The 285,146-nt window shown below is 46.0% G+C and overlaps 7 protein-coding genes and 1 long non-coding RNA gene across 18 annotated transcripts in view; 2 read left to right on the top strand and 6 right to left on the bottom strand.

Moving 5' to 3' along the window:
* The window catches only part of LOC129737015 (uncharacterized), an 11,775-nt gene extending 11,450 nt beyond the window's left edge, over window positions 1–325 (bottom strand). For both annotated transcript variants that reach the window (XR_008734313.1, XR_008734315.1), the window contains exon 1: window positions 16–325. This is a non-coding gene — a long non-coding RNA (uncharacterized LOC129737015). The remainder of the gene's footprint in view (window positions 1–15) is intronic.
* Window positions 326–53,389: 53,064 nt separating this feature from the next.
* Window positions 53,390–83,930, bottom strand: DHX35 (DEAH-box helicase 35). Of its 2 annotated transcripts, none has more exons than XM_055722570.1 (22): window positions 83,850–83,930; window positions 81,534–81,667; window positions 81,076–81,168; window positions 80,158–80,235; window positions 78,132–78,236; window positions 76,816–76,877; window positions 76,107–76,176; window positions 75,477–75,536; window positions 73,327–73,439; window positions 72,880–72,976; window positions 71,619–71,777; window positions 70,091–70,301; window positions 68,237–68,361; window positions 67,436–67,490; window positions 62,330–62,425; window positions 61,840–61,934; window positions 61,147–61,224; window positions 60,248–60,377; window positions 59,445–59,526; window positions 58,831–58,902; window positions 56,342–56,480; window positions 53,390–55,177 (listed from the first exon to the last, which is right to left on the bottom strand). In XM_055722570.1, the coding sequence occupies exons 1-22, from the start codon at window positions 83,887–83,889 to the stop codon at window positions 55,133–55,135; spliced, it is 2,139 nt and encodes a 712-aa protein (XP_055578545.1). In that variant the 5' UTR covers window positions 83,890–83,930; the 3' UTR covers window positions 53,390–55,132. The 2 variants fall into 2 exon arrangements, with proteins under 2 accessions (XP_055578545.1, XP_055578546.1); XM_055722571.1 differs by having other exon boundaries at window positions 56,369–56,480; window positions 83,850–83,899.
* Window positions 83,931–86,437: 2,507 nt separating this feature from the next.
* Window positions 86,438–91,236, bottom strand: LOC102048561 (protein FAM83D-B-like). Its single transcript, XM_005443797.3, has 4 exons — window positions 89,970–91,236; window positions 88,031–88,198; window positions 87,322–87,446; window positions 86,438–87,074 (listed from the first exon to the last, which is right to left on the bottom strand). The coding sequence occupies exons 1-4, from the start codon at window positions 90,420–90,422 to the stop codon at window positions 86,684–86,686; spliced, it is 1,137 nt and encodes a 378-aa protein (XP_005443854.3). The 5' UTR covers window positions 90,423–91,236; the 3' UTR covers window positions 86,438–86,683.
* Window positions 91,237–92,711: 1,475 nt separating this feature from the next.
* Window positions 92,712–98,761, bottom strand: LOC102050357 (protein FAM83D-like). Its single transcript, XM_005443808.4, has 4 exons — window positions 98,234–98,761; window positions 95,410–95,577; window positions 94,386–94,510; window positions 92,712–94,040 (listed from the first exon to the last, which is right to left on the bottom strand). The coding sequence occupies exons 1-4, from the start codon at window positions 98,684–98,686 to the stop codon at window positions 93,086–93,088; spliced, it is 1,701 nt and encodes a 566-aa protein (XP_005443865.3). The 5' UTR covers window positions 98,687–98,761; the 3' UTR covers window positions 92,712–93,085.
* Window positions 98,762–102,935: 4,174 nt separating this feature from the next.
* PPP1R16B (protein phosphatase 1 regulatory subunit 16B) lies at window positions 102,936–163,641 on the bottom strand. Of its 2 annotated transcripts, none has more exons than XM_055722681.1 (11): window positions 163,526–163,641; window positions 144,572–144,974; window positions 115,445–115,515; window positions 113,291–113,436; window positions 110,958–111,061; window positions 110,511–110,635; window positions 108,327–108,452; window positions 107,907–107,982; window positions 107,254–107,383; window positions 106,313–106,481; window positions 102,936–105,709 (listed from the first exon to the last, which is right to left on the bottom strand). In XM_055722681.1, the coding sequence occupies exons 2-11, from the start codon at window positions 144,816–144,818 to the stop codon at window positions 105,188–105,190; spliced, it is 1,716 nt and encodes a 571-aa protein (XP_055578656.1). In that variant the 5' UTR covers window positions 144,819–144,974; window positions 163,526–163,641; the 3' UTR covers window positions 102,936–105,187. The 2 variants fall into 2 exon arrangements, with proteins under 2 accessions (XP_055578656.1, XP_005443855.1); XM_005443798.3 differs by lacking the exon at window positions 163,526–163,641 and adding an exon at window positions 146,463–146,625.
* Window positions 163,642–187,154: 23,513 nt separating this feature from the next.
* ACTR5 (actin related protein 5) lies at window positions 187,155–198,356 on the bottom strand. The gene is made up of 9 exons (XM_055722658.1): window positions 197,853–198,356; window positions 196,809–197,038; window positions 195,740–195,909; window positions 194,679–194,896; window positions 194,150–194,332; window positions 191,540–191,662; window positions 190,661–190,800; window positions 189,640–189,772; window positions 187,155–188,251 (listed from the first exon to the last, which is right to left on the bottom strand). The coding sequence occupies exons 1-9, from the start codon at window positions 198,234–198,236 to the stop codon at window positions 187,994–187,996; spliced, it is 1,839 nt and encodes a 612-aa protein (XP_055578633.1). The 5' UTR covers window positions 198,237–198,356; the 3' UTR covers window positions 187,155–187,993.
* Window positions 198,357–198,522: 166 nt separating this feature from the next.
* On the top strand, window positions 198,523–204,724 carry ADIG (adipogenin). Of its 3 annotated transcripts, none has more exons than XM_055722659.1 (4): window positions 198,523–199,103; window positions 199,964–199,979; window positions 201,772–202,068; window positions 203,351–204,724. In XM_055722659.1, the coding sequence occupies exons 2-4, from the start codon at window positions 199,974–199,976 to the stop codon at window positions 203,600–203,602; spliced, it is 555 nt and encodes a 184-aa protein (XP_055578634.1). In that variant the 5' UTR covers window positions 198,523–199,103; window positions 199,964–199,973; the 3' UTR covers window positions 203,603–204,724. The 3 variants fall into 3 exon arrangements, with proteins under 3 accessions (XP_055578634.1, XP_027667835.1, XP_027667834.1); XM_027812034.2 differs by lacking the exon at window positions 198,523–199,103 and adding an exon at window positions 199,126–199,793; XM_027812033.2 differs by lacking the exon at window positions 198,523–199,103 and having other exon boundaries at window positions 199,130–199,979; window positions 201,767–202,068; window positions 203,351–204,723.
* Window positions 204,725–205,515: 791 nt separating this feature from the next.
* On the top strand, window positions 205,516–248,053 carry ARHGAP40 (Rho GTPase activating protein 40). 6 transcript variants are annotated; one of them, XM_027812024.2, is made up of 16 exons: window positions 205,516–205,642; window positions 206,297–206,408; window positions 228,496–228,698; window positions 233,134–233,354; window positions 235,836–235,911; window positions 236,510–236,661; window positions 237,290–237,455; window positions 237,836–237,927; window positions 238,047–238,124; window positions 238,431–238,590; window positions 239,333–239,415; window positions 240,575–240,781; window positions 241,054–241,194; window positions 242,866–243,026; window positions 244,037–244,092; window positions 245,373–248,053. In XM_027812024.2, exons 3-16 carry the CDS (start codon window positions 228,518–228,520, stop codon window positions 245,477–245,479), a joined length of 1,881 nt encoding a protein of 626 aa, XP_027667825.1. In that variant the 5' UTR covers window positions 205,516–205,642; window positions 206,297–206,408; window positions 228,496–228,517; the 3' UTR covers window positions 245,480–248,053. The 6 variants fall into 6 exon arrangements, with proteins under 6 accessions (XP_027667825.1, XP_027667823.1, XP_027667824.1 ...); XM_027812022.2 differs by lacking the exons at window positions 205,516–205,642; window positions 206,297–206,408 and adding an exon at window positions 210,548–210,881; XM_027812023.2 differs by lacking the exons at window positions 205,516–205,642; window positions 206,297–206,408 and adding an exon at window positions 210,548–210,945.
* The last annotated feature ends 37,093 nt before the right edge of the window (window positions 248,054–285,146 follow it).

Genomic DNA, 285,146 nt, shown 5'->3' with positions numbered 1-285,146 from the left:
AGGCTCTGATCCTACCGCTAAAAGTAGAATAATAGGTGCTGGTGAGTCAGAAGTACATCAATGATCTTGAAGCGAAGCTGTCTAAGAGGAACCTGGGTACCACCAAAGATGATCTGGACAATTCAGGAGTTGCCCTGCTTCATTCAGTGCATTTGGCCACACTGGTGGTTTTTATAAATAGGTTGCAGTGGAAGGAGAGGAAGGTGTAAGAGCAGTTCGGTTCTATTTAAGGAATAGTGATGTTTTACAAAGGAACTGGAAAGGTTTGAAGAAAAGTGACACCTCATTTTTCTTTCAGTCACCACTCAGGAAGCTATAGCCTTGTCCACTTCTGACAATTATCTCTATTAACCGCCCACAGCACAGGCAGACCTTCAGATTGTTCCTTTCCTAACATTTCAAAAAAAAGAAGGAAAAAACGGAATTTGGGGCATTTCCAAGTCCTTTCAGACAGTTGCTGGAGTTACATAAAGAAATAATGCCCACCATCAAGTGCTCAGTAAAAAAAATAAATCCACTATTTCCTTGAGTTAGCAAGTCGAACTGAAACAAGCAGTGCTCTCACTCTTTCTTTTTGCTGTTTGTGATGCCTTTAGCACAGAAGCCTCCTGGCACGAATATTTATAGGAATCATCAGATCGAGGAATCTGGTTTAGAACACAAATATCCACGTTGCGTCTGTCCTGTCAAGGCAGCAAAGCACCATCGGGTGATCTATCCCTCAGTCAGAGCGGAGGAACGGGTCAAAAATTCACAGAAAAAGGATTAGTCACCAACTATCTAGCACGTAATGAATAGAGGAACACATACAAAAACCAGACTGCTCGGACAGTTTGTAAATAGAAAGGGAATAAATTCTCTTAATGAATTATTCAGGATGCGGTCAGCTCTACCTTGGGCCAAATTTATCCTCCAGACGAGCAAATGCAACTCTTCATAAAGTTCACGGCACTTTTAACAGGAGGTTTACTATGGTGGTCATCGGCTGCTCTCAGAGTGTTACGCTGGAGACTAATTTCTCTGGAAGCCTCTGTGAAGTGGTTCAAATTTCTAATAAAAATGTTAACTTCCATAAAGGAGGAAAGTACATTTTCAGTAACTGATACTGCACGCCCCAGCCCAGAAGTGTTCCATAAACCTTTTATAAGATGTTTGCTTGCATGGGTTAAGCAATTAACAATATTCCGGGAGACCATCAGCTACGAGAATCTCATTGTCCTCTCTGCATGTGAATTGGAGTGTATAAATATACGAGAAAATAAATTTCTTGTCACTCGAAACTGCATGTGTGCACAGCTATTACAAGCAAACTCCAGCGAGTAAAAAGAATCACCTCGTCTATGCAATACAATCGTAATTAAACACTCAAGCTCTGTCATAACAGCAGTCAGAGCTGAAAAGATCTGACATCCTTAGCACCAGATCACTTGGAAAAGCAGCACGTTGCAGAAGGGAGCTCACCCCCTTTGAAGGGAAAAAGAGAGAAGAACACAGAGAGAAAAAGGAGAGAAAGAAGAAGGGAAGAAAAGCTATTCTTTTGCACGGCGGAATACTGAATTCTTTCATTTCTTTCCAATTTCTATATCATTTAGGATCTAAAATCCTTTTGTTTTAATTGAAGAATCCACTTTTCTTTTTTCACTGCGCTGGCTTAAATTTTTCCAGCCAAGTGTTCATCGATAACAAGGAGCAGAGCGCTCCAAACCACCATTGCTCCCCTTGCACCCACAGCAAGACACCCTCCCCTACCTGCACACAGACCTGGTTCCTTCTGAGAGCATCCTCAGCGGAGCCAGGGTGCCATCAGCAGAACGATCTGGTCTCACCCTGCCTCTGGGATGCCAGCCTCTCGGGAGACTGAAAAATGTTACCCCGTTACAATCGGCAAAATAAAAATAAAAGTTCTGAGCTTCAAAAGAAAAAGTAAATACCTTCGCCTAGCAACGATAAATTACATTTTACAATTATAACATCTACAACATTTGCCGTTTTAAAATGAATGTAAAAATTAAACTGAGTGAAAAATTAATAAAAAACATAATTTCAAGGTCTCCAAACGGCTTTTTACCCGTGAAGCAAGCCCGGCTCCCGTGGAAAGCCCCAGAGCTCCATCTTGTGGCTTTTCTGTTCCGAGGAAGGGAAAAGAATTAAAAATAAAAGTAATTTTGTTACTAAATCACTCTAAAATGCAGTTTCTTTTGCTGGCATCACACGTAGAGGCAAGGCAGAGAATAAAAACAGCCAACAAACTATTTTTTGCTCTATTTTGCCGTGCAATGTCATCTCCTTTTTTGCTTAAGGAAAAATTCTCTGCTTTTTCCTAACCCACAGCCCATTGAGAAACCATTGCCAACAGAAGGACCTAAATTAAATAAATCTGTGGTCTGGAAGAGAAAGTTGCTGGGCTGGAGAAGGGCACAGCAGATCGCGGAGAGGCCACACAGCTCCCAATTGAAACCAGTTTGCAGTTATTTGGCGCGATTACACCTCTCCCCACAAGCGCCCTCCTCAATCCCGAAAGAAAATGGATATTTGGGCCAGACCTCCTGCATCCCAGGCCCTGAAGTTATTTTCTACTTTTGTTATTTACCGTTTTATGACCTTCACAGCGGGAGGCCGGAGAGTTTCTGAACCGAATGTTCTCGCCTTTTCGGAAAGCTGCACCCGCGCGCTCCTCTGCCGCCCACACACAACCGCTGCTGCCTGGCCAGCCACCATCACTAGGAGCTCAAGGGTGAATTTATAGGTGCTGAGGGGAGGGGGGGAAGAGAGATGATAAAAGAGAAATAAAAATTAAGAAGGCACAACTCGCCTATCGGATGGAGGAAAGCTTCTAGCTCCGTCAGAAAAAGGCTGTGTCAATATTGCAACATGCAATATCGCTGCATTTGGAGATGCAAGATTCTGCTGAGACTTACTTAGCAGGCAAGTCTGCTCCTGTACACTTTTGTAACATGTTTGCATTGTCGTGTTTTGTTTTGGTTTTTTTTTTAATCCTGACTCGGTAACAAATATATCCCAACTTAACTGTTGTTTCCCCACTCTGAAATGGGATCCTCCTTAGGAAGCTATTGACCTCTTTCCCACAGGAAAACATGCTCAAAATTCACATCTCCACTCTGTGTTCAATCCAATCAAGGGGCATCCCTGAAGGTATGGTTTTGGGAGGCTCACAAATCTTTGAGCCTCATTAATTTAAAATCAAGCCGGGGGGGAAAAAAAAAAAAAAACACAACCAAAAATTGAGTTCTTTTAGAAACAGCCCCATTACATGACAAAACGGGCAGCACCAGACCTACACCGCACTGTGCATCTTATCAAAATACCCCCCATGGAGAAGCAAACCCCTCTATCAATTTGCAATGCAGTGCAAATTGGCTGTTGCCTCCAGGTGACCCGTTTGAAAGTGGCCTGGTTGCCTCCCCGGGCCATCAGACCAGCCCCGCCAAGCCAGCCCTGCTCCAGCCACCGTGAAGCCATGCTCCCGGCCAGGGCTGCGGCAGGCGTGCATGTAGCCCAGGGTCTGGATCAAGCTAAACAGGGGACTGACTGCAGAGAAACTAAGGAAGGAAAGGCAGTAAGGAACTGCAAGGAGTCACTCAGCAGGGAAACCTCTCCTCTAACACTTCATTACCTGTGCCATGCTGAAACCAAGAACGCGACCCTGAGAGTCAGCTGGATCTCACATACAGGTCTATTGAATAAGACCAAGGTGTTGGAGAGAATGAAGCCATCCTGCAAGGTGTGGTGCTGAGCAGCACATACAGGTGAGAAGACGTTTCCCTGCTGCCAGGCACAGCGGGAGTTCATTCCCTGCTCAGCTCCATCGCGCAGAGCCCGGCCGTCGCCCGCGGCCATCCCACAGAGGGCTGAGCAGGCGCCTCTGCTGTCCTTGGGAGGGCTGGAGGTCAGCCCAGGAACAGTTGGCTCACCCGCAGCTAAAAATAATCAGCGTCTTCCTATATGTGATAGGAATCTTAGGAAACACATTGTCAAGTTCAGGGAAGGGCTAATGGCCATTTCCCCAAATCCATTTGTCTTCTGGCACTAGGTCATGCAACCTTTACTCATCCTGGGACAGGACTTTGCTCCTTCAGGACTTCCACTGGCAATAATGTCACTCTCCTGGATTAAAAAGAAAATAACGTATGAAAAGGATCAGGGAGGAGCAGAAGGATGGGGTGCAGCACCGGAGATATCAGAGAACATCTGCACATTAGCCAAGGCCACATTGCCAGCAACTTGAAGTCTACAATTAAGGAGAATAAAAGCAAAGTCAAGAGAAGGGAGAGTGCAGTACAGATCTAAGGGGAAGAGAGAGCTGCTCTTAAAGGGTGGGTTGTTTGTTTTTTAGAGGAAACAGTTCAGAGCTACAAGGCAGGGGAGCTGAGGGGTGAGCAAGGAGCCAGGTGGCACCAGGACAGCGTTTGCCAAGGTTTGGGAGCGTCCCGGGAGGGAGAGGAAGCCCACGGAGGGACTCAGGATGGGAGCAGCAGGAGGAGACGTCACGGGTAGACGTGTCATGGGTGCCATGGTGGGAGCGTGGGCGGCTGCTGGGAGGTTTTGTAGCACTGGGCCAACTTCTCAAGCCAAACTCCCTCATAGCAGATAAGGAACAACTGCAGCGAGGGGCGTGGTGCTCAATAAATCTGAACTTTCCAGCTATCCCTGTGGCGTATGAGAAGAAGAAAAAAAAGTAATCATATGTCAGGCAGATGCATATTTGGGGTAAACATGCAAATAGGATAACCAGACCATGTATATATTCATGTCTCTCTTTTTTCCTAAACTCATTTATACAACAGGCTGTATTTATATTTCCAGATACTTCCCATCAAAACAACTTGAGAGGATACAGGAGTTGACTGACATCTTATTTCTCTGTGTTTGCATTTTTCTGCCATGCAGGGCATAATCTGGTTCTTAGGGAGTTAATGCACCTGCCATTCCAGTGCTGACAAGCAGTTTTTCAGTGGAACACGGAAAATTTTTTTATTTATTTATTTATCTAAGGAGCCCTGAAGATTGTACTCAGGAGACTTCTTGAGTACTGCCAATAACTAGCAGGTACCAACACATGTACATTTTTGACTGCACTATGATTGATGGTGCTTATTTGTGGCTTGCTGCCTAAACCTCTCCTTTTCCTTTGCTCTGTGTGTGTCTTGCTAGGGCTTTGTGTGTGTGTGTGTGTGTGTGTGTGTGTGTGTGTGTGTGGTGTGTGTGTGTGTGTGTTGGGGGGGGTGTAAATAATAAAGACACTTCAGCCATTTGGATTGGGGAGAAGTGACGGAGAAGCAGGGGAGGAATGATTTATCTCGTGCCTCTGTTGTCTTTGAGCTGTTCTGTTCCATGGAGATTTTCAGAGCGGTGAGCGATCAGCGGAGAGAAATTGAGCCCTACTGCAGGGATGACTTTGGGCTTTGGAGCAGTGGAAACAAACTGGCCAAAGCCTGAAGGAGCACTGCTGGGGGAAACCCACCTTCTGGGTTTGGTCCTGCTTCCAGAGCCCACACCACACTTCTTCCCTCTCCAGAGTCAAGAGACCCAGCTAATTCTCACGGGCAAAAAGATCAATCATAATTTCTCCACCCGTCCTTCGCCACCTTCACCCCCTTGAAGCAGGCTGTCTGGGGATGAGAAGTCCATATAGGAGACACAAGGCTCTAGAAACAGCAGAAACCTGTAAAATCCACCCAGTACAACATTTGCTCACCCGTCCACCCTTTACAAGCCTCCATCCAACAACTGAGACGATCTTAATAGGCTTACAGTGAACCCCGACAAACCTCTGAGCTGGATGCTATTTCTCCTTCAATTCCACAGATGACTAATTGTTTTTATCACTTTTTCTAAGCCCCTCTACACCTGCACAGCACATTGGGGAGAGGCAGAGGAGTGTTTTCCATTTCCTTCACACACAGGTTAACCTGCTACTTTTCTTTCAAAGGAAGAAAATTGATCTGATGAAAGCTTAAGCATGAAGTGCCTGGCAACAAGACAGAAATAGCAATAGGTCTACCAGGAGATCATTTTGACTTTGCATAGTTGAATCCAGCCAGAAGTCGCTGGTTTACTCTGTGCAGCCATATGGGAGCTATTCACACCAGTATGGTCAAAGCGGGACGCGTGGCACAGCCTCTGCACCAAACGAGATGAGCCACGAATGAGGACCCAAAGCCTCCAGCCCGGAGAAGTTCAAAGCTCTTGACACCTCATCCGCAAGGCGAGCCTGCAAGGAAATCAAAAGCCAAATGAATTTCAGCCAGATACAGCGGCGCCTGTTTCTGGCGCTTTTTACAAAGACATCTCCGTGTGAACGTGCACATGCAGTACACATGTACTACACATTGTGCCGCCAACGCTCGCTGCTGCGGTGCTTAAACACGGGGCAAAACAGCTGTACTTGATGCTGCGCTGCTGTCTGCAGCTGCTTTCATTTTACCCCAAGCAGCAAATGGCAGCAGGGTGGTGCAGGGCTCCCTGGAGGGCTGGGAGATGCACAAGTGTGGCTAGGCTGAGAGGGCAGCTCACTGCTGCCCAGCGCGTCTGCAGCACAGCAGGGAAAAACAAATACCTCCTGATCCAGGTTACAGCTAAATTCAGCCTTGAGGAACTGCCCTCTCCTTGGGGCTGAAGTAAGACAGCAGACCAGCTCCGAAGGGAAAAGGTGAAGGAGAGGTGATATCCCATATCATCAATCTTAAAGGGGCACTATGATTTTAGGACTGAAATGCAGATATGTGCAGAGAAAAGTGAAAACACAACCAAGTGTCTCCCAGCAAAGAGCTGAGCACTGCCGACTCTGTACAGCGTCACTCCCAGAGCAGAGGAAAACTGCAGAGGGAACAGCAGACAGCTGGTACGGATATACAGGTATTCAAGCCCAGAAAAGAAAAGATGGTCTTCCCACACCTTTGTAAGACAGGAGTGACTCTGGGGCTAGCACAGTGCCTCTAATGCAGGCTTGTGAACAGGCAAAATATCAAGTTACAGACATGAAAACCTAACAAGAAGCATGAAATGTATATACAAGCCCACAAGCTCTCAGCCTTGTGCTCCACATACCAGCTTCTCAGAAGAAAACAGTGTCACCCAGAGTCCCCAGAGCTCCTCTTCCCCAGCACAGCAGTGGTTTCAATCAACAGGAGTTGATTAAATCACACAGAAACTCTGGCCATCCACCCAGATAAAGCTGTTCAATTCCCTTGGAGTAAAGTCATTACCCACCGCCCAGGCTGCCTACGTTAACACTAGGCATCCGCTGCGCTGCTGAGGGTTGTACCTACAAAATCCCTCATGCTGGCACCATCTCAGGGGTGTGCTGGGCTCCTGCTTCTCACACAGGTGCCTGACCTTCCCAAAGCCACCCAGAAATTGTGTATCTCTCGGGTAAGGCAAGAGTTGTGCCCTTGCGCCCATCTGAGAGCAGGCGGATGCTGCCAGCTCTGGTGCTGCTGCTGGGACTGTAAGTGTTCCTGCACAAGCCTGTAAAATTCACCTTAATATCTGCAGCTACCGAGCACTGATGGCTGCAAAATGGTCAAACAGTACCACCTTCAGGGATGAGGAGAAGTTGCAATGGGTGCTCGGTGGCGGGGAACATGGTTCCTCCAGCCAGAGTGGGCTCTGGTGGGCTCCAGCTCACACAGCTGAGTTACCAGCTGCCTTTGCTCACTTGAAAACAGGCCAATGAGAAGGACATTTTACAAAATCCAAACCAACAACAAAACCCCCCAAACCCCCCATACAACTGCAAAGCTTGTTGTATGAAAATTTGCAAAACCATCCCGAGGATAGGAAGCCCAGAGGTGCCCAGCAAAGCAGAGAGAAGGGTGCTGCTGGCTGACAGCTCGCCCAGCAAACCTCAGCCAGGGATCACGCCGATACCCAGCCTGCAAACCGGGGACACAGGCAAGAGTGAAGCTGTGCAGGGATTCAGCAGGAGCTCAGAGCCAGGAGACTAACTGAGCCCAGGCATGGGACTGGGAGTCTAGTTCCCGGCCAGCTACAAGAAAGGCGAGTTTTCAGAAGCCAACGCATGGTTAACACTCAGATGTCCACTGCCACCAGTTCATCTGGGCTGCAAACCAGTGGCGAAGGGCTCCTAGATTTTTTTTGCTACCTATTTACGTATTTCCTGGTAAAAGATGTCTCCTGGGCAGAGAATTTCTCTGTGGTATTGAAACATCCATAGCAAGCTAGTTCATTATGGACTATGAGATTTACCCCATTAATAAACCATTTCAGAACCAAGAATGAAAGGCATTTGTAAACTGCACCGTTTAAGGCATCACACGCTCATCAATCCAGAGATTGTGGCAGGGTCACCACGGGTCTGCCAGAAGATAAATCTGTTGCTTATCTGGTTTATTTTCTCTCATGGAATAACACATAAGAGGAAGCAGAAAGTAAGCAGAGTCAAACCTGTGGGCAGTAAGATTGGCTTATCCGAGGGTCCTAACGGGGCAGGATGGGACCCCTCAGTGGTTGCCGGTAACCTCAGAAGAACCACGCACAGCACTGACATCCCACTGGTGCTGCACACATGGCCATGGACAGGTTTTGGGGCAATCCTCTCTCTAAGGCCATAGATACTTTGCCTGGCCTGGGCAACACCCCTAAGTGATCTGGGAAGGTTCATTCTGGGAGGATTCATTCAGCTTTCCCATATTTTAGCAAAAGAGACTACCTCTAATTAACATTTTAATAGCAGGGTCACTTACTGTATTAAAGGTTGTCAGCTGTCCAGGGAGACCAGGTTACTTTTCCCGGATCCCACCTGGGATTTTTGCTGTGGGTGCTATTTGGTACCAAGAAACATCTCCACGAGTCACTGGGAAACAGCCCCACAAGGGATCCTTACGTCAAGTCCTTCAGTCTTCCTGCATCTCAGCTCCCAATCTGAAACACAAAATAAACACTTGTTTTACTTTGCCCTGCCGATTTAAGCCGTGCGGTTTGTCTAGCAGGGCCACTCTCTCTTGCACTTCTTGATAGCACTAGTCCTGCTCCGCGGTGGGGTCTGTGGGTAGATGGCAACCAGAGCCCATCCTAACCCCAAGAGGGGTTAGATTTTCACCATCCTTCGTGCTAGTATCGGCACGCTAACAGGAGGGTCAGCCCAAACTCTACTCTTCTTCTGGTAAACCTGCAAAAGTGGAAAAGAACACACAGGCTTCATTTTAAAAGGTGAGAAGAAATAGCTACCGGTACAGCAGAGGCAGCTTGCTGCATGTGAAGCGTCGTGTAGGGACAGGGCAGCTCCCGAAACAGGGACACGTTTCTTTAGCTGTTAATTTGTGGTACTTCCCCTAAAACCACCGCCACAGTAAAGCCAAATAGCTGCAGCCACAGCATTTACTGTGCATTATGGCATCTGTGAAAGTGCTGACAGGGACAGCTGACAACCGCTCCGCGATGTAATTCACACCATAACATCATCTCCCAGGCACTTGGATTTCTCATTGAAAAATTATCTGAAGCTTTTTTTGGAAATTCAGTGCCAATTTATTGAAACACAGCCTGCACCAAATAACGAGGCCTCCAGCAGATTACCTTAATTTTAAAAAAATGATATTTGTCATTTAAAGGTCTGTCTCAACTCTTTCACTCACCATGTGTTGTGGTTTAACCCGGCAGGCAGCTAAACACCACGCAGCTAAACTCCCTGCCAGTGGGATGGGGAGAGAATCAGAAAAAAAGCTAAAATTAATTGGTTAAGACAAAGACAGTTTTGTAGGACAGAAGAAGAAGGCAAAATAATAATGATAGAGCATGTAAAACAAGTGATGCACAACGCAACTGCTCACTGCCCAGTGCCCACCAGTCCCCCAGCAGCGATCGGCCCCTCCCACCAGCTCCCCCCAGTTTCATTGTTCAGCCTGACACTGCATGGTGTGGAACATCCCTTGGCCATGGGGTCAGCTGTCCCGGCTGCGTCCCCTCCCGGCTCCTTGTGCCCCCCTGGCCTCCTCGCTGGCAGGGCAGCACGAGGAGCTGGAGAGTCCTTGGCTTAGCGTAAGCCCCACTCAGCCACAACTAAAACATCAGCCTGTTATCAACGTTACTCTCATCCTAAATCCAAAACACAGCACTGTACCAGCCACTAGGACGAAAATGAACTCTATCCCACCCAAAACCAGGACAGTGTGTTAAAATTCTTCAGCTGTAAGAAATGTGTTTATTTTATCACCTACCCCTGTCTCTCCATGTGAGCAGCTCGCTCTCTGCGTAACATTCCTGTGACTCCATCCTGCTTAATTTTGGATTCCTGTCCTGAGCAGTTGTATTTGCTAAACCCTACACCAAACCATAGCAATGAAAAATTCTAACACTCAATAAACTCTTTTTAGTTTCTTTCACAATATAAAATGCACCTAGAGGTCAGAGCCTAGCAGTGACTTACCTATTTATTGAATAGATCAACCTGAGAGATTCCTTACATCCAATATTTTACTTTACCCAGTCAAGCACCATTCCGTTGTAAAACACAAGCCTTTTTCCCAGCTTAAGTTCATAAGCACCACTGATTTCCCAGTATCAAGCTCTATATAGGATTTGCCACATCAAATCAGCCTTCTGTCTCATGAGATTTTAAATCCAATACAGGTGACAAGACAAAAAAAAAAAAGAAAGAAAGAAAGAAAATCCACAATACACATAAGGCCATCAAAGCCTGGGCCCTGCTACCAGCTAGCCAAGGCTGGATCAGTCCCAGTTGCATCTGGCACCTGCCGTCGGGGAGGCAGAGCCAAGCCCAGGTGCTGCAGGACACCAGACAACCCAGCTCCAGTGCATCAAGCTATAAACATGGTGGTGGTCACAAAGTTATCTAGCTAGCTCCATTTAACAAATAATAATAAAAATTTTAAAATAACATTACCTTTGTAACCTAGGCACATTCCTCCATGATGTTTAGATTATGGGGCACAGGAAAACCATGCACAAGGTCACATCTTTTCACCCCTGCCACTGCTCAAACACAGTCTTAGTAAGGCACCATGATCCTCACGTTTTGCTCACATGCCTGGACTGTACGTTGAGTTTCAGCATGCAATGAGCCACCAGAAACCCTGTGGATGATTTGGTCTTTGGCTTGATGCTTTGTTCTGCTGTGCTCCTCTCTCCGCGGTTGCATCTTGTGCATTGTGAACTGCAAAGGATAAGAACAACACAGAGACTGTCTGCTTGAGGCCAGTTGGGGAGAGCAGGGCTGAAGATGTGTTGGTTGGAGTGGTGCAAAATCCATCCACTGGGTCCAAAGCTCAGGCTGAATAACCATGTGGGAATGGAGAGGGTCCAGAAGGGGAAGGGAAAAGGCAGCTAATCCTGGGATTCAGGGAAACCTGCTCAAACAGTGACCCAGCCTGAGATTTTATCTTTGTGCCTACAAAATGACCAGGAACTTGAACAGTGGGGTCCCTGTTAGACCCAAACTGGTTCACATTTCCTTTTATTAAACCTCATATAAAGAGCAAAGGGCATCCCCCCAGGAGCGCCGTGCCAGAGTTTATGAGAACGCTCCCCTCTTGTCACAGGAACCATTTCCTTGTGCCCTCTGGGAAATCATGCACCAGAGTCAGGAAACAAAGAAAAATGGATGTTTAATTCACCCACAAATGAATTGACTTCTTCTCCTCCTTCCTCAGCTTTGCACCAAAATCTACTTCAGTGTCAAATTTGTAGTTTTGATGTAGTTAAGTTCAACTCTTCCTGGTAAATGTCCATTTTTAATATCCAGAGAAAGGAAGTTACATTAAAACAGTATTAAATACTGTATGTTTAGCCACAACTTCAAGTTTTTTCCATAAAAGATAAAGCAGATGAGGGCATAATTTAAAGCTGGAAATCAACCTTGAATGTGTATTTTCTAGGACCACTTTTAAAAAAAGTAAATGGGAATTATTGTGATCAGTTGAAGACAACCCTGAGCGTCTGTTCCTATCCTTTAGCCTCTGCACTCCCCTCACCTCCAGCTCGGTGCTTAAGGCAAAACCTCACCTTTTCGTGTCCTGGTCAGGTCTGCTTTCAGCATCACTCAAATCCCAGCAGAGCTGGCAGCTGGAGTGTGCATCTAGTGGGGGGGGAGCAGGGAGCACCCCTGTAGCTGGTCTTGTCCCTGTTGCAGAACTGCACGGACTTTTAGACGGTTTTAAAAATCTATGGCATATCTGCCTGTGTTCACTTTACAAGAGCATGTGTAACACAAGAACTTCACAAAACAGGTGAAAGTCATAATGCAAAATGGATAAAGAGGGTTTTAATATTCTAAACATAAAAAAAAAAACAGAGACATGGGCATTTCCCTGCAACAGAGCCAGAGCAGAACCTGTGCTTTGCAGTCTGTCAGCACCCACTAACACACACTGCAGGGCACCCCGGGCTCCTCCCAGCCCTTGCTCTTGAGTTACTAACGTCAAATAGTGCTCTGAGAAAGTGAGTGAAGACTTTCCCCCAACGCACGACCCACCGAGAGCCACTCTGGGGAAGGAGCATGTGCTCAGTGCTGACTTCTGTGGGCTTTTCCTCAATCAGTTCATGTTATTTTGACACGGTTTGCTTTTTGCTGCCCAACATGACAGCTCCATATATTGACACTGTATAGTATATTTATTCTACTTTAGCGCAATCGCTGGTCCACAGCATTTAAAGCTACAGTTCGTGCTCAATCTGCATCAGTTTAACATGCCAGCACCATATGGCATTCTATAATCAGCTGCAGCATTGTACTTCAAACCCACTGCTGCATTTATAATATTATTGTATGCTGCACAAACACCAATATTTAGAAAGAAAAATGTCCTTTTTATTGGACTCCTGCTGATACCACAGCTGTTAGCCAAAGCACGCAAAGTTTTCTTTTTTGCATTCAAAAAAAGAGCCTGAAGCGTTTTTTAAAAATCTTACATCTGAAAGGTACATTTTGTCCTGCCCCAGTAGGTTGTATGACTGAGTTAAAATGTGTTTTTTTATTAGATGAATTGCATCATTAAATTACATTATAAAAACTAAAAATGCACCATTAATTTTCAAAAACAATAGTAAATACATCTCATTTCTGATACATGATTCTGCATTTAATTTTTGCCCTGGGCCACATTTTTCTAACAGGCTCACTGTCTTCCATTATGCAGACTATATAAATGGAGCTAAATTGCTGAAGTGGGGGAGGATTGGTTCATTGGGGGGAGGGAGATATTGGTCAAATGTCTAATGTGAAAATAAATGAATTTCTAATCAGCTGTTGCCAAAAGAAAAATTACTTTTTGATCTCGGCTCAGCCAAGCAAGAATCTACCTAGCTCGAGTAATAAGATACAACGGCATTGTATAGGATGCAGAGAGAGACAAAAGGCTAGACAGAGAGACAGAAGGACATGGCAGTAAATTAGGTTAGTGCATTCAGTTCTGTATGAGTAGCATTTCTTAATTAAATGGACAGAAGTTCCACCGAACTCAAGCCTCATTGCTGCAGGGTCTTCACCATTAATGTAGCTGCAGCGCTGAGCATCCATAGATCACTTGGAAGGGGAAGCAAGCGTTAGCAGGGGCGCATCCGTCCGCACGGCAGTGGGTGAGCAAGGGGATGGAAGCAGAAGAGAAACAATGATCCCAAAACTTCCACATGTGCCATGAAAGGGTAAGCCAAACCTTGCAAAAAAATGTCTCAAAAGCCTGGCAAGGGCTAGGGACGTGCCTGTGTGTTCACTGGCTGTGGGCTGCTCTAAGCCGTGCACATGGCTGGCTGCTGAGAGCTGCTTGCCAGCGAGCGCTTGTGCTTTCCAAACCAGCTCACAGCAGAAAGCTATAAACATCTTCTGTTTAAAACCGTCCTTCGCAATGGAGGCTTGCACCCCAAAACACACCACATCAGGCACCTCCCAAAGTCAATCGGACAGCCCCGTCGGGTCTCCTGCCCAGGTCCCAGCCCAGCAGGTCACGTCCCCCACCCCAAAAGCACAGACCAGGCGAAGAGGAGCTGCGCAGCCAGACTACCACAGGCTGACAGCCACGCTAGCCACAGCTCAGAGGCTTTTTACTCCAGACTAGTCCCAGCCTAGCCCTATGGCCGAGATGCCCCTGGGTGGCTGCAGTCATGTGGACGAAGAACATTTTTCCATTTCACTTGGTTTTAAAGGAATGCAGGTCAGACACTCCAGGATGTGAAAGCAAACCAAAATACAATAAGTGGAGAGAGCCGAGAGATTCCTTTCAGAAGCACCTTCCTGATCCAAAGTACACCCCAACTATAGGTGCACCCAGAAAAACCCTGGCTGTCAACGTCTCTGAGGAACTGAGCCCAAAGGAGAGATTACTACAGAGAGATGGAGAATTGACGTGTCCTTCAGAAGACAGTCAAGGAAGACCGAGACCCCAGGCTTACACAGCCAAGTCCATCAGAAGTGTTTTATGGAGTCATTTTCTCCTGCCACCACCTACCCCTATTAAAAATTACTGTGTTTTTTTATGGTGAGAGCGAAACCTACCCAGTAAAATTGACAAAAGCTGTGGTGTTTAGGACCATAACTATAGAACAATGTAGCCATAATATAGGGTAGTTAGAGTTCTGTATCATTTTACTCATAAAGAGGTTGAATCCTGCTTTTTGTAGGAAAAGCACTGAATAACTGCACAGAATTACAGCACTGCACTGTATGTTTAACACCACAGTAAATAGTTTATGATTTATATTATTAATCTTTTTTATTACAGTAATGATGAGGGGTCAATGCAGAATGAGGGTCTGTACAGAAAAAAAATCCTTTTTGGTCTCCACAGGCAGGTCAGGCTGCATGGAAGAAAGGAAGGAAGCACGTGGACCAAGCGCTGATGCAGTTCATGGTGCTTCTAAAATTTTGTGCTGGTTTTATGGAGCTGGGATAAATAAAAAATTAAGGGAAAGCCTCAGGAAGGAAGAATGAGAATCAGAAACAGAGATGAAAAATAAGAAGAGGACATATATGGAATCCAAAGAGATCTGCTACTTCTTTTAATTTGCAGTTACCTTTAATGCAAACACATGTCCATGCACAAGTCAGATGTTACAGTGAGCCCTGTCTCCCCAATCAGCCAGATGAGTGATGGTACCTTCCCTCTTAACTTAACAACCAAACTCCTGCTGTCCATCGCCCCTTGATGCCAGGCAGCAGCATGCTGCACCGTTTTTATAATCCACTAATGGATGAAAAATATTTACCACATTACCCTCGGATAACCTTGTCAAACTATGACAGGAGCCACTTTGCTCCACGCATCCCCGTTTGAAAATGTCTGGGCCAAATTAATTAGCATGCAACAATTTTATGCAACAAGTCAGTGATAGAATAGTGTAGAAATGCATGCACTTGCCCTGTGAAAGTGTTCAAGGTTAAAAGACAGAAGTCTTTTCTGCACCTGGGTGAGAAATCTTTAAAAAGAAAGAAAAAGCAACATGTCACAGCTCGCCAGAGCCAGCAGGCAGGGAAGGACCTGCTGCTGCTCTGGGACCACAGTCCAGAGGGGCCTCCCCAGGTCTCAGCTCTACTTAATGCTGTAATAAATAAGCTCGAGATTTTAAATCATGAACTACCTACCGTAAAATTCAGAGTGAAGTAGAAACCAGTGCTATTGCCCCAAAATGGTCAGCAGCCTCGGACAGCAGGACTCTGAACACAGCCTGCCCTCATCCCACCGGAGCATCTGAACCAGCCAGACCTCCTGCCCCCAGGGGGTTATGAAGTGTCTCTCTGGGTTAAGACAAAACCCTAATTCAGTGCAACCCTGTGTCTAGAGAAATCTTCCAGTTGAAGGCATTACTCAAATTGATACATTCCTGGAAAAAATGCCTGTTACAAATTATCAGCTTTTTCCCTGAACTAGTTTTGACTAAAATATTTCTGACTAGCTCTGGGTGTGAGGGAGGCTGATGGGCTGTCAAGGGTGGCAGTGAGTGATCCAACAGTTGGGATTAATCAAGCCAGGAGACGTGTAGGCAACTTGGAAATTAGTGGCCATGGTTGTCTCCTCCTCCTGCCCCGACACCCCCGTATGTTGCAGCAGCAGGGCTGGGACCAGGGTACGCTAACGCTAGTGCAAACCTGCCTGCTCTGCTCTCTACAGAGGTGGGCACCTTAAACACCGTATCTAAGCCAAACGCAGGTGCAAAGCAACTTCTCTGCTTTGGAAGTGGTTGTGAAATCCGCTCAGCCCTTCTCTGCATGCTAACTGCTCCAGCAAATCACTCTCCAAACTGCATAATTTAAAATCAACGGCATGTGTTCCTAAGTCGTTAGTGTAGCAGCATTCATACTGTCCCTCCTATTTAGCAAGTGTGGAAGGATATTACAGACATGCAAAAATATTTAAAAAATTAAAGAAAAACAATTCTACTTGTAATGCACCACTGCCCTAAGAGCCAGAAAAACACTGTAATAAGATGTGACTGGTTGCAGCACAGCAACTAACTCATAAGCCACGGTGTCTAGAATTCACCCCTCGCATCCCTCTGCTAGAAATATTTCCATTGCAAGATTTAAAAACACCCACAAGTCTCCTCCAAAATGTTCGGTTTGTTACACCCAAAGTCATTTACATCATCTTACCAGCTTACAGCCAGCAAACCAGGGAAGAGTAGAATGAACCTGGGTAGCAAAGGCACTGGCAAAATCTGACACTATCTGTGCATTCAAGTTAACCAGCCAGGAGAGAAACAATTCCATGGACACACTGGGATGCAGCAGCAGAAGCACTGTTCTTATTTTGAACATTTACCTCAGAATCACAACAGCTGGAAAACAAAAAGGGGTGGGTACAGAAACTGGGGTGGTTTGAATTCGGGTACACTGCAAAGGCACACAACTGCCCGGTCTGAACCCCTCCAGCAGGGTCCACAGAGCAGCTCTTCTCTACCTCCCCCCCCCACCCAGGTCACAAAACACTCACCCCCACCCTTAACAAAGAGCTCCCACCAAAGCCAAAAAGCCACAAAGGATCGAGTGCTGCAAAGGGAAGAAGGCGAAAAGAGTGGCATCGTAAACTGCAGGGACCTGGCAGGCAAACATACCCCCACGGCACCAGGAGCACACCTGCCCCACGCCGCTGCAGCCCACTGTTCCCTGCCCAGCAAACAGCTCAACTTGGAGGACGGAGCAAGCTCTATGAAGAAGCATCTCAGATGTTTTCAACACCAATAGAAGTACCAGAATATGCTGCCAGGCTCCTATTTCTATTAGTTATCACTGTCCTAATATCTAGAACTATATTGCTATTAGCTATTTCAGCTAATCCTGGCTAGTTTTCTGCACCTCTCTGTAGAGGAGGCTGAGGGCAGGGAAGAAGAGTCTCATTCAACACTAAAAGTGAGAGCTCAAAATGATGAGATGAACCCAGCAGAAGACTTTTATTCATTGATGATTCTTCACTCCATTCCCACAGCGACGGGAACATGGTGGCTATCCAGAATGTGACATCACTTGTACTGTCCTACAGTCCCTTCTGCAGGCTGCCAAGGGCCTTCTGTCAATGAACACGGTCTCTTCCACAAACCCCTTTCTGGAAAAGACATCCAGAGTTTCACCCTTATCTAACTTCCCATTTGAATATACGACCAATTTACAAATTTTTTGATCTTGATAGTTCTATTTTAGCTTTCTCTTACCCTTGTATGCTCATAATACCCATTGTTTTTCCTTTCTGAAAGCAACACAAAAATTTTTTACCTTCTCAACATACATGACTTTCCATTCTTATAACCATCCTAGGCATTTTTCATTGTATTTGCTCCTATTATTATTATTATTTTAAACATAGGCAAACTACTATTGCCATTGCCTTTTATCCAAGATGGCAATAGAGATAACTGGGGCTACACTCTTACTGAAACAAAAAGCTACTTTTCTTTGCTTGGAATGCACAAACCCTTTCCACAAGCAGCCCATGAGCAGCAAAACCATCCCTGTAAATCCCCTCTAAGCTGGAACTGATACAGGGCTGCAGCAAGAGCAGAGACACGACAACGATAAAGCACCCACAAGCCCTGCCAGGTCACAGGCATCTCTAAGGAAAGGGGGCTCGCAGCACGCAGCGCCGCGGTACCAGAGCAGCCCTCAGCCAGAGCCCCATCCCTGGATCCATCCCTGCTGGGTGCAGAGCACACCCACGCAGCAGAGCACACCCATGCAGCAGACCTCTATACGCTATGGCCTCTATACATCCTCTTCAGGATGTATAACTGGTGTACATACATGGAAAGCCCCCTGTGTCACTGGTCAATTCCACAAGACAGGGCTGCTCATGCAAGACGGTCTTTACCCACGCAAGGGGCTGCAGAATCAGGCCCATCCAGCTGCTGTTCCAACAGAGCCCTTCCCAGATTCCCTGCATCATCGTCACATTTTAGGATTTTTGTTAATGCAACACTGACATATGCATACAGCTAATTCTACATCCATTTCCTGATCAGCAGTCTCTAGATCAGTAAATGGATTTTTTTTTCTTAAAGCAGACTCTCTATTTTTAGAGTGCATATTAATTACCCTTAAGCAGGTGCAAAAATCAACCTGTTTATTATTGTTTCTTCAAATCCTTAATGGTAGTTGCAAGCAAATAAATCCAGTTAATGCAATAAAAGGATTTATTGTCACCCAAATTTACGTCAACAGTTTAATCATAACACCTTTTCATCTGACAGACTTTCTCGAGAACAATTTGCCCCACAATTTGTCAGCAAGAAAATGGCCTTGTATAAATGCTGGGAGAAAATAAATGCTAATACGTGGCACAGTCTTTCATTCTTCTAATTGCCCAGGGAGTTTAAGGGAGACAGACTTATTTACTCACTGTAGGAAGTGTGCTGTAATAAATTATCACTATTATGGGCCTAAATAAGTCCCTGACAGTGACAGAACCGAAGGTGGAAGGGAAGCGAGGGGAGATGATGACATCCTGAAAACGTACATGCCGGTAAGCAGGTGTGTGAGGGCACATACACCCGTGTAGCAGTAACGGCACTGGGTTATTAATATTCAGGATCCGTATGGGAGCCCTGGAAGACATTCCTTGCATTTTAAAGGGCGTCTCAGTGCTCAGTCTTTTCTAAAGAGCGAGATGGCAGAGGTTGTAACACGAGCATCCTCCTCCCTGCCCTGCGCCTTGCCGGAGGATGCCTGACCTCCAGCAGCCGCATCCATGTCCCGGGCCGTGGCAGCAGCATCCTGCCACCCCCCACCCCCGGCACCCGCTTTGGCCCAGCCTAGAGCTCACTCTCCCAGGGACAAGGCAATGGTCACCCTTTGACCAAGACCACTGGCACCAGCACCCTGTTTGCAGCATCTTCCTCCTTCCAGGCAGGAGCTGGGGGCAAAGCACCGATGGGAAGGACTCGCCCTGAAGCCACAGCCAGCAGAGCTGAGCCCAGCACGTGGCCACCGCAGGCTTTTAGGGGTCAGCAGCCTCACCATGCGAACCCAGACATGTATGAACTTCTCAGCTATCCAGTTTGAGCGGCTTGAAAAGTTTATCTGCCTGCCCGTACCCAGCGTAGCCATTTGTCAGCTTTTCCCACCAGCGCCTGGGTACCATAAATCATAAGAGGCGCTACTGGCACCAGCCGAGAGATGAGGGAAGCAGTGGGAACAAGCAAAGACAAACCCCGTGTTCCCAGCCCAGACACTTCCTCCTGGGGTCCTTCATCGTATGCCAGGCAAAGGCATGAGCCAAGGACCCCAAGCCTGTCCTTGAAATGAGATTTGCTTATTGCCATAACAACAGGCTGGTGTTGCCACCATGAAGACAAGCTTTGGGTATCCCCCCCACCCCCATTATTTCTTTATTTTCTCTCCTTCTTTTCTTCTTTTCCTTGTGTCCCTCTCTACAAAGAGTCCCTCATTTCTCTGAAACAAATTGCCCACAGCTTGCTTTCCCATACATCACAGGGTGAGGACCAGGCCTTATCAACATTGCTCTGCTTTTCCCATCTATTACCCGGTTTGTTTGCACTTTTATCCCATCGTCCTTGCACAAGGGAGAAAACATCCATCATCTGTACATCTGCCAGCTGTCACGGGGCTGTCAGCACGGTGACAGCCAACATGACAAAACTGTTGTAACACTGCACCAGCTCTGGGGCTTTGAGTTGAGATTAAACAGCATGGAAAAAAAAATAAGGGGGGGGAGAAAAAAAAGAAGTCAATTTAGCTACAGAGAGCAAAAATAAAAAATTAGGAACTGCATTTTGTGCAAAAAGAAGAGGGGAGAGTGGAGAAAGCAGCAAAGAGTGAGGTGAGGGCATTGTGGCATGGGGTTTGTTTTCAAAGAGGAGGCGTTAGAGCTGATACAAGAGGAAGAAACTGTGATGTGCATTTGTTATCTGGCTCAGCTGACCGTTCCTGAAGCAAACAGGGTGCACAGCGCTTCACCCCGTGTCACCAGCAGCCAGCAGGTCTCCCACCACAGCCTGGCACTTCTCGAGGGAGAGCCCCGGGCAGTGGTCAGGCTGCAAGGCTGGGTGACAGCACCTCCACTTGCACCAGCTACCGCAGAGGGTTTGGGTTTTTTTCCTGCTGCTTCTTTTTCTCCCCCAAGCATAAAGCTGCAAGTCCCTCTTCCACGGCCACTTCATGCAAAACCTTTCCTTGCAGCTCACTCGCAGCTGATCCGCCAGTGCACATCCCTTCCCAAAAGGTCTAAGCCAGGCAGCAGAAAGGCTGTAAACCAAACCCTGAGGAGCACTTTTTTCAGCAAAGCATCTGATGCCGCTAGCATGGCTGCAGCCCCAGAGAGATGAAGTTGTGTTAGATGGCTAGAGTTAACTCCCTTCCCATCAAAGAACAAGCCATACTGATGTAAAACCCTTCGGCCCAATACAGCTACACCCCAAATTTCATCACTATTGTCCAGCCACAGCTTAAACAAGCACTTCTGAAGCGATCAAGATGCGCTGAGCACATCTGCTCACTCGCTCCTCACTCAATTGTACCTTTTCTCCTCCCCCCTTTCCTTCACAACCATTCAAACTAAGAAGTGTTTTCTATCACCCATTTGGCGGCTATTAGAATAGAGACCAGTTATGAATCCTCAGGATGGAAGATGCTTTCACACTGGAGTCAGGAGAAAAGTCACCATCTGCGTGGGCACAGGGTGATCCCCCAACCTTAAAGCTATCCTCCCCTAAACCACCAAAACAGCAGCTGCTGTGTTCTGAACAGGCAAAATGCATGGCAGGTCCCCAAACCAGGGCTGCCAACAGTCCAAATCAGTCTGCGTTCAAACCTATAGATCTTTCTTTTCAAACAAGATAAAAACAGAGCTGGAAAACTAGCCCCATGTTTATTATTTACTGATTTATTCAGAGTCCACAGCCTGAAGGTCATTGTCTGGAAATATTAACTTAACAAATAGAGATTTTTAGCTTGTACTTGCTTTTCAGAAAGTTTCGTTTTGCAAGCAAAACACCATTTACTCAGGGACTTTACTGCTTTCATTTCTTTAGGGCTTTCAAGAGGAAAAGGTTGAAGCAGATCTCAACCCACTCCTCTAGCCAGCACACAGCGGTTACTGTTACAGCCTCCCAAGAGCACAGCCCGTAAACCCAAACCTGCTCCGGGAGCAGCATCCGCATTCCCTCAGGCAGGTTGGGTTGGGTTGTTTTTTTATCAAAATATTAGAATCCGACCTGGGATTCTCGGACTTCTGGGAATGGGGTGGCCAGAGAAGACGAGGGTAGGAAACTTCAAGCTCACGGGCATCACCAGGCAGGTAACGGGCAGAGAGAGTTCACAGCTTCTTGCAAAACAGAAAGTATGCATCAGACGAAAAGAGAGCCAAGCAGGGAGTCTAAAAGGAAAGAAATGAAGGCATTTTTTTTCCATCACACATGTTACAGAGTGGAAGTCATTCCCACATTATACTGTGGAAGTCATGAGCGTACATATGTTCAACTCAATAAATTCACAGAGGAAAAATCCATCAAGGGCCATTAACAAATGTGTTCCCCTTGGCTCATAAGTTCCTACATAATAGATTGCTGGAAGGATATACCGAGAGAAATATTATATGCACATACAGTTATACTGTTCTGCGTCTGGCCACGGTGGACCACAGGTCTGAGACAGAGCACCCATTTTTATATTATTTTTCAAATTCCTTAATTCCATTATCTTTTTAAGAAATTTCTTCAAAACAAAAGCAATTCAATTTTATCTAAAAAACAGTGTTTCAACCAACCCACAAAACGAATAATGAATCTAAAAATCTTCAGAGTCTTTAAAAATATTACAAGGCAAATAAAAAAGTGAAAAGTAAAATGGAGTAGTTAATCCATGACTGCAGAGTCCTTGTCAGAACTGGGATGAGAGCTTGTCCATCTGCACCTGTCAGATTTACAGGTAACGAAGTTCTTGTTTAATGCTTCCACCTAAGCAAGACCATCTCACCTACTCATTGCATATCTCCAAGTATGAGAAAGTAAAAGTGCATCAGGCAATCTATTGGGAACAAAGATCTTATTTAGAAAAAAAATTAAATTATCAGTTTTTATCATACCGTGACTCAGTTTTGATTTAAGTTTTGGAAACCACAACCTTCTGCTCCTCAGAAAGTCAAAGCCCGGTAACTTCTTTTGCAAGGACAGAGATACGTGCCGATGTCAGGTAGAGGCTGGACCACGGCAGCTTCCCGAGGGTCTGCCCACCTCCCCGGGGGCTGGGGCTCCACACCAAGCTGCCTGCAAGCCGCGTGGCTCGGCAGGTCTCTGCCTCCCATTTGCTGTCTGCAATTTTGTGCAACTGGCAAAACCTTCCTAAAAATCAGTCCAGACGGATTAGCGACGAAAAGCATTGCAAAGGTTATGGGCAAGAAGGGAGAACATGGCCGATGCCTTCCACGCACCCAGGTGCCACCACTCCCTTGGCATGGTGGGCACCGCGTTCAGCCAAGCGCTGCATGCATTCCCGTCAGAATGAGGGGTTTCTTCCAGGTTCCCACTGGTTTGGGACTACAACTAACTGCAATTTAGCCAAGGCGGTGCCTGACACAATGGCTCTGTAGGAAATAAGGACTGTTATGGTTAAGAAAGCACGGAAAAGCTTGTGTGTTCCTTTCCCCAACTACTTCAGTGTTTCTGCTAAATAAAAATCCATTTTTATTCTTAAGGGACCTGAGCGGCGAGATGTTGTTTTACGTCCTGGTTTTTGCCAGTGATGATGTATGTCCCTTTTACAAACTTATCTCTGGGTTTTTGCTCAGTTTATAAGCTAGGAGCAATCTTTCTTTCCTAAAGCTTCCTTCTCTCACAGTCTGGAGGAACCTTGAGATTTCCTGCCAGTGATTTAAAGGGCTATAATACTCGCAGGCTAGATTTGTTTTAGTGTCCATAAAACTCAAAAATTTCATAAAACAATTGGTGAAAATAAAATTACCAAAAAATGATGTACTGCCAGCAGACTGTATAATAGTTACGGGGGAAATGGAGAATATGATTCACTGGGGTATAAAAATGACAATGTATTTATTGCAGCGCAGTGACAAGAAACTAATTTGTCCCTTTTACTTTTCAGACAGGGCTTGAATTCCGATTTTTCTCCTTTGCCTCGGCTGTGGCAGGAAAGCAATGTGCGTGTTGCAACCTCTCGGCTGGAGGGACAGCTGCGGCCGCAATGCAAGTTACCGGGTCAGTGCAGAAAGAAATAGCAATAACAGTTGCTCTCTGTAGAGCTCAACATTTGGAAAAGCTGCAGAAATATTAACTACAAGCAGACACCTTTGGCTAAAACAAGTAGGCATGCAAACATTAATCCAGAAATCAGTCTAATGGGGTGGGTGAAAAAGAGCTCACTCTCCCAAACCTGTTCTCTTGTCCTCTTGAAGTCAAACCCTGTACTCCCATGTCCCAGCTGTTTTCCTCCTTAGGCTTCTCCAGAAGCTCACGGGAAAACAAACCAGCCTTCAAAGAAACCTTCACAAAGGGTGAAAACACAAGCATTGAGTGAGGACCTGGCTCAAGGAGACCTGGCTGTCACTCACCTCCAAGTGTGCAACACGGCGCATTCCCATCCTTCAGCCTTCGGACAGCCTGGCCCTTTTTGCTCCGGCTGCATGGGGAGTAGCAAGCAAGAGTTAAAACACAGATGCAGATTTACATCTAGAAATGGGGGCAGCTTGTTCCCTGAAAAACAAAGTGGTGTGACTGAAACTATTGCACCTGTAATGCAATGAAAAGATGCATTTGGTATTTCCAAATGAAATTTCTGGTGGGGGCAACAGGTACGCAATAAAATTAAAACAGGACTACAGAAAATTCAACAGCAGCAAGTGGCACAATCGAGTCAACTGTACAGGGCACTTCAAATTCCTTTTTTGAGGGTGTTTTGGGACGCCTGTCTTGCTCAAGTTGTGCCACCTGGTGTAAATAAACTCAAAAGATCAGGTCCCAGAGAACAGACGAGTGCCCTCAAACCTTGGACCGCAGGGAGAGGTTCTCACTATCCCCCAGCAAGGGTTATTTATGTCTAAATATCTGATTCCTATTGACCATAGAGGTGAATGCAATAGTTCTGGTCTGTGTCCCTTTGACACATTAGCTCTATATCATAAAGTGCCTCCACCGGCAGTCCCTGCTCTGGAAAACCCAAAACAGAACAGGATTGATTCCAGGAGTGTATAAACTGGGTTTTATGAGTCAAGCAAAGCAGCTAAACACATTGCCCAGGTCATTGTCCTAAAATGCACCATAAAAATGCTCTAAATTCTGTGTTTTGAGGATGGAATGAAAAGCTTACTTTTTTCCCAGTTTGCACAGGTCTCTGAAGTTAATAAGTTTCTGGATTATAAAACCCCAGAATTGGATTTCAGCACAATTTCAATTTGTTGTTTCATTCTGTGCTATTAAATATACTTATTTTTATGAGCCCCCTTATGCTCCTCAGTCCCCAAAAATATAGGACACATCCTGCCATTTGCTCCTGGCCCATAATACCGTAAGTCCTCCCGGGTCCCATCGAAGCCTGCTGAGAGCTCCTGCGTGACGTGCGCGGTGCCGGCCCAGCTGCACGTGGGCTGACTTACAGGCTGATGGGCTGGGGATAGCTCTGAATGTGGGATCATAACCCAAGGAAATATAACTGTCTTACAGCAGCACTGCCTTTGTGAAAGGCCCTGCACACAGCCTGCATGCACGTTATTCTTAAACTTTCAGCAGGACTGCACACTTTTGAATGTTATTGCAATTTTTAATTTAAAACACTGAGGACAGGGGAAGGAGCGCATCTTCTGGGACCTCAGCAGCCCAAGCCAGTGCGCTGCACCCGCTCACCTTGCCTCAAGGGATGAGATTTTGGCTCAGGTTGGCAATTCCAATGTTGCCAGGGGCAGCAGGGTATGACAGCAAGCTCCACTGAGGTCAGGGTGGCAAAGGGAGATGGATCAGTTATACCAGCTTGAGAAAACACATCCTGGTGGGCAAAGTTTTCGATTACTTACACCAAGAACCTGGCATCTGACATTGCAAACCAGCTTCTACCCCTCTGCTTGTTCAGTCTCAGCAGTTAAGGACGCCACACACACTTCCCTCCTCACTATTTCTCCTTAAGTGGGAGATGCCAGATTTTCGTCTTAGAAAACTGCTTAGCAGACATGTTTATTCAGTTATTGTCCTTGAAATTTTATTTGTTTATCTGCTAATTCTGATTCTGTTTTCCATCACAGTCCTGCAAGAGGAAAAATTGCATTCTGGCTCCTTTGCAGGCTGCAGCCTGACAAGAGAGCGGTTCACATCGGCTGCTATTGTCAAAAGTGACTTTTGGGGGGAAGGCCAACAGTATTAGTTTGTGTATTAACTGCCACCCACCTTGCTAATTTACACTTGGAGAGAAAAAGACCCAGATTTTTAGATTAATTAATTCACCTGTAATACACAGAAGGAAAGAGCCAAAAAGTGGAATATTACCTACAGAAAATGTGTCCAGGTGAAGCTGATGTCCTTCCAGGTACTCTGCAAATACTCCACAGCAATTGCTAAAATCATCTGCTTTGTCTCTAGTAAACAAAGCTTCTGGCACTTCCACATTTTCAGTCTTATTAGGGCAAAATCCTTATCCACCTAGCAGCAATACAGGAACTATTTTGTGATTATTTCTAGGCAAAGGCGAGATCTAGTCACACACTGGTTTGCTTTTTCCCATGACATTGTTAAGATGGTTTTGATTTTGGATTGAGGATTTTTAAAATACAACAAAAAAGTTTCTAAATTACAGCTGAATCCCAGTAAAGCTCCTTGTACAAAAGCATGAAGCGTTCAAGCAATTAACAGTTTCCTGAGATAAGTGCCTTGAACACGGAGCACTTTAGAGGAAAACTTACTATTTCTAGGTGCTGAAAACAAGTTGGGCTAGCATGCAACTTACTCTCCAGAACAATAAAAATTAAAGTCTAAAGTCATTTTCACAATTCTTGGCAAAGCCAGGAGCGCTGCCTTCGGACCTACAGCCAAGAGCGACCTGCGGAGGAGCCCTGGGAGGGGGCAGAGGCAGCAGCGCTGCCCCCCCTGCTCTGCACCCCCAGTTGGCTGCCTGCTCAGCCTGCTCCTGGTTCTCTCCCTTTTCCTGCTGCTTCAGGCTGTGCGGCAGCTCATGGGACAAAAGAAACCTTCAAAAGACACTGCTTCAAAACTGCGTTTTCTTCTGGCCCAGAGGGCTGGTGCGGAGCCAGTTGTTATCAGACCAGTATAGTGAGTGCCCATACATGGTTTCTGTGTGGCTGGTAATTGATAATATAGCAAGGAAAAGGGGGTTCATTGCCAAAAACCACAAGCAGCCCCTGACTTGGTGAGGTCCAGGATACCTCAAAATCTGCAGCAGTTTTTCTGGGGTTTTTAGCATTTCCTTGTGCAGATTTTCAAGAAGTATTTTCCACTGCAATGGGATTTGGGACGTATTCACACAGCCCAAACGCTCACGCAGGTAGCTCACTGCTACAATGCAAATCATCGCAGTGAGACACGTGAAGGCGAAGAACCGAGCGCGTACGTCCGCAGCAGTTACTGAGGCTTGTCTGACAGTGAGTAACTCACTAAGCCCATGTAGCTTGATTGCTGTAACTGATGTGACCAGACAAACCAGTTCAGGCAGGTAACGTACCCATTTCTTACCTCTTACTATCTCATACACCCTCTTCAGAGCACTATTTCAAAGAACTGACACTGAAAATCCAAGCAGCACGTGGCGGGTGGATGGTGGATGCGCTTGGCGCCGAGGGTTGCAATGATGAAGCTCTCCCTGGTGCTCTCGCACTTGGCTGCCCTTTCTTCCTCCCTCCTCTCCCCTCCAAGAAGTTTCTTTTCAAATGTTACTGTATTTGCACCATTAATGTCACCATCCGAGATCCTCAACCTGCCTACAACAGCCCTTAGATCATGGATTTATTATCCAAATGCCAAGAGTCTCATTATCAGTAATGAACTTTGGGAAGCAGGAGAACTCGTACGTGACGGTCTGGCTTTATTTACTCAGCTAGCATCTTTTAACTACTGAAAAATGTTACCTCTTTAAATCATGTAGCCCCAGATATATATACCTGCTTAAAGCCTGGTAACTCTGCTGACAGAAGATGTGGGGTGACTCTTCCCCAACACAGCTGATGACCTTCAAATATTAAACAGGATCCATTTTCTTAGACTTGTCTGAAATTGCTTTCATATCCAGAAATCTGAGTCAGAAATCCCACTCTAAAGAAGGGAACTCTGAATTTTTATACTGGAGACGAATTTCCTAAAAGACCAAGAATACATGCACGTGGATGTTGAGATAAGCAAGCGATCCCTTCTGCCATCACCTAATTCCATTGAAAAAATAAATTATATATTTTGATCAGCTAATCACTTATCACAGACAAGCTATTCCATTAATGTAACCTCTTTCCAACAGCAAGTCTCGCTGCTCTATGGATCGTAATTCCACCACATGTGAAGGAACTTTGTGATTAAACAGGTAAGTGACCCACACTGGTTGTGTCACGGGATAAACATTGGCTTTGGTCAAAAACTGTGAACTTAATACTTTGATTTGCACATGCAAACTATTAGCTTGGGATATGGATAACTGCTGCACACAACTTCAAACTTTATAGAAAAAAAGCTTTCATACCAGCAGGATTTTATAGTCCAAATTTTCATGGGAAGAATTTGACAAAAAGGCGTGAACACAGCTGAAACAAATTCACTTAAGATGTTACACACTTCCTTAAGATTGCACATGTGTTTAAGAGTTCTGCTGGGCTACGAACCAAAAAAACAGTCACAGAAATCCTTCTTATTCACTCTGAAATTTTGTTTTAGTCCATCCACACGCAGGCTGAAGTTGCTAACAGGGATCTGCAACAGCGGAGCTAACAGCCGCCGCAAACGCTCCCCTCCCATTTACCGGCCAAGCAAGGCCAGCTGCCATCACACAGATGAAAGGTGAAGTGTCTCATTTCGGCAATACCTGACAAATTCAGCCTGTTTCTCTTCAGAAATCAGAAACTGTACTTTAGAGATGAAAAACTGCTTCCAACGTACTGTTTTGAAGAGACTACTCAAATGCACACCAGCTCTGACTCCTGCTGCGGTCCGGGAGCAGCCGGCGGGCGCAGGCGGTGGCAGGCAGGGCAGGTGCTGCGGCTTTCTCGTGGTGTGAGAGAGGACAACAGCATTTCCGCGAACAGAAAAAGTTCACAGGGAAGTTGCTGTGAATGGGTCCTTGCACCAATTCCATTTTCTTCACGAGTATATCTGCTCCAGCAGGCTGCTCTGACACACAGCGTATCTCCAGCTAGCTCTGACGGTCTGGCCAAAGGTAACATGCTGACTTGACCAAAAAAAATACAGAAATAAAAATAAATGTATACCATTTTCATGGCTTAAAAGAAAAACCAAAAAAACCACAAAAACCCAGAAACAGTTAAAACTTTTCAGATGACAGTAATTTCCTCACCTTTTTTGACCGATAAATCACCACCATCATCCAACCCATTCAGTGCCACATCACCTCTTGCCCATCCTTTGAGTCTGAAGTGCGTTTCCTTGATTCCAGTTGCAGAAGTTCCTACAGCCACTTCCAGCTTTACAAAGTGGAAATAAATTCACCATGAAAAGCCATTTCCACAGCCCAGAGTTCTCCTGCTTTGGCTTGCATTGCATTTGCAGCAAGTAAAGCAACACAGAAGGAGGAGAGCAGTTTCAGATATTTTCGTTGTAGTTGATGGTAGCTGCCTGCCAATTCCTGACTTAGACCTGAGTTTCTAAATGATATAAATATGAGAGAACATCTCGTTACATAGATTTAGATATATAGACGTGTACTGTGAGCTGTCCATCCCCTCAAAGAAAGCAAAACTAGCTAAAAATTAATAGGGGTTCTGGGTTTTTTAACTTGAGTTTTCATTTGCTTTCTAGTTCCCCAGTCTTTACAGCAGAGCTAGATCACATTTTAAAGCCATTCTCTCCAACCACAATTACTAGAAATGCTTTAAAACAAAAGCCAAGAGTCTCCTGCAGTCATTTGCCTCCAGGAGCTGGGACTATAAACACAAGAGCAAATATCTCAGGACTCAGTAAAAGCACAAGAGCAGGCAACGCCGTCTGCATTTCAAAGCATTAAAAGGCATTAAAAGCTCTGGTCACTAGAGGGTATAAACCAAATACTAAAGGATCTGCCACTAGAGATCCTATTACACAAATTGATTCACCCAGCTCTAATTTTATAGGTAAAAGCTTGAAAAATATATATGCCATGTAAAAGGTTATTGATCAGTTCACCCAGGACAAGCAGCCCCCGCATCGATGGGCAGAGGCAGCCAAAAGCCACATGCCAGCCCAGCGCGAGCTCCAGGCTGGCCCCTCGCTGGGCTTTACTGGCCCCTCACTGGGCTTTACTGGCCAGCTTCAAGAAATCTGTGGGTTTCTTCTAACTATTCAGCTTCTCATGGAGGACAAAAAGAGAGGGAGACAGAGAGGGGAAAAAAGCCAGTGGGAAGGATTTAGAACGAGATGGGTATCTGAGAAGGGTTTAAAAGTTTCGGTTAAATACGGTGGGAGTTGGCACACTCAGGTTTTATTGTCAATTTTACATTCACATAAAATTTTACAGCTGCAGGTGACCCTCCATGTTGCCGTGTGCCTCGCTGTGCCTCTCGCAGGCGCGCTGGTGGTGACCTGCCAGCTGCCCCCACTCTGCTCCTTCATCTCCTCACCCCTCTCCTAATTGATTATTTATCTAATGCAAGGCTGAAATTAAATCCTCGTGTCAGTTTACTGTAAGAGGAGAGCAGGGGGTGGCAGGGACTGGAACACATCTAATGAAGTGTGGCTTTCCCCATCTGGCATGTGCTGTAGGACTGATCCCTGAACCCTGACGTGGCTGGTAATGGCCCCCGTACATCGCTTCCCGCGGCAGCCAGGGATGCAGGGATGCACTGGGAGGAAGCCGTGGGCAGGGGCTGGCCTGCCCCACCACCTCGGGACCCTCTGCTGTTGCATTTGAGTAAAGTCTGAGAAACAGTAGTGAGAAAGGTGGGTTTCATGAGGTGCTGAAAGCTACAGAACCCACTCGAAATACCTGCTTGTGGAAGCAACTCCAGATGAAAAGGGAAAACTGAGCAGAGCTGTTATACCAGCAGCAAGGGCAGGGCACTGGAGGAATGGGCTTATGCAGAAGCAAAGAAATGAAAATGAACCAAACCTCTTTCTTTTGAGTTTTGGGGTGGTTTTTTTCTTCTTCTCTCTTTTCTGTTTGGAAGGGGGGGGTTTGAGGGGTTGGGTTTTTTTTTTTTGTTTGGGTGTTTGGGGTTTTTTTTAGATAAACACAGATTCAGGTCAACCAAAGTGTTTTCTGAATTCATATTATTTTCTCTTATTTGTTTCAATCAAATCTCCTACCAATAAATTCAGGAGGGAAAAAAAGCAAAGTTACATCTTGACATTTGCAGAACACAATGTTGTCATGCGAAATGAAAATATTTTGAAGATGACTTTAGATGGTGGGGTTTTAAAGTGGTCGGGTTTGGCCAAGAATGTTGATTTTTAAATATTTTTTAAAAAATTTGTGTCAATCCTAAATCCTTTAACTCCCAAAACTGCCATAGTAAGCTGAAAAATTAATACACAGTCATTCACATTGCTTTCACCCCTTCTCTGACACCTGGTGCATCCAAGTGTAGGAGGAGAGAGGTCTCCTCGCAGCATGCTCTTTGGTATACCTTGAGGAAAAAAACATGAAATACTGGAGGGTCTGGGATGAGAACAGATGATGGAGCATGGAGCAGGGTAGGCAGGGCAGGGCGGCACTGAGATGACATCCACCTCCTGCAGCTGCCAAGGGGGAGAAGGGTTCTGGCCAGAAGCCCTACAGGTCTTTAAAGTGAGATAGAAGAAGAAACACATTGCACAAGTACAGAGGCTTTTCTCCTTTCATCTCATCTCTTTCTGCATTTAAACAGTATGCCACTTACATTTGTCTAGTAAAAACAGACCAACAAAACAAGCAGGATCAAAACAAGAGGTGTTCCTACAGGATCTATCATGGATAAATGCAGGGTAAAGTCCTTTCATCTCAGTGTATCAAAGGTGTGCCTGTAAAGTCTAGCGTCTTGTCTTTGGCCTCTCAAAATACAAACCTCCCCTCTCCATTGTGCCAGGTGTGCAGTGCTGTGCACAGGTCCCCTCCTCACCTTACACCAACACACAGAAACACTGCATTTAATTCCTGGGATACTTATTAATTTTACAATCTTTAACACCAAGGCGCATCTGGTCCCTGAGTAAAGTCCTTATGCAGAGATGCTTGCATTTGCGGTGGGGTTAATCCAAGTTGCAACATCAGTATCCCAGGTTCCAAAGCAGCAACACAGGCTACAGATTCACAATTCTTCCCCAAACATCATTAGCTAAATCAGAGATGGAAAAACCTGAGTCATGTTGTTAACTGACTAACCTCTGCGTCCAGCTGGGAGAGGCAGAGGCATTACTTGTGAAGCAGCTGCCTTAGGCATAACCGAGATGGGGCTGAGGGCTCAAACCAACTAACTGCGGAAGTTTGGGAAATTGGCTAATGCTTCCCAGCGTGCCGTATTGCTGTTCTGCTAGCTGGCCTGAGAATCAGAGCAGAGTGAAGTCGTTGCCTAGTAAAATCTTAATTGGCTTTTCTTTTACAGTAGCATTAATCACATCCTGATTAATGATTGACTTCAAAGCAGGACGCTTACTTCACTAGAGGATCTCCAAGAGCTCTGCCAGCATAATGGATTTTATGTGACTCTACACTCCATTTTAAAAAAAGAAAACATTTAAAAATAATTTTTAAAAAGTAATTTAAAAAAAGAACTTTAAACAAATCCGGAGGATGCAGGCACTGTAGCACGGTACAAGAAAAGAGCTGGGGAGGAAAGACAAGAGCCTTGACTCCCAGCTCCCTGCTCCATGTCAGAATTTCTGAAGTTTAGCTCGTGGCATTGGGAATAAACAGACAACCATCCAGCTTGGGTTACCCCCTGTATGTATTCAAAGTGCTAAAAATAAATCTGCGAAATAAAAGCTCCCGCCTGGTGCACCAAAACACAACGGGCATCAAATTGCATTAGAATGTTTATATTGAGGAAAATTGCATCCTGCAAACTTAAATTATCTCTCTCCGCCCTCTCCCCTCCCACCTGCCATGGCCCATTTCCTATTATATTTTTCTAACAAACCAATAGATGCTTGAAATCACGGAAAGCCATAAAGAATTGGAATCAAATTAAGTCTACATTCTAACTGCATTAGGTGCTGTCAAGCATAGTTTACTCACTCTTCACAGTTCTATCTAGAGGCTAAACAATTTTGTACCCTTTCTCTACTAATCAAAACTGATTACTCTGATAATGGACCCCTGACGCTGAACACTTTATGAAGGTAAATTATGCCATATCGAACAGGAAGGGGAATGGAAAAATCACCCAGAGATAAATAGGTCTAAAGATGCATATATTGATCTCACGCTCATTCTTTCTCTCTCTTTCAATGTCTGCAATGGCTAAAGGTTCAATCAATACTTCCAGTGCTGTAATGCCATCTTTTATAATACCATCATAATTGGCCGTTACCGCCGCGTGCCCTTGGATTGGCTTCTGCTGGGGTCTTTATAGCCGAGGTCTTTTGTTTCTTCCCTTCCCAGATCCCATAACCGAAGGGGCAGGCTAACCGTGGCCCCGGCGCTCTCCGAATCAGGGCCTGCCTGTGCACCAGGGCAAGGGGAGGGCAGGGATGCTTGGCCATGAGCTGAAACGGCTGGGAAATTAGCCAACAAGCATCTTCTAACTCATTTACCAAGAAACGTTCAAGCACAAGCAGCTCTTATGGTTGAACATATTGATTTTTGATTGCGAGAGGCAATGTATCTTTACGGTTCTGGAGCTCCAAAACTCCAAAAGAAAGGATGGCTTTGGTTTACAAGACCGTTAGCAGTTGAGAGAACAGACTGCCTAAGGGAAAGAAATCCTGATTTGGTGTTTGAATGAATGGTGGCTTAAAGCCACCATGCATTTCAATAATTTTGGACTATTCTGTCTAAGGACAAAGAAGAAAATTGCCTCCCATCCCCACCCCAGCAAATTCCCAGCACAGTGCCTCAGTGGCCTTCCCCAGGGTGCATTTAGAATCCAAGCAATCAGGGTGTTACATGGAATACAGTGCACACCTCCAGAAGAGAAGGGATGCAGAAAAAGATCCTTGAGGGGGTTTTATTTTGCTGTGGAAAATCTGCATTTTGATCCGCTGGGGTTTGGCTTTATTGGTTTCTAAACGTTTTCCGGCGTGCCTACTTGAGATACGATCAGTACGAGCAGAAAACTGGTGTTACCCCTGGCTAGGGACCCCTCTATTTTCAGTCCAGGGCCAGCGTCTTCCTTCTTGTACAACTGCTCATTTACTGAAAGGAGATACTTACTGGTTTTTCATAGAAACCAAGACCCTGCTGCACAGTAGCACCAGCTGCTGGGTTTACCCACTGCCCTCCCTGGAGCAGGGGAAGAAGTGTTTGACTGTCTTGCAAAGCCTTCACCTTGCTGAACACAGCTCTGCACCAACAGTGGGAAGCTCTGCTATCAGAAGAGCCCCAAAATCTCCCACAGCAACAGAGAGCAATATAAGCATGAAATTCTCTGTAATCACAGATTAGGGCATGATATGAGCTTGTGCAGACTTCAAGAAATCTCCTCTTGGGAATCAGTTGGCAAAAACATAGATAGAAAAGTAAAACCAAACCAAAACAAAAAATCCACATAGAGCGCTCTGCATAGCTACATAAAAGTATATGTTCCATGGAATAAAAGTGACCCTTGATAAAATTCCTGTATTGCATCCAAAAATATTCCACAGAATTCCTTCATTGCATCTATAAATATTTCATGTGAATCAACAAGAGCCAGACAACACGTTGCTGAGCTTTCTTGAATCTAGATATTTATGTCTCGCTCAAAGCAAGGGGAATATCTGTTGCGTCAGACACAAGCTCTACAACAGAGAGTACAAGCTGCTCTTTGTGCATGGCTGTGGCCAAAGAAATCCAGCCCACTTACCGATCCAGTGACCTAGGCTGCTTGTTGCAGGTGAGCAGGGTTGAAAGACATCACAGATGATCTCTGTGAAACACAAATAAAAATGCTCAATTAAGAAAAGTTTACTCGAGCTGCTACTGGACTATATCTTCTATTTTGACACATCCAGGTTTCTCATCTACGTATCTCACTATGAAGTGAGAATTAATACCCCATTCTCCACCCTCACAAAACATTCTGTTCTCTCCCCACCCCTGTAAATCTCCAGGAGGCCAAAGTACTTTGCCCTCTACTAGAACAGGAACTGACTCCAAATCAGACCACAGAGAAACAGAGAGAGGATCCCTCTGGGAGGTCAGCAGCACTATTCTGGGAACATAGAGGTCAAGAGAAAAAAACATAAGCAAGACTATCAGGAGGCAGGTAAATGCATACACACAAAAAAAAAAATAAAAAAAATATATACATATACATCAGGGGTCTATTGCCCACCCATCATTACACCTAGCCCAAATGAGACCATGAAATATCCTAACAAAATCATTGTGCCCTGAGGGGGAACTGCGCTTTACTGCAGCCACCAACGTGCCCAGCCAAAGGAAGGCTTGTTCCAAAGCTATGCCTGCTGTCCCAGTTTGGATAGATTTCTGCCCTGAAAAATCTAGAATTGCATTTGGCTCTAGGAAGGGAAAATTACTTTTTAATCCAGTTTAATTCATTAAACTTATGCAAAGTGGAAGATTTTACTTATCAAGGATGAGCACACCAGCTTGGATCAAGATCTGAGAATTCCTTTTTCCATTTCTTCAGGTCTCATCAGGAGATGGCTGGCTTTCAGAACAGCTGGCTTGTTGGTGAGCATTTAGAAATCAAAACACGAATAACTGGCACTTACAGATCAAAACAACCTTAAATACCACCACGGTCCCCACCCTGTCGGTCACCGCAGGCTGACACCCACGCAGGCACCCGCGTGTGAACACCGCATGCCGGCAGCGAGAGCTGCCCCTGGGTGCTCAGCAAGATGAATGTCCTCCTCTCCGAGATGAGATACCTATCCCACAAATCACTGCACTCTTCCCCCTGCACCTTCTCTTCCCTCTAACCCTCTTCCATTACTCATCCACTGGAAGAAAATGCAAAGAGTAATAATAATTAGACAAGTACAAATAGCCGGACGGGGCTATGGATGGCATCTTCCACTGAATAACAGGCCGTTACCATACCAACGGGCGGGATGAGCGCCGCTCTAACGGCACTCGCAGGCGCTCCAGCGCTGGCACATCATCCGTTATCCCACTCCTGGGGCTGGCCTCGCCGAGGCACACAGCGCTGCCCAGGTCCTCGCACCCCATCGGTTTAAGTCAGGAGGAACAGATGTTTCTCACGAGGGAGCGCTGAGAAAGCCGCCGTGTTAGGCAGTGGCTCAGCTTGGCTTGGGGAGGGGGGACAGGGATGGAGTAGGCAGCAAGGAGAGGGGATGGACTTCAGGTCCAGAAGGGCACGTGCAACATCCTCAGTTTCACCTGCACTTCTCGGTACCGGTAGACAAACTGTGTGATTGGGGTGTCTTCCATAAAAAGCTAGAAATTATAGGAACACTGATGCACTGGAAGGGAGAAAGCTGGAGAGGGTTCAATGGCCTTGGCCCTTGCAGCAGCAGGAGATCTGCTGGATCACTCACGCATCCAGTGACAGGTCCAGCAAGATGATCTCGCTGAAAGCCTAAAATGCTAGGTTATGTCACAGGAGGTAACAGAAATCACTTAAAGAGGATCAGCAGTCAGGTGAGGCTCTGAGCCCTTGTAACTGTAAACAGTCTCCTGATGCAACACACTTACAGCAACAACCCAGCTGCACGAGTGTGTGGGTGCTTGAAAGGAAAGAAAAGCCTCTTTGTGTTAGGAGTAGACATAACAAACACCCTCTGTGATCCTGCTAGCAAAGTTAACAAGTCAAGCTCAGATTTTTTTGGAAAATCCCGTTGCAGAGAAGTGATGCTTTTTGAAGGTCAGCAGCACGCACCTTCTGGCACGTGTGCTGCTGTGGGGTGATCCTGGCAGATGTTCGATCTCTTTACAGTTTTTCCTGTCTGCCCAAGCATCTCAGGTGATTATTTCCCAGGAAGTAAGAGTATAAAAATTAACAGGCTCATCAGAGTATAAAAGCCAACAGGGTGTGCAAGAAATACTTGTGCACCCAGTAGCTGTACACTTCAGGTCACTGACCTTTTAAAAACCTTGATTATTCCTCCTAATTTAGGTAATGAAATCTGGTTGAAAGAAAATCTCTGGTAACACCCAAGAGAGGCACAATTGCACCTTTCCGAAAGGAGAGAGGTGCAAAGGATTGCAGAGGGATTTGCTCCTTTTGCCACTCAACCTGGAAAGAACTAACAGCAAAAGAAAAAAAGAAAAAAAAAAACCAACCAAACAAAAAAAACCACCACCAAAATGCTGAAACACCAGTTACCAGTTTTTCTATCACATGATGGGATGTGGAAATGGGGAGAGGAAGAAGTCAATCATTCTTTAAACTGTTGAAAAAGTATTTAATGAACAAACAGTTGATCCATCTCACACTCTGCAAAGGCAATCAATTTTTCTCCCCAAAGTTTTTATTTAAGGTTTTATTATGAGGCTTAGTGATCACATATTGATTTAAATTAATCTGTCTTTGCTCACTGATCTGTCCTTGCTGCATACAAAATAGTTGGTGTCCCAGTTCAAATAGACATTTCCAAACACTGTCCTCTGGTTTTCAGGGTCTTCAGACATGAATTTAAGGCACAGTCATTTCTACTAACACATAGAAGCCTGACAAAGCCAGCAACTCTTTTAATCCCTTTGCTATAGCTGAGCTACACAAATTCCCTTCTCCTCTGTCAGCTTCCTTCGTGGGCTCTTCTCTTCCCCCCCAAAAACACCTCCCTGGGAGGACTGTCAGTTCCTGTGCTAAAATTATTCATGGCACACGTGCTTTTAGGACACTACATCATCCTTAACAGCAGGGATCTCACATACACCTTCAGTTAGTAAGTTAGTATTTATTTCATCTTCTCTTCCTTCTTTACTCCACAAGGGAGGTGAGCAAGAGCCAGAGGAAGGACCGGAGCCCGTGGAAGCTATCTTTCAAAAGAAAAAGTAACAAAAGGGTGGTTTTTTTCCTTTTCTTTCTGAGCCAAAAGAACAAGTCCCACGCAACTCTGCTTTTCCAGTATTCAGGATATGAACCACCACAATAAAGGCAAGTAAAAGAAGGTGCATGAAAACAACAGTTTGTGTGGACAGATAACAATGCAAGTGCTAGGGTAATTATAAAATACCTCAACAGAATAGCCTAAACAGACTCATTCTGCTATTTCTAGTTCTGGGACACTCCTGTTCCTAGTCCCACTAAGAACTGGAATATGAGGGCATTTTACAGATGAAGAGGTCAAGCACGTCATTTCATTCCTGCCTGACACCAAGTTCTAAAGTATGTGAAACAAAAAAGATTTAGCTAGAAGATACAAACATTGAACAGAAGGAGTTATTCTAATTTGCTGCTTTTTCACAGTGCAGATGAACATATCCATGAATTATTCACTTAAAATCCGCATACCTGCAAGGAGCTAGCTGGAGCTGTGCCTAACCTCATTTCAAGCACTTCACTTGCACCCTGCATTTTCCCCCTCCACTGTTTCCATTTCAAGCCGAAGCAAAAGGCTTCCTCCTCTCTTTCACTCCTTCCCTTTATTTGTGGAACTAGTTCAGTATACAGCTCGCTCCAGGTATTACCAGGAACGCATGATAGTACAAAAATACAAGATACACGATTCTGTGTTACTGGTATACAAGCAGTGAACGAGCTTAATGCTCTACTTGACCCTGCTTTGCAGAGGGTTGAACTAACACAATCTCTAGAGCTGCCTTCCCACCTCAACCCCTCTGGGAGTCTCTGCAGCAATATAGACATGGATGCACAGTAATATATTGCCTGCTAAGGTGCAAGACAGTGTGACTGAGGTGCAGCTAATGACAGACGCCAATCTGAATATTTTAACCATCCTTCAGTTGTGTAGGGAATGCCTTCTGCTTAAAAGCAGCCCGAAATACCAGAATTTAAGTTTCCTGCTAGATTTTGCACTAGCCATTCAGCTCAAAACCCTCTAGAAGAACCTATAAATCAAACTAGGGAGGTTTGATTTCAGGTGACACTGTATGTAAGTCTAGCCTGTCGGGAAAAATTATCTAGCCCAGCAACTCACAAATAACTGCTCTAAATTGTGTCTTTAATTTCATGACTCTAGAAAAAAATTCACCGTGCAGTCTTATTTTTTTTTAATTGGGACAAAAGAACAAACGTAGTGAATAAAAGTCACTCCTATATTAGGACAAAACAGTTGCAGAGTCCTTTATTCTAAAATAGCTGGGCTGATTTCAGATCACAGTAAAGGTCTTATTTAGGCTCTTATTTTTTCTTAGCACCTACACCTCTTGACAGACAGCAGTTTCTGTGCTTGCTTAGATTGAAGACCCCTGAAATTTCTCCAGCAGAGGTGTGACCGGAGATGTTCCAGTGCCAGCCCTTTACAATAAGTTAGTTACAAGGAGCTGTGTCCCTCAGCAGCCTTTGTGGGCCACGGCAGCGGCTGCGAGACCCCGGGAGGCTGCCGACAGGCTGGAAATGACTCCCAGGAAGCTGTGATGGATTTTCCATTTAGGTTCAGATTAGTTATTTCCCAGTATAGAACAATCACCCAGCAACTCCTCTCCTTAGAAAACAGAGGAGGTGAAAAGACACTCCTGATCTCTTTAAGTCTAAGAAAAGACGAAAGGGTTTTTTTCTTCTTCTTTGTTACATGTATGCATCATCAATATAAAAAATTGAGTTACTCTGTTTTCCACTGTAGCCAGCACACAGCCTTATTCCTCTCCCCACTGTTACCTTTTCCAGACAATACCTCAAAACACATTTACTCCTCCTTTCGCAACTACTTTCCTCTCCCTTTTCACACTGTCCACTCACCATAAAAAGTCATTTTGAAGCGACTGGCAGCTGGAGCAGGGGTCCTTCGCCCAGGCAAGGCTTGCTCCCTGCTCCACAGAGCTCTGCTCCTGCATCCCCAGCTCCATGGCAGCAGGGCCAGCTCCCAACACACACCAGCGCCACCAGCACCTTCTCACCCAGCTCTGGGCACCTTCTGGTACCTGAGGTGCCAAGGAGAGCTATGGGCTGGGGCCATACCAACACACCAGGCTGACCCGAACCTATTTCAAAAAGCAAAAGAAATGAGGGCATCGCATTTTTCAGGCATTTCAAGGGGAAGGAGGCAGGGAATAAACGTCTCCTAAATGGATTATAGGTCCCATTTGAAATGTGTGTGTCCTGTGAGAGACCTGCCATTACCTGCATCCCTCAGCTACGCGCAATTAGAGGAAACCAAGCAATACAAATAGCTCCATCTTCCCTACCTAAACCGATCGAAGGCCAGATTTAGGGCTCCAGCTTTGTGGGACACCGCCAGCAGATGTGCAATGGTGTCACCGCAGCAGTTCAGGTAGGCAGGCTGAGACGGGAGCAGCCTGAATTTTGGGGCATGGCTGCAGTCTGAGATTTCTAGGCAGAGCCAGGCTGGCTCCTGCAGGTGTCCTGGCAGAGCTGGCAGCAGCAGAATTGCTGCCCCTGCCTGGCATTACTGGCTCCTCTTTTCTCTCCACTACAAAATCCACCCCGTTTTCAAACCCCCTTTTAATAACACAGCAAGTCTTCATGCATCTCCCTTCCCTGCCTGTGCCTCCCCACAAAGCTGCTTTGTCCCCTTCGCACTTAACAAGACAAAGAAGATGGTTAACAAGAACTTTTGCAGATACATTTTATTTTTATTTTTAAGACCTTCGGAAGCCAACTCATCTGCTCTCATGGGCTTCTTGCTGATATGTCTCACTTTATTAGTGACTTTGGCCTTGAGTGTCTCAGCTGTTTGATCAATACTGCAGGGGGTCAGTGATATTTTCTCACTTTTAGTGTCTTGCTGCCTTTAACTTTGTCACCTGATGAACAGCACTACCCCTGGAACGCTTATCTCGTATCGATTTTCTCCAGACTCCTGCTGCATTTCCAGCTGTCCCACCATTTCCCCCCCTGTCACCACATGCCCATTTAATGTTAACTTATCCCCTTTCTCCCAGGCTCCTCATTCTTACAGGGTCTTTGCCCCCCCCTTCCCCCAACAGCAGATTGTCAAAAAAACAATTTCCCTTTTTCACCTGACTCATTGTTATCCTTCAGCCGTTTATTGTTTGTCAGCCGGGCACCGGCCACCGCTCCGTGCTGGGACGAGCAGAGGAGAGGTGCTAGGTTGAAGCAGATGTTCAAAAGCCACCTGTCCCCTGGCCAGACCACCCTACCCAGGACGGATGGGCTCAGATTTACTGCGGGAGCGATGCAGCCAGGTAACAAGGACCCTCAGCCCTCCACCATTGCCATGCGTTACATCCCAGCCTGGATTTGGAGCAAGCGACAGCCTGTTGTAGGCTCTGGAAAGCAGCTTGTTGTACTTTGCACCACTTGATACTACAGAAGTGACCGACAGCTACCAAAAGCTCCATTTATAACAGAGTGACAGTTTTAATCCTGCTGGTTGTAACTCAGTCACAGATGCCTTTGCGAGTGGAAATGGCTACTGATGGGGTAGCCAACTTATCCCTGGGCTCGGGCTGGGCTGGGTGGAGGAGCAGAGAAATGAGTGCTGCAGGTTTTACACCGGTAGGAAAGAAGACACGTTTTCCTTGTGGATTTTTCCTGACATCAAAACCTTTTCAAAAGTTCCATCCATGTAAACTCTGTCCCCTGGAGTCAAACACCCTCCCACCAGCCAAGCAAAAAGGCTCATAAGCAGAAAGCCTATCTTCCTCACCAAGAGTAAAACTTTTCCTCCCATCTCAGCAGCTCAGAGAGCAAAACAAAATTATTTTTGTGTAGGACGGAAAAAAGAACAGTGCTACCACCAGCTCCCAAATGTCTCTTTAAAATGGTTCCGGCTTAAAGACCAATGGTGGGTTTGGGGAACCCCACAAAGCACATCCCTCCTCAAGGCACAGGGTGTTTAATCACACTGACAAGGTGCTGCCCAAGGAGAATCAGCTCATTCCATGGTCAACAACTGAGAAATATTTCCAGGTGCAGAAAGAGCCTCTGTTCCGATCAGGCTCATCTCCAGAGCTTTGGGATCTCTTCCCTGTGCACTTTACCCAGCAGTTGGTAAAGACAGAATATCGTTCCCATCCTTAGCTGAAAGTGTTTTCTAGTGAGAGAATCTTCTAAATGTACCTAAATTTAGAGTTAACTAAGAGCAAAATAAAAAAATTCAGCTGGGATAAAAAAAATTCATAGGATCCAAAACAGTATTTCTGATTCTGCATTCCAACAGAAAAATACAAAGTTAAAGATGTTCCACCTGATACTTGATGCTTCAACTTTCAGTTTATCAAGGAAAAAAAATTAAAATAAAACTAAACAAACCAACAACTATTTACGCAGTTCTATTTTCAGCCCCATTAGTGCCACATAGGTGGCAGCCCACTGATTTCAGCAGACTCCTGAGCTCAGGGATGCAGAGATGGTGAAAGGCAATTGCTTATCTTGTTCTACTTCTACTGTACATCATTAGTTTGAATTGCTCCATTTTTAGGCAAATGGTATAGTGAGTTTTAGGGAAACCGCTTTGCTACCTGCATCAACACAGGAATAGTCCTCTGCAGTACTTAGCCCAACATTTTCCTGATTTATGTATTTTTTTAAATGTTTATTTTCATGAACACATCACCCTTTAGCAGCTGAGTGTCTTCCTACCTAAACTAAGATGACACAGTTTTAATCCTGCAACTATTTACTACAGAGCCTGTTCTCCGTCTAACCATAGCAGGTGCCGCAGGCGGTTTGTAAGCGTTCAGAAGGCTGGAAGATTGGTTCTTGTAACTAGTAGATAACACCATAAGGGGAAAAGAAATAAAAAAACCCAAAAACTTATCAGCAGAAAAACCCCACCAACTCCTCCATTTATCAGGCTCAAGGTCCTGCTTATTCTAGGAAATTCCTTCTGCTTTGGGAGTCAGAGTGGACCAGTTCTCGCTGGGTGACTTCCCAGTGCATTCCTCCCTGCGGTGCTGCGGGCACTAACGCTGCTGCAGGAGCGTTACCACGGGCAGCTGCTGCTGTGCTGCTGCGTGGGGCAAAGGGGCTTCACGCTGGTTCAGCTGCTGCACCAGCAGGATGGTGCGCAGACCAGTGAGTGGGGCCAGGCGATTCCCAGCAGGAAAACCAAGGTCCCAGGGAGTATAAGAAGAGTGTAATGGCAAGTGCTGCAGAGAGTACCTCTCCTCAGTGCAAGGATGCTTCATGGATCCTGGCTTCCCAAAGTGCTTCTGATGAAGCCACTTGGTCCCAAATGAAGTTATGAACAGGTCTCACCCACTCCTTTGCTCCTGAAGAGGATGAGGACAATACATGTTACTAGAGCTGCTGGGTATCTTGTCCCTCTCCTGCCTGTGAGCAACTTTCAGAACCTCTGGGGTCTCACTGTGCCTTCCTCCATGCAGCCTAGAGGCTGCAGCAACACAGCTGAAGGGCCCCCAGAAGTTCTCCAGCCCTGCACATCCCTGCCAAACCCTGAGCATCTCCCCGCAGCAGCTTTACCCCTTTCCCCATTCCTCTGTGAGATGCAGCACGAACACCGCACGGCCAGCACTGCGTAGACCTCTCTCGGTCCCCTGGCATTAGACTCTCTGATTTAATGTATATGTGCTCTTTCATTCATCTAACAAGTTTATTCCTTTGTCAGGTGCAGCCTCATATCAGAGGGCTGCGCTGAGACGGATACGGGGGAATTTATCGCTGTAACAGGTTTATTCTTACACCAGCTATTCATTTATGCAGACTCCCCTCTGTCTGGCGCCCCTGTGCATAAGGGAGGCAGGCTCCTGCACGGCGAGCCTGCATTGCCCTCCTGCGGCCGGCCACTGGAACCCAGAGCCCCTACATTAATCATAGCAGCAGGAGTGTAAAATTCAATTTTACCTCTCCATTCATTCTGAGATGAGTTGAAGGCCGGCCTTGTACATATAAACCACACTTTACTTCATCAGAGCCCTGGTAACAAATGGAGTGTCTTCTTCGGGGAGTTTAACCATCAAAAAACACCGCGCCATTTAATTCCACACGTGCCTAGGGTCAAAGAAGGAGCTCTTGGCATCAGCAAATGCTTCAGCCCTCAGCTGCGCAGTAAACTATGTTTTAGAGATTGTTCCTCAATACGAAATGATCAGTCCATTTATCTGCTAAAGCAGCCTGTCTCTTTGTTCAGTCTCCCAATATTTTTTCCGCTGACCTGATCTGGACAATAAACCAAAGTCATCTTAAGATATTCACCGTTCAATTTGTTACTTGAGTGCCTCCGAGCCCGGCTGTCCCTGCTGTCAGCATCGCAGGCTCCCCAGCCCCCACCATTAACCCAAGTGCCCGTGCCGGACCCCCCTGACCAGCACCAGCCGCCCTGCTGGGCTCACAGGGATGGGCTCTCCAGCCCCAGCTGCTGCCACATCCCAAAGCCCAGGCTGTTTTGCCCGATGTCCCTCTCACACCGAATACACAAACAGTACTCGCGCAAGGATTTGGGGCTCTCTGCTCCCTGGGGAGCTGCTTTTGCAGAGCGGCAGCTACACACCTTCCCCCGAGCTGATGCGATGCTGGTTACCTTTTACAAGAGGTAGCTGGTCTGTGTGCAGGGGGGCAGCCTGCCCCCCGTTTCCCCCTCAGACTGTCTTCTGGAGGTGGTGAGTTTTGCCACCTTTGAACCAGGCTTAGAAGCCCCACCATGATCTCCTGAGTGCATCAAACACTGAGCCACCACGCAGGAAGGAATTTACCCCTTACCGATCTCATCCCATAGTTATAGTTCCGACTGTTTTGCAGCAGCGTGGTGCTGAGGTCCCAAAAGCTAAAGCCAGGAACTCAACCTCCTTACACCTCTTTGAACACTTATTAGCAAAGGTCAATGAAACGATGTAACTATGTCCAGCCGGCTCAGAAGGACATGTAACTCATGCACAGCTTAATCACCGCTGGTCATCAGCATCCCACTGGCGTCTGAGTTCTGGGTTTCCAGTTCTGGAACTGGTTCACACATGTCTACATCACCTTATGGAAGGCTTTTACACACTCAGTTCCATGAGAGTTCTCACAGTACTCCACAGAGCCGAGCTCCCACCAGCACTACCACCTCAAACTCAGTTTTCCCTGTCATTCTTAGGTGGGTCCCCCTCCAAGCAAACTGAACGCCATGAACCTTATCCTTTGGCATCAGCAGTCCCTTTGCATTGCACGGAAGATTAGACACCTACACAAGGCTGTGGTGTCCACTGCAGGAGCCAGACGTCCAGAAGTTAGACCTTGCAGATCCCTGACTCACACCCAGAGCCCTTTCATGCATGTAGCTGTAAATAACTAATGCAAGTTTACACTACAGTGACGGAGGAATTTAATCTTTAAAGATGTTAAAAGAGCTTCCAAGTCACTGAACCATACTTGTTACTCAGACTAGAAGCCGTCTAGAAAAGCTGCTCCTTATAATCATTAATTTTGATCCACTTGCCATTTTTCATTACATATTTGCCACGCGTTGCTCCACTTAGGAGTTCCATGTTGCCAATTCAGCATCATGTAAGCACCAAGATTTTAACAGGAACCTGCTGACGGCAGGAGCTTTCTCAATACTTCCCACCTGGATTGCGTCACACCAGCGCTGCAGCCAACAACACAGGGGTGCAGAAGAAAACAAGAAATGTCCAAAGTCCCAAGAACGGCACTTTCATGTCATTATAAAGGCCCGCTGGGTTGGAGGGCTGTGAGCATGCACGTGTGTGCAGAGCACAGCTTGGAGAGATGAACCCTAAATAGCTGGGCGGTTGCAGAGGGGGTCATAACCTTAATTTTATTTTATTTTTCCAGAAAACTTTTAGTTAAAAAGGTTTAGATCTGTTTTCAAAGGAAGATTCTAAAACTTTATTCATGCCTTGAAGTTTCACCTTGCTTTTATTTGACTGGAATGAGAGGGGGAGCAACCCTCACGTGCAAGTCTCCATCTTCCTGCAGTGGAAAAGCACGGGGATGAGAGGGACGTGGCAAACTACTTTCTGCCACTCAACTAAGGTAGGAGATGGGAGACATGGAAGACTTGCTTGCTCTGCTACTTTTCCTCCAGTGACCACTAAGGAGGAATTAAAGGCGAGACAAGTGATATAAATAAACCCAAAAACCTAAAAGAGAAATTAAAAGGAGGAAAAAAGGTGCAACTCAAATCAAGCATAACATTTAAAGATCCATCAGCAGTGTGAAATATCAGATGTCAGCAATCTGCTAATTCCTGTTTTAGAAAGAAGAGTTTTCTTTCTAAATGTTTCAGCTAGCTTTGGCAAGAAAACTCCAAACACGCAAACCCACTTGCCAAAACCACTTTTGCTTTCCAGAAAGCATCATGTTTGTGGGTGTCAATATATCTGACAGACATTACAGTCTCCTACTGCTGTAGGAGATAAAATTTCACCCATATTTACACTTCAGTAAAATGAACTACAAGTAGATTTACCCAGTGAGAGACAAAGTCAACAGCAAAATTCAGATGTTCCAGTCCTTTGTCTCCAACAAAAAACTCATTCCAGAATAAAACTCAGGAGGGTGGAGGCAGATACATAGTTTACCTTCTAACTTCTGTAAAAACACACAAAAAAAGAAATAACCCACCAGCCTGGTGCAAAGCAGTCTATAGTAGCCCTGGACTCCTTGAAGGTGTTTCTCCTTGGAGAACCCACCTCGGGAAGACCTATGATGGTGACAGCGCTCGCACTGTGCCTGCCTCCATGGCTCTGCTGGCTGCCCTCAGCCTGGCTTTGCCCTGGTCGCAGCTCTGTTAGGCTCAGCTCAACTCTTACTGCTCCTGATGCAGGAATTCTGGTAAAGCCTAAAATACCTGTCTTGCCAGAAGTTATAGCTTGCTTAGGTAGAAGGGCTCCTGGAAAGCTTCCAAACCCTAATGGGAACCTCACTCAAATGACTGAGTAGTGGGTTCCCATATATTTCTGCTTTCCTAGTCCCTGGGATCTCCTCCTACAATAGATCTTCCTTCCATATTTCACTCAACTGACAAGACGACCCTTAAACAGACTAAAAAGGACTTGGTGACAAAGGGACAAGAATTAGGAGGCATCTATAAAAAGCTTTTGGATGGAGAACAGCAGGAGGACATAGAGCGGATCCAGAGCAGCAGCTGTTCTTACCTACCACGTAGCGGCAGCCCTCCCCTCACCACTGCTCCCTTCATTCTTCACTTAGTGACAAGCGTTTTCCACTTGGACCTCCTTCCTCACCTTCATAAGTCTTCCTTGTGGTACAGCACATCCTCAGGAGGCCTCCAAATGGCACTTAAACTGAAAGGTGCAAAGATGAATAACACTAGCGATACACACATCTACCCACACGGTAACCTGCCTGCTCAGCGCACGGTGCTAACGGCTCACGTGCCGTAAATCCTGCTAACCAAATAGCACCAGTGGGGGCATTTTGAACAGTGCTGTCCCAGGGGTTCCCAAAAGGCTTGAGTGGTGCAATTGGCCATTGAAAGAACTTACTTAAAATTAGCTTTTTCCATAGGTGTTTTGTGGACAGGATGGGAACCAGAACGTAGCAGTCTGGACAGCTGCATGGAAAATCACCCAGCTCATCCGCTCTCAAGGCTAGGAGACATGAACGCCTTAGGCCTGCACCATGGCTGTATGGGCAGCCTTAGCAGAACAAAGTGGGAACGACAGCCTCTGCTCACACCGTGGCAAGAGATATGTGCACTGCTGCAAGTCAGAAGCACATACACAAGCCCTAATAACTGGTTCCATCACTATATGGTGAGCCCTGCAACCTAGATCATGTGTCCAAACCCCGGATTACCTCTATCGTGTAGATGCTCAGACTGGCAAGCCAGCTGCGAAGACAAATTTTGTAACAGAACCAGGAATGCCCACCTCTGGAAATGCTCCAGTGCGGCAGGTCCCATGCACGTAGCTGTGGGAGGAATTGTTTTCTGCTTGTCCATCTAAAACAAGAAACTTCAAGGCTTCTCTGGTCGATCCCTCACCACTGCTTTCTCATCAATGACTCTTCCTGCAGTGCAAAGGGTTAAATCATCATCAGCTGCAATTTTCAAGAAACCAGAGAGATTTTCAGCAAAAGGACCTTGCTGAGCTCTGACTGCTCCCTGCCCTGTGCCAGGCTGCCCAGCACCCCCCAGGGGGCTGCAAAAAGCCCTTTTTGGTACCCTGCCTGGCCTGACAGCTCCGGCCATCGGTGTTTCATACTGCCTCAGCCCATGTTCACACGCCAGAGCGGCTGCTGTGACTGATGCACAAGCAGCACCCCAGCCCGCACCAGTGTCCCAGCAGGGCCACACCGGGTGCCCACGTGTGGGATCCCCTCCCCTGAACGGCCGTCAGAATCCGCAGTGGGTGCCTGGGCTTCAGCAGAGGCAGGGCATTCCCTTCGGTGACAAGCACCTTTCGGGGCGCAGTTTTGCTGATCTGTCATTTTTCTAGACCAAGTGCATCTCTTCTTCCCCACTCTCCCAAGCCCTGACACGTTCCCACCCCTGCAGCACCTGCAGGCATCTGCTGAGGGCTGTGTCCTGTTGTCCCAGACAGTGAGCACCCTGTGCATGCCCACACACCTGAAAACAGCCTTTGGCCTCCCAAAGCATTAGGCAAGGGGAAGGACAGGGAGGAGGAAGGAGGAATTCTGCCTTACAAAGAGATCCTGCTCTCGGTAGCAGGACAGAACGTGACCCCAGGTCTTCCAGGTCCTCCCTCCTCTGCAAGCGTTCCCTCCCTGCTCCCACTTCAGCGGGAGCAACTCTCAGGTTGCTTAAAACCCTGGTATCTCACCAGATACAGAAAAGAAACACAGCAGGAGATCTGTCAAACCTGGCTCGTGGAAGAAGTTTCCTTGCATCAAAACATTCCCTGTTTGACAGGATCAGCTTTCTGCCAACAGGCATCTGCAATAAACAACCTATTCCTTGGCCTGAAGGGAGCCAAGAAGCCATCGTAATGTTGTTGTTCGCTGTTCTGCTCTTTTCTCCTGTAAGTCTGGGCCTCGCCAAGAAAAGTAGTTTGGGACAGAAAGTCTACAGGAAACCCGTGGGGGATCTCTGGTCAGGTCTGAGACCCCGCTGGCCTTGAAGGGACCCCTGGAGGCAGAGGCTGCCCAGGGAAAGCAGGACTCGTGCCTCTGTGGTGAGGGAAACCTGCCCGCTTCCAGGGCACCTGCCAGAGGCAACAGCAAACTGTGCTGGCCATCACCCGCCCCAGGGGTAGGAAACATCCTCCCCTGACTTATTCTACCTGCAGAGTTCTGCCCTCTAAGCCTTTTTCCCCCTCCTGCCTCCCCCTGCAGCACCCAGCTTGGGAGGAGAGCACAGGGAGCAACCCCCCGAACTGGGAGCCCACCAGGGAGAGACCTGCAGCTGCAGCCAGCTGGGACCACCTCGGGCACCTACACTGCGAACACCAACCAGGGGCTTCCTCATGAGATGCTCCTCGTGCTGCTGCATACTCCAGGAACTGCTGAAGAGAATTAAAATGAAATTGGAAGACAAATTAAATGTATTTATTTTAAATTATAATTATAATTCTAGAAAGGAGGAAAAGGGGAGTTTTTCCAGGCAATTTTTGATCTCTCATAACTGGCAACACAGCTAAATATAACCTCTGCATCTCACAGCCTCACAAAAGCAATGCCCTGCAAAAGACAGTTTTGGAATGGAGCAGGCAGTCATTTTTGCATCCACTGAGAGAAAACGCATCTACCAAGTTGCCATAAAAAGAAAAATTATAAAAAAATGCCCAAAATTGTTGATTTTTTCCATTCCAATAGTGGCTAGAATCCAACACAAATCAGAAATTCCTTTGCAGTAGATAGGATATCTGCTGCTCTGGGCAGGAGATAAAGCCGAGCAGGAGGGTGGGTTGGATCTACCTCCCACCAGGGAAACACGCACCGAAGGACCACCGCACCCCAGGGCACCTCCCAGCCTTCACCTTGCTGAGCAGAGCCAGCAGCAGATGCTCGCAGAAAGAAATACAGCAGGTCCCTAGCGGGGATGTGCGTCCCTTCACACTGGGCTGGCCCCGCGTGGGACACGACCTGATGTTTTCAAAATCGAGGCCATGGACTTCTGGTCCTTGTGCTGCTCAGAGCCCTGCTCACGTCTCCAGAGCTCCCCATGCACTTCTGTAAGCAGAACTGGCCTCAGTGCACGGGTGCCTTCCCTCTGGGGTTTTCAATTGTACAAAATTTTGCTGGAAGCAGGCGCTTCGCTAGTTTACCAATATTTCACAGAGGAAAACCCACACGGTTGGTAAGGACTTTCGACAGCATTCGGCACCACCTGAACACTCGAACAGCGTTTCAGTGCACCCAGCAGTTACAAAGCAAGGTATGAAAAGAACATCGGTGTGGGGAAAGAAGAAAGGTCTAAGCAATCAAAACAACTTTCAGGCTTAGACTGACACCTCGGTAAACCTCCAGGGAACACCTTTTGGTCACCACTGTTCCAGCCTTAGGCTTTGATTCCACAGGAGCAAAACTCCGTGGATGTACAAAACCCACGTGCAGAAATTTTGAAGCATTCTATTTACTCTTCATTTCCTTATTACAAAAGTATTTCTATTAGCCAAGAAGGCTGAAAGATTTAGTTTATTGAAAAACGGAGAGCTGTAGCTGGAAGTAGTACAAAAAAGTGAGAAAAAAAATTAATTTCAGCAGTGGTTGGTCACTTGGATAAGCTAAACGTAACAGCTGGTAGCAAATGCTGTCACTGTCCTTGAAGCATGAGCACCTCCCACCCAGCACGCTGCCGCACCTCCAGCTGCGGGTTGCAGCAAAGGTGCCATTTTTATGACCAAGTGTGTCAGAAAGAACTGCTATAGAATTTATTGGTTGGAATTTGGGGGTTTGGGGGGGGGGGGGCATTTCGTTTACTTTTAAACCAGTGGGGCGCACAGCACTCTGGGCTTTTTCACTGATCTCTGCACTTTATCCCACAGCCATCGATAGCTTTTTCCTTTACCCTTTCTCACGCCGCTAAATAAATTCAGAGTTGAAACTGAAGAATGAGAAAAACTTCGGAACTGGCCAATTGTTTGCTCCCCAAGATGCTACTACTAGAAACTGCTGCCTGCCATCTGCTGGCACGTCTCTCAAAAGGCAGGCGAAGGTTGTATGAATTGACAGAAAACCCACATACAAGCTCTCAAGGGAAAACGCTCTGCAAGTCTGAGAACAGACAAGAAACTGGATATACGGACAGTATTTCCTTACGTTCATCTTGCAACTTGTTTATTTCCAGTCCTGGTAGAAGAACTGGCTCTAAATGCTGATTTGTATTGTTGACTTTCTTTGCCAGTTGTTGATAGTGTGGCCACTTGATAGAGAATAATATAAAGTTATGAAATTACAGTAATAAACATTGGTTTCAAGTTGCCTTCAATGGAACTAGCCCAGTCAGTGACACTCACCAGAATGATGGGATGACAACGGTTACCAATGCACGTTGATGCTCCCAGCCGAGGGGGTTCTGGAAGGCAAGTGGGTAAAACGGGTACAGCCGAGCTGGTAAAGAAAGCAGCTGAAACACAAGAAATGATCGGCAGCTACATTTCAGAACAGAATCGCTTTTCAAACCAAGAGCTGGTACATGGTCTAGGTGCTTTTCTCACCCAGCACTGCAAGCGAATGGCTGAGCCCAGCCCCGCAGCCATCCTGCCCATGCCCCTGCACCAGCAGCTGCCTGCCCCACCAGCAAGCTGGCCAGCGGCTTAATCACAGAAGTCGCACAAAAGGGACAAGCACAGCAGTACTGCCTTAGCCACTTCCCAACCAGTTTCTGGAAGTTCATTTTCCCACCACCCAAGCCAGCAGCTCCATAACTGCCTGCTCAGCAGCAATCAGAGGCGTCAACAAGCACCGCACCACCGTGAGTCATCGTGTGAACCGACGATGAAGAAATCCTGCACCTATTTGCACCTTCCCTGCAGATACCTCCCTGCTTGCCTGCTCTTTTCCCTCCCTCCTTCCCTACGACCAAGGCTCCCAACGGGATCAAAGAAGCCTGGCCCTCCCTCGTAATCAGAAATGTCTTTGCAGATTACGTCTGGAATTACTGAAACATTTACAGTGTCTTACAGCCCTGTCAGCCCTCACGCAGAAATGCTGCTCCAACATTCTCCCCATCTCAGCATCTCTATCCTGCTTTTCCATCTGCTGGAATAAGAAACTATTCCCTGTTTGCACCTGCCCACAAGCCAGAACAGATCTGAACCACCAGATCTAGAATGAGCCACACATATCTGATTCTGGTAAACTACTATTTTTTTATTTTTTTACTATTTTTTTTTGGGGGGGTGGTGGTTTTTTTTTTTGTTTAATGATGCTTGGTACCTGACTTGCCACTTTTTTGGGATTCCTATCAGTAACATGCTTATTGTAACACATATACAAAATTAACTCAGCTTAAAAATAAGTTACCACACATTACCTTGATGTACCTTTAGAGAACACTGCTGTGTGCATGGCTCAATTATATATCCTATTATACAGCCATTTTTATCATAAAGCACTAAGAAATGGCAGTTACGACTCACTTATTTCCCTTTTTTCATTGTAGTCTTTTAATTGCTTGCCTCTTTCTTCATATTAACCAGGAAGAGTTGTGACTGTTTTCCCATCAGTTTATCCAAACTATTTTTAATCTACAAGATGAGGAATATATCTCAATTAGTATTGTCTCAGCTGAATTTTTATTCCTATTTAGCTTAATCTTATTCTATAATTGACAATACAAAGTCCTAAGTAGAAACACTGAGAGCATTTTCTGATGGGCTCCAGGAGTATAGCTTCTTTTTTTCCCCCCATAATAATTTGACATTAATGGACTGTAAATTTACTTTTTAAAAAAACATGACTTCTATTTCAAGCAGCATTTTTATTCAAGAGCGTAATATTTTAACCTCGTTCTCTAAAAAGGTTTAAAACCCTTAAACTGTTTCATAAACTCCTGACAACCACCTTTAAATGGCTCCAACCTCCCCCACAACAGCTCACAGACTGTTTATGCAGCAAAGAGCCAACAACAAGGCACAGTTACCCATCCCCTTAACGCTTTAAAGCATAACGCAATGTACAAATCTAGCAGAGAGCTGCAGGCCAAAATTTTACAAAGTAAAGAGATTTTCAGGCCTTTTAAGTTTTGGGTCTCTGTCTTCAAACACCTTCAAAGGGTCAACATTCTGAGAGAAGGCAGTGCCTTCTCTCTAAAGGTACCCTTAATCTGGATAGTAAACCCATGTATTCTTAGCCTGTATCTCCAGTATAAAGTCTGTCTCTTCTGTGTCTGTACCTCTGGCAATACCTCAGCAGTTTTTAAAACTGCTAAAAAGGTAAGTCTCGCTTTCTGTTTTTGTTTACAAAGACCTATTGCACTTGTTCCTTTATAAAAGTACAATTACTTGCAGCATGTTACAAAGCTTGTACATCCCTGGGTTCTAAACTCAGCAGGAGTCACAATCATTCCACAATAAAACTCTGCAGCTATACAGCCAGGCAAAAGAATATCTGCAGAGAGAGTTCTTCAGGAACACCCGAAATCCTCAGAACTGGCAAAAGAAGTAGCATCCACTGGCAGCCCATCAGAATTCAGCCCAGCACAGTACAACAACCCAGGACACTGGGAAACCACCCACCACTCAGGCTGAAGTGACACATTCTCAAGCTTCCTTGACTCAGTGGTTTTATTTTTCTTAAGAATACTTCCAGAGGACAGAGAGACACGGACATTTTACAAGTCTTCATATTCAGTCCCTTAAGAGAGAAAAAACCTGCAAATTGAATCTTTTCAGTTAGTGCCAACACTGCTCTCAGCTCTGGCTAGGAGACAGTCCCTGCCCCAAAGAGCTTCCACTCTAAGAGGGAGAGTAATACAAACGTGAGGTTCACAGGGAAAACAACAAGGAAGGTGACACGGTTTGTCATGCTGCTGGTGCCATACATGGAGACTGGTACATCTTTTTGTGCTGGCAGTCAGTACGTGGACACTGAATAGACCACACATTGCACGTGACAGAACATTTTCTCCCTGCAGGTGTTTGGAAGCGAGAAGGTAAAGAAGCTCTCAAGAAAGTTTTCAAGGCAGTCCTGTGATGAGGAAGGCATTTGTTCTATGTAGAAATTTTTGCCTATTTACAACCTTTTTTTTTTTTTTAAGGAAAATAAAATGACAGTTAACATGCCAAACACACATTCATCAAATCAGTTGCCTTACAAAAATAAAGCTTTCAAACCATGTGTTTCTAAAATAAATATCAATAGGGTTGGAAAAAATAAATAAATGTATTCAAGCCATCTTGTTCAAACACAAAAAGGTACAGTTCCTGACTGAAAAGTAGCCATGGAGTCCCCATTAAAGCAGCAACTGTTCAGAGCATCCTCCTCTTCGCTAACACACAGAGTCCCAAGCACCAAAGAACAGATTCTTAATAAAAGAAACGTATAGTACTGCATTCTTTATAGGAAAGTACAGAGTATTTTCTTTGTTCCTGAATGACAGAGGCTAAAAAAATATTCCATGATACACACCTGCGGAAATTGTCTGGTATTTCTAAGCCGTGAAAGGCTAACATCTTTCCCCTTGTTTGGAGGGGGGAAAAAAAAATAATAAAAAAAAAAAGTAAAACCTCATCTGTGAATTTGATTGTTTGTGAACATTATGTGTATAGTACCCTGACTGAGCAGAAAATTAATCTTTCTTAAAAATACTGAGCTACTTTTCCTCCCCCTCCCCAAACAGGAACTCTTATGTATGGAAGGAAACAAGACATTTTAATAAATTCTGCCTACAGAAGGACTGTTACAGCATAGGACGTAGGGAGGCAGGAGCAGCTCGACCTCAGGCAGGAGGCTTTTACTGCTTGGGAGCACAAGCTGCACCAGTTCAGAATGGTCCAACATGAAATCAATGTTTCCATGGCAGCCCCTTGCATTTCAAGGGCTAGTTCATTGCCCTGAGCTCCTGCTGTCAGGAGTCAGTCTCAGTTTGGCCGGCAGTAGTCACAGTGCTCTAGGTAATAGGAGGCAGGGTACCCCATTCCCCACTCTCATAAGGCAGCCGTACCACTCCAGGAAATCAGTTTCCTTCTTGAAGGTTTCAGTTTTCTGTGGTCCTGTATGTCCTCTTACTTTTTAAATTGTTTATCTACCTATTTAAAAGGAGCAACATGCCCAGATTAACAACAGTGGTCAAGCAGGCAAAGAATAAAATGTCCACAATGCAAGCTCTACATAGGTTTACAATGTACTGGTCATGCATAAACCCCTACAGATCCTGGCAGGCATTTAAACATTTAAGTTGATGTAAGTTCAAATTACTGATGAACTGACTGCTGAATGGACTGTAGCCAGCTTGAAATCACTGGTAGTTCTGCATCTGATGTCACAAGGCTTACTTAAGTCACGTCAAATCAGTGGTCATCTACTTTAACCCTTTTTGCTTTCAAGGAAAGATGCTGCAAGAAAAGAAAAGAAACACTGCTTAGCATACGCATCACAATTAGAAAAAAAGTCCAGTTAGAATGCTTTCAGTCTTTAATCCCAAGTCAAATAAACTCTTAAACAAATATCATTAAAGACCACCCTTCCCAAGCTCTGCTTGTTACCGATATACCCATAAAATAAACCTATGAAATCAAAAAACCACGTGCACCCCAAAGTGATGGTATGGCTTGGTATGAAGTATCATCTTCTTGTACTTTTGTACTAACTGCAAGCATAGGAACAATTTCCCATGGGAAGCAAGTTGCCAGCATGTAAAATGCCCAGAAAGATACATGTTTCGCATAGGTCTGGGTATGCAAGTGCATTTTTTCACTCAGTATTTTGGAAATATTTCACTAATTTAGAATAAAAAGCTCAGTAGTTACCGATCTCCCACGGGAAACTCCCACGCAAGATGACTTTGGTAATCTTGCCTGTACAGTATTTACATGCAATGTGGTATCAACAGCTCCCAGCATAACTAACATTTAGATAATATTTAATACCAATCCAGTTCTCAGAATGACCAGTGAGTAACTCTAGATTGATGGATTCACATGGGGCAGAGTTGATAAAGCGTGATGACAACTATGAAAAGATACGTATATCACACACAACAGAATCTGCAATAAAGGTTTGCACAAATAGCAGCTGTTCTATGCCATTTCAAGTTTGAGCAGATCACAGCTGATTTTTTTTTGCAGTAAACATAATTAATGCTCAAAAAAAGGTTCAGGATTTGCACAAACATTTGCAAAGCATGAAAATGCTTGTCTAAAGTTACAGATTTATATATAGATTTATATAAAATCTAAAATATCGTGCAAAATAGGACCACTGCCCAGGTATAGTGCTACTCAAAGAAGTGCTACCAAGTGCCTATATTCAGCCATAACATGGCTGAAGGCTTCATTCGCCAGAGTGATAGATACACTATCTTGTAACTTGGAGATCATGTCTGTTAGCTGGATAATAGGGAAAAAGCTTTCATGCACCAATTTATTATCCTCTTTCTTTATATTAAAACTACTACAATGTACAAAACCATATTCACTTTTGTACCACTAGACAGACAACAACAAAACATAAATACTTAAAAAGTTCAGATACAAGAGCTGCTAATTCAGCAATGGTACCGTTTGGGCTTTATGCCGATTCCGTACCGTTCCTTGCTGGTAAAAATGAGGTGCCAGTTCCAAAAGCCATGCAGATTCAACAGCAGTCACATCTCTCATGTAATACTTAGCAGTCTGTATGACTTCATTGTAGACTACCCTAAGAGAAAGAAATAAAAAGAGTTTGCTATAAAGTAATGATGAAGAGAGATATTTAACAGCATATTTAGACAGTTTCACATACATGCTGCCAGTGGTAGTATTTACAGAGTGACAGGAGAGGCTTGAAGTCATAATACAGCCTCTTAACTCTTCCCCTCTGGTTGTTCAGAGCGCTCTACATTAAGACAACCCTTAGACTGCCATTAAAAACACTTTTCACATACTACCAGGACACACGGATACAAAGTATAAAAGAAATAATATTTCTTATAATGGGGCCAAGGGGGACTCATAACGTGCTTTGGAAGAACAAATATTAGTTACTCTGTGTAATCATGAGGAAGGCTGTCAAAAGCACCAAATCCCTGAACCCATAACAAGTAGGGCGCAAATCACAGCATGACTATGCCTGATGCCTGTCTGCAGACAAGCAAGATAAGGATTAGAGGAAGAAATCAGCTTTAACTACTGCCAGAACATCTCCTGGTAAGAGATTTAGAAACAGACAGCCGTGTGGACTCAATCCCTGCTGCCAGCATGAACAGATTGCCAGCATGGGCAACTTACTTCTGAAGTCACCCTTTGGTAGGGAAAGTAATTTTTACCAAGGAAGCACAAACCCACACTCCGAAGGGTTAGTCACCAAGACCACAAGTCGTTATCTGCCTTCTATACTAGAGCTGCAAACCCACAAGGCTCGTAGTCTCTCATTAATTGCTATTTTGCTCCTAAAAGGACAGAGGAAAGAGTCCAAAATTCTCTGCCAAATGCAGCCCAAGACATACTAATGCAACTAAAGAGCAATCTGAGGAAAACAAACAAGAATGAGAACACGTTTTATGTACAACTGTAACAGACAGAAAATTGAAGGCTTCAATATAGGGCGGTTGCCCAGGCAGCAGCAGCAGCACTGAAATCAGGGTTGCTAATTCCTAAACTTCTGTCTTAGAGGATGCCACGAGCCAGCAGCGTTTAGGCTGGCAGTGGCAATACTACGTGGCCTTGGAAGACAGCTCTGTGCGTGTTCTGCAACACAGGGGTCCAACATGAGATTCAGGCCCAGAATCAGTATCCCCCAAAACTCCAGCAATACTGCTGTCACCAAACAGCGTACAAAACAAAGAGCTGTCTTAAGCTTCTGCGAGTTAAAACTTCCAGCTATCTGTCTACTGTTCTGCTTTTCTGTATGTCTGGAAGTGGCCAAGGCTGGGATGGAAGCTCCTTGCTGAAGGCTCATTATCTAAACTCCAAGCCCTGGAGGAGGCGTGTGCTGGAGAAAAGAATTCTTCCAGTACTCTCCTACCACTAGACTTTCTTTCCATATTAATTTCTTCTCAAATTGGTTCTTCTTACTGTCTGTCACTCTCCCATAACCCAGCCTCTTTCGGGATGTTACTTCCAAAATGTTCTAGCTTACAGCAGTAGGTATATCTGCAAAGTATTCTTTTTACTATTTTAAACAAACCATGTTTTATTTTTATTTTTAATAGCAGTGACAGGAGGTTAAAAAACTTGCAAAACAGCAGCGAATCAGGCTGGTTCCAGTGGCAAAAATTACTTTAGTTACACTCTGCTCAACTCAGCCCTAAAAAATTGGTACAGTGAACTGGATTTTTTTTTTTTTTTTGTGAGCCAATGTAAATGTTAGCTATGTTCCAACCAGTTATGCTTCTGCAGGGGCCCAATTCAAAGACAACAGATGACATTGGCCAAGTTTATCCTTCAAAGTGTCAGCAACAAGCAAAAAACCACAAGAGTCAAAATACTTCAGGCTGACCACGCTGACCTGATAGTTAGAAACACATTCCTAGTTGTTATCTGAGCATCTTCGACATACAAATGGAATTGTAATATCCCAGCTAATATGAAAGTGCAACCATTTCTTTCCTCGATCTGCTAAACAGCCGTAACTTTTTGCATCATGTGTTTTACATGTATGCCCTCTTCTAGCAAGCCATTTGCAATTATTGCAGCACCTATTTGACAGGATATTTCCTAATAGGCTTAATAAAAGTACATTAACTCTAGTTATATCTAGGTACAGAGACTACTGAGAGAGCAATTTACAGTGCAAGATATGGTGCCCATGAAAAAAGGGGTCACCTGACTCTGCTTTCCAACCTCTGCTGGGTTTTTTTGACAGTTAAATGTCACTCTATTTCCCTGATTTATTTGGATACTGCCTACAAAAAGTTGCAAAGGAAATACCAATTGAATTCTCTCTGTGGGAAACCATGACCTTCTACATCTATTCCTCCACTGATGAAGAAAAGCCATTCATGAAAGTGTCTGGATGCTGAAAATGTCTTATAAAGATCACAAAAAAATTGAAAGCAGCTTTAACTTACCAGCGCGGAGGTTTCTCTGCATACAGCACCGAAGTGGGGTGGATATGAAGTTCATGGTCATCACGAATAGTCCTTGAAAGCAAGATACTATTTCAGACTGGGTGTCGTATTTACTGTTTAACATTTGGTTCCTTTCATCCCCACTAAGAATGTTAATAAAAGGCTACAACGAAAGAGTTGCAGCAAATTAAAAGCATTCACATTTAATGAAAATTTGAAACCAGGCTTAAACCCTGGCCAAAGGAACAACTGATAATTTAACATCCTAAAAGGAGTTCTATCTACATTAAATGAAAAAGTAGTGTTACAGTGCACTGGATAAAAGCCTGAAAGTGCTACAACACTGTTGCCTACAACAGCACTGGCTTATGTTAACACAGCCTAATTACTATTAGTAACAGCTTCCTACTATCAATAACTTTATTTATATTTGCCAAAGAGAAGATTGAAGCTGTTTGAAAATAAAAAACTTCTAATATTCAGTAAATCTATTGCCATGTCTTCCTTACTGCAAGTGTCTTAAGAAGCATCTATTTCTTCATTACACTTTGATTTATTCAGTCAAAGGAGCTTTTAAACTAAGCAACGGTTGCAATGAAACTACATATATTTACCTGTAAGCTCCAGTAGAGTGGAATTTAGCTGCGTTAGCAAAGAAGCCAGAAACTATGCATCTCAAAACGGGATCGGGATCACCTGAAAAGATTTTTTTTTTTTTTTTTTTTTTTTTGTAAAATGAGTCAACAGAATGGCAAAAATCCCTAAAATAACACTTAATCATCTCAAACAACTTTTCACAGCACTTTGACAGCAAAGGCTTGAAGGCAGACAAACCCTGCAATCTCTTCTGACTTCAATTTCACAGCAAATCAAAATTACTACATGAAAAACTACTGTTGCCACTAGTGTCTCCATGAAAATAGTTTCACAGTCCTTAGAGCAACCTTGTGTGACAGCTAAGCATTGAAGTCTGATTTTTCAGAGCAGTTAGAGACAAGTGCTGACAACTAGTCATCGCATCCGTGCACGCACAGCACAGCTGGATGTCAGAACCCCATGACTGTACATCATTTTGAACACACTAGAAAAATGGCATTTTGAGAAGTCAAAAGGAGGGAACAAGGTGATCTATTTATGACTCTCTTGGTAAATCTGTCCATTGAACATATAATCAGTGGTTATAACCTCTTCCTGGAAGCCTTACCTAATGAAGACTGGACTAAACGTTAACTGTAAATATGGGCTAAAATGCTCTACTGTGATCATTTTTAGGAAAAAAAATGGGCTTAATTAACATTATTATTAGGCCAGGGAGAATGTACTTCAAAGGTTACAAGAAAAGCAGGAAGCAGACTGACAATTTGGAGACTACCTTGAATATGTATTGAACAACAGGTTAAAAAAAACACTTTTTCACCTTCACTGGACTTCTTTGGCACTTTAAAGCGGACGAGAAGCTTTTTCAGCTGTTCTCTTACAACAGAAGCTCTAACAAGCCCTTTGTAGTTCAGAAAGTGTTCTTGACACCACTGAGAGCTCTTGCTGTGCTGTACAGTGAGAAGAATAGACAAAATTACATTGAGATACCATCAGAAAACCAAAATCCAATCTCTTCTGGATCACATAGCCTCGTTCCGTTTTTCTTCTGCTTCCTGCAATATATTTATTGTTGTTTTCCCTGAAAATTACCTATTTACATAGCATCTAACAAGGACACACAGCGCCAATAACTACAAAACATGTTTCAAATAACTTCCAAAGCAGCAGAACAAATGCTATGGGGTATTTTCAAACAGATGTGCTTCATTTCTTCATATGTGGTGAAAGAGAAAAGCATCAGTCGTTCCATTCTCACACACAAATGCATCATATCTTAAACTAGTCTGTTTTCAACCTCGGAATGCAAACAACCTTTTCTGTACAGTTTTCATTGATCTTCTCTATGCAAAGAACTACTTCTCTGGAAGCCAGCTCATACCCCAAGAGCCTCTGCATTTGGCTGTTTCTACGAGAATTACGCAGATATAAAATTTAAAGGGCAAGATTTCAGTTGGTGCCTGACTGATTGCTTTGGGGCTGGAAGTCATATTTAAACCCTTGAGTGGTTACACTGCCTCAACTCAATGCTGAAGTTGAAGAAGTGCTTTATACGAGCAAAATATACTTGTCCCAAATAGGTACAGCACTTCAAAACCATTGAGTAAAACCTCAGCTTGCAGAGAAGTATTAAGATCAGTGTTAAACTTCCAGAATCATAACTGAGAACCTCAGGTTCTTCCCATTCCTGCAAATCCACTTACACCTGAAACAACTTACTTTGACAAAGGCTTCATAAACATTAAGCATAGTGAGATGATCACCTTCTTCCACAGCAAACTTTCTGTGTTGCCTGGCCTGAAGCAGAAGAAATACATTTTTATAGGCAGAATGATCTATGCAAAAATCATGGCTAATACGCTCAGTCCCCATCATCTCCATATTTCTTGGTGACAATTAAAATTCCTACCATATAGGGTAGTTCCTCTAGACAATAGCAATATTTTACTGGCCCATCTGTATTCAGGAGCACTTCTAAAACTGGAAGTAATAAAACAAACTGAAAATGAGCCCCAAAAATCAAAGAGAGTGATGCATTAAAATTAGGCTCCTGCTACCTATATAAGAACTTGCTACATCCTAATACTTTCTCTTTTGCTCCTCTTGAAAGGAAGTGGTGTTTGGGGAGACTTGGGTTGTTGGAGTTTTTTGTAAACCTCTATGCTGACCAGTACTGGTTTTTAACCTTTCATGTTCCTGGTCCTCAGAGGGAAGCCTTCAACACTTATCAAGGACTCGAGGTTCCCTCTGTTACTCAGTTTCTTCTTTCACCCATAACCAATAGGTACAGTTCAAGACGTTTCTTCATTTTCATACAAACTTGCAGTCTGTAACGGGTTATCTAGAAAATACTTGGCAGAAATCCAGAAATGTAGAACTAAGAAAAAGAAAATAAGACACGACTAAACTTACAGCCTGAGTTTTTTGATTTGGAGGGATCACAAAGATGTTTTGAATCTGCATCATGGCAGCAATTGTCAAAATCTCCTGGGAGCAGCCAAAGTTTCCTGAGGAGTGAGTAAAGAAATTCAGTATAGGAAATATTTTTCCATTCACCTCACCCCCATATAAAATATAAAGGAAAAGCAGCAGAATATATTTTTACAGTATATAAAACCAAAATATCTAAACTCCTGATTTTTTTAGTGTAACAGTGAATGTTTTTAATGGAAAACTTAAAAGACAAATGTGTTAGACTTACTAGTGGGTTAAATGTGCTGGACTTGTTATTTGAGAAGTCCACGAGTTCAACCAATTCTTTTCACTTAACACCATACCAAGACGAAGCATAAGGTTTGTTTCAAGTTTAGCAAATATATAATATTATACTAAAATTTCAAGAGGCAGTGTCCTCTACTCATCGCAAGACTATGAAGAAAATCGAACTTCTTTTTCCTCCTACCTGATTCCAGAAGCATCTTTGCAAACATAGGATTCAAAGGAAACTCTGCTATTCTCATTCCAAGAGGCTCTGTTAAACGGCAGTGCATATCCAAACCTACAGCATTTTAATAAATGTAACTGTGACACAGGCAGAATAGCACAGAGGGTCTTCCTTAAGAATGTAATGTGTACTAAAGAACAAGCTAAAATATAGCAAGTGCACCTAAGAATTGCTGAATATATATTAAACTAAGCTTAAAGGCACTCTTTAATACCCATTTACTCTCCCATGCGTCACCATTTTTTGTTTGGGGTTTGGTGTTGGTTTTTTTTTTTTCCTTTCAAACATACTCGAATGCACAAGTTTCTTCATTTTGACCAAGTTCCATTGCTACTGCCAACAATTTAGAAAACCTGCAGTCAAAGTCAATGCAATGGCCATTACACCTATGTATCACTTTTTAGTGTTTAGCAGCATCTTTGTTCATGGGGATGGGACGCAGAAGCAGCCCCAATGAGAATAAAAAAAGGGCCTAATCATGGAACAGGCATAACTGCAGGAATAGGAAGTACTGCTGGGGGTGGGGTAGGGTGTCTTTTCTGAGGCATATCTGCTTAGGTCATGAAGAAAAATAATTTAAACTTAATAAAATCTAAATCAGACATGTACAGCTGATGAAGATTCTCTACAGTTTAGTCTGCTTCATGCATCAATAACTGAACTGTCAGCCACAGTCCAACTACAACCTTTTTACTGGAAATGGTACAGGAGGTTGGCATGACAGCTTGCTTTCTGATTCCCAGTAATCACTGGGCCACCCTGCATGTTTACCATTTTATTTGTATGGCTTCCTGCAGTCAGGTTTACCCATGCAGACTACCAGGTCATGTTACAATCCAGAGCACTATGCTGAAATTTCAAAGAATAATTTAAATGGAAAAGCGTTTCCTTTGCAAGAGGACATAAAATAATAATAATAATAAAAAAATACAGACACAGGAAACAATAAGAAAAAATCTCACTAAAATGGCAGTAAAGAGTGAGAACTGAAAAAGAAAACTGCAAGTAAGCCAAGTTGTATGAGGTATGACAAGGAGGCAGAGCACAAGAGAAAAGCTGCACAAGGAGGGACTAACAAGAGCCCAATAACAGGACTTTGGGTCACTGTAGTGTGCATAACTAACCTCAGCAGAGTGGACTGAGGAAACACAATTGTGGCCCACACATTATATAAACATATTATTTGTCAAACACTGTGGTGACAAAAAGCCACAGTTGTACTTCAGCTATGTTTCACAGCAGAAAACTAAAACCACAAATCCAGTCAAGGAATAAGACCTCCTATAACTCAGCATAACTAAAACCACAGATACCTCTATCAAGTGTTTACTTTCCTTTATTATTTGATATGTTATCATCTCACTTATTATAACAATGTAGTAATTAACTCACCACACCCCTACACTGTCCAACAAAACCCAATAGGCCTTTCACATAATGTCACAGTATTTTTCTCAGTAGCAAGTTACAAAAGGCAGCTTAAATGAAATGACGAATTAATATATTTAAACACAAAGACAGAAAATGCAAAAATTAGGGTAAGGTAGCTTTCATTTGATCAGTTCAATACGAGAAGTGCTACCACAATTAGAATATACCTTCATCTGCAGAAAAACAATTGCGTTCCTAAGTAGGAAAAAGGAGAAATTATCATCTTTTTAACTTTCTACAGGTGCACCAAGCCAAAATCCTTTGGCTTCTGCTGAATCCTACAAATTTCAATGCAATTTTGCATGCATATACAAATAGCTTATGCACAGATGTCTTTGTAGCAGTAAGCCTGAATATAGATAAAAGGCCTGCAATGGATGCTCGTTCGGAATAGGTATAAATTTCCTTGAAATAATCTGGGAAGCAACCACTGTATCCATACATACATAGAAAACTGGAGATCTTAGGAAAAAGATACTGCAAAGACTTTTTATTGAACATGCTCAGGAGAGATTATTCAAGCACTGTGGCGCTAAAGTTTCAAGTAACAACCACTAGTGCGTGATGGGCTGAGGGATTAAAACACTATTTTAAACTTAGGTAGAGTGGTTGTTTCTGATAGGTGACAACTTACAAACAAATCTTCAACAAAGTCTTGGATTTGAAATAAAGCTAAAAATAAAGCCACTTTTTACCTGCTTATTTCCCTCCTAAATTATGCTTAAAAAAACTCCAGCTGACAACTCAGACTTTCAAAAGGGCATCAAAGGAGAAGGCTGAGAAGAGATACTCCTGATGTAATCAGTTTGCATCACTGTAAAAATAATCAGGCTAAAAACTGTGATGTGTTTATTCAACAGAACTATCTCAACCTTAAGAGCATCTGCTCTGCACGAGCTTCTCTGTTGGTACCGTGTTGGCGCAACAGGGTCCTGACCCTAAACTGCACATTTGCATGCTATTACAATGCAAATGATGAAATACACGTTCATACTTGCATAAGAGAAATTTAATCCTCACTGCACCTGCAAACGCTTGGGCAACTTCACCTCTGCAGCTTATATAAAATCTCCACAGTATACCACCTAAAATCTTAAACTTCAGCAAAAACTGAAGAGCGAATCTGCATATCACACGCATGCACACACATTTCTTTCCATCTTAAACACCAACATCAGCACTTCTCTGCTTTGCTACAAAGGCTGGGCAGCCAAAAGAATACCAGCTCTGTACGTTTCTGTGAAGCTACCATGAGCATAACACTTTTGCCAAAACGTCAAACAGCTAATCAGTGAGTTTATTGACCTTTCCTCTCCATTTCCCTAAGGTGGTTTTGGCTGTGAATTCATTCTTGCAACATGCTTCTGAGCCACTGTGAAGGTTCTTGTTCCAAGCTTGAAAAGCTTGCCAAGAACCAAGTGTCTTAAGTGAAACCCTCCTTTGCAAGATGGAACTGAATCAGCACAGAGCAAAATCACAGCCAAGCAGAGAGTTACAGCTCCGTGAGAGTAAGAAGAGAGCAGACTGCTGCAAGGGATGTATAAACAGCCACAAACCTCTGAAAGCCTCCAACACTTAAACACTCTCCTTTACACTACCCTTTTCCTCATGTTTACATTATGGAGGAACATTGTTAACTTTGAAATAACTACAAACACTGAGTTAAAGTGAAACAGAGTTTCATTTTGCTCCTTCTTGTGTCAATTTCTGTTTTAACTTTGTTACATTCAAAGCAATTAACTAGCTGTCAAAAAAACCAACAATGTAACAGTTCTTCCTATAAACAAAATCAGCCAGCTTACATTCCACTTACCACAACAAAAAGGAATTGAAAACTGTATAAAAATATATAAGTGTATAAAAATCCTGCTACAGTGTGATTTGAGTGTTGTAGGTATCCAACAGGGGCATAATGAATAAAACCAAAATAAACACATTTAGAATCATAGAATCTCTCAAGTTGGAAGGGACCCACCCAAAAGGACCAGAGTCCAACGCCCTGCCCCTCGCAGAACTACCCAAAACTAAACCATATGACTAACTGTTCAGACTCTCTCCTGAATTTGAGAACAAGCTGTGATTAGTAATTCAGAGAACATAATTTAAAAAGATATTCTATTAACCAGTTAAATAGAAGAAAAGTACTTTGAATTATGATCTCAGGGTGTGTGAGACTAGCTTTTTCTTCTTTTCATTAGAAGCTTGTGTGTATCTGTTCATTTGTCCATAACCAGAAAGTTCAATAGTAAAACCAGAGCAGTCCCTCTGTGAGCTGCATGCAAATGAGTTCCTGGGCATTCGAAAGCATGGAAAGCAAGCAACTGTGCGCTGAAACACAGGCAATGGGTGTGAAAAACACAGTTCCAACTCATCCAGGAGGAAATGCGCAGCCTTTAGGAATGATCAGGGTTTTCTTTTAGTGGTTGCAATGTGTATTCACAGCTAACAGAATCAGCACAGTTTGAACTTTGCCTCAGCTGCAGGACCAGCACCAACAGCACTGCACTACAGAAGGTGTAGCCTTTTCACCATGCATCATACTACAGTCGGAGCAGGGACACAGACTAGAACTCATTTTTAAAATTGTAACTAGATAAGCTCTTCACTTTTGTCAGTCATACCTTCAAAACTGTATCAATGAGAAGGTCTGAAAACTAACATGTGACACTGGCTTTGGCACTAAGCCATCGGGAAGCAGACTTTCTATCTGGTTTAATGCTAGCCTCCAGTGACTTGCCTCTCCCAAATTCAAGCATCAGATTTTACTTCCAAGGTTTAGGTAGAGTTCCTGCACACATATCAAGATCAGACAATGCATGTAACATGCTAACAGAAAAATTTTATATAGATACACTATGCTTTTTAAAATCTGAACAAGGAATAAACAAAGTAGCAACTATATTAAGCTTGCTAAATTGCGGGTTATTACAAAAGGTCTGATTGTGAAAGAGAGGTCAAACCTCTACTTCCAACTTTTTTTGCTTATACTTGCAAGTGCTACAGGTTTCCATCACTGTCACAGTAACACAAAATGAAAGAGCACCACACCAAGAGCTTGAGTATCTAACAACATATCTAATGTGATGCAGGTAAAATTTAGACCAGTGCATGAGTTAAACACTAATTAACATCCAAACTCCATTTGTATCCTCATACCACTCTGTAAGTACTGAAGAAACACAAACAGAAGATCTGCCTGAAAGGATCAAGCCAACACCCTCATCAACTCAAAGCCGTGTTCCCAGCAAGAACAAATAGCTGGTTCCTCCTGTGAAGGTGCAAGGAACGACACATAAGATAGCTATAAAATAACATGCTTGCCCAAATCTAAACAGTTAAATTCTAGTTTATACTCTATGCACCAGATTTCCAGTTCCGCTCAGAGTGTTATTGCTGCCTTTTGCTTCCTTATCTGTCTGAAGTAACCAGCAGAAAAGAAAGTAAATCCAGAGGAGAGTGAGGCACACCAAAAACACACCAACAAAGAGCCGGTCAAGGCTGCACTTTCTCTTTCTCAAAGCACAGTTCTCAAATGCAAGTTTGATTAATGTCCATTCAATCATTAAATCTGAATTAAATTTTTTTCATAACTCCTGTGACATAACTATAAATAAAGCAAAATAATATTCTCACCTCCTAAAGCATACAGCAATTCTAAAGCTTGCACCATTGACTGTGCAGGAGGCGGCTGTGAAGAAAAAATTTGCATTGTTTAATGTTATCATCATAGGACATGTGTTTTCTCAAATTCTTAGACCTTCCTCTTTTGCAAAATCCCCAGGTTCTAACTACCTACATTTCTACTCAGGTATCACCCTTCCGCTGACCACCAGTGCTGCCAGTCAAAACCATCTCAACAGGCTCAGCATCACCACTATGATGCTCTCAAGATCCGAGCTAGAAAAGGCATACTGGCTTTCTCCAGCATGACGCCAGTGGCGATCAGAACAATTACTGAACTTTCTCTTCTGACGCTACCATGCTGCTTTTCACATCATTAAAAGAGTAGCCAGAAACTTTATGGAAGGCAAATCTGAAAAAAACCCATATCACTCTTTTTAACGAGAGAGACAAGCACAGGTTTAGTTCTGTAGCTACCAATTTTTTCCCCCTTTTTCTTCATAAATTCACTGTAAAGGGACTACAGTTACAGTTTTGTCGAATCTCAGTTTGTCTTTCTAGGCCTTTCTCAGCTTCTCACTACTTCTAACAGCAAACGCTACATACAAACAGGTGTTGTTTCTAAGGCGTCTCACACATCACTTGCACTAGTTGATTCCCAAAACCATACTTTACTAACCGATAGCGGACAATGAGTTACGCTTTCCAGATTAACAGGGCAACAGTTACTGGTTCTGTGGATTATCAATGAGTCACCTACTGATCTTTCTGCACACCAAGGGAAGACGACAGCATTGACAGCCTAGGACTCACCGAAAGAAAGGGGAACCTGAGCACATTGTCAATGCCCAAAGCCTTCAGCTGCAAGATGACAGGTGCAAGGTTACTGCGCTGCATCTCAGGGACAGTGGACTTTGGCAGCTTCTCAAAGTCCTCCTCTGTTGTGGAAGAAAACAAAGCAATTTGGGACTGAGTTTCAACTCCTACTCTATGCAGCCAACATGATAGAATCATACCGACTTCAAGTTAAAAGTACTGAATATGAATACTTAACAGGTCTTAATAGAAGTCTAACTCCAAGATGATCTTTCTCCAATTTCATAATAGTATCTCTACAATTAAGATACCTTAAATAGAAAAATCAATGGTTTTAGCTACAATGCTGATTCTGTTCTTGGCCCACCCATATTTCAATTTGAAATGATATACATTCTTCACAGAAATCTGGAAATACTTTTTTTCTCTTCCATTTAATATTTCTATCAGAGAATAAAAGACAGGGTGCAATAGTACAAAACATTTTTTTTTTCTAAAGAAAGGGCATGGAAAAGTTCAAAACCACCATGCTTGCAGTGTAAGAACGCTATTTTTAATAGCTCCTCAAACAAACAGAAGTTTAAAAAGCATATTTAAAATAAAGACTAAAGATTGAAAATGCCATTTTAAAAGCATGTTTGCTATACAGTCTAAGCCTAGAAAAGGTCAAAATCTCTGCACCTCCCATTAACCAACTTTCCTGCAGTAAAGAATAAGGCACACGCACCCCTATGTCAATCTAAAACTCCAAATCAAAACAAGAAATACCTTGTTTTCACTTGATTTGTTTTCATTTCTAGACTCTTCTATCCCTGGTCTACCTCAGACCTCCCCTAAGAAAAAGATAGCATACTTTTCTCTACTTTTGTCCACTCAGTGCATTTTTTTTTCCTTTTTTTTTTTTCCCTCTCTCCTTTAAAATGTTTCTTAAAGCACTACTCATTAGGCTAGCTCTTGAGCACACAAAAATAACTTCAGTGTAGTTATGGTTTCTCCAGTAAAATACTTAAAAAGCTATGTAACCTTCATATATTATGCAGCAGACATTCTCTCTTGATTCTTATTGGACACGCAACTTAAAAGAATAAATCACATCTCTGTTTAACGTGGCCACTGCTGGCAAGCACACACACATTTTAAAAGAACATGCTTGATCTCTCCAAGTCTCAAAGCTCCAGTAAAACCAAAGGGAACCCGAGACACATAAGCAATGGCAGGGCTCAACTGCAGTGCCTTTTCTCGTTAAACAGCCGAGAACAGAGACAGTTGGATAGCAGCTTTCTGAACACTGCTAGGTGGCCAACGGATTTATTTGTAACAGTAATTTTTGTGTAGTACAAGGGTCATTGATTTGAGACAAGCATTCAGGGTTAGCACCTATTTCTAAGAAAAAGGGGAGACAAAGAAGTTTCCCCTCTGTTTTCTAAAGGATTTCAAGAGTCCTTTGTTAGATGCACAGTCTAAGGTAGACTTTAGTCACAGAAGAGAGCATCATAGGCGGGTATTATAAATTGAAGCAACTGCTCTACAACTGAAGTCACTGAAAAATAAACTTCTTGGTAGACTCACCACTCTAAGAGTTGCATTAACATTACAGATTTGCAACTGCTGACCATCTCATAGTACCTACCCTGCTCAATTTGTGCTTTTGATCCATAAAATAATTCAGTTTCCAACACTTAGGACATGTGAACAATGTATTTCTAAACAAGCCAGAGAGATAACAAAGGGCAATTTCTCTCTCACTGACAAAATCCCCACACTTTTGGTCTCCTTAATCTAACACAAAAAACACTGTGAAACAAAATGGAAACCAGCAAGTTCATCCTCCCTACACATCAAATTACTGACCTGTATAAAGTCTGTAACATTTTCCAGAGCGGTTCCGCCCTGCACGTCCTGCTCTTTGATTAGCCGAAGCTTTAGACACTGGTACCACCACAAGGCATTCGATGGCTGTTTTGGGGTTATAGGCCCGAAGTTTCACAAAACCACAATCAATTACGAATGCAATTCCATGAATTGTGATGGAGGTCTCAGCAATGTTGGTGGCTACTATCACCTACAGGTACAGACACAATGAGGATACTGTGAACACCCCAGTCTCAACTACACTATCAAGCCCTAGCATCAGTGCACCAGCACTCAAATACAAACCACATGAAAGATCTCAGATATGACCCTTCCAGTAAACACACTCTAGGGTACAAAAGGATACCAGAACATGCAGCACAAAGAGCTGTCAGCTTGAAATAAGCCTAGGTTTTACAGCTTCACAATCACTTTCTTATTCACATTTATTCTCTCTTCATAAAACAACAACTTGGCAGTGTTTGCAGAGAAAATCACTGGCAGTGTTTGCAGCGAAAAACATTAACTGACTGTACACCAAGAGCTCTTACACATTAATTAAAAATAGAACATTTTTAAATTAAATTAAAAAAATAAAATATTTTCTTTCTGCTTCTCAGTTATATTGAACTGTTCCTTCTAACACTGGAGTGAGGCAAAGGACAGGAGGGGAACAGAGTTGATTAAGCATTCCACATCCAGTATTCCTGCAGAGAGACACAGTTATATATATGTCCCTAAAATATTAAAAAATAATTGTTCCCAGATGACAGGGAAATTTAATCCTTATTTCACCTGAAATTAAAAAAGTAAATCTTGGAAGTTAATTGACTAATGTCATATCCTGGAGAGGAAAGAAGTATTTATACTCAACATTCTCCAATACCAGATGAACAATTTTACTTGTTAGACTCCCGCAGGCACAAGAACTACAAGTCACCCCCGTGTAATTCTGTCAGCTTATCTCAGCCCTAACACAGACTCTGCCTAAGCAGAAAGCACTAATCATGACCAATTATATACTTCTGTGACATTAAATATCTGAACAAGACTTGCAGAAGTCAAAACAAGGCTTTTCTTCTAGTAAAACCAAGCAAGTTTTAACTTGTTTCTTAGGTGAAAATATAGCACTTGCCCACTGTGTCACTAATTTTTCCATTACTGGTGGAAAACAGCCATAGACACTTAGACCACAAAATAAACAAAACCAGGTAAAAGTAGAGGACTTCAGAGTTTAAGAAGCTGCAACTGGACGTAGACAAATACAAGACTGCATGAAGACACTTAAAAATTTAGAAGTCTATGAGGTAGACAGGAGAGTTAGGACTGGCATGTCTAGGACTGACCAAAGATGAAAAGGGAAGCCAGAAAACATGTTCTTGGTTCAGTTTGAAAATTGACAGGTAGTGTTAGAAGACACTTGGTAAGTATTTGCAATAGTCTCATGATGTGAACCTGACACACAAAATCTGTGTAATGCAGACACCCTTCTGGGTGGTAGAAATTGAGATATACACAACAGCCTTACCTTCCTGACACTGTGAGAAACTCTCTCAAACACTTTCATTTGCTCAGGAGAAGGCAGCCCAGCATACATGGGAAGAACACGGAGATGTTTTTTCATTCCAGTGCGAGAAAGGGCCCGAGCCTGTTCTATGAGCATAGAAACAACAGTCTCCACTTCTTCCTAGAGTCAGAGCAAGACAAAGGACAGAATGAGAAAGGTTTCACTTTAATATCACTTCTATACAAAAAAATGCACCAAAATTATATCATTTTAATTGGTCAAACTCCAAGATCTTTTGACTCGATTTTGTAATATTCTTACCTAAATTACTATTCATAAATATTTATACAAGTATATATTTATTATGTTCACTGTTATTTGAGACAACGTCACACCACAAATACATGAGCAAAATCACAAGGGAAAGACTGAATGAAGTTCAGAAGGAAGCAGGCATATTTTCCTGTGTATCTCAACTTGTGAGAACAAAATGGGAGGTCAACCTATTTTGACAGGGTAGAATGCTGTAGGTCTTGATTAGGAATTAGTAACAGCAACAGAAACAAGAGCAGTAACAGCACTAACGCCTATTGCTCAACTTCACATTTAATCTCAAAGATCAGCTGTGGCATCTCACTCAAACAGACAACAAAATGTTCAGACATTGCCTCACGAGATACCCAATTCACTCTTGCAAAGTTAAATCAATAATGGGGACAAAGCATTTATTTTGAAAATACGCAATAGGCTATTGAAGCTCTTCAAGGTAGCTCCTCACTGGAAAAATGATAAGCTACCTCCCATTTACTCTTCTCACCTGCAAAGTGAGCTGACAGGCATAAATAGAGCAGAAGACACCAGTAAATTTTTATCTCACAGTAATTTGTTTTTTCTGTCAAAGACTTCAGATGTTTAGCCTAACAAATGATAATTCCATTTGCCTTAACTATTAATGATGACTCACTGTCAATTGAACAACTTTGTGTGACTAGCGCCAAAAAACCCCACATGCTTATTCCAATTATTAACAAGGCTGAAAGCATACGGCACTAAATGAGAAAAAAAATATCTCTGTCACGAGCTTTGATAAATCCAGGCCATACATTTTCTACCAGTCTTTGGGGCTGGCCTAATTCTGCTCCATCATGCAGAAATGTTTGTCATCTTTAATGAGATTAAAGTAAGCACAGCTAAGGAGAGCAGGAGACTGAGGCAGCTTCACAAAGCCCACAATACAGCACTGTAAAGCAAAAAAAAAAAAAAAAATTGCTTATGTCCATACCTGGCCAGTTAAAAATGCCAGTATATCACCATCATTCTCCATCTGGTGAATTTTCATTGCAGTTTCCACAGTTGATTTTATATAGTCTGGAACGGGACTACAGGGAGAGAAAATAGCAGAGATATTAGTAGAAAAACAGGTACAGACTCTTCACTTCCATAAGGAGCAAGCAGAGAGCTAGCTTTTGGACACTATACCTCAGCCATACCACATTTAGTTTATGATGCATCCCTGGGTATCAGCCTTCAGCAATCCATTTGTTTCTTTTACACTACAGTAAGCTTAAAAACATCCCTGCTGCTACAAGCAACATTCAAATGTTTTTCTAATTAAATGTTACACCTCCTTACTGTCGGCCTGGGAATTTCTGAGCTCTAATCTAGGCAAAACAATACCACAATTGCACACTCTTCTAATTGCCACATGGAAGATCAAACAGGAACACACCTCTGTATGTAAAAGATGTCCACTGGAAACGTTCTCCCCTCGACAGTAAGGATCACACTGGTATCTTTGCTGGGATCACTGGTATCATTTTGATTAAAGAAATCCCTGAATTTCTACATTAAAATAAAAACAAACATTTTCAGTTTGATACTTAAAAAAAATGAGGGAGAAACTTAAAGATACGAAGAAGTTAAATTAATACTATTTGGATGTTTTCTTCATAAATTTAACAGGGCCAATCCAATTAAAAAATTTTAAAATTTGTTGCCTTCTTCATGTTTATTACTTTGAAAAGCAAAGATCAAAAGGAGGTAAATAAACTAATTAGATCAGCTGACACAGTTGGAAAAAGCAGATATAATTTTTTTATTGGATCTATAACAGTAGCAAAGTCAAAGCTAAAAACTTAGAAATCACTGGTCCTAAATGTTTTGGGTAAGGGCTTGCATATTCTCATCCATTTTTTGGATGGGCAAGTACATTTTACAGCTGTTACTGAACAACACTTTGTAAATGAACTCACTTTGTAAAAGCAGAGTAAGGCTGACATGTAAGTTTTTGATTTATGTGCCACAAGACACCTTCATAAATAGATTCATTGCCACAAAATATTTTAAATACATAATAGCAAAACAATGAACACTTAAGAACCCAAACAATGCATAATGTGACCACTACAGAGATACCATAAACTTCCTGTATTTAAACAAATACTAATACTAATATTAAACAAATACTAATAGTTTTGCTCCTATTAGTTTATTTTTACATTAACTGTAAACTATTTGAAACGTGAGATTTCTAGCAGTTAAAATTTTGCAAAAGGCAAAGTATTGTAATGATATTTAATATAACGCATAGAATACATAGTAATGCAAGTACTACCAAAGCACAGCATGCTATCAAGAAAGTTGCCACCAAAGGAAATCTCAGTACACCTACATCTTCAGGGCTACTTGCAAGCTCTCACCACCACATCTCCTGAAGGACACAATGGAGTTTGGAAAAGCAAAGAGAAAAACAATGAAGATGATAGAGGAGATGGCGTAGCTGCCCTGTGCAGAGAGACTGAAGAGTCTGGGGAGCCGCTTGGGGAGCAGAACGCTGAGAAGACTGAGCTTTACAAAGCTGAGGTTTACAAAATCAAAGGCAACTGAAAAATTAAATATGAAACTGGTTTTGATTGTTTGGTTGTTGTTGGGTTTTTTTAATAAACTTTAGAAATCCCACACTACTAGAACTAGGATGTTTAAAAGAAATTAAATAAAGTACTTCATTATATAGCAGATGGCAAACTTCTGAAAATTGGTCTCACATGACGTCCTGCAGACTTACAGCTTCATCAGGCAGAGTCAAAACCAAATTAAAAAACAGCAGGTCCACAAACACATACTAGAAGGAAACAGCAGGAATGTACTGTCTAACAGTTGGACTTGATGATCTCAAAGGTCTTTTCCAACCTGAGTGATTCTGTGAGTCTAATATCTCTATTTCAACCTTTGCGGAGGCTGAGGCAGCTCAAAGAGAACAGACCCACAGCAGGGGGACAGGCTCATGTGCTCTCCCTGAACAGCATCTCCTGTCATTGCTGCTGCTACAGGTAGAACGTTGGGCTGGATGAAACACTGCTCTGATCTAGGAGAGCATTTATTCTGTTCCTACTCAAAATTAAATTAACAGTGTTTTTAATAAGGTATGTAAGATTCCACAGGCCACAAGTCTATCAGAAAATTAGTAAGACCTCACTGAAATTAAATCTACTCATTTATCACTTATTTTTTCTGGTCCATGGTTGTCTCAAATTATGGCTATCAGCAAACCAGAGCTAAACCAATGTCTTTTACTAGGCTAAATAAAGTCAAGAGAACATCTTTTTACACAACGCTACCAGTAAGAGGAAAAAAGGCATCAATATATGAAAAGCAGATTCATATTTAAATTTACTTTCAAAAACGTTTGCTAATGAAAACCAAACACAGCAACCTAACTATAGCAGATTTTTTTCCAACACTCCTCCCTCTCTTCTTCATTACTCAAACAGCAGCAACGCTTCGCCAGAAGCGAGCAGCACAGAGGATAAGCTGTATATAAATCCAAGTGGAGCTGCCACTTCAGGTCACTTTATTTCAAATCAAATCTGTGAGCCATACCTCTGCATCCAAGGTGGCTGAAGCCACAATCAGCCGAAGGTCCCCACGCTTCTTTTGAACCTAGGATAGAGACCAAGAACATCCAGAGTAAAAACTGTTTTCTGACCTATAAGGCTAGAACCAAGTTTTAGAGCATCCAGATTATCAATAACTTCTCTTGAAAAATACTTTGAAACTACAAGACAGCTGATGAACAGAAGCACCCATATCAGCCCATAGATCTAACAACCTGATGACTGTTTGGAACTTTTATGTTCATTTTAAGGGCAATCAGTTGGTAATCATTATAGATTACTCTTGGTTTCCATTGGCAGTCAGATCTTTAGCAGGTTGAAAGTCAACAACAACCCCTTATCAGATCACTTCACATGATCATCAGCAGCAGAATGAAGAGTACCTTTTTGTTAACGTCACCCAAGGAGACATTTCAACATCACGGGAAGAAAACAAGAGGATCCCGAGTGTAAAATATCTAAGGTAAACAGTTGGATATGTAAAATAGGCTGTAGGATAAATAAGGAATCAGAAATCACCCTCTCTCAAATGGGTTCACTAATCAGCCATTAGAATCAGAGGCTTAACAAAACGGATGAAAATGAAAACTGTTACAGAGAACATTAAAAAAATAACCTTTTTTAATAAGCCAATGGCAATATCTGTATAAAGAGTCCTTTCATGGGCTTCATCCAGCATGAGGACACTGTGAATAAAGCAGAAAGATAAGATTTCAGAAATGGTTTGATCGAGACTGGTATCAATATCATTGAGACAGGCTTCCTGTCTTCTAGAAGTATCATTATTTGAAATCTGCTGCTGGACTCTTACTGTTTATATCCACTTAGAAAAGCGTGGAAGTTAAAAATCAAAAGCACAGCAACAAAGTAGGGAGAAAAATGTAGGTAACAACACGTGGTATATACATACTGTTCTTTATTCAGGCTAGCTTTTGGAAAGTAGTAGAAGAAAAAAAGGACTCTCTCTACCATACTGCATAGGCTTTCTCGATACCAGAATAGCCTGTGTTTGTTGATGATTTTTTCTTTTATTTGATTAGCATCAGAAAGAGAGTGAAAATTAATTTACTAGTGTTAAGTTAATTCAGACTTCATGAAGCCCATTTAGCTTTTGCTCTAAAACCACAGCACCAAACCCTGCCAGGTTTGATGCTGCAACGATCAACTGATTTTCTAACAGTCTTTACAACATCAAGAAATCAAATTCCTAAAATAATTTTCACATCTTTTGGCGCTTGATTTGCAATAACCACACCTTGGTCTAAAACAAATGCAGTTGTTTACCAGATTACACTTCAGCAAGCATTCATTTCAATTTTCCTTACCTGTATCTTGTTAATAAAGGATCAGCCATCATCTCCCTCACCAGCATACCATCAGTAAGAAACTAAAAGTGAATGCAAAGAAAAATATAAAAAAACCCCACCCTCTCAAGGTAACTTGATTAGCCATGTGATTTTAAAGATTATTTTCCAGGCTTTTGCCTGAATTTTTCCTTGCCTTTAACTTTCTAATGATCTATTAAATTGATCAATGTTCAGCTATGGAAGCTAAATATGTATTTCTGAGTGCTAACCTAGAGATAAAAAGCAAAGTGATTGCTTTTTAATCAGTATTGATTTTTTTTAATTAGTTATTTTTGTATTGAAAAAAATCCAACAGATTGGCAGCACTGGAACATGGCAGTAGAAGTTTCTTCACTCTTGTCTGTAACATGGCTAACCTGCTCTACCAATAAAATTCTGTATGTCAGTCGAGTCCTGACCCTCTCAAAGTAGGCTAATATTTATCACACACTTCTCATCTGAACACAAATCTTGACATCTCAACAAAATGTGACATTTTAATTTAATACTTTCTTCCTACTAGCCAGTGGAAACCCACCAGCTTTATGTAGCCATCAAATAGTAGTTTGACCTGGGACTCCAACTGTGGCCTTGAACTAGGCAAGAACTGGTGTGCAAGGTAAAAACCTCCAAATTTCCAACTCCAAATGATTAATCATCACACTAAAAAAAAAAAAGATTTCAGCTGCATTTAATGAACAAGCATCTCCATTTCTTTCACTTTAGAAGGGCTACTAGCCTCCGAAAGTTAATTGTCTTATTCATCATCATTGCTATTCCATCATAACTAAAGCAAACTCTTGTCCGTACCAACACAAGCAACATTAATATTACTTACAGCTCTAAAGAACAGCTGCAAAGCTTGCTATTTAATCCACATCAAATTACTCTGTTAGCCTACTCATCTTATGTTTTATCTGCGCTTTTAATCAAAATCTATTTTTAGGGTGGTGAGGATACTTTAGCTGTGATTCATTGCAGGCTTTCACTACGACTTTGAGTGACGTATCACGTCACACTAACACTGCACCAACATCTGGCCATACCCAACATGAAAAAATCCTTTAGTTTTAAAATGGTGACTGCCAGACTAGCAGAATAGAACATGTACTCTTTTTATTAAGGTTTGGATAGCCACAACCATTTGAAGCACACTTTTGGGGTACCCACCTGGAAAACTGAAATGCTATCTATTCTCTTTATTGGGAATCACAAGGTTCTCATTAATTTTGCAAAAGTACTTGAAGAGTTTCAGCTAATCCTTTCAGAGTAACCACATACTGTTCATGTTTCACCTTAATTCTTGTAGCCTGTGGATCCGTGCAGTCATCAAACCGAATACAATATCCAACTTCATGCCCCAACACCGCACCTCTTTCATCAGCAACTCGGCCTGCAACCTGAGAAAAAAAGATTCTTATAAACGAGAGACAGCTCATTTCTTCACTGTATCATTAAGAGAATTGACATCAAAACAGGAACAGAGCTAGTGCTTCCAAAGAATTATTTGTTCATGTTCAAACACAAAATTGTGTTTGACAAAATGGTGCATATTGAACTTACAAGTGGTAAATACTTTTAAAATGTTTTAGTATCACTTAATAAACCTGTTTCATGCTGCTTCTATTCAGGAAAGCTACAGAGGCACCTTTCTGTGATATGCACTCTGACAGACCTATGAAGGCAACACACCACAGTGCTGGGGAAGGCCCATGTACCGCCAATTGCAGGACTGCAATTTACGAACACAGTTGCTGTGCAAAAAGGGAAAATGGCATGCAGAAAAAAGTTTTAAGTTAAGCTGATCTGTCCCTGAAATTACTCAGATTTTTATTTTTTTTAAATAAAGATCTATTGTACTTTTCATAATACAGAATCTTCCATGCAGAAAACAGAGAACTGGCAGAATAATTAAACGCAACAATACTACCCTGGGCAAGTTTTAAGCCAATAGCAGATTTAGCTAAAAATCTTGAGTTACTCGGACTTACTCTACAGAATATTAGGTATTATCAGGCCACAGTTTCAGCAAGCCACAAAGACATTTAACAGCTAAAGACACGAGAAAGCTCCACAATACATGCATTGCGTATGTAGAATTCCAAGTGCAAGTTACTTGCAGTCATTTGAGTGACATTCTAAACCAGGGGTCCTCAAACTTTTTGAACAAGGGGCCGGCACGCGGATTAAGTGGCAGGAAGTCAGATATCTGTGGCTGCTTGGTTTCCCCCTGCAACCCCCAGCCGGGGGTTTCTGTAAATACCGGGGGCCGGATCGAGGACCTGGGGGGCCATATCCGGCCCATAGGCCGTAGTTTGAGGACTCCTGTTCTAAACAATAACAACAGGCAGTGAATTAATGATATTACTTAGAATCCTATCACTCCATCACTTTCAGCCCAAGTGATAAGGATAATTGTTAGTCTGAACAAACAGAAGTTCAGGTATTTCTAAACTATGCCTTATTCTGTGCAACTACCTATCTTTACTCTAACAACTCCCATACTCTAGACGGGAAAGCAGACAAGAACACCTATTAAAAGATCACTTTCAGTTCAAGACAAAGTAGTAAATCATGAATTATATCTCTCATCTCCTTGCAACAGCCATACAGTCTAGCCAGTCTGCAACAACATTCTTAAAGAAAAACCCTACTGTGCCTATATACTAAGCCCTAATTGAGTAATCTTTTTATTTGAAGCTTAAAAATAATGTGTTAAGACACAAAAGGGAAAAGAGAAGTAAGTTTGTTGTGAGAAATCATTGCAGCATACACATCTCCCGTAGAACCTTGCACTGTCAGCTGCATGTGCTGTGAAGGAGAAAGGGGAGGACACTGCAGGCAGACAGCCCAAAGCACAAGATGCAAATTGCTGCTAGAGGCTTAACCATGTTGGATCTGGTCAAAAAATACTGGATGAGATGAAACAGCAAGCTGTACAGCTGCTCAGCCTACTACATTTTTACCAGAGGCACAAACGGATTTGTTGCAGGTGCCAGCAATGAAGAAGAACACGCAAAAAGAGGGTTATGAAATGGCACCTTAGTGTTCAGTACGAAAAGAATGCTGCAGCAGAAACTTCAGCCCACCAAGTCAGTGTTTGGCAGCAGCTATGAAGACAAGGAACACTGGATGCTTTCTGTGCAGGCTATTAACAGAGAGTACAAGTTGTTGTCCTCCTTTTGTGAGGACGATAAGCAGAAACATCTATTTATGCAGGAGCTCATGCAGCTGTGATTCCTGCTATTCAGCAAAACCTGCTAATAAACTGCGGGTTATAATGACAACAAACTGGGAAAATTTGGACACGGAGAAACTCACTGAAACAGCAGCAACCCGACGAGGCTGCGTCACTCCAACAACTCTTCCTTCAGCTGTCCATCCAGCTTCTGCTAGGTACTGCAAAACAAATATTGAGGACAAGAAATGAATTGGTCACACTGCAATTACCGCAAGGTGTTAGTTCTCCACATGACATGTTTTTTTCTGGTTCTGAAAATAACTGATGCATGACCTTAGGCAAATCAGTTACTTAAGAGATTCTGTGCATTATTAATCTCACCAGTAAAAGTAATACAGCGTAATACCTACTTCCTAAGCACATATGCTTTCAGAAAGCATCTAAGAGCAGTTCTTTGGGTCTCAAGTATTTTTTAATTACTTCATTTTTCCCCTTCTTTATTTTATAAACACTTTAAGAAAAAAAGCTCAACAGCACAAGTCCTGTGCTCATAAAGAAGCAGATGACATTTGTCATTAGTCTGCAATTTTTTAAGTTAAAAATCAAGAACTAACTTTGAACCATTCTCAGACTTTTTTTGTTCCTGTCACAAAGGAGAAAATTTTACAAAGCCACAAAAAATGCAGTATTGCAAAAATTTCCAAGAGGAAAGCTCATAAAGAAAGTGTCCCTTTTTTCCTTCTTAAAAACATATTCTCAACAAAATTTTAAACATGATTGCAACAGAGTAATAAACACCTCCTATAGCAACATGACTACTATTTGTACCAGCGTAAACTTACTTGTTTGGTATGGTCCTTTCCTGTAGTGGAAGAAGGTGTAATGCTACAGATACGCCAGCTTCCGCTGTTTTCTCCTTATGTTTCTCTCCTTTTGGTCACACACACAAGCACAGGTGAATTCCATTCACACAGTGCAGGTCTAGGTCGTTAGTTTAACATTTCATGTGAAATCCCCTGAAGGAATACCTGCTTTTACCAAGTTAAACAGACACTTACTTGTGGAATCTGTGTTGATTTCCCACAACCTGTTTCCCCAACAATCACCAGAGTCTGATAGTTCTCCACTAGATAAAGTATGTGATTTCTTAGCTGAAAGAGAGGATGACATTCAAGTATCAAAAACAGATGTATACAAAAATAAGAAAATAATTTAAATTACAATATTTACATATCAACAGACAAAGTAAACTAATTTTACGTGGAGTTCACTGTTGAAAGCTAAACAGTTTGTTAAAATCTATCAGTGACACGTACAACATATAGTAAATAACAAGTCTACAAAGCCTGTAAAAGTGTCCTGTGTGACAACTGTTACTGACAATCAATTCCAACAAATAAAGACAATAAGGTCATACAATTGTTATTTTATGTTGTAAAGTGATTCTATACTGCTCTTTCACAAAAAAAAAAATAATCACACAACAGATTTGATATATCAAAAAGAACTTCTGTACCTTGAAAACAGGCAGCTTTTGTCTTTGTTGTTCAATCGAAAGGGAAGCATAAGGATTATAGATAACAGTTATGCCGCTACTCTCAGCAGGACTCTGTCTCTCCTCTGAGACACTGACACCAGGACCTTCCGTGCCTAGATGACATAAGTTAATTTTGACTGGAAGAATACACTTCTGCCTAGTGTATCACAATACAAACAAAATAGACATGTTCCTTAGAATGAGGAATCAAGGCTAGTAGCATACATCAAAAGACTAACTTTTCTAGAAAATAATTTAAAAAATAACGAACAGTAAACATGCAGAAATTCTTTCAAACTAAATGTGTCTCCTGCTGGCTAAAAAGAAAAATATCTAATGTGAGTAAGTATTCGAATTTTTTAAAGATGATAAAGGAGGGAAAAAAGCACATAGGAAAAATACACAGCAAGATCTTGCGAACTTTCTTCTTTTTCTGTGCAAAAGTTCAGATGTGCCTTCAATGCCCTTCTCAGATGTCCATGGATTTTAAGCCAGCCTGTCAGATGTGTAACAGAACTTCCCTTGACTAAGATGAGCTGTATAAACCATTCAGCCTTGCCCACTTACGAGATCTGCCACTTCAGCTACTGAAACTTGATTTATTGCTGCTGCAGGTTATCATAAAACTTCTGACAACTGAAAAGGATGAATCATGCAAGTGAACTAGAAACAAAACCTCATGTCAATAGTGGAATGTATTACCAGCTGCAGATTTAACTGGGAAAGTCTGAGCGCAAAGAGGGTTCCCTCGTTTTGTACGATTTCCTTGTTTGGGCTTTTCCCACTGTTTAAATAGTCCCTGTTAAAATCTGCCAAGCAAGTTTTATAACAAATTGATCCAACATTAAGAGTAATTAGCAATGATTCCGATTACTATTCACTCCCCAGGACAGATGGGGAAGTTAAGAACCAGGGACTTGAATATCTGCACCTTGACAAATCAATGAAGTAATAGATACTGCTTCTCATCAGCCACTGATTATCTTTCACAGCGTTTTATACGCTTTATTTTTTAATACCCTACTGTCAACGTGTTACTATATCTATATATACACACATATTGCATATAAACATATATTACTATAATATCCAAATGATTAAGAAGCTGTTTGCTGAACTAATCTTGACTCTGGAATAACTTTGCAGCACACCACAACACAGTGACACATTACAAAAAAAATTGCCAAACTCAGACCCGCCAGGCTCCCCTTTGGGGTAAGTGCATGGGAAGGCACACAACTGCCCAGATCCCGAGGGAACAGCCACAGAGCCACGGCAGAGGCTGGGAGGGACCTCCGGAGACCTTCCACACCAGCACGCTGCTCAGCACTGTGCCAGTGGTGGCTCAGGTCCTCCTTCAGTTGGGCTGGGGACCCCGCAGCCCGCCCGATCACCCCCACAGCAGAAAAGGTTTCTCTCATGTTTAAGCTGACTTTCTCATATTTCGGTTTGTGCCCACTGCCTCTTGTGCTGTCAGTAGGTGCTACCAAGAAGAATCTGGCTTCACCTTCTTTACAACCCCCTATCGGGTATTTTTATACATCAAAGATCCTCCTGGGACCCCTCCAGGCTGTGCAGCCCCAGGTCCCTCAGCCCCCCCGCACACCGCCCGCCCCAGTCTCTCAACCAGTGTTGTAGCCCTTCACTCGCAGGCCTCCTTCAGCAAGCCCGCGTCCTGCTGGTGCTGGGGAGCCCACGGATCCCCCCGTACGGCCTTCCCCGGGCTGAGGGAAGGATCGCCCCGCTCAGCCCAAGAGCGGCGCTCCCCTCACACCGCAGGTCACCTTCTTTGCTCCAGGGCTGACCGACGGCCCAGCCTGCAGCCCGCAGGACCCCAGGTCCTTCCCTACTGAGCAGCCCCGGGGCTGCCCCCCCTCAGGGGCCGCACTTCGCGCCCCCCTTCCTTCGCCCCACTCCCTGGGGCTCCGCTGCGCCTTTCTCCAGCCCGCCGAGCCGCCCCCCCAAGGGCCGCAGACCCACAGCACTGACCGCCCACCCCGCTGCCGGCAGGTTGAGGGAAGGCTGCGACACCTCCCCTGCCACCCCGGTGCCGGGCAGCGCCCGGCTGGAGCCACAGGGACCTCCCCGCCCTGCTGCCCTGGGCCCCGGGCGGACGGGGCGCTGCTCCGCTGCCCTCGGTGTCTCACATCTGTGCGACCCCCGACCTTGCTCGCACTGCGGGGGGGAGGGGGGGGAGGCAGCGCCGCGGCTTTCGCTCCGGCCCCCGCCACAGACAGCCGGCGGAGGAACCCCCCCCCCCACAACGCACGGCCCGCCACTCCCCGCGCCCCTCACCCGGCTTCCAAAACTTCACCGGTCCCACGGGCGCCGCCATCTTGGGGTGAGAGGGCAAGCGGAAGTGGCGGCGGGGCCGGGCCTGCGTGACGCGCCGCCCGTTGCCATGGTGCCCGGAGCGGCCCGCCGGCCCCAGCGCCTGTCCCGGCCCCCAGCACGAACGGCTGAAGCTTTGGACGTTTCCGTGTGTTGACGGCCAGAACGACTCCCGGTTTATAACGCCGTGTGCGAGATCCGTGCTCTTAAACACGTAGAAGTGTTGCTGAGGAAACCCGGCTCATAAAATCGTTCTCAAGTAGGACTGAAACCTGCCCTTCCCCTCCAAGCACAGAGGAAGAGTGAGATAATACAGGCCCGGAGGTGTCTGAGCCAAGCCCACCAGATACTACTCCTAGTACTAACGTGAAGTGTATAACCAGAGGGAGAACCTTGGATTTAACCAGATTGAAAGACTGCTTCCAGAAAGTCCTCATCTCATTAATTAAGTGAAGCTAATCGCTTCCATTCTCCACATGAAGGATGCCTCCGCACTATGTACCACAGCTATTGCACTTCACACCAGGCAGCTGAAGGACTAGAAAGAAAACAATTACAGTAATAGTTAGTAGATCCAGTGGCGCCCTATCACAGGCTCATTACAGCCCATGAAAGTCATTATCAAATCAAATTTAATGTAGATGAGTTAAGCATAGGCTGGAGTAAAATCAAATTTAATGTAGATGAGTTAAGCATAGGCTGGAGTAAAACAAAACCCAAACCCCCCCACTTTTTCCTAAGTTCAGTAATGCTGACAAAATGTCATGCTTAGGGAAAAACCTCATCACTTTTTATATCTTATTATTCATTGTCATTTTCATTAATAACTTGACACACTAGCAGTGCAGCTGTGATTAACGCAGACCTCATGGTCACTTGTTACGCTAAGTCTTTAGGTTAACCACTTGGAAAAATAAGTTCTTCAGTAATAAATAAAGACATTCTTAAAATTCTAGCTATATATTTCAATGTACTTTTCAGATGAAATCCACTTTATCAAAAATAAACACAACTTTTACCACAGTACTTTGTATTATCAATATATTAGCAACTGCTGAAAAAAAGTCCTACTAACGGCGCATGGAAAGTATTAAAGTAATGAGACGAATAACAAAGGTAAAAACTTATATTTGAGAAAACATACACAGATAATTGTTGTGAAAATAAGATTGCAAAACCAGTATTTTACATAGAGTACAACATTGTATGGGGGTTTGTGTTTATGGAAAATACAGTTAAGAACAAAAATACATACTTCAAACTTCTTTACATTTGGATGAAAGTTAAGACTATTAAACTATAAACTATTGATCATTTACAGATTAGGAGAGTCAGAACTATTTCATTTCCATGATTGTAAATGCAGAAGAAAAAGGGCACAGATTCATTGTATCCTAATCAGTACATTATTGCATTGCTCATAAAGACCAGTTTTGTAAGTTCCACATGTCCAATTTAATGTTATCCTGCTGATGCTTAGCAGAAATGCATATGAAATACCCCAGATAAGTTTCAACATTCCCCTTCAAAGCCCAGAACCCACACGACACCTACGCAAGCATACGCCTGAGTTTTCTGCAGTAGCAAGAGCCTCAAGAAGAGGAATTGTGTACCTTTTGCCACAGCTGCCACGGTTGGACTAACAAGTTTCTGCACTGTCAGACTGCTGGAACTTCAGAGCCTCAATGTACAACTGCTTAGGAGGATGGTTTATTAATTTGGGGTTTTTTGGTTTTCTCCATAAATGGATGGAGGTTTTTATTTAAAAAAGTAATCAAACTTGAATGAAACCTTAAGAAGAAATGGTTCTACTTCTGACTTCCATGTTGTTGCATGTCTGGAAGTAAGGCTTTTGAGAAGTAGCAGCAGCTTGACAGATTTCAGATCTACTCGATTTTTCCTTCAAGATCAGCCAGCAGCAGCAACTATAAAGAAACCAAAAAGTATATATAGTAACACCAAGAAAGTGGTCTCATTTGGCTCTGCTCCAAACATAGTAAGTTCTTAGCAATACTATCCCTTGCATGCATTCATTGTGTGATGTCCAACAATCCAAGTATTCTTACAATTAAGAAAAGGTAATTTGAAATTTAGTCATTGCAAAAGCCTTGTTTGCCTGACATGTTAGCTCATTCTGCCTTGCAGGACAGCTTCACGTAAAAAAAAAAAAAAAAAAAGTAATATTTGAGGACTAGTAGCATGGTACCGACCTACTTGTTTCTAGATTATGGTTACTCCACATCAGGTCTGTGTCATGAAACAGTTTGTGGAGAGTTTACGTAACACAAGACAAAGCTTAGACTGATTTGGGAGCTGTACAGCAGTGCTGCTATTCATCTTTGGAAGACTTTTAAGCAATATTATTTTCTGTACCTGGATTCCTTAAAAAAAAAAAAAAAAAAAACACAACAAAAAACAAACCAAAACAAACAAACAAACAAAAAAAAAGGTTTGAGCTACTGAGCTAAGACACTGCTAACCCATCAGCTTAAAACATGTAAGAACAGGTTGAAAAATGAAAATCTGACAGAATACTAAAAGTAATGGCTTTCCAGGTGTTAAGAGTTTGGTTTTATTTCAAAAAAAACACATCTGAGCCTAAGACAATACCATAATTGTGTCTTTTGATCTGAATTAGAGTGGTGTTCAAACAAAACCACAATTCCAGTATTACTTTCTCTCAGTTTGAGGTTTGTTTCCCAGCTGCTCTCACAAACATACAGTAAGACAGTACTGGACATGGACGGCTGGATGCGGTTCCTGAGGTTCTGCTTCTCACTCCGAAGTGAACATGCATTTCATCTCTCTATGATCCAGTGTGGCCTCATAACTAGAGAGCCATTCCTCTTTGTCAGTGGAGGAGAGGCATGCATTGCATTATTTGACACGTAGACTGCCTCCCTTGAGGCATGCAGCCAGCTTCGCTTCCTTTTTAGATTTCCTACAAATGCTCTAAGATACAAAAACTCCATTCTCAGGAAGTTTTCCCTGGTCAAGTCTCTAGAAGCCACTGTTATCCTGACCAGCTGGTCCAACACGTTCTTCTTCTTGCAGCTGGATAACTCTTTGAGGTTGATAGGCTTTGACCGTGCATAAAGAATCCGAAACTCCAGGTCAAAGTGTGCAACTACAGGGCCTGACAGGATCAAAATGTTACTGCTGTTAAGCTTCCCATCTGTCCACGTAAAACTAGCAATGGAAGAATGAGAAAATTCTGAGTTAATTAAAAATAAACAGCAAACAAAGTATTAACTGAAAATTCTTTTTCACTGCATTTCATTAAATCATTCTTATAATCCACATGATGAGCAGTGTGCTCTTTTTAGGACAAATGTTACACACAAACTCTGATAAGGAAAGCAGTTTTGCAACATGGCTGTTTTCCCTTTCCACGTAATAAAATCGTGTTAAGTCACAGAAGGAAATGGGCACTTGCCTGTAGGAGCCTGTTGTCACTCTAATGCCATCAATTAACATGAACTTTTCACGGACTTTTCCAACAATTTTGGCACCCGACCTCGTGTAGTATGTTTTCCCAGTGATATTTCGAATTCTTATCAGCTGTTAAAGATACGGCAAACATCATGTGGATTTCAAAGTTAAATTATTGCATTTAAAGGAGTAACACAGAACACGAACGATCATTGATGAACTAGCAAAAGCTGCTGCACAAGATTCACCCTCTAGGAACCAAATAATAATTCTGTCTCGTTTTAGTAGGCAAAGAGGTGGCATTAAAAGGCAAACCCATAAACTGATTGTGGAGAATGCAAGTGCAAAAAAACTGTCACCTAATCTTGGAGGAACCCAAATTCCATAGACTCCTGAGAACCTGTTTCTCCATCAGCTTCAGTCTCAGCAAGCCTGAGCAACTCCAGTCATGCTTTTGGAACTGGACATTCCTCCTGCATTCCCTTGAATATTCGATGAGTATTTGTTCTCAGAAAGCATCCGCTTCTAAAGATTTCAGTTTTTCTATTAATTGCCTTCTTACACAAGAATAGTTAAATCTCCCAAGACAGAGCTAAAGCAACATAAACCCCATTTGAAGTTGTGGCAGCAGGCATAATAGTTTCTTTTGATAGCTCAAAGATTATGCTTATAAGAGGATTGACTCTCTATCCTATAAATATGACAAGTCTCACCTTTTCCTGTTCAAGGTCAACTCCCAGATCCTTGCACATTTTTAGAAAGTGAGAAAACGAAGACTGATCTAGAAGGATATATGCTTTAACTTGCCGCTGGCTACAAGCTTCCAAGAGGTCTTTGAAGATATCAGTATCTGTGAAGGAATCCATAACCAAGGCAATCATCTGCAACAAGTTTCAAAAGAAATCATTAGGCTGTTTCCTCAGCATCCTAAAGGAGATGGCACATGAGAAATTTGACTTTCAAATTACATATTCCAACACCACCGCCCCCCCACCCCTTTTTTTTTCCCCCTGGTGGTTATGGAAGGAACATGGTACTGTCTTCTGTGATATGGAATTTTCTGTTTTTCACAGGACTGCTGAAACATTTAACAGACATACCAGAAAGAGAAGAAAAAGGAAAAAATTAACTGATTAGAATGAAGTTCTGTGAAGAGAACGGTATTTTGGTAAAGGTGATTACTGAGTACAGGAAACACAATATACATCCCCCCTTCACTATGATCACTTATTCATGTCCCTGTATAGTTAAATAGGAAAAAAATATCGAATGTATAGACAGAAATTGTTGTTAAAGATTATTTGCCCCAATTTTGTTGTCACTTGATTGATTCATAGCAGATAACATGATGTAAGATTTTTGTTATTGCATTATAGAATTTCATTTTCTATGACGATTTCAGCAACAGACATCGAAGCTTTTTTCACCAGGACTTGTTTCTTTTTTGGGTCAATAGGAATGAACAACCTAGCCTGAAAGCCTATTGCAGAGACACCTTTTCTCTGACTGATTAGCAGCCATGATAGCACCTGCAGCTATTTAGTAGCACATTGCTCATGGTTTTTAACTAAGGTTCTACCGAAGCCTTCCCTTTTCTACTACATAACTTCAAGAAAAAATTACAGAAACCTGCACATTTTCTCCTTTATCCCCATCTCTAAAGCACTACTGAGACCTAAGGCAGACAGAGACTTGACACCTCTCCAAAAACCTAAGCAAGCAAATTTTGCATGAGGAAAGGGAAAAAATTTTGCTGTTAGTCTTCTTCAGCTACATCAGTAACTTTCGGTATGACAGGAGCATTGTGCTGATTGTGGAGACGTTTAGGGGTGCTGAGAATATCTTAGAAGAACCAGAACAGTGGCAAAGTAAATGTATTGCTTCAGGTTTCTTTCTCACCCTGAGATATGGCAAAACCAGGGGTCTAGTTCTGTTAGAAAAATTTAGTCTTCGATTCCTAGGCAAGAGTTTTTTTTCCCTGAGAAGGGATGTCTTTTTTTCTCTGAAGCACTGCCAGAAGAGAAATGTGAACTTATTTCCAAAACTTGAGTTTTCCAGAGTCTTTCAAACTTTTTAAACGTGAAAAGCAACAGTAAAAAAGGAAGGATTTGTTAGTGTCCAGCTGCTCTTCACATCTCACCTCTCCATTTCAGGTACATTTTGATCTGAGGTTTCTCTTCAACTTTTTACTCAAGATTCTCATGGTATTTCATGCTAATATCCGATTATTCACTAAAGTTTTGGAGAGCCAGCTGCTGCCCTCGCAGCCCTTTCCCCGGCCTGGCCCCGGTTCGCCGCGCACTCGCTGGGCCAGGGGACGCACCGACGGCTCCGACGGGCCGGAGGTGTCGCTGCCGGGGGGGTGTCGCTGCCGGGGGGCCAGCTCCCTGAGCCAGCCTGGCGAGGTCCAGGAAGCACGGACCCGCTTTCCACCGATACGACGCAAAAACTTGCAAGCCTCCTAATAAATATAAAGGGGGTGGGAGTGGGCACAATAACAGAAGAGCGCAGTAAGTAGAATCGGGAGTTTCTTTACAAGTCCGTGCAGGGGGGAAGGCGGAGGCGGAGCCCGGCATCCCCGCGGGTCGCCCGCGCTGGGGGCGCAGCGGTGCGGAGCGGAGCGGCCCCCGGGAGCTGCCCGCAGTCACCCACCTGCCGGGCGGAGCGGATCTGCCGCCGCACCGCCTCCTTGCAGCCGTAGATGCTGTCCCCGCAGCCCGGCTGGAAGTGCGCCTCCACCCGCGTCAGCCCGCGGAAGGCGCCGCTGGCGAAGCCCGGCCAGCCCAGCTCCAGCGCCGGCGGCTCCAGGTCCGAGCGCTCGGGGAAGTAGGTGAGCGACGAGGCGTCGAGGGAGGCGCCGAGCGAGGGCTCGGCCGCCGGCTCCGGGGCCGCGGCGGGCGGCAGGGCGCCCCGCGCGATGGCCTGCACCTCGGGCTCCGAGAGGAACGGCGGCAGCTGCTCCCGCCGCAGGAAGGCCCGCAGCGCCTCGGGGCCGCCCGCCACCAGCTCCTCCAGCGCCAGCCGCTGCGCCTCGCTGTAGGGACCGGGCGGCCGCGGCGGCCAGCGCCCGGCGCCCTCCTCCAGGCACTGCGACGGGTTGGCCATGGCGCTGCGGCGCGGCGCGGCCCGGCGCCGCCTTTATAGCGGCTCCTCCGCGGGCGGACCCGCGCTCGGGAGGCTCCTCCACGCCTCTTCCACGCGAGGCAAGCGACAGGGAGCGGCGCGGGGGCGGGCGGAGCGGGGACACCCCCCTCCCCGCGGGGCACGTCCGTGCGCGGCGCCCACGGCAGGACCGGGGTGCTGTGGCCGCAGCGCCCCCGGGAAGGGCACGGGTGGCAGAGCCGGCTGGCTTCGTCCCCCCGCCCGGGAGGCACGGCGGAGCAGCAAAGCCTGCACCGGGCAGGGAGCGCCAGCGTGGCCGTCTGCACCGACCTGCTCCGGATCAAAGCCGCCCCGGAGGGCGAACGGCCCCCGGCCGCGTCCCAGGCTGCGCCGCTCCCCGGGGGCGGCAGGGCAGCGGCAGCAGCTGCGTTAGTCACCCAGAGTCCAAATGTCAAACAAACAAAAAAAAAAGCTTAGCAATGATCAGGTGAAAACCCTCACGGCAAAAGCAGCTTATTTGTAAACGGTTTCTTGTTCCTGTTAAGAGTACCATAACAGCTGCATGATGTAATGAAGTTAAAAAGCACAGAGCGCAACCAAGTTGATTTTACATACATTCAAGCACTAGTCAACATGAGCTCTTAGAAGTGCAACTCAAAATTGGCTTTGAAGGTGTAGCTCAGCTCCCCCTCTGCAAATCACTTCACTCCCCGTGACCCATCCAGCTCCAGCCACCCAGTGAGAAAGTACCTTCTCTTTTTAAACAAGTGCAGGCAGAGGTTTTCTCCCCCATACCTCTTCGTTCATCTGCTTTATGGTTTTAAGGAAGGAGCAGCTGCTTTGAAATCCAAGCAATAAAAGTAGCAAAGCCCCTTCGCCCATATAGATTTGAGAGAGAGAAATGCCAGCTTTAGTAGAATAAAGTGTTGCTCTCTACAGTTAGGTTGCAGCCTTTCTGAGTTTTGGATGTTTTTCTGTTTATTCACTTATTGGCTGTCGACAGGAATAGTCAGGCACAGCTGGAACATGCCATCTACTGGACACCTGCACCTATAAGTAAGAAAATACATAACCCAGACTCTGATTTGACCTGGCAGAATTCAGTCTAGTTGGTCACTGAAGGACTGGGATGCAAGACTAAAGAATAACAATACAGGTCAGATCTCAGAGAGACCCTGCACACTGCTCAGACCCAGCAAGCACAGCTAAGCGCACACACACATACAGGATACTGCTAACAAGTGTTCAGATGATGGATCTTAGGTTAAGCTGCTTTGCAGAGACATTTAATAGTGGAAGTAGAACATGGTCAAAAACTAGTGACACTTCAGCTCCTCAAACCAACTTAGGGGATAAACAGAGCAGGAAACAGAATATTTCAGATAGGACGGTTTCAAGAGAAAAATGGGAGAGCTCCACTCCTACACTTACTTGTGCAACAATACTACTAAACATAACCCATAGCATTTTGTAGTGCATTTGTCAGTTTACTTTTGAACAGAGCCTTTGCCATGTGCCCTTGGCAGTTGTCTTGCCTCTCAGTTCACTCCAAAGAAGGAAGCTGTTTGCACATCTCTTAATGGACGCAAGATGCCTCAGACATTCCTAGACTAAGCCAGAACTAGAAACTCGTTTTACAGTGCTAAGACTAAGCCTGAATTCAGTGTAATGAGCTGCAAAAGCGACAAAGTTTGTTGAAGTCACCCCGACAGAGAAGTACAACAGGCATGCTGCAGCAAGACACTGAACTCCAGATACCACCTCATCTCCCACTCACAAACACAAAACACCAGCAGTTCAGCAATACATTTCCATCAATAGTCTTACAGGTCAAATATATCTAGCTTTTGGTCCCAAATACTGGAAACATTTACATCAGGACTGTACTTAAAATGGGTACCAGCTATCTTTGAGTGCTAAGTTGCTACTTTCTGGTCTCAGTTTTAAAAAGATGCTCTTCTGAGGATGAGAGAGAAAGAGGGGGAAATAAAAATGTGTGAGTATATAACCTATACAAAGGCACAAGAGGATGATCAAATTGAAGAGCTGGTTAGCTCAGTCCATTTCAGAAGGCTTAAACAATAGAAAAAGGATACAGTTGACGATAAGATCATGCAACTGCTCCAATAGACCCTTCACAACTTTGATGGAAGAGTAATGTATGTATCACTGAAGTCAGACTCAGAATGAAGTTATCTTTATGGCTCTTTATAAAAGTGCTTCCCCTCATGCCAAAGAAAGTAGAAATAAAAGCCAATATTTTTGTGTATATATATATATTTGAGTATACCTTGATGTGAGCTAAATCTCCAAAGCCACTCTGAGCAAGATCAGAATGATTCAGATTTTTCCAAGTTTACATAAATCAAAGCCAGGGCATATGTACTCCTAGAAAGCAGTAATGAGTACTTTTTAGGTTAAACATCCAAAATTAAAATGAACCTTCACCACTAATGCATAAGAGGAACATGTAAGAAGTTACCGTAAAAACTAAAATACCTCTTTTTTTATTGCTTAAATTGCATAGCATAAAACATAGTGTTGGAGAGCAACATACACATGTATTGAAAAAAAAGTAAAAGTGCTGGAAGAAAGTGGAGGAATCAGCAGGTACAAAGTGCCTGCAGTTTCAGACTGGAACTTGTGTTCTGCAGTCAGCACAGTAATCATTTATTCAGAGAAAAGAGTGAAACATCTCTGAGGCTGCGCAGGCTGGCACTGATGTCACGTCTCTGCTTTAGATTGCATCTTCCCGTGTACTGGGTCATGTAGTTTTCAGGCACACGTCCCCTCCGGGACAGGATATCCACCATGTGGCTAAGCTTTGACCTGATAGTGGAGTAGTGGAATTGCCTCTCTTTATGCAGTTTTTGGAAATATTCTGCCCTGTGACTGCTAGAATATTCAAAGGACCGGAGAGAAGATAGTGAACCAGTAGAGCTTGCCAGAGAGCACTGGGATGATGATGAAGACAGGGATCGCAGACTAGAACTTGATACAGCCTTTCCAGACAGAGAAGATCCTTCTTTTGACAACTTCCTGTGAAGCAGGGGTGTTTCTGTATGCTCATCTTCCTTTGTCTGTGTCACTGCAGTCTTCAGCAAAACTGAAGTCTGAGTGCCCGTCATTCTAGCAGCAACAGAAGTTTGAGTGCCAGTTTCTGCCATTAAAGCACTGGTCTGCGTGGCAACACTGCACACCATCACTGCAGGCTTCTCTTCCCATGGGCCAGTCTGAGTTGATGTGCTTTTCCGTTCCACCAAGGCCACTTGATTGCTGAACCACTCCTCTTCACAGAGAGAAGAGGTGTCCAGGTTACGAGGTTTTCCTCCAGGAGTATCTTCTGCCTGATCTCGTTCTTTCAACAATTTCTTTGGAGTGCTAGCCAGTATGGCGAATTCTGCTCTCAAATTGCCTTCCACAGTATATTCTTTAGAGGACTCTGTTCTGTTCACCAGGTGATCAAACATCCCACTGTTTCTGCAGCTGGACAGCCATTTAGGGCTGATGGGCATCGACTGGGCATAAAGAATTCTGAACTGAAGGTCAAAGTGTTCAACCACTTGACCTGACAATAGCAGCAAGTTACTGCTGTTCAGCTTTCCATCAGACCACGTGAAACTGTTGAAAACAAACCAAGATTCACAGTTAATTGCCAGTGCATTTCAACACATACAGTTACAGATAGCAAGACCCGGCGCAGAAGTGCTGTGCATAAGGAAAGTATAAAGTTGATAGACTATTCACTCTTCTTCAGGAAGAGCTCTATTTAGCCATGCCCAAGTGCTTTACTAGCAACAAGTGGCATAAACCAGTTTTACAAAGCTGCTTTCAGCTTTGTGTTAGTCCCACTTAGACTCAGCTAGTCCACTTGCATACCAGGCAAACAGCAAAGTTAATACATCAATCTTGCAGAACTCCCCCTTTCTGTAGCTTCACTGGGCACCAGCCAACCCCAGTACTTGCCTGTAGGAGCCTGTTGTCACTCTAATGCCATCAATTAACATGAACTTCTCATGGGATTGCCCAACAATTTTGGCACCCGACCTCAGGTAGTATGTGTTCCCCGTGAGAGTTCGAACTCTCATCATCTGTTTCAGAAAAGGGGAAAAGTAACATCAGATTTGAATTAACTTCCAAAAAGTTTTGATTTGCAATTCTACCTGCAAGCAACTATGCTATGCACACTATGGAAGATAGGAACAAAATGAGCTTCCTTACATAGTCTGCATGTGAGTGTTACTAGTTGCGCAGTGCTATATTTCTGTTACATTATGAAAGCCTGTGGAGAGAACAGCCAGCTTCATCAGTTACTGCCCACAAAGCTAGGAGCATTTCCCAGTCCAGGGAAACTCGCTGGGGTGAACATAAGCCTGTCCAAACAAAGCGACAACAGCCATGTAGCTTATATTCAGAGAAATTAAGTAAATCACTTCGGTGACATCATTCAAACCCTTTTAAAAGAAAGCAACTATGTATTAGGAAATAAATAGATGTTACCAGAGCTGTACCACCCTTGAGCTTCCTGTGTTTCTGTTTTCCTTAGCAAGCCGCTTCTTGAGCCAAAGAATAAAGCCATTTAAATATTGCAAAAATTAAATGTTTGAAATTGTTGCTTCTTCAGGACAGGGATCACAGCATGCACTGCACCCAGAACGTCAGGTTGTTGCATAGCATGGCTGTAGCCCCTACATACGGATAGCGTGGGGTAGTAGATGTGCCTTGTCTGCATGTTTTTCACAGAGTTTCTGAGCAGTTTCATGTGTTGCACTAGAGACTGTACTGGAACCATTCAATATTGAGCCTTGATCTTCAGGAACTGAACAGCATTTCAGAAAATCCCCTTTTATGTCAGTTATCAAACCAACAGGATGCTTTAATCTTTCAAGGGAGTCTGATGTTATATAGAAGAGTATCTTTGATATCCATAACCATCAACTGTTCCACAAAAAACAAACACAAGCCACACCCACCCACATTTAGTACTCACACTTTCCTGCTCAGGACAAACCCCCAAATTCTTGCACATTTCCAAGAAATGTGGTAGAAAGTCCTGGTCAAGTAGGATATAGACAGGGACTTTGCGGTTGTTATAGGCATCCTGAAGGTCACTGAAGATATCAATATCTGTGAAGGAATCCATCACAAGCGCAATCACCTGCAAGAACAGTGACAATGCTTGTTCAAGGGCTTTATTTTATACACGGCCAGGTCATTGCCCCCCCCACTTTCTCCTGCTGCTGTCACCAAGGCCAGATGCACATTTCTTTGTCCTGTAGCACAGGCCCTAGCACATTATAAAAGATTTCTACATTCCCACAATGTTTCTTTAAATTCTCTGTGTCCTGGAGTGCAAAGCGTAAGCCTGAAGAGGTTTTTCCTCATGCCTGCTGCTGCTTTTGTACATTTTCACATCCTGCTTTCTTATATGATATCCTGTAATCTGGCCTTTTGGTAATGCTGGCAAAGGTATCACAGCAGAACTGGGAATCCAATGGCAAGTCATCTCCACTCCTGTTTTCCCAGTGTGGCATACCTGCCACAGATAGCCACTGCCTGCAGGAGAATTAACTCAAATGGCCTCCTCACCATCACAGCTGAGCATCTCACAAACCCCAGCAGATTTCTCTTTGCATGGTGGGAAGGGAATGCTGTCCCTACATAAGTTACCAAAAAAATCAATGAGTTCTGTGACAATATATAAACTGAATATACTATTTCCAGACTCCTACTAGAGGATTCTGAGTTTCCGTCCCAACCCTTCACAAGAAATCCTTCCACTCACTCAACTCAACAGTTCTTTACAGAAGGCTGGTCCTAAGATGAGAAGACTTTTCTCTCAGAGGGCCAAAGACAAGACGACAGTCCTACATTTATGACCAATCTCTCCAGCTAATTCAGAGCCACATCACACACCATTTTGGTGCTACAATTTTCAGCCTTCAAAACCAGGAACACACATCTACTAGGGGACACAAAGGCATAAAGGATGTGGCTTCATTACTTACTTTTCTATTCTCCACTAGACCAGCATCAGGGACAATTACAGAACCACTTGCAGGTACCTGGCATCTGCCCTTATTAGATAGATAAGCATGCGCTGCTGCAACACACCCAAGGCATATAGGCATGCAACACAGCTGCTCTGTGTGTGGCATTGCCTGTACTCAGAGGAAACATTTCCCACAAGAACAGGCTAAGCTTTGTGTTCCCACCTGTGCCCTGCTCCCTAAGGGACTGGCTCCTATGGATGAGTTCTTAGGTATAACACACAGTCACGCTGGTATTTCTAGATCAAGATAGTTTGTGCTTGTGCTTCTTATGTGCCTCTTGGGCTTTTCTCCACCCAATCGCTTGTCAAAAGCCTCTTGCTTTTCTTTATCTTCCTTTGACACTTAGACAAGACCAGATGAGTAAGAAAATAACTCCTGAAAACAGACAAATCATGCTAAAAACCCCTTGGAAACACTGGTGACTATTCAATTAACAGTACATTGGAGTTCTAATCCCAGAATTACCAGTTGAAAAAGAAATATACTTTTACTCAAAATGAGCAAAAGTACAGTTATATTTAGAAAAGAGAAAGAAAACCATTTTCTCCACACTTATCCATTCAGGATAGCAGAGGCAAGGTAGCAAGTGTCCCCCCTTAGTCACTTAAGCTACCCCCACTGGAGTGAGCAGAGAAGAAACTATAGAGCATCTGAATTTTCCCTTTCCTCACATTAATCTGAATAACTCAGGCACAACTGAGCAACATCGTACAGCATCTGATATTCAGTAAATTATAGGGGGTCAAAACTTCTGTCCATTCTGTGCCCACAAAACCACTCCCTGTATCAGGCATTTACACGGCAGCAGCAGGAACAGCTTGCCCGGCTCTCGGCTTTGTGTGATGGAAAGCGTTTGGCAAGATGCTACAAGCAGGAACATTACAAACGACTACAGCTTTCTGGAGAAACAAAAGTTTTCATGGACTTTACAAGTCACTAGACTGGTCTCATCGACCTGGTAAGGAACCTTTGAGACCTGAGTTTCCTCTGTGACCGTTTCTGGCCAGAAGCCCATCGTCCATGTCATCCTCACACACGCCCTAAGCTCCTGCACGCAGAAAGGGATGAAGCCTGGCTGCTGATTCAGGGTGTGCCATGTGCGAGCACGGTACAGGAGCCAGCAGTTGCTTCACCTGGCCACCCAAAGAGGAAGCTATTACATTTAAATTTTAGCTAAGCCAATTGAATGGCTGCTAAGGAGAAAGGTGGTTCCCTCCTGGGGATTACAGTTGGAGGCTGTAAGCTCAGGTAAGATGAGGAGGCACAGAGAACAGTTAGAAGTTACGACACCACATGATTTTTAAGCCATACTCTGCAGCGGATCACAACCGCCGCGGCCGCAGGAGGGAAGCCCTGGCGAGCTGGCCTGCAGGCTGCTCGGGGAAACGAAGGAGGTGAAGGAGGGAAGCGGCGAGGAAAGGAGCCGTGATCACAGGGCGCTCTCTGTAGATGGCCTTTTGTAAGAGAAGCCGGTTTTGGTGGCGCATCCTTTAAGGGCCAGCAGGATCCACTCGCAGAGCACACCAGCGAGGAGCCTGGTACAGGGAACCTGCTTGAACACACGGGCGAGCTCAGCTCGAACCCCGCGGCGGGGCCGGGGAGGAGGGAGCCGGGGTGCGCCCCGCCGGCAGGGAACCGCCCGCCCTGCGCGCCGGGCTTTCGCCGAGTTAAAGCCGCTTGGCCCCCCCAGGTGTCACACGGGGGAGATGCTCATCCATCCCGGTGCTGCGTTTTGCCGCTGGGGAAGGGCCCCTCGCTCACCTGCCGGGCGGAGCGGATCTGCCGCCGCACCGCCTCCTTGCAGCCGTAGATGCTGTCCCCGCAGCCCGGCTGGAAGTGCGCCTCCACCCGCGTCAGCCCGCGGAAGGCGCCGCTGGCGAAGCCCGGCCAGCCCAGCTCCAGCGCCGGCGGCTCCAGGTCCGAGCGCTCGGGGAAGTAGGTGAGCGACGAGGCGTCGAGGGAGGCGCCGAGCGAGGGCTCGGCCGCCGGCTCCGGGGCCGCGGCGGGCGGCAGGGCGCCCCGCGCGATGGCCTGCACCTCGGGCTCCGAGAGGAACGGCGGCAGCTGCTCCCGCCGCAGGAAGGCCCGCAGCGCCTCGGGGCCGCCCGCCACCAGCTCCTCCAGCGCCAGCCGCTGCGCCTCGCTGTAGGGACCGGGCGGCCGCGGCGGCCAGCGCCCGGCGCCCTCCTCCAGGCACTGCGACGGGTTGGCCATGGCGCTGCGGCGCGGCGCGGCCCGGCGCCGCCTTTATAGCGGCTTTGAATCCAAACGGGCCGCGCCGCCGCCGCCAGTGGAGCAGCCGCGGCCCGCCCCGCGCCACGGTTGGCTGCGGAGCAGGCGGCCCGGCCCCGCCGCGTCTCTCCGCCCGCCCGCCGCAGCCCGCCGGTCCCGCGGGGAGGAGGGAGGCGCAGGGGCCGTTCGCCGCCGCCCCCGGGACGCGCAGCCCCGTTGGGCCCAGCGGGCCGCACACCCCGGCGCCCCCCCCCTCGGGCCTGGCTGAGGCGGCCGTTTCACGCCCCACGCCCAGCGCCCTCCAGGCGGCCTCGGGGCCTGAGCCGGGCGTGCGCTGTGGCAGCCCCCCGGCACTGCTGCCCGCGTTCGCCCCAGCGGCCCCCGGGAAGGACCCCGTAATGGGGCGCATTAGCGAGTGCCGCGGCCTAAGGCCACGCCGGCGCCACATTCCAGGCACGGCAGCTGGGGCTTGGCCCTCCTGCTTGGCCATCACAAATTGTTACTACCTGTTGCAAAACAAAGAGCGACACCACCCACTGCCTGGATTCACTCCTCCAGACGATTCCCGGCTCTACTTACAGCTGAGTGAGGCAGGGATGCTTCAGCAGGTTCCCAAAATGTAAAGCAATTAAATAAAATTCCGTGGCGGGTTTGTATTATTAAAAGAAATTTAATATAATTTTTAAATTAAAAAATTCAATCTCTATTAAAGACGCTGAGTCAGGTGCTAATACTGTTGGACATACCCTTTTGGCATGAGTTTTACATACAATTTAAGATTTTACGCATTGCTTCAACGTGTTAGGAAACCATCTCTTCATACTTACAGTAGCAATAAAGTCAATTCCATACAATATCAAATATTCTTTTTTTAAAAAAGTGTTAAATATATTAGACTCTGATTGCCAAAATGCCATTTTATACACAAAGCTGCTAATACAATACAGTTCTTACATTATTTTTTCACATAAAATACATTTCATCAAGTTTTATTTGTACATCGTTTACTACTGATCGATGGAATTATGAGTTATTGCAGAAGGCTTGCCATCGTTTGTTAATATCCTGTACACGCAGCAGCCGCACTGAGCTGTACCAGGGTTACCGACACCCGCCAGTCCGTTCTCACACTGCAATTTATAGGCTGAAGACGTAGAGGTGGTAATACTAATGCTGCATCTGCACCGTTAAAAAACCTGTATCTGCCCGCCAGCTGCGCGTGGAGACAACTGCGGTGGTGTAGGTTTGGGAACAGGTATCTTGAGCAAAGGTTCCTCTCCTACAGCTTCTGTGGTTGAAATACAGCAAAATATTCTAGGTCATAATTGTGCCACAGCAGATGTTGCCTGAAGAATCTGGTGGTACTGAAATTGGGGGGGGGGGAGGGCACTGAGAAGTCCATTACCAGCTTGGACAACATGAAAACAGCAGAATAAAGCTGAAGAACAACCAGGGACAACAAATTCTGTTGTACAGCCACATGCAAAACAAAACAAAAAATGTAAATATTAGCTGTGTTCTGTAGTGAGCGGCTAGACCTTGCTGCTACAAGCATGTTCTGGATTCTGTCTGCAGAGAACTGCTGTAACAAAGGAGGTCAGAGTGCTTTGTTAAATTAGAGTGAAGACCCTGCATATTGCCTTTCTTCTATCTAGGAAGTGAGAGCCAGTGATCATGAGAAAGAGTTAAAGAGCAAATAAAATCTTCAAAATCTGTTATGTTCTGAACTGTTATTCCCTTGCAAAATAGTCTGAAAGTGAAAGAACAGCACTGTATAGGCACCACAAGCCTTCCAGAGAGCAGTTACTGAGTTACCTTTAGCAAGTACGATAAGGCACAGAAATACCCAGATGTAGGGAGAACACCTTCCAGCAGATGGACAGCAGCTCATCTATGGCTCACCGGAGACCAGTGCTATTGCTTTCTTGGTTAAGATATTCCTGTTTCATTGCTGATTTAGTTTCAGCAGAGAAGATTTGGGTAAACAGAGCTCCAAGTTTAAAGCAAAAGGACCCTAAATGCCATTTGGGAGCTTGTACGTGCTTTTGACCACATGAAATAAGACCCTGCTCAATAAACCAGATAATTCACTGCCTCCACTGAGTATTGCACCGACTTGCTATTGCTGCTGCCCTGCCGTGCTCTTCTCTTTCCCTACTAGGAGTTCCTCATCCACGTGGCTCTTCAGCCACACCTGTAAGATGGTACCAAAACACATCAGCTAGAGCCAGTTCTTCCCAGAATCTGGAGGGGCTTAAGATTCTGGAACACCACAGAACTGAGACTAAGTGGCTAAAATCGCATCACTTGATAAGTGAAATATGGACCCAGGTCTGATGTCAAATAGATCCCAGCAATGAATGGTACTTAAGCCCTTACCTAACGTTTCAGTGCCGGAACTTTCTTGGTTGAGCTCAGTAAAACAGAGATGCTGTTTTGAGAGACACTTTTCTTTCCATTTAAAAAAAGTCTTTCAACATGGAAAATAAAGTTGCTGTCATCAGCCAGTCAGTTTGCTAGAAACAGTATGAGTTCAGCATACAGGAAGATTTTGCAGGCAGAAGGGTTATTCTCATGTGCAGCTCTGCCTACAACAGACCCATCGATATATCCACGTTCTCCGATCTTTGCATGGTCTGTATGAACAGCTACAGCCTTTGGCTTACTGCTCACAGAGTGGGACTCTAACCTGACCTTGAATCTGTACTTAGATGTTTATTGAGCCTAAAAACACTGAGTATAGCATACCCCCCACCCCCCCAATCTTCCTATAATAAGCCAAGTGCTACATATACCGTTTGCAACATGATTTGTAGTTTCTACAGATTTTTAGCAATATTAAGGTCTAATGGAACAACCAAGTGCCTTCCACTGTGTACCTCGGAGCTTTCCACTGGGATGGCCTTTAAAACATAGATATAAAAAACCAGTATTGATGTAACAGTGCTAAATTTTATAATAAAAAGCCTTATTCCTACAAGTGGGCTCCTACAGTGCACGTTAAGAGTATCTATGTGTTTGTTATTCCCCCAAAAGCCTGTTTGTCTCTACAAAATAGTTTACCAGAAGTAGGTTAAATATCCACTTTACAGAATTGCTCATCCCAGGCCTACAGCCAACGGCTCCGCATGCAGCAAGAACTGCCAGCTCCTTCCCCAAGCCTATGTGCTGGTGCCCCATGGGCAGTGGCCAGTATATCCCAAATGCCACCAACACGTAAGCATGAGTGTGTTCTGGGTCACCGTTTAACAGCCTTTGCAAGTCCCACTCTGATGCAACTTCAACCCAAAGCCAATGGTAGACAAATACTTGGCATGGCTGGGAAATATATCCCGGAAGATTTATTGATTACTGACTCTCTCATCTGAATAAGAATTTATTACATTTGATCAGACGCCACTAGGCTTTGGTGAGCAGGCTAGCTGGCAGTGATAAAGCCACAGGAGCTGTATTACAGCCAATTTTACAAGTACAATACAAATTCCTATTAGGGGGATGTTTTGTCATCTAGAACCTGTAATATCTTTTGCCTGATAGTAAATCAATTGTTGGTTTGCTCGAGATCACAGCTAGAGCAACAAGTTCCTGGAGTTTTACATATAAACAGAGTGAAATACCAATGGACAAAAAGCTTTTTGTCTAAAATGAACTGGCTTCCTGCAGTTTTAATGTGTTAACAACTCTCAGTGAAAGCAAGCCTCAAACTGCTTAACGCAGTTGCATTCGGCAGTCTTTTTTTGCTTGGAGTTACATGGGATTCAATACACTCAATAGCACAAAATTGCTCTGAGAAGGAAAAGGGCCTGACCTCTCCCTCCCTGGGAGGGGAGGCATCAGCAGGGCCCGAATTTTGCACCATTCACAACCTATTGGACAGCAGCACCGTGATTTACTGCACTGAGTCCAGAATTCTCATCAGGATGGGTGGGGAGAGACAGCCCTCACCACCATGGGAGAGGAGAGGCATCTGCAAGATCATCTCCCCCTGTTGCATGTTGAATATAAATGTTCAAATATATATAACATTTATATATGTTAAATAGTAATTTAACAATGCTACCCAGGCTACACTTGGGGGTACCCCAGGAGGAAGAAGTTTCTCAGGGTACTCAGGCGACCCACTGTTGACCACACACAGCTGCAGTAAAGTCTCTCTAGTTACCAAATCACCTTCTTTCTACTAGAGAATGACTTTTAAAATCCCTTAATGTAAAGTCAAGCACAAGAAGTATTTTCTAGTCTTTATTTAGTATATGCATTTCAATAATGGAGGAAGCCCTACTTCTCTGAACGTTTCAAAATATACAAAGAAGAGGTTTAAAAAAAGAAAGAAGTTTTCAACAAATTAGATCAACTGCTGCCATTTTATGATTTGTTGCTAAAACTGGTGAGGGAAGAGAATTGTAAAAACTGGCGAGAACCGCATCTTCAGAGTTCAAAAGAGTAAATTATCAGCCTAGTAACAACCTCACGTCCAACAGTGTTTCCTGCACGGTGTGGCTGTGGTGGTGACACACAGGGACCTCTGCTGCCTCGAAGAGCCGAGGACGAGGAGCCCAGAGCCCTGTACTGTAACATGCCCAGCCCCAGCGATGGGCTAGATTTGATGGGGAGCAGAGCGCTGAGCACTCACCAGCAGCCTAAGTCAACTTTTTATAGCCTAGAAAAAAAGAAAAGGCTGTGAGGATTCCCACGGGGGGAGCATATGCATGAAGTGTAATATCGATGTCTAACAGCCGCCAGCTAAGAGGAAGATGGGTGGAATCTGCATTGGGTGCATGGCAGAAGCACAACTACGTGAGCTGGATTTAATCCACGGATGGCTTACAGAGACCCAAACAGGCTTATGTTTTCAGAATTTGGAATTTAAACTGCCCAAGAAGACACATATTCATGCAGGCATGAATAGTTATGTGTGCGCTAGCTCCTCTGTGCAGAACAACAGTTGAAGATTCACAGTTACTTCTGCAGATACAACTTGTTAACTCAACTGTGGCCTGTTCCTCAGAGTTGTCTCCCACAGGGCGCTCTCCTTTTGCACACACACACACACACACACACCCCAGGTATGCAAAGCCTTAACTTGCTGAAGAGCTGTGCCAAACCCCCAGGTTACACCGTGCTAGTGTTTCTCAGGTGGTCTGTCAGAGCTAGCATGAACTACACTAAACCACTGGTGTTGGTGAGCCAACCGCTCCACAGCACAGAGACTTTGCCGTGTCCTGCATGGTGCCATGTGGCTCCCTTTACATACAGGCACATAAATCTTCTGACAGCACTAACCACTGCTGATGGCTTCAGCATGGAAGCTGGAAAACAGACCGGAAAAATCTCCTGCCCTGCTGAAACGTTCAGCTACCACAGCAATGATTTAACAGTTATTTATCAACCAAAGACTGCAGATAAACACACATGTTGTAACATCTAGGGAGATTAGAAATGCTCTCATGGTGTTTCTAGATTAGTGTCAGCAAGCCCCTTCCTCCTCATCCCTCCCGAGCCCTGTGGTTCTGGAAATCCAGAAAAAAATTAGAACACAAAGCATACTGCCCCTAGTATCTGTGTTGAGTGTACAGAGTAAACAAACAAAATCAATAGGAAAGTGAGATCAGCAAAAGTCTTTCCAGTTTTAACAAATTAAGAGTCTAGATAGTACAAATATGTTTTTTTAAATTACTTATCCCAATATAGACCTTTGTCAGTATTTTATTGCAGTAAAGTTCTATTGCCAGAGCCCCTTATTGCAACATCAGTTTTAAAGCCTATTGAGTGAAGCCTGATCTGAGAAAAGTTCTGCTTCAAACCTGATGGCAGTCTGCAGTGATGAGTTTACACGAGCAGAACAGGACCCAACCAGTGCACAGTTTTTGATGATGAGTTGTTGCTGCAAGGAGATAACACCTTGCAAACTTCCTAAAGCAAGCGCAGCATTGATGCTTGCTTGTTGGTCAGGCCCTGTAAGTGCTGGATCCAGCTGTACAAAAACCAGCTCTGTCCACTCTTGCAAACCTCGGGGGTGGGGGTGCTGATCTCCCCTCCAGGATGTATGCATTGCCCAGGAGTGAAAATTCAGGTCTGAACTGTCACCTTCCAGAAGCTCTGGTGACTGACAGCAAGAGGCTCAGATGCAAAGATTTTAATTCAGATCCTTTCTTTGTTCCAAGGCATCTCATGACTTCCCAAGGACGGGGAGGCAGTGCACCATACCTTCTGACCCAGGGAGCAAGACTAGGGCAACTCTTTTTACATCATATTGATGCGCATCCCTTCCTCTCCGAAGAGCCTTGCTCCACCTGCGTTATTGCATTCAACTGCAATAGAAGTAATTGGCAGGGTAAAGTACAGTTCATGATGAACGAGGCCGTCACAGTCAGGATGTCCATGACCAAATTCTCCCTTTGGAATGCAAACAACCTGGCCGCTGCGATTGATCCAGCCAGCCCACCCGCGTCTTGTTTCTTCTGGGGTGAGAAACAGATGAGACTAGGAAATTCTGCAGCACCCGTGCACCTTCTCTTCCATTTCCTCCATGGGAGCTTTGAATTTCAAGAGGGGTGGATCACCACTGGACACTGTGTAATACACTGAGGTCCCATTGGAGCTGTAAGGAGAAGTCCTGGATCCGATTAGGTGCGACTTGGCCTCACCCCCATTCTCGGCAACTGCTCCCATGCCACTGCCGAAGTGGGTGCTGAGGAAGGGGTGGTTGAGGAGTTTGGCTGCAGCCCGCTGCCGCTTCAGTTCGGAGAGCGTTTGATGGTTGTGCTCCTTGTAGGCACCCCAGAACTGCTGTGTGTCAGGGAGCCCGGGGCTGCCGTAGGGCAGCATGTGGCCTGGATTGCTGTCAGGGTCCGCGTGCATACTCCAAACGTCCCCGTTGGAAAAGGTGTACTGGTAAGTGCTGGCAGATGCCATGAGTCCATTCTGGAGGGGGATTTCAGAGTCACACTGGGTACTTTTGTTTGCTAACTCCGGAAGGAGGGAAGAGTTCTCCAACACTGAATTCTGTAACAAGAAGACATGAAAGAAGAGCATCTTCCCCCATCCCCCACAGCACAATTCACTCCTGTGACAACTTCCTAAGCCTGCTCACACTCAGACAGGTGCTGCAGCACAAACATCGAATTCGCCCAACTAACAGGACCCTATAACACTGAGCCCAAACCAGCAACATGGAACTCAGAAGGACTCACAAAAAAAAAAAAGAAAAAAAGAAAAAAAGAAAAAAAAGAGAGATAAGTAGATTAATATAACATGACAATAACTGAATTTAAAAAAAGTAACTGCAAAGCAAGATTACAATTCTTTTGTGATTACCGGTTTGTTAGCTGTAAAGAGAAATACACATGCTATTTTTTCTGAATTTCTTGGTTCAACTAGAACCTTATCTGAAAATTATTTATGCAGCTGTAAATCCAAAACAGTCTTTCCACTTGAGTGGGATATCCCAGTTCATGCCAAATGAGAATTTGGTGTTTTGCTAACATCTGATGGACAAGGTTTACAAATTTCTCAGCCACCTTCCACCCCAGGGCACCCATTGCCACTGAACTTGCGGTACCAGGCCCCCGCCTTGGTGACTCCTGTAATAAAGAAGAGATTCCTTACGGGGTCTGTATTCTCCTGGTCGGACCGAGTCTCCCCAATTTCTCCCATGAGACTCGAGTTTCTTCCTTCTTCTGCTGCCCCCAGCTGCTGCCAGACGATGGCTTCCTTCTCGCACTCCTTCCTGTAGAGGTTTGTTCGGTCGGAAAGGCTGGCCCTCCTCACCACCTTCCTGCGGGACGGGGAGAAGGGGCATCGAAGCTGTGAGCAGGACGTGACATTTCCTCTTACCTTGTAGCTCTTCTCACCTCCTCCTTGCGCTTCACAGCCTCTCCCAATGGAATGGAACGTGCATTTAGCTTCCTGGCACCCATGCAGAGCCACTAGTGTGGCTAGTAAAGGTGGGAGGAATTTTAAGGAGTTTTAAAGTAGTACTGCAAATCTGCATTAGAGGTTATACAGCTCTCCTAATGGATTGACTCTGCAACCAGTGGAGTAAACATAGAGGGAAACAGCCCACGGGCTGTTTATGGAGTTTTGTGGTCTGCAGGACTGCTTTGGTGTCTAATAAACATCTTATAAAGACCTGTGCAAACCGTGCCTGAGCACAGCGTCTTGGCCATGAGGCATATTATTGAGAAGCTCAAGTTGATCCACTGGAAGCACTGATTCTCCAACACCAGTATCAGCGGTTTAACAGGGTAAATTCTCACCACTGTCTCCTCTGCTCACAGCAGTTCTCAAACCCCAACAGCACAAAGCCATTTTCCCCCACCAGAAATCCCACCTTTTGCTAGTGAAAAAAACCCTCTCCAAAGGAGCTCTGCTTTCAGCAACTGAAAGTCAGCTTCTGCCTTTCAGAGTTCACTTGGAAAGGACAGACGGGTTGTTCCCCATGCGCTGACTGCAGGGTGCTCCCCAACCATTTATTATTAGTTGTTTTTATATATAATTAGGGTGTCCGAGCTAATGCAAGGGTGACCCACAGGGAACAACGCACTCACCCCCGGCTGCCGGTGCTGGAGGTCCTTCGACTCAGGGAGGATTTATGCCTCATCTGAGACTTCATGATCACATCGTGTTTGTGTTTCAACTCCAGTAGCAATACTTTGAATTCCTCCTCTTCGCACAGATCTATGGCACGCACAAAGCAAGCCATTAATCAGACAGTTCAAATGTGGTACCATTAACACCATGTTACTGTGTTAGTACATACAACTACAAAGGCTAGTAGGAAGAGAAGGGAAATTTAAGCAGAATGTGTTTAGGCACATTAATCTTTAAACAAATTAGGGGAGGCAGAAAGGTTTGGATATCTAGACAGGAGCAGAAAACAAGAGCTGCTCATTGTGATGAGAGCTCAGCTTTGCAGTCATCAGGTACAGAGGGATAACATGGGTGGAAACACACAGGAGAAAGACTTGGTGCTGGACAAGTGCCTTGGCCCTTATTTTTATGAGCAGGAAGAAGTGTTTTCAGAAGTAACAAAGCAGATGCTTCAAAACTTCAGTTCCAGTTAAAGTAACTGCGACTTTGATTCAAAAGAAACCTGAAAAATTATGTTAATGCTTCTGAAAGTACCATGTGAAGACTCCAGCTTGCTTAGGGGGGAAAGCTTTTCTTAACAATTTCTTTTTTTTAAGCTTAATAAACTCACCTATTGGCATCTCGTCCAAAGATGTCCTGGCACTCAGACTAGCCCCATGGGACACAAGCAACTCGGCCATCTGCATCTAAAGAAAGGGAAAGAAAGTCAAGTTAACGGAGGTATTCTGGGCAATCACTTTCCTCCTCAAAGCTGAAAAGTTGGAATAAGATAGGAAGCAATGGCATGCATGCTGAACTCGCCTCAAATTATTCTGGCACATGTGTGATGTTAAACTTTGTTCCCACCATTCACCTGCACAGACATACTCTCCCTGAACTTTCTCATCAACAGGTTCTTTTTGGAACCTCACAGACCTTATCTGATGCTGCCCAGAGAGTCCAGCCCTAGAACAGATTTCTTCCATTTGCAATTTGTCCAGGCAGAAAGAAATGTCACCCTCATACATGACATTTGTAACAAAATCATTACCTGTCCCCAGAAAGCAGCAGCATGAAGAGGTTCCCAGCCGTCCCAGTCCTTAACATCCAGGCTTGCCCCCTGGTCCAGAAGGACTTCAGCTGCATGCAGGTAACCATTGGCTGCAGCTATATGCAGCTAGGAGATAAAGAACAGAGCATGAGACACCTGCAAGGACCACAAATGGCTTTATACATCCAGTTTCAGTGTAATTTCTTAGATAATGTCTAAGTCTAGATCTGGACAGGCAGCACATTCAACATTTGGCAGATGCTATCAGGTCTAAAGCTGTTCCCATTACTAAAACTCAGTATTACTTGCATGTAATTCTGTTTGGAGAGGAAACTGCTGAAGAATTCTTAAAATAACTTTAAATATGTATAGGTTAGAAAAAAATGTTTTCACATTTTAAATCCAGGGTTCTTAAGTGCTTCCCAATCTTTAGGGAAACAGCACCATCAAAATGCAAACCTGCAATGGAGAACATCATCTGTAAATTCCGCATTCCTCATGCCAGAAAAATGTCTCTTCTTCCCTGCTTAAGAGCTGTGGATGTGATTTTTTTGATCAATTTTTCAGCCTGCTTCAGTCAGGACTCCCTTCGTGCAACGCGCTTCTGTTCACACTATAATTACTTTTACAATTTGAAAATCAAAAACATTTTAATCCTTGGCTACTTTTAGTTAAGGGAATATGATTTTTCAGATAATGGCTTCCTACAACCTACTTCCTTCCTACTACAACCACCACTTTGGAGACAATAATAGTCTCCTTTAGTCCCCCATGACACTTCATGTCTCAGAAGCTTTTCATAATTATAGTCTGCTGTCACATCTCTGAGCGAAACACTGACCTATGCACAGCTCTGAAGGTGTGAACTCCACTCAGAGCTCATCCTATTTCAATTGGGCTGAGGAGGAGAATGAAAGCTTCTTTCCAAAATTTTCCATGTGGATTCCACTACACAAAATTAAACCCTAATCTGGAAATAAATTCTGATACTTTCTGGCAATTCAATTAGTTTCTACATAAATATTATGGTATTGGGTTATACCCTCTAGAGGCCACATGAATTAACAAGGAATCACTTGGAGTTAATATAAAAAGGGAAGCCAAGAGGTCTGCTTAAACTTAAATATATAATCCTTGTTAAAGGGGAAAATGTGTCAAAAAAAGAAATTGCAATAAAAACTTCAGTCATCTAAGTTTATCTTGGAGGGAGCCTGCTCTCCCCTTATGCATCTGGTATATGCTATAGATGACAATTTAGATTAAGAAACCTGATCGCACTGCCATGGTCTGTCCATCAAACAAATGACAGCGAGTGGCCTGTACATCAGTTATGTCTGGACCCAGCTGTCAAACAACCAAGGTCGTATGAAAGTGCCAACACGTATGACATAGCTGAACTTTCCCTAAGTTGGAACTGCTGCAAGCAAGGATTGAAGAGACACATTTGCAGGTGAAAAAGCAAGGAACAGGACTAGGATTGCTCAGCCTTCTCAGTCCCTGCCCAGTCAAATTAGATGCCAGCTTGCTCCGTGCTGTACATTTGCCCTGGGGGCTCCCATCTGCCCAGGGGCAGAAGCCATCCGACGTGAATAACCACAGAACTGCCTCCTCTGTGTGAGCCAGATGCTATGCAAAGCAGAAAGAAGAGGAAGCAGAAAGTCTCCAGAGCGCCCAACACCAGAGCCTGCTCCCATGAAAACCAGAGGACTCTCACGTCTCCTCTGTAGGAGTCAGATCAGACTACGAGAGCAAGAAGCAAGAAGTTTCTAGGAGGTGTTTCAGCCCCATTTCCCTGGATGTCAGCAGAAGGGCTGTGTTCTGCAGCTCCTCATTGCGGGATTACTTGCACCTTTCTTTGGAAGCTGCTGGTACCAGCCACTGTCAGACGGGACCCAGGAGCTCGGCAGCCTTGCTGCAGGACCTGAGCTGCTGGACAACTGACAGAGCTCACGTGAACAAGGGATTTGCTTCAAAAAGCGTAGGGTTAGACACTGAAGTTATGTCAGCTGTACTCATGGACATAGCCTGTTCCTAGGCGACAATAAACTAAAACAGGCAAAAAGATCAAAATAACTTCCTCAGTGACTTGTACATGTTGATTTTGTGTAAGTCCTGCCACAGGGCAGGTTTCATAACCTGCGGGCTGAAGGAAGGCAAAACTGAAGCCACCGCAGTTCCACTCACCAGCGTAGCACCTTGGGCATCAGTCCTGTTGAGGTCTTGTCCAGTTGCAAGTATGTCATGAATGTCACAGATCATGACCTGCTCCGGAGCGGCCCGCATCTCATTGATTCTTTCCTGTGTAATCCCTGTTAAAATTCCAGTTAGATACAGAAGGCTTGGAAAGGGTCTTTGTCTCCACTAGTTGATTAAAAATTAGACTTATGATTCCTGGCTGATATAACCTCACATCCTTTCCAGAGGCTATGTAGCCGAGGGGACTGTCAGCCGTCCTTCACCCTCATCGTGATTTAGGAATCAGAGAAACTAGACAGAGTCAGGTTCCAAGAAATTATGCCAGGCAGCAGGTCTTTGCATTTCTCCAGAGGCAAGTCAAGAGCTGAGAAACAAGGTAATTTTTAGCACTGTATCGACCCATTTTTGTACTTTACATGAACTCAGTCTCCTTACCTTGATAGGCCATGCAAGTCTCAATGACATCCAGGGTTGGCTCATCTTCACAGAGGTCATACGGCATGTTGCCATCTGCATTTACTGCCAACAAGTCTGCTCCACTGCAAGGAGAAAACAAGAGTTACACAGGAAAGGACCTCAGATACCCTAGAGCAGACAGCGCCAAACATTGGGATAAATGCTTAGGAAAAAACTAACAGTTGCCCAAATGTCACCAAGATATGTAAGAGATAAGAAAGATTTGAAGCAAAGCCATGGAGCTATTCATGGGGAAGATAAACTCCAGAAGTGGATGAAAGGCAGCATGCGACACCTCCTTCATGGGCTCTGGGGCACATGAGCAACTGAGCTGTTCCTGTCCTCTTCTGATCCTGGCACTGGACAGACTGGCAGCTTCTCAGGCACAGCAGCAATTTATTTGCTGAATTTCTGGAAAACAATACCAAGCAACTACCAGGTGCTTGTTATCTGAGCGTCTGGCAGTCCTTCAATGAAAAGTTCGCAAGAGCCAGAAAAGTTGGGAAAGATCAGGGCTGAATGGTAGAGGGAGCCTTCCATCTAGCCAAGGGCACACCAGCAAAAAATAGTAATAAAAAAAAAATACTCTGTCACCTGGTGAATTTTTCTTTCTGATTGTCCAAAGGCATTTCTGTAAGTTCTCTGGTGATCTCCAGGAGGTCATTATTTGGGAGTGAAATTGCCAGCTAAACTGATCACTGCCCCCATATTCCCACATAGCAGGAAACTTCCAGTGCCTTATGAACCATGCCATATTAGCTAGCCGCCAGTTTCAGCTGAATCCTGATCTACCTTGACAGTTACCAGCCTTGGAAGGACAGAAGACAGTATCCACTTGCATTTAGATTCCTGCCTCTTTATTTATTTTTCCCCTCTGCCTAAGCAGAAAAAACTACACTGAAATTCATATTTGCAAAGTGCCAGTATTAGTTTAATCAGCAAATAAAAAAAGCAAGGAACTGGACATCTTTTGTGGGCTACTTCCTCTGTTGGTCTCCAGGGGTTCCAGGTCCCATCACCAGTAACATGGTCTCCAGTGGCAGTATTTAACCAGTCATTTGATATGTGAGATCTCCTGTAAAGGACATCTTTGATTGTAGCAAACAAATTACATCACCCCCTTCCTCAAAAGTCCAGGGAAGACTGTTTCTGAGCATGGGATCATGACATTAGGCTACTGGAGTCTGAATTTGCTGGCAACTACTTGACACAGGGCAGCCTATGAAAACTAAGGCTAGAAGGTCCAGTTCCTCACCTTGTCCGCCATCCCATGACACTCCCTTATGGTCATTTAAGAGTCAGATATGTTTTATGGTGTTCCACATTGCTTTGCTCCATTTCTATGCCCCCCACCCAAAATTTTCCTAACCCAAGTGGGAACATCCTCCATGGGATGATTGTTTGCATCCTCTGCTCCACTTCCTTCATTATACAGCCAAAGAACAAGGGCCAGATTTTCAGTGCTAGTCTCCCCGGTGACAGTGACAGAGGCAGAAGCCTCCCTCCCCAAGGCAGAAGCGGCAGGCACTGCCGTTCAAGGCAGCGTGTTAACGCTCCCAAAGCACACTCTGCTCACTGCCCCAGCACCCCGGGAAATAGAGGAGAGGGCTCCAGACAGCAGGACTATCTGCTCCAGAGAGGATTTGCAGCAGGTGCTCATTAAATGCTGCACTTGGTGCAGCTCAAAACACATCTGGCTTCCTCCTCCTTGCTGGCAAGTCTGGAAAAGACCTGAGCCTTGGTAAAGTCAAGTGGAAGGTCCAGTGCAAGCACCCTGTGTCACAACGCTGGGCAACAAATGCACGACCACAAGCTAATTATGGTTACTAATTAAGAGCCAGTAAGAGGTCACAAAGTTCACCCAAGCATTTGAGCTACACAAACATGCCGCTGTCCTCCTACATCAGTGTCTCTCTGACTGTGGCTGGAAGACCTGAAGTTGTGTTTAAGAGCTTAAGGGTGGATCCCGCTGGCTGCTCCTATTTCTACCAAGCCAGCAGAGTTCAATGAGCACAAACACAGACATGTACACACCAGAATATGGGCAAAAAGTGGCAAATTTTGGCCCAGTCTCCGGAAGCCTCATGAAACTAAGTCACCTAGGGTTTTGCTGTGCCTCCTCAGCCTTTTTGCTCTTCCTCCTCCACCCCCTTCTCCCCCAAGCAGGAAGAAGTCCCATGAATAGCCTGAAAGCAGGGAACAACCACCACCGCTGCAATCCTGCAAGGTACTAGGCAGTCTCGGTTTCCAGCCACAGAAGCTGTGGGTGGAATCAGATCTGCAGAAAGGGACAGACACAAAAAGCCACCTACTGCTGGATGAGGATCTTCACCAGGTTGATATGACCACATGTAGCTGCTGCATGCAGTGGAGTCCACAGCTCGTTGTCCTTCGCGTTGACGTTGGCCCCGTGGTTGAGGAGAAGCTTGACTATCTCTTCATAGTTGTCTATGCAGCACTGGTGAGGAAGGGATACAGATTGGGGTTTTTTAAACTTTGGGAAGATGAGGGCTCATGCAAGCTCAGTTGTACCAGGGTACCTGGATGTGGAAACCTACTTTATCCTGCCGTGTTTGGCAAAGCACCTCCAGAGTTAAATACCTACCGCGGACAGACTGAAGGTCACTGGTGTTTTACAGGCCCCCCTGGTTTGGGGGCAGAACCAGCAGGGAGTAACAGCAAATACTCAACAGCTTCTGTTCTACTGGGTCTTCCATATTCAAGAGCAAACACAGCAGAAATTCAACATAACCGGTATAACCACATACCAAGGGATGAGCTAAAAAGCTGACATTCCCTTTTCTTAGGGAAAATCCCACACACTGGCATGTGACAAGTAAAAGTCTTCTCAGCATCTCACGCTACCTACCGCAGCTATCTGAAGAGTTGCAAGTTGGATTCCCAGAATTATGAGGTACTTGACAGTGCACCTGTCATCTCCTGAAAAAAAACCCCAGCATCCTCGATGCATTTACACCACAGTCCCCGAGGCAGCCTGCAAAAAGGGCCCCAACTGCTTTCCTTTGGGGAAGGTGGAATTTGCTCTTTGATCCATCTTGTGGTCACTTCTTGAGATGAACGTGCATATGATAAACATAAAGATTCGTAAGATAAAAATAAAGATTCTAAAATAAGATTCATTCTTGTACAAGAAGCCTGTTTGCAGCCTATGCATTACTGCAGACCTACACAGGAGACTCACAGCTTGTAATGGGGCTGAATTACAACCCACAACAAGCATTTTAGCGGCGGAGTGACAAGGACCCTTCATGTATTTCTATTTCTGTTTACTACTTGTTATATGGAAGCGAGGTTAAAATCACGCCTGTCACACAGCCAAGTTATCACAGAAGTGTAACTGCATCCTTCGCTGGAAGCCACTGCTAATGGGCAACACTTCGGAGCCTCTCTCTGTTCGGGGGCTCAATTAACTCTAGTGGATGCAACATTCCCACCTCAACTCCCAAATGCACCTTTATAATAACTGATCCTTCAGTGGGCGGGGTAGGATACTCCATGGCTTCAGTACCTAGTGGGGAAAGCAATGAGGCTGTCAGCATTTCTCTGTGTGCAGATTAATATCTCTTTGGAGAAGTGGTGGTGACAGGGACCTTTTATTCCTCTAGAAGCCAGTTTGCATTTTCAAGCAAACATCCAGCCAGCTTTGAAGAGAGCAAGCAACTTGCAGAAGAATCCAAAATCCCAAGTCAATGGGAGCATTTACAGCAGGGTCTAACGGCAAACGCCCCATGAGTGCCTGTTCCACCCTCGGAGCGAGTGTGACAACCATGGCTCTGTGTGTCACAGCAGCTGCCAGGCACGGGCTGGCTCCCGGGGAGCCGCGTACTGAAATCAGGACTCAAGAGGACAGGTGGGGACAGGGGCCTTAGGAAGAAGAATAGAAACCCCCTTATGGGATCAGTGCAGAGGCTCTGAGGAAGGACACAGACTCCCACATCACCACAGCAAGTCTGTATTTTACTGGCGATCAGCTGCTGCCATCCCATACAGACTCTCGGAAGTCCCTGAGCTCGGAGAGCAGCAGCAGGCTCTCCAACCATCCTGTACGTCATTTATTTACACCAGTTTGAAAGCTCATGGGTTGCCAAAGTTTCTAAATTTGAGCTAATTTAGTTTAGTAGTTTACAGCCCAGCCCTGAAAAGATTAAAGGGTGGGAGAAATGTTCACGTCTGAAATCCAGCCCAGATTCCTGAGCTGTTATCATCACTGAACAAAGTCTGGGATACAGCAAGAGAAGGTTTTGATCTCAGTTTGCTCCCCAAGAAACAGGACCACCAGCACAATATGGTGAAGTTTCACTGCTGTAACTGAGAGAAAATAAAATTTAAAAAGGAAAGAAATACAAGAGCTCTCTCTGTTTACCCTGACAGGTCTGCTCAGAGGGCAGCGGGAAGATGCAACAGTGTGGAGCGGCAGGGAGCTGTGACCTCCTCCCACACCTCACCTGATGCAGCGCAGTTAATCCATCTTCATTGCACAGGTCTGGGCTGATGTTGCTCTTCAGCAAGTAACACACTGTACGGGAAGGAGAGGAGAGGAAAGGAGAGTCAGATCAGTAATCCTAACACATCTCTTGCTCTCAGCTAGCCCTGGCCAGTTCAAGACAAAGGCAACCCACACCATCAGGGTGTTCCAGTGTGGGCAGAGCTGCAGGAGACCTCGTAGCCAAGAGCTCAGCGCTGGTGTGAACCCGCAGCCACCACAGTGCAGCAAGAAAAAAGCCTTCTTAGTTTTATCCAGCAGAGAGCACCAGCATACAATTTTCCTTCACCTTCCTTCCAAAGGAGGCTGCTATTGCAGCTATCATTTTCATAAGTTGAGCTGGAACAGTCTACAAATTTTATCTTGTGCTTTGCAACACCTGAGTGCAGCCCCTGCACACTGCAGCCCCGGAGAGCTCAGAGGCAATCGGTGATTTTGGGGTCCTGAGCTACAACCGTAAGAGAGATCTCACTGTGGGAGGGATGAGGTCTTGCCTCAAGAAGTCATCAATCTGGGACAAGAAGCCCAGTAGGTTCAGGGGCCTGCTATACCTAAAATACACTGGGGTTGCTTTGGACACCTCACATGCGTTGTTGGGTATTTGACGAAAGCTTCCCAGAGGCTTCATTTTTTAATTGCTGCTCTGGGGGGAAAGGATAAGATTTATTTCATTAAAATGCACATTTTGGAAGCACAGGAGAAGTTATTAGCCCCTAGGTGAAAAACAAAGTTTTCTCCAAGGTACAGATCTTGCACAAAGTAACAGCAATAAGGTTGGCAGAGGACATAAATTCATATAAACACCAGGAACTCTTCAGATTCAACACTGCTGACAGATCTTGATGATCTGTACACATCTTTTGTTGTTTGCTTCCTCATTCCCTGCTTTTTCTCTCGAGATTCCACTGCCTAATGCTTTTCCCCACTTCAAATGTCACTGACAGCACAGGCAGAAGCCAGAGGTTCAGAATCATCGCCCTGGGGCCAGGGTAGCAACAGATATTCAAGTCCCATCTTATTTGATGGCAAGGATGCGACCATCAAGTGAAAACAGAGCTGCAAAACAAGGAACACTAACAAAGCTAAAAGGGCAATAACTATCTTCAGAGCTGGCAATCAAAACGACTGCAAGACTGGTCACTCCCGAAGCATCCTGTAGCCTCTGCTTCTGGTGCTCATGACTGATCACTGTCCCGCTCTTAGAGGGAGCTCTTTCCCCAACACATCCATAGGGAAACCTACCCGGCTGGCCCTGGGGACGGAACACTTCTGGCATCCAAAGTAGAACACAGAAAGCATGTCTACAACGACATCAAAGTTGATTTATGAAGCATTGTTTAAAAGATCTGGGAAATGAACAGGCAAGAAAGGCAAATCAAAACCAAAGTGAAATTTTGTTTGGAAACCAGTGGTCTGACGTTAGCAAAAAGGAAGGCAAAACCAGACAGAAGTGAAATAAAGCACTTTACATCACGATTGTTTCACTCAACCAGAAATGAATGTTAGCATTTACGTTTGCTGGAAATAATTTCAAGGCTTTGACACCTGTTCAATGAAACAGATACAAAAAAGCAGAATACAACAAAGAACAAAACTCGTTCCGCACTGCGGCGAGTCCAAAGAGCCGGAGTTTTTTCCAGCTCAGAGGCCAGTGCAGGAAGCCCACGCCTACACCCAGCTCACACCCCCTGACACTTGCATGCTTGACAGTAATAAAAGCGCTGAACCCCAGCCAGTATATCCAATTTAATGACTGTGCTTCTACTGTTTCTGGCCAGCCTCAAGCTCCTGCTCTCCTAATCCAAGCTGAGTGATAGGAGAGTCATTCACTAGTGGATCTGGTTGTCTCTTAGTTACTTTGGATGCTTTGCCATTAGGGTTTTAATTCAATCTCAGTCATTTAAGAGCCATTGTGTACTAATGACATGCAGCTCCGTAATCATGTTTTGCCTGATTATGGAGATTTGGACAAGTAGATGCCGGCAGATTAACCTTACAAGTGCTGTCCCTCCATGGGAAGAAGCAGCAGCATAAACCCCAGCTTGTTACAGAGTGTGGGGGTTTGCGCTGAAGCCTCTGCAACCATGGCTTGACAGAGCTTGTAAGAGTCCTTGAAGGGTTAAGATTCAAACAAGGAATTATCTTACCCTAAAGCAGCTCTGAGTTCTCCACTAACCCCTGCAGCAGCCCTCATGTTCTCGGTGCACTTCCCCTTAGCTCCCATCTGCTCTTGGGACCAGCTCACCACAGCCCTCAAAACATTTCTCAGCATCTCCCAATGCACTGAAGACTGACAACCACAGGGCACCAGAAAAAGAGCACAGAGAAGTGAGCTAATGAAGCTAGGTATGGATGTGGTACCAATGAGCCCAGGCAAACATGGCTGGAAGAAGAGATCAAACTCCTTTTCCAACCAGCCCTAAGCTGCAGTTTGCATCTTGGGGTTTGGCAGGGGGAGCGCAGGGCTGGGCAGCAGTGAGTCCTGGCTCTTTTCTCTCAAGTCAGAGGGATGTTGCCTTCAGTATTCCTCATGCTACAGACAAGAAATCCCAACAGCTAGGCAGAAGTCTCCAGAAACTGCCATTTCCTATTACATATGCCCCCTTTCACAAGCGAGGGGATTTACCCAGCGTCCCACTGAGCTCGTAGCAGAACACAGCCCCGATTCCTCCCCACCACCCCCAGCAGCAGGGCACAGGGTGGCAAAGAGCAGCTTCATCACCCCTCGCTCCCTGCGGCCGTGCCTGCAGAGGGACACGGGGAAAGGACGTGGACACCTTCCCCAAGCCCACTGCCCAGGAACAGCCCCTCCCTCCCACATGGCTGGGAAAAACAAGTCCTCCTTTCTCATAAACTTCAGGAGGAATGTGCATTTGTGGGTTTTCCAGTGCCTTAAGGATAGGAAAGGGAGGGCACAACCGCGATGCTCTGCAGTGCTGGAAGCCAGACCCTCAGCTCCAGGGCTGTGGCCCTGCCACTGACTCGCTCTGCTGCTTAACACACAACGTAAGGGGCAGGGACCTGAGCAAGCAAAGCGCTTCTCTTCCAGCCTGCCAGTGCCACATGCCTCGCTGCAAAGCCCAACACCTTCTCCTCCCACCTCCAGGCACAAATGATGCTACACAGGTAGGAAGCGTAGGCTTCCGCTCACGAAGATGCAGATGAATCACTCGATGCCAGCTGACCGCCTCCTGTCAGCTCAAGCCTCAGCACCCCACTTGTGAAAGGAAGATGCCCCACACACCTGGAACCATAGGTAAAGTCCTCTGCGAGCCCCGGGCACTCCAAGCCCAACAAATGGGCTTTTATAAATCACACCGGCAGGTTCAGCAAGCAGCAGCCTCCACATTAACATAACTTTAATTTGCAATTAATTTCTTAAAGAGAGCTCAGTGCCTCAAATACTGAGCTCTTTGAAATCTGTCCTTCTTTGCATGTAGGTGGGGGACAGGTGGGGAGAAGGGGCTGGATGCGTGGATATGCTTTATTACGTGTCAAGCACAAGTTGTGGGAAGCAGTTTCAAACGCATAGCAAATGAAGGAATGGGAGTGATTACAATAAGAGCTGGGTGAACAAATTGTTGTGAATAATTCATTGCAAATTGTATTAACTGAACAATCACTCAAATGTATTTTCCATTATTCTGCTTGCTCTGCTTATAATTGAACCTCTCACATGCCAAGATGACGTACATTAATCTTCAATTTATATTTCATCACTCACATCTGTGCTGTATTAGATGGAAAAAGCTCGCACAACAGCTGTGAAAATACATCCTAGGTTTTAAGTCACCCTCCATCACATCACTAAGGGCAGCCTTAGACAGATTGTCCTCCCTGAACACAATAAACGCACTTCTCAGGAGCTCCCTCTCCTCCCAGGCTTATTCAACCCTCACTTACTCTCCCCCAAACCTATAAATCAGGGGGAAGAAAAAAAAAGCAAAAGCCCTAAGGAAAATTCAATGCAGGGTGATCAGCTCTCATCTGAAGAGATATTCCAGCACTATCATTTTTCATCAATGTTACTTCCCACTGAGTTTACACTAGAAACAGCTTTTCCAGAAAAGTTCCTAAAGCAGACAAAGACTTTTCCATAAAGAAAATTATGCCTTCCTCAGTGCAGTTCCCCCTAAGTCGATTAGCTACACCATAAAATTCTGGATATTATTACACGCCCATCTATACCCAGTGTTTGCATACCTCAAGTATTAATATCTCATCACAGAAGAAGCTAAGTGAAACTGATATGGATACGAAGGAGGGGAAAAAAACCCCAAACAAACGTTTCTGATTGGAGGTACTGATTCCTCCCCAAAAATACATAGTGGCAAACTGTCCATACTGGTAAGCAGGCTCACCTATGTGCTCCAAGTTTACACACACAGTGCCATTAGTTTTTAAAAATGCAGGTTTCTCTTGATCCTTTGCATTCAATGATTATTTTTTTAAAAATATTTAAACTCTTCTAGTTCACTTTCTGGATCTCAGGCCACCTTTAAAAGCTACTATTTCCCTGAGGTCTCTGCAGCAGTAGAAAAAATTCTTGTATGCTTGTACCTAATTACACTAAATAAAATGAAAAGAAGTTTCACTTGGATGAAGATGCATGCTTTTACACACTGCTAGAAGTCACTTCCACCCAAATGCAGCTTTAGTCAAAAACCCAGCATAGCAGAAACTCTTCCCAGCATTACTTACAGTGAGATACTGGTGGTGTCTGTGCCACACAGGTATGTTGGCAAAGGTCTAGATAGAGACAGATCCCCTACCAGGCACAGTCCTATGGATGGGCTCAGCCACTTCAAAGCTGCATTTTGACTGCTATGGTTTTGCAGGGATATTTATTACACAGGAGAAACGTTGCCAGGAAAAGAGCGTTGAAGCTATGAGTGCTCTGCCAGCAAAGCATCCAGCTTCCTAACACAGTATACTATGATATTCAGATTTAAAAGCGTACCTAAAACCTGAGCAATAACAGGATGAACTTACTCAGCCTTATCCTCCGCTCCCTGCAACGTACAACTGATATCTCGTCCTGCTCCACTGATAAACTCTGCAGGTCCCTAATGCTTTTTGAAGGACAAAAAAGCCCACAGAAAACAAACCCCCATACTCAGATAGCTACAAACATTCAGTACACCTAAAAATAAATATGGCCCAGTTTTCCTGCTGAGCTAGCAGCTGAGACATCCCATCATGATTGATCACCAAGCTTTCTTGGGAAGGTTCAAAGCCTGTTAAGACACTTCCTACCTAGTTTATAGCTGGGCACACACATCCCTTCTAATATACCCACAAAATCTGGGAAGTCTGGAAAGAAGCCAGCAGTGTCCCATCTGCTTCGTGCCATATTCACACGGGCAGGGATATTTCACGCAGCTACACTCAGCCCAGGTGCTGCTTCCTTCAAGGAAAATCTCCTTCTGAATTTGATGCTTCTTGCTTAAGAGGGCATACCCTTCCTTAGCCCCAAGGAGCCTGCTTCGCACGGCAGGCTCTTCCCGCAGAGCTCAGTGCCCAGCTCATACACAAGTTTTATTCTGACAGCAAGTGAAAGTTGTCAGCCATTTATTTCATGCACAGGGTCCATTCTTTCTCCCATTCTTTGTGCCTTTCAATCAATATTTGCTTTATGCTTTAACTCCTACCCATCATTGTAGTACCAGAGCACTAAGAAGAACGCTCCAAGGGCACAGCTGCCTACAGCTGTGTCTTGGAAGAATGGGCCACAGCCAGGCGCCCAAACCCTACTGCATCCCACATTTTTCTTGTTCTGTGTCTACAGGACTTCAAGCTTTGATAATCCACTTAGTGCTAGTGATGCTAAAGCATCTTTCTTTAATGGCTGCCATCCACATGGAATTACTCAAGTAACCATGTGCAAGTTACCCATCTGCAACCAGCAATGCTCAAAGGATGCAGCAGAAACAAAGCCAAATTCATTTCAACAGGGAAAATAAAAATTAGAGGATGTCACCATCTAACAAGCCTTTCTAAGGACACAGTGTCATGTTCAAAAGCATCCTCATCCTCTTCGCCTACTCAGACTAACAGTGAAATTGGTCCACGCAGGATATACCAAATACATAAAGGAAAACTAAAGTCAGAGACTAATTCCTTGGTTTCCCATTCCTCATCTGTTATTGGAAGAATAAATAAATCATTTTGGTATGGTTTTTAAACAGATGACAGGCTTTAAAAGGGACGAGTGTTTTATATAACCTTCAGGCTCAGCTGCCTTCAGCAGGATTTCTGTGGGCAGGGAGCCAGGAAAGCAGATTCCCCGATACCATTGGGACACCTGGGCTGCCAAAGAGCCTCTTCTCTCTTCAAGAGGCATTCTGGAGTAGGTATTTGAATGGTGCTGATTTAGAGAGTACTAAAAAAAGTATTACGTCAGACTTATGGAGGTATGAATCAGGGAGACCAAGGCCAAGTTGCCCAAGGATGACTCAACAGTTGCAGCGACGAGCAGAGCAATGCCGGCTCTTAGGGTGCAATGGTGCTCAGCACAAGGCGCTGACAATGCGCAGAGGGAATCATCCTGCTGTGGTCGGAGCCGCACGAGCCAGTGGCCTGAGCAGGGAACGCCAACAGAAAGTGAGGGATGAGGGACAGCCACATCCCCCAGCAGTGGCTCGATAAGAACTTGCACCCCCTGTTTCTTGAGTTTGCACCTGAAATGTTGGGTTTGGCGGGTGCAAGCAGGCAACACATTTCACTTCTCTTCGTGTTTCAGGCAGTTAGACGCAGGGCACCTACAGAGTCAGGAAGTGCTTGACCAGGTCCTGCTGTTCTCCTACTGCTCTGGCTACTTCCAGCTTTCTTCCTAAAAAAAGCTTTTCTTGGAAGTCATGACAACAGACGCAAATCCATTCAGACAACACAACATCAAAGCCTTTTATCTGAGTAGCACAGAGGGTCCCACTTAATATACCTGCTCAGAAACTACTTTTGATGTATTGGACCAAAACCTACCTACAGAGACATGCAGCAGTCATCACCTGTGATGTCTATACTAAGCTTATTAGAAAACAAATCTTGCAGGGTACCAAAAAGGAAATGCAGCAAAAAAAAATAATTGGCTTTAATGGAAATGACAGCTTAAGAAGCGTTTAGATAAAAGCGAGCAATGTTGTCAGGAAGTAAACTTTTGCAGCTGTCCCAGTACATGAAGAGCTCCCCCAGTTACATTATCATAGTAACGTAACAGGTGATCCGAGGAGCAGAACTGCAATACCCCCCAAGCTCCATGCAGAGCCAGCCTGCCAGTATTTGCAAGAGGATACTCTAATATGCTCTGTGTAGCAGGAAATAGTTCATATTGCCATTTGAAAGTGTTATTAGGTTCCAGAGTCAACAGCCTCTGCCCCAGCTCATATTTCAGGCATCCTATGGCCTCAGCTAAGCAGCTGTATGTTGACGTGAACCACACGAATGTTTTTAAGGGTCTCTATTATAAACCAGAAAACTTTCTATTTAAAGTAACGGAAAAGAGGTTTTGGTGGAGGAGTGGGGAAATACATATCTGCTTTTCAAGCTGCCCTGAATTAATACCAAGCAATTCCCCACAGTGACAGCCTGCTGACGGCAGCCCAGGCACTCGCCGGCAGACCGGGCTCTCCCCTTCCCTGCTCCTCAGCCAGCCCTGCTTTAGAGACCCCTCTTCTCTCTTGTGCATCGGACCCGGCCCTTAGAGAAGGTCCAGCTGCTCTGGCTGTTTCGGTACTTTCTCCACCCTCAGCAGCACGCACTCTGCCCTCAATCAGCACATTTGTGGGTTTTTTTTCCTCCTCCAACTTTGTCTCCCTTTAGGATGAATACATTGGGGATGAAGTGCTTTAAGAAACACAGGACCAAATCACATCCGTAGGTCTGCTCCCACGGGTGACTGTGTTCATGAAACGGGGTGCCACATAGCCAGGACCTAAGCGCCTGCGAAAGGCAGAAGCACGGTATGGGACACGCTCCCAGTGCAGCCCTCTGAAAACCAGTGCCGCATGACAGGGCAGCAGCAGGAGCTGGTGGCAGCCCCCACATTGCACCCAGGCCAGATGTGTCTCACACCATTACACCCCACGGGAGAGCACCGGGCACGCCAGGACTTACAGTGTAATCTGCTAAAACATCACCCCCTGCTCAACACCACCGCTTCTTACTGGAAATGCTGCATTGCTGTGCAGCACTCCAAGGGAAATGTCTATAAAAGCAGAAGAGTCCTCCCCTTTCTTTTTTTCGGTCACATAATGAGAGATGGTGGTTTCCTTTCAAAAACCAAACACTACAGAATGAAAACTTCCATGCAAATTTAGCAGCAACCTGAACTTTACCAGAGAAGCACCAGCCGTTCCTTAGCAGCCCTTCTGTTGTTGCAACCTGTAATTATTCAGCTGCAAATTTTATACAATTCAGAGATTTGAATTTCAACGAGGCCTTTCACTCAGAGATCTCCGAGAGCGAGCTCCAGGCTGTCTCCTGGGATTTTACAATCAGTATTCTCCTACTTTCACAGATGTGACATCTCAGCCTGAGTTAGACCAAGACTCCAGAGGCTCAAGTTTCTTTGCCAAGGTCACAGTGACAGTCCATGGCACAGCTGCGACAGTGCCCTCGAGTCCCACATCCCAGCTCCACCCTTTAAGCACAAGAACATTCTCCTCTCCCCTGTCCTCCCGGTCGTCCAGCTGAGAGGATCTGGGCAAAGCAGCTGAAGTCTCAGCACTAACAGCTTTGACAGCCACCAGACCCCAAGGTGAACCTTGTACTTGACCGAGGTCTGGTAATTGTGTCTATCAGTATTTTAAAAAGAGAAACCAAAGCCATGGCTCGGCAGTGACTCGCAGCCAGTATTGCTCCCTCGGGCAGGAACCCACCGCTGGGCTCGGACCCGCTTGCTGGCCACATCGAGGGCCTGGGCTGGGCGAGGAGAGCGAGTCACAAGAGGTGGGGGAGCAAAGCCACCCCAAGGGCTCGCAGCACGGCAGCACGCTGCGTTTGATTTCAAACCAGGAATGATGCTGTCACCAAGGTGGAGGATGAAGCACGTTTGGTCACCAAGCCTACATTTGACAGCCACCCCGATCTTCACCAGCAACCCAGCCAGGACAAACTCTTTTTTATCTCCCCCTCTCACAAGCCCAAGTCCCAGAAGTCTGCCCATTTTGGGGACTGATCAAATCCCACTATTCTACCAGAGTTTCAAACTACTTTCCACTCATTTCAGCACCCACCACAAAGTCAAATCACATTGCCTAAACCTTCCCTTTTGTATTAATGAAAAAGCACATTCAACCCACTCTCCAGGTCTAACACCTCTGAACCCAAAGCAACCCCCTGTGCCAGCACCACCCCCGTGCAGCAGCTGCCTCGCAGCTCCGGCAGCGGCCCGATGCTGGCATGGGGCGCAGGGGCAGCAGGCAGCTGTCACCGGTCACCGAGCAACTGCACAGAGCCCCACAGATAGTGGCACACTGCCCTGGGGGGACCTGGCCAGGAGGCATGGGTGGTCTGTGCATCACCACGTACCGAGCAGGGGCATCTCCAAGAAACATGTACACACCCCAACTCAGCATGCTGCAAATTTATTTTCGGCATAACCAAAAGGATTACAGAGCCACACAGGCTCCTCTCCTAGCCCTTGGCAACAAACAAACCCTTGTCGAAGAAGTCAAGAGAGTTTATCCGTAAACATCATCATCAAAGCTGTTCAGCATGGAAACCAGCTCATACATTCAGGAGTTGAACCAGAAGTTAGCACCTCAGCTTGGCAGAACTGCAGGTTTTTCACAGCGACAGTAACACTTACAATAAATGAGACAGGCCTGACAGAAGGTATATAAAGAACTGCATGATGGCTGCTGTGCACAGGGGACGCTGGTCCCTCCAGCCAGGGGCTGAAGCTGGAGACCATCCACCTTGTGGGCCCTGGGCTTGATCCAGCTGAGGATGGTCTGTTCAATAGAGGTCACAGTATAAATTCACTGCAGGTTGCTAGTCGTGCAATCCAAATTTAAGAGCCATTATCTTGAGCATCCACGATAAAAAAAAAAATAAATATAGTGGACAAAAAGTTAATTTCCTTAACCTTGCCTAATTTCATTGAAGAAGGTTTGAAATCCCCTTCTACAACTCCTCAGAGACTGCATAAGAGACCTTTAAATTAGGTCAAAACAAGTGGGCATGCAGTGATACAGCCTGGCTTGGTTTATAACCTGACTGTCAAGTGCTTTGCATTCAGCCTACCATGTTTTAACAGTAACTTCACTTGCTCCATCACACAAAATCAAAAACTCTGAAACTTCTGTCTCACGTTCTGTGCGATTTCTGCTTTCTTCCACCCCAGGCAGCAGCTGAGCGTTGCCAGGCTGGATGATGCAGTACAGCTTCACGGGTGCTGAGGGGTTAGCCCATGTGTGGGAAGCAGCTTGAAAGCTTGACAGGTCATTTAGACTTTTCAGAAAGAAAAAGGAAAAAAAAAAAAAAAAAAAGTCCAACTTGTTGCCTTCACCCATCCCTGCCATATCCAGAGGCACCAAAGCGCCAGCCTCATGCAAACTCCAAACCAGACAGCTCTCCTCGGCTGAGCTTCCTGCACTTTGATGCTGTAAAGAAAGAAACTGCATGGGGGTCAGGAGCACTTTCCTTTGTAGTGAGCAGCTCCTTCGCTTTCAAAGCCATCTCGGCCAGCCTGAAACTTTCACCTGCAGAGTACGGCTTGGATTCGGCAGTACCCTTCAGATCAGAGCTGGGCAGAGAGAGAAAGCCAGCTCCCTCTCACTGACCGCGGCGGAGCTGTGTGTATCGTGGCAGAGGAACAAGGAGCGGAGGTCTGGGGTCCGAGCCTGCGGGCACAGCTCCCACCTGGGACCTGAGCTCAGGACTCCCAGCTGCTCTAACAGGCTTTGGGGTCAGTCTAGGAGTCTTTTACTTAAAGTAAAGAGAAAAAGGGCTGAAATTCTCCTCCAGAAAGTGCTTTGCCGTAGTGCTTCAGACCATGTCACTGATGTTTCATCCTGTTTGAGATGAGTGCTTTAGTCTCAGCGCATACAGAGACTTTTTTTTATTTCTTTGCTTTACATTTACACGCTGAGCTTATTAGTAGTACTAGCAAAACACATAGTTTAAACCAGCAAATTAAAAAAATACATAACTCTACAGCTCTTGTGCAGGTTTAAGGCATCCCATTTATCAGAGCAGTATCCCTGAACAGTGAAGACATAACTCCTCGATGCTGGGAGCAAGGAGTTGCAGGCAACAGCAGGAAGCAGAGAGCGAGCAAATCACCCCACTTCTCTCCCTTCGTCGCTTTGAGAGGTTCTGTCCTGGGATGCAAGACCCTGTCCAACTCCCCACATTCAGCATTGCAAGTCAAGTGCCTCCCATACCCTCATCAGTCAGTCAGCTCAGAGAAGTTATGGTTTTCCTTTCTGCAACAGCGGAGAACAGTTTCAGTTTGCCAAAGTATATTGCATTTCCCAAGGAAAAAGGCAGTTTTTAAAATAATTAAGTCATTAAAATTCCCCATTAAGTTTTGCCACTAGCAATGGCAGGACCATTCTCCTCTCCACAGTAGTGAAAACTGCTTACTTCCATATTAAACCCAGTTTTGTTAATGAACCGTTTTATTCCATCCTGTTTGCTTCTAAGAGAGCTCCCTCAGCAGCAGATCCCTCACATCAGGGAGTTTTTCATTACATATGTGACACTACAAGAGCCCAAGCATCATGGGCCACCTTTTAGCTGTCACAATGCAAGGAAGGTGACAGCCATCTTCTGGGTTTGAGTGGCAGATTGCCCTGTACTCACTGCATCCTCCACCTACCTCTGAGCAAACCAGGAGAGAGCCTCCTTACGCTCTCCTGCCACGCTGCTGGCCATGGCTGCTTCTGCGTGACTGAGGAGAACAGACCGCATGATGGAAGTTGCTAAACACCCCCACACTTTGAATATCAAGACAAAAGGAAAGCCAGGCTGTAGCTTTGTGTCATCTCCCAGCCATTCCACAGTCTAATATTTTGATTTAAGAATTTATACTAGCAACAAAATGCTTTCGTAGCTAAGCACACCTTAGTAAGTTCATTAAAGCAATTAATGCTTAAGTGGCTGCTTACACTGCTCTGCTGACAGCACTAATTGCAAGTTGCAGAGGTGGATCCCAGTGACAGCGCAGGGAAGCCACAGTCGGCTTGAGGCTCACGCACGGTACTGGGACATGCAGTCCCATGCAACTGCTTGGGCTGGATCCAGCACTCCCCTGCTTTTTCCTGCTGCTAAACCCAAAATTCACTGTCTCTAGCACTGAGCATAGTGGTAGCTTCTGGTGAAAGAACATGTATTTCTCTGCTGACCAACATCCAGCAGAAGATGCCCAGTAGCATCTTACTCAGCACTTTTTGAAAGCAAGTCCTTCAAGAACAGGAGTAGGGCTGGCTAGCCAGGGTGACAGGGCCCTTACAGACCACTGTGAGGACAGGAATCAAAGTGTTCTCATTCCTGGAGACATCGTGGACCATTTTATCCCTTGTGAAAGGAAATGGGAGGGTTGCACTCCCGCTTAGTAAACCAGGGGTATAACCTTCCTCACACAAGCAGTCCTGTCCTTCAAACATGGGCAGTGTGACTTGTGCCAAGAGTACTCGTACCTGTCTGGGGAGATGCAGGAGATCTGAGCCTCATTACTAGATCTGTGATCAGTTATAAGATCCCTCCTCAACTGTTTTTGGTCCTACCTTTGAAAGAACACAGTCTTAAAAAAATGTATTTCTTTCTACGCAGCTGTTTGTAGCAAATGTTTGTGAGATGTTTCCCACATTTCATAGACGGAAGCAAATCCCAGTCCAAGCCTCTATTGCCACCCCAGTTAGAGCCACAACAGAGAAATCCTGTTTCTTTCTGTACATCTCATCATAAAGAACAATTCCCAGGGAAAGGAGCCCACCAACCAGGAGCATCCAACGAGGTCTGGATCTCACGTGAGCAGCTGCAACCAGCAGAGTTGTATAATGGAAACCTGACCTACAAACCTTGAACCAAATTCTATCCGTTCCCCTTTGGAAAGTGAGCGTGTGGAGGCAGCACGCTGCTTCTGCCCTGGCTGGTGCCAGCTCTTAGGGCTGTAACCTCTGGCTTGACCATTACGTTTCCTCCACCTGGCACACGTGGGGAGAAGGGGATCACCAGCAAAAAGCACATTAAAATGGGCCCTGCTTGCATAACGAGGGGACAGAGCATATTTTGCTGAGCAAGATCTCCATGCACCACCACGGGCTTGGGGCTGAAGGGCACAGAAGAGCAGGCTTGGGCGCTGCCTCTCCCACCTCACAGGGCACCAGGAGCTGGGAAGCCAGGGACAGCTTCCCAGCAAACGTGCATCCATCCCTCACAGATCAAATGGCCACATACAGCCGCTCTGGGGCCAGAACGTCTGCGGGGGCTAGAAGAAGCAAGATGACAATCAGCCTCGGCATGAGGCACAGATAGTTTTCGGGACAGACTGTATTAACCTCGTCACTGCTGGAAGCCTTGCTCCCCAGGGGGGCTGCTCCTCTAGCCAGATGCAATAAACCAAATTGGTTTATGCCTGTAATGCACAACAGCATCAAAGAGATTACAAAGGAGAACATCTGCACCAGGGACTTCTAGTGAATAAAACACCCATAAAAGTGGAGATGAACACCAGCACACACAGGCGAGGTTCAGGCAAGGCTATCCTCACTGCAGGCAGAGAGGAACAAATCACGGCAGCTGTGATCTGCAGAGTCACCATGGGAAGGAGACAAGATGTAAAGCAAAGCTGTCTCCTTCACCACCCCGGCACCAGCCCACCAGCACCAGCCACAAGAGCCCCAGTCAGGTGGGAATTCAGGTAGACCTGAGCCCCAGAGCAGCTGGGCTAGATATGCAAACCCTCCCAGACGTTTTTATTCTGCAGTAAAATTTCAGGACCATTAGAAAGAGGTTCTTCAAGGAACTGTGGGAAGAGCAGGAGCTCTTATAAGGAGGTCTTTACATTGTCAGCAGTTTTGAGATGCTTTGCAACCGTCTGGTCCCTCCTTCCTTCATCCAGAGTATTTAAATCAAGGAGTTTCTTCAGAGAGCAGACTAGATTTGAATGACAAGGTTTCCCCAGCTTCCTGGCTGGCAATCCCTTCCTTTCCAATATTCTCACTAGAAATAAGGAGAAATTTGCTGTTGGTGAATGGCATCCCCCAGGACTAAACCAGCAGCAAGGGCCAGGGGCCAGGCCACGTGGACCCACTGACGGGTCCTATTTGGCCACATTTCTGGATCAGCTCCCATGCGTCCATATCACACAGGGTGCCGTATCTCCCCTCACAGATAATGCTTCCCTTTCACAAGAAAAATAGCTTGATAAAAGCTGCTGACCCCCGTTCGACTTACCACAAGAGAAAAACGAAACCAGTCTGGAGTCAGGAAGGGACTACGTGAGCATCTTTGAAAGATGCCCCTTCGCCTCCACCCGCCCTGCCAGGCAGTTAATTCGAGTGCGTCGGAGACAACAGGAGCACAGCGAGATATATTTTAGCCATCACACACAACTGCAGCGGAGATAACTCACTGAAAACCTGATTTACTTAACAACCGCACCAGCCGCTTTGCAAAGCCTGGGTGATTTCCGAGGAAGCCGGTGCCTCGCTGCCGCTCTGAGTCACGGGAAGCGCCGCAGCCAAGCCCTGCAGTGAGGCAGGAACGCTGAAATTTCCCCAAACTGTTCTTATCTTGTCTCACAGTAACTCAAGGCTCATTTTCAAAACCGGGGCTTATTCAGAGCAAACAAACAAGCCACCGCATTCACGAGACCCTGCTGCGTCCAGGAAAGCGCTGTAAATCACGTGTGTAGACAGGGTTTACATGCAGAAACAAGGAACGCGCATCTGCAACGATTTTATGGCACACCAGCACAGATAATGGTTTTATGCTCCTCAGAACAGGTGATTTAAATTCCAGGGTAGCACAGATTTTAATCCTGAGCTAATTTTTTCTCTCCTCTATGCTCTAGTATACATCCCCATTATCAAGAGAGTAGGACTTGTAAAAATCAGATTTCATGAAGATAGAGTACGAGAAAATGATGTTTTCTACAGGAAATCAGTACAACAGAGGCTCAGTAAAACATGATCGATAATTAGTGTTTTCTTTTTGACAGCTAGTAGCAATTGTCTTCTCCTTACATCTAGTGTATTTGCCAATTTAAAACTAATCTGTCCAAAACTGAAACAAAACATCTGGCAAAAAACCTCCCAGTGAATATTGGCTAAGATTTACAAAGCTATACAGCAGAGTGTCACCTGCTACAGCATCAGACAACTCAACAGTAATTAGGGTAGAGCTGAGATGGCCTGGTGGAAAGAGCTATCAGGTAAATGGAAAATGGATGGGAGTAACTAAATCAGTTTAGATTTCCCCTAAAGAGGTAGATCAATAGAAAACGAAACCCAATTAGGAGGGAGAGAGGCACTGATCCAGATTCATTGAACAAAGCAGAACAGCTATAAAGTGACATTTATGGTTGTTTTCCTTACCAGGGTCACACAAAGCAGCCAGCATGTACCAGCAGATCTGGCCCAGATTTATGGGCTAAGGGTAGACCCTTTTGAATAAGGACAGCTTCCCTCACCACAGCTTACTTCTCCAGTTAGGCAGCTGTCAAAAAAATATATAGGCCATAAAAAAAAGTCCCCCAAATTCAATTAAATGAAGTAAGCGAGGCTCGTTGCCTGTTGGCAGCGCCATTCTCCCTGCACCAGGCAGCTCGTTCTGATCACAGGCAGGTCAAAGCCGCATTGCCACACCAAGGCTCTCAGCTCAGCCCATTTCAGCCGGTGGGAAGAGCCACGCAGGAAGGATTTGGTTCAAGCATGGGCTGCGCCCATCCACAGGCCCCCAAGCATCCCACTCCGAGGATGCACACCAGTGCAGTTACACGGTCCCTGGCACAAGCCACCAGCCTTCGGACTAAGGCAGGGCATGTTGGTGCTGCCCTGGGGATGCTCGCGGTGCCGGATGCGGGAACACGATGCATGCACGCACCAGAGGCACCGTGCCTGCCTTCCCAAGGGAAGCCCAATACAGATCCCAAAACCCAGTACCTGCACCAGCCAGGGCACCCGGGAGGCATCACCTCCTCCAGCAAATCCTCTCCCCCATGAGATTAGCCCACTGTTATGCACAGCTGCCACCGCTGTTTACAAGGGGCTAATTGTAGTTAAATGCAACCACCCAGTAACTTGCTGGGTGCCTGGGCTCCAGCTCCACCAGTCACTTGTAACCACTCCCAGCACAGCTACCAAGCCTCTCCCTAACACCAGGGCCTGGCGGTGGCAGCATCTTCACGACGAGATGCACCTGGGCTGCCAGGGTTAAAAGCTCCCCCAGGGTGCCTCGCGCAGCCGCTCTCCCCAGTCCCTCGGGAATGACTCGCTCCCCAGGGCCATGGCTGTGCAGAAAGCTCCCACCACCAGCTGTCTCCGAGGAGGCTGCCCTGGCCCCCATGCTCCAGCCAGTCCCGCTGCTTTCTGGAGCTGCATGCATCCCAGGGGATGAGCAAGCACAGGTACGCGTTTTCCTTCCAAAGCAAACACCCCATCAGCCTATGATGCTTGTGCCCAGGTTGAATGCCTAAGCCTACAAATCAGCATTTTACAATCACCCTGTACACTACAAATTTAATCAAATCTAATGAGGTTTTTGTTACTGCGGGAGGACGTCCCAGAGCCAGGGGCAGGCTGCTCCTGCACTGATTGCATCCTGCTCTGGCAAGGAGACCTCCAGCCTTCCCTTCGCTTACCCCACAAGCATTTTCACCAGCAAACTGTCCCCCATCACAGCTCTGCCACCTTGCTTGCCTTTGCTAACAGCCCGTAGCACTGTAACCATGAGGCACACTGCTCCCGTGCAGAAGCCAGACCCTCCTGTAGGAGGGGGAGCGGCGGAAGCACAGGAGACCCCCAGCTCCCGTGCAGGGGAGGCACGCCTCGTCCTCCTGCTTCGCAGCCATCACCGGTCTGCTGTGGGAAGGTGGCGTCCCACACAGCAGGCTTCTACTGCAGCTGTGGAGAATTCAGACCTCCCAACAAGAACAAAGGGATGTCTACAACAAAACAGCCAGTGCCCAGCATCCTCTTATTTTAGTGAGAGAGAATAAACATAGCCAAGGCTTTGCACGAGTCTCACCAAACCTCCACGTTCATGCACAGGTCAGATACTATCTGACACCTCCCAAGGAGCCGACATGGAGTTGGACGTTATTAGGATCTAACACAGAAACTGTCTTAGGACAGAGCAAACTGCAAGACCAACTTCACCTACTGCAACGTGAATAAATATCACTCTCCTGCCCCCCAGTCCCAAGACCCCGTTGTCTGTGGGTGACAAAAATGCTGTTTTCATCTCCCAGTTACACAGCAGCTAATGGTGGTGCCTTAACCACTCACGTCAGCCCACTGGGTCTTGAAGCCCTCCCCACATCCATGCTGCGGCACCCCAGGACCTCCACACATGATGCTCCCTGGAGGAGCTCTTTCCAGAGGGCGCAGCGGGGACGGGACAGCTGGCGAACACGGTGCCACAGCGATAAGCAGCACGTTACATGGAGAAGTTTTAAATAGATAGTGGGTAGGTAAACAGGATCCCCATTTCTTTCCTGTTCCATGGCTGGAAAACCCACAGGCCCTTCCTGTGGGAAGGGAGGGAGGAGGGTGGGGAGCCCACAGCGCTGGGGTCGGTTTCCAGAGCTGGGTAATGGCTGGCCCAGGGAACTGCTCCTCCCCACAGCAAAGAGGAGAGAGGTTTCCACTGCTGCTGGGAACTCCTGGTACTGACCGGAGCAATCCCCAGAGGGACAAAATGCCATGTTAGTATATTTTAATACCATGGGGCAGGAGTGCCTTAACCGGGTGGTCTTCACATCACCATCCAACAGGAAGGAGCTGGGTGTTTTTCAGATGGACTCTATTCTTAAGGAGCACGAATGCATTGGGTGACCAAACCAAACCGACTTTGGTAGAAGTTCAAATGTCCAAATATCTCTAGAGATCCATTCCAAAATGTTCAGGGATTCACAAGAAGGCCCCAGCCAGTGGTAGCTGAGCGGGCTCTTATCAGAGCTTGGTCCAGGAAGCCTGAGTGAGCCACGTGTTTCTGGGAGCTCTCAGACCCAAGAGAATGTACAAGGGTCATGCAAAGCCAGATGGTCAGACCTCTTGTCACCCTTGCACTGCTCTGGGCATGGCTCCTTCCACCTCCAGCTGCATTTCAAGCTGTCAGTCCCACTTCACAGGAGGAAATCAGTCAACAAATATTGCCCTTCAGCTAGAAGACAAGCCTTCGAATGTAAGCGAATTAAGTAATATTTCCCGTTCTCTTGTTCCCCGTAGGGTAACTGGACAGATGAATGCTGCATACATTCCCGTTACTAAATGCATGGGAAATCTGAGCGCACTGAGTAATACAATGCAATGATGACTCAAATCTTGAATCCATGCTACAGATTTGGTGTTGACCAGTACTGAGATGACAGTTTTCCTTGCTTTGAAGAGTAATGGAAAACTGCTACAGACGAGAATAATTTGGATCAGGGGGCAGAGCAGCAGCTTCTTCATAGCTGTTTCACAACTACATGATTAAAGTTACGGAAGAATAACTTTACTGTGAAAGCACACAGGGAATTCCACTTAGATGCCCTTTAAGATGAAATTTTAAACTCACTGGCCCTTCTAATAAAAGGAAATGGACCTCCAGCATCTCTCCATGACCCACTGTCACCTACCAACCCAGATATGCTGTGGTTTTGGCACAGCATCCAGCAGCAGGTTGGAAGTTGAGTGGTTACAGCCTGGACTGGCGCTTCGTATCACATTCAGGACTTGCATCATTGTTTTGACAGCATCAGCTTTAAGAGGAAAAAAACCCCCATAATCAGCTGCCTGACAGCCAGGAGGATGTCACTGCATATCCATGGGGACTGTCCTCCTTCGCTGGAGATCAGGCTCTTCCTAATACCTGCTATTTCAGGCTACCAAACCAAAATTTTAATTAAAAAAAGAGTCCCATTTGAGTTCCCTTGGAGCCCTGCTCTAGCCTTGCTAATTAAAGACAAACTGACAGGATCTGAAGTGAAAAAAGAAACCAGGTCTGAAAAGTTCGAGAGTCACAGGAAGAGTCAGGAGCTACTAAGTAGGTTGAAACTCGCTTTCCATGAGAGCACTGCATGTTGTCCAGCCCCAGGTTTCCGAGTTAGGTCCTCATCTCTGCAGAGGTGACAGACTCCCCGGGAGGGTTAATCACAGCACCCCGGCTTTGAATCTCACCTGTCTCCTCCAACACCACGTGAGAATTGAACCCAACGTTGGTAGAGAGATGCAGAAAGGGCTCTTCTGCCCATGTCCTTAATGTGTGTGAAATGACTGTCCTTTACCTTTACTGCAGGGTCATTGCTCCTTTCCAGCTCTAAGAGGCTGAGAGCTGGTACGGATTTCCAGGGGACTTCCTTGTCCCAAGCCACTGGGTGGCTGATAGATGTCCTGCAGCAATGAAACCCCAGTGCAGCAGAGCTGCCCCACTCCTATGCAAGGACCTCATGGGTTTCATTCAGTAATAATCTGCTGGTAACATTGAAACAGATGGTTTTGACAGACAGAATCCTTTAGACTAGATAATTTGAAAGACTTTGAATACACCAAGCCATCGTGTCTCACTGCGCTCAAGCCTTATCATTTCAACTGGAACCATGCAAATACCAGCACTTGATCTCTAACTTTTGCTGCTCTGAATCAGATCAGAGTGGAAATACTTAGAAGATGCCAGAATCTCCCCCACCCACTCAAAATGTGGATGTTTCCAGACAGATGTAGGTGTAACACAGAACAAAATACAAGCCATGTGCAGATAATGCTGCTGTGCTGTGGAAACCATCAGCTGCCAACCAGGTTAAAACAGGGCTGGTACAACCAGTAAGAACAGTGTAGGAGTGACTTTCAGGTTAATTCCTGCTCTGGTCTCCCCTTTTTAGAGGTGAACAAAATAGCAGTAGCCCTTAGGAGAAAAAGAAAATAAAAGTCGGTTTTTTTGTTTGGTGGATGTTTTTTTTTTTACCTAATAGGATTTCCCTTGTCAGCCCAGGTAAAGGCACACAAAGGTAGATGAGACACTGGAAGTTTCCCATTGCAATTCAGAGCTTGGGTGCTCCTACACTCAAGGCAGGGACCTCTCCTCTGTGCCACTTTGAAAGCAAAGCCAGGCAGAGCAGATGAGACCACCGGGAAAAAGGGAGTCAAGATCTAACTTGAAATCCTTGGCCAAATTGACAGATGCTGCAAGCTGCTACAGAGAAACACAACAGAGCACCAAAAGGCAGTTTCCTACATGAGTAACATTTACAGCCAGCCTGCCTCACACTGTCTGGGGAATCCAGAGGCCAAATTCAGCAATAAGCAGTTGCAAATTGCAGGGACCTCCGTGGAAACTGCATCCGCTCGCTAGTAGCTGCACATGAACTCTTGTTCCCTGAATTCAAAGTGCGCAGGGTGCTTGATTGCATCTTGGCTCTTGATTACAAAGGCATCAGCAGACAGAATTAAACAGTTTGCTTCCTGGCCTATTTAGCATCCTTTGGGTGATGGTTTAGAGCATGGCAAGGCTTCGGAGACGTTTTTAACAGTTGTGCCAGAATCTGATTTTTTTTTTTTTTTAATATTTATTTTATTTTGTCAAGACATTTGCGGTGGGTGATAAGGTTTCCCAAACATCTGGCCAGGCTCCAGAGGAAAAAACAAGCAGTGAAAGCGTATGTAAAAGCAGCTCTGCACTAGGTTATAATGCACCGCCTGAACCAGCTGCCATAGCAACTGCTATTAAAGAAGGAATTAGAGCGTTCTTCACGGAAGTAGGAAAACTCGTAGTCAATAAGCATAAGGGTGGGATGCAAAGCAAATAAAGGATGATAAATAATAGCCAGTGGGAATAAAATGCAGAACTGGATGAGAAGCAGGGCCATTCGCACAGGTATATGCGCTCTTGAGTTGTGGAGCTGCCTATAAATACACTAAGATACCTAACTCCAACCTCATTAACAAGCATTTTAGATACAGTTGATCCTGCCTTGGGGCAGGAGGTGGATTACATGACCTCCTGAGGCCCTCTCAACCTCTATTTTCCATGATTCTAGGAGGAAGAAATCTACACCAGCTAAGCTAAGCTGGCCCAAATCCAGAAAGACAGGAATTTAAATCTGGAGGGAAAAAAAAAAAAAAAATAGATTTAATCTACTTTTCAAGTTCTCCTTGACCAGGAGAAGGGACAGAAAGCAGAGCTGCAACCGCAGCTCACAGCCAGGTTCTTCCTGTCCGGAAACACGTTTGCAACTGCATCAGGGTAAAGCAGCCCCATGAGGTTTAGCCCTGCAAGAAGGCTTCACCTCCAAAATCACTCATTTCCCCACCAATACTGATTTGCAAAGAGTTAGACGCTTAGCTGCAGAACTGTGCTTTTTGTTATGGGTTGTTTTGGGGTTGAATATGGTGGGGTTTATTTTTGACGAAATACACTTAAGAACAGAAAGATGCTGCAGAACGTGAGGTACCAGCGATTCTCAGGAGTGATCAGGCTAACATCTTACGTCGTTTTGGCAGAACTGAGTTAGATATCACAACAGAGCACTGCAGCAAGACAGAGCCTTGGCTATCGGAGGTCACGGCCAAGGTGGGAAGACAGACGATATTTCACTCTGAGTTGCTGCTGCTTATTACGCAGAAGATACCAGAGGTCCCTGACGGAGCTGCTATTTACGCTCTCTGGTTTCTTGTTATTGGAGTGGGACAAAATACACAGTTAATCGGAGCGTAGGAAACAGCACACACCTGGAAGGCAGCCAGGCAGGCCACAAACACATTGCCTGCAGAAACCCCGTGTCACAGCCCCCCCGGAGCAAGGAGCTGGCTGGGCTGTAGCGTCAGCCCTTCCACACTGTTATCCCACAGAGCAGGCAGCCGGGCATGCTGCTTTCAGTGCTTGATCCGACCCATATCGATGGCCATCACTGCACTTCCATGCCTTGGTCCCCTTTGTGTGGATGGCAGACAACAATCCCCCCAGGGAAATGACAGGGACATCACAGGGCCAACCAAGCTGGCAAGTTACTGGCTAGAAAAAGCCACTAATGTATCAGCAGGTATTATCAGGCTCAGATGGGGACAAACCAAACAAGCAAGGCTTTGACATTTGACAGCCTAGAGACATCAGAAAATAAACAGCCATCCAAGGCTGCCCCCATGTCAGCGGAGGCAGAGCAGCCAGGACAGGGAAGGGAAAGGTTAAACACCAGCGATTTAGCACTTGGTTGTATGCACAAACATCTCTGGGTACCTGGATGAATTAAGGTCCCATCGATAATCTGCCTTCGACTGACAAAAGTCCTGACGTTCCCAGCAAAGGTGGCCGTGGTGCCCTGAGCTCTCCCTGCTGTGATTTGGCCGGGCAGGGTTTGCAGAGCAGATGGTGACCTCACATATCCTACCTACTGCACCTCGCATGCACGGCCCCGAGAGTTTCAGCCTTTACTCCTCATTGCCCAGGTCTCTGTTGGAAAGGGAATACTCATGGCTGCATTAAGAAGCAACCGTCGGCAATACCAATAAACTGAAGAAATGCCCAGTTTCTATTTAGGGGTACATGCGGTCAAGGAGTTTCCCCTCCAAAACACACTGTAGCCAAATTTTAGAAGCTGATTAAAAGTGACTTAAGCCACTTCGAGTAAGAAACAAAAATCTGGGATTGGCAACAATCATTGACCAAACCCTGTTAGATTTAAAACACCTTGAATCCAAACAGACAATCCTTACTGGAGGGACAAGTAGTTTTAATCCAGTACTTATTCATTATCTTCTAATACTATTACCAGATACGTAAGAAATATTTCCAGTGGTATCAGAAATGGCGGAAGCTGGCACCCACATAAAAGCCAGAAACCGAAACGATGTGAAACCAACCCATTTCCATTACACAAGCCGAGGACGGGCGCTCTGCTGGAACAATGCACGAGTGGGAAGATGTGCCCATGGAGCTGGGGGCGGGGGGGCAGCCAGCCTGTAAAAGGCTTGGGGCCAGGGTGGTGGTGTTTAAGTTTTGATCAAAAAAATTCCAGCCAGCATCCCTACCTCACCGTTTCTTAGCAAGGACAGTCAAAGCATATTTGCACGCCCATGTTCAGTTCTTGTTTTAGTCAAGAAAAGCAATTGCTCACTGCATGGGGCGCAGGAAAGAGACCGCTTGTGCTACAAGCCTTGCTGTGAATAGAGAAACTCAAAAGATGCACAATTTCTGTTCTGCAGGCATGGCAAGAGTGTGTCTCAACTCACACATCTTCAAACAGCAAGCAGCGATGCTCAGTGCATGCAACCGCCAGTGACCCAAGAACAGACACCCTGATCCCTCTGAAAGGGATTAAGAAAAGGCTTGACCCACTGCAACCAAAGCTTTCCTGCAACACCTGGTGTCACATTTTATCAAACACATCCTGACGTTAAGGAAATATCTCATTTTGTTATTTAAATTTTTTTAAAGAAGTGTTTCTGGTCCAACTTTTTTGTCTAAAGAATGGATTGGAAACAAAATGTGTAAGTTGACTCCAGATTTGGGGAAGGAGAGGGCCTCATCCCAGGAAAAGCAGAGATGGACTTCCAGCATTAATTTTCAAACGGAAAAGTTGGCATTTCAAGCTGTTATGAAAATGGAAATTATCTTCCCACTTGATTGAAATTCCGTGAAGTCAGGAAGAAAAAAAAAGATTTACTTGTTATGACAACAGAGAAAGTTGCATATTCAATATTGCTCGTGCTCCCAGATGCCATCTAGTTAGCTGCCATATGCAAGCCACCCCGCACTGGCATCACATCCAGATTGCGTGAAAAAGCCAAGTTAGATGTGGCCAAATATGTGAATCTGCTTTTGGAAGACATACCAACCGCCATTAACAAAATTAACTAAATCCATCATTGCCAAGGGCTCCCACACGCAGCTTCCCAAAGACGATGGCTTTCATTTCCACACCTATGGAGTTTCAAACTCAAGAACCACCTTTGCTATTGAACAGAAACTTCATTTCTGACTTGAATCATTCCCCAAATACCCAGATACGCACTCAGACTATTGGCAATAAAAGAGATATTTTTTTCAGAGCCCTTCGAAGGGCATGAAACCCCGGAGAAAAATCTTCTCAGACAGATAAATGCACTTGCTCATAGACTTGGACACAGGAACCCCATGTAAAAAGCTTCAGGAGACTAATAATGTGGGTGGAAAATTAAGGCACCTCATAAAAGGTTTTCAGTAACAAGGGAACAGATCACATCAACTTGGAAAGGTTAAAGAAAGCAATTTATAGACACTAATTAGGGCCTCTTTTTAAAGTGCCTTTGCAAACGACAACGTTGGGTTTATTCCAGAAAGGTGCAAAGGGAGCGCAGCAGGAGCTGCCTGGGGATGGCTCCTGAAAGGGTTTACCACACTCGTCATTATCGCACATTTACAGGAGATTTAAGGGTTGGCATGAAGGGAAACATGGGGGTGTATTTACATAAATAAGCTGTGCAATACTTACACCCTCCCCAGGGAAATATCCGTATCAGCACAGGACCCAGTGAGCCCCAACTTGCACCCACTGCTCTGCTAACAGGAACCATTTTGCTGGATGGCAAGTCCAAGATCATCAAATCTGAGTTGTCATTCACTTTCTGGCTCACCAGCCACAAGGATCTGCATGCTTACACTTCTGCAGAAACGCTGTTTTATGCAACACTCTGGATGTGACAAAGTTTTGCTTGCAGGATGCAGTGCCAGAAGGTGGGAGCTGAAGGACTTTGCAGCAGTGCTTCCCAGAGCCACGGCTGGGGGCCAGCGGGCGCCCGCGGAGAGGCAGCTCTCATCTGAGAGCCGGAGAAATCAGGGCACCTCCAGCACTGCTGGAAGGTGAATCAGTCCTTCGGGGGCTTTATTTCTCCGTTGGTTTGCTGAAGAGAACACAACTAAGGCAAACACCTCCAGCTTCTGCCACTGAAGCGGCAGCTCCCCCTGCAAACAGGCTGGGTGTGCAAAGGGGCTTCCAGGCAGCAAATGCCACACATCTGTACAGGCAGCCGCTTCACCCACCTCTGGGTTCTCTTTTGTTGATTTACAGAAGATCAGCTCCTCTCCCCGCACTCTGGGGCTGCTTTTATAGGAGCTCAGCGATGTAGAAAGACCTGGACATGACAGCCCTGCAGCAGCCGGGGCTGCCTTGGGGACGAGGTGCTGCCCCGGGAATGGCAGGACCAGCCTCTTCCCCACAGTTTCAGTCCATCTCCTTGCAGGGTGGCCTTGAAGGGCCATGGCCTTCAGCAGCCCTCACAATTTCTTTGCAATTAGTAGGGTAGCTTATAAAACATTGCTTTATTGCATTAATAAAGCAGCTGTCCTTCACAGCCATTAGAAGAGCCCAGAGGTTGTACACCGCACTGCTGCTCCCTGTAAGCTCTGTGTATGGACTGAGCTTACCTTTGCACCATCCCCCTGCACCCAGCTCAGATCACACCTAGAGCTGGGTAAGGGCTTGAACATATTTCCACTTAGAACAGCCATGGTGTGCGATGCCCCTCCACAGCGTGCCCTTCCCAGCTCCCGCACAGGGGAAAGCGGAGCGGGTCCACTGGGAATGCTCTGCTCTTGCCTTGGAGCTCACCCATTAACTGCCTGTAGATATTCTGTCTTGCCTAACCAAAGGTCCTGGCCAGCACAACGCAGCCCAGAGGGACCACTGCCCTTGGTCTGGGGTCGCTGCCCATCGCTACTTCTCCCCAGCGTGACTGTCCGCTCGCATCTGCCACCAGCGTGTCTGCAGCGTGCTCCCTACCCTGGTTTCAGCAGAGCTACAAAGGAGCTTTTAATAGCAGCTTGTTTGTTAAACCTGGGATATTTTGACAGATCTGCTGCAAAAGATGCAAGGAACAAGCAGGCAGGAGCTATCACCCCTTCGCTGCTCCTGCCCACGCCAGTGCTGATGCTCCCTGGGAGCTCTTGCCTTCAGTCCTGCTTCACCACCACGCTGAGAGCAGCAATTCTGCATCACACCCAGTCACCTGTGGACAAACCTGCATTTCTTTCTTACACAGGGAAGAAGTCCTTTTCTCCAAGGCTGTCACATTGGCAGAGACAGAGGCTAGGTGGGAACCAGGGTGGCTCAGCCCGGTGGCCGTGCCATCGATGGCAGAAGGAAACGGGGAGGAGGGAAGGTGCTGCGGATACCCGCGAGTGCACGGAGGCTGAGCAAAACGCTGATCTTTCAATTACATCTGGGCAAGGCACAGCAAAGGACAGTGAAGCCAGCACATCCAGGTCCTCAGGGACAGGGGGCTGCTCCCTGAAGAGCAGGGCAGGGTTTTGCACCCACTGACTCCACCCTACAGCACTCGCTCCACCGCCTCCAGCTCCACTTTCTTTTCCCTGGTTTCATTGCACAGCATGCATAACTCCATCCTCTTTCCCATTCCAGGGGTGTGAATGTTAAAGATAAATACAGAAGTAGAGAAACGTAACAAAGAATGGAAACAGCACACCCTCTCAGAGGCAGCTCGGAGGTGACGCGTGCCAGCTGCACCCCCAGCTCTCTAACCTTCCTCACGCTAACTTCTCAATGTCTTAATCATTTATGTTTCACCTCCCCCTCCACTTCCCACATGGAAACAAAAGATGATTCATACACCAAAATAATCACCCAGGACCTCCAAAAGCCCACAAATCCCCTCACTTTGGCCAAGGGTACTTAATAAGGAATTTTCCCAGTTTGGCATCTGGGTTTGACTCTGTCCCCTCCTCCCCTTTACACTGGTCCCACAGCACAGAGAGGGCAGAGCAGGGACGGGACCTGCCCACACACTATTTCTAGGGCTTAAATTAATTGACCACAAAACTTGAGGCATCTGAAAAATCCAGCTGCACAGGGGAAGCACCTGTGGCACCAGGGATGCTGCCCCTGCCCTCTCCGGTGGGCGGAGAGGTTGATTTTCCACCGAGCAGGGAAGTGCCTTTATCACATCTGGTGTGACCAGCATCACATCGAAAAGGGGCACCGACGGTTAAAGCCCATTACCTGGGTTTGCCTGCAGAAAGAGGCCAACACAATTACAGTACCGAGAGAGACCTGCAGCAATGGGTTTCCCTTACAGGAGGAAAAGAGCGAAGCCGTGAGCTGAAAGCTCAATCCCTCCACCCCCAACAGCAAAGTATTCATGTCCACAGGTGGTGCAAGACCATCATCCACAGGACCTCGGATGCCAGAACGCTAACGCCTCTGCCTGAACACACACCAGCCCTGCCTGCTCACTGCCATCGGGGTGCACCGCTACCCTCCACCAGTGCCAAGTCTGCAAACTCCTCCGCCATTTGCACATCTCTCACAAAATACAAAAATATTTGTAAGGCAGACAATGAAGCAGCTTTCCTTCCAACTGCCCAGACCCAAAGCCAGAAGGGGCAGAAGGCCATGCCTCCCGCAGACCCAATGGCCCCATCACACCCTCCGGCCCAAGCGCGGAGCAGAGGCACCGTCACCACACAAAGAGGAAGATGATGAAACGCTCGTTAGCCACCCCGGCGCTGTGACCTGTCACTTACAGGCGGGCAGCTGGGTACAAAACCCACAGCCATACCCTGCCAAGTACCTGCCAGCACAGGCAGAGGCGACACAAGTTAAATCTGTCATCTCAGGCGATGCCAACAGACGCTATTTCACAGCAGGGCTCTAGCTGGCTTCACTGTCAGGGCTCTCCTGGAAGACTACAACGGCTCAGAGTGAGAAACACAGGTTCACTGGAGCGAAGAGCTGGAAGCCACTGTTAAACGATTACAGCACGAAAGAAACAACTAAAAGCCTGCAGTTTCCAGGGCATTATCACAGGTCTGCTCTCCGAAGAGAGGCTACAGACTCACACAAAACCACAGACACACAGCAGGGCTTGGCAAACACCCAGGCAGGCATCACTGTCCACCACCAAAATGCTGCGTTTCCAAACGGGGGCAAAACACACACACAAGGACAAGTTACAGTGCAAAAAAAAGGCCTTCTCAGAAACAGGGACACGACTTTGAGGAAACTCCTCACAAGACAAGACAAGGTCCTTGCCTTCCACCCGCATACCAGGCAAGTATGTACTGCTTCTTGCAAAAGATGCTGGTAAGTAGAGCAACATTCACTAGCAGAGATGCTTAGGAAACCTGGCAAGTAGAGATGCATCTCCTTCACCTCTGCCGTGCCAAGGGATCAGGGAGATCACACTGATTTCGCTACCTGGCAGAGCAGCAACCCCAAAGGCTACTCCATGTCTCCTCCAAGAAATGTTTTCACTTCTCTGCAGAGAAGCGAGCTCCAGCTCCTCAGATTTTACGGATTTTCCCCTGTGCTATGCTGAGGCTAACAGGGGTTGACTTTGAGACTTTTTCTTTTTTCTAACTCCCTTCAGATTTTGAAACAAAAGCAAAGCACTTTGATTCACTTTGAAATGGTACAATTACACCAGTTTCTGAACAATCTGCAGTTCTCTTCCATAGGAAGCATTAAGCAAAGCCATGCTTTTCAGTATTTTGAATAGGAAAAAAATTCATACATCCATGTAGCTCTCAATCATCCCCGCCTTGCAGGGAAACAGAAGAGATTTATACTGACATGTAAATCCCTGCGACAGACTTCTATAAGCCCACTAGAAGAGGCGCATCCAGCAGGCAAAGAAGTGTTTCACACCTGCTGTAAGTAGAAAGTGTGAAAAGAGATGAAAGCCGCCTCCCTTTCCCCAAATTCCAGTCACAACTCCTGCCCTATCCTGGCATTTGTGTGCCCACTCTAGATGTCAATCTAGGTGACACTGGTGTCACACAGTGCTTTGAGAACCCCATAGCTGTATCAGAGAGCAACACTCTACAGACCAACACCACCTCAAGGGCAGTCCAGTCCACGGATGTCAACACAAATGCCTCTGCACACCACAGCGCTACATGGACCTCACACACACCAGACAAAAGAAACCGCCAAGTGCAAGTGCCGTACCTTCTTCCAAGTCGTTCCTCAGAGAAGCCTCCAGCAGCGCAACGCTGGCCTCAAAAGACACTTTCTTTCTGTTAACTGCGTTTCTCTTCTTTTCATGCTTCCGCTTCTTGTGCTGCATCTCCTTCTCATACTGTGCCCACTTCTTCAGCTGCTGAGCCCTCCGCTTCTGGGCTGCCCGCAGCCTCTCCAGCGTGGGCACCTTATCCAGCAGCTGCAGCTCTGTCAGGAGGTCCACATGGGCATCCATTGCTTCTGCTGAGAGAGGGGGAGCGAAGGATGTCCCAGCGGGAAACAATGTCCCACCACAGGTCCTCTGGATTGCAGCTACCTGCTGCTATACGAGCATCCTGAGGCCAAACTGGGAAGGGCCCATTTCAGTGTCCAACGAGAATATGGTGGAAACCTGAAATGAGGAGGAAAGTGTGAGGGATCAAGTCTCATCACCCTGTGCAGACAAACAACAAAGATCAGCCCACTGGAAAATGCGACAGGGAACACCTACCATATCAAAAGGCAGCTCACTCAACTGCACTTTAATCTCTCCATTGTTCTCACTAGCCTTTGTGGTTCCACCCTTCACCCACTCCCAACACCCAAGCAAAAACCTCTTGATAAAGCAGCAGTTTTACTGTACGATTCAGTCACATCTATAGTTCAAGGTAGCCCTCTCGTATGAGCAGAAGAAAGTCTTAATGAGCAAAGACCTTCCATGGTATTTGGTATCATTCCTCAGACAGCTCAGGACAGATTCAAGCACTGAGACTCATCCTTCCCTCCAGCTGGCCCCTTCCAGTGTAACCAGCACCCTTGTTAGAGGTGTCCCCAACACCGCAGCCGGGACTGCGCCGCACTGATGCACACCAGCAGCCGCCTCCCTGAAGCATTTCGGGCTGAGCAGCAAAGCACAGGGCAGAGGGGACCGCAGCTGCAGTGCCACAGCCCAGGGCAGCCCTGACACCAGACGAGGCCATCCCAGCAGAAACAACCCAGAAGCTGGAGATGCATAGGACTACCTGTCCAGTGCCCTGAGGCCAGGCAGGTTTTCCCAGAGAAGCTCTACTCACCAGCAGCAGCATCTGCACTCTTCTACTTCATCCATCAGCCCCTTCTCACCCCAGCCCTAGCTGAGGGCAGTCGGGTAGGATGCGGCTGCCAGGGAGGTATTACTGTATTACTAACACTTAAACCACCTCAGCGACTTAAAACCATGGGGTTTGTGTTCATTTCTCTCTTACTTCAGGTTTTTTCTTCACCACACACTATCTCATTCTGGTTTTGCTGTACGGGCTTCCACAAGCACAGCAACAAGAGCAGTTAAATCACAGCCCCAGACTCTCGATGTGACCACGACATCAGACCTCTGAGCAGTGCTACCTGCAGAGTGATCAACCGGGCAACCCATGGGCAGCCACGCAATCATCTGCTGCACAGGAGGAGGAAACATGTCCCAGATTTAAGGAGCAGTCCAACAGGGAAAGGTGTGTTTGAAATAAAGCCAATGTCACGAGCAAACTGAATGAGTCCTTTCCAAACAGACTGGCACAAAGCATGCTGAATGGCAAGGTGAGCGTGCCAAACCGAGGTATGCTGCAAATAACCACGTATGAGGTGAGAGCTCTTATGGTTCAGCCAACTTGAAGCGGGGAGATGGGGGGAAGTTGACGGGGAATAAGGGAGACTGTGGAGAGCTTAAGTATTCACAAGCACCTGAGAAAGCTCCAACAGGGCAGCTGAAGCCATTCCTTGCTCAACTCTCCTGCTCCAAAACAGAGCAAGCAACAGTCTCCTAAGTGATGGATGCAAAGCCTCTGTGGGAAAAATAGCAGCAGAAGCAGCAGAAGAGAGGTAGCCAGAACCAGGTGAGAGACGTGGTGAGGATACCAAACCTTACCCCATTCCAGCCAAGCCAGGAAAAGCCACTGCTTGTCCCTCTTCAGAGGCGAAGCAGCCCAGTCAGGGAGGCATTACTCCGAGGAGCTGCAGGGAAACGTCCCTGCCACGCAGCACATCCACCACATCCCAGTGAGTTTTGCCAGGATGAGACAGCTGCTCCTTCCAAACACTGCTACAGACCTTCCACAGATGTTTGACCTTACCTATAAATATCTTGGCAGACTGACAGTGAGGCACATCATTTCCTCTGCAAGATAATTGGTTTGAGGACTAAAAACAAACAAACTCAGCCAGAGCATACAGGCAGGTCCTGGGCAGTCACTTTATCCAGTAAATAGCCATCAGAAGGCCAAGGGCAGCTTCAGCAGCACCTGCAAACCTTATTTTGAGGGTTTCAGATAGACCTGAACAAGAAAACCCTTGTTCCATCCTGTAAGAACTTAACATTGCAAAATAAACGCTTTAGTTACACACAGGGACAAATCCAAACCCTTACAAACCTTTTCATAAGAGAGATACTACCCAGAAATTCAAACACTTGCCCAAAATGGAGAACATCAACGCATGGCTTTAGCACAGCACTGGAAAGCGTGCCACAGCTCCTCCATGGCACAGCTCCCCCTGACCCCTGCCCGCAGCCCCCACGAGCCGGGACTCACCACGGCCCTCAGAAACCCTGCCAACAAGAGCAGTGCAAATGCAGCCCACTTTGCAAAAAACTTTTTAATTTTGGGACAGACGCATTTACCAGGCACAGGCGCTTGGCTGGAAAGCTCTTCACCACCTCTCCTGACCCCTGCTCCGCACAGCACGGCTCCTGCCCCTTGCAGGCATCCCGGGGAAGGTATCATTTTTGGCAATCGCTGCCCCAGTAACACAGGCTGCAGATCTGAAGCCCCGTTTACAATACCTCAAAGGAGGGGAGATAAGGGTAGGAAATGCCTCTCCGCATACCATGCACACTCCCACCCTGCTCCTTTTCCAGGCCACTTCTGCCATTGTTTGCTGAAAGATGAACAAATGTTTCCCAAAATACACCTGAAGTAGAAACGAGGACCTAATTCTGCCGGTTTATTAAAGCAAAGAAACTTTATTTCAGCATCTCCCTGTTTACCAAAAAAAAAAAAAAGCTGGAAGCTTTCTTGGCGGTATTAGGACAGCACCTTGGAAAGAGCAACAGGACTTTGATTTGTAAGGTGAGGAGAAGCGCGGCTTGCTCTGCTTGCCACGTTTCAGCCTTCCCGCATGCACCTCGTCCTCCAGCAGCTCCTCTGCTCTCACAACAGAATGAAAGGGAGATTTGAGTGGCCTCCAGAGGAGACTGAAATGGAGAGGGGAGGTCCACGGACACCAAGAGACATCTTATGGACCTACCAGATGCCAGCACCTCCTCAAACCAACCAGCAAATTAACCTCTAAAGGAGCAGAGGGGTCACCCTGAGAAGTCTTCCTGAAAGGGACACAGCTCAGCTTCCCCCAGACAAGTCCCGGAGCACCCTCCAAAGACCCCAGAGCCTCAGAGAGACTTTGGCTCCATTACTCCAACCACCTGTTTCCCAATGACCTAGTTTCTTCCCTGTACCAAAAAACCAGCACATTGACTTCTCCTCACACAGACTGGTCAGTCTAACGACAGCACGGTTTTGGGCCCCAGCATTTGTTTACCTGCAAAGCGCCACAGAAGCTGGCTGTGTGGGTGTCTGTGGTTTGCAAGGCATCACATTTTGGTTTCTGTTTTATTTTAAAAAGGGGGGGTGGGGGGGAAGTGCTGTCCCTCGTGTTTGACTGAGCAGTTTCCATGAGCTCGGCAGATCTGCCTGCCGCCATGCCAAGCGCATCCTGCCAGACATGCGGCCCCCGGCCCCGCAGGGACAGCAGGCGGCTATTTCGGGGGCCAAAAGGAAGGCAAGACACTCTCTATTGTATCCCGCTTGTGCCATCGCCGTCCTCTCGGCGCTGCAGCACAAAAGACCCGCTCCAACTGTGTCAAAGCTCACTCCCTACACAGGGCAGGCAAGCGCTGGCAACCACAATGGTTTCTTTTTAAAACAGTTTGCGTTTCCTGTGTGTTTTGTCTTCGCACAAGATCTATCTCGCTAAGCTCATAAGGACTGTCAGGGCATTGGTTACTCACTCACAATACAAGAAGAGACGGCGATTCTGTGAAGTCAGAGTTTAGTTGAGTCAGCAGCTGCAACAAGCTGCCTACCAGGTACCACCAGCCCCGCCCAGAGGGGTCCTTCATCTCCTGTACACACACTTCCCATTTCACCTTCGTGGGATGCAAGCACCAACCTGTAAGGACCAAACCGAGCGGGTTTGTTTTCCTGTTCCAGCACACACTCAAAGTTGGCCCCCTCAACCTTCCTACAAAGCATTCAACTTGCAGACACTTTGCTATAATGTTGCTGAGGTTGAAGCTGGATCCATTAAGACAGCCACGTCGCTGAGTGATGCTGGAGAGCCTCCTCATCTCCCCACCAGACGATGAAGCTGGAGCTAAGCCCTGCAAATCCTCCATCACATCTCCCCAAGGCACTACTTTAAGCACAGCATGACGGTGAAGCAGAACACAAACACTTACAGGAGTCCTTCACTTAAGTGTCATCAATTGATTTCAGTTTTATTCCACTTAAAAAAAAATAACACACAAACCATGGAAGAGCAACCCTCGAGTGGGACACCTTGCAATGAAATAGTTCGGCAAGTAGAGAATTCTTCTAAATCGTGCATCTTTCCAGCAAGGTAAAATTCAAGACCCAGGTAGTGAGCAGCCGCTTCCAAAGTCAAGGAGATTATTTTCATTCACTGGGTTGCTCGTGGGGAGGCACCCGCAGGATCGGGCCCAGCTGATTAGATGAAGTGCCTGCAGCATAAAGTCAAGTCGGTGGCATGAAAAGCGACAGAAATAGCCCTCTGCTCCCCACCCCAAGCTAATCTCCTCTCAGCTGGAATTGGAAACCGAGCACAAAAGCCTATAGCGGGGATCTGAGCGCATAAGCAGCCTGCAGAGGCGGCGGCTGATTCATTTATTTCATTAAGAGTCAACTCCTGCACCATGACAAGGTGAGGAATTGCCACATTTACCCCTTCTGCTTCCTACGAGGGCAAAGGCCAGTCTGGGCTATTCCTGCCCACAAAGAGCCAGATGACCAGCCCATTGCAGCCCTTTTGCTGAACCCATCCTCTGGCAGCGAGCACCAGTGAAGAATTCCCGCGTTTCTCTTTCAGGCATCACCTTCAGGGCTGTCACTGCTTGGTGACACAAAGCGGCCAAAGGCGCATGTTCTGTGTGGCAGTTTGTGCTCTTGGCCAGGATCTCCCCAGGGTCTGGAGGATGCAGCAGAGCAGCTCTTCGCTGCTTGCTCCCTGGTGAGGGAAAAGAGCTCAATGGCAGCCCAGCAGCCGTAACACCATCCTGAGAGAGCCAGAAAGCCACCACGAGAAGGTGACAGATTAAGGGACAGGCAGGAACGGCAGGGAAAGAAGGGCACAGGAGTTCAACTGTCCCCAAGGGAGAACAAGGTGGGGGACACAGCGGGGCTGTCCAAATCACGGATGTGTCATGGGGCTGACCATACAAAGAGCTGAGGTCCGTTCCCTCCCTCCCCGCAGCCCAGACCGGGGGTGAGAAGGGCAGCAGCATCCCCCTCCCACCTTCCCCAGAGAGGAACATGCTGCAAGTCATTTCCTAAACGGTGTCACTGCCGAGCACGTAACGGCGCCGGCTCTGCCAAGGCGCTCCCCACCCCACCACCGACACGCAGGCTGCTCCCTGCAGCAATCTGCAGCACCTTCGGGAAGGTGGGCAACCAAACCCCTCTTCTGGCCTGCTCATGGGAACAGTGAGCTCTGTTCGGGACCAAGAGCTCTTGGGGTTTGTAGGGTGGGTTGTTGTTGGTTTTTCATAATTAGTACAGGCTGGATCAAGACAAGAGGCTCTTTCATGCTAAGAAACCATAGCTTAGAACCAGGGTGTCTTTCCCTATTATAACTGCTTCTCTCGCCTCCTGTCTTTTGGAAAAACATTTCATTAGAGCATCGTCAACAAGGACACTGCATCAAGCCTGACCACCCAATGACCCAAACCATTACAGCCTTACACACCTATAACAGGGGACTCAGCCACTGGGGCTTCCAAATGAAGACAGAGGGTCAGTTACCAACAGCGACCACATGGCAAACTGGGAAGGGGAGTTCAAACCACAAGAAAGTCGCCTGTCCCTCTGAGCAATCATGGCCCTGAAGCACTTGTTCTCACCTGCAGGACAGTCACCTCTCCTGCAAAGCCCAGGGGAAGAGGAGGAGGAGAACAAAAACACCCACGGTGAATGTCTGCAGTGGTAAGCAAACCAAAACGCAGTGTTTCCAGCCTCCTAAAGGGCTTCCTTTCTGAAACCAAAATTTTTATTTCTCTAATATCACACCATGCCAGACAGGTTGTACCATCTCCCTTGTCTGGATATCTGTAACACAGGGGGACCCTGACCACTATCTCCTCCGGGATGTCAGGGATGATAGCAAAGCTGACGTCAGAAACCTGCCACCGGTAAATGCAGGTGCCCCAGCCCCAGACCTGAGCCAGTACCTCCAAAATAACATGCAACAAACCCTCCCCCAGAGGTGAAGCATCCACTGATTAACAGATGAATACAGAACAAGGTCACTCGCCTGACTTCAGGCAGTGGGCTGGCTGTAAGGGGTACACCACCACCTCAGGATTGTTATTTCTAGCCCTGTGCTCCAGCTGTGAGGTACTGGTGAAACCCTGCTCATCCCTCAGCTCTGGCTATTGCTTCTGGTAGCAAATTCTTCTCGCGCGCACCATGTGATTCTCCCTGCACCCTGCTGCGAGCCCCACAGCACCGGCAGGTTAACCACACGGAGGAGTAAAAATTATGAAAATCATGCAGCAACAATTTAATTTCACTGGTTTCTTCGAAACAAACAGCTCATTTCCTCACTCAAGGCTTCTGCAGCATTTTAAGCAGCAGATGCTCAGCACTACTAGACAAATGGTTCCTCCTGAAGGAATGAAGGAGAAAGTGTAAGGAAACATCACTTAAAAACATACAAAGGGGGAGGGGAAGGGAAAAAAAAAAAAAGCCAAGACCCCTTAGAGAGCACAACTCCTACAGCCTGCCCTGGAGTGCTGGTGAGGAAGAGCAGGTACAGAAGTCTTCTGGGTGAGAGATCTCATCAGAAATTGGGAGCTTCAGGAGAGATTCTTGGCTTTCCCACAGGTTTCTTGTATGCAAAGTAAGTAATTTAATCTGTGCCCCAATTACCTTCTTAAAGTGAAGACACTGTTTTACCCATCTGCAGTAAAGGAAGTTTCATTGCTGCTTGATGCAGAGGTAAGTTTGGTGGTGAAGGTGCATCAACCGATGTTATATTTCTAGCTGAATGGAAAGCTCAAAATTTAAAGCTAAATTCTTCCCCAGAGAACTAAAAACATTTTGGTTTGGCCACTTTATCTCTAGTTCTAGATAATCTCGCCCTCTTCAGTGAGCTCCTTCCTAAGAGTGGGAATGAAATATGAGAAAGAAGAAAAATGTGAAACAGCAAGTAAAAAAAAAATATCTCTGGAGCTGATGCTGGTAATAGAAAATTTTAAGTGCCTCATTCTTTTTTCCTCCCAACTGTTCCACTCCTAACAATATTGGCAGTTGTTTGAGGAAAGCCCCTCAGTATTTTCACTATATATTTCCTGTAAACACTCGACACAACACAATATACATTCTTTTTCCTATCAATATTTCAACGTGGGCTTCCTTAAATAAATAAATAAATAAATAAAGAAGACCTTCTGTGCCAAGCAGTCCTCCCCCACACCAGTGTGCCTGGAATCACGCTGCTCTTTCCAGCAGCACCTCAGTGGTGAGCAAAACAAGTCTGGCAGTGGTCCCCAGACGTACACACGCCGGGCATCAGGCTCCTATGCACAGCTGGAGAGCTGAGCCTTTGGGTTCGCTGGGCACGGCCGCAGCCACGGAGGGCTTTGCTTTAGTAGGACACAAGCCCAAGCACAACGTACACACATGATTTAGGAGAAAGGCAGAGCGTTAAAGCCAGCCCAGCCCAGCGCTTGCTTTCCTCCACATGGGTCTCGCACAAAGCTGCTCCTTAAGCCCAATCCCCAGTGCAGGGCAGCAGGGCTCGGAGGCATTTTAGAAAACCTTAATCTAGAAGTTCTGTAGAACAACGCTCTTTTCTACATCTGCTCCACACAGCTCTCTCAAGGCTGCCATTTTTCTGCACTGAACTCTTCTTGCCCAGGTAGATTTTCAAATCCAAAACTTTTCTGTGGATAGTTTTCGTGTTCATTGCAAGTTTAGGGTTTTTCCTCGCCTCTCCATTTTTGTTCCCTAGCATCCTACTTAGCAACCAGGCAGCCGAGCTCTGCTCTCGCTGGCTTTCCCTCCGCACCCATGGGCAGACCGGGCTCTTCCAGCCCCCAGCATGAGGCATCGCCCCAGACCGGGCACCCAGTGCCCCTTGGAGGGTGCCTTGGAGCTGCAGAAACTGCTCAGCCCCCTCTCGCTGTCCAAGGGTGAAACCTCTGGTTTGCCTCCTGCTTTCAGGTCAATGGGTGACTCAGTAAAAAGAGCTGCCCGGGGCTTTTGGCCATCAGCTTGCAACACAGAGAAAGGAGAGGGACGTGTCAGTTAGTGTGAGCTTGGAAATCTAAACATGGTTTTGAATCGAGGTAAAAATCAGAAACTAAGTTTGGGACTCGGTGTCAAACTACACACCAAAACACACCGTCCCCTTTTAGCCTGGTGCAACAGAGAAAACTATTCAACAGCCTGTAAATCTGCAGAGAGCACACGCTAATTGTACCGATTCATTTTTTTTTTCCTTAGATAAGAACTGTTCACATCAAACCATGCGCAAAGCTCTCCCCTCTGCTCCCCACTGACTGTACCGGCGACAGTGCAGACAGGCTCGAGCTGCACACAGGACTCTAGAGAAGACTATGCTTGAAGAGAAGGAAATTTTATTCCTTCAAGAATTCATTACATACCACTCCCCTCTCCCCTTTGCTCTCCCAAAGAAAAGTATCTGCTAACAAAATTTATCTCCAGCATCAGAGGAGCAGCAGGATCCCTGCCCTTAGGCAAAGAAAGAAAGATCAGAACGGGATTTCTGTGCAAACATGAACTGAATCCCAACTTCCCTCGCACAAGGGCAGCCCCATCTTCTGAGCCAGGCAGTTAAATATTGAAGGAAAGGCATGCAGCAGCTCCGATTATGTGGAACAACAAAAAAAAAAATTAATTGAGGGTGTAAGTCTCTGATTCGGCTTTCCATTTATTTTTTCCACACCACATTATATGTGAGTGTGGGTTGCAATGCAGACACCTGCAAGGGAAAGCAGCCTGACCCATCTATGACAGGGATACTACCTCTTTTTTTTGTTTGTTTTTCTGGTTAAAGCTTCTGTTTTTATCAACCCTGCAACAGACAGATGTGTGGGGTGTTCCAAAACTGCATCCCTCTTCCTGACATTTTAAACTACACATTCAGAGATCTGTAATTTGAAAAACAACAACAAATCTTTCCCCAAAACAGGCTTTAAAATAAGACATGGGAAAAAAACCAGCTAATTTCCAACAGAATCGCAAAAACACCATTGCAAGAGCCCACACCCTTCCCTTAAGGTACAAATTAAAGCCCTATTCGTCCGCACCCCAGTCTTTTTAACAGAAATCCTTCTATTGTTTAAAGCCACTTACACACATTTTGGCCCACGGGGAAACAAAAAATCCTGGGAACTGCCCTATTCTGGCACTGCAACAAGCTAGATAAGTGCCTGGATTTTCCATTTACAGCTCCTAGGCACCTCAAACTGTGCCAACATGGGATGTTTCAGTGGCAGGGGCTTTGCAGGCTCTCAGCTATCGACAGGGATGTGCCTTTCCCAGGGGATGGCCACCCTCGCTGTCACCTCTGGGCCATGCACCCCTGCACAGGAGCGGGCATCCCACCTGCCCCCACCCAGCTGTGCAGCCCCGGGGCTCTGCCTTTCTGCAGCAGGCTGGGGGACACAGCAGGGCGTTACCATCCCATGGGAATACATTCCCCTTTTTGATTTTTTTCTGGTTTCTTCACCACCAGAGGAGAGTCCTGCCTCGCTCTTCTCTTTTCAAAGCAAAAGCATGACTCTGCCAGCTTTTGCGGCACTGCTGTGACAATGCCAGCAGCCAACAAAGCCACCACAACCACCATCAGATGGCAGGAAGGGACAACACGTGATGGGTTCACGCTGTGAGATGATGCTGGTATGCAAGAGAAGATTCATCCCTGCACACCCATACTGGAGTTCGCTGTACCAACATTGCCACCAAGAGACAACAACTTCTTCCAAGCTGATCACCTAGACCATAGCACCCAGTGATCCAAGGTCAGGTCCTGCGGGATGCATCACCTTGTGCAGAAGCCAGAAGAGGTCCCCAGGTGACCAGACCACAGCAGCAAATACCATGTAGCCCTCTAGCAGCAGGCATTTGCCTCCAGCCATGGGACAGATGTCACCAGCTGGGCAGAACCATCAACCATCTCGGAGCCCCCAAGTGCCAGAGCCAAACGTGCTGAGCGGCCCACCACAGCGTGGAGAGAGGTTCCGAGAGACTGGTAAGCAGCGTTGCTGTCAGGATGATGTGCTGCCTTGTGGTGGGCTTGAATACAACTGCCAGGATTTGAAAGTGTTTGCTACATACCTGACAGGAGGAATATTGATTTTGTGGGAGATTTAAGGGACGCTGTTCTTCCCAACAGTCTGACTTAACCTTTTTAAATAGCAGTTGCGTTTAATTATTGCTAACAAAATGCTTTCAACGCTACTGTTTACAGACACTATTGAGCATATCTGTAACCACTCCAATAATCCTTAAAAGATCTTAACCAAGTTATTCAAAAAGGTGCTCTCTGACCCATCCTGCATCCATCAGGGAGCCTGTACATCTACTCAGGATGGTGTTGCTCACCTGCCTCTGCTGTGCAGGGACCAGCAGGGTGTCCGCAGGCTCTGCTGGGAGGGTGAAGAGGTCAGGCTTTGGGAAAAATGAATTATCCATGCTACAGTGTGAGTTGCTTTGCTCCACATGGCCCAAACATCTGGATTTGTTGTCTAAGGCACAGCCCTTACACCTTGGTGAACTCCGCAATGACTTACTTATTTCACTGCTGAATTATGCACGTCACCCCACCACTCCAAAAAATTCATCTTCCTGTCCAGCTAGCCTTTGCAGGTCAAGGTCAGCCACCAGCATGCAAGGGGGTCCCGAGGCTGCTGATCTGACACTACAGACCTCCAGCACAGCAGGTCAGGCTTCCCTGCAGCATGCCAACAAGCAGTATCATATAGTTGCTATAGGGTGCCAGTGCCAGCCCATTCAAAGGTCGGCATCACCAGATACTGCTACTGCAGGGCAATCAAGACTGTTTTCCCTTGAAGCCTGCAGGAGTATTATAAGTGCATCTTCTAGAAAGTCGAACCATAATACTTCAAGAGGACAAAAGCTCCTTAAAATGCAGATCAGCAGAAACCCTGCACAGGGAGCAGGCTGCTGCTAGCAGGGCTTGGCTGAGGAAAAGCATCTCTGCCAACAGCCCCGCCACTGCCTCTCACTTCCACCTCTGCCCAAGCACGGCTCCAGAGTAACTTGCCTTATCTTAGATGCAAACCATCAGATTGAAACAAAATGTTTTGCTAGCAAAATGCTAACAAACCGTTAGCACAACTTTCTGCAGTGCCAACATCACCAGTTTCAGTCTTAAATCAGACAGAGCAGCTTGCCACTGCCTTGCTTGCAAGGCAGATTTTATGTTTCTAAAGTACCTTATTTTTAGGCTCAGTTATCAACCCGCACGTCACCATACATGCCCTACTTTTTGTGTTTTCTGCATCTACTCTTGGCCACAGTCAGAGCTGGTACGTTGGCCTGACTTGCTGCTCTGACAATGCAGTTGTTCTGACATTCAGTTTCATCAAATATTTACCACTTCTTAGTCTGAAAATATGATTTTGGATACTTTAGATTAACTTGACTATGAACTTTGGCACCAGAATTGCTGGTACTGCTCTTGTCCTTGTCAATCGAGTTCTTACTTTGCTTCTGCCATTTCTGGGATTACAAGCACTAGTGCTCTGCTGCCACAGGCCGAGAACCACCAAGGAGAACCTCACTCACCCACCAGCACAAGGTTCAGCCACCCTCCCCTGCAGTCTCAACGTGCAGCCAAGGCCTGGATGTGCAAACAGCCAGCCCTGCCCAGGGAAGAGACTGGCTGCTCTTCAGGGAGACTTTCTGGAGGCTTCCCAGGTACCGGTACCCAGCCTGCCACTCCGTACGTGCCTCAGCCGAGTATTTGCTCTGAGAAGCAGGTTTTTTTGGATGGCAGAAAAAAAATCAGTGTTCTGGTAGTGAAAGTGAAATTCAGGTAGCAGGGGCATTTTAAAGCCAGAAAATGCCTGATCCGATCCTGCAGATGGTGGAGATGGCCCTTCTGCATCCCACCGACAGATCTACGGCACAGCTCCCACCAGCTGCTTTGGTGGGTTAAACAAGTCGGCAAGCAAAGCCCACCTGGTACAAAGCCCCTCTTAATTTCACATACCAGATGAACTCTTGCACAAAACCTCCGCAATAAAAAGCCAAGCCTTATACAAATCCCCAAATCTCGGCTTAGTCCACAAAGCAGAGAAAACGACGGTGGGTATTACTAGACACTTGACAGCCAGCGCAAGGCTCACACCTGCCTTGGTCTTTCTCCTTGAATGGGTATTTGACCTTTAAGCTGCTGAGCAAGTAATCAAGCAGAATTTATGCCTGTGAAATGCTGTCAACATCCAATATTGCCACATGGAGACACTGCAGAGCAGCGCCTCATACTTGGGGTTTTCCCATATGGATCATCGGAGATGCCATGACTATGCCATAACATCACATGGAGCAGTTGTGACAAAATTAAGGCAACTGGCACCAACGAGCAAAGCTGCGCGTCTCCAGCCTCCCCTCCTAGGCTGTCCCCTCTCTTCTCTTCCAGAAACACCCAACCTGCAACTCCTACCCCTTCCAGCTCAAGGGCAAAGCATCAAGATGTGGTGTGCCGTGCAGACCCTCACCTACACAGCGCAGGCAAGAGCTAATGAGCAAACTCACAGGTGAGGTCTCTTGGCAACACAGGGTGAGAGAAAAGGAGAGGAAAATTGCTGCCAGCTTGTTTGTGTGCACTTTGGGTGGCATTTCCAACCCTGTAATTGTTGCATAATGAATTTAGCAATGGAGTTCAAGAGCTATGATTCACTCAGGCCAAAAAACCATGAGTCAGCCCCCAAAGAATCATGAGATGTTAAAATTATATACATTTAACTTAAGCCTGACAAATCCAAAGGAGCAGTGTAACAGCAGAGTGTCTCAGCACAACTCAAAAGATCACGCAAATATCCCCACTCCTCCTCGCAGCCGATGCAAGACGAGAGCAGCACAAGAGCAGTACCTAGGGCAGCTGTTGCAAATAATTTACGCCTGCCACCCATGTCCAGCTCAGGTTATCAGCCCCAGCTTAGAAAAAGGCACCTGATGCTGCCTCTTACCTAGCGCTCACACTGACTCACTGAGAAAGGCGATAAGGTCCCACCCAGCCTAAGAAAAGCTCTCTGTGCAATCTGGCCGTGGACCTCTGGGGAGACAGCGCTCGGGATGCTTGTGTCACTGGGTGCAGCCAGCACAAAGGCTGGGCAGAGGACAGGACAGGAGGGCAGAGGTGGCTGTGGGAAGCTGGCAGCCAGGGTTACAGCAAGCCAGAGGGGGGTGGGTAGGAAAGGAGCACCGACCTCTGCAGGGGATCGAGCAAGAAGCAGGGCAGATTTATTACAGAAAGGGATGCCTATGTTAAGGAGCATGTGCAGCTCACTGGGAGGCGATGCAGAGAAGACCTCGGGAAAAACAAGATGTTTTCCTAGCTCTGCTGGGCGATCTTCAGTCCTGCCCTGCATTCTGTGCTGATGGAGCTTGTACATACAGACGGGAAAGTTATTTTGAAACAAGACAGGGTGCAAATCCAAAGCAGAACAACTATTCTGGGTTAACTCCCCAGGTGGCTTCTTATTCTAGCGTGGCAGTACCTTCTTCTAGTTTAATTCACTTCAAAAATAGATTAGGCCAATGGTTCTGATCTGCAAGGCCGTGGTAGCTGGCCTGCTGCTTTTAGAGCATCCTTAATTAGAGCCTGGATACAGGGACACAGGGGGCTCCAGGATGCAGATGTCATAGCCCACATTTGGAAACGTTATATTAACCTAAACCAGGAAAGAAGCAACTGCCTGCAGGAGGGTCTGCACAGCCACCCCTCGAGCAGGACCTGTCACCCCTGTGGCAGGCACACGGCAGGGTGGGGAACGGGGGACATGCCTCAGCAGGGGGGCAGCCCAGGCAGCGCGCTCTGCCAACCAGCAACCAACCAGCAACAGATGAAACCCACAATCTGCACTTCACACATACCCAAATGCCTTCTTATAAAGCCATTTTTGTTTCAGGTTCATTTGAATTTACCATTTATCAAGCTTCCATTTAGCCTCATTAATCCCAGCCTATCAAGCTCTTTCAAATGCAAACATAGAAGAGTACCCAGCAACTGCACTTCCCAGTTTATCCTTCTGCTGGAATTATGGAAGGCTACGAAGCAGGAATGCCAACCCACCTGTCTCTTGCTTTTCAACCACCTCCCATGGGATGAAATCAGCTGACTATTCTGGAAAAAAACACACTGATCTCTTTCCCTGCCAACTAGCAACATTCAAGGATAGCAAACAATGTGTTGTGCAGGAGAGAGAGCATTCCTGTGAAAGTCGACGGGAGAGGCAGATAAGCGGCTCCCGGCAGCACCGCTACCTGCATCAGCACGCAGATGCTGTCGCTGGAAGCAGGGGTGGCCAAGCCACCTTTGTCAAAGGCTTTGCATTTCCTACCCAGGCCTCTAGAGCCAGAGATCTCCCAGCTCACCTAATACATGTCAAATGATATACTATTTGTTTGCTTTGTATGGGTATTAAGGATTAGCCTTCCCCAAGCTACTTTTTTTTTTTTTTTCCCCTTGGTGTCTATGTGGCTGTTAACCCCAGTATTGACACAATCCTGTAAAACCTGCAAGGAAAAGGTCCATCGGCAAGAATCGCATCACTCTGAAAGTAACATTTGCCCCAGCTACCAGAGGTGCCAAGGTGTGCTGTCGAGTTCCAGCTCGGTCCAGTATCACCAGTTCTCACTGATGGGCCCTTTCCTGCTTTGCCATGAGACTCGGGGTGTAGCGTTCATTCCTCTCACCTCCCAAACCTTGACAGTGTTTTCCGCTGCCCTTCACCTGTGCTCATTGATTAAGGAAAGTGCAGCGCTACCCCAGAAGCGGGAACTATTCTGATTTCAGTAGGGAAGGTGCAGACAGCCAGTGATTTACATCCATTATCACCAGTCCCTTACGCTGCTGCCAGTGGCAAGGTGAGCTGTGCTCCACACTGAGCCCACTGCCGAGCGGGACCTGGCGTAGGATGGGCTTTCACTTACTCAGAGCTGGAGTCTGCTCCTGGGTACCGTCACTCTCCTGCATCTCCACCCCAGCCAGCAAAGCACCTGGGCTCTGCTGCCTTTTCAGGCATGCCACCTTCAAAAACAAACATTTTAAAAGTATAGTATCTCTACATATATATAAAGAAAAATCATGTTGGACAGCAAAAAGTGACAGTCTACAAATGAACGTGTCCTAAACAAGACTTTGGCAAATGGCACAGCTGGTGTCGACCAGCAGCGGTGCAGGCAGAATGGTGCTGTCGAGATGAATGAGCAAAGGGAGCACATGGAAAGGAGATGAAGAGAGACAAGTAGATTAATAGAAGACGACAGATTTCTAGTAAGATTGTGATAAGCCTCTTTAAACTTCCCTAAAGGGTGAGCCAGCTGGCAAGGCCATCCTAGGAGGTGCTGTAACTCGACTAACAGCCTCGCAAAAAGCCAACAGCTGACCCCTTTCACACATCCCAGCTCACGCCTGCAGCTCTTCAAGCAAGGAGGGCTGAACCTGCTGTGCCTGGATGCTTCTACACTGGCAGTCGCCTGCAGTTACAGCCCTCCTTGCAGAGAAGCCACCAGCCCTGAATTATTTTCAACAAGCAGCAAGGTCGGGCTGACCGTTGGTGCCGGCAGAGCACACCCTCCTGCTCACCCCGGCCCCAGCCAGCTGTACGGCACGTTTCATTGCCCACGCAGGGGCTAATCCTGACCTGTGCTCCCAGCACCGGGCCACCAAGCTGCCAGACACGTCTGGGGAGAGGCATGTCACTCCTAAAAAGGTCTCTGCCAAAGCAGGGACACGGATGGCAAGGCAATGAGCAGGGTCCCTGCATCATGCTTTCACCTCCTTCCCAAATTCAGCTCTGTCGGGGATCCCCAGCAGAGCCAAGTCCTCCAAAAACATTACAGCCCAGTGAGCAGTTTCACCCTCTGAGGAAGAAGAGGAGAGGGCTACCCGCAGGGGAAGGCAAGCTTGGAATGCTGAGGTTTTGTACTTTAAGGGACAATACTTCAAAATCTGCTGGAGGTGGAGTGGACACCATGCACAGGTGTTAACAGAAAGAATTTACCATGTCCCCTTTCCAGCGCCACAACAAAAACCCTGTAGGTATTTGAAGCTGGAGGCATCACCTGAGGCAGCAGACAGTTTCAGGATGAAGAACAGCAGCAGCCAGCTTGTTTGATATCAGGCAAGTTTTTCTTCTTAGGCCAATTAGCTGGTGATATAATTTGCCCACTAAGTTCTCCAAATCATCATTTAGCAGTTTGAAAGGAGACAAGATGAACTGCAGGCCAATTTTCCCTCTCCAGCTCAACGAGTGATTCAAAACGCAGTTAATGATAGTGGTTCATAAGTATCTGACAGAGGATTTGTGAGGGCAATTTATTGCCCCAAAAGAGACTGATCTCTTTCACACCAAAGAAGCTAAGCCTGTGAAGATGTAGGACCTGATTTTGCTATCTTTACAGTCATTAAATACCCAAGAGCTGCCAAACTTGAGCCAGGCATAGGTAAAAGCGAAAAGGAGAAGACCACCCATAAACAGGTTAGGGCAGGTCACAATTAAAACCCACTTGTCACCAGCGGGCAAGCGACCTTTTTAAGGATGGGGATAAGAAAAGAGTAACATCCTTAGAAGACTTTTAGCACAAACCCTGCACTTATGCGAGTTTATGCAAGATAAAAATGAGACATCTTCTCATCCACAAAAGCTTCATTATTTGTCAACCTCAGGCTCCATAACCAGTAAACACTGGTTGATGTTTTTCTTCTTACTGGATGAAATGTGCCTTGAGGCAACAGGCATTTTATTAATTATTAAACCAAGGGAAAATAAGGCTCCAACAAAGTGGCTGCAGAAGCAATGCAGAAGCACCAAGGAGCCGGTACAATTGGTACCAGCGCACTCACACAGAGTCATTTTTCCTGCAACGATGGACTCGACAACAAGACATTGTTAGAAATGGGCAGCCTGGACACGTGGTCTTGATGGCAGAAAGAAGACACGATATCTCAGCATTTCATCACATCCACCATAGATATCTGAAGTTCAACACTTTAAATCTTGTTTTTCTTATGAAATAGTCACTTATGTTTTCCCAGTCAGAAGGAAAGTAAGCTTTCCCCACACACACCCCAGCTTCATGAGAGATCTCAGGACATGATCCAAACCCGATAAAAGTAATGTAATAAGAGTATTCCCAATATCATCCACAGCTTTTGGTCTAACCCACAGCGTAGAGTTTAAAGAAGGAAGGGAAAAACACAAATGAAACAGTATCCTTCACATTCAGGATTTAATGCATTAGATCCTTCACTACGAAAACGATCCCCCTCCGGACTAAATTCAGTTCCAGCCAGAAAAACCCCTTCTGCTTTCTGCCATAACAGCGCTTGGCCCTTCCACCTGGGAAAAAGCAGGGAACAGCAATGGCAGGGCTCGGGACACCGGGTCGGGGAGGCTGGGTCAAGGGGAGAGCTAGGGCAGCCCGGGCCGCCGCTCCCCTGAGGTTCCCTGGGCGTTTGTTAGGACGACTCAGGGATGGGTTTGGGCTTTTATCCAGGTTTGTGAACCCTCTGCTTTCCTTGACAATTTGTGAAAAGCCACTTTTTCTGCTACTCCATTGTAGCTGGAAGCGTCCTCCTCCTCCTCCAGCAGTTATCACAGCACAGCAAAGACCCGTTCATGGTAAGTAAGCCAAGATATAAACATGAACTTGTTGGCTTGTCAACAGAGTCAACCGAAAGCATCGCCACCTGCCACCGCTGCCACCGCAGCCCCTGGGGCTGGGCAAGGGGCTGAAGTTCAGGCTGAAGTTTGCCTGGTCTGCCAGCACCTGGAGGAGACTCTCTCCAAGAAAGACCTTCATCTCACACAGAAACCAGGAACTGCAATCCTGATGCCATTTCAGGAATAACAATGGCTTAACACTTCTGCTACCACCCGGTGTATCTCTCCCACCCTGAAACAGGCCAGAAGGGGAAGGGATCCTAAACGCGATAGGCAAAGCCCATCCACGAACAAACGCAGGAAATTCCCATCTCCAGCGTCCGGGCTCCTGCACGATGCCCCACCGCGCCAACGCGCACCCCAGCCCCGCCAGCGCTCCACGGCGTAACACCTGCCGCGGGGGCTGCCCGCGCCCCCTCCGCGGTTGGCCCCGGCCCGGGGTACCCCCAGCCCCCCCGCGGTCCCTCGCACCCGCCGGGAAGGCAGCGGCCGCGGTGCTCCGGTGCCCCTCGCCAGCCCGCATGCGATCGCGCAGGGCTGGAGTTACCGAAACTCCGCGGCGTGACTGCAGCCGCGGCGGGGACCCCGCTCCGCACCCGCGCAGCGCTCCGCGGGCCTGGCACAGCTCTCCCGCTCCCCTCGCCATCCATCCCCCACCCCCCACCCCGGGGGCCGGGCAGACCCCGCGCCGCTCCCGCAACCCCCGCTCTGCCGCTGCCCCCCGGCCGCGCCAGCCCCGCGCCCCGCTCCGCACTCACCCGCGGCAGCTCCGCGCAGCGCGGCGGGCCCGGCAGGCGGGCGGGCAGGCAGGCAGCGGCGCCGCGCAGCCCCGGCCCCCGCCCGCCTCCGGCTGCGGCCGCAGCTCCGCCCCGGGGAGGTGCCGCGGAGGGGGCGCGGCCGCGGAGGGGGCGCGGAGGGGGCGCGCAGCAGCCCGGCCCCGCCCGGCAGGTGGAGGGCGCGGAGCGCGGCCGCATCCCGGGGGCGCTGCGGGAGCGGCTGCTGCGGGGCGGCCCTTCGGGAAGGGGCGCTGGACCGCGTCGGGGCGGGCGGGGCTGCCTGTGTAGCGGGGTGTGTGTGTGAATAAATAAATAAATAAACAAACAAATAAATAAATAAATGAACCAGTACATAAAAAATTAATAAATAAAAAAAAAGGTCTTCGAGTTTTGGTGGAAGGCTGCGGCTTGGGCACCCTGCAGCAGGGGGATCTGGCCAGGCGCAAGGTGCAGGATGCTGCTGCCCGCGCTGCCATTGGGGGGTCTGCCAAGGGCATCCCGGCTGGAAATCCTTTTGCCCTTCTGCCAGCGTGAATCGCCAAGCCCGGCAGCAGGCTCCCGCTTGCCACAGAACGAGGCCGTGCTAGGGACGGGATCCTGGAGCATTTTTTTAGGAGAAACTCAAAGCCGCCCCCGATGCAACGCAACGTCCCTGTCAGGCTTGTAAAGCCCAGTGAGTGATGCGAGAACGGAGCACCATTCCTGAAGGATGCCTCATGCCCCTTTCACAGGCGGACAAAGGGGCAGATAAGAGTCTTTGCCGGGAGCCAGAGCCAGCCAGCAGCGCTGGGAGAGAAGCCAAGCAGCTCCTGGGCCCACGCTCGCCCTGCACGGCGGGGAGCCCAGCAGGGAGGATTCCTCACGCTGCCGTCAGATGCTGTGTCTGGGATCGGTTGCCTTTTCTGGGGTGAAATAGGTTTCGGAAGGTTGGGAGGATTAATCACCATCGGACCTGTTCCTCCTTGGGAAAGGGCCTCCACCCAGATCTAGCAGATCATCGGGGAGACAGCTCCAGCCATCCAGCTGTGGGGTGTCCTTCGAAGTTGCACTGAAACATTCCAGCTCAACAAGTGCCTTTTGGTTTGAAATGGGACTTGCTCCTTTGAACAGGACAGTGTGGGTGAGTGTTTGCGGGTAAAAAACCTGGATCTTTGCAGTTGTACATGAGTGTGAGAGAGCATCCAGAGTGCGACAGCCTGATGGAGGTGAGAGTTTACCCTGAGGAGAGTCCGGGAGCTCTGTCCAGAATTCACATATTACTGCTGCCACATGGCAGAACCGTGTTGTAAGAGTCACCGAGTGGCACAGAGATGTGCCCTAACTGTACAAACCGATTGCTGCGTTTGTACATGCAAAACTCTGGAAAGCAAAGCTGATGAGAAGAAAATACATCCATGTCCTCCTCTTCACTAGAGTCACAGAGGTGGAGGTGCAGGATGGGAGGAATGGGAAAGTTTTCAACTGAGTTAAGGGTTAGTTACCGATCTGGGACTAGACTTGGCTCCTCACCAGCCAGAGACCTTGGCGGCCCTGGGCTATGCAGGGTGGAGGAGGCTTTCCAAAGCTCGAGTCTAGCAGCTGGAGCCTTAGCCCAGGGCACTGGAGAGCTGAGCAACTTTGGACCAGTCTCTGAAGTCCATAATTCAGTCCTCTGTTTATTTAAAATGTGTTGTAAGCACAGCTGCTTTCTGAGGTACGTATGGTAATGATGGAGGGAGTCACATAAATAAACTGGCTCTGTGCCAGACCAGTGAGTCAGCGTAAAAAGCTGAAACGCATCTTAACAGTTAAAGAATTAAAAAAAAAAAAAAAACAACAAACAAAAAACCCCTCAAACCCCCAAAACCCCCACACCTCATTTTCTGTTCAAATGTGGGCATGAGCATTGTGATTGGGAGGACAAGGACAGCTACCACATCAGCAGGCTCTTGCGGTGAGTGCCAGAGCCCAGGAATGGAGAAGATGGAGACCTTCAGGGCAGCGGGAGGGGTGAGTGCCTCAGAGAGTGCCCGCAGGCATCCACGGCATCCTCATTTTTGCTGGCAAATCAAAGCTCTTGCTTCAGTTGCCAATACAAAAATTTGGAGCTAGAATAGAAATACAGTTTGTTTGTTTTCTAATGCAGTGAATTTTGGCTGTATCAAGTTTTCTTTTTTATTGGGTACAGATTAAAAAGATTACAGAGATCTAGGTTAAGAGGAAGGATATTTCAAGTTTCATAAAAAGCACTACTAAAACATCTAGCATTTCTAAAGATGCAGTTCCTAGTGTCTCCTTCCCGATCCAGTGTTCAATCTGATCTCACAGGTAGTTTTGGACCCTCAAATTCCTTTCTTTAGGAAGTACGCTATTTGCTGGAAAGATTTCACCCAGGTCTAAGAACAGGATTTTTCTCTTGTGCTTTTATAATACTTAAGTTACTCAGCGGTCAGACTAGGTGCTGGCAACCAACTGAATCTTCTGGATTGAAAAAATAAGTAGAAGGCTGCAATGGCTGAAGGACACTGAGCAGACCCTGTAACTCAGATGCACAGAAGGAGCTGCCAGTCTTGGGCTGTGCTGGGAGTTTAAAGATGTAGAAGCGAGGGGACAGTAGAGATCATGTCCTTGTTCTGCAGGTGTACAGAGCACGTGCGCTTGCAATCGCTGCTTCATCGTACACTCACGTGGTGACAGCCTGTCAAAACAGAACAGCTGAGCGTAGGTAGGCTGCAGCGGGAGCCGAGTGCCGGAGGAAGAGCTGTGCCAGCAGCCCCATGCACGAGCTGAAGGTGCTGCAGCCCCGTTTTTCCTCTCTCCAATTTACACTTCCAACTCCTCCATTTTAATTCCCTGGCAAAGTTTTCTTCTCATGATCTTTCAAGGTCTCCTGCAGTATTTCAATCCAGCTAAGAGTTGCTGTCACTAAGAAGCAAGGCTGATGGCAAGCAGGTAGACCACATCCATACTTAAACCTACCGCAAACAAGCAGGAGCCCCTGCAGAGCGGAGGAGCCCTCTACTCTCCGGTGCCTGCGTGGCGGAGCACCGCTGGGCAATGCTCGTGGGCAACATCTGGCAGCACAGCAAGGGCTGGGGAGAAGAAACAAGCCATGAGACAAGAAGTGAAGGCAGAAGTTGGTCATGGTTGGTGAAGACGGGCTGCTTCAAGCACTGGGGCTTTCCCAGGGCAGGAGGTAAAGCTAATGGGGCAGGGGAGGCACGGAGAGCACTGGGAAGGTGTGGGAGATGAGGGTGGGAGATGGAGGTGGGGAAACAGAAGGAAATGGGCAATCTTGCAGTGTTAATGGTGTGGGCAAGAGGTTCCCAACAGAGAGAGTGGGAGGAAATGAGTGGTGGGGTGGTGGCAGGGGAGGAGTGATTCAGCTGTGAGGTGTGGGCTGTCTAGAAGGAAGCAACTAGGAACAAGAAAAGGAAATGATGCTCAAACCAGAGGGTTGCCAGTGGCAAAACACTATCTTAGAGAAAGCCACAAGAGCAAGAGCACTGACATTGATTATTCTCTGTTAAAAACCCAAAGAATTAAACACCGGATTCAAGGGCTTGGAAAGACTGAAGCCATGGGAATGCTCTCAGATATCTTACAGAAGGGCACATGGAATAACTGGGGGCTGACTGAAAAGGAAAATTAGAGGAAGGAAATCAGTAAGAAAAGAGAGGACACCAAAAGAAAGCTGAAAGTAACAGCAGAAATGTGGGACTAAAAGAGACAGAGGGGTAGATCTGGGATATTTGTGCTGATTTCAGTAGAAGGTCATGAGAGAAAATCAAAGATTAGGTGAAGAATAAACCAGGAGGCAAAAAGAGAGGGTGCATAGATCTGGCTCCAGCATGGTACAGCAGAACAAAAAGTGTTGTAGTAAGAGAAGTCAAAAGTAACTCATGTTTCCTTCTTGAGCATCAAATCAGCAAAAAACCAACTTTGCTAAGGCTGGCAGGCGGGGCCTTGACCTCGTGGACCGTTATTCCATCAGCCTTTGGAAAGCCTATGCCAAACCGGGCATGAGCCAGTAAACTGGCACAACGACTTCCCAACAGTCCAACAAGTTATCCAAGTGTATCCTCACTGCTACAGAAAAATTAAGACTTGGGATGGTGCCAATGGCAGTTTGCACGTTGTCAATATACCAAAAGAAGAAAAAAATTGATTAATCAGCCCCCAAGATTTGTACAGTTTACCTTTATCAAATGCTGCCACTCCTCCTCTTTTCTGTAGGCACAAAGGCCAACTCGCTACAAACGAAGCGTTCAGTACCAGCTCCAGCAGCAGCACTCACCCAAAGCGATGCTGCAGCACTAACATCCAGGGCTTTCCCAGGCAGACCACTTGCAGACACAAAAGCCAAGGAGCAGGTTTGGAGAGTAAACCTCTCCAAACGCATAAAGAGCCAAGACCAGGCTGACCTATGAAAAATTTCATGCCTTGACAGGAAAGAAATACTACGGAGTGGTGGGCACAGATCCACAGCTCGCAAGGTTGCAAGTTAAAATCCCTGTGGTTAGGAGCTGGCCGCCTGCCCAGCGCCGAGCGAGCGTGAATCTGCATTGCTGTTATTAGCAGCGTGCTCCTCCTCATCCTCTGCCTCCTGCTGATGGAATGGGCACCCCTCGCCCACCCACTCACCGGTGCCGAGAGCGTTCACGACAGGTACTCCCAGTGCCCTTGCCTTGGGTGAGCGTGCCCGTAGGGTCACTTGAGTGCTTGGCATGAACTCCTATGGGGGCTTGCTTTGCCGGGCGGGGGAGGGGAGGGGAGGATTGCTTTGGTGGTGGTGTCCTCCTCCTAACTCCACACAGACGCTGCAGTAACAAGTGGGAACTACACTGCAGCAGAGCGGAGCCCACCAGAGCAGCGGCAGACCTTCAGTAACAGTGGCTTTAATCTCATAATTAATCCCTACATCTCTTCTAATGCTTGAAGTCCGCTGCTGTGGCCTCCCTCCTGCTGCAGCAGAGCAGAGCAACCTGTGGGGTAGTGCCACCTCCAGCAGTTTCTGGGGGAAGACAACCTGGCCAGCACAGCATCTCTTTCTGCCTATGATTTGGGGGCTGCAAACTTTTGACATTATCACAGCTCTGCATCTTGTTTCTTTGCTCCAGTCCTCAGATGGCAGTTAGTGCCTGTTGCCATCTTCACAGCAGGTTTGGAAGATTAATTAGAAAGGTGAAAACTTTGCATCTGGCTGGAAATTTTGAAGGTCAGAAGTGAGTCTGTTTGACTTGCTATCTTTGTGCTTGTGAGAAGCTTTAGGGGGGAAGATGTTTTAAGGGCTAGATACAACTTACAGTCACAACAAAAAAGCACAGCACACTTCTGGTACTGCACAAGCTCCTTGTGTAACACATTAGCAATAGATGCTGTCTAAGGGAGTTTAAAAGTGACAGCAACTCATGAGGAGGGGAACCTTAAAAAACAGCCTTCAAAAGGACTTTGAATCAGAAGCAAGACCCTCTGGCTACCTGAAAAATCCCTGAGGTCAGTGCTGAAGGCAAAGAAAGGAAGAAAAAGATCACTTTAGGCAAAGCAAGATGCTCCTAAAACATCTCAGCGCTGGACTACTGAAGGATGGTTTAGCTTTCAGATAAGACAGCATTTTATTTGCAACCACATCCACTCTCTTCTCTTGACTGAAAGAATTCATTGCTCCTGGTAGGGTCCTTCAATTTCTCAGTTTCTGGCCTTGAAGAAATCATCCAGCCCATAATTCACTTGTGGAACAGGGGTGACCCTTCACCTACTTTTCACAAAGCTGAATGAGATTTAGAAAACAATTTCTGTGCTCCCCTTCTTCAGCCTGGGGGTCTACACCTCGAGAAAGCAGAGACTTGCACAGACATCCAGAGCAGAGCTGCGCTGGCAAGTTTGGTACATCAGCAACATGGGGTCTACACCACCCTAAGAAACACCTCCAGCACTACACGTTTCCTTAACCCCTGGTTTCTTAAATCTGTTAAAAAAAGTGTATGGAAATAGCCCAGATCAAACAGATCTGGGGATCACAGGAATGTAACAGCGTTATTAAGTCCAGTGGTAAATATAAAGAGCAACACTAATTTTGACAGCAAATGTCATTTTTGCAGAGGATTGTGGTGGTTAGAGGGAAGGTCAGAGCACTACCAGAGGAGAACATGACATTTTCTACCCAGCTCTCACATACCGGCCCCATTAAAGGGCCTTCCACCTTCTATTGGACAGCTGTTGATTGGCAATTAATTAAAACATCCCTTGTGCACTGCCTTTGAAACTCATCAGTGCTTTGTCATTGTCTGTGGCTTTCTCCCCAGTTTAAGCAAATATTGTACGATAATCTGGTTTACACTAAGTGCCCAGAACATTTAGCCACAAAATCCTCTGTGGCATTCAGGTATTTGACAGGCTGAAGTGTTTAAGGGTGTGTCTGGCATTTCTGTTTAGATATACAACTATTCAATGTATTTCTGAATCCAGTCTCTGAAAGAAACTTGTCCTCAGAGCCCTTTGGAATGGAAAAAACAGCGAACAGGTTTCCTGAACCATAAACCAGCCCTCGGTGTGGTCTGGGACTTGCCTCACATAACCCTTGAGATGAACCAGCCACGCTACATCCTGAAGCCCACTCAGCCCCCTGGTTCTGCTGTCTGAGGAGCCTCATCTTCCAGTTTCCAGACAAGCCGGTTCATGGGGACCTTCTCTCCATCCATTCCCACGGCGCTGGTGCTTTCACTCAGGTTTTGCTCCTCGCCCAAGAGCAACCGCACACTGTTGGTTTGCTGGACCAGCACCCCAAGGAGCAGCCCATGAACAGCCAGCATCGCTCCCTTGGTGCCAAGCAACTCCTTACACCAGTGTACCGGCTAGCTGTACCTGGCTGGTCTGACTTCAAAGATGCTCCAAGTTCATCACATCTTGACCATTTGTGAGGCACAAGAGCACAAAGAGACTTTTAATGCTGGAGCTGCTGCTCAGAGCCCTGGGCAGCACACGCGCCTGCCCCATCAGGAAACGGATCCTGACAGTTGATGCATCTTTAATGACGCTGCTCAGCAGAGTACACATTTGATAGCTGAAAGCACAAAAGCCTCACCAGGAGCAGCAATGTCAGAAGCCTTTGTCCATCTTTCAGGGCCATATCTAGTTTCTACAGTTAATGAAAGTCCCCCCATTAATTTTAGCAGGACTGGGCTCAGGGCCTGAGCAGCCACATGCAAGAAAAGCTACAGCTGGGACATACAGCTGCGAGAATCAGGGACCAGGTTGTAGGGATTTTAACACAGACATTCCATGTTTAGAACTTTCTCCTTCATAAGAAGGGTGGCTTTCCTGGTCAGGTGCCCTGATGGTGATGTTACTGTACAGATGCCCGAGACTGTTGCAGCAGCACTCGGATAACCAGGGTTATGCTCTTGGCAGTATTGGAGTCCAGCCCACCACGCATGTCCAGTGTTTCCGAAGGAAACAATGCCTTTGCTCTTTAAATCCATAAATGAACATTTAAACAATCAGCAAATAAGAACAGTGAGAACCAAGCAACACCAGCAGACCCATCAGGAGGCACCAGGAGCTCAGACCTTTATCAAGGTTACCCGACATTAGAAACACAGACTCAAGGTTAAGGTATTTAGCCTTAATTGTATAGTCAGTATTACACAACTCAGCACTAAAAGTAACACTGGGATTTCTTCCCCCCACCTCCCCGAGGCTATTGAGACCTGGTTTAATGCTGTATTGAGACAACGTACCAGAGCAGAACACGCAGAGAACGAGCGCTGTACGTAAATGGTTACAGGAACACACAAGTCACTCCTGCCACCAGCTTGGGGTTTATTTTGTAGCAGCATCCCAGATTTCCCCCTGCTTTGAGCTTTTAGCAAGGCAGAGGAATGCTTTCTTCTTTCTTAGTGAATTCAGCAGTCAGTTTGACCATGGCTCTGCATCTATTGCAGGTCAAGATTTTCCTAATCGCTTTCATATGCATTCCAGTTAACTAGCTTTGTTAATATTATAGAATAAATGAAAGACCATCTTTCCACTGAGATCCTAATGAGTAAATAAAAATCAAGACTATAGCTGTAACAAGAAAAGTTCTGATGACAATGTATACTGTGCTGCAGTATTTACAGTGAGAAAAACTATTTCTAATCAATATTAATTGGAAATTTCCTACTCCAAGAGGTCAAGTGCTTATAAAAGGTCTGGTTGCCCGTTGCACCAGCTAGTCTGGCAACAGATATTACTTTCCTATAAGGTTTGTCTTTCTAATATGTTTTGACACAAGGATGAACTTACGGGAAAAATAAATACTAAAGAAAAAAGGAACAAAGAGCACGATGATGGCTGTTTCACAGGCGAGATCTGGTCTCCTCCGTTTCCTAAGAAATACAGCTAACTTCCTAGTTCCATCTCGGTTTGCCACCCGACCAGGCAGACCGCAGAGGGCTTCACTTAGAGGTTTTTACTGATATCCCGCATCCCCCCTTCCCTGCAGGGCACTACCGCTGCTTGTTTATGGTGACAGAGTTTAACTACACAGTTATTCAACGGCTGTAAAGGTGACTGTACGGATGAAAGTTCACACCACTAGGGATGAGGTTATCAAAACCGAGCCTTTGCCACTGACATTCCATAGACATCTGCAACGTAAATGCCTATTTCGTTTTGAAAGTGTTAGAGGTGTTGACTCATTAGCAAGGACATAAACAGCAAGTTACCACACTGCTCAGGTTCCCAGGAAAATAGAAGTGTAAAAGGGAAGATGGCATTACAGAAAAATAAAATAACATTGGATAAAATGATTACAACGTACATGCAACTTGCATTTAATTTATTTTTTATTTTTTTTTTACTTTCACCCACAGGCAAAGGATTAAAGCCCTAATTTTCAGAATAAGTTCTCTCGCACACTCAGTGCAGAGTCAGTGGTGTAATGACTCAGTGCTGCTTACCAGCAGAAGCTGAACCAGGGACGTGCGGCACTAAACACCCCAAAGGGAAGGGCTCAGCTCACAGCAGGACCTGGCTGCCCCCAGTGCTCACAAGCCTAACTAAACCACCCTAAACCCACCCATTTTCTAAGGGTTTTTGAGAAGGATTATTCTGGAGGAGAAGGAACGAAGGGAGAATTTGTGGTGCTTAATCTCAGCATTCTTAATTTCTTAAGGAGTTAAAATATTTTCATACTCACGAGAAACTCTGCAGATTCTTTACTGAAGAGTTTAGGAAGACTTTTGGGACTGGTGTCTCCCTGGCTGGCTCTCAGCAGGCTGGAGTGCAGACAAGATGTTCCTCAGTTGGATAAGATGCTTTGGCATCCCTGTTAAAAATATTCCCAACGGGCACTTGCAGCGGTTAAAGTGGGTGACTTCTGGGCTGCCTGGTGCTGACAGACCTCCACAGCAAAGTTTGCCAGCTTGAGATGAAGGATCTCAAAACAGCCACCAAAGCCTTCAGGTGTGGTGGATTAAACCACCCAGCTCTTCCTCAGAAGCCTCTACTCAGCATTTCAGGACACTAAAGAACGTAAAACACTATAGCTAAGCTTCTTTGGTAGAGTCTTAAATTTTCTTGGTGATCGTGTTTTGGAGACATACAGAAGGGGAGGCATAAGTGAAGTCACCAGAAATACAGGGTTATATCCAGAAAGTCTCACAGCTGTGGTGAATATTCCCAATGAGTTATTTCCTGGGATGTGCTTTAAATCATGCTCCAAGAAATAATTGTGATACCTCAACTACAGCAGTCTGATGTTATAATATTGGTATTCATATATATATATATATCAAGCAGGTATTCCCATCCCTGACCATGAAGCAGTGGGGGGAAAAAAATAATCCAAATCTGAAATGAAGTAGGAAGTAAGGCTTCCTACAGCAATGCAGAGTGGCTGAAGTCTGCTCCCCCAGAGAGCAACAGAAGCCCTGGCTCATCAGACTGAGTGCTTATAAATCACCTAGTAATGCCCAGTCCTGAAACACCAGCTCTGCTGTGGCGAGGGGCAAAAATCTTGCCTTTTGCTGTACGTGGAAGGTTTGAAGTCCTCAGTCAGGTGTGTGTATACATATAAACATGCATATACACATGGAGTGTGACACAAATTTCAGGTTTGACTTTCTTTAAAAACAAACAAACAGTCACATCTTGCAGCTCTCACGAATGCAGATATCGGGACTCCCTTTGGAAACCAGGCTGCCAGGCTTTGGCCACCTCCTGGCTTGGTGGCATTGTGCCCCAGTATGTGAAGAAAGCCCTGGAAGCTGCCTCTCAGAGCCCAGCCTGAAGCTGGGGAGATGTTGCAGTGCTCCCCTGGGACTGTGAGGGCTGCAGCACTGAGGTGTGCTGTTGGCAGTTTAAAAAATGTGGGAAAAGATATAGAAAAATCCTCTCCTGTCTTTTTTTTTTTAGTAATTCAAGCAGGCAGCTCTTGTCTCATTTTTTAAGACAAGAACTTGAGTTAATAGGTTGTTATAAATTCCTTATTTCTGGAAAGCTGATGCTTTCACTGTCTCCGCTCAACATCGGCACGTAGCAGTGTTAGGAAAGCTGGCATGATTCCTTTTGGCCCTGGCTCATCTATGGCAAGTGGCACTATGGCCTGGGGGATGCCCCATTCAGAGATAACCAAGAGCTCTTGAAGTAACCTTGGACAGGCATGGGACCTGCCCCTGCCGGGGGTGCTGCAGGCACACAGCTGTGGGTTGGCAGGAATCCCAGGTGGAGACACACTGGAGGTGTGTGCCTGGCTGGCCCCAGGCTTGCCCTGGCTATCAGCCTCATTCATCCTCTGACCATCTCAGCCCAGTGCTGCAGGAAACATCTGGTCGCTGCAAATTTAAAAATAACCAAAAAGATCCCTATTCAAGGCTCCAAGTGCTCTAGCCTTGCACACAACGTAACGAAGCCTCAGCAGCATTAACCCCTCAAGAACTCAGCCAGCACCCTTCCACCTCTCCTCCACTGAGGGACTCATTCACCTCCCCTCCTTAAAGTCCAACCAGCCGATGCTGCCCATGACGTGGCCAGAAGGCCATCAAATCACATTTGTGTCACCAAAAACACCCACGATCAGATACATCATTATATATCAAGCCAGCATCCAGAACAGAGGGCACTGGTAGCAGGAAGAGAACTTGAATAGTTCATTTGTGCCCTCTGCAGCGTCCCCCTTTCACAGGCATTCATGCAAGACGACAGTCCCTTCCCTCCAGCAGCGGTGGCCAGCCGTCCCCAGGAAAACTGGCAGGGCCATAAAGGAAAGTGCTCAGGTCACGGGCACGCCTGACTAAACCTGTTCAACCTGAACACTCTGTGTCAGCCCCAGCCTTAACATACCCACACCACCACTAACAGACAGGTCCCTGACCTCCCAGCATCACTTGGCACCAAGCCCATGAGAAACAGGCGCTGGCTTCAGCAGCGCTGCCGAAGCTGTTGCAATAGGGACGTTAATTCTCTGTGGGGCCACCAGGCTGTTGTCCACACTGACAGACCAGTCAAAGCAAGAGGAGAAAAGCAAAGCTACAGCAGCTCTCTGACTTTTTTCCTCCCATTTCATCACCCTTATCCACCTCCAGCGCTCAGCCTGGCCGTACACAGCTACAGCAATAGTGTGGGAGGGTGTCTGGAGGTGAAGATCAACAGCCTCAGGAGAAATAGAGCATCACACAGAAGGCTCCATGCTACATAGTATTTTCAGCCAGCTGCGAGCTGGGAAACAGTCAGTTGCCCTGATGCTGGTGATCGCTGGTGAGATGCTTCCCCTCTCTTCTTCTCTTGGGAACTCTGCTCTGAGGAGCTACAGTAACACTGAGAGACATCATTAAGCCTTCTCTTAATTCAAGAGTTACCAGAACATTGGCTCAGACGTGCCTGCAGCTTTCTTCCCTGTTGCCTTCTGTCTGGAAAAATGTGGTTTATTATCTGGAGTGAACCTCCTTCAGGCAAAGCAGAGGGAGCCTGCAGCCCCAGCAGGGTTTCTGCTGGCAGCTCCGCTCAGCAGGAGCCAGAGGCCAGAAACACCTGCCCAGCAAAAGCACCACTTGACCCCCACCCTCAGCAGCCACCCATCCCACAAAGTTCAAACCGAGCAGGGATTTGAGCCAGAGGTTTAACAGGAGTCAGAGCACTCCTTGGGAGCACCTGGGGTGGGGTGGCCCTGGGGTTACCCCAGTGCAGAAGGAAAAGCAACAAGTGACAGAGAGGACCAGTACCTGCTTTGGATGAAGCAGCCCCTTGCCTACCTCTCCAACAGCAGCCATCAGCAAACACAAATCAAGACCCACAGTTTCTGAGATTACCTCGTTAATAACAAAACCATTGTGAGATAAAGCTGTGATACTCAGCTGCACATCCTACAGACTCATTTCCCACCCCCCAAAACCAATCCCCCAGTGCCAACCCCCTGCCTACCCACACCTCCCCCACTAATTGAGCCAGCCACCCCCTGAGAACTCCAACCCACCAGACCAACTACCCAACACAGGCACAGCTGGGCAGAATCCTTTTATTCTGCAAGGATTTAGAAACGCTCCAATCAAGTATGGCACATAATTACTGCAGTAATGTTATAAAGCAGAGTGGAGGTGGTGAATAACTCATACTGCCTTATTTAGCAGCAGGTGATTAGTTAAGTTGTAAGGGGGGGGTTGTTCTTCATCTTTCCCTTATATGTGAAAAATTCAGTTTGCCTTAAGGCAGCACGGAGGGCAGATACTGACCTAATCCCTCAGCAGCCCAGACCTGACCTGCTGCAAATTTCCACCTCTGCCAAGAGCGCAGAACCACATTCCTTTCCCCAATGCTACAATAGCCCCCAGATCCACTTACCTCCGGGCCCTGCTTAAACCCTGGCTGCAAAACACATTATATAACTGTGAATCAAAAGTTAAATCTGTAAGCCAGCAGGTGAAAATGCTGTAATGCATTGTGCTTGTTTGGCAAGCCCTAAAAAGCGTTGTTAAATATTTTCTATAGTTCCTTCTTTAAAGGTTTACAGTTTTTCCTTCTCCTCCCTTCCCTGCTAGGGTCTTAAATCCTTTCTGCTCAGCAAACACCAATTTTCTTTTGTTCTGCTAGTGCTAAAATTGATATCTCTGTTCATCGCTCTTCCTCCCTTCCCGGTACACCTAATTGGCCGTTATTGCTAATAATGTCGTCAGAGATCTGGGAGGGATACTTAATACTGAAGTACCCCTGGGAATCAGCTCCGGGAGCAACCACGGGCAGAAATAAGTGCTTATTTCTTCTTTCAGCCCTGCAGAAACAGATAGCTTGAAGTAAACTCTCCTCCCTCTATGCTCAGAAGTTTAAGTAAACAATTTGAAGGTCATGTTCTAGAACACAAGTGGCTTCAACACCCTCTTGGTGACACCCTGCTCAGCTGTATTATCCTGAGAGAGAAACACGAGCGTAAATAGTGGCCTTCTCCTCCAAAGAGGTGGGCAAGCGGGTGTCAGCATGCAGCTACGTAGAAAGAGAAAATACAAGTGTATTTATATTGCACCGAAAACTGGGGATGGTGGCTAAGAGTTTGGAAGCAAACTAGCAATGTGCAGACAAGGCTACGGCACATCGTGTCGGGGTGCGGATGAAGGACATTCAGCTGCATGACTCTGCTCCTGCTGAAGTCACTAGCGCTGAATTTCCACCCGGAGAAGATAAATGCTCCCAGGCCCGAGGACTTGATGACAGAAGATGTGCTGGATGGAAGATAAAGGCATGGGGTATCATTGCTAGGATTGTGAAGCCCATGGGATTTACTGGGGTGTTGCAGGGGTGCCATCTGCATGGGTTGCTGCACCCGCGGGCAGGGCAGCTGGTATGGGGGGTCTCCCAGGCTTGTACGAGTGCAAAAATACGCGAACACACCTTTCCAGACCATCCTTCAATTGGATGGCCACAGTGGTGGGCTTGACACTGATGTGCAGGTACTTGGAGGTGGGTGAAAATGTCTCGGAGCGCTCAGGCTCGCACAAGCCTGGGCTGAGACGGGGCATGTGCGCCCGCTGCGAGCTGCTCGGAGGCCAGGCCAAGGGTCACTTCTCTACAAATGTTCTGCTTCCTAAAATGGTTAGTAAAAGTAGCTTAGGCAAAAATGGGAGAGAGTTGTGAAAAGTGGAGAATGTCTTCTGGAGACCTCTGACAACCAAAGGCTTTTCATTCTGTGTTTTCCATGAAATGGTGCTGGAAGGAGGAGAAAGGACAACTTGGGAACATCCCGCGGCTCCCCCCACACCTCACCTGCAGCCAGGTGTGCTGGCTTTGGCTGGGTTGAAGTTAATTGTCTTCCTAGTAGCCGGGATGGGCTGCGTTCTGGATTTGTGCTGAAACCCCCCTTGATGACCCAGGGGTGTTTCGCTACCACTCGGCAGCGCTCGCACAGGGCCAAGGGCTTTGCTGCTCCTCGCCCACCCCACAGCCAGCAGGCTGGGGGCACAAGGAGCTGGGAGGGGGCACGGCCGGGACAGCTGACCCCCACTGAGCCCAGGGACATCCCAGACCGTGTGGCATCACGCTCAGCACGTAGACTGGGGGAAGGCGGAGGAAGGGGGGGACGCTCGGAGTGATGCCGTCGGCCCCCCAGCCCCCGTTACGATGGAGCCCGGCTGTCCCGGGGGTGGCTGAGCCCCGGGCTGCGGTGGGAGCGGGGAATGAACGCCTTGCTGTGCCCCGCTTGCCTGTGCGGCTTTTGCTGCAGCTGTTAAACTGCCTTTAGCTCAGCCCGTCAGCTGTCTCACTTCCACCCTTCCCACCCTCTCCCCCATCCCACCCCGCTGGGGCAGTGAGCAGCCGTGCGGGGTTAGGTGCTGGCCAGGGTTAAACCACGACACCGGGAAGGAGGATACAGCAGGCAGGACTCAGGCTCCCCAGGATTCTCTCCCCAGTCACAAGCAAGGCATTTTGCATTTTATATCCTGCTCCACTCCTATCTAACAGCTTAAAATTTCTTTTTTTAAAAGCTAAATTATTTTTTTTAATCTTTCCATCTAGTCATTTGAGGAAACTTTTTTTCTCTGGAGAAATTATTCTATCTTTATATTCAGTAAGGAAAAAATTAAACATGATTGTATTAATTATGGTTCCTCATTTAACATAAAACTGTAATCAAATGGCTTGTATGTCTAAACAGTTGTCACAGTGGTATTGAGAAATTACGACATTAAAAGCTTGCACTTAAGTTCAAAATGTTTAAATTATACATCTCAAAAGAAGCTGATGCAACATTTAGGGAGCTACAACATTTTTATTTTCAAGTAGAAACACAAAGCAGCAAAACACTTTCAATATATATACTTTTGCTTTAATTTCCAAGTTTCTAGGATGCCTATGAAACAAAACTAGATTTTTATTTTATTGCCTAAATTTAATCTACAGTGCCTTCTTTAAAAAGGAAAGGGCAGTCTGGCTGAGCATCTTCTGACAAAGCCCGCGAAGCAAAAAAACACCAAGGGCATAAAGTCTGCAAGGCTGGAGCAACAGAAATCATCTCTTCTGGCCGGACTTGCCTCACTGGGTTTCTACCAACCTGGTAGGGACTTCTGGTGTCTATGGCTCCAAACAAGTCAGCCTCAGAATTCAGGAATGATTTCCTGAGCCAGAAAACCCTGGAGCATTTCTGTCTGCATTTCAGGAAAAGACTTCCTTCAGTTCAACGGCCTCCTTCCAGAAGGAAGAAAAATAGGAAATTGTCAGTATAGCTGCTCAGAATAAGTGGTGGTAGGTTCCTTCTGTGAGGAATAACAAATCACTGCTTTGGGTTCAAAATCAGAACAGTGGAGTTTTGGGTTGGGTTTGTTTGGGTTTTTTGTTTTGTGTTTTTTTTGTTATTGGTTTTTTTTGTTACCTGCTTCTTGCAAAACAGGGACATGCACACATGAACCAGCTCCATTCCCACGTGGCTCTGTGTAGCTCAGCCCCTCTGCTGCCAGGCCAAGCAGCAGGTATTGGAGAATACTTGAAAGTTCAAGTCCTCCTTGAAATGGTGACCATCTACTTAAACCTCCCCCATAAAGGCTGGAGCTTGAGATAAACCCTCTCTCGATGAGCCCTACTTCCCAGATTGTGAGGGTGTACTTCGATACCTGATAAAAATCAATTGTTCGTGACTGCTGGCTCCCATGATTGAAATGACAACTGCTTGTAAAAAACTGCCAGCCACAGCTCACTAAATTTGCAATTAAGGACTCATTTCCAATCTCTCTGTAAGGCACACAGCACAACCAGAGCTTGCATATACGTATTTCAGATCCTAGCATGTAAAATAGCAGAGTAGGTTGAAGGTGATCCAATATTATAAAGTGCATTTTCAGTTGGGTAAACACGCTCAAGGGGTTTATGGCTCCTGGGAATTGCTGTCTTTGCTGCCTGGGGAAGCTGTTGTGTGGTGAAAAATAGTATTCGTTGTGATTTTTGAAATGCATTTCAAAGAATGGGCTCAGGGGTAGTATAAATGTGAATTATTCCCTCCATCTTTGCATCATTATAAAAGCTATTTTCATTCAACACCCAGACAAATGGATCTAGGCAGCGAGGGGCAGAAACAAAGCCTCCTGCGAGCAGGAACTATCGCAAAAGGCACGGATGTGCCCGTCTGACAGCACACTGAGAAATCAAGCCCTCGGGAGCCGGGGAATCATCCCTTCCAGCCCCAGTTCAGCTCCAACAAGAGGGTCAGTGGGGCGGCCAGCACACCCCCAGGACACCGCAGGCAGGAGGCCTGAGCAAAGCTCCCACAGATCACCCATGTTGAGCATCTCCCAGCTCTTCCTGGCATGAATCTGCAGTTGAACCCAGTACAAAAGCTCTGCAGCCTCCTAGTTCTTCGCTTCCTAGAAAAAGATGACAAATTCTGATAAATGCCCGATTCTTCTTTGCATCTTCCCCAGCCACTGGCAGCACGGCACCATCGGCTGCTCCCACCTGAGCAGGAGCTATCGGCTGCGCCTGCTGTGACACGGGGTGCTGCTGTGGCCAAGGAGGGCAGATCTGGGCACAAGTCACCAACCTGGGGACAGCCCATTACAGTATGTGACTAATTTGCCTTTGCCGGGCGATGCAAAGATCCATTGCCACACGATGCCACCATGGCAGGGCACCAGCCCTTTGCCAGCCCGGAGTGAGCCTGTGGGCAGCCGGGCTCAACCTTCCTGTTCCCAGGCCAGCGGCTCCCGGGGCCGAGCATCAAAGAGCTGCTACGAACAATGTCAGCCCCAGCGCACAAACAAAACCCAGGGAGGTCACAGCAGTTCCCACAACAAGAAGTCACCAGCGGTTAACAAAGGATAAAAGCAAAAAAAAAAAAAAAAAACCACCCAAGCTGCTGGCCCCCAGTTCCTTCCATCTGCACCACCCCTGAGCAGGGGGGTGTCCATCCCTGGGGAAATCAAAGCTTTCCTCTCCATTGTTCCTCAGCAGCCAGAGCAGCCCGTGGCCCTCTGCCACCGTGGGGTGGCTGAAAGCAACCCAGGGCCGCCGTGCAACAGGACCCTGGGCTCTTGCTGCCATCGTTGGTGCCCCGCGGAGCTGCAGCGAAGCCCCTCTCCCAAAGCAGGAGGCAGAGCCGGGCTGGCTGGGTGCGATGTCCTGTCCCAGCCCTTCCCCGCTGGAGCGTGGCTGGGGGCTGCCACAGCAGCTTGGCAACAGCTCAGGAATATCCACGACACGGCACGGTGCCTCCAAAGCAGATGTTCCCAGTCTGGCATGTTGTTGCTGCTCCAAAATCCACAACCTTGCAGAGCTCTGTAATTTAGACACCTTAACCTGGCCTTTCAACACACGTAAGAGGGCAGAGCCCTGTGATGGTGATGGATCACATCTAAAGACAGACCAGGAGCACTGCCTTCGCATGCCTCCCTGGCTACGTAGTATTAACCAGCTGTAATTATTTACAATCTTCTTCCTGTTTTACACACATATCGCTACTGTTCCTATTCTTATACTCCTCCCTCGACATCTCCTGGAAGTCCCTGCCAGGAGCAGGCTGGAGGAACCTTTGATCCAACACAGCTTTATGTTTATTTGGGTAAATTAATGACAGCCTGGAAGAAAACTGTTTTGACTTAACAGCCTTTATGTTGCCTTGTCTATATGGAGATTTTGTCCACATTGCAGCCACTGGTAAAACTTGAAGTGCCAACAGCCCAGGAGTTGCACAGGTGTCCCTGCCGACCTTCGCAAGCAAGTCTCCTCTGCTTTATCCACAACAGCAGGAGCTTGCTCCAATGTGGTCTCCATCAATGGCAATACTTACAGCAAGACCCAAACGGAAAGAAGCTGTTGAACAAGGAACTCAAAACTCTGTTCACCATTACCAACAAAAGCAAGGTTTGCCATATGGGGACTATCTTTCAGGGAGATTTGTACCCTAAATAGGGCTTTTCATGAGAAATCCACTTAGTATTCCTCTAAAATTCCAGGAGCGTGAAATCCCCCACTCCTCCTTCTCATTAAGGATGAAGGAATGCCAGGTATGTGGCAGGAATCTGGGGTGAGAGGAGGAGTGGGATATGTTTTAAGCAAGCTGTAGTGTGGGGGGAAAAAAAAAAAAAAAAAAAAAAAAAAGGGATCTAAAGATCAGGATATGAAACATATTTCCCAGCACTGAGAAGCAACACCAGCCAGCAACATTGTGCTAATGCACATGCTTAACCCAAGGGACACAAAACTAAGTTAAAAGATGACAAAAAAACCCCAACCCTGCCACATTCAGAAATCAGAGGTGCTTTTCCTAATACTAGACAAAGACAAGCTATGCAAGGTGTTATGCAAGAAGCTTACTTATAGCTCAAACCCAGCGCTAGCAGATGGCACCTACCTTGTGACAACCCTCCTCGCGCGCATGGTGGAATTCCAGGGACATGTCATTGTGGATACACCTAAGAGAACAGTTTGGGACCTTCTTAAGGTGCTTTGCCTCTGCAGCGCTGACAGCACGTTAGCTGATGGCTTCTAGATCAGGTGGATTTATCCAAGTGTAGCAGACAAAACACTGGAAGGCACCTGCTGCTCAAGGTGAAAGGGGTGACGGGGAGGTCACCCCCAAGGAACGGGGCCCTGTGTGCCCCAGGGGACTTGTGGTCGTTCTAGCCGCTACTGAAGTTATTTCTAAAAGCTGTGTGGAGGAGCCCTATGCAAGTCCCTGCTAACCCTCAAAGCAGAGCAGGAAGGTCAGATCAACAAGATTGTTTCTTATCTGGATGCAGTTGGGTTGCTGTTCCAATGTAGAAACGTCAGTGAGGCAGGCTAGGTTTCCTTATTAACTATTCTCCTTTGAAGAGAGCGAGAACACCCTAAAGAACAAAATCTCCACATCAAAATCTTTCGTGGAAGGACAAGACTACCCAAAAACTCTTTGCACAGACTCAAGCTTCCCTCCATGCAAGCCTCAGACAAGGCAGTGAGTCCCCAGCCTCCCATGCTTGAACAGGACAGTTTTCCTACTGGGCACACAGAGCCATTTAGGAGCACGGAGGATGCTCCAGAAAGAGGTGCAGAAACAGCGATGGAAAGAAAAGGAGAAAAATCAGGTTTAGCTGCAACCAACAGCCTCCCACCCCTCCTGAGCACCACGGCGCCTGGGAACATGCCTACACAGCAGCCCTGTGTGCCACCCCCATGTGCCATCATGGCAGCAACGAGGCTTTTGGGGCTGCAGGTTGCCATCACCCCTCAAAACTTCTCCCACCCAGAGGTCCACCACACACCCTTGCCCTTCATCTCAGAAAGGAAGGTACCCAATGCACTGTGGTCTTCCTGCTCTCCAGTGCTCCATCATCCAACTTGTTCCCAAGTAGTTCAAACACGAGGAGCTAGGATGATTTCCAAAGGTGTCTCTCCTCTGGAATTCATTTGACAGAGGTTTGAGTAAAGCCACACTTTTCCCTTGCATATTGGGAAGCTCATTTGTCCAGCAAGACTTGCCAAGAGCAAGGCACCAGAATTCCCCAGGGACAAGTTTCCTCCTGACTATGGCTACAGCTTCCAGTAGAAGTGCAGGAACCTGGATGCCTTCACTGAACCTCACTGTCAACATCAAAGATGCTCTCCCCATCAGCACAGCACATTTATTTCCCGACAGATGAAGGGAGAAGCTGCTTTGTACTTCACCTCAGCTCTGAAATAAATAAAAAGCCAAAAAAAGTACTGCCCTGCTTAAACCCGGGAATTTTAAGAGCATAAAAGCTTCTGAGTCAGACCACAAATCCAACTTGCTTCATATCCTAACTGACAGCGGTCAATAGCAGTTGCTTAAGAACAAAAGCATACCTGCACGGCATGATCCTTGCCCAATCACGTACTCCTTCAGGCAGCGAGTGGTTTGCAGACCTTCCACCTGGCCCGCTGTGTATTAAGCATAGATGGACCTATTCTCCACGATTTTGCTTGACCTCCCCTCCTTCCCCAAAAACCCCTTTCCAGGCTTCCCACTGTCCCTTACTGTCTTCTACAGTCATTATGCACCCTGCGAAACCCTCCGCTAGCACCGTGCTCGGGTTAGCTTTGCCGTTACAGATGCTGAGGCACAGAACTGAGATCAGAGCAAACAGCCTGAAGTGTCGTGAGTAAACAGACACGAAAATGGATTCAGGTCACCTGACTCTCCGTGCAGTACCCTCGTCATCGTCTCTGCTGCATTAGGAAATGGAAATCAAGCCCACTGCTCAAAAAGAAGAAAAGATCCCTAAGGATGTAAAAAGCCCAATACAATTAAAAAAAACCACACCACCACACAAAACCACCCCTAGGTTTGAAACTATGGCACTTTGCCACCCTACGAGGTAGGGCTGGGCTCATGTGATGAACAAGGTGGGGAAAAGGTGTTTGACAACTAAATATAGGAAACCGAGCACCTGAAAAGAGGCAGCGAGAGAAGCTTGAAGAACTTCTGGCAAACCATGCGGGGGTTTGAGCCCCTTAAGACTGAGAAGTTTTGCTGAAGCTGATGCTCAGGTACAGGTTTGCTACTTGCACAAAGCCGTGGGAGCGAGCAATGGGATTCAGCACAGCTGCTCTGTGCCTGATGTATCGAACCGCGGTGGAAATCCCACCATATGACTTTGGGGATAATGTTAAATCCATTACAGCATTCTCCCCTCCCCTGCTCATCCCACACAAGCTTCAAAACTTCTGGTTTATGACTAGCTGCTAGAGGATCATTGCAGGCTGTCTCTGGAGGGATAATCCTAAATTTTAAGTGACAGTTCATGGGCATCTTCTCTTTCTTCTGAAATGCCGTCTTACACAGCACATTAAGTATTTTGGAGATTAATAACTGGAGCAAAGAGTTCTAATCTTGGTGTCCTAGCAGAGATTTAGCAAAGAACAGTTAGTGTTTGAAGTCGCTGTGGCACAGGAAACATAAGAAGCCTTGAAGACCAAAAGCAAGGCTCGTATGCAGCTCAAACGGAAATCTGGGACATTAGACACGTGATCTATGTTTAGTCTCCAGGGCTTCTCACTGACGTGGTGTTTCCACTCGGAGCAGGTCTTAGGGACCCTGCAAAGGTGAAACCCAGTTTGAGCTCTCTTTTAGATTAAATAGACCGAGCTCACCATGCCAGTTAAATTGCAACCTGTACTTTTGTATTCTTTGACCTGAATTAGGTGATAACTGAATTGTGTAACACGGTTACAGGTTGTTTCGAACTTAATATACTGAGGACCAAATGGGAACCACTTGGCCACCTATGAACTGGCAACTGCGCTTTGTCAGCTTGCAGGACACCCGCCAGGATAAACACACTACAGATTTTGAGGCTGACTGCACAGCAGCTCACCCACCAGCAGCCCTACGACCACTTGGCAAAGGCCCTCACAGCGTCAGTTCAAGTTTCCCGTCCACAGAACGCTCTTCTCCCCTCCGCCCCAACCCAGTACGCTGCTTTCTCTTTGTAACAATTCCTCCTACTGCTCCTCACGCAGCCACAAGTCCCATGAAAAAGGAGCCCAGCAAGCGCCTTGTCAGCCTGCTCCCCTCCCAGGTGGCATAAGCCAATGCACAGAAGAAACAGCCCAAGCTCCTTTGGGGTTTAGCGAGCCCTGTGCCGATTCTGCACGTGGGTGTGAGAAAACCTTGCCACAACAGTCACAGTGGTGGAGCTTCACAAGGACTCTGGCCAACGCTACTGTAAAAAGTAACAGGGTTGCACCCTCCTGCCCTCCACACCACGCACTCCTCTTGTTTTTCTCCTGCCAGCACCAATGCCCATGTAGCACCACAGCAAATCGTATCGGGAAACTGAACTTATATGGGTAAAATTAATCCTGTTCTGCAACGTTCCTCCTGCTTTTCATGGTGCTACTCCAAGCAAGTGAATGTGCACCAGTGCATTCAAGTCTGTGACTGTGATCACGTTGCCCAGGTTCATTAGTTACTCCAGCTATTGTGGGGATAAAGTAACAAATGAACAGCTAATAGCTAGATTATAAAATCATGCTTCCTTGAAGCTGCTTGAGCAGCCGATCTGGCACCTCTGTACAGAATCAGAAAGCCCCGCTTTGAAGTGTTTGGCACAACTCGGCCAAACATTTAAAAGTAATATAACCATCCACTATGGATGCCCTTTTAGGCCTTCATTCTGCAACACTTCTATGCACAACACCCTCTTACCTATTTAGCAACCAGCACCAAGTACTGGAACAGATTTCTCTCTCTCAAGTAGTCACTCTGCCATGACAGCTAAAGATGTGTCAGAAAGGGGCCAGACAGCAAGGGGACATCATATACTCTACTCCAGGTCACTGGTATGAACTGAGATCAGAAAAGACATGTTGGGGTGTAACTTTGCTGTGTTTAAGCACAGCACGTTTTTCCACATTCTTTACCACCCATAGAATTGCCTTAATGGTCCTGAAAACCAGCACGCCTCCAGGTGGCTAGGGAGAGGATCAATAGCCCAGATTTGAGGTTACCTGAAGCCAGCAAGCTCCCTTCTACTCCTCCTGCTCCCCTGCCCAACAGGACCTAGCCAAAGGGCCACCGAGACCCGTACCCCACTGAGCACACCCAGTGCTGGGTGCCACAGGAACTGTGTAAGAGTGGGTCTGTAACAACACTTCCCTCACACACTTGCCAAAGAACACACAACTGCAGGACCTCCTATGCACAGGTGACAGCTCCACATTTGACAGCAGATTTTTCTTTTTTTAAATCATAGATCTGGGTAATACTTTTTGAATCCAGAAACTTGTGTATCACATCCTGTGGCAACAAACACCTCACTTCAACACCAACAAGCACCTCATGTCCTTTGCTTTAAATTTGCCAGGTGATAACTTATCTTGAGTTGTGGCTCTCGGGGACAGCAAGCCACCACCTCTTCACCTTCCTTATACCAGTTATTGTCTGGATATTTTCCCCATAGCCTTAACTTTTCCAGCCTAGTAGTTCACAGGTTTTGCCAAAGTGATGAAGTCTGTACAGGTTTCAGTTCAACATTTAGTATTGATTATTCTTTTGGGAAAGCAATAGCAAACTGTTCCGTGTGACAACTGAATCCCCAGTCAAACTCAAGATAGAGCACGCTGTGCAGCAGGACAGGGGCCTGGTTGCAAACCTGCATTTTTCAGTAAGGTACAATCAATCAACTACATCCTTATTGCTGTAGTCTTTAAAGAGGTGAAATCACTGAAACACATAAGATAGTGGTAAAGCAAAAAGTTTGCTTTATTGCTAAAACAACTTGTGATAAAGTCCCATCAGTCAAGAGCTGCCTTGTGAAAACACTGAAGGGCTGCAGGAGATTTGGCAGTCCTTCGGGACCGCGCTTTGTGGAAGGTTCTGTCTTTATTGCTGGACAGTGCTTTGGGTAACCAGGTCTCCAGTTTCAACCAAGACATCAACATTACTGACATAAATGAAGTCAAAAAGTATCTGAAATCCCTGACTTGATAACCTGAAAAAAGTTTAGCAGAAGGTCTGCAGCAGGCAGGCAATGAAACGAGACAGGAGTGCAGGAGGAGGAACGGCACAGACGCCCCCCAGCAGCCAGCGCTCCCTGCAGCGAGCAAGGGAGACGCCTGCTGGGCCGAGCTGCTCGATACAAGCCCAGCTTCTGGATCATGCAACAAAAGCAGAATAGAACCAGTACATTTAAATTCGAAATAAGAAAAAAAAAAAGGAAAAAAAAAGCTGTAAGCCATATACTCTCAAAACCGCCTGAGTCTTACTGTGAGAGTTTATAAGATGGTATTTTTCTCTGGAATGCACTTCTTTTGTGTTCCTTCTTGCTGATGCGTACTCTATGTCTGAGCAGCACTAAGTCCAAGCACACGGTCCAAGTGCTACCACGACCACACCGGTGGATGCCCCAGCACTTCTCCTCCTCGTTCAAGTGAGCGGATAAGAAGCTGAGCACTCTCTGAGCAGCCAGCAAGGCCAGGCTGAGGCCTGCACTCCACGCACAGCTCATGCTGCACACCAGGAACTCTCCTTGTCTCTGCACCGTTATCTCCATCTGAGGGTCTGTGACAGACGCGGTGCTACACCTGCTCACAAGGATTGCCTGCGCTGGATGTCAGCGCTCTGCTAGGTGCTAACGCCTCTGCTGTCCGTGGGGCCTGCTTTGGGAGGCGAATGGGAACATAGACATTTGAAGCACAGTGTTCCTTGAGGTATTCTCCCCCTTTTTCTTCATAGTCTTTTCTGGTTATCCAGCCTTCCTCACGGGTCATGTATTCCACTGCCCAATCCCTAGCCCCATACCAGGCATCTAAAACAGGGCTGGAAGCAAGGTGAACCTGGATGGAAGGAAAATAGAACAACAGTGTCAATTCAACACAGGAGAGAAAAGCCCTTTTTACCCTAATTACAGTGGTATATGACACAAGCCACTGAATTTCAGAAATCTGAGCTGATTGTTCAGTGCCTCTGGGGAAGAGTAATGTTAGGAATGGGTTTGAAGTGTTTTTTCACCTTGAGATCAATTCTCCACGAGCCTGCTTTGTTTCTACAGGTTGAGAAAGCACATGGGTGTATCACATTCACTACCAGCAGCCCTCACAGCTGGAAACCAGTACAGGAAGAGTTGGTGGTACTTCAAAAGAAGCATCAAGTACTCCAGCAAAACTTCCTCCCTGCTTGTAGCAGCAGGGAGGAATACTGCAAGCTCAAAAAATCACAGCATGTGGGAAAGAACCACACATGCTCTTTCCACTGGTGTGGATTGATACTTCCAGTTAAACTACTTCTATTACTGTAGCACAAAGTGCTTTCCTGATTCAGCTATGGGCTTGCTAGACTAGACACCATGTAAATCCCACGCATGGTATCTGTGAAGTGACAGACTTCTGACGGGAACCACACTATGGACCATATTTTAATGGAAAGGAAGCAAGCTCTTAATCAGTTACAAGCAGCAACATTAAAAGCAGACAAAAATGGGCTCATTTTCTTCCCACAGACACAAGTTACACACTCCAAACTTAGCAACCAATACCCTTCCTAGAACTACCAAGTATATGGCTGTAACTAAGTTCCTGTCGCACGTGACTCAGAGCTACATACAATAACTGTGCAAAACAAGGGTTGTGGAATCACAAGATCATATCTGCACTAATGTGCAAGATTGTAGATTTGAAGAGACACAGTGGTCTAAGAACAGCAAGGAAGACACTCCTGAAAGTCTCCTTACAAAACACATTACAAACTCTGGGACTTCCCCAGCTTGTACTGTGCTTGCAACTAAAAAGAGTTGCAAAGGATCACAGGTTTGCAAGATACTCACTGAATCTCTCTTGCTGCTGTCTCAGCCAACCTTTACATGTAATGAACTGAACATGTAACGTAGTTTTGAAGCACAGTTTCTCCCAGCAACTACTCCTAACAAAGGTCACTTGTTCCACATAGTAACTGTCCCAATCCTAAGCAATCTGCAAATTTCCAGCCAAACATACTTGTGTATGATCCTTCAGCTGAAGCAGGTTTTCCTTTTCCAAGGGATCCACCCTACTCTTTCTAATGTCCTCAGAAAAAGCAACTGTATCTTCGCTTAACTTCGTGTCACGTCATGAAACACGTCTCCATTCTCATGTTTTAAGTACACCCGCTCTGCACCTCTCCCAACCCAAAATACTTTTGAACACAGATGAACAGGCTGTTCATGCACACATCATGTCAATACAGGTACCTGAAAAGATGACTGAAATGGCCTCATTTCAAGGAGTTCCTTCTGGACCCTGGCTTTCAGTCCAGGGTACACTGTATTTCCACCAGTGAGAAAAACATTCTGGACAAGAATAGCTTGTTGTTCCTTTGGATACCTACAAGGAACAAAAACCAGCTTCAGTCTTCCTCAAGGACATCTCTTCTATGAGCTGAACAACTATGGGTAATACTTGTCTTCAGGATTCACTTTGAGAAGCTTCCTTCACCTCTCTAGCATGAAAACGTGCATTCATCTGTTTTCTGGAAATTCAGGGGTGGCAGAAGAAAATCCTTAAAGCCCTCTAAATCAACAGCTCAGTAGAGCTGGAATTCTTACATTTCAGAAAACGCAATCTCATACGTTGATACAGTTCAGGGGTGACATCTTGCCAATTCTACGTTGTCTGGAATTAGTTGTCCAGCAAGCATGCCTGTATCATAACTTAAAAATGTCACCTCTGATTTTGGTCTTGCAAAAACAGAGACTGCCAGCTCATTGTTTCACAGAATGGGTATTTACAAGGGTTTCTTGTTTTCCTCTGTAACAAGCTGGACCAGGAGTCTCCAAATTGGGGTGTCTGCAAGACAATCCACTGGGGTACAGGAAGAATATACTTTTTGTACCATTAATAAATAAATAAAAAGTATTTCACCTTTTTCTCATTTTTTTAATTTCTATTTTTCGTGTATGTTTTAAAATGTACATAACATTGGTTCATTAGTAGTTGTATGTATTTTATAGATATGTTGAAGATGTGTGCTCAAAATTTTTTCACTGATGGGATAATTGATCAAAAAGTTTGGAGACCAGTGACTTCAGACAAGCAGAGTTACATGGGGTTTTCAGAACAGGAAGGCATGTCTAAACTGCAATGCTCAACCCCACCAAAAAGAACTATTCAAATGTATTTTCTCAAATTATTAAGTAACCAGTATTGCAAAAGCTGGTATCAAAACAAGACTAGCTTGTTTGAAGTAAATGCCAAGTAGCCTTGTAAACTCACCTCTCAAGGACATATTGCATGGTTTCTGCTATACCAGCCTGGTCTTCTCCTATCAGAGAGGGCTGGAAGACAATCTCTGGAGCCCTGATTCTTTCAGTGCCAAGGAAAAGCTGGTGATACTCTGCCAGGTTAAACACAGGCTTTGAAAAGATGAGATTGAGTAGTAGTGAGAAGTTACATTAAAGAACAGTAATATTCTAGAACAAGCAAAGTTTCCAAACAGTTCTGTACAAAAACCAGACTTTAATGCTTCCACAGATAAAGGGCCATGCTGTAAAGGGCTCCAGAAGGCCAAGGAAGCTAGACTTTTCCTATACTTTTTTCTCTTTCATGACACTCAATCCTAAGGCTCAACCTCGCAAGTTGAAACCTGTGTCCACTGGGATGCAATATTAGGCTCACAGAAAAAAAACTGAGCGGAACATTTTTCCCCCTAATAACATGGTACTGCTACAACAGGCACTGCCTGCAGAGTGAGCCAAGCAGGTGTATTCATGTTCTAAACCAGGGGTCCTCAAACTTTTTAAACAGGGGGCCGGCACACGGATTAAGTGGCAGGAAGTCAGATATCTGCGGCTGCTTGGTTCCCCCCCCTCAACCCCCAGCGGGGGTGGTGGGGTGTTTCTGTAAATACCGGGGGCCAGACTGAGGACTCTGGGGGGCCGTATCCAGCCCGCGGGCCGTAGTTTGAGGACCCCTGTTCTAAACCATCAGTAAGATTGCAAGGACCTCTCCTCTCTTCATGTCCTGTTCAAATGGTTTAAGCAGCTCTTCCAAAAGCAGGCAAAGAATGTTTGTATTTGGAGAAATGTTAGCAGACTAGCTGGACAACCAGGAAGCAGCAACCTCTGGCACTAGGTGTAGATACAGAAATCAAACCTGCACTGCAGCAACAGGCTTCTCAGCTTCGGGCTGTTCCTCAGCAAATAAAGGTTCAAACTCATTAATACTTTCCACATCCTCCAGTGACTGTTCACTGCCTAATGGATCCAAATCGGGAGTCTGGAAACAGAGAAGGCATATTGTGGTAGGTTAGCTCAGGTGTGCTAGGCACACATATGACTTCAATTCTGGTGACACATTTGGAAAATTCAACACTCATTTCCTCAAACCTCAGTTTTAAACATGCCTGAAACCAAATATGCTGTTCTCCAGCACTGGCAACAGAAGTTAAAATGGTGAACAACCCAGAAAACAGAAATTAAGATAGATATTCACTCAAAGCATAAAAACCGAATACTTGCAATAAATTTATTGCAATGCCAGCTCAGAAATTAAGGCCTTAGTCAGCAGGCTGACTGCCAAGATCCCAGCCAGCCATGTCCTAAACATAGCATACTAAAACATATTAAAATAGCTTTTTAAATTGGTTAATACTTGCTGCACTCCCAGCACCTCTAAATGCTCTGTAACTACCATTAAATTCCCTGCCTTGCTTGTGTGGGACTGGAAAACAAATATTTGCTAGCTACAAAGCCACCACACAATTTTTGACAGTTTCAACCACCTAGCATTTGCACACAGGATATACCAAAAGCCCTTGTATTTCACACAGATGTGAAGGTGCTCCCAAAGCTCACTCAGAACCTTAGAGTACTTCACTGTTGTGAAACAGAAGCAACTTTTTAATGATCGCCTTTAATTTTGTGTTACAATGTTACCTTTGGGATTTTGTTGTTATTTTAACTTTGATACATTTGTTGCAATGTCTAAGAGCAATACAAGGAGATTAAGCTAATTCAAACAAACTATCTAGCTTATATCCATTTAAAACCCAAGCAATTGCTGAAACTGAACTTCAAGCAGTTACATTGTTACAAAAAAACAAACAATAGACACCTGGCGTTTTTTCCAACACTTAAGGCTTACATCAATTTCTTTTGATGTCTTAAAAAACCCCACACCACCCAACAAAAACAGCAACAGAAAGAAACATAGGACTCAGCTGAAGACTTGGCACAGACCCTAAGACAACATAATTATCTTTTAGAGTGCTCTACACAGCCACAGAGGGATGGCCTATCTTCACAAATGGATTTGGTGATAATTGTAGGTGCTCTCACAGAGCACAGGCCCAACAAGGCTTGCAGATTTGTTCCAAGGTCTGAGACTACACCTGGTAAAGGAGAGTGGGATCGAAGACAGACGTGCTGGAACAGAGGCAGAACCACTGAACAAAATTACAAGGCCGCGATAGTATTTCAATTATCTTTTTCTAGAACAATTTCTTTTGACAGAAGGTAGAATGATTCTTTACCACAACGGTAAGCCCATCATCCACCTCAATTTCACTCAAACACAGTCATCCTGATTCTTACACAAGCTTTACTGACAAGAATAGGCAAAACAAAACACCTAGAAGATACCGGTTCACCTGCTAGTTCTCGTTACAACTCAAGTTCTCTAAAAGATTCTCCTCTATGCATTAATTTTCTGTTTTTCTCTCTACCTTTTCCTGAGCAAAGACAGATATAAGTAAAAATGCTCTATGTAACCTATAAGAAAGGCAATTACAAGTAAATGCACTAACAGCTTTAGACTATCTCTTAGAAGCAGCTGCTGTGTGCTGGGCCTGTATTAGTCTGGCAAAGCAGACAAATAAGCTTCTCGTCTTCAAGACGGCTCCAAAAACCAAGTGTACCAAACTTTTTATTTTATTGTTAAGTAAACAAAAATAGGACATGCTGCTTAATTGCACCAAAAAAAAAAGACAGCCAGAATGAAGGCAAAGGGCTAGTTGTTTACATAAAGTTCTCTGCACTGGAAAGGGGAGAACAGAAAGGGAAACAAATACTGTTTTTAACAAAAAGATTGATAGGTTCTTTTGTATCTTTAATAGAAGGCTACTGATGTTTAAGGATGGTTGTTTTAGGATTATAACCACTTGAGGCTTAAGTACGTAAGACTTCATGTCATTTAATTGCAGGCACTGAAAAAAAAAAGTCTTTTTCACATACCAGGTCCACTTCACCAAAATTAGTGCAAAAAGCAGAGTTAAAGGTTGGTTTAAAGTATGAACACAACCATTATGTTACCTGCTGCATTTAGAACTTCTGAGCAAGTCAACCTTAAATAAGGACAGCGGCTGCCACCACATGTGGCCACAATTAAGTACAAAGGGAAGCAGTGGTATCTTTAGTGATACCTTCTCTGACCCACTACAGCTATTTTCTTTTTTCTCCAACTTCTTAAAGATGGGCAAGAAATTTTTAAGGAAACTTACTGATTTTATATAACTACAACTACAGTGCACAACAGCAGACGAAGGGTTACTGATTTCAGGCATACTCTATACAATCAAAGCTGTCATTTTCTGTAGCTGCATAGGAAAGCTGGATAAGAGAGAGGCAGTTGCTAAATTAGCAAGGAGTTGCAGTGTGTTAAAGGAAAAGCTTAGTTCAATAAAAGTCTGAAAGGGCTCATTTCCAAGCATAGAAACTTAATTCTCTCTGAAATAAGAAAAGGATTAACTTGGTGAAAATATTATACCTCTGGCTTGCTGTCCACAACATCTACTTCAATATTGACTTCCGCCTGTAGGATTTTCTGCTTTGTCTGTTCAACAGACGAACTCAATTTGCTGATATAGGACTGAAGTTCTTCTGCAGAGTCCATGTTCAGCTCCACCAAAGCTTTGTGGAATTGATCCATTTGACCATCCTCTAAGAGTTCCTACAGACAGATCAGAGTTAGCTGTAATGAGCAGCACAGGGTAATCAACTATCTGTCAACTGCATGCTTACAGACCCTTTGCCTTCATCATTACTAGATACTATGATGTGCATGCTTTGGCAGCATTCAAAATATTTCTCAAAAGTAGTACTGTTCAGAACCTGAAAGCAACCGCTACATTAACAATCTCTCCTTTTTATCTTTCAAGTAACCTTAAAAAGCTCCTATCAGAAAATACACAGGACAGTCATAGCTCCTTTACAGAGATGTATGACCTTCTCATAAAGCTGCAAAGGCAGCCTGCCCTCCTCCCAAAAGATCACACAGAAAACTTTGCCTTGGTTACCTGCACATATAGTAACCTGTCCAGCCTCTCTTGGTCAAGTTGCAGCTTCTCTTCTCGACGACGTGCATTGAGTTCTTGAAGTCGACGTAATTGCTGCTGCCGCCTCTCCTGCTTTTCCTCTGATGTCAGTGTGCTTCCCAGCAGTTTGTTAGAGAAAGGCAGCTGCATCTTGTGCACGTTGTTCTCATAGTACTCTGGAGACCGCCACTTCTGTAGCTCTAAATGTTTTGAAAGCAAAATAATTATTTTGCCAGGCTGAAAATGATGATTTGTATGTTGTATGCTTTCCACGCTAAATTCAGACTTAGAAGAAAAAGCAACACCAGTCCAGGCTGGGATTCTGTCACCTCTCGGCAGCTGCCCCCATATTTCACCACACCCTCAGAGCACTACCTTCCCATCACATGCTCGGTGCACACAGTTCAGTTCTTAGCGCTCTGATCTCCAGCATGAAGGAAACACAAAGTATTAAGAAGTGGGAAGCGCACACTAATGTCCCTTCTGTCTTCCCAAGGTAAGGGAGAATTCTCATGCATTTCTAAGGACTCCTGCAAGCTCTTTCATAAGTGACAAATTTAAGAAAACACTTTTTTGGCCGCTACTTAATGACACCATGGAAATTTTAAAACTTTTTTAATCCACAAAAAGTCATGAGAAGTGTCCTCTGCAATTCTGGAAACCTTAAAGCAGATAAGAAACATAGCCAGATACAGAAATCGTCCTAATCAATTTAATGTTTTGTGGAAGTATAAAGTAACTAACAAAATAAACTAATTTAAAATTCTTTTCCTCTGCCATAACTCACATATTTATTCACAGAGAGATCTGAACTAATCAGATTTTTTTTTGTAATTTAATTTTGTTTCTATCTTAATGTAAATTCAAAACTGCTGTCAAGCATTTCCCACGAGGCAGATTATCAGAAAGACAGCTACAAAGAAAGTAAAATAGCAGTAAGAGTATTTCTGCCAGAATCCCAGCCAGCTTGAGAACAAGGGATATAGACAACAAAACTAAGTTTGGATGAACACTATCTAGTGGTAAGTTACAGCTGGTTTTACCATCTATATAGTCCTCTGCAATGTAGCTATGCTCGTGCAGTATTTCCTCCATGCGGCTGAGAGTGATGGCAGCAAAATGTCCTGGGTATTTCAGCTGAAGGAGGCGTTGGAGATATACAGCTGCTTGACACCCTCCAAGATTAATACGTTTGCAGTTTTTAGCATCTAACCTGAAAACCCAAAGAGGCACAACTGAGGCTGGAGAGATCCACAAGTTCAGCCCAAAACAGACCTCCTGCTTTCCCAAATATTATTTAATTTCTAATATGGTCAAGTAGACAGACGAATATCCACAGATAAGTATTTCAAGATTCAGTTACCAGAGAATCTAACACACCTGCTTCTCTCAGGCAACAAGCATAATCACTGCTTTGTTTACTGTAGACACTTTCTGAAACGCTCTGTTCTGCTTCCAAAAAAACACAGACCTCAAATGATTTTGGCTACAGCAAGGAAACGTTCTATTTTAGAAAGGGCAGTGAGGGTCAGTGGAGCTAGAAGTAGTTCCTTTCACCTTTGTAACATCTCACAGTTGGCCAGGTGTAACCCTTGACAATTTGAGATGTTTACCAAATCTAACAAAGCCTTTGCCTGCAGTAAGGACTAAAGAAAAAGGGGACGGGGGGGCGGAGATTAAAAAAAGGTATTTTTTTTAAAAAAAAAAGTAGAGCAACATAGCAGCATAACCAAAATTGTCAAAGCTTCAAGAACAAAGCAGAAATCTCACAGACTACTTTCTTTTATCCCAAAGCTGCTTTAAAACCTAACATATGTTTTTTAATGCCTGATCCTACTTGGGGCAGATATCCCCTTGGACTTTTGAAAGTCTAGATCTATGCACGAACAGTAACTAAAAAGGACAACACTGCTTCTTCAATTCAAAATTCAACAGAACTTAACAAAATCTGCAGACCTAGTTTTAACTTGTCGGTATAAATTAAGACCTGATAAGAGCTTATACTGTAGGAGCTGGAATACTTAATGCTAGAGGAACGGGTGTTTGCATGTCTTGAAAAGTCAATGACTGACAAAGGGAGGCTGCACTGTACTTAAGACACCCAAAACTCACCTGCCTTCCAAGACTGGTAAAATATGCGTACACTGATAACCTGAAGATATTACCAAACCACTGCAGGGCCAGTTCTGCCTCCTGTTGCGGTAAAAACTGTACAAGCTATCTACGCCATAGGACACTTTTGGCACTTGATAACATTCAAAGAGGAGCTCTGACATCATTTGTCTTGAATACAGAGGATTGCACACTGCTTCTGTCAAAACAATTGGATGATCAACACAACCCTGTAAGAGACAAGAGAAAAGGTATGAGGGAAAAATCCAGGGATACCTATCCTTGCTGCTTCTTTTGAATACCAGCAAGAACTCCTCCAAAACAGCAATGAGAAAGCACTTTATGCGCAGGCTATTAATCACGTAAGTTATGTCTAGTGCTTAAGGGGGTAGACAACAAAGTCTTGTCTACAGCAAGGCTTCCAGTGTTATTTCAGCAAAAAAACCAAACTCCTAAGGGTGGAAGAGAATAGATCTTTAAACGCATATATAAATTATCAAAAATCCAAGTAACCAAAATCTAGGCAGTGAGGTGAGTGTGACTGAAAACTGGTGGAAGTTTAATTCAGCACTAGGTAGAGCTTTCAGACTGGTGTCACGCAGGCAAGAGGCTTCAACGGTCTGAGGAGCAACTCTCAACTCGGCAGCGTATACAAACCAAGCAGACAACAAGCACCACTACTACGAGCGCTACACAGAACTAGTAACGTTTAACATCCTCGAAAAACTGATCCTGGGCGCTGGTTCTTGGCCACAGCCTGACAAGACACTGCAGTCCAAACCTTTCACCCTACAGCTGTATCCCTTCATTTTACCACAAAACCGTGAAGAAATTAAGAGAACAGTGGGGCTCAGAAGACACCCCTGGGAGCACCTGCCCCGGCCGGGCTCGCCAGGGCTGAGGGCCCAGCCACCCCGGCCGCCTCTGCCAGGAGGGAGCCAACACCACAGCGTCCTGGGTCAGCCAGGGGCGATGCCGGAGCCCCGTTCCCACCGCCCACCCAGGCACAACCTCCCCCGGGCCGGCGCCCCCCCCCAGCCGTACCTGCGAGGCGACGCCGAGGCGCTGGAAAACGTGGTCGAAGAGCAGCTCCTGCAGCTCCAGCTGGACGGGCACGTTGCGGTCGAAGGGCGAGCGGAGCAGCCAGCGCAGGGGCTCGGGGCTCCCCAGGTCGTTGCCCACCTGGGTCTCGGCCCCGGCCCCGCCGCGGGCCCCGCGGCTGCGCGCCGCCAGCGAGCGGAACCGCAGCAGGGGCTCGGCGGGGACGGCGGGGTCGGCGGAGGCCCAGCCCGCCCGTGTCTGGAAGGAGCCGTTATCGATCACCAGCGGCACCGGCTGCGGCGTCCGCACGGCCGCGCTGGGCTCCAGCACCGGGTCCGGCGCCCACCGCGCGTCGCGGAACGCGAACACCCGCGAGGCCGCCGCCATTTTGTGCCCTCGGCGGCTCCCTCCGGCCGGGAACGCGGGCAGCCACACGCGTTCCGGGCAAGGCGGCGGCGGCCCTCGGAGGAACGGCGGAGCGGGGTGCAGTACCCCCCGGCTCCCGTTTCCGGGACACCCGCTGGCACTCCCGAGTTAAGCCTGGAGCCGGGAGCCCCCCCGGTGTCTGTGACCTGCGGGGGGACGACGGGAAGCCCACGGGAGACCCTTCCCCGAGGCCCCCTCAGCGTGCGCAGCTCCCTGCCCGTCACAGGCTGCCGGCCGTGGGGGGCCGCCCCCGCCTCGTCCCGGAGGCTCCTGCTCCGCGGCCTGCCCCGGGCAGCGGGCCCGCAGGCGGGGGGGCTGCAGGGGCGGCCGGGCCCGGTGGGGGGCCAGTGACATGGCCATGACAAACACTTCGCCTCTAAAGCCGAAGAGATCCCAGCTTCGGGACCCTGCGCCTCGCCGCTGCATTTGCAGACAAACCCCCAGCAACCGCCTTTTCAGAAGTGCCACCAACCTGCAGCCTCCGCCGTGTGGCATGGGGACTGCACATATTTAGCATCCTTGAAGTTCAGGTCATTAATGGCTTTTCTCACTTGTTTACCCAATGCACAAAGTAGGGATAATAGCTTTCTTTTATCACACAGGGGTGTGATTAACATGAATTAATAAGAATTTGCAAAGTTCATTTAGATCTTGGGATTAAAAGGCTCATTTCAAGGGGCTGTTACTACGTAAAAACAAACACATGCACACAAGCGAGAACATTAAATGCATGCAATCATTCATAATGTGCACTTACATAGCTGTTCTCTTCTAAGGTTTACAGAGAGCTACACAAACAATTAATTTAGTCAAACAACCCCCTGTGAGGTAAGTGATAGATAATGGTTTTATTTTATTGAAGGAGAAAAACTGTGTGTGGTGAATATCAAATTACAAAGTCACATATCTCTTCCTACTTTGATCGCTACTGAACATGTTTGCTATTAAGCAATATGTTTATAGACACATACCCTATGAAACATGCTAGCTTGCCATTCTTGGAGGGAAGTGAGATAGAAAGGCAATTAAAATACAAAGGTTTATTTTCTTAATGGATGAACTAGTAGATAGAAACAGAGAGAGTAGGCTAAAAATAGAGTCTAGATTAATATGGGACATATTTGTGCTCCATGTCAAATCAGAGAGCCTGGGAGAAGTAATTTTTAGCTAGTCATCCTCTACACATCTCTGCAGGGTTGATCCTGTTCTATTGATTTCTCAAAAGCAACCCTGGCTACCCAGCTTTAAAGTGGCTTGGTTACCTCTCCCTATCTCAAGACATAAACATACCTTTATTTTTTTAACATAAACCTTGAAAGCTTCCTAACTTGTATTTATCCTTTAAGTAGCAGGCAAAGGAAGGACAATCAAATCAGATGTTTTCTCAGTTGTTTTTATCGCTTTTGTAATCCTTATTAGCCCCTCCCTGCATAGAGGAGGGCTGTCCCTTTTGCTAGCCATGCTATGCATCAGCCGCCCTCTTGTGATTAACAGTGGTGCAATAAGAGTTATTAAAAGGTAGTTAGAAAAGCGGAGCAGGCAAGCTGCTGTAAACTTAGTGTAACCTGAAGCAAGCAATGAGGTATCCTCTGGTTCCTTTGGTGAATGAACTGACCTTTCCTCTTCTTTTCTTCTGGTTTTGTTTGCCATTTGTAATGCTGTTGATCGTGATTATTATCTGGCTACAGCTTCTGCTTAATGAAGGTAAGTTCTGCAGCTGATCAGATAAAATGCTCCTGCATAAAGGCTTTGTCTGTTAGCTTATCTTGAAAGTACTCTGCTAGCTATTTTTAGTCTAACATTACTTGTCACAGAAGGAAACTAAAGGGTGTTTTAGTACTGTTGGTGGCATGTGGAAAACCTGACCCAAATTATTAGGCTTTTCTGTTGAAAATGCTTATAAGATGACAGGCTGCTGCCTGCTGTTCTGCCTTACCCTCTCCCTTTCTCTGATAGATAATTTAAGAAAGGCAAGAGACAAGTAATTTTTGTAAATTTCTGTAAAAAGATCGCCCAGAGAGCAAGTCCAACCCTCTGATTTTGAACACTTTCAGCCTCTAGCATTATAGTTCTCTTACACTTGTCTTTTCCTGTGGGGTGGGGGTGTTACTGGAGGAGCTGTTAAGGGATCATTTTATCAATGCTGAGGCCAATAGAAAATTTTTGGAGGGAACAGGACGTGCATTTTCATTTATTTGCGTGTTTTGTGCCCCTTTCCAATCCATCACTGATTCTTATTTTTAACATGTCAGTGACTGATAACAGGCTTTGGTTTAGGCCAATAATAGGCTTGTTGATGTACTCATGACACTAAAACCTTGCTAGTCTGCTCTAATGCTGGAGCATAAGCAATCCCAGCTGATGAATCAATCATAAGGCCAAAAGCAGTGATTCTGCCATTGCACAACAGCTTTAGGAAGGAAAATAAGAAACTTTTACTTCTGTGCCCTCTGTTCTTACTTAATAACATGGTAGCCAGTCCCATAATACATCCCATAGGAACAGCAACGAGACAATAACCACAGACAGCAGAGGAACAGGAGGCACTCACCACAGCGAAGGCTTGTACTCCTCCCTTCTTTCCTGTCCTGCGTGTATATGTGCACTGGATTTTGTACCATCAGCTCCCACTTTGCATGTTTGTGCACAACTCATAACAGCCTCTGCTTGCTTCAGTAGTAAAGCATCTTCCCTCCATACACTCTGCTTCAGTAGTGACGTATACAGAGGGAAGACAGACTCAATTGCATTTCTGTGGGTAACTGAACACAGTAATTAAAATGTGTGGGTTATGAGAGGCTGTAACAGTTGTACAAGCTACTCTGAGTGACATAGGCATGACTTACGCTGGCGTCTGTAAAGCAGACTAAAATACCCATTTTGCACAAGCAGAAGGTAGCTGTGCTACATAGTGACACTTCAGTTGAGTGTCAGCCTTTTGCAGGGATAAAGTAACTCTGGAATTTTTTGATGCTTTGAACAAGACTTTCAAGGTATGCCTACTGCATTTACCTTCACAATTTCTTGTCCTACAATAACTGTTATTAGCACCAGACCTCCAATCCACAACCGCTCCAAATTCCATTTTCATAAGACTAATTTTTTTACATACTAGTGTGTTCACAAGATTAGGACATTAAATTTCTCAATTCCTTTAAAAAGAGAAAAATGAACCAGTGCTCACTATAGTAACTTTCTAAATAATTCAGGGACATCTACGTACTTTATGCTAGTTTACAGCAGGCATAAGTAAGAAATGACCCACCCTTCAGCTCTTCTTTTAATATAGTTGCTGATTAAGAGCTAATTGGTTAAAATCAAAACTTGTATAGGCCTCTTATTGCCTGCTTGGTTGTGGAAATCCTTTATTTCAACTGAAAAAGATTCAGAAGAGCCTTGCCTACCCCCTAGGTGGAACACACAGTGTTTGCAGCTAGGAAGAAAAGGTCATGTATGGGTATTTTACATGTTATTTTTTAACTTATTTCTAGCGCAGATGCCCAATGCAGAAGAAATAAAGAAACAATCTTCTGATGAGCCTGATTCAGACTCTAAATCTGAGAACGAACCAACAGAGGAAGAAAGCCAGAATGACACATCCAGTACAGAAACGCAAGAGGAGACACAATCTAGTGGATCTGTGGAAAAACTGAGGCCCAAGCCTGCTTATCTGAGTTCAAATCCAAAAAGCCAAAAGCAGAGTCTTTTTGCTGTAATCTCAGACAGCTGGTCTCAGAGCCAGAATGTAAGGTATTCCTCTGTTGAGAAGAGCAATTGCTGTAACGTCATGATGGTGAGTAGCACGCCTAGACTACCTCTTTACGTATCTGCTGCTTTTGTGCCTCAGCTCTTATTTTCGTTCACCTCTGCCTGATTCCCCAGCCTCTTGAGTAAGGGAAAGCTGCAAGATTGGTTCCTGCTTGGTTAATGACTAATGAGACTTTTTTCCATCTTCCCTATTTGGAATGACTCCTGTTGTAGATGAGGTAAACGTAACAAAATTGTGCAGAGTAACTATCATATGTGTGTACTGTATAAATATGTGTGTGTGTATATTTACATGTATGTATATGCTTTTTTAAAGTCCTTGAGAACTGTGTTTGCAGCAGTGGCTATTGCTACCTGTTCCTCTAGGATATTTACCTCAACTGTATATAGAAACTCTCCTGTTATGTATGGCTGATCTTATGTATTTTTAAAAGCTACTTCAGGTTTCTTACAGTGGAGTATGTGACTAAAACTTAGATACATTTCACTTGCTCAATAAGAGCTGAAGCCAGAAGTCTTTTTGCAAACATGGCTGTCCCAATCCTCTTAGGCTTTATACTAATCCCAAAAGGTATATTTGAAGCAGTGGAAGGGCTTAGTGTCCTGTGTGTCTTCTCTTTCCCTGTGCCTTGACTATATGTTCCTTTGCAGAAGGGGCTCAGAAGGGAAAGCTGCCCTGTGCCTCCACTGTCACTATTCACAGTCCTGTCTACCCATTTACATTGCTGGGATTTTTGAATTGCAGCAACCGAGGTACTCGCTCACATTTACTTCTACCAGTTTTGCTGGAGCGGTAACGTTTGTTAGGCTAGAGTAGCTAAGGACTGGTATTGTCTTAAATTGCTGCAGTTGTTTGACTAGCACACCCTGAAGCTGAGCTTTGCCATGGAATCAATAATATTTCAAGTCAGAGTATTTTTGACATCGTTAAAACCACCAAGGCCTTACCAAGTCTTTTTTTTTTTTTTTTTTTTTTTCTCTCTTTTCTTTTCATTGTTGTTCAGAGGCTAGAAAAACAATGCTAAGAATGAGCTTGGACTTGCCTAGGCTACCGTCTGGTTCTCCTAGAGCTCTTCACATACGGAAGTATTGATTCAAACACAGCGGTTTGAAGAACTGGGGTTTAAACTTGTCTCTTGTAGGACATAATGCTCTTATTGAGTAGGAGTCTATACTTTGCTGATTGTGTTGGGTAGGTGAGGGAAGGAACGAGAACCTGTGGTCTCAAATCATTTATATCCTACTGAAAATGTAATCTCTTCTGAAAATATTGCCATGACAACTCTGTTCCTCCTTTTCTTCACCAGCTGTTGTGCACCATGCTTTCTTCTCTCACCTGGAACTTTGTCTGCCAGTTGCTCCAGATCTCTAATGTCCTGAAGATTCAACTGCTGCCATCCTCTCTGATTATCTACGTGGCTCAGCTGTTTGTTTTGCTGGGTGAAAAAGTTGTGAAAATCCTGGATTCTCTGAGGCTGGAGGGCAGAGGGCTGTTGGCTTCAGTCTTGGGGAAGAAACTGGAACAGAATGGTGATGCTCAGAGAACCACCTCAGGGTGAAAATAAAGCAGGTAGTCCCACAACCATTAGCAGCAATCCCGCTTGGCATCAGTGAGGGATACTGCAGCATTGCAGAGGGAGGTTAATTCTCTGAAGAGGAAACTTACTCAAGACTAAGTCAACATTTGCTCAGATCACTACAGCTACTTTCAGAGTGAACAGTATCGACTGGCTAAATATTAAATGGGTGACAGCACCCAGCCTCTTGCACAGTGCTTGGGTGTGTACCCTGCTCCTCTTCCACTTGATGGGGGGGTGAAGTCCTTTTCTTATAAGGAAAAAAACACTACACTGGCACCAGTGATACTCTCTGTTCATCCCTACTAATATTTGATTTCAAACAAATAAGATCAGGGCAATAACTCTGGGTGGCAGTGTATACTGGAGGTTAAATGTGGTACAGCCCAGTGAAGATTTTATTCCTACTGCGGTCAGCGCTTTTCTGATGTCCAACTTGTCAGTTCTCAAAGTAGGAAACATTTCAACACTCAGGTTTAACAAATGAAACAAGCCTACCTCCAGTTAACAAGAGGTTAATTAGAAACAAGATTTTAAACAAGAAATAATTAAGACCTTAGTAGATACTGAGCAAGAATTTCCTTCATTTCTGGTGAGGATATGCCTTTCAGCTGCCTGGCTGATAAAGGTTAGATTGCAGCCTGAACAGGCACTCACTGACAGCTTGATTTAACCAGTTGGTGGGACCACAAGGAGGTTGGTGGGACTGGGATGAGCCATAATTTTGTGGCCTAAATGTTCATCCGGTCGTCAGGCTATGAACAGAACAGCTGCTTGCTCCTGGCATTGATGCACACATTCAATAAACTGTTTTGTGGGTTTTTTAAAAAAAATTTAAGACAAATTAGGAAGTTTCATCCCGAAGAGCACATTGTGAAAAACATTTGTCTCTGCTCCTCGTGTGAAGTAACCGTCTCTTGTCTCCAGAGTCTTGCACGGGCACTCGGTGTGCTAGTTAACACTGGGCTGCACTAATTCCGCAGCATGCCTTGTTTGTGTTTGTCTTTCCCTCCCCATGCCCAAATATTTGTCCAGAGCAGGATGCTTTTAAATAAAACTTGTTTGTCCACATTTTTATTTTTGCAAGGGCTTTATTTTGGGGGGACGAGTACGAGAGAAAAAAAAATAAAATAAAAAAAAAAAACCAAGCCGTTTGCCGCGGAAACCTCCGCCTGTGCCGGAGGGTAGCGGGGGCGAGGGCGCTTCTTCTCCGGGGACGCGTCCGCTCGCGGAGAGCGGTGGGGTGTTTGAGAGATGCTGGGGACCGGCCCCGAGGGGGGCTGCCCCCGCCTCCCCCCCCCCCCCCCCTTCCCCTCCCCCGGGAGCGCGCGCAGGGGCCGGGCCGCGCCTCGGGGCTCCCGGCAAAGCGGAGGCCGTGCCCGCCCGCCGCCCGCCTGCGCGCTGCGGAGGGAGGAGGGACGGGCGGGGGGGCCGCCTCGCTCCGCGCCTGCCCGCGGCTCCGGGGCGGTTTGGGGCGGGGGCAGCGGCTGCGGGGCCGGGAGAGCTCCCGGCTCCCCGCTCCCGCTGCCGCGCGGACCCGAGCAGGTAGGCTGTGCTGGGGGGCGGCAGGGCCCCCGGCGCTGCCCCGGGTTGCGGGTGCGGGACGTGCCCTGGTGTGGTTCGGGGCTGCACCGCTGCTTTTCCCGCAGAATCTGGCTCCTCCCGCCCGGCGGGGGAGCGGCTCCAGCTGCAGCCCCCCTGGTGCCACCGCGGGGCTGGCTCCCCTGGGCCGCCCAGGGCGCTGGCTGGCAGGCTCCCGGTTGTTCCCTTTCCTTTTTCCTTTTCTGCCGAGTCTGTGTGCGCCTCAAAACACCTTGGCGAGGATTTCATCTTGTGGCTGAGTCGCCGGGCATGCCTCCTGTCTCGGTGGGGTTTCACTTGGTCAGGCTGCTGGAGTACGTTCGACCCTTCATCTCGGTGTAACAAGAAATCTTACTATCGCGAGGCATTTGCCGAACCGGCACAATTCAACTTAAACACGTTTTACCACGATCATTGCTGCAAAGAAGTAGATGAACTGAGGTGAGTCAGTAACTGAAGGTCTGGCAGGATATTGCTGCTTCTTGGGTTGCAAGGGGATGTTCGGAAGCCTGGCGATACCAGACTCTGTGTGTGTATGTGTGTGTATATATATATATCTATGCATGTCCTGGGTAGTTTTTAGTAAAAATTTATTTTATTAGATTTTTAATTCATTTAATTAAAAAAAAAAAATTAAAAAAAATAGTGTAAATACACCCAGAGCAGCTGTAGTCTTGGCTGTCTGTCCCGTACAGTGGCACTGGAATAACAGGAGGCTGGTGCCAGTGCACAAAACCTGCTTCAGAAACCTACTGTAAGGATTGCTAGTTCCTGCAGAGCTCCCCAGTACCACAGCTATGCTGGTGGCACTGGTGGTTTACACCTGGGTTTTCTGTCTCTGAGCTATGAGGAATAACACACAATGAAATATTTGGCAGTTGAGAGTAAAGCTTTTGTGTGGGGATTTGCGTAAAGGTAGAGTGGAAAGGCCATTCTGGTTCTGCTGTGGGTCTGTGCTTCTTGCGAGGGGTTGGTGATGTGTGAGGCTGACCTGGAGAATGGGCCCAGACCTGCGGACGTGGGGACTCCGTTTGAACCGTGTAGACCTCGTGTTGTGGTCCACCTTTGTTAAAACACGTTATTCCCTGACTCTAGCTGCAAATGCCTGCCCCCCGTGCCTACCTCTGCTGAGCGTTTGGAGCTCACGGTGCGAATGTAGCACCGCCTCTCAGCTGCCTTGTAGTCTGCAAGCGCTTGAGTAGCATCGGTGAGTTTTGTGCTTTAGTTTCTGTTTGCTGTTGTGTGCAGAAGGTGTTTTCTGGGCGTCGGCAGGAGTGTTGGAGCTTGTGGACTCGGGTACTGTAGTAGAGCTCCTGCCAGTGTGATTGTTTGCAGTGACTGCAAGTACGTGGTTTAGGTTTGTTTTTTAAATGAAGGCTTTCTTTATAGTTTTGGATTTAATTCATATCTTGTTCACCTGGTGCAAAGCATTATTTCTCATTTGCATCCAGCACCCTCTGTCCCAGGGCAGTTTGATACTGTAGCAAGTGTGTAGATTTCTTAGCTGAAAAAGTTTGATACCAAACCTAACAAACAAAAAACCAAAAAAATGAGCACAGCATGAGTGAGAACTGCACTTTGGTAGTTTCTTTTGGCTCAGGTTAAGCCTCCTGGGAGACAGAAGCCTGCATGTCTATATAACAAACTGTACCGTAGAAGTTTTGTGACCTTTTGCACATCACTTAATCTTTTCCCCCACCACCACCTTCTTATTTGTAAAGCATTTACTTTGCCAGCATGTTACAGGGGTGGGGTGTGTTAAACATTAAGACTCCATTGGGAAGCATTGTACATCGGAAAACCTAGGTACCCCTTAGCCCAAAACTCTGGAAGAAGTTGGTAAAAGACCCAAACCCTAACCTAGTGTAAACTCTAGTGACCTGATGTGTTTTGATGGATTTAAGTGATAAACATGTCTGAAAGCAGTATGTCACAGCATTTTGGGATAAGGTCGTGCAGCACGTTGGGATCCCCAGCTTGTCAGCGGGCCCCCTCTTGGTAACAGCTGGGTGAGCTGTGGCTGTTTACATCCCTCTCCCGGACGAGTCATGGGATGATTTAACTTGGCCCACATGTGTTTTTAGTAAATAGGAATGGGGGTTCTTGGGTCCAGCTGCATGTAGAAAAATAACTCTCGCTATTTTGGTTTGGCTCGTGGGCCCGTGTGCCCCAAGAGGGCGCAGCAGCCGCAGCGTAGCTCTTGGCTTCATTAAAACATTTTCTGATACTGAAAGGAAAAACCCATAAGTGTTGTTTTCTAGTACATAGCGTCTTTGATTAGGTGGATGGAGAATCGTGTCACTCTTCAAAGCTTTATACATTGAAATGGGTGAGGGTCCAGCTTGCCTTAGAGAAGAACATCCCTCCCTGCGAGTACAGGGCAGTGTTGGGCTGAGGTGCCACAAACCCCATTTCTTTACAAGACCCAACTGGCCAAAGCCCTCAGCATCCTGGTCTGGGCTTCCATTTTGATCTTGCTTTAAGCAGGAGGTTGGCTGAGGTGGTGACCTGAGGAGCCCTTCACCTGTGCTTGTGATAGTGCATGTGAACGGCTCCAGGGAGCACTGCCCTTCTCTGCTCGCAGCAAAGGGCCCCCCATCCCTTTAGTGCCTCATTAAAAATCCTTGTGGCTTGCACTGGGGTCTTCTCCTTTGGCTGGGCGAGGGGGATGCTAATGGTTGCAAGTGTACGTGCTCAGCACTCTTAGCTTTTCGTATTCTTTAAAAGTTAGAGGCTGAAATGCATGACCAAGAATACAGTATATTCTAGCTTAGTAGGTCTTTTAGGCTCTTAGTTGAGCAAATTATTTGCTTAATTAGGGATGTTATGGCCCTTATGCTTCTATTCCAAGCAGTTTAAGTGCTTTCAGTTGGAGACATAAAAATGTCTTAGTTGTGACACGGTGTTTGAGCCTTCCTGCTGCAGATGTAAAATCCATATGGCAGTGAGTCTTAATTGAAACCTGCTGGGATTATTATTCTCCTGCAACGTATATGAAATATTCTTAATGTGGTTGCTTTGAAAGGACTACCCTTAATTAGATATTGCTAATCAGTTAGTGCTATTCCTTTCTGTAGTTCTGTTTTTATCTAAGAAACCTGATTTTTGAGTTATATAAGCACTTTGATATTCTACACATCAAATATGACCTGTATGATTTATTCATTATTTTATGCCATGGACTTTGGGCAGAAGTTGTTGACTGCAGCATCATTAATTGTGTGGGTAAGGCCTTCCAGGTGTGTTGCATCATGAAAAGCTTGTCTGAAATCAGAGCTTGTTGCTTGAAAAGTTTGGCCTCTAAATAGGTTTTAGATTCAGATGTTTATAATACTTTCTGGTATTTGTTGCTGTTTGGTAAGACTGTTAGGTCAGTTTGCAGGGGAGTGTGCTTTGCGATTGCAAAGGAGTTTGGAGAAAGATATACAAATGCTGATGTAGTTTAAAGCATATTCCCCAAAGCAGATTACTCCAAGGGTCTGGAATGTGTCGGTGGGAGGCTTCAGTTTTAGTGAGATGTTGCTCCATGCATGCAGGAGTCCTTCCCCTCCTAAATAATTGTTTCCATCTGCATAGTTTATTCCGTCAGCCCCTGTGCTGCTAGTGCCTGTACCATTGAGCTGGCTGCAAAATTTGGGTCTTTTGTACAAAATGAGGATCTTTCTCAGGAAATCCTCGGTGCTAGCTATGTATGAAGGGAACCTTGCTGTTGTCATACAGCAAAATAATAGGGCAACCCGCACTGGAGGACCTTTTAAAATAATATTCTGGTCTTTCTTTCATGTCTTCTCAAATTGCTAGAGGGAGAAGTGTCAGGACCCTCATATTCACGTGTGATGCCTGGCAAGCCTATTATTAATTCACTAGTTGCCTGAGAGTTGTTTAGTTTTTATATAGTATGAAATTTTGTCCATCTATGATAACTTGCAATGTCTCTGGCTACTTGAATCGATCACTGTGGATTATGGTCTGTGAGATGTCCAATGAACAGGTACACTCCCGTCCTGTGGTGGAGCCTGAGCATAGGAAGTGACCCTGAATACAACATACAGCCGAGACCTTCGTGTTTCGGCGTCCAGCTTGGCTGAGACCCAAGCACACTTCCAGGGGGTGAACTGTTTGTTGATTTTGGGGCACTGATGTACTTATCAGTTTGTCCTGTTTTTCCCTTTTGTAGAAGGTTCCTTCTAGGATGGTGGGCTTGGGGTTAGCAGTGGAGGCTGGTGTCGACATGTTACTGCCACGTGTATATTGGGAAGAGGCTGCCCAGGGAGGTAGTGAGGGCAGGGGCAGGAGCCAGCTCGACCACAGTAGCATAGCAGGCAGCCTGTGTACTAATGAATCAGCGACAGCGGGCTCCTGACCAGGAGTTACTGGTTTATACTTCTCAGTTATCCCTGCCCGGGTCACCTAATGAAGCATGGGAGATATCGCTGTAACTAAGAAACAGTGGAATGACACAAATGCAGAGCAGTCTTCACTCCCTCCTCTGCACTCTTCTCTCTGCAAGGGCTCATTTCTGAGTTAGGTGAGGTCAGTTAGTGCCTGTTTCCCAGAGGAGGTGGTGTAACAGATGTATTTTAACTTAACCTTCAGTTCTCGGTAAACCTGTGGTGTGTGCAGAAAGCATGCACACGAGGAAAGGAAGGCTGCGTGTTGGGGTGCCGGGCATCTGGAGGGCTGTTTGTAGCTCTGCTGGTTTGGGAAAATGACTTTGTGTGATGGCTTTGAAGCTGGTGTATGAGGCTGTCTTGTTGATGGTTCTTGCCATTCAACTGCATTCAAAACTTTTTCTCCACTGCTGCCACATTCACAGTTATGCGGGGGTCCTGGGGGACACTCGGGTTTCTCAGTGTCTCTGTACACAGCTGAGCGTGCTGGCAATGCCTGAACCCCCGTTTCTCCTGCCTGATGGTATTCCTGACAACCCTAACCAAGTGACCAACACTGGACATGGAAACAGTATTTCTTGCCTTGAGGGTGCCGGTAAAAGCTCCTGAGGGAACAGCAGCCTGTAACTCTTGCAAGGTCCATAGCAGGTGACCAATGTATAATGGAACTGGAAGGATATCCTCTTTAGGCAACAAATAAATACAGCTTTGCTGATGAAAGTTGTTTTTCTTGGTCAAGGTAAAGCTCAGACAATGTTAATGTTTGAAAACAGCAGGGCTGACACAGTGGAAGGAAATCCTTGCATGCCTCATAGCGGAAGGTGGACATAAGGCTGCAATATATACATCCCTGCAGCTGATCCGAGATACTGTTGTTTTGGTCAAATATTCCAGAATCCTGGACTCACTCCAGCTTCTGCATAAGAAGGGTCAAAGCAGATAAAGGTAACAGCTGTATTTAGATGGAGCATTTCCTTTGACTAACAGGAGAGGAAGGATACCTCCTGGGAGCAGTCCTCCTAACGATATTCCTAGTCCAAGAGTTTCAGAGTTCATTCACTTAGCGCTTCCTACGCTCTTGGCCAACGTAAAGCAGGCAGGGAGCTGCCGGATGTTTGGATGCCAGGAAAAGTTTGGAGCAAGCACAGAGCTGCTGGGATTGTTGCAAGAATTCAAGGCTTTATTAAATACCAGCACACATCCCGGAAAAATCATTTTGGAGAACGGCTTTTTGCGAAGATTATTCTAGCTGCAATGATGTGTTAACTGAAAGAAAGCCTAACTGGGAAGTAAATCTCTAAGTAGGACCAGGAATTGCTGCTTCAAGGCTTTCCTCTGAACTCTGCTAGCGAGGTCTGTGCAATTTTGTAATGGTTTAGCATTACCTCATAGTTAACAAGGCAAATGGGAAAGAAAAACTAGTCTTTATAAAGGTCAAGAAGCTGCGGCTTTGTTGGTAGCTGGGGATTTGTGAATATCGTTTCACCCTATACCAGTACTTTTCCTGACAGTAGTAAAGTGTCACGGTTCATTTGGACCTTTCCAAGGTTACAGGAGGATGTACACTGTGAGTCCAACTTTATTGCATGAGCTTATTAGGTAAGAAACAAACAAGGGTTCAGTCCTCTTTTGGTGGGCTTGTGCAGCTTGTTCATTCTCTAATTCATTGCTTCATTGATTCACAAATTCACTAACTCGCGTGCTTATGAGGAAGCCAGTTTCCCAGCTGATGGTGAGCATGCTTATCCTTCCTCCTCTGTCACTGTATAACTATCACAGGGGGAAGCCTGGGAGCTTCAGCAGTGTGGATGCTGATGGGTCAGCTTGAAAGCTTCTTGTGTAAGGTGATGGGCTTACATCCTCCATCGTGGAAGTCTGGTGTCTACCATTCCTGCGGGTTGTTCCAGTTAATTCTGAAGAGTTTCAGTCTTACCAGAAACTGCCCAACAGTTGCTTTTGCACAGCTGCAAGGATGGCAGGTCTTATCTCCCCCTTTCCCTTGTACCTGGTGTACATGTAGCTCTTGCTTTAGCCCAGTGGTGCTGCTCCCAGCACAGGTCAGACTGAGCTCTATCAGCGTTAGCTGTGTGTGGGCCAAAACCTGAGCAGGAGCTGCGTCAGCAGCCGGTCAAGTGATGCCTGTGTCAGAAAAGGACCCTTGTACAAAAGTTTAGTTGCTTAGACCAGCCTGGTTAAAACATACAGTCCTGAACATCAGCTGGGTTACAAGAGTTCATCAGACTAACTAAAGCTGTGAGGTAAAACATAGTTGCTATAGTTTGTCTGCTTGTATATGTGTCTTTAGATTTACTTCTATGAAATCTTTGCAGTTTTCAACTCGCCTGTGAGCCTGAATTGAAATTCTTCTTTTTTAACATATTGGATTCAAGAGTGCTTATTCAGTGGATGATCAACTGGTGTCATCTTCTTTCCTTTGCAACTGCACTCCATTACTCTGAACTTGCACACCAGGTGCAAACTGAAAAATAAAAATCTGTCTTGCGACATCACTTGACATTGATACCTGAGACTTTGTATGTCTGATGTCCTCTTTGGCCCCGCATTTACAGCAGTGGGTTTTTATACAAGAGTAAACAGCATGTGGGGATTTACAGGCACTAGTTTGGTCCCTGACTGACCTTTGAGATGATCTTGCACCACTAACCTCACCCTGCCCTGTGGTGTTCTTCCTCAAAATCCTGCACCACAAAGCTGTTCGGGAATGTCTGCAGCAAGTTCTTGTATCCCCTCATTGGCCCCTAAGTCCCAGATGATGCCTGAAATCTTCTCATCCTGGTTTTCATGAAGACTCGTGGGATTAAACTTTGTCTTTAATATTTTGGAGAAACAAGCCCTCTTCTAATGAGTTAACAACCTCTTGACTCCTAGTAGCTCTGTAAGAGCTGTGAGCTGTATTGTGCAATCAGGTTCAGCATCTCAACCACTTTTGTTCCAGCTGTTGCGTCGTTTATAGACAAAACTAGTACAGACAAGCTCTTGCATGGTGACTTCAGAGCAGGGTGCCAGCGTAGCAAAAATAGTGACAGCTGAGTTTTTAACTTCTGAGCCTTTAAAGCAGCAGCCCAGTTCTGTTTCTGTCTCAGCTCTCTTCTAGAGGACAAATGAGAATGCCCGTAAATACAAATTATGGGCTGCCTGTAATCTCCCTGCACAGAGAAGCTTGGCTTTCTTGTGATGTGGGCTTGTTGCTGCTAAAGAGATGACAAAGCAGAACAGAAATGTGTTAGGATAAATGATGAGACTTTTGAGTACAAGCACAACTGTTGCTTATGAGTGGAATAATTGGCACTTACTATTGCCTGACTGCTAAATAGGAACTTCTGCTACTAGGCTGCATTACATATTATTTTTATTTTTGGAAGTACTTGATTGAGCAATCGGGATCTGTAAAAACACCGCTCCCTTTGAGAGGGGATATTGTTCTGTTCCCCTGCTCAGAGGCAGATGGATGTCCTACCCACACATGAGCACGGGGGCATTTCATCCCCAAATAAATGCCCTACACCCACATGTGTGGGGACCTATTTAGTAAGTATTTTTCTCTGGATCTTGAATTCAGAGTATTTAGATATTTAGTTTTTATTGCAATCATTCAACAAGACAAGCTTCGATAACACAGAGGGGTTCCAGCCTGATCTCTGAAGTAGTTTCAGCCAGTCTGACCCAACATAAAAACTTCTGGAGAGATTTTTAAAACTGTAAGATACTAAAACCTATCAAAAAAACCCTAAACAAGACATTGGTTTGAAAACTGCACTTGTACTTAGTCCGCACTCTGGTCTTTAGGTGTTTCACTTTTAAATTTAATAAATAGCTTAGTTGTGTAGCTATGACCAGTCACTCCTACTTTTCTCCTCCCCCTGTCTTACCATCCTCCCTGATAGCTTATCTGAGTCAAGCTATCAGCAGCTATTGTTCAGCTGTCTCATACCCTTGGTAGCTCCAAACCATTTGCTCTGCACTGAGCGTGGGGCCGTGCCATGGGCATGACTTCTTTCAGGAGTGGATGTTTGGCATTCTTTGGGCAGTAACTCTTATGGATGCCCAAAAACACACTGACTCACAGTGGTTTCAGCCTATGGAGCCCATCCTGCTGCTTGTGATTACGGTGCAGGAAATAAACAAGATGACAACCTAATCTATCACGTCTCTGGGCTGAGAACTGGGGCAGCAGAGTAAGATAATCCATTTCTGACACTCGTCTTATCCGTAGCTCTGTTGCGCCATCCATTTCCCAGAAGGGAACAGAAAATCCAACTTGCAAAAATCAAAATGGGGTTTGCAAAATGGGCTGGGATGTGAGCTTGGGAATTTGAGCTCTTGCATATTCCTTTTTCTGTGAACATTAAGGAGGTGCAAAGTGCTCCTTGAAGGGGGTGCTGGAGGTGAGCTCTGCAGCGCGGGCTCCAGTCCCACGTGAGCTGGACTGGTGCAGCTGGGCTGGCATGAGATGGTGTTACCTGTTGCAGCCCGGGAGGGCACTGACTGCTGATCCTTTGCCCCATCTGCCTGTCTCCCATCACACCTTAGAAGGCATTTATGGCACTTAGTCAGCTGGTTGCAGTGGTAATAGCTCCCGGTGTTTGAAGGAAGTGAACAAGCAGCTTGCTGGTTATTAGTCTGGTGCCAGTCACTTCGTTCTGCCTTTAGTGTCCAGCAAGGTACAGTTTTGCATGGCACGGTACCTGGTAGGTATCAGGCACGTGTTTGAATAAGGAGGTAAACAAGGTAATTCTTGGAAACCTGCTAAGACTTATAATTTTATACCACCTGAAAATGCCCAGGAGGCAGAAACATATTCAATTTAAATTAGTAAGTCTTGGTTATTCATCAGAATAAGTGTTTTTGAGTATTAAGAATAGCTGCTGTGTCCTAGTGCTTCCTCTTATTGTTACAGCTCTTCCTTGAGCAAGGGGAATGTTTTGAGTGGTTTAAATTACATTTACAGTAGTAATTAGGTTTAAGCAACATTGCAGTTCACTTATCTGAATATACATCTGTGTCTAAGAAGTATACAATTTTTTTTTTATCCTCCCTGCACCCCCCTGCCTCTTTCACTCTCCCAAGCCATGACACTGAAGCAGGGCGTGCAGCTGAGGCAGCTGTGTACGCAGCTCTGCCCTGCCTGGTGGAGATGGCTGCTCACAGCTGCTGGCCCTATGCAAACGTGATGAAGTGGTGCTGGCTTTGCCAGCCAGCCAGTCCTGCTACAGCATCGCATCCCGCCAGATACCAGGGATCCCTCCTTTGCCCAGTGTTTGGGTTTGGTGCTTTTTTTTTCTAATGTGAGATTAACAGCCATCTGCGTACAAACAATCTCATCTTAAGGAGCATCTGTTGTTGCTGTTTGTCTGCTGCCTGAAGTCCTAATCCTCTGTTTGTTACGATGCTTTGGTGCAGTAAAGCAGACGATGTGCTCTGAGGTGCAGCTCGCGGCCGCAGGCAGGTTGGGTTTTACAGTAAGGCGAGGTCTGACCGTTCAGCGTGGGGTCTGAGCCACCCCGGTGTGGGTAGAGCAGGAAGGGTCGCGGGGCGATGCTGGGCAGTCGGGGAGGGGGGTGCCTCACCCCTGCGCTTGCACTGGGCTTGACACCCCAGCTCCCCTGGGCATGCCTGTGTCCCTCCCAGCAGGCTGACACACTGGGTCTCGCCTTGTGAAGCAGTCACGGGCAGAAGCACTTTGCAGGGGCTGAGCGTTGCTGTGGCTGTAGCTTGACAGCTGCTGAGCCCGGAGGTGCTTGTTTGGTCCCCGGGCTCCGGGCAGAGCAGAGCCAGTGGCTGTGCGGGGCTGGCTGCTGGGAGCCCTGTCTGCTAGCCAGATGCGGTTGTGATGGAGCACCTTGCCCCGAGCCGCGGCCTGGGTGCTGCCTCTCTGGCAGACTGGGAACAAGCTGGGACTTGGGTAATCTCACCGCCTGGGTGACTCAGAAACTGTAATAATCTCTTAATCTTAATGGGTCCATGTGATGGATAGGTAACGCTGCTTGAGGATTTTCTTGCTATCTGATGGGGTTGAGGGGGGATATATTATTTTCAGGCTTTCCTAATACTGTGTACTCTGTAAAAATAAACTTGCTGGAGAAAAAAGAATTACATGACAGAGCTTTCAGCTACATTCATGTTCTTCCTCTCTACTTCACATTGCCATGTCTTTAGTTGCATTTGGTTTTCGTGGTAACAGATTACTTTGGGGATACTTGAAAAACATAATGCTGCCATAGCATCTTGTGATGCAGCTTATGAACGTTGTGTTCAAGCTGACCTGACTGCACTGACACTGAGCTCTGTCAGGCAGCGTTTGGAGGCAGGTCTCCCAGCCTGCTGGGATCCCTGCGGTCTGGCAGAGAATTCCTGTAGTCTTTAGGTGTCCAGCCAGCACCTGCTTTGCCCAGCTGAAATTCCTGATTATCCAAAAGCATGTTCGAAGTTTTTCCCCCTCCTTTTTGGTCCTGAAAAATATTAGGTTTACTGAGCGAGCCAAGTTGTGTCAGTTTGGCAGGATGTGTAGATACCTTCAGAAATAACTTGTGCATTAGAGCTGTGATGATAACAGCGCTGGATCTGTATCAGTGATTTCATTTGAACTAATTGGCTGCTGAGAGCATTGGTACGTCTCTTTGTCTCCATATTTGAGTAAGATTCAGCTCCTGTGATCCAGATGATCTCGTCCTAGTGAGCTTGGCTCATCTCTAATGACGCCAGGAAGACTGTCCTGGAGCATGAAACATGCTGGAGAGCTCGAAACTAGAGCTGGAATATTTATCCTGATTCACTTTGTCTGAAAATGCAGACTCAGCTGGCCTCATGTCCTATTCCTCCACCTCTTTTTATTTTTTTTTTCCTCCCAAGCTAGGAAATAAGCTTGCTTCTCTCAAATAATATGAATAACCAAAGTCCAGACAGGAGTCTGAAAGGCTGTAGGTAGTAGTGCAGCTGTTATTATCCACAGAGATCTTAAACTTTCAGTAGTGCTTGTGTACTGCTTTAGATGAGTAGTCCAAGCTGAATATATTACTAAAGAATTCTGTTTTCATTCTGGATACTTTAAAATTGTCTCAGTTGGGCAAAAAGCCTGGCTGAATTATTACTGCTGCATTAGAAACCTGTGAAGATGAAGCTCGCTCATATGAGGGACTGGCAGCCTGTCTGTCTGAAAGTCTGTGAGTCAAAAAGTACAAGCAGCTGGCTGAAGTTATCAAATGTAATGAGAAGGAACGTAGCTGAAAATAAAAGAAATATAGTTGTGGGCTGTTGTGCCCGTCTACTTGCAGTACTGGCAGCTTAGATGTGCTTTTGTGTCCAGGAGAAGGGATGGCCTGACACCCAGCTGCTTGTTCCAGGGCAAGGCACACTTGGTGGGAAGGCTTTTGGAAAGGCTAGGTGCTCCCTGGGCAGAGAGAACGCTTTCCCGAGTTTGTAAAAACAGCAAAGCTTAGAGCAGCCACGTTTCCTCCTGTAGATATTCTCATTGTCATCTCTCCTTGCTCTCCCCTCCCATGTCTCCAGCCCTGGGCAGTTTGGGTGGTCACACGTGATGATGTACGCTTCTGTCTGATGTAGCTTTGCAGCAACCATTGTCTGTGTACCTGAATAAAAGCATCAGAATTGGTTTAATTTGCTTTTTGCACCTTGCTAAGGTCTTTATTATTGGATGAATTTTTATTATTAGATATTGGGAAGAAATTCCTCACTGTGAGGTTGTGAGGCACTGGACCGGTTTGCCCAGAGCAGCTGTGGTGCCCCGTCCCTGGCAGTGTCCAAGGCCAGGCTGGACGGGGCTTGGAGCAGCCTGGGCTGGTGGCAGGTGTCCCTGCCCGCGGCGGGGGTTGGAACTAGGTGATCTCTAAGGTCCCTTCTGACCCTGTTCTATGACAATGTGCTTGCTGCCTATGGATAACACAGTGCTGTTGTAAAGCTGTGGCTTTGTGGTGAGCTTTGGTTATAACTGAATTTCACAAGCTGGTGTGTTCTGCAGGTTGCCTGGGTTTGGAGCTGATAGGACGAGCTAAATGGATAACCCGAGTTTGGAATTTGATCCCTTAGGATTCTCATTAGGGCCACTTGTAGTGAACAAGCTATATAAGAAATCTAAGAAATCTAGCACAGAATGTCTGTGCACCACTGTACAGCGGGTGTACTGGGAGCCGGGGCGAGACGGGGGAAGCCAGCTCGAGCTCCGGCTGGGCAGAGGAGCTTTCTCACAGCCACGTTCAGTTACCTGGAGCAAGACCCACCTTCCTTCTCGCCGGCGGGCTTTCCTCCTGGTTTGTGTCACAAGTGTCCAGAATTTTGGGGGGAGGAATAAAATTTTTCAGGAATTGAGGGTAAGGAGAAAAAGAGATTGAGGGGTTGGGGAAATTCCCATTAATATTTTTGCATACTTAGTGTGGAGAGTTGTAAACATCCCAGATTCTCCCTCTACCTGCCCCGGGGGACCGAAGCTCGGGCAGTCGGGCAGCGTTCCTTCCGCGGGAGGTTGGCTGCGCGTTCGTGGGGTGGGGTGGAAGCAGCTGGGCTAAAGCGGTGGCTGGAAAAATAGCTGTGTTAAGGGGTAAGAAACAAAACCGAGCTGGCTTCTTCGCAGGCTTTTAGGAGGGATTGTCTCTAAAATAGCTACTGCTGCCCTTTGAGCTGTTGGAGGCAGGGCAGGCTGAGCCATACATCCAGTCTTACTGGGAATATTGGAAACACAGAGCAGGGTTATTACCTGTGCTGGAGAAGCTTTGCACGCCTTCATTAAGGAAACTTTAAAGAAATGACTTGTCCCTTTGACTTCGGGATTAAAAATAGTGAATGTTAAATGAGAGGGAAGTTACCTCTTGTGAAAGGAGGTTTAGTGGATGGAGTAACAAGGAAAGAACAAAACCTGTTAGGGGTGGCTGGGGAATCTGCTGGCTTTAACCCTTTGCTCGTGTGTCTGTTGGTTGGTTGATGAGGTTTTAGAGAAGGATCTGGATCTTGCAAAATATTCTCTGTGGGTGTTATGGGTTTATGCTGCTCTTTCAACACCACTGTCTTACACCCAGCTGGGATTTGCTCATCGTTCAACTATGGCAGGAAACACTGAATCTGCTTTTTTAATAAGCACTCATGGTTTTTGCTGCCCCCCTCAAATCCCCAGGCAGATACTTTGTGCTTTTCTTCATGTTCTTTTACTTCAGAGAAGCACAATTTTTAGGAGCAAATACGCTGTTTGATTCCCCCTTCCCGGTGCTGCTTTTGGGAGTTACTTTTTCACGCAGCTGAGGCTTGAGTTAATGTTTAGCAAGCCTCAGCTTCAGCCCAGGCTTGGGAATAACTCTTTGCTATTTTCTGCTTACTCCGAGCGCAGGATGCTGATTGTGGGCTGTGTCCTTCAGCCCACGTCCCAGGCGTGGGCGGCTCAGCCGCGGGCACTGCTGCCTTGAAGGCTCAGGTGGATTTACACCACTCCTGCTCTGTCCGCACAGGCGGGTGGATGCGGGGAGGGAGGAGAAGGATGCTCACGGGCCTCCAGTCAGCACCGCGGGGGTGACAAGGAGCAGCTCTTCGTTATCAGCCGCGAGGCTCGTGGGCAGAGGGGCACGGCCAGGCTGGCTGCTGCTCTTCTCCCATCGGGACATGGACAAGCATCGCACGTGCAGCTCCGGGGTGGCCAGAAGTGGGATCCCCAGGCCCTGGGTGGTGTTGGCATCTGCCTGGCCAGGCAGCAGTGGCAGGTACAGAGCGGGGTGCTGGGGGTGTGTGTGCTGGGGGGGTGGCCGCTCTCCCTGCCAAAGGCAGGGCTGAGAGGCAAGGCAGGGTAGGTGGAAAGAAGGTAAGATTCCAGAGGTAAGCAGGCTATAACATGCTCTTTAAAACGGTGTTGCGACTGCCTTGATCCTGAAATAAAGCCTACTAACCCCCTCTCCACCCCACCCCCCCCAGCTTTTTTTCCCCTAATTCACTCTCTAACTGGGGCAAGCACAGCAAGCTGTGGAAGTGGGACCTGGGGGTGCATGTGTGGCTGAGGGGGGCTAAAATGCAGGCTGTTCCCTTGTGATTCAGTGGTAATGCTGCCCTGGCAGGTCACGGGGTTTGAGGGCTGTTCAGTGATTTGTAGTGCTGTACGAAGGTTAAGAACTGGTTATTTATAAATATCATGCAAAGCGTGCGTACTAAAAGATAGAACTGAAAACTGCACTACTTTGCTTGACAAACACAGTACTGTGTGTGTGCTTACTGGATGCTAGGTGACTTCAGACTCATCTAACATGTATTTGCTTCAGCCTAGATGTTGCAGCAAGTTTCAGAAGGTTTCCCTGCTGCAGTAAACGAAACCTGTTGGTTTTGTGTGTATGTACTCACAGGGATTTAGTTTCTAACCATAGCTCCCATATTCATGCTTCTGGCTTCTCATTTTTCCTAGTTTGCTTTTACTTTGTGTGTAGAAGCAAGAAAGGAAGTATTTAAAAGATCCTAGTCAAAATTTGAGGTGTAAAAAATTTTATATATATATATATGAAAAAATCATAATCTTAAGGGGACTGACACAGGAATGATATGGCAAATTACTTTAAAATTACCCATGTGTAAGAGAACTAGACTAACACCTTGAGTATTGCAGGGCTGCTTTGGTAAAAATCAAAATATTCAGTAACAGCTCTAAGGTTTTTGCCACACAAGTTAGTTGAATTCCGGTGGCCATACTGGTGCCAAACAGCTCTGTGGCCAGGCACTGCAGCAGGAACCCCAAATTTGCCTAGTAACATTTACCAAAATATTTAACTCCTAGTTAAAAACTGGCAACGGGCAGCTGTTCATTCAGGACTCACCAGCAGGTGAAACGCATCCCCTATGTATATGTGTAGCTAAGCCACCTAAAACATGCCTATACAATAAGGTGATGATATGCCAGCCATCCTGGTCTTCTAATTAATTGACTTTAATGACTGTTTATTTTTGCAGCAGTAACTGTGGCATGCTCGTTTGGTTCCCATTAAGACTCCGGCTTACCCGGCAGCGAAGGTGTCATGCCTCCAAAGCACCGCTGAGAAAAAGCCATTGCTGAGCCAGCTCTTCCTCCCTCGTGCTCCTCCTCTCGGTGCTGTAAAGCTTGTGGCACCTGAGGTGGCTTGTGGCTGGGGCTGGTGGCTCTGGGCTTGCCAGCAGTGCTCTGGTTATTAGTTATAAAAATAGTTATAAATCTTAACCAAGGGCAGGCTTTTTATGGCAATGTAATAGCCAAGCACTGGGTGTAATAACTCTTACCGGAGAAATCCAAGCAAGGAGCTTATGACTGTCCCTCCTGTCTTCCTGCATCCCCAAACCTCTCACACACAGCTGGATGCATAGCTGGATGCCAGGACATCTCGCAACCCCTCCATACGTTGTGGTCAGCGAGTTACTCTTGGTGACCTCTTCAAAGTCTTTTTCCTGTTCCCATACAGCTGAGCAGCAACTTATCATTACTGATTCTCTGCTGTAATGGTGTAGCTGGTAGAATGGGCTACAAGAAGAAATAAAAATGAATCCTGTCATCCTGATTTTACTCCAAGTTCAACATTAATGAAGTTGTAGAACAAATATTTAGTATGTGTGAACCTGCTTTTGTAAAAAGCCTTTGCGTTCATGAACAATCGTAAGTTCACAGCCTGTTATAAAGGATTCAGACACACTTAGCAGCCTTTCCTCTGAAAGCCCTGTGGTCCCTCACCCCTTTTGTCCCTCTGAGGTCCCTAGAGGTTGAGCATCTCGCCTGAAGTCACAGCAGTGATGGAAATGAAGTAAGGGCGTCTTGTCTGACGTAACGGTAGCATGTTTTAAGGATGCGTTTAGTAACTGGGAGGTATTGACTCATTCTGGCCTCGGCAAAACCCCGGGCAGCGTGTGCTACAGGCTGTGACAGCCAAGTCACCGAAGGGCAGCGAGTCCCTGCCTGCCACTTGGTGGGAATCCTGTGCACAGGCTCAGCCTCGCGGCAGCCACAGGGAGCTGAGGAGGAGGAGTGGGTAAGAGCAAGTATGTGGGAGCCCCCGTCTGTAGCTGGCGGGTCTCTGGGGTCTGCAGCCCCACGCTGGTGGGTCTCTGGGTTTGGCATCCTGGTGTTGTGCCAATAGGTGGGATGTGAATGGCAGCCCAGGTCCTTGGGGCTGCTGGATGGACGAAGCCCGTGTGTTTAGATGACTGTGGATTCAGTGGAGTGTGTGAGGTTGGAAATAGAGATGGGAATGCCACCTCTTAATTAATGATTCTCATCTAATCATCCCGTAGATCAGGCTTATCAATTTGTAATTGCATTAAAGATGGCAGTACTACTAAAGCTTTGCTTTGGCCAGGTACCCCTTTCCCGCAGCCGGATTTCCGTGTCAACGAAAGCCCTTTCCTGTTTGGCTTACCCTGCCGGTGCAGGGAAAGTGAACAGCAGCCTCGTCTGCAGTGACCTTACAGTGAAACAAAAGGCCACTTACAGAGAGCGTGGCTGATGTCTTCTGCAGCCAGAACAAACCCTGGCATGGTGGGACAGACACCCAGCTAATAGACTAAGCTAAACGTGGCTTTGAATATTTTTAATGTGGCTGTATCTGCATGGGCTTACCAATCCAGTGTGTTCTGCCCTGAGTTTTGGTCTGAGACACCTCCAGGCACATCTGTAATTACAGGCAGCTTTCGCTACCCCTTAGCTGCTTTTTTAGACACTTATTAGACCCAGTGCAGGCACATCTGTTCCAGATGAAGGCCTGAGACAGCAATGTTGAGATGGAGTTTCTCTGCCCTTCAATATTTTGATAGAAGCACTTGTTGTCGGGTAAGTTATAACCTATGTTTTATTTAAAACTCCCAGTGCTGTGGCGGGGGTAACCTCTGGAGTTCGCGTCCAGCACAGAAAATGATGGAGGCGCTAAGCTGTGCACAGGCATCAGGATTCACGTTTTTCCCTCCACAAAGCACTGGGCACAGGATTGCTGTTTTGTCTTTCTGGCGTCGCTGGGGATGCCAGGACAGAAGCTGGGGAGCGCTTTGTTGTTGTTGGAGCAGGGGAAAGCTGGAGCTTGTGTGGAGTACGAATTACTCCACGCATGCGGAGCTATCTGGCACGTCCTCTTTATCACTTGCAGAACAGGCTTCTTCAAAACAACCTTACATGACGCTGCTCCCTGAGCTGCTTGCATAATAGAAGATCTTGATGAACTGATTGCTGTGTTACTGAAAACAAGCTGTAATCTTATTAGCAAATTGTAGTAGTGACGTCTTCGCTATTCCTGCTGGTGCTATACCGACCGACCTTCAAGTGTGCTGTCCCATGGGTGCAGTGTCTTTGATAAAGTGCCTCTATGTGAATATAAGTGACGGCTGGCAGCAGCACTGTATGGCATAGCCTGGGCTAAAGGCACGGTGACTTCTCGTAGGGCATGCTTTTGGTGAAACTACTAGGTATAGGAGCAAATCCTCAATGGTTAGAGGTACTCCAAGATGTATGGCAGCAGTGGCAGCCTGCTTCTAAGATTGCTTTAATTCTGGCTCTTTAGTTGTTTAGTTAAGCTAGGGAAAGTAAAGCATGGTAAGAGTAATTGGGTGAGTTACTGTTCATTGCTGCTGCGGTGATTTGATAATTTGTATGTCTTGGCTTTTATGCTCTGGTCCAAGGAATGTGAAGCAGCCATGTGCTTTTCAGTTTTCTCCTAAAAGTAAACTTCAGTAGTGCTTTGTGTACAAAATCTGGGGGATTGTAAGGGCAACAAAGGCAGGCATTAAAGTTTTGTAGTAGAGCTTTCTTTTGGTTTAGATCTTTGGTAGAAAAGTTGTGGAGCTTTTGTCCACAAAGCATCTCCTGGATAAATTTGCCATCTGTGCTGGGAATACAGTTCTGTGTAATTCTGTGTGTCTGGATGAAATAGCCACTTATGTGTACTTCATGTAGGATTTTGACAGCCAGCTGTTTGACTTCTTCAATACAGGGACCTGTTCTTATATTAGCATTGATGCCTTTGCAAGACTGAGGTTTAAACTTCCAATACTTTCGGTGAACAAATTGTATCTATATTTCATATAGATATCTATTATAGTTACATATTATAGGTGCCTATATTATAGTTACATATTATAGGTATCTGTATTATAGTTATGTATATTTTATATATATATATAGCTATAGATATGTGACTTACTGCTTCAGATTTTGCTCCAGTTTTTCAAATACTTCTGTCTGTTGCTTCTGGATGCCTTCTTCCTACTATGTGATTTTTAAACAAGGAAACCTATCATCATGAACTGTGGTGGGCTGATCTTTAGGTCATTATTTGTCTCCAGAATTAACTACACCGTTCTTCATTTCGGTTTAGGCTGCTTGCTTAAGGTAGGAACTTGGAAGCAACGTGAAGACAGACTTGTACCACATAGACCTTGTTGTTTGTTTCTTTTAATCTTGTGCTTTAGTACCACCCATCAGTCGGTTTCGACCTTGAAGTAAATTGAAAGCCGGTAAGTTGTGTGCATATTGTGACGCTAACATATTTTTGTTCCTTGACTTAGTGTCTTCATCTGTCAAAATGCTGCAGCCAGTTGATAGAATAATTTATTATATTTTCCTCTTTCAAAAGTGCTTGTGTTTCCTGCTAGTGGTCTGAATTGCTATGATGCTGTGCCTTGGTGTGCTGCTCCTAACTTGCGCTTAGGTTAATTCAGACTCCTTCCATCTGTTTCTTTGTTTCATGTGGGCCTTTGTGCTTGCTCCAGATCTTTGGAAATGTCTTTAAAAACTAGGTGTTTGTTGTATGGAAGGGCTGCCTTGTATAACTTAATTATTCTGTTCCCGTTGCCTTTTTCTCATCTTAGCTTTTTCTGGAACCAATATTAAAGGAATTCCATTTCTTGGCTTACACTTGTCACCTTCTGTTCTGTTTGAAGTGCTTGAGATGGAACCTCTTTATTTATTCATCTGTTCGAGAGGTATTTCAATGAGGGAAGGATGTTGAGCAAGCGGTGAGGTAGTTAAGGCAGCTAGGGATCCTTTGAGAAGCTCAGTGCTGGGAATGATTCAAACCTGGCATGATCAAATGCGTAGCAACAGTGTTTATTTTATTTTGATATTCAAGAGGGCCAAGAATTGCATGAGTATTTGCAATGTATTTGTCATGTGTTAAGAGTATCTAGGATCAGATCAAAAAACTACTCTGAGACTGCATATCCTAGCCCAGGATGGGTGAGCCACCGTCACTCGGAGTCAGTCTGTGCAGGTCTTGCTAAGGGCTACCAGTGCCCTTCAAAGAGGGGGTTTACAGAAGAAATAATAATAAGAAAATTAACTGTATAAGGTCCATGCCAGCCTCATTTCTCATAACTGTGTTATTAAAGGTTAAGTCAGGGTTCGACTGAAGGTGTTAGGCGAGTCAGCTGAATGGATCTTGAGCCCCACTAAAACTGGCTCTGCTCTTGAACGAGCCGAGAAGGTTACACTAGGATGGTCAGCCTTTCCACAGAGTCATTCCTTTACCATTGTCCTTAGCTGGATCTTTCTGCCAGTTTGCTTTTTGGGGGGGTTAATTTTTAAAACTTCATAATCTTAAGTTTTTTGTTACACTGACAGTGCAACTATGTGAACTTGATTATTCCACCTACTCCTTGCCCAGTGACAACTGAGCAATTAACATTTAAAGCCAACAATCTACACTTTCAATCTAAACTGTTGCTATGTTTATACGTCACAGGTTGCCCTCCGTTGACTTGGGAATGCAATGAGGAAGAACAGTCTTTTAGGTGCGCTGAATCTAAAATTAGCCTTCCACCTGGGTGGTTGTACTTGTAAAGCACTGTGCCCTGTGTTCAAGAGAAAAAAAAAAAAAAAAGGCCAGAAAATAAAAGATTTTCTAAAGGTGAAGGCCTGATTTTGCTGTGGTGTTCCGTGAGACAGGAACAGCAGTGCTAGCTTAGGACTTGTAGAGCTGGGGTTTGGATCCTGCTGCTGCTGCGCGGCATGAGCATCCTGCACCTTGGTGAGATAGGCTTCAGTGCCTCAGCCCGTGGGGTCGAAAACAAGTTAGGATGGCTTTTGGGCTGTTTGAGACACAAGTAGTTCAAATACTGCTCTCCAAGAGTAGGCATACAGCGTGCCTCCTGTGGAGCTTTTCGGTGCAAGCACTGCCAGCTCATCTGTATTACCAGCTGTGGAAGGAAGGAAAATAACTGTGGGTGGTACGGCAGCACAAGCTGGAGTAGGATCACGGTACCGTACCTGTTGTTGTCTGGCAAAGCTGTATCCTGGCACCAGTACTCTGTTGTCTCCATATGGACTGAAGGTGCTGGTAGATCAAAATTAACTGCTGGCAAAGCTGTAGCCTGAAACCTGGGCTGTAAGGATGGCGTGACCCTTCTCATATGTGCACCAGGAATACGCCCTAATGCCTTAAATAAGTGTTACTCCACTTAGTTGCAGTATCTCCCGAACTAAAACTTGCATTCAGGGTCTGGTATTTGGACAAGTCATCCAGAGCAAGTCAAGAGCCACCCTTCTGAAGAAGCTGAAGATTGTATTTACATTGGCTTAATGTTTTGTTGTGGGTTTATTTCCAGGCAGGTGTGGGGAGGGGGTTGTCATAGCTATGTGTGACGCAGGCTGTGCAAGCTGCTGCTCAGGTCTAGGGTAGGCTCTGCTAGATCTGCAAACCTTAGTTCTGTTTTAGCATGAATCCATGGAGATTTCTGGGATGTTAGATGAGCAGGCTCTAAACCAAGCTGAACATGAAGGAAAGGTGCATTTCAGAGCTGCAGTGTAGGTCCCACGGTAGTATAGGGCAATAATTGAGGTCAAGAAGAGCAGTTGGGTGCCTGCTGAGGGCCTTTAGGAGACCTGGCAAGGTGCTTCCTTAGCCTACATGATGGTGTGCTCTGCGAGGCTGCTCTTCAGTGCAAGTTGGGCTGCCAGCGTTTCTAGCGCTGATACAGCCAAAACCCAAGTCCCTCAAGATAATCTAAAAACCTCCTGGTGGGTTTCATGTTGCAAGTGATGATTTCTGTTGCCTGGTGTGTAGTAGAATTCTAGTGAGATATCAAGGCAAGGTATTAAATGGTCTTTTCGATGCTAGCAAAGTGGCTTCACTTAAATCTAATCCTTTCACAAGAAGGCTGTTGGCAAATGTGAGAAAATGGAAAGGAGTACTAAAGATGAAGAGTTAATGTGGAGGATGCGATCTAAAGTGTTAACTCCTACTGGATGAAGATGTAAGTAAAAATTTGAAAGGGGAAATAATGATTTGGGATGGTAGGTGTAGTAGTAGAACAGAGAGAGATGGACAGAGAGAGCTATGCAGATAAAAAAAAAATTGTTAAAATCTTAGATTGACTATTTAAGTGCTCTGCCAGGCTATAAAGTGGCATCTCAACTGGGCGCCTGTTATTTGGGTATCCAGGAATAGGAAAGGTGGGAGAAGTGGGGATGGGTAGTAAACAAGCAGATCACCTCTGCCCTTGTCACAGGTGGGCTGAGTGGCATCGGAGCTCTTTTCAATCTTTCACTCTTATGTTCCTGTAAAACAAGCAAACAAAAACCTTCTTATTTTCATTCTCAACACCATGTCTGGCTCTAGACGATCCTGGAACCAGGTTATTGCTTTAGTTCTGACCTTTGGAAGAGAAGGACTGACTACGTGCATATTAGAAAAAGGTATGAATGTAATATGCTTGCACATGTGTAAATGTAAGTGCAGAATATCCTACAACATATGCCTCTTAGTTGTTAGATTCTTCAGACTTAGCCCTTTATGACTTGAAATGCTTCTTCTAACAGAAGCAAGTTGGTGCCAGAACTGCTAATAATGGCTTTCCAGAATAAAAGGAGCTAAAACATTCCAGATATTTTCCCATCTATAACTTTTTAAGTCCTTCTGGAGTTAGGAGGCTTAATTGCATTTTGAGGGTGTTGTGTTGTCATGGTTTTCAAGGCATAAGACTCAATCTGCGCTTTTTTTATTGTGAAACTGGAAAGCAGTTCTGGTCTGGGTGGTGGTGGTGGCTGTTCACAGGTGGTTTTAAAACCATCCAGGGTTAGCGTAGTGTGCGATCTCTTTAATTTAGTATTTTTAAGTTGAGCCGTTGAGGTGTCTTCATAAGTAGGTTCTGCTTACCCCACTTTTTTTAATGTCTTTGAAAAAGATACACAGCAGGGTTTAAATGGCTTGTAACCCTTTGAAGAAAATTAAAATTAATTTTAGGAGAGGCATTGTTTTATGAGCTGTTGAGAACCTCACAGCTTTCTGCACGGAGGTTGAAAGCCAAAGGAGGCCGGGCTGGGACTTCGGCCACCCATGAATTAATCAGCAGACTGGTAAGAAAATTCTGTATGTTTGGGCTTCCCAGGACACTTGTGCTGTTTCACAGCTGAAAAATCTGGTCTGGTCAGGAAAAGAGGGCCTCACGCATCAGAGTTGTTTATTGCACAAGCTGAGATGCAGGAGATGGAGCTGTGCCAGCTTTTGCAAACGAAGGACAAGGCTGCTGGGTTCAGCCTGCTGCGGCGGGGAGCTGTTGGGCTTGCTGTGCGTGCCAGATAATCCCAGCACGTGTGCACCAGGCTTGAAGCATCTCGGTTGTCCATGACTGTAGAGGATATCTGTGCGAGTTTGCAGGGGATCTTGGAAGCAAGGGTGGGAGTGGTAGGTGGTGTCTCGGAGGTCACTGGAAGGACAGCATCGGAAAATCCATGTTGATACTGCATCCTCTTGCTTGTTTGGACAGCAGTTTTTCCCATTCCCTGGTGGATTTGATCCCAACCTTGTCTGTTAGTGCTAAACACTAACCAAAGGAAGTCTAGCACTTACCTCTGTTTGGCTTTTGTTGCAGTCGTTAATCAATGAAGACCGCTGCATGTGAATGTCGTATGTGAGTACGTGTAGCTTAATGTCTCTCTCTCCTTATCTCTTCCTCTTTCAGTACCAGAAATTGCCCTTGCAAAATGAGCCAGCTTCCTCTGAAGAGCCCTTTGGCATCCCTGGTGTCAGAGGGCACGAATTCCACGGTAGAGTCTTTGGACAACTTGTCAATGGACAGTTTTTGGCTGGAAGTAGAGAACATTAAACAGAGCGCTGAAGCCGAGCAAGAGGAATGCAGCCTTGCAGATATCAAAACACAAGAGGGTAGGTTGCCAAAAATGTTGGGAGTGGGGGGAGGAAGATGGACATCTTACAGAGAAAATTTGCTTATGCACCTGAATGATTTGGAAACCTGTTGGAATATGGTTAGAATATTACCAGTCAGATCAGAGAGCTGTATTTTTAATTGGGTGGTAGGTAGTGCCCTGCAGAAGAGGAGTGCTGGCCTGGTCTACGTTCAGCTGCTGAAACAAAGCTGATGCTAAAGGTCCATCAGGAATACGCTCAAGGCTCCAGGGCGTTTCAGACAGCCCCCACCAAGTGTGAGGGCTCCCCCTCCCCGTGCAGGAGGCTGTTTGGTAAACACGCTGTGACGGTTGGTGGTGTTTGGGAAGGCTTGTTTGTGTGCGTGGTTCTGAGACTTCATCCTAGTGGCTTTTGAGAGCTGCCTTTGTGGAAGGCAGACTCTCCCTCCTCTAGTTCAGTATTCAAGAAATCATAATAAACATCCAGAATGACTTGAGTCTGTCCACACAAGGTTTTTCTTATGTACCTCCTTTTGGTTTGGTTTTTTCTCTTTCTTGTGAAGACTGCTTCATGTGCATGGGGTGTTTCTACTGGGCTTTCTGTAGTGCTGATGTTATCCAGTATTTTGGAATAACTGGAATCTGGACTGATTGCCTTTTGACACGGGAGGTACAACACCCTGGGGTGCTGGAGGGATGTTAAATGGTGATAGGTGTCCAGTGATCCCGCAGAGTGGGATTGTGCATTTCCCAGGTCCCTTTTGAAGAATGGGTTTTAATTGGTTGCGCATCCTCTTGACTGGTCGGGTTTGCAGCTGTGCAGCCTCCTGCTGTTGTGCTGGCTTGATATTGAGAAGGATCCAGGTGTGTGATGGGGAAATGCTTGAGTGACAGTCCCAGTGTGCTGCTGTGCTTGGGTGAATAGCTGTCCTGGGTGCACAGGGGGGCTCTGGAGGGTGGGGTGGAACAACCACCATCCGTGTCTGCTGTAGTAGGCAAGACACGGTAAACAGTAAGACCTGCTGTTAGTGCCCCTACATAAAGGACATACATGTGTTTCTTAGAACTGGAAGAGATGCAAAAGTGACTCAGAAAATGAGTGCGCCAGGAAGGAGACTCTGGAAAAGAGTCCGTGCCATGAGATGAAAGGCTGTCTGGGATATACAAAAGACTGATCTGCTAGAGGCAATTCGATTACTGTGTGTAAGCAGGGACACAAGGAAAAGTGTCTTAATGCTGTATATTAATCTAGCAGGCAAGAGCCGACTGCTTAATTGTCCACTGAAACCAGACAGACTTGAAATAATGCTCTGAGCTGGGGAAGGAGGTGCGGCACGCTCAGCCTCCTGGTGCCTTCTGCAAAGGAGCTTCGGTCAAACAAGCATTGTGCCAGAGGGGTTAGTGGCCGGGGGGACTCCCGATGGCATGGATGTGGGATTTGGCTGGTGCCTGTTGGCTTTCGCGTCTCTGCGATGTGTGGTTGGGACACTGCACGGTGGCAACGCGGCACAGGGGCTTCTGGGCTCCTCGGAGCCAAAGGCACCACCACGCATCGCGTGAAGCCCGAGAGGTCGTGCCTGGACAGCAGCTAACGGCTCCGTCCGGGGGTGGCACGGCTCAGCCTGGCAAACAGCTGATCAAAATTGCAGTATGGGGACAGCAGGGAGGCTACGCGTGGGTAGGTCGTTGCAAAAAGGCTGACCCAGTTGGAAAACGCTGGCCTCCTGTGCAAGCCCTGTGTAAGGGTGGCGTAATGGGAAGCTGCTTGTGACCTGGTACTGGTGGGAGGCCAGCATGTAACTTTGCAGAACTGGGTCAGCTGGAAGGTGCTGGTGGTACTTGTGGCCTCACTAACAGTCGAAGGGAGCAGAAAGTAGGTTTTTTTCTGAAATACGAGCAGCATTGTCCTTCCCTTGCTGTCTGCTGTTCATCCAGCTCTCTCCAAGGTCTGACAGTACAGCAGACTGATAACGTATGTGCTTTGCAGCAGTGCCACTAAAATACCTGTCAGCATCCTTATAGCATGTAATCACATCTGAGAAGTGTCTGCAAGGAGGGATTCTTCTTTACCTTTGAAAACTATGTAGGAAGTTGTGCTTAGTGTTTAGTCTGAAATTGTAGGATGCCATAGCTGTCCTGTAACTGTTTGGGAACCAAGTGCTTTACTATAAGCGCTTTTTTTTGTGGCTTGCTTGTGTTTCAAGTAACTTTTTAGAAGTGGTGTTCTTCAGTTTTGCAAATTTATTCCTAATAGTGCCCAATTCCCCCAAATGCTGCTTGTCTGGAACTCACAAGGCAAATCTTAGTGGCTCTCCAGGCTTAAACCTGTAGCTCAGCTTCTGTGGACCTCTCAGGTCTGACCTATTTCTCTCCGATTTCCCCCTTCTCCCCATAAATAACTTATTTTACTGGTTTTCTTTTGTGTTACTGGCAAACACAACTGGGCCAAAATATTAAATAAAGGAATTGAAATCTGGTGCTTTGGCATCAGCTGGGGCAGTAGGCTTACACGGATGTCCGATTTAGGGCCCGCAGCTTAGTATTGTGTATTAGATTAGTTTCCTGTTATGACTGGAATTGGGTATTTTCAAAATTTGCAAGCAATACACTTAACTTCCTTTAGTTCCCAAAGACAAAATAAACCAGAATTTTTTTTTTGCTCGCCGTGCTGCTGTGAAACCGCGGATGTAGGACAAGCATAAAGGAAGGAGTCATGGGCAGGACAAGTACATGAGCAGCTGTAACCAAGCGAGCAGCACCGTCGGGATGCTCTACCTGTTAGCTTCTGTAGAACCAGACATGGGAAAAGGCCAAAACTCAAGACCATGTAGGAAAGCTAGCCAATTTGCTAGATGATTCATTAAACACTTGACTTCAAGTCCAGCTGTATTTATTGTGGTGTACTGGTAAAAAAAGTCCTGTTTCATTAGAGTGCCTAACACCACCAAGAGCATCCCCCGAAGGCTGGAAAGAGTTTTAATGGAGTCACAATATGTTTTGCAAATGGCATGAATGCAGAAGTTTCCCTGGAAAAATTAGATTATTTTATCTCTCAAGAAGAGCTGCATGGCTTTTTTATTATTGATACAGCAATAACAGAGCTTTGCCTGAGCAGCTGTGATACCTGAGGAGACGGCAGTTTTCATAGGAAAGAACGAACTGTTCCGTTGCAGTTCAGTTGTGACAGTTTTTTCCCAGTATAACCTTTGGCAGAGCTATGCCGGAGCTGCCTGCGGTGAATGCATGTGGCACATAGAACTGAAAAGATAAAGGCTTTGTGGTGTTCGCTGTATTAAAGTTGAAGCCACCTGCTAAATTGCTTCTTTTATCCTTGGATTTCAAGTAGCTGCCTGGCTCAAGGCACTTTCTGGCTTGCACAAAGGGTGTATCCCATAAGGAAAAGAATTGTCTTCTGTGTTTGATGTGCAACTTTATATATGTTGAAAAATGAAATGGAATTGAGCTTGTTTGAGTAATGCTGCTGGACTGTCTCCAGGCTTCTCACACTTTGTTCTGGAACTGGAATGGTCTTTAATGTTTTTAATAGGTACAGACAGCAAGCAAATGCACAGAGTAACATTTTTGCTTTTGTTGGATGACTGTATGGATAACAGCCTACTGGAAAAGGTAAAGAACAGGGGTGGTGCGTACAAATAGTTCTGCAACTTTATTAAAATACAGTTGAATCTACCAGATCAGTGTTTGGATATTGAAGAGAAGAAAAAAAAAAAAAAAAAAAGTTGTTGATACACAGGTGTATGCATACAGATGAATAAAAATTAAAAGAAATAGCCAAATAGAGAAGAGTAAAAAAGCCAGATGTGCAGTGTTGTGGCTTCTTGCAGACCTTTTGTCCCCTCTCAAAGCTGCCGAAGGATCGGGTGTGCACGGGAGGCACTGCCATCCCTTGGGAGCTCGCTGGGCGCCGTTGCCTGCTGCCAGAGCTCCCCTTTGCACAGGCAGGCTGTGGAAAGGCAGATTTAAGTAAATGCATCAGACTTTCCTCCCCTGTCCTGTGAAAGCCCCTGCTGGGTTCCATTCCTGTTGCAGTGCTTGTGCGAAATACTGAGCAGAGTTGGGCTCATGCCCCCTCTTCTGCCCAGCTGTTGGGAGCCTGTGTTCCTGGCGACACCCATGCCTCCACAGCTATTTTTTTTCTTTTCTTTTCCCTTGTCTTGGGTAAGGGGAAGGGGGGGGTGTGGGCAGTTATAGCTGCCCCAAGTGCCGTCTCTCCTCTGGTTTCACCCTGATACCCAGCTGGGAACAGGGCTGAGATTTTGAGAATAGCTGTGGCTTCCTAGCACAGAAGTGGCTCCCTTCCAGCGATGTCCCACTGCCACCCCAGAGACGGGATGGCTCGGCCTTCTGGTTTTCCACCTCTGAAGTGTTGCAAACACTCAAATTGCTGTTCTCCTTTCTCTTCTCGCTCGACCTTCTCATCCATTGCCTCGCAGAGGGAGAAGCTGAAGCCGAGTGGCTCCAAGACGCAGGTTTGTCCGACCTCCTTGGGGACCATGCCTCGGAAAATGACAACATCGTGCTGCTCTCCACCCTGACCAAGACCCAGGCTGCTGCCGTGCAGCGGCGGCTGGACACCTACTCCCGGTCACGGAGGAGGAAGAACAAGCATCCTGTGCGTGATGTCCGAGACATTTTTGGAGTGGTCAGCTCGGAGGTATGTTAATTGAGTGGGGTCTCCTGAAAGACTTTGTTGCGTGGTGGGAGGTGACTTGGCTTTCTGGGTTTAGGGCTACTGTCATTTCCAAATAGATGACTTCATCTCTTGAGCAGAAATGAAGCTGAGACTGTAGGAATTCTGCATCCAGATTGCAGCACTGAGGCTGCTACAAAACGTGCAGATCCCGTGAGCTCCCTAGAGATTGCTGGAAGGCTTCTGTGCAGTGCCCACAGCGCTGCAGCCTTGCAGAGCATGTTTGGAGCCCTCTTGTGTTTTCTCCATTCCAGTGATGTGTTAAATCATTATTAACCAAAAAAAAGAAAGAACTTAATAAATTCAATTCTGATAAGCTGACCTTGTACAGCTTGTAATCCTGGAGAAAGACTAGGAAAGACTAGCTGTTGCCTGTTGGGTTTTTTTCTTTTTTGCTAGAGAATACATAACCATTACCTTTTCGCCTGCTTCCCTGCTGTGCTGCAGCTGTCTTGGTTGTGGCCACAAGGTGCAGCATTCTTATTTTTTCTAGGGACTGTTGAAAAGTATCCAAATCTGGTCTCCTTGTGACTTTTTCTACTCAGTCAAGTGTCTAGGCAGAAGATCTTAACTAAGATCTACCTCTTTGAGCAGCACGGGACCCTTGCTCTCTACAAGAACTGAATACTCCTTTTCCTCAGGCTGAACCTCTTTACAACTTCTTTTACTGTAATGAGATTAATTATACCCAAAGAATCCCTTGGATGCTTAAGGGAATGACGCTAGCAGCCTGCAGCATCACTGGAAGCTGCTGTGGTTACGTTCTTGGTAACTGCCCGGTGCCGAGGTGCTGATAACTTCCTCACTGGGAATTGCGCTGGGACAGTCACGGTTGATTCTCTTTTGCAGAGTGTTCCGAGTGTTCCTCCCTGAATGGGTGGCAAAAAGATGACATTTCTGGGAGTAATAATGCTGCAAGGTTGTCCTAAGTGCCTCAGTTGAAATTCAGCAAGTTTTTAAACTTGCAGATTACATAGAAGCCTGTTATATCTCTTAAAATAATTGTACTGTCTTTAGAATAGGAATGGGGATTTTTGAGCTCTTAATCTTAGGTGTCCATGCACTAGATCGCTAATACTTGCATTTGATAAGCAACTGCATCTGCTTTAAATCTGATGTTTTAAAATTACATTTTAGTGTAACAAAAGCATGTACAAAGATGCTAAATTTGTCTTTTTAAATAGCCTTAGTTTGATCAGATGTGAAAAATCCAGATCAGCATCCAGCAAGATCACTGGACTCTTTCCCCTCCACTCCCCACCCCAGTAACACTGCTGGAATTACTTGTATTTTCTTTCAAAAGAATACGTGTTCTTTTACTCATATTTTTCTTTCAGCAAATTGAGTTGAAAAAAATTCCGATACAGAATTACTTGTATTTTTCTTTCAGCAGATTGAGCTTAAAGCTAATTCAGTTCAGCTGTGACTGGAGTGGAAGTGGTTCAGGCTGTAAGAATGCAGGCAGTCATTTGTCAGTCATTTCGGTTTTTATTTCCATCGGTGTTTCAGGACTGTTTTGCAGTTTGCCTCCTGTCCACCTCTGTTGCGAGCTGCTCTCAGGCATCAAAGGTTTTGGCATTTCTGTCGGAACCTTTCCACATATTTCCCGTGTCACTGTTCTGTGCGGGCTGTTTGCACTGCAGCTGGATCTGAAGATGCTGGGGGATTATTCATTCCATGATCTGTGATTTAGCTGCAGATGCTGAAAGAGTTGGTTCTGCTCTCATGGCAAGCCCATCAGTCGTGCACCTACTCTAAAGATAAATACATCTTCTGTGCAGATTAACCCGTGTGTCCACCTGCACTGACTTTGCACAGGTCCCTTTAACTTTCAGCCCTCCATCCGCAGCTCTGTGCCATAAGCAGGTTCTCGGAAAGTCACTAATTTTTGGTAATGGAATAAGCTTTCCTATATTCTAACTAGCTCTAGTAAATGTAAGGTTTTTAATTAACAAAATTATCTGCCACATGCCTCCTTACGCTTCTAATGGTTAATTTCTCTCTCTAGATGAGAGAGGTAGGTTACTGTGAAGCCCACAAAGGGAAGCTTTTGACTGCCGCTTTCTTAGCGTGTTCTTTCTTGTGAAACTGTGATCACAGGCAGCGGGTGGATCCCACGCAGCTTGCCTGGTCCACTGTTTGTGATCTCCTCAATGCGTGAACTTAAAGGGGAAAAATGGCTAATGATTTGTGAAGGGAAGAATTGGCCTAATGATGTGCAAATCTATCACAAATACTGTCTATGAGAGTGTCGTCTGTTTTTCACCTGTATGCCAGATCGTCTAATTATGGTTCCTAATTTCAGAACAGCCTTGTAGCCCTGAGCTCGAGCAGCGTTTTCTTAGACTAGCAGGTGATGTCAGGTGTGTGTTGTCTGCCAAAACCAGGCTGCCTTACGATAACTTCTGTTTTGTGTAGGTAAACATGTTCTGGTTTATTTTTCAGGAGACAGCAGCAGAGAAAGAGGAGTCCAGCCCAGATCAGCTGTGGCACAACCTACGGACCTCAAGTGCACAGCGAAGTAAGGAAGGTTTGGATGTGGAGAAGGATCTGGAGGAGGGTGGAACTGGAAGGGAAGTCATGCTTATCTAGGCTCTGAAACATCAGCCCTGTATGTGTTTGGGGGATTTTGGTGGGGGTTTTGGGTGGTGGCGGTGTGTGGGTTTTTTTTAAATACATGGTTATCCATAGTTGTGGATGTAAATTTTTCCAGGGTCTAGTGTCAGGAATTGCTGCTCAAACTGATAACTAACTCTTTTGGAAAGCAACTAGAAGATGCAAATAAAATCAGTCCAGCGAAGATCATGTAGTGAAACCCTATAAACGCCATATGCAGTTGTGTAAAGAGAAGTTAGCCACAGGCACGTCCTTTAATTTAAGGCCATGCTCGTGTCTTACCAGTGGCCTGGTGACTGTAGCCATGTTAATGGCTTTAAGCTCATCTTACTCTATTGATCAGGCTCAGGACTGCCTGCAAGAACACTGTTTTCAAATGTTAATGTAGGATTTTTTAGAAGCAGTGATACCCAAATGTGTCTCAAACCGCTTTTTTAGCACACTTGTATTTTAAGCTTCACCCTTCTGGCTTTCTGAAATTCAAGGCAATTTCTCCGCTGTAGCAGAAACCCAGGAATACTTCTGTACGGTTCGGAACCCTGGAAAAGAGGAAGTGTTCAACATGGATGTTGCCTACTCGGAGCAAGCGGCTGTCCTGCTCAAGGGATCGTTCCTGTCTGAATCTAGGAAGTTAAAGGATGGAAATGCCCTAACTGTAAGCGCTGAAGGGATCTCTACTGTTAGAACTTATTAGTCTCCTCTTGTCGAGAAGGGTACGAGACAATTCAGTTGTACGATCAACTCTTGGAAATGTCCTCAACGGATAGTGTTGTGTTAGGTCTACATTAGGTAGGTGGTTTTGAACAGGCAGTGCTGTTACCTTTGCAGAACTGAGCAAGGATAACCATTGTGTTAGTGGAGGGTCAAAAGAAGTAAGGCTTGTGTGTGAAACTAGCTATTTTGGTACAGAGCTGAGTCGTTTCCACTGAAAAAAAGAGAATAACTGGACTTTCCTTCTTGTAATTCTAAGGATTTTCTTCTCTGTAAATGTACTGGATTGCTTCCAAAGTTCAAGTGGATTAGGGTGGGTATCAGGCTGTTTTTAATTTAGATAAATTGGGATCTCCAATGTGATTAAAGAGCAATACTGAAAAGGAAAAATATTTATTCAACTGTGGGTTGAGTGGAAGTAGTAGTTTTGCATATATTTTTGGTGTCGAAAACAGAAGAATTAATAGATGCCTGGTTACGGTAAGTAAGAAAAAAATGCAACAAAACTTGGTAACTAGCAGGATTAGTAGTTGATTGCACTGAATGTCTTGGGGGTGTATGTTTTCCCTTAGAAATTTAAGATCCCCAAGGGCAGACTAGGAGTGACCAGGATCGGAGATCTATCTGCTCAGGACATGAAGAAGATCCCCACGCTGGCCCTTATTGAGCTAACAGCTCTCTGTGATATTCTGGGCTTTGAGCTGAAGAGAAACAAAGCAGCAAAACTGAAAACAACAGGTTAGTTGTATGTCATCTTAATCTTTTTGCGTGCCCTTTTTTTAGTGTGTTTTTGTTGTTGGTTTTTTTTTTTTTACACTGATCTTCTCATAGGTTTGTGTTTCAAGTGTTAGAACAGAGAGGGTCTTTGCTAAGAAACCTTGTGATAAGTGTGTGTTCCTCGATCAGAATTTGTCCTGGAAGTCACTGGGTCCTGACATCAAGACCTAGCACCGCATTTATGTCTGACTATCAAATGCACTTGTTCAGTTGAACTACTCCTCTCTTTTTCTCCAGTATCTATTCTTACAAAATGTGCCACTTAGGGGTATACCGTCCACCAGAGACTTACGTCCGTATCAGAGGTGATGCAGATTTATAACCTGTTGCTTCTGTTGTAGAGAAAAGGCTCTTTGGAGTTCCGCTCAACACCCTGTTGGAAAATGACCAAAAACTGCTCCCTAACACCAAGGTCCCTCTGTTACTCCAGGCAGTAAGTTTTCTGGTTTCATTCACACCTCTGACCCTCACAGTCGGGAAACCTGTGAGAAGGGAGGGCTGACTTCTCATCCTCCATGCCTAAGAGCTTTCTTTTTCCCCCTCCTTTAATAGCTGCTGTCATGCTTGGAAAAGAGAGGACTTGAAACAGAGGGCATTTTGAGAGTTTCTGGGTCCCAGACCAGGATCAAGGTATGAGCTCTTTAGTAGTGTTTGAAGTGTCAGGGGTGGTTAGGGAGCATGTTGCTGAAGCATCTAAATAACCTGAATTGTCTCATCTCCCTTCCCAGTACAACTATAAATGCCATATTTCTACATTTTTGCAACTAGAAATATTGCTGGGAAATTTGTGTTTCCCCAGACATAAATTTCCCAGGGTCTGCTGGGGAGGGTCTCTGCACCCTTTTGACTTGATGAGTTGCCCCCCTAGTGCTCAGCTACGGAATTTCCCTTGTATTTACTTATTAAAGCATGTCATAAATTCCACCTTTTTAATAGAGTCTGGAACAGAAGCTGGAAAGGGATTTCTACACTGGCCTTTTCCGCTGGGATGAAGTCCACCAGAATGATGTATCTGGGTTGCTGAAAAGGTTCATAAGAGAGCTGCCGGCCCCGCTGCTGACAGCAGAGTACCTCCCTGCTTTTGCTGCTGTGCAAAGTGAGTCCCTGCTTTGGCTCTTTAGCATCAGTTTGCTGGTTTGTGCTTTTCTTGCAAAGCTCTGCTGGTCTAGGGCTTTCCCGTCAGGTGTGTTGGGAGCCCGTGGATTTGATGGGAATAGAGAGCCTGACACGAGCTGTAGCCACGCTCCGTGTGCTGGGTGCCGTGTGTACCCACAGATCAGCCTGAGAGTCACGGTCACTGGCGCTTGGTTGCATACGTCTTTCTTTAGGAAGACTGTCCTGGGGTCTTAAATCACGTTGTGTCATTTGAGGCTGCCATGAATTAAGACAAGCTGATAAATAATGATGTGCAGCCTGAGCTGTGGCAACTGGCCAGGCTGCACGAGCTTGGCTTGCCAGCCAGTAATGCAATATATTGCAAGCACCTGAGTTTGGGGTTTGTGCCCCAATAGATGGTTTGAATGGGTTAGGCTAACTGCTTAAGTATGTGACTTTTTTGTTCAAAAACTGGGGAATAATGGGGTCTTTTGATGCCCTTCAAGGGCATCAGACTTGCTGGCAGACCATGTATTCCGCAGCAGATCAGCCAGTCTTCTAAAACAGAGGTAGTTCACTTCATAAGGGCAGTATGAGCTTGATTTACTTCTGTAAAACAAGGCCTCCAATCTTAGATGACAAACGCTACAGTAATTGTCTTATTCCTTGGGGGATCCCCGTGCTCAAAAAGAACAGTGTCAGAAGCCTGAATCCTCTGTCCTGTTGTTGCTCTCCCTCTCCAGATATTCCAGACCTTAAGCAAAGATTGCAAGCTCTAAACCTCCTGATCCTGATTCTACCAGAGCCCAACAGAAACACTCTAAAGGTAACTATCTGTTGTGGATTTAACTGGAAAAGCATGATCTCGTTACAAGTTTTTATTTGGAGAAACCCTTGCCGGCTTTTGCAAATGATATACATCGTGCTTTTTGGTTTTATTTCACCAACTTGAGAATGGAAACCCATGACGGGGGGAGCAGGCAAACCTCAAGGCTGTGCAGTGCACGTAAGCTGTAAGCACAGCCTGCCTTTTGGGGACAAGCTGAAGAGCAGCAGGGATCCCTGTGGTTTTGGAGTATCCTGTCTGGAAACATGCTGCTTTTCTTTAGTGTGTTAAACCACTTCACTGTGGAGTGGAAGATCTCTAGGTCTTACTTTGTCTGTAGGCCTGTTAAGGAATAGGGAAAGAAATTCAGTCTTGATTCGTGGGTATTGCCATCATCTATGACAGATAGCTTTTTGTATATTTATTTTAAAATTGAAACTACTAAGCTTATGACTTCCTGCCCTTTTCTGATCAGAAGGCATTTTAAATCCTTTCACCTACTACTTCTTGAAAGAAGAACTGCTGATGGGATCAGCTTTGCAGGCAGTGCTGCATCTCTGCCTTCCTGTGCTTTATGAGAACTGTGGTGGCTGCTGCTGTCTCTTTATTATTTTTTTTATTCTTGTTTTTACTCTCCTGAGTAGTTCAGCTTCCAGGTAATAAAGGCAAGGCTGATTTAGCACCCTACAGGCTTTACTTAGAGTGCTGGAATACACAATCCAGTCAAAGATGATCTGTCACGCATCATTGCTTTGGTGGAGTCATGAGGCAGAACAGATGATCCAAAAGGATTTGTTTTTCCACATCTGGGAATAGCTTTGAGGGGATACGGGGGGAAGGGGGGTGTCATCTTTGATTCTGTAACTTTTATAACTGGACTTTGCGCATTGCCACCTGCCAAGAAGAGCTCATCTACTGCCCATACAGACTGTCTCTCCTGATCAGTGACTGCTGGAGGAACTCCTTCTCTGCTCGGTATTGTTATTTGTTGCTGTCCTAGTACTAGAAATTGGTCACTGAACTTCCTAACTGGAGAAATAAGGATTTGCTCATGGATATCAACAAAAAATGCTAATTAAATGATATCTGCAGCAACTGCTGCGGTAGTTTCTTGAGCTTATTGGTAATGGATGTCTTAAGTCTCTTCCCCTCTCTTTAGGCTATACTTGAGTTTCTCAGCAAAGTGGTTGCCAGGGAGAACAACAACAAAATGAACCTCTGGAACGTTTCCACAGTCATGGCCCCAAACCTCTTCATGCACAAGGGGCTGCCAAACAAGATCCCCGAAGGGAAGGAGAAGCAGCTGGCAGAGGGGGCAGCTGATGTTGTGCGGATGATGATCCATTACCAGGATTTGCTTTGGACAGTAAGCAGTGCAGGTGTTTTGTGGTGTGGTGTAGCAGTGTCTGGGTCTCATTAGAATCGGGCTAGGGGAAGGGATAGCCTTGGAAATTTCAGAGGAATTAAATGTCTGTGGGCAAAAACTCTGGCTGAATTCCAAGACTACTTGTTTTCAAGGTGTATAGATATTTTGTCTATTTAAGGAACTTCATAAAGTGACATTTAGTTTCTTAAATGGCATCCTCACGTCTGCTTGATTTCTTTTAATTCCCGTTTTCTCCTTTCTCCCCTGCCCAGGTCTCTTCTTTCCTGGTAGCTCAAGTGAGAAAGCTGAATGAGAGCAATAGCAAAAGGTACCAGTTCTGTGACAAGAGAATTAAAAATTTGTTGCGGAAGATTCATGCTGATAAAGACAAGGTGGAAAAGAACCAGGCAGAGGTGAGTTAGGGCTTGGGAAAAACTGAGCCCTTTCATAGTGGCGGCAAATGCTTTTATGAGAACTTGGAAAACTGTAAGGAGTGATGCTCTTTAAAGAGCAAAAGGGAGAAGAATGTGCAGAACAATGTGAAACAGGTTTCCAGACCCTTTTGGTAAAGTTGTGGCAAAAACTGATCCCAACAGCAAGAGCACCAAATACATTTCAGGCTGCAAAACACTTGGTTAAGATGCTGCATGGTTGCAGGTGAGCGTGGGGAGAGACCAGGAGCAGAAATGTTGGTCTTTACCTCATGTTAAAAGCAGAATTCATATGGCTCTTCTGTCCCATGTGTTTAGATGGATATATCCGCTGTGATAAAGGCAGACATATTTTTATGAACTTAAAGCAAAAATTTAGGCTATTACAGCAGTATAAAAGTACATTTTGCATGTGATTTTTTTTTTTGTTGTTGTTGTTGTTCCATAATGCCACTGATCTATGTATGGGGGAGAGTTTGAAGTCAAGGTTCTTGCCACTGAATAGAAGTCAGTTCCCTGACAAATGAAATGGCTCCACTTCTTGTGTCGGTGGAGACTGAGAATTTGAAACAGATATTACTACCAGATCGATTTGACTGTCAAAGTCTGGAAAGGATCCTTGGAGTCATTCTGCATTTTTTTTTCTTTTTTGTTACTGCTGTTAGTTGAATAAGTGTAGGTCTGTAGCAGCCAGGTTACATCATGCAGTGCTGGATTTTAAGTATTGCATAGCAGTGGTGGTGCAACTGGGATGCTCTAAGGTCACGAGCTAGATGGAGTCTGCAGGTAGAAATAATACACTGAAAACTTAAATCTGCACACCCAGAGGAGTTTGTGTTCCCATGCACCAGTACATCCCCTGCCTTTCTGTACGAGCTGGGATACTGAGATGTCTGCCTGAAATCTGGCTTCTTAAGGCGACATGTCACTGTTGAAGGTGCTGTGTCTTCAGAGAGGACAACTACTGTTCGGGCAGGCAGGCAGGCAGATGACCCGACGCTTAGGAAGTACTCCTAGCACTGTTCTCGGTGTTCTGTGCTGGTTTTGTAGAGGATTTGGGATTGCAAAATTCACTTGCTGCAGATCAGACCCCAGTAGAACAGCTCAACATTCTCCACAAAAATTCTGAGGAGTTGCTTTGTGAAGCAGTTGATGAAAACAGTCGTGAAAAAATAGCATTTTGACTGCTCTGTGATGGCTCAGTGCTTCCTTTTTTTGAAACTACCTTTCTGAAATTCAGCACTCTGCAATTCAACTGTCTAAACTCCTTTTTCAGTAACATAAATGAATTCCAGAGAAGTCTTATCAGACGTGTGCAAAACAGTTTGTCAAAATTTATTCTGACAAATCCTATTTTCATCAAAGCTTGTGTTGCTGCCGGTGCTGTATTTGAACAGCAGAGAGCACCAGCGCACACTGATGGAGAGCGGTGCTTTTCTCCCCAGCCGCAACACCCAAGTATTGATTTTATAACGCTCCTCTTGATGCTTCTATTACCTTCCAGCCTTCCTAAGAAACAAACCTAAATTCTCTGAGCAGCTGGCTGGATGGGTTTAATTCTTCACACTCACATCTATTTTGAAACGTGATGTTTTAGCTTGATAATAAAGTTGTTCTTTAAGTACTTTCTTCTTTTTTGTCTGCCTCGTTCAGCCTTCCAAGGTTGTGAAAGCCCACGCCTCGCTCCTCCTGAAGGACTCGCTGGAGGTGCGTTTGAACAATGCAACCAGAGCTGCTGATGTCTTGAGGCAGTTTCAAAAGAACCTGTGCCAGAATGGCTGGAATATTGTTAACACTGTCAACCTCCTCAAGTGGTAAATGGCTTTTTCTTTGCTTTTTTCTTTTTAAATGTAAAAACAGTACCACTAGGTTGTCTAGTTGCTCTTTTCTGTCTTCTGGCACAGTAAGCATTAGGAGACTGTTCTCTGCTCTTCTATTCTAAGCTTTGGAAATAGTGTGTTGGACAGGACAGGCAAATGTTAGTTCAACGAAGTGATTCTGTCACTGTGCTTGGGCTGCCAGGAGGTCAGTCATCCCCTCTGGGCTGCTGGATGACAAGGGAACTTTAGCAGCCTTGCTGCAGGGGAGAGAAAGTGGCATAACATTGACCCTGCAAAAGAAACCCTTTCTAGCTCTTCTGGAGAAAAACACCGCCCGTGCAAATTATTTGCCTGGGGTAGTATGTCCAACATGCGTACGGTAATATAGGCACTTCCTAAAATAAGCTCTGCAATTCCCTCCTATGCTCCAGTGGTGAATTGCTGAAATAACCCAAAACATGAACAGAAGAATTCCTGCCCCCTGTCACCATGCCTGTAGGCTGAATTTAGTTGATAAAGTGTTAGTGCATCTCCTGACTGTGTCCGTGGACAGGAGATGTCTAGATGAGGAGGGTGGATGGGAAGCTGGCTGAATATGGGTCAGCTGGTGGTGTCTCACTAACAAGTTACTACAGATGCCAAAGTCTTCCTGTAGGTGAGCTGCTCTTCAGCAGGCCATCAGTGCTAGAGGAATAGCACCAACTAGCTTTGGTATTTATGCCTGTTGTCTTCCTGTTGAAAAGTTAGCGTTTGCATATAGTGTGCTTCTTGCTACCAGTGAGGAGTACCGGCCTTGTTTGTTTTTTTTTTTTTTTGTCCTTTCCAATTTTGGGTGTCCTTTCCAACAGCTGCAGTGTTCGGGAAGCTCTCTGTGCCATGGCCTGTATCTTCTTGAACCATTGCTGGTTTCTGAACCATAGACAATTCTTTTGGAAGAAACATTACTGAACTATCTGACCTGACTTTCACAGAGCTTTAACTTCAATATGTTTTTCTTTCTGCAGTAACAACTCCATGGAGTGCACAAACTTGCTCCTGTATGAAGTGGGAGGCAATATTGGTAAGCCTGGATGGTAACTGAAAATAAGGACCCTGGTACCAGTTTTTGTGCTAAACTTGTCTTAGGAGGGAGTTATAAAAAGAACGAGATTTGGAGGGCAGGCTCCAAAAGTTAGAAGACAAACAAACAAGTGTGGGTTGACCTCACCCACAGCGAGCAGCACCTGTCAAAGCTCTTGGGTTGATAGTTCACGTGTCTTCCACCCATTGCTGAAAAGCCTTTATGGTGCAAGTATGTGGGAAGGTTGAAGCCTGGACTTCCAAAAATACATAACATTAATGGATCTTATTCAGAAGCCGCCTGTCAAGAAAAGCAGAAACTCAGAAATCCAAAACTCTTGAGGACAGAGACATGCAAAACTGGGTCCAGCTTAAAAACAAACCAACCTCCCATTCTGTTAAATGTACCATGTCAAACTCCCTCTCCCCTCAATGATAAAAGTTCATGTTTGGAATGAAGTGTAGAACTTAAAACCATAAGTTACGTTAATCTAAATAAAGGGAAACTTCCTCCTATACCACGAGGCTTTTAATAGTGTGCTGCTTATCTGGGCTTGAATTAAGCATGGTAGGCTGGCACGTGGCTTCTGTCTGCCTTCACCAACTTTCTGACAAAAGAACCCGTGCTAACTTGGGTGGAAGTTTCTCCAACTATGTACTTAAACAAGTTGATGATCGCCCATCACCAAGTTCCACTCGTCAGTAGGGTAACATCATCAAATGGAGAGGAGACTTAAATAATATGATTGCAGCAGCAGTTCAGGGTGTCTGGAAACAGAAAGGAATTCTTCTGCCCTGTTACAGCTGCTGCTGGTGACTGCTGCTTACTGGAGTGCTTTGGTGAGCGCTTTGGCTGCCTGTTTGTATTTCTCTTAGTAGCATCCGTAGAAGAAAAGCTCTGTCGTTGGAAACAGTTTGGTCTCTGCATTTGATAGCCAACGTTATTTCGTGGTGGTTCTCAACTGCTGAAGTTAATGGGTGTTAAAGTTAATACCTATACACAAAGGCTGAAGCTTAGCCTTAGTATAATCTTAAGAAACATACATTCATTTTAACATAAGTGACCAGAACTTTTCCAGATTTGTGGAAATGCTTCCGATCGGCTGTGGTATTGAAATTAATGTGAACAAATCCCAGGTTTTAGGGGAGAAAAAAACAAACAAACAAACCCAAAAAGCAGCAGCAGCAAAAAAAACCAAAAACAAGCCCCCACAAAACCTATCAACTGTAGGACTAAGGATCTAAGAAATGCTTTTCTTTCTGAATCTCTTGTTTTGATAGGTGAACGTTGCCTGGACCCAGACACTTACCTCTTAGATTTGTACCACATCAATCCCCATGCTGAGTGGATAATTAAGCAAAACCCATCTTATCCTCGGATGTTCTAAGGAAAGCATGAGCAAAACAAAGCATTTGGTTGAAGTTTTTGGAAGTCACGGAAAAGCTATAGACATGTTCCTGGTAAAGTCACAGACTGGGTGATGCTTGTTGGCTTTGAAGGAAAACCAGCTTAATGTACTAGTTCCATGACAGCTGGCTGTGAGAGTACACTAGCTGACATGCTAACAGGGGAGTTGATAACAAGCAGCAATTACCATTATGTAGCAGAATTTGCAGGGAGTATAATTATTCTTAAACAAAATAGCCCCCCCAAACACACCCTGCAAACCAAGCTGCAGCGATTGTGTGGCAAAGATGGAGTGTAAGAGAAGAAACACCTTCTTGAAGAGGATGGTAGACATCTGTTTCTTCTGGATTTTCTCTTTTGATCACGTCCACATTTTGGAGGAGAGACGGTCAGATGCTGCAGCGGTACTAATGACGTCCCTTTGGTAAGATCCACCATCAACTGTTGCACGCAACCAGAAGAAGTTGTGATCCTGGGTTTCACTAGCAACATGCTGTTACATTCTTTGAAGAATGAAAAAGGATGCTTCCAAAAAGGCCAGATGGGCTGTGAAGCCAACATCCTGTGTTTAATGACTACATTTATATATATATATATATATATATATATGTAACACAAGAAAATAACTTTCCTTGGAAAAAAAAGTATGGGATGGACAGCAGCCTTTCAAATGTGCCATGTGAAAGGATGCTGGTCCCATACAGCTCTGCTGGTAATGCAAAACCAAATGTATAGCTTGCCACCGATGAAGGTAAAACATGCATTTATTATGCTGGACAACCTATATGTCAATGGATAACCAAGGAAATATTCTGAAGGTAACTTGAGGTTAGTAATCTGACCTGGCCACATGAACTAAACTTCTTTTTGGAAGACTCTATGTGAACATGTCTGTTTAAAAAAAAAAAAAAAAAAAAAAGAGAGAGAGAAGGGGCAGACAAAAAGCCCCCTAAGATATGCAGTGGCTGAAACGAGAGGTCTGTGCCTGTGTCTAGCCGCACAGTGGGTACTGAATTGAGCTTTGCCGCTCTGATTGCAAGTTTTCATCCCATGCAGCACCGCGTGGTGGCTGTGGTCTGGAGAGACGAGGATGGAGCAGAACGTGTGCACCTTGCACCACTGCGTAACCGTCTCACTCGGCTCAGACTGGGCTCGTGGAAGAGCATGCAGGAGTATTGTTTTCCTTTGTGGTGTTGCTGAAATACCTCATGTGAGGGAGCCTACTATGCAGTTACAGGGGATGGAACATGAACCATTTCTGAAAATCCTGATGTCTTTTTTTATATACCATTTTTAAACACTGTTTGATATTTATTCACATGGCAGAAGCAGGGCTGCCCTGCAAGAGTAAACTCAAAGTATTTCATTTGCCAAATCCTAGCTGCACTAGTGACAATCTCCAGTATTACTACTTTTGTTAAATGACTTTTTGTTTCCATTGCAATCTGAAGTTTCCCTCCTCTGCTTTTTGTGCCCAGGCTGTTGCGTAGCTATCCCTATTCATTATCTCAAAGAGCTAGTTTCTACTGTAGGGCACTTCATTCCGTGGTTTGTCTGTTGTTGTGGTTATATCCTCGTGGTAACTGAGATCCTCAAGGAACAGATGAGCCGTAGTCCATATTCTTTTGAACCTGTTGCGGATACTGTGTGAGTGGTGCCGATGCCTTGAAATGATGCATACATTAGAGAGTCTGCTTTTTTTGGTTGAAGTGATGCAGATGCACTGACTGGTGGGAGCATCTTCAAGGCTGTCTTTTTAAGAACCCATCATAGAAACTTGCAAAAAAAACCCCACCTCCCAACTCTGACCCAGAACCCCAGTGTCAAGACTTCTTGATGTGCCTCTGTTTTACAGGGCTTAAATTGTGCTGAAAAATGGCCTGATTCTTGTCCTTGAAGATGGTGATTTGTGTCTCTTGAAAGACCAAGCTGCTTTAAAATTGGGCATTAGAAATCAATGGTACCTATCCACTCATCGCTTCTGGAAATCTTTGTTGCAGTGATGGAGCTTAGCAAAGAGCAAATGCCAGAGATGTGATACTCTAAGAAATACCTGACATATGAAGGTATCGGTGTAAGCTCAAAGATCCTTTGTAAGCTAAATTGCATCCCTGCAAATCACATAATGCTGCATTTTTTCCCACCTCTCATATGCTGGGTGTTTTGTTAAATGTAGTGACTTCCATACATATGAGGGGGAAACACTACATCACTGCTTCTGTAAACAACAGATGAGTGGGTTCTTTTGAACACCAAACAATGTGAATCAGTGCTGTGGAAAACAAGGCTGGTGGGAGACACTCATGAGACAAGTATCAGTTCTCAAATATGAAAGGAAATGCAAAAAAAGAAAAAAATCACCTCTTTCCAGATGATGGATGTGGTTTTTTAATTTTTCTTTCCTATCTTTGTACCAAAAAGTAAGTGTGCATTTTTCAGTCACTGATGTGCAACCTATTTCTGAATGCTGGCTTTTAATAACTTTTTTTACAAGTTTTTAATTCTGTATTTAAAATTCATTTATGCAGTGAAACAATAAAAATATAGTACAATCTTTTGGCTCCAGTTTCATTAGCAGCTGAGAATAAGTTAGCACAGTGAATGGCAGCAGGATTTGCCTTTTGCCTGAAGAGGGATGTACCCTGGGGTCTGAGTGAGCTTGACAAGAGTTTTGCATTGAACCTTAGAAGTTCCTCTTCAGACAGTCCTTGGGGGGGCTGTGAAAGAAGGATGCAGGAGGAGGCAGAGGAGGTCAGTGTTGGCTGCAGGCAGCCCAGAGCAAGGTTGGCGGGGGTTTGGAGGTCTGTGAGCACTGAGGATTAGTGACCTTGGAAGGAAAAAGAGCTGCTGTTAAAGATTTAAGCTTGAGAAAGGGTGTCTGTGCTGGGAGAACTAGCCAAGCTGGCCAAGAATAGCAGGAATCCAGTCTGAAGCTCTGGTTAAACTATGGCTGATATTTTGATGCTCAATAGTCAGTGATGAAATGTGGCATAAATCCACTGCGATTTGTTTAAAAGCAGTGAGAGCAGCAGCCTGTCTAGTATTGCTGATAGAAAAGCAGGACTTGCTACCCTATCCAGAAACAAAAGGAAAGGGAGGAGGATCCAGGCGGCTTTAGAAAGCTTTCAGAGCAATTATCTGAGGAAAACACCAGTTTATCAAACTCATTTCACCCATTCATCTTCAGTAGTATCAAAGTGCTAATCTCTCTCCATCCCCAAGGGCTTTTTTTGATTGATCATTACACAGCTATCTCCCTGGCTCAGAACAAAAGCCCAGTATTTATTCCATATGCAACTTGAAGTCGGGTGTGCTGAGATAATGGGACGTAGCATAAAAGAATGTTGCAAATGCTCGTTAAACATATTTGTGGATGAAGTGGGACTGAAATAGCACACACACACACACAAAAAAGTAATTTGCTTTAGGAAAAAATATTTGCAGAAATACAGGGTCTTCACAGGAACAAATGAAGCTTCAACTCTTGGAGGGAAATGCCACAGGAAAACAACTAAATGCACTTCCTGGAGCAAAGTAAGTAAATGGCAACAAGTACTGTTGTAAAAAAAAATATGGCTGCAACTGATTAAACCTATTTTTTTCCCTTGGCACACTCCCCAGTGCTGAAAACAAGACAAATGATATCTGTGTTTTTGCATGCTGAAAGTTCTCTCCAAGTCCTGTCTCATCTTGATTGCACGTGAGGGTTGCATATGTCTTCACCCTGAGGGAGGTAAAAGATGGGAGGCCATTGTCCAGTATTTTAAGTTACTAGGAGAGAAAATGTGCGGACCCATCAGCTGGGAAGGCAGCTCGGTGCTGGCCATCCCTTCCCGTTCCTCCCAGCCCAGGGGAAGGATGGTGCCCCACCTGCCAGGGGGCTTCTCCCCAGCACCTGGACCTGGCAGGACCCACTGAGCTCAAGGGGCTGAGACTTCTGTCCAGGTGCCGGGTTCTGTTCTCTGGCTCTAGCCACGGGCTGGCCTAAGGAAGGGTGGGGGCCGTCGTTCCTTCTGTCCTTGGTCCGTGGAAGGGAGCTTGAAGTGGTGATGTTGTCACCTTAGCTGTCCCTACTTGCCTGGCTGGTGGAGCAGAAGGAGCAATTGCCTAGGGGATAAAGGAGGAAAAGAGGAATTAAAACAGAAACGGAGGGTGTAGGTGTGTGCGGGTCGTTTGTTCTTTTGGTTTTTTGTTTTGCAGGATTTGGAAGAGACACAGATGCACACGAGCTCTGCTGTCCTTTCCTCGTCTGTCCCAAACATCGCTCTTGGCAGGCTGCAGTAGAAACCTCCATCAGTGGTTCCCCATCCTTTTCAGGCTGAAAGCCAGAGGCTGGTTTCCCTTGCCTGCAGCCTTCACCAGCTTGCCCTTTCTGTGCCAGGAGGGCGAGGTGAGCCTTCAGTACCGAACATACTTCATGTTGGTCCACGTATGTGGATGGATGCTTCAAGCTGTGCATGGGCTGCTTGTGTTGAAACTGGGTCTTCTGAGCCGTTCTCAGAGTTTTAGAAGTTCTGAGGAGCATGGTTATGCATAACCCACCTGTGTTACCTCCTGTCTCAGCTCTTTGTATGTGCCTAGCCAGTGCAGGCAGAGAAAGTTACTCATATCTGCGCTGGCGACTCTGTAGTAAGCCTTTTCTGGACACAAGAGGCAGTCAGAAAGTGGAATAATTGCCTTTTACTTAAACCAGCAGAGCTGGCTTGGGGTTTCAAGAGAGACAATTAAAGATATTGCATTGTTTTCTTCCAAAGGAGAAATAGACCTGGGGGTTCCCTAATAGCCCTCGTGATTCTGCACTGCGCTCTCGGAGCGTGTTGTTGTGGGTTGCATTTATTATGAGCCGCTTGTTATCCTAATTATTAAGCAGGGGGGAGGTCTCTCAGTAACAGGCAAATTTGTGACTTGATGAACACTCAGCTGTCTGTATTTAAGGTAAAATTACTGTAATTAACAAATCGATCAACCCTACTTTCACTCTGCCAGGCTGGGACAGAACAAATGGGCTAAATGAGACCTATTTAGTGCAAAGGTAGAGAAAGGGGTTTGCAGACATCAGGATACACAGGCTTAAAGCTTTTTTTTCCACACGCTGCTTTTAATGATAATGTCACATAATTGTCTCTTGTTAGATAATTTCGTCTCCAACAGAAAGCGCTCACGCTGTGCTTTCTTCAGCCCAGCCCGGCAGAGCCCCAGCGGGTGAACAGCCAGGTGGGTTCTTTTGTTGTAGCCTAAGCCTCGAGCAGGGGTGGGCTGGATTCCCTGGGTGCTGTGCTCTCTTGTGACTCTTACCTGGTTGTTTGCAGAACTTATGTCTCTGAGAGCAAGATGAATCCCTCAGCTTGGCAGATGTTGCCTGCTCTGACTCCCGCAGCTGCTGCTCTTTGTGTCACTTTGCTGTCCTGGGGCACGCATGCTTCTAGCCCTGGCCAGCCCTCCCACCATGCTGCTGTGGGAAGAATTTGTGCCCAGCTCTTCTTCCAGGGGTTTCATACCTCCTAGCAGATCCTCACATGGGAAAGGGATTTAAATAACTGCTCTGCAGCTGCAGTTTTGCCCTGGTGGGACAGGCACCCCTTATGCCGGCGTCTCACAGGCTGCACCTAGCATGACATGAGCGTGTTGAAATAGCACAGGGTGCGGCATAGTCACTGGGCTTTGAATTCATGCTCTGATTTAGTTCATGGTAGTTTCCTAATGGAAACAACACCTGGAGCCACATGGTGTCTAGAAAGCACTTGGCTATGGGAGTTTGTCCCTGTTGAAGCTGTTGAGGTGTGTCTGTGCACCCTGGCAAGCTCCCGCTGCAGGTGTCGGCAGCCTGTCCTAGCTGCCTTGTCACGCCAGGACTGTGTGGCATCCACATGTGTGTTTAAGGTGATCCTGTTAAGCAGACAAGACACTGGCGAGCCAAGGAGGTGCTCTTCATTTCACTGTATTCTGCTTTCCTGTGAAATGAACTGATAAAGAGTAGATCCACTACAGAAGAAACCAGCTCTGGCCACTGGTACAAAAATGGGGAGGGAAACCAAGTGCCTTCTCTGAGAAGTGGGGCTGATCCTGTGGCAGACTCAGAAGGGCAGATCTGGTGGTGAGTGAGGGAGAGACTATCCCAGTTATAAAGTGGGACTCTTTGACATGGGCTGGTTGTCTTACAGGAGGACGAAGATGTCTACAGGGGAAGCTAATGCTCCTTGGCAATGATGGTGGTTCTCACTACGCCTGATCGTCTAGCAGAAGAGCAGGTTCTTTTTGTGTGCTGTGTAGAAAATCATGGTCAAATTTATTTCAACTGATTGTTAAAAAGAATAATCTGTAACTGTTTCAGGGTGCTGGAGCTGCTTAACCTGGTGAGTCGTCCTTGTCCCATCCCTTTTTGCATATGCCAGTGGGGAGGTTGATCCTTGCTGTACCCACTCCCACAGGCAGGTGGGCAGCAGCTGCAGCGTGATAAGGGTATTGTGTCTGATGGGTAAATGGGTACCAGGGACGTCTGGCTTGGTCTGTAATGCTGGTGGCTCAACATTTCAGAGGGCCTCGTCGTCACTGCCTTGTTCTGTGGTGTGTGTGGCTGCCCCGTGTTTTGGAGGCTGGTTGCATCTGTCAGGTGTTCTGCTGCTCTTCTCCCATGCTGTCCATTGCTCTCCATTGGGCGTTTCCTCTGTCCAGCTCCAGAGACGTCCCTGGCTGGAGGGGCTGGCGAGTCGCTGCTGTAACTGTCATATACATGCAAGGAAAACCCGTGTTGAACCGTCAAAGGCAGAGCCAAGAGCATTTGAAAGCTTCATTAGCCGGGCTTTGTTCTGACGGTGCAGTCAGGCGGGGAAATAATGCCGTGAGTGTTATCAGCCATGTGCAGGAGGTGGTTGCGTAGCAACCCCGATTGGGGTACCGTGCTGCTTTTCTAAGAGGAAAAAAGAAATAATAATTTTCTTCAATTTAGAGGCATCGCAAACAGGAATTCATTATTGATGAAGGATTCACTTAGGTTTTACATCTCGTAAAGATATGGCAGGCGATGTTGGCCTCGTTTTAGCATCATGTAGGTGCAAACTCACAAGTTAAATGAGCCTGGGACAATCTAGGTTCTGTTTGTGTTTTCAGCTGCTCTTTTCCATCCCTTTGTCCTGCTGGTGCTCAAAACGGGACGAGGACTAGAGATTTCATGGCTTCTTTCAGACCTGATGTAAAGGCATCTCCATGGAGCCCTCCTTGGTATCACATTGATTATTACTGGTGAGAAGGGTGACTGTGTTCCCTCTTCCCTCCGAGCCCTGTTTAGAGAGTGAAGCGCAGAAGGGGGATGGTTCTGCTGCTGCATCTCCATGTCAGGCTGGAGAAGTGGTCAGGCTTCAGAGCCCCTTCAAAGCTGTAACACCTGTGAGGTGTTACGGACCATTGGATGCATGGATAGGAAATAGATTCACCAACCTGCTGCTTTTCTGGAATTCTAGATGGTGAGATTGAGGTGACAGAGACTGGCCAGGATTGTTTTGAAGAGCAGCATGGTTATGTGGCACAGGTAAAAAATGAGTGGCAGCACTGAGGAGTGTGATCGCCGAGTGTGCAGGTAGGACAGGACATCCCATCATCTCCCTGCCCTGCTGCAGCTCTAGCTGTCTCACACAGAAGGGGCACAAAGAACTTCAATCTGCAGCTTTGGTGTGTATTGTAATAACAGGGGTGGGGATTGAGGCAGTTTGCCCTGAAAGAGCAATTGGGCTGCCGAGGCATCACGTGGGCATCCCTAATGAATCTGCCTAGGTTTGGTGACTAGGTACCAGGAAGCACGCTATCAGTGTGCCATTCGTCGGGGCAGTGTACCTGGCTTTCCACACAAACCTGCCTGGGCTGGAGCACCTACCCTTGTACGCTCCTCCCTGGGTGCCTAAGGCAGTGCTAGCACAGAAAGGGCATGCCTGAGCGCTACCGAGGGAAGATATTAAACAGGGAATTAACTGCAGAATATTTATTGTGCGCCTGTGGCTCTGTACGGTAATGTGCAAATCGCTGTTCTATTTTTTTGTTCACCTGTTAATGTCTGTACTGCCAGGGTGTGCAGATAGCAGCAGAAGGGTGCTGGGTACTGGCAGTGAGGTTTGGGATCCGTGAAGGAGGAGACCTGAAATGAACATCCTCCATGCAGTCTCACCTACTAAGAAAGTGGAGGCATTTTCTTTCACTGATTAGTGCATCAAGTGGCAGCAAGTGGAAAGAATATTCTTTGCATATTGTGAAACTCCTTTCTTTGCTTTAACTTTAGTCTTTCAATATGGAACAATAATACATTTTCCCTTCTTGTTAGCAATTCAGTTTGCAGACTGATTCAGATTAACTCGGACTCTAACACTTCAAGAAAAAAAAAAAAAAAACCAACATAGGAGCTCAGGATGTTTGTGAAAAGCAATTTCCTCAATTCCAGGCAGTTTAATAACTCTACAGCCATGGCATTCAGGCTCATTTATTTCGAGCTATGTTTCCAAACTGCGACGGGTCAATAATAAATAAGGCAGTGTGGCAGATTTTGCATGGCAAGAGCTCATTTCAAAGAAAAGAACACAGGCAAGTTCAGTTGGGAGTGCAGAGAAAAGTGTAGCTCTTAGGTCCGCCAAATTAAAGGCTCATTTGAGAAGCCAAATATTCTGATAATTAATATTTCCCTGCTGAACTATTAGCAGCACATGAAAATTTGGAGATGTATATGGCAAAAGGGAGAAAATTCTGCTTCCCTGTCATCCAAGCAGTTTTGCTGCTTGTAACAGTAGAATTATTCTACGTATCAGTCTGGATTTTTCCTTTAATCACGTTCATGGTGGCGAGAGGCGTGTAGCCCCAGGCAGTCTTTTGCACCTGAGACCTCAGACCTATTCAAGCAATAAATACACACATCACAGTGTGTTTCAAAGGACTTGTTAAAAATATTGGAAATCAGTATCTTGTAGGAAACAAAGTGAGTTAATACTATTTGTTGAAAACACCTTTTACAAACCATGTGGGACACTGAGCAGGTCAACCTGAATGTGTAACAACATTCACCTGTCTCCTGCTTCCCTCCGTGGATATTCCAGCAGACTCGTCGGTGGGTTTAGGTTTGATTATCTCCCTTTGAAGCATGGAGCATGCTAAGAACTGAGCTGAATGGCTTTGCTTTGTGTCCTGCTCTACTTACCCAAACTTTTGGCTCTGCAGCTCAGGGAGGTCTTTTCTTCTGCATTTACCACGTTCAGGGTAGCAGGTTCAAAGTGTAAATAAGCTTCAAAGGGTTGGAATAGCCAGATTGTCATTAATATACAGGGAGTGGGAAATTGGCTTCTGTTGAAGTTTCCTTTCGGATTACTCCCCGGTGGAAGGATCCCCCCTTCTTTGCGGACTGTGAAGTGCTGCAGATTGTTCCTTGCTAATGAGAATATTGAGCCCGATTAAAATGCTATTGAACTCACTAATATTTAAGACACACCTGTTGGATAATTTGTGTGAGTAATCGAACAGGCTGTCCCTGCTGTTTGTTGAGGTTTCACTGTGGCTGGCCAGCGAGCTGTGCTGGCTCTGCTTTTATTTTGATTGAATGGTAAATTTATAATTCAGGCGCCCAGCAGGAATGTTTTTGAAAACTTTATGAAAAATCCTAACTTTGTCATAATATTCCTGAGTGGTCACTTGTTAGAAGCTCTCTTTAGAGTATCTCAGATACTCTGAATCCCCAGGAGCTGTTGACATGTTTTATTTATCTGTATACCTTAAATCAAAGCTCCCAAGTGCGGGCTGCAGGACCTAGGTTGATGTACTGTTTCTGAGCAGGCTTGCCATGGTGACCTTCCCCTTCTCCAGCTGGGGAGAAAGAACTGCACTAAAGGTCCTTGGGGTCTTTTGCCCGTCGATGAACTTGCATGTGGAGTTTCTGATGTGAAACAGGAGCTTCGGTGGTGGTTGGGGTGCCACTGGAGCTATGGGTAATGCTGTCTCCAGTGGCTGTGTGAGTAATGGTACCAGCTGTGGTGGGCTGCCGGGGCTGGACACCAGGTGCACCCCAAAGCTGCTCTGTCACTGCCCTCCTCGGCTGGGCAGGGACAGAAAACAATGAAAGGCTCATGGGTTGAGAAAAGGACAGGGAGATCCCTCAGCAGCTACTGTCATGGGCAAAACAGACTTGACTCTGGGAAATTAGTTTAATTTGTTACCAATCAAGTCAGAGTAGGATAATGAGAAATAAAACCTAATCTTAAAAATACCTTCTCTCCACCCCTTGCTTCTTCCTGGGCTCAGCTTCACTCTCGATTTCCCTCTCTCCTGCCCTGGAGTGGCGCAGGGGCTCAGGGAAGAGGGGGTGCCCATTCCATTGCTATGGGGCCACCTGCTCCAGCACAGGATGCCCAGGGGGCCACAGCCTCCTGTGGGCACCCCCTGCTCCGGCATGGGGACCTCCTTGGGCTGCAGGTGGGGATCTGCTCCCCTGTTAACCTCCACGGGCTGGGGCACAGCCTGCCCCACTGGGGGCTTCACCACAGGCTGCTGGGGAACCTGCTCCTGTCCTGGAGCCCCCCCTGCCCCTCCTGCCCTGGCCTGGGGGGCTGCAGGGCTCCTGCTCTCACAGTGTTGCTCCTCTGTCCTGCTGCAGTTGCTGCTGCACAGTTGTTTCCCACGCGCCACCACCCACCCCCCCCAACCGCTTCTTACATATGTTATCCTGGAGGTGCTACCACCATCGCTGATGGGCTCAGCCCTGGCCAACAGCAGGTCCTTCTTGGAGCTGGCTGGCACGGGCTCCATCAGACATGGGGGAAGCTTCTAGTAGCTTCTCACAGGAGTCACCCCTGTAGCCCCCCATGCTACCAAAACCTTGCCACGTAGACCCAGTACGTGAGCAAATCCAAAAATACATCTGTAACAGGAATTCTACTCAGGTCCATCACTGCCTGTTCCTGACTTGAATCTATGTTATTACAAAAAATATTACAGGGTTTTTATACTGGATGGTGATCTGCCTGTGACGCTTGGTGTGTCATTACCCTACAAGCACAGGTACCTACAAATGCTGTCAGTGCTGTAGCACTTCAGTAAGGCTGCTTCTGAGATCAAGACCTGGATCTTTAAAGAAACAAACACCTAACTCCTGACCTTCTAAGAAAGGTCAGGTATAAAATATCTTTACCTCTGCCGCCTTCTTCCCCTCTGTCCTAAAACCTGTGATCTCTGTGAATCAGGGCTGTTGGCCAGTATCTCTGCCACCAGAAGCTGGCAGGCTAGTGAGGCAGAAATATAATCCATCTTGACCTTGCACCCCCTCCACCGCTCCTGCTCAGCGCACGCAATTTGCCCTGTTCTGCCTGCGCTGCTGGGCCACGGGCATATGTAGGTGTGGGTGCCTCCAGCAGGATGCAGGTGCAATACGCGGGGACCAGTACTGCTTCTCTGGTCATTAAAAGATTTTATTTTTTTAAAGCTACCACAATACATTGACTCCTATAGCCTGCTTACACTGGCAAGGATTAAACGGAAAGAATGTATTATGCCTCATCCTCCCGCAGTCCTATCCGCAAGGATGTCTCTGCTCTCAAAGCCATTTCTGAGTCATCGCTTGATGAGTTTGGCTGCAGGGGCTTTGACTAAGTCCCCAGCATCGTCCGAGGGTTGCAGTGTGCCGTGAAGGGATGCCCGCTGTTACATCAGGAGACCAGGAACACGCATTGCTGACTGCTTCTTGGCTTCTTTTTTTATTCCTTTGATTTAAAGGCATTCTGGCATTGTGTGGGGATTCGTTTTGCTTAGATATGCTACTTAGAGTTGTAGAGAGCAAGAATTACTATCTAAACTGTAATATTTTCAAGCATGGCCTCCGGTTGTGGATGCTTATGTTGTTTTATTCTTCCCTGTTCATGTTTTGGCTTGCAGGTGCTTTGCTCTCTATCTAGATTCGGAGGGGTATGACTGTTTCCCCTTCCCAAATATCCTGTCTGCTGCATACTGAAGGCTGAGGAAAACTTCTACCTGAAAAATTGTGCCTGCTTTAAGGCTTCCCTGCCTTAATCTCTGGTCAGGTGGCTGGAAGCTAAGTAAAAATGATGCAGAAAGGAGATGTCTGCCAGCTTTAACAGTGTTCAGCTCTGGTGGTGTCCCAGCTGTTTCCAATCTTCACCTTGTTAGAGAACCCATTTCCATGATGATAATTATTTGACAGCTTTTAATCTTCCAGTGCAGATGTGACAAAATAGTTTCATAATCTGCTTCTGTGCATTAGGCTGCTCACTTCTATTTCTGGAGATCTGTGGCTGACTAATGTATGGCTTCATCCGACGGTGTGTGACACAACCACGCTGGCTGTCACGGCTTAAGTCGAAGGGATGTAAATGCATCACTGTGATTTTTAGCACAAGTTGGAAACTTGAAGGAAAAAGCTACAAAACCCCATGGATAGCAGCCTGAAAAACTTTTGTATGAGTCACAGTAAATAGAAATCACAGAGTTTGTGTAGTAACCAGGGAAAGAGCAGAGGAGTGACGTTCCTTGTGCTATCCATCTGCAACGTGATGGTTTTCAGTAGTGACAGAGGAACCTGTGGGCTTCGAGCCAGAGATGGGAAACGGTGACTCACTCCTGCTCCAGAGGGTGCGGAACGGCAGGCAGCGGCATGCTGCCTCTGTGGCAAAGGTGCCACTTACTCAAGAAATCCCAAGATGTTTCTGTGAGTCATTTGTGGGAGGCAAAAGCACAGAGATGATGGCGAGTAATTTGAGCGTCGTGTCATCTGAAGTATGCTTTACTACAAAACTTGTGGGAAGGGGATAAAGCATCGCAATCTAACAAAGCTTCATTGAGAGCAGTGCGGGGGAGCGTCTGATTGTAGGTCTGAACGTTTCATCATAACTTGCAGATGTGGTCATTTGACTCTGCATGCATATTTGTCCACAGCAGCGATACACCAACTTGGTATCGTTAAAGCTGAACGAAAGAATGGTCAGACACTTATCCCAAGTAAGCGTCTACACATTCACTCATTCCTAGATGACCAAGTGTGTTTAATTGAAAAACAACTGAAATTTAAACAGGTCTCCGTGTACAGACAGCTTAAAATGAAGATGCAACATAGTTGAAATATAATCAATATCTTGATCCATACTTGAATTCATTTTTGGGAAGTGGCAGTGAGTCCTGTAGGGGGAAAAATGGTAAAAGACCTTTTTCTCTTGAGGCGATATCTGATTAAACAAGAAAGTTGGTAGAAAGAAAAAGCAATTTCCAATTGTGCCTCATGAATCTGCTAAAAAGCCTGTGAAAATGTGTGCGTGGAAGGTTTTGGGAAAAGATTCTGGCAGTTGTTTTACTGACAGTAATAATACTTAGTCTCCATCTTTACCTATATCTAAGTCCAAAGCTCAGTCTAGGCATAAATCCTATCATTTATCATCTGTGTTATTTTAGAAACAAAAAATGACTGACATACATGCTTAATTCAAACTAAATAGCCTATAAAACAAGTTCCCCAAGGCTAATAATAATAATATCAGGAGAAATGAGTATAAGGATGATTGAATACAGGATACACTGAAGAGTGAATATGGAATATAGATACATATCATGCTGGCAAGAATGGGCTGGTGTTTATGGTATGCTCGAAAGTCCAATCCATCATCTGACCAGAGAATGTAATGCAGTTAGAATCAAAAAAGATGCCTCTGTTTGAAGCAATACATGCACATTATAAAGCAGCAAATGCAAATAATCAATCAAAAGCAGCAAGCAGGCAAGAGTGAAATATCATCAAGCAATAATTCAGATCACAGCTGTGATTATGAGAAATAACCTTAAATCTGCTATTTAATTAATATTAAGCTTCTGGACGGGGCACACAAACCTTCTCAGGCTAATGTGATAATAGTAAGAGAAAATGTTATGTTCCTTCGATGTTTCAGTAAGTGAATTAACCATTCAGCAAAGGCTGTTGGATCTGGGTGTATAAACAATGTTCTCTTCACCCCAGTGCTGCTCAGGCAATGGCTGGTTTCCCAGGATCAAGCATCCCTTGTCAGAGACCCCAGTTCACACAGGGGCAATAGAGCAGGCTCGGTACCCCATCGTCTTTGGGGTCCCTCTCTCAGTACTGGTCCACGGCTGCTGTGTAGCCTGGTCTTTTCTGCTCCCCAGTGAAGAAGAAACATCACTTGTGTGACCCTCCTGAGCAAGGCTGGCCACAGCTGCTGCTTTTCCAAGGCTGGTGACTGAAGGTTGGTTGCCTTAGTGTAGGGTGAGGGTGCCCAGCTGAAGCACGGAGCTTCAGAAGAGATGGTCTGACATCTTTAGTAGCCCATGGTACATGGAGGGAAGTGGCTCACACCTGCTCCCGTAGCCTGGAGTTCATAGGCAGGCAGAGCTAAAGAACAGAGCTTTTTCTAGGTGAGGGCACCGACTGTAGATACATCTGTCTTTGTAGTAAGGTTGCAGATTTACATCGTTAGTGGAGCGACTGTAATTCCCAAGTCTGGGAATCAAGCAGCTTCCATCACCTTCCCCTGTTCTGTGAGCGTGTAAGTGTGTGTGGTAAATGACCTTTGGAATGAAAATATTAACAGAAAAGGAAAACATGATTGTAATTTATGAAATGTTAGCTCAGATGCCTCTAGGGGGGAATAGACCTTTCAGTCCTGCAAGCTGATACATCGCTGGGGTGCCTGCATTGACACAGGTGCATTTAAAGAGTCAATTAAGGGGAAACTGTGTATTTACACAGCCTGGATTAATTTCATGTTTTGGCAACTTTCTTTTTAAACAGTTGAGACTACTGATATTTCTTAAAGAGGCTGCTTGTTCAGAAAGTACTGGTGAAGGTACCAGAGGAAAGAGGTGAGGCACAGACCTCTGGTAACAAAGCATTTAGGTGGGCACTCCGCTCTGGGAGAGCACCAGTCTGAACAGCCACTGCACGTGCTGGAGAAACCCTGGATGGTGAGATTTGGGCACTTGGATGAAAATGGTGTTGGCAAATGGCTGCAAATCACTGTCAAATTTCCAGGAATGTTATCTGAAGGAGAACAAAGAAAGCAGGTGCTCTCCTGGCAGTTCCTTTGTGCAATTCAGTTTCCCGGGTAAAAGCCCTGAATTTCTATTTTCATTACTGGCCAGGAGCTTCTGCGTAGGGCTATAAAAACCTTAAAAGACTCTCTTTGAACTTTGAGGCAGATCAGTACAAAATGGAATGGGGGCAAAATTGTTTATTGCTGAGGAAAATACAGCACTGTGAATAATAAGGCAGAAAATGCAGCTGAGGGCTCAAATTGAATCTCTATTATGCCTATGATTAAAAGTAATGTGCTAGGAAAAGGGGATTACAGAAGGGTTTCTGTGCTAGGTTGGATGGCTAAAACCACAATGATTGCGGCTGCTAAGCCCTCATTGGCCTGGCTTGATATCTAAATTATAGGCCTATTGCTCAGAAATGAGCTTGATGCTCTGTCTGAAGTGCAGAGCCCTTCTGCTGCCCAGCTGGCTGGTGGAGGACGGTTCTGCTTGAGGCTTGGAAACTCTCTGTCTCTTTATTTTCCTTGACAACAAAGGGTTTGTAGTACTTTGTGTGACCACAGAGCTGCTAGGGCTCCTTCTTTGTCCTTTTGGCCATGGTGAACAGGAGAAGAGCTTGTTTGATGCAGGAGAGTAGTTACATCCCTGGGGCTGATCAAACGCCTGCCCAAGTTACTCATCTCTTCCCCAGTCTGTGGGGCTGAGCTGGTGCCTTCCCTCTGAAGCACTCTGTGGGGCTAGGGCTTGAATGATCTGAATTGCTGCTTTCCTTGAAAAGCTCAGAAATACCAAGCCAAAGGAAGGGAAAGAAACTTTGAGTTGACCTAGCTCAGACTGACAAGGTCCTGGTCCAGCAGGACCAGTAAGCAAAGCAGGTGCAGGAGAGCGGTGTTGGATGAATGGGATGAGGCTGACGAGTTACAAGGGTTGGATTTTGTTTTGTTTTATTAAAAAAGTCATTACAACCTTGAACATATTACTGGCCCTCTCAGCATCTCTGACACCATGTGTAGAACAGGATAATAATATTCCTTTGATGTATTTTGGTCTGGGCATATTACAAGATCTTTTGCTGGGGTATGTGTGTGTATAAAGGGGTATCAGGTTTGGTTAAATTTTCTGGATTGTAATAAAATACCATAACAGGTACAGTATCCTTGCAAAGAAACATAAAAAGTGGTAGAGACCTCTTCACAATCACCTGGTAACTGTCAGCAGGTACTCTGCACCCCTGTGCAGTAGTGAGGGTCTACAAAGATACTGCTTAATTTTACCTTAACAACTTCACGCTAAAGTTTGTTTGGTTTTTTTAAAAGATGCTAGAAATTCAGATATGTATGGGTTCTTACAGTCACCCGCACTCCCACGGTAAACCTCCAGACACTTCATGAGTGAGTGCTTTGTTTTAAAACTGCTTTTTTTTTTTTTTTTCTGTTGTTTGTTTATTTGTTTGAATTCCCTTTATTAATGAGGGTAATGTATGGGGAGGCAGTGTAAGATTTATCATGTTTTCAAGAATAAACTTGCAAGTTTTTAAGTAGTTGGGGTTGTAAGTGATGGCTGAGCAGCTGTTACTTGGCAAACATAATTACATTTTAAATCTATCTAGGCTTGAATTTGGGAGATGCTGCTTTCTGTTTAAAACAAAATTGTTTTCTGGGATGAGAAGATTTCAGTGATGTGTTTTTATTTAGTAGGCTCAAGGCACTTTTTGCAAACTTCAGAACCATTCAGCATCACAAGCTGTTTCCTCCAGGAAATCTTTCCTGCTTCGCATCCTCAGCCCCCCAAAGCCTTGATCTGGGAATTGCTGCTATCAGCTGCCTGCAGTGTTCTGCTCCCAGCTTATCTTCTCCTGACACAGAAAGGACACTGTTAACTGCTAATCAACCTCGAGCCCACAGATCTCCCAGAAACATCAACAGTATCTGCGTTGTCCCCTCTTCTTTCTTTCCTTTTTATCTCATTGGGTGGGGGGAGCATCTCTTACTGTCTGTTCTTTCCCTAAGCTTAAAAATTGAAGCACAATTTGTTATGCTCATTGAGTTGCTGTGTTGACATTTAGAAGAACCTTACTTTTAAGCACTGAGCTACTTAAATTTGGAGTTACGGGGCACACAGTTATCCACGCAGTCTTCAGACATTAAGGTCAGATCTCCCTCCGGCACCAGCGACACCAGCTCGGTGGGGTAGCCCTACTTCCACCCTGGGTTTGTCACTGCTTTAGGGGCCGTGCTGCAAATCCTGTTCCCTTGGAGCCCCAGGCAGGTTGTTGGCTGCTTGGTGTCACCTCTGGGTCACCTTCTTGTTAGTGCCAAGTACTTTGGCGACCTGGTTCTGGGACGTGGGTGCCCTGCGGAGCTCAGCACCTCTGCTGAGGGTCAGGTATGACAAACTGTAGCTCCTCACTGAAGGACAGAAGTAAAGATGCTGTAGTGAGAACTAAGTCTTCTGCAGGGGAACAGGCCAAATTGACATTTGGTGTGTTGCCCACTCTGGTATTTTGAACTGGGGTATCAAACCTGTGCTAAGTGCACCCTTTCAAGCCTCTGTTGACCTTGATGTTCCCTGAATTATTGAGTTTAAAAAAAATACACAAAGAAAACTCAGCTTTTCTTTCAGTATTCCTGTTGCCACTCCTATTTCTTCTGCTGCTCTGGCTGCCTTTGCCTGGGACATTAATATCACAGTTGTCATCACTGTGACAAAACATGGCAGGAATAGCAAGTGCTTCTGCAGGAGAGTGAGGGCAGAAGAGGACTTGGGTCTGGGGGACTTCGAGGTGTCCAAGGAGAGTTTGGCAGATGAACCTAAGCATGTGGTTTGTGTTTTGGTGATTTTACTGAAAAATCATGTCATATGTGTGGGGTAAATCTCCAGCTCTAAGTTCTGTGTGATTTGTACTGTCTTTAAAGGGGGAGAAATGATTTGAAGTCTGAAGGTGCAGCCTGTGGTGTCAGGCTGTAAAGGCTCCAGTCCCTGGTGAACAATGCAGCACTGGTCCGGTGTGACCGTGTGATGCTCAGTTCCATAGTGAGGACAAGGCAATGACATCTGCTTTGGTTTGTGGGTCTGGTATGACTGGTTCATATGAATTTTCCATAGTGCCTTTGTGGTTAATGCAAACCAGCATGTGCCCATGGTGAGGTTTAGCCTGGCTGTGCTAGATCCCAGCCTCTACCCTTCTGTGTCTTGTTATTTAATGTGAGCAAACAAGGTCAAAGGTACAACAACTCCCCCCTCTGTCTTTCACAGTTCTTCTGCTGTAATTTTTTAAGAGCCAGTCATGTGTGAGATCAGGCAAAGGTTAAATTGTAAGGTTCTCTTAGCCAAGGAAATACTCAACTCCTAGCCTGAGGCAGGGGTATCTAACCTGAGCTGTTACATCGCTTGTTAGATTCTGGTTTTCCATAGGCAAAACATATTGACAGCATAATCTCACTACCCTTGTTTGCTGCAAGGAGTGATGGATTTTAGTCAGCCTGTGTAAACCTGATCTAACACACCCTGGTAACACGTTATCTATAGTCTGTCCGATTTCGGGCTGCCAAAAATGGGTGGCATTCCCCTTTTACTGACTGACACTGAGAAGAAGTGGTTTGTTTCTCTGCATCTAGCATTTGGTGAGTGGGAACTGGGAATTATTAGATGTCTTTTCAGATTTATGCCACTGCAGGTGAACAAGGCTTGTGTTTCTTGCGTGTGTATACAGGGCACAGAGCTGACGTGTGACGTGTTTGTGAGTGCTGGCCGATTGCCTCTGCTTCGTAAGGGAATTGAGAAAATTTAACTTCCATTATGTGAGTTCACCCCCATTGAAACTTATACAAATGCAGCCTGAAGGCATATTGCTATAAGCATCATAGGTAGCGGGGTGCTTGGGTGTGCTGGCGGACTGAGGGGGAGCCTGTAACTGAATAATGTCACAGGCTTTGCTGATCCTGACAAGCCTTTACATGGATTTTCACGTGAAAATGAAGTTCTAGCACAGTAAACTGCATTAAAACTGCAACGTAGGACCATCCGTATGGACCATCTGGCAGTCCCAACTGAATCACTGAGCCTGCAGGGCTCTGTGTCCAGTGACATGCGGAGGGAAACCATGCATGAACAAAAGCATTGCTCATTTTATCAGCAGGAACGGTGCTTAAATATGACAAAGGGTCTTAAAGTGACGGTTATTTTCCATGAAATCTCTTGTAGTTATTTTTTCTCCAATGGTGATATAGGCAGACCTTGCCTCTACAACGTGCTGTGTTTTTCTTGACCCTGCATAGATGCTGCCATACTCTGTTTTCTGGTCCCTGGTCTCATGATGAAGGTAGTGATTTCTCTACCTGATCTTTCCAGATTTCCTGAATGTAGATTAGATTTGTAATCAGGTAGGAAAATGGCAAGAAGTCCAGCAATGTTGCCCAAGTCTCAAATATTCTTTGAGATGTGGCTTGACAGAGCCCCATCTCAACAGAGGTGGCTGTTGTCTTTCTGCCTATTCCTTCTAGGCATCCCTGTCTAACTAATGTATTCGTAAAATAAATATTTTGGTAATCAGTCACCACATACTGTTACAGAATAGCTCCACACTTCTTTAAAAAGCCGTAAGACCCATTTTTACGATGAGTGCTGCAGTGGAAGTGCGGGCAGTGGTACAGCCACCGCAGTGAAAACCCATCCCTGTTTCAGCTGAGGCTCAAACTTTGATAGCCACCTTCCAGGTGACTTGCTGCCTTCTAGTTGCCAAATTAAAATATTTGGGAGCCCAAAGGAGATGAATTTAAGGTATTAAAGCTGTCAGCATCTAAGGTGAATTTTGGAAGAAAGTATAGTTGACCTTCCTTTTCCTTAAGCATACTGCTTGTTTCTCCGGCGTCTGTACAACATGTGCCCCTGCAGACAGAAAACAATCTTTGCTTTCACATTGGAATTCAGATAAACAAAGGCCCCATCCGCTACCCCCAGACAGGCCGGGCTGTAATTGAGGTTATTAGCTTTGCTATTTTTCAGAGTGTGGAGCAGGCTGGCAAGAAGCCAACCCCTCCCTGCGCCGGCAGCATCTCCGCTGCTCCTACAGCTGCTGTGTTAAATGCCTCCCGCATCCTTGCCCCCCGCCACCTCTGCTCTCTCTTCCCCAGACTGCCAATCCCGTTCTCACCAGGGAGCTTTTGAAATGGCAGCATGTCCGCTTAAAAATAAAATTAAATTTTAATGATTACAAAATAGCCCCCTTTCCACCAATTGCCCTCTGGAGGAAGGGGAGGGTTGGGAAGTTGGGGGATGTCCAAGAGCTGATGCAGGGGTGGATGCCTCTCACCTGCTTTACTGGGGTGTGGGGCGGCAGGGAGGAGAAAAGAAATAGAATAGGTATTTTAACTAACTAATTATTTTTATTATTATTACCTTAAGGGATGAAGGAAAGCGTATAGGTAATAATTTCTTTGACTTGGTAGAGGCATACATGGGCAACCGACTTCTTCATAGAGTTGTGGTGCGCCTGGTGCCTGAGCACAGAAGGTGTTTTGGGGCTCTGACCAGCACTGCCAAATCTGCCCAAGTTGGGCACTTTGGCAGAGCCAGGCTGGCAGAAACCCTGAGCACCAAGCACTGGCCATCAGAACTTCACAGGGGAGTCCCATTGGGGCACGCCAGCGGAGCTGCTGCATTGGCATCCCTGCGCCTTGCCAGTGGCTTTTGGAGGAGCTTAGTGCTGTAGTAGCCAGAAGAGTCTGTCAACCAGTCTGCTCGCTGTGCTCAGCCTAGATTGAATTTGTCACTTTTCCCCAATTTTGCCCTTGGGAAAACACTGTGTTATAACACTTGGTGTCTGTGTTCACTTAACTGCGGTGCTGAGCCATTACGTTGCTTCCTGCACCGCTCCGGAGACCGCTGTGCTCTAACACCTCCCAGCTTTCCTCCTGGTAGTATTTTGTGACCCATTTAATAATTGCTAAAATAAATGGAGATGTTGGATTAAACTGTAAACTGATAAGTAAGGCAACGTGTCTTACCAAGATAGGGACTGGGGGGCAAAATAACCAGAGGTGTTACCATCCTTGTAGGGTTTGCTGCAGGACGAAGCAATCCCTGTGGCAGAGCATTGTGGTGGCCTTCCACGTGTGAAATCCTCCTGGGGATCTGCAGGCTCCAGCACTTTAAAAGGCCTTTCCCTGCGTGGATATGCTTGCTCCAAAGGCTATAGAAATACTTGAACCTAGAGCATCTGCTCAGCTGGAGCCAGCGCTGGCTCCTGCCCCACCAGCTCAGCAGCAGGGCTGCTGTGGTCCCACAGACAGCATGGGGTAGCCAGGGGTGAACTGTGACGAGTTGCCCCAAGAACTGGATCCATCACGCAGCACCTCATCGTGATGGCTGCTGGGGAAGTTGTAGGGGCTTCCAGAGGGTACCCAGCCTCCGTGGCTGCCCCTCTGCCAGGCAGGTGCTGGCACATTTCAAAGGGTGCCGGTCAGCACGAGGCTCAGCCCTGTGTGGGAGCGACCGCAGTCACATCGCCCTGGTGGGATTCCCCTCCTTTCTCTACAAAAACCCTGCCATCAGCAATCACTTCCTCACCCTGTGCTTGCTCACAGTCAGAAAAGATAAAGCCACCATCGTTATTTTTATGTGCTCTGTGATTTTATAGGTTAATGTGACATTTCTGCCTGCTGTAATTTGATGAGGAAAACAAGATATTGGTATCTAGAAATTAACTATGCGTGTTTTACAAATGTCTGTATGCCTAAAAATAGCTGCAGAAGACAGTGCTCTTAGTACATTTTAAGCACAAGAACAAGCAATGAAAGCTTTCCCAGAATTACTCAAGGGAACAGCAGATTTCGTTTAAGGCTGTATTATTTAATTGGATAATCTGATTAAATATATAGGTTATGTGAGGGCCTGATGAAATCCCCATTAGAAACTGCCGCATATACACGAAAATGGCATAACAACCAATTGTATGTGAGGGAGAGTTAAAATAAATACTATTTTTGACGCAATTGCTCCGGAGAAATTGGTGGCAGATGCATTATGCTGCTGTTTGGCTAAAAGGGCTGTTTTCTCCCAGATGAATCCATTTATGAACTGCAGTGAATTGTCCTTTGCCAAAATAATTGGTTACGTCTGAGTCATCGATACTGGGTATTTTGAGTTTTCTTGTTTTATTTATTCTGTGCTTGATTTACATGTATGTATGTGCCAAATACGTACATACTCTGGCAATGGCTCTGCTGTGTGAATAGACCTAAATGAAAGCTGCTGAAGCTGCTATTAGATCCCCGTGGTTTTGGTAGCAGTCGCGCCAGTCCTGTGAGTTGGGTAAACTGAATATATTTAACTCCGTGCTTTTTCTGTGCCTGAGCAAGGGATTTGCCATACCCTGTGGTTGGCTGTTATTAGCATAACTTAATGGCTGGCTATAAATAGAAATAAAGGGAGGTGCAGAGAGAGACCTGCCTTTCTAAGCTATCTCTAGGGTCCTTGCCTGTGATCTTCCCTTTTTATTTTCTTCCCCCCCCCCCCCCCCCCCCCCCTTTTCCACAGTGATAAATAGTTAAAAGGCAATTACAATGTTAATTTGTTGTGTTAATGTGCTGCTGCAGAAAGCCAAAGGGAACGGGGCTGGCGAGCGTGGGGAGCCAGTCAGTCCCCATTAACTGCCCAGGCTGCCGGGGGAGTCCTCGACCACAGAGCAACGAGGAAACACAATCAGCGTCTTATCAAGTCTGACACTGAAAATGATGCGATCACGTTCAAGTGTCCCAGAAGGACCACGGCACTGAATAAAGATAAAGCCACTCAGCCCTTCCTTTCTGCACTGGGGTCATTGGGAAGGGAAGGATGTTATTAACTAAGCAATAAATCTCAGTCCAGAGGCTTCTAGTTTTGGTTTTCTCCCCTGCAGCTCCTCGGTTATGCAAGGAAGGGGATGGCACCCAGCAGAAACCCTCTGTCCCTGTACGGAGGGTCCTCACCAGGCAGCACCATGGCCACGAGATGCTGAGCGCAGCAGCCATGTGGTGAGCACTGGTGGGGAGGGGTCCATGGACGGTCTCTCCCACCTTTGCCATTGCCTCTACCTGCGCTCAGCTATCGCTGGGGCATTGCTCTCTGGGGACACAGAGACTAGAAAGTAAACCTTGTCTCACCCCATCCTTGGTGGCAGTGAGCTGTAGTGTGTCTGCGAAGGAACACCAAGGCTTTGATGCTTTGCAAGGACCACATTTATCAAGAGGGAGTTCTAGTGGGGGACAGCCCCAGGGTTTGCGGGCTCCAGCACAGGTTGTCACCCTTCCCTCAAGTTTGTTCTTTTTTTCTGCTTCTGCCAATGTGTTATCACGGGCTTTGTCTCCCCTTACAGCGTTCTTCATGGCACTCCTGTGCTCCATCAGCAGCTGAAAGCTGGCCAGACCATCGAGCCATTCACCATTCCTTAAGGGGGACAGAAGGTTCTTCCTCTCTTCTCCCCATTTTACTCGATGTTCCAGGTTCTCTCCCATGGAAGGTGGCAAGAGGTGGAGGTGTCATCTTTTCTGTTCTTGAAACTGGGAAAAATTTTCACACCTTGGGGATGTTTTTCTGTAAAGGATGGTGCTGAGGTTAGGGGAGATTGATCCTCTCTAGACTAGAACGAGGAAACCAGTGAAACAGCTTATTCTCCCCTGGCTGGAGTATGGCTGAACAGAACTGCATCATTCCACCAAGCAATAGTACCACCTTTTTATTCTGGGGCAGAACAGCAGGTAATGTGCAATGGCTGCAAGATCTCCACAGAAAAAGCAGCAGTTCACAGCCTCTCCTCTTGCATGCATCAGGAACCCCTCTGCCTAGCTACGTGTTGGTGAGGACACTAGTTTTTCTGGCTTTGCGTTTTTAAACAATAAAGAATGGGACTGTCCAACTTCTAAATGTTCAGGGAGAATTAGAAAAGGGCTGTGCATCTTGTCCCTCTGAGGCTGCCTTCTCCTCTGGTGGTCCTTTAGCTTGTGATGTTGATTGGGATAATTTGCAGCAGAATCTTGAGGAGTTGGATATTAATGTGAGGTTTGCAAACCTGGACCATGGGCAGGTGTGGTAACGCTCAGGTAAAGAGCCCAAGTTGCACATTGAAATCTGAACTTTTATTCTTGGCTTTACTGTAGGAGCAAGACCTGGCTGCTGTTCTTGTAGTCCCTAAACCACTCGGTGTGGGTTTCAGCAGTCTGAGCATATGAAAATTGTTTGTACACCAGGGTGCTGGTAGGAATGCTCACATTTTGGCCTTCAGTGAATATATTTATTCCATTCCACCTGTCCTTCCTTTTGAATGTTTACAAAGTAAAACCTGCTCCAGCAGCACTCCTTATAATTTCTGGAGTGACAAAACACAGCCTTAATCAAGTGCTTTTTGGTCAGGACATACATAAATAAGTAAACAAGTCTCCAAAACAGATGGCTTGCTACTAATAGAAAAAATCCCTTTTTACTGAAGTAGCTGACCTTCCAAGGAATTAAAATTCATTAGCCTCTCCCATTTAGAAAAATCAAGGCTTTTAAACATCAATTTAGAATCCATTTGCAAGCTCTCTCAAGGCCATGTATTACCACTTGGATCCAGTGAGATGTCTCCCTAATAAACAGCTGGAAAGTGCAGAAAAGCAGTGGGGAAACTGGAATTTCTGAAATATTTTCAAATTGTTTGTACTAAAATAAATAATTGATTACTAAATTTGCAGTTTAAAACAAACAAACACACCAGAATAATGAACCCCAAAGCAAACAAACAAAAAACCTCAACAAACTTCTATGGCTCTTGTAAAGAGGAGAGAATCTGAAAATCACTGCCGAAATACGCCAGTGCTGTGATGTTCAAAGGGGACAAATGACACATTCCTGCTCATCAGAGCCCTGGCCTGGCACGGCGCTGAGTGCTTGCACTGTCTGTTCCCCAGAGAGGATGAATGAAAGATATATTCCCATGAAAATCAATGTTTTCAAGCTGAAGAGTATTTATTTTTCAAAAATACCCATTAAAGAACGTACGTACACCTATGTTAATATTTCACAGCTTGATACTTTGAGACGTGATTTTTCAATAGTCCAACTCCTCCAGGATGCAATTAAAGCCAATAGAGTTTGGATTTTGAAGATACCAGTTACAGAAGAATATTAAATTCCATTGGAAAATATGATATCCATTGTGTTTCAAGCTGACTGTACAATCAAGCACTGTACTTCATAGGTAAGGTGGGAATGATACTACTGTGTCCTACTGAATCACAGTGCAGATATATTTATTAGCGCTTGAAAAATCCGTTTGTTCTATTGGCCATGAAAAATGGCCTCTGGGGAAGCAGACACTCATACGTCGGAAGAGCGTCTATGCAAGGAGTAAAGCTTGTGGCCACAGAGTGAACAGGGAAAATAAATGAAAATGTTGCTATTTATTCTCTCTGGAGCGTTACCCTCTCCATGCACAGTGTGAGCCAGGACCCACAGTATTGGCTGATGCTAAATTAAGGTTGTAGGAATGAGTTCAACTATGATGCTTTGGGTTCCTGCACGCTTCATTTTCTAACAGTCACCAGCATCTGTGGCTGTGGTCTGTGTGTCCTTCCCTGCCTTTAGAGGGAAAATTGTGCTGGGCTTCGAGTGCCATCCCTTGTGAAAGCCAATGGGTAGCGTGTTGGTGTGTTTATTCAGGAGACAGCACAGCCACTATTTAATAGTCCCAATGCTGTGTGAGATCTTGGCTCTGTATAATTTACATGTGTTGCATTTTTTTAAAAAGCATTTCTACTTTAAAAAGCCAACCATATCCTGGGCTGCAGCACAAGCAGCATGACCAGCAGGTCAAGGGAGGTGATTCTCCCCCTCTGCTCCACTCTGGTGAGACCTCCCCTGCCGTGCTGTATCCAGCTCTGGAGCCCCTGACATCAGAAGGACACGGACCTGTTGGAGTGAGTCCAGAGGAGGCCACGAAGATGCTCAGAGGGCTGGGGCACCTGTGCTGTGGAGACAGGGTGAGAGAGTTGGGGTGGCTCAGCCCGGAGAAGGGAAGGCTCTGGGGAGACCTTAGAGCGGCTCCCAGTGCCTAGCGGGGCTGGCAAGGAAGCTGGAGAGGGGCTTTTTACAAGGGCCTGTAGTGCCAGGACAAGGGGGTGGCTTTAAGCTGAAAGAGGGGAGATTAGGTTACATGTCCGGAAGAAATTCCTCACTGTGAGCGTAGCGAGGCACTGGACCAGTTTGCCCAGAGCAGCTGTGGTGCCCCGTCCCTGGCAGTGCCCAAGGCCAGGCTGGACGGGGCTTGGAGCAGCCTGGGCTGGTGGCAGGTGTCCCTGCCCACGGCGGGGGTTGGAACTAGGTGATCTCTAAGGTCCCTTCCAACCCACGCCAGTCTATGATTCTGTGAATGCTATAGGTCTTGTGAAACACATTGTTGCCCCTTGGGATAAGCGATGAAGATGCTGCAGAGAGGTTTTCAGCTTCCTCATTTAGATCCTGCTGTTACGCTGGAGCCATCAGAAGTAGAGATCAGATGCTGTTGCAGCCCGCAGGGTCCTGTGCTAGCTGGGTGACCTCTAAAGGTCATGTCCTGTGCTAAGGTGTCGCAGGTGGTGGGTGAGGACCACAGAGCATGGGAACAGCCCTGCTAAGGAAACCCTGGCCATGGGACGATACAGGGCATGTGGCAGCATTCCAGGGCAGGGAGATAAAATTAAGTTAAAATCTAAACTGAATATTTAAATGTGGCAACTAGTGCTTAAAAAAGATTAGTAAGGACTATCTGTGTCTCACTGACACCTGCAAAATTAGGAGTTACTCCTCATAAAGTAGCCTGAGAAGAAGCGTAGTGTAAATATATCGGTACATTCCTGATTTACAAAGGTGTCTTGAGATAGTTCCATCCGTCTGCTCTCTCCCTTGTTACGCCTTGTTCTGATACCTTGGGTCCTGTTCATACTACTGTCATCACAGTAACGAGCTTATGCTGCTCGTACTCGTTCTTTCACAGTGTTCAAAGCTTGTAGGCAAGAGCTAAAGAGCAGGAGGTTAAAAAGGCCCATCCCATTAGTGAATTTAATGACATTAGCGATTGCTAACACAGTGATAGTGTTTTGCTTCACACTGAACTGACTTTATAGTGAGTTGTAGCTGAAGACGTGGTGATGGGAGGTAGCTGTGGCCGACGTCTCTTCTTGCATCTGGCCAAGGCTTGGCTGCATGTGTGTAACTCAGCAAAGCAAACACAGCACGAGGTTAGCCTTTTTTCTAGGGTATATAATGATAAACAGTTGGCTGGCTCCAATATGGCACAGCAAACACAGTGTTTAGGACAAAAGTAGATGTAACTTTGTAATTCTGGTTTAGTTCGGATGGGCAAAAAAAAGCAATAGGTCAAACTATGGTGTATTTCATATACCTTTGCTATAAAATCCTGTTTAATGGTAGTTTATTAGCATAGTAGAGGAGCAAGTTGTGTCACTTGACAATTATTTTTAAGGAGTATTTTTCTCTTTAAGCAGATTTAAACACCTTGCCATATTTGCCAAGAGAGACAGATTGTTAAGGGCCAGAGAAACCCTGTCCCTCTCTTGGCACTGTAGGGCCACACAGCTGGTGTGAATTTTAATCTTATCTTCAATTAAAAAAAAAAATTAAGCTAATTTTAGAAAAAATAAATAGTCAGTATTTTCCACTAAGCCTAGTTCATCCCCCCTGCCCTTTAAAATGTTATAAATAGAAAAACATCATCAACAAACTCCTTCACTGTGCAAGAGCCTAATTTCTTCCTCTCCGCTGGGATCTGGTGTGTTTTTCAGACTCTGTCATTAATTGTGCTGTATTGTGTGCATTTTCTGCTTCACTAGTTAGTCAGATAGGCAGCAAATGGAGTCAGCTTTAGGTCAGAGAACACAAAAAGCCAACTCCTGCTGCCTCCCAATCAGGTAGAGATATTGAATTGGGCTTCACATAATTGAAAACATTAGCAGTCTGGACAATAAGCCAATTCTTAAATACACAGGCCCAAAATGCAGAAGAGACACAAGGTCTGAAATTCCCAATGGGCCTGATCCGTCGCCCCCTCAAAGCAATAGAAATTCTCCCACCTCTGGGAATGGGAACAGAGCAGGGCACATGGAAAGAAATCCTGAGGGCATGCTGATTTAAAGGTAGAGATGAAAATACTTAATGTCCCCAAAACCTGTGAATAAAATAAGGTTTAGCCTTGCCATTTCTTGACTAGGCATGTTGAATCATAGAAACAGATGTGGGGTGTTTTACCATGTTTTTTTAAAAGTGAATGAATATGGACTTTTTCTTATCTATGAATAAATAGGCACATCTGATTTGTCTGGAGCTTTTGCTTCCCAAATTTGAAGTCTAGAAGTTGCTTTTAGTCTGTTTCAGATGGAGAGTTTTGAAAGGCAGATGTCCCGCTGTTACACACTGTGCATTTCCCCAGCCATCAGCTCTTATTTAAATGAGACCTGGAGCTCTGACTTCTTATCATGTTGTCCTGGTTTCACCCTGAGCTCCTTTCAGAAAGGAAGCACAAAGGCTGTCGCCTGACGCTGCAGACATTGACGTTGCTCCACACAGCGTTTGCTAACCAAGGGCTTCAGCCCGAGAACAGCCGCGCTTGTGTTTCAGGCATTGGCCGTTAAAGGAGCTGATGGAAACTCCTTTCCTAGTCTCCCTCTTTTCCAGCTGAGGTGATATCACAGGCTGACCCTTTCTATTCCTGGATATTCCCTAAGTGCAAAACAGGGACTCTTAGAAATGCAGATCCCAACCGATGCAAGGCAGACATCTCCGCTGCGTGCAGTCACAATTTGCACCAGCGGAGAGCATCCCCTGCGGGGCACAGCAGATCCCCTGTAGCAAGGGGCATTTTGATGGCCTTAGGCAAGTATATCCCTGGGTAAGTATGTAAATATTCCCATGCACATATGTGTATAAGCTTTCCGTATGTCCATAACTATTCATATTTGACCTTCCTTTCCTTATCTTGCTTTTTTGGTTTCAACATGTGGGTCAGTGGTGATGGAGACCACCTTGGCCATAGGAATGTGCAAGAGAAGAGGTTACAGTACCTTAAACTATTCTGCTTTTTATTTACATTTTAATGCAATTGCAGAAGGAAATTAGAGGCTCCAGCTCAGACTGAGCGTGTGGTGCAGGGAAATGGTGCCCTTGAGGATGGGCTGCTCTGCGCGGAGCATCTCCAAATGCCTATGGTATGTCCCACCTCTGCTGTTAAAATATGGTGAAGGGAGAGACAGGGAGGGAAACACGCACCACACCTTTTTATGCAGACAATTTTTTCTGGGGTAGTCATCATGTTGCTTCCCATCAAATATCATGGCGTTTGGCATACATTTGCATTTTATGCTGTAACATGCAAATATCAGGCCTCCAGCTCTGGTCTCCACTGTGAATGCTGTGACAGCAGAGCCAATATATGCATTTTCATTAGTTAGTTGCATTTGCTTTCTTCCATATCCTCTTACATCTAAGAAATGCAGAACAACAGTTGTGGCTATGCAAAGTGTGTAAGGAAAGAAACCGTACAAATGTGCGTGATGGAGCTTCTCTTATCAGGTGAGCAGCACTGGCAGATGCGTCCTTCTGGGACCTGCCAGCTCGGGGAACGACAGGAATGATGACGTATGCTGAACGAAGGAGATAAGGCAAGGAATAATTCCCTGTTGCCTCCTGCTGCTTCAAGTCTCCTATCTACATCATCGCAGCCCCCTGGTCGGTGTATGCTGAGCATTTGGCGGTCCGTCACAACAATACCCACGCAGCGTATCAGCCGCACAACAAAATGTTCTGGGTTCATCGCTCTGAATCTGCCCAGCTCAACTGTTTTGAAAGGTGAGAGTCAGAGCTGGCAGCTCCTCTGTTAGCGGCCCCCAAAGAGCCATGTAATTCCCTGAGCAAAGGGGCAACTGGAGTAAGTCTGGATGGATTTTGATGAGCGGCTGTACCTCTGGTATCTGCCCAGTAACCTATAGAAAAGTGCCCTAGAGGGAATGTAAGGGCATAAGGCAAATGAGCCAAATCACACCCTGCCGTAACTCCATGGGAAAAAAGATGACCTACTGTAGACACTGTATTCATATATATATATGTATCAGTTATGTCTACGCACAGGGCATACCCGCATACCCGTACATTTTGCCACCACCACGTTTTAAAAGTCAATTAATTTTCCTATGGCTCAGGCAATAAACCTGCTGCTTTCTCACGGCAGTACTCTGCCACAGGGGGTGTGCCCATTCAGAAAAGCCTCTTTACAACCTCAGGCATTTTTGGTTTTGCTGATGCAAATCACACGTGAGGGGCAGAGCACAGTAGCTACCGGACGGGCGTAGGTAAGTGCTCCGCTCCTGCAGCTGGATGTGAAGCACAGCTCATGGCGTGCCTCTTCAAGCGCAGGAAACGTGCAGGGGGTTGTAAATTCAAAGCGGATGAAATCTGTGTTATATGTTCAAACAGTAAACCACATTTTAGCTCTGAATTTTCTTCAGTATCACTCTAGAGAGCACCCCAGAGTTGTATTCCAGTTTCTGAGAGCAGATTGCTGAGGAGGAGAAAGGGGAAGCACAGCAATTACACAGGTAAGCGTATTAATGCTATCGATGACACAAGCAGAAATCCTTTGGACACAGTGATGGAAAAAGGGGAGTTGGGAACATCTGAAAGTAGCTTCCTGGGATGCTGCTAATGTCTGCACACATCCGCCTGCTATACCAGTGATTATCCACCCACTTGGTTTGTCAGGATCACGGAAAACCAGCTGTTTGCAAGTAGCATGGACACAGGTCACCTTCATTAAATTTCAGAGTAAACACCGCATAGGGATGAAGAGGGCAGTTCACAATGCTCAAACAGTGAGAGAGATTACTTTTAGGCTCTGCAACGATTTCAGAAAGGTGAAAATGAATCTTCACCTCGACCCAGCTGTGTGCTATAAACTGACACCTTTGACAGTGTGCTTTTACTCCTGGTGCTGCTGCAGCTGAGACCCCTCCGCAGCCCCCCCCATGCAAGATGTCTGCGCGCGGGTCCCCGTGGGAGAGCACTTGCCACCTCAGCAAGATGAGACGGCTCTCCTGGGCACGCTGGCAGGGGAGTGAGCCTTGCGCTTTTACAAGCATTGTAAATTTGGTGATGGCCCAGACCAGAAGCACGAAGAGAATCTCTGCTTTCACTTCAGGGCTAGTAAACCCTCCCTCTGCCCTTCCTTTGGCATGTTTCACAGCGAGCCCCTGTGCCCTACTCATGCAGTGCTGTGGAAGCTGACCAGAAATTAGCCCTTACGTGCAGGTGAGTCTGTCTCAGGGCACCGACGAGTGGAAAAGGCTGAGCTCAGTGTCAGGGACAAGGCACACAAGTAGCAAAAGCCTTTCTGGGGTCAGTGATGTGGGTGTGGGGTCTGGCTCCGTGTGGGGACCACCCTGCAGAGAGCCATGCAGAGTGGCTTGAAGGCACCTGCAGGTGCTTTTGAACCATCAGGTCTCCAGCGGTGATGTTTGAAGCCCACGAGTTCTGTTGCACAGCAGGAGGGGGCTAGGGGTATCCACACAGCTGGCTGCTGAGGTGTGGGTGATACGTAGTAACTTACACCACCGTAGTAACCCACTTAATTTGACCCATGGCGCGATGACTTCTTCAGTCTGACCTGACACCCCTTGCTCCCTGTTTGTAACGTTGCCGTAGTCTTGGCACCGTGGGGCGTCTGTGTAAGTGCTGCTGCTTAAGCAGGTTTGCTTCTATTCCGGGCCATAAAAGCTGTGTATAGGGCTCAAATCTTAAGCTGCTGCTGACATCCAGAAATACTAGGTTAAAACAACGCTTTTCTGTGCTATCACGAAGGCATAGATTTAGAGCTGGCAAGGTTTTATGTGTGTGCGCTGGCAGAAGGGCACTGGTGCTAACTGGAAATCAAAGGGAACGGTCCTAAGGTAACAAGGAAATGGGGGGGCGGGGGGGGAAGGGGAGAAAGAGATACAGATTTTGATCATAAAATAAAACTTTAATTCTTATAAAGCCCTGAATGAGACACAGGAAGGGCAAATATTTGCTCTGCTGCTGACCTTCTCAGGCAAATAGCACCTCGGGCCCTGCGGGGCTGGAGGTATCACACTGCAGGCAATGGGGATTCACGGAGAGCCAGGGATGGCTGTGGAGGAGAAGCTGATTACTCAGGGGAGCCAGGATTAATTCCCCAAATTCCAGAGCAGTGAGAAGCCCTTATCTGGATGAATGTTCCCCAAAATACCCCCTTGGATTCTGAGAGTAAGGGCTGTCCAAAGCAGCCCACCCTTTGCCCACTGGTGCCAGCCGCGGGAGGGGGGGCACTGGGACAGGTTCGGGGTGTTGCTGGCGGGGTACCTCTGTGGGCAGCTCCTCCTTATCAAATTGCTTTAAATCTGGAGCACAATTACTGAGAAAATGCTTAAGCAGCGACTTAGCAGCTAGGGAAGAGCAGCTTAGCTGAAACTCATCAGGCAAATACATAACTCTAGAAGAATAAGAAGCTCTTTTGCACAATTAACAAAACCGTTTCTCTTACTCAGATTTACTATAAACCTCATAAAGCTTAGAATGGAAGCATCCCCCGAGGTTAATAGTTTTTCTTCCATAAAATGGGTTTATTTTTGCAGTTACTCATTGCTGCTGAACAGAGAGGAATTCATTTCCAGTGTGAGTCTAGAGTTGAAATTCAAACATATTTTCAGCATCTGTGTCGTTTTCTGTGTGTGAGTAGTCCTGCTGTCTCAGCTACAGAATAGTTTTTAGTATTTTGAGATGAAAAATGATCTTGTCACAAATGTTGGTAGAATTTGCCATTCCATCACGCTAAACAGCTGATCTTGGCAATGTCTGTGCCTCCACGGGCACATCACTGCTGTCACACTGGGGAAAGGTGCTCACCTGAGTTCTGGGCGTGGTGCTGAATCAGCCACTTATTTTACCTACAGCTCCAGAAAGTGATTTATTTATTATTTTTTTTCCCCTCCTACCCGGAGCGTGTGGCTGGAGGTGACACCAGCCACCAAAGCAGTGGTGGCTCTGATCTCTGCCCAACCTGGCGGCTAAAAGACAAGTTTAAGATGAAAAGGAGAAAGACTACCCAAAAGAGGAGCTACAAATACTGCTGCCGGGCTGATGGGTTAGCGGGGGGGGTTTAACTCGCAGCTCCTGGTCTCCTCATCACAGCCCTTCTCGTCCTGAGAGCACCCCTTGGTTGGGCCAGTGTCGTTACTGTGGGCAGCTGATGATCTCCATAATGATGCCATTTGTGACTAATCTTCCAGGATTAAAAGTGAACTGTAGCTGCTGCAGCTTCCACCTTTGCCGCATAGCAACGAGAGCAGAAAGTCAATTAATTACCTTCTCACTGGAATCCAGGGGCCCTTTCGTCCTCAGCTCAGCCGAGTGTGTAATGGAAAAGGGAGTGAGGCAGGCTGCAGCTGGCCAGCTGGGAATTGCATGACAAAGTGAAAGATGAGCTCTGGGAAAAGAGGAGAGGGAGGGCGCTGGGGGGAAATCCTGGTCCTACAGGTTCATTACAAAAAAGTAAGATGCCACTGATTGCGCAATTATTGACTTATTTCCCTGCTCTCAGCCCTAGTGACGGCTCTGCAGACGCCCTTGTCTCCTTGCAGGGCACCTGAGAACATAGGGTTGTCTGCGCTGAACTCCTCCCTGTTTTGGAACTGCTTTCAAGAAGTTTCCTTCAGTAATGGTCACTTCTTGGCTGCCAAACCTCTCGCGTTGCCCCAGGGAGATGCCCCGTAGCTGCTGTTTGGTTGCTCTGAGAGCTGGTTTCAAAGGTGACTTTTTACTGCTCTTTCAGGCAGCTCTCTACGGTGAAGGTTTATGGGAAAAACATTTTAAAGATTGAATTTCCTCAGAAAGATTTGACTGATGGGTACAAACACAACTGAGAAACCACAGGTGATGACCTGAACAAATACTAGGTTTGACTCAAAGCAAGAGATGCTACTTCTAGCAGCTTCTCTGAGATACGGGGACTTAGAGGGTAACCCCCAGCCCACCCAGGCCAGGGCTCGGTGAGCAGAGCCACATTCTGAGTGAACTGGAAAAACAGAAGAAGATAAGGGATATTTTAATGTCCGTTGATCAGATCTGGAAGCTTCAGACCCCTCGGTAATTACCTGTTAATGAGAGCCAGTCAGTGTTACCTTTGGCCCCTTTAGTCTGGCAGTGTCACTCAGGTCACCTCACATGGGTTAGGGGTTGGCACACCACGAATGGCACCTCCTGGGGCAGAGAAGAACTGACAGTGGAAGGGGGGAGGATGAACGGGGGTTTGCAGATGCCTCCAGCATGGCTTTAGTGGTTGAGCCAGGCAGAAGCACTGGGTGAGGAAGAGATCCCTGCGGAAGGGCTCTGTTGGGATGGCGCCAGCAAGGTGTCAGGGGGAATATCAGAGGGAAATTGGTCATCAGGTGGCCAGAAAGACATCCTGGTTTGCAGAAAGAGTTAAACCTAGAGAGACCATGGAAAGCGAGACCCTCTAGTTTAACTACACCTCCAGGCACTTCTGTCCCATTATCAGTTGGGATGTGAGCTGAACCAGGCTCAAATGATTTATCTACAGTGACAAAGCTCCAGTGACGGAAATGGGAACAAGGAAGTTTAATCTCTGCTTTTCTGCACAAGCTGGTAGTCTGGGTTGCCCCTTCCCCACATTTGTACCATGGAAAGGAGGTTTTGGCAAAAGAAAACCTCCAGCTTTATCAGCCAAAGACCTCTGACATGGCAAGAAGGACTTCTGTTCCTCCTGAAAAGACTGAGCGGGTGCTGTGCTTGGCTTGGTAAGTCCAATGTCATTTGCAAGTTTTGAGGAACAAGTCCTGAGGTTCTCCTACACAGTGTAATCACCAAAACATGTCTGAATAAAAGAATCCTTGGATGAGGTGGTTTGGCACTAGAAGAGAGTTCCTGAATCACAGTCCTGCTCTCAAAGCCCCTCCTTTCCCAGCCTCACAGTCTTCTTTCACTCAGTTTTCTGATATGCTCCATAGAGAAGTAACTTTAAATCTCATTATGAATTTATCTCAGCCACAGTTTACATGTGTGCAGGGGGAGGTAATCATAGAGCTACCTTCCCTGCTGTTCTTTTCCTAAGGTTTTGCACTCTCCAAATTTCTTTTTCTTATAAATCAAATTAACTAAATTGCTTAAGAAGTACTGTTCTATTAAAAGAAGATAGTGTTACAATGCCAAAAGGTTTATTATGAGAACTGTTTGTTTAATAGCAATACTTGGAGTTTACAGGCTGCTATCTTCTCCTCAAAGTTTAAAGGCTTTGAGCATGCTTAAGACTCCGCTGTGAAATGAATATTCTGGTATGCATTTACAGAGGTCTGGACTGCTGCAATAGAAATGGATGAAAAGTTACAAAGGTGGCTAAAACATTGGTTACTGTATTTGCTAATGACCCTTGGATCCCTGTAAAGAACAGAAGTGATACCTTGATTTATTGCCAGCACAATTAGCAGTTCAGATCAAATCAAATGCAGCTTTAATTTAGGCATTTACATGGCAGAGTTTCAGTGTTATAGGGATAATTTCAGTCCTGCCCCAATATCTGCTTCCTTTCTGTACATCAGACTAGATGAAAGAAGAAAAGCCTTTCTGCAGTGGTCTGGTCTTCTGCGTATGGGGTTGATGCTGAGACCCCGCAGGGTGGGCTGGGTGCCTTGGTGCCTCCGGCCAGGGAGCTGCTCCCACAGCACGGCTGTGAGGACAATAAATATTATCCCATCCCAGTTTTCCCAATCTGAAGTGCTGACAGGAAAGCTTTCCAGGTCAGAGCACTTGATAAACTATGTAGAAATGCTACATTTAGACTATAATTAATATGTGCTGTCCCCGTGACTGGATCCAGAGTCAGCATGCAGGAGCTGAGCTGTCGGCTCTGTTCTGTTGGCGATCAGGCACTTGGAGGAGGCAGGATGCAACAGCAAATTAAGACACTGAGATTAGTTGATACCTTTGTAAGAAACAAGCAGGTCCTGTATTGTTTACATTAGACACAGGTAAACTGCATTTCCTTGCATTTACCCTCAGGTGCACGTTAGTCCCAGGGAGGCTGGTTCTGCCCGATGTCGAGCCCTGTTTTTGCTGCAGAAAGCCCTGCGCTCTCACCCTCCCTGGGCTGTGACATGTTTTCCCAGCGCTGCGCATCACAGCGCTCACACCGGTACGTGTGGGATGAAAAAGAACAATGTGTGTAGGTCTTTTCTGCAAAAAGAGGTGCTTTTTTTTTTTCTTTTTTTTTTCTTTTTTAGGAGCAGGACTCCGCCCGCACTGCACAGCAAAGGCAGACAACTCAAGCGCAGCATCCAGTGCTTGCCCACACGCACCAGCGTCTCGGTAGCTAGCAGTGGGCATGCAAAGGACCCGTAAACACCAGCACAAGGTGAGGTTTTCTGTCCCATCCTCTCCAGCAGCAGATGCAGCGGCACTGGGAGTGTTGCTGTGGGCTGAGCTGTCTTTCCCTTTGGATGGAGCAATGATGTACCGCACCTTGCCCTTTGGCTTTCCTTACAACTCGGCAGTAGCTTCCTTCCCACGCTGTTTTGCTCAGCTCAGATTTTGGCGGTATCCTTTATGTGGCTTTTATTTTTGGCTTCTGGCAAAAAAAAAAACCAACAACAAACACCAAAGTAATTGATGGTATCAGCACACAGAGACTGCACATCCAATTCTTGCCTCTGGAAATCGCAGCCTCCATGCATGAGGCTCCACAGAGATGCAGGGGCTGGGTTCAGAGACCCGGCTGTGATTCTGCCGGCAGTGCCAGTCCCTGGCTTAGGTGTACCCTGTTTGCATCACTCCAAAACACTGAGCAAGGTCCTTATTAAAGGTAGCTACAGAGGGTGTCCCTGCTGCCCCCCTTGTCAGCCCTGGCTGAATTGCCAGGAATACCGCAAAGTGGGGGCCAGGTTTTCCCAATGTGCTGATCTTGGCTTTTGGATGGGGCTGGGAGATGTTTGCAAGAGATATAAGTAACTGTCTGTGCCGTTGACCTGCTTTTATCAGAAATGGACACAATATGGAGAAGGAAAAAGGACAGATGGGGGATGGAGCTGCCTGAGATTCAGCCTTCCTGACAAGAAACACCCTGAAGGCAAGCTGGATGCCAGCGCCTTCGCTCTGCTCTGGGAGGCCGTTCCTCACAGCCTGCACAGGCTAAATAAAATTAAGAAAAAATAATATTTTAAAAGAAAGAGAAAAAACATATGAAAAAAATACAGATAATATAAAAACTCTTCAGTACTGGGGCATCATCTGACCACAGGCTGCTTAGGGGGAAATTTCCTATACAGACCAGTTCATTACAGCAGCTTTTATTCTGTGCTTTGAAGCAACATTCACCAGCCAGAACACGAGCGGGTATGGGACCAGGACGCGGCAAGTCAGATCCAGGCAGCAATTGCAGAGTCTGGAGCTGCTGTGCAAGGAGCTGAGTGCTCTGCAGGGAGCAGGGCTGGGGTCAGCAGAGCAAGCAAGGGACGTCGTAAGTGTTTGCCCCTTGACCGAGCAGTGGCCAAACAAGCATCCTCCCGGGCAGGCTCCTTGTTCCTGCTCTGCTCGGGAACGCGCCGGGTTTGCTCAGGTCCCTCCAATCCTTGCACGGTCATTGCAAGTTGATCTCGATTTTGTTTAAAATGACAAAGAAAAAGGAAAAAAAAAAGCAACCCCAAAAAATAACATTATGCTGGAGGAAAACAGTCAATCTAGGACTGGGGAGCACAACAATCTCATTTTGAAAAACAGCATTTAGGCTCTACAGAAGAGCTTTTTATTGGAAATTTGACATTAAAAAGCTTGGCATCTATGAAGTATGCACTTTCCTTTCCTAGTCCATAATCGTTCCCTATGAAATACAGGAGCATGTACATATATGAATATTTAATTTGACAGTGATGAAGCTTTATATATTGTCAATGAAAATGCTGTTAAGCTCATGGGAACAATACTAGTGTAGTGAGCTGGGAATTTGGCATCGCAAGTAACCAATGGCTATCACTTAATATTTATGTCAACAATAAAGACAAACTATGAGTTAAATTTAATTCCAACTTACTGGAAATATCTTTGAGAACATGTAATGGTCCAATTGAAAATGAATTTTTAGTTAACAGATGATAATGGTTTAGCAGGCTTTTCCCTTCCGGGAGATGAAAATCACAGAAATCCGTGTACGAACCATCTCCCAAATTCCAGATCAGAAGTTGTCTATTTTGCAAATAGTGAAGTTAAATCAGGCAGCTTTTATTTAGTTTTTACGTATTCTCCAGGTGAATTTTCTTGTGGTAAGACATGTTCAGCTAAAATGATGATATTCCAACCCTTTATATGCTCTGTCTTTGTTTTATGTCTCTATAATTCAGGCAGCCATTTTGTCTTCAGTGAAAAAAATTAAATACAGAGGGGACATCCATTGCAGGCTTTCTCCTGGAGACCTTGCTTTCAGATTTTACTCTGCTAGAATTATCTTATTGCAAAGTACCTGTCATTCTGTCCACAGCTGTCTTTGTGTTGAACAGCACACCATGCACGAATCCAGCCTCAATACCCAGAGCACAGACCGAACAGCAGTTTGTGTGATTCTGTATTCAGTGCTTTCACGTTATACCTGAAAAGCTGATGGCAAGCTCTAAATACAGGCAAGGAGAAGGTGCAGTGCAAGGCAGGGGTGTTTGCTACATGATGCTGGGGCTGCTTTCTTGGGGCGTTTCCAGGGTGCTGTGCTGCAGACCACAGCCCTTCCTCCCCCCTGAAACCTGCTCACCCTGTGCTGCGTACTGACACTGCTGCCTTTTCCTTCCCTACCCTCCCGAAATTCCCAGAGCTATTAACTAGGTCACAGGAGCTGGTCCCCATCCAGCAGTTTATCTAATTGCCTTTTTATAGTATATTGTGCAACTCTCTATTATCCTGTCAGAGTTCCCCTGCGTGGTGCCGGAGGGGGGACAGGGAGGCAGAGCTGGGATGAAATTCGCTGCTGCACAGCCACTCGTGATGGAGAGGATGAGCTTGTGCATCTCTGGTGCTGCGGGGCTGGTGACGGCCTGGGCCATAAACCCAGGAGGTGCTTTTAGCAACAGCTGGGGGCAAGGTGGACCGCTTCTGACTCCCGCAATCGCATCTCTAGGTACACTTATACATGTCCGGGGGGGGCTGGCTGCTCCTCCAAGAGTGAGTGTCTGGGCTGACCTGGTCTGTTCTGGGCAGGCTGGTCCTTGGGCAGACGGGGCTCGGGAAGCTTCTTGGCTGCTTAGGGGGAAGGTGCCCCCCCAGCCTTCTTGTCTCTGCAGCTGCCTGCTCTGCTGTCCATGCCCAGCAGCAGGTTTAAGGGGTGTGGGGAAATAATTGTGGCACAAGCAAGAAGGCTCGGCAGGAATCAGAGGGTTACACACCTGCACTCAGACGCCCACACTTTTCGTAAGTATTACAGAAGAGGATGAAGCTGAGCACACGGGAATTGCAAGTCCCCTTTTTGGTATGGACATGGTTTGCAGCATAGCGTCTTTGAGGCAGTTCACAGCCCACTGAAGCCCATGAGAACCAAATCCTTTGGGGTTTGGGAGCCTGACTGAGCAGTGAAC

Source organism: Falco cherrug, chromosome 10, assembly GCF_023634085.1.
Source record: "Falco cherrug isolate bFalChe1 chromosome 10, bFalChe1.pri, whole genome shotgun sequence".
Classification (NCBI taxonomy): Eukaryota; Metazoa; Chordata; class Aves; order Falconiformes; family Falconidae; genus Falco; species Falco cherrug.
Note: the sequence above shows the minus strand (reverse complement) of the source record. Positions and strands in the feature narration are given on the sequence as shown.

What these genes read in the sequence shown, in the direction of transcription:
- DHX35 (XM_055722570.1), bottom strand. Translation starts at nt 83,889, where the DNA reads ATGGCGGCGCCCGTGGGACCGGTGAAGTTTTGGAAGCCGG. An exon ending in CCTTTATTAACAAGATACAG is followed by an intron (nt 76,177 to 76,815) that starts GTAAGGAAAATT and finishes CTTTATTCACAG; the next exon opens with TGTCCTCATGCTGGATGAAG. An exon ending in CACTCTACTGGAGCTTACAG is followed by an intron (nt 58,903 to 59,444) that starts GTAAATATATGT and finishes CTTGCTTTCAAG; the next exon opens with GACTATTCGTGATGACCATG.
- LOC102048561 (XM_005443797.3), bottom strand. Translation starts at nt 90,422, where the DNA reads ATGGCCAACCCGTCGCAGTGCCTGGAGGAGGGCGCCGGGCGCTGGCCG. An exon ending in TTGACCTTGAACAGGAAAAG is followed by an intron (nt 87,447 to 88,030) that starts GTGAGACTTGTC and finishes TATCTTTAACAG; the next exon opens with CTGATAAGAATTCGAAATAT. An exon ending in GTGACAACAGGCTCCTACAG is followed by an intron (nt 87,075 to 87,321) that starts GCAAGTGCCCAT and finishes TTCCATTGCTAG; the next exon opens with TTTTACGTGGACAGATGGGA.
- LOC102050357 (XM_005443808.4), bottom strand. Translation starts at nt 98,686, where the DNA reads ATGGCCAACCCGTCGCAGTGCCTGGAGGAGGGCGCCGGGCGCTGGCCG. An exon ending in TTTGTCCTGAGCAGGAAAGT is followed by an intron (nt 94,511 to 95,409) that starts GTGAGTACTAAA and finishes TTTCTGAAACAG; the next exon opens with ATGATGAGAGTTCGAACTCT. An exon ending in GTGACAACAGGCTCCTACAG is followed by an intron (nt 94,041 to 94,385) that starts GCAAGTACTGGG and finishes TGTTTTCAACAG; the next exon opens with TTTCACGTGGTCTGATGGAA.
- PPP1R16B (XM_055722681.1), bottom strand. Translation starts at nt 144,818, where the DNA reads ATGGATGCCCATGTGGACCTCCTGACAGAGCTGCAGCTGCTGGATAAG. An exon ending in GAGGAACGACTTGGAAGAAG is followed by an intron (nt 115,516 to 144,571) that starts GTACGGCACTTG and finishes CTTCCCGTACAG; the next exon opens with TGTGTTACTTGCTGAAGAGC. An exon ending in ACCAGGAGAATACAGACCCC is followed by an intron (nt 105,710 to 106,312) that starts GTAAGGAATCTC and finishes TTCTTGTTACAG; the next exon opens with AATTCAGTGTTGGAGAACTC.
- ACTR5 (XM_055722658.1), bottom strand. Translation starts at nt 198,236, where the DNA reads ATGGCGGCGGCCTCGCGGGTGTTCGCGTTCCGCGACGCGCGGTGGGCG. An exon ending in GCCTCGGCGTCGCCTCGCAG is followed by an intron (nt 197,039 to 197,852) that starts GTACGGCTGGGG and finishes TGTCTCTTACAG; the next exon opens with GGTTGTGTTGATCATCCAAT. An exon ending in TTGTGGACAGCAAGCCAGAG is followed by an intron (nt 191,663 to 194,149) that starts GTATAATATTTT and finishes CTCTGTTTCCAG; the next exon opens with ACTCCCGATTTGGATCCATT.
- ADIG (XM_027812033.2), top strand. Translation starts at nt 199,853, where the DNA reads ATGAGGTATCCTCTGGTTCCTTTGGTGAATGAACTGACCTTTCCTCTT. An exon ending in ACAGCTTCTGCTTAATGAAG is followed by an intron (nt 199,980 to 201,766) that starts GTAAGTTCTGCA and finishes ACTTATTTCTAG; the next exon opens with CGCAGATGCCCAATGCAGAA. An exon ending in ATTGCTGTAACGTCATGATG is followed by an intron (nt 202,069 to 203,350) that starts GTGAGTAGCACG and finishes TTTCTTCACCAG; the next exon opens with CTGTTGTGCACCATGCTTTC.
- ARHGAP40 (XM_055722716.1), top strand. Translation starts at nt 219,214, where the DNA reads ATGGACAAGCATCGCACGTGCAGCTCCGGGGTGGCCAGAAGTGGGATC. An exon ending in TTGGAGTGGTCAGCTCGGAG is followed by an intron (nt 233,355 to 235,835) that starts GTATGTTAATTG and finishes TTTATTTTTCAG; the next exon opens with GAGACAGCAGCAGAGAAAGA. An exon ending in TCCCTCTGTTACTCCAGGCA is followed by an intron (nt 237,928 to 238,046) that starts GTAAGTTTTCTG and finishes CTCCTTTAATAG; the next exon opens with CTGCTGTCATGCTTGGAAAA.